The sequence below is a fragment of the Larimichthys crocea genome, chromosome VII, assembly GCF_000972845.2.
Source record: "Larimichthys crocea isolate SSNF chromosome VII, L_crocea_2.0, whole genome shotgun sequence".
Lineage (NCBI taxonomy): Eukaryota > Metazoa > Chordata > Actinopteri > Sciaenidae > Larimichthys > Larimichthys crocea.
The window spans coordinates 13353537-13617121 of record NC_040017.1 but is presented as its reverse complement, the minus strand read 5'-3'; the positions used below and the strand labels follow the sequence as shown (position 1 = coordinate 13617121).

Sequence of the window (263585 nt, the reverse complement as noted above, 5' to 3'; positions counted from 1 at the left end):
CCTAAGGATAGAAAATTCCATAACACAAATTACCATTAATATTATTATTATTGATTATTTTGATGATTGGTTAATACAAATGTGTTTTTCTCTTTGAGTCTCTTTTATTTTATTTTATCTTTTTGCTATTTTACCATTATTTATTTTTAATGGGTTTTATTTTATTTCTTATTTTTATTCTATTTTATTTTAGTTCAGTGTGTTTTTTAACCTGCCTCCTTATAATAGGGTGGAGGTAGTTGTTAGGGTGGAGGGCTGGGAGTGGATTGTGTTCCATATTTTGCATGACAAGTGCTATACAAATAAAGTTTGATTGAACGATTGATTGATTGATTGATTGATTGATTGATCGATACTGCGGTGTAGTCTTCTTGGACTACATGTCAACACTTGTCGGCAGCGCTTTTTCTTTCTTTTTTTTTACGACACTTAACAAAAACATTCACGACAGTGTCATGGCGGCGCAGGGAGTCAGTTTTGAGAGTTCGCGCAGCATCGACGAGAGAAAGGACAGCAAGCGACAGGCACGACAAGAGGCGATAGAAAAGGTACGACCGTCAGCGCCTCGGTGAACACACCCGGTGCCCGGAGGTCCGTTGTCGGTTAAATCGCGGCTTGTTGTGCTCGAATTAAAAGCTAACGAGCTAGGCAGGCTAACGGCTAACGTCGCGGTAACGTTGGGAACGGTCTAACGGCTCTAACGGCTCTAACGGCTGTGCCGCCTCGTTATTCACGGTGTAAACTTTTATCTCTGTGTCTCTTTCCACCTCTCCCTCTCTTGTTTGAAAGCGGACAGCAGCCTGTGTGTCTTCACATGAGCCTGATACGTGTTAAACTGCAGGATATTACAGGGCAAACGCTGAGGGAGGCAGATAGGAGACTTAAAGGTTAGGACAGCACATCACATGTGTACACAGGTGTTTACCCGTGTTGTTATCTCGTCGTGCTGCAGCTGTGTTTGCACCGGCTCATGGCAGATGATGTTTCCCTGTAGATGAGCACTAAAGCTCGTAAAACACATTTATCTGCCCGCCTCACATGTGCTTGTGCCCTGAAGTTTAAAGAGGACCAGGCTCATAATGACTTGAGGACACATTAGTGTCACTGTGTCCGGGAGATAAATTAAATTCATGCAGCCATTAGATGCTCAAATATTTGAAAATCATAACCCTTATTGTTCCCTTTTTGTAATGAGAAAGATATCTCTGTTTACCTTTTTTGTTGCTTTAAACTCATTATTCCTCTTATTTCTGTCGTGTCAGGCCAAGCAGCGGTACGAGAAGGAAGAGAGGAGGAAGGAGCTGAAGAGGCAGCGAGGGGAGGACACATGGATGCTCCCTGAGATCAACCAGAGGCTGCAGGAGATCGAAGACGTAAGATGCAAAGTGTTTCTCACTTGAAGTTCAAAGAGTACATTTAGCAACTTCTGCTGAAACACATCAAATCAAATCAAATCAATTTTATTTTTATAGCCTAAAGTCACAAAGTACATTTGCCTCAGAGGGCTTTACAATCTGTACAGGGAGTGACACCCTCTGTCCTTAGACCCTCGGTTCGAGTGAGGAAAAACTTGCCCACAAAAACCCTTTAACAGGGAAAAAATGTGGAAGAAACCTCAGGAAGAGCCACAGAGGAGGGATCCCTCTCCCAGGACGGACAGACGTGCAATGGATGTCACGTGTACAGGACAAATCAACACAAACATATTGTACAATTACAATAACTGACAAAATGACAATGAATCACAATGAATGATAAAAATGATTACAGTAACAGATATGGTAGTAATAATGACAGTAATAATATATGTAGTGGATGTCGTGCAGGATCACAGCAGCAGCCACGATCCACGAGAACCTGCTGGACGACAGAGCACAGAAACTCCGGGGAAGAAGTTTAGTTAGTAACATGCATTAATGAGACATGTCCATGGATGGATGGAGAGAGAGAGAGAGAGAGAGAGAGCGACAGAGAGAGAGAGAGAGAGAGAGAGGGTTTTCGGTAAGGGAGATGTGACTGCATCTTCAACCAATACCGTGCCTGGCTAGGCTACCCCCTTTGAACATTGCTGTTCATGCACACTTTAACCGCTGTTATGATTTACACTGAAACAATTATCCAGAGGATAAATAAGACGACTTTGATCATGATGATGTCCAACAAATTAGGGCTGCGTGTTCCCAAAAGTATGTTACTTTTGGGAACACACAGCCCTTAGTTGGTCTCGCATTATAGCGATGATAGTTGAACCCAAAAAAGAAACAAAACTGTAGATAAGATAAGATTATTCCTGCATAGTCGGTGTGATTAGAGGACCTTCTTAGTAACATACTAATGTTGCACTCCATCGACTCCCCTCAGGACGGTTCTGTGAAGAGCAAGAAGAAGAAAGAGAAGAAATCTAAAAAGAAAAAGGAGAAAAAGAAGAAGGCCAAAAAGGAGAAGAAGGCAGGAGGAGATGGCTCTAGTGACAGCTCTGAGGTGAGTTAATAACACTGTCAGTAGATCTTATTACGCGTTAATAACTCAAATAATTCAAAAGTAGCTTGTCTCCTGGACTAAATCATTCATAGTGAGTGGATTTTATTTATTTTTTTATTCAGTCTCTGTCGTTTATTAGTTTTCCATCCTAATATCTTCCTCTGTCCGCTCTCTATGTGTCAGGACTCGGGGGACGGGTGGGTTGAGGCTCAGCCTCAGACACAAGCAGCCAAAGCCTGGCAGGTTTCTGACGAGCCCAAGCCTTCAGAGAGCGACGCCCAGAATGTCCAGGTAACTTCCTCACCCTGAGTAATACTGATACTTAATAACATCAGACAAAGTTTGAGTCCAGTTTCACCAATGGAGGTCAACAGAGAAGAGAAAGAAATAGAGCATAAATGTCAAGAGGTCATATTGTGTCAGTTTTTGTACATACACACACACACACGATCTCTCAATCTATACATCTCTCTCTTTCTTCGTTGAACTCTCCACACTGTCTGTCTCCGTCTCCCCAGAGAGATGAATGGATGACCTTTGACTTCCTGGCAATGAAAACCACTTCCACAGCAGAGAAGAGGGCTGAGAAAGAACGACTGAAAGAGGAAGAGAGGGCAAAGGCTCAGGCCATTGAACAGGTGTGTGTGTGTGTGTGTGTGTGTGTGTGTGTGTGTGTGTGTGTGTGTGTGTGTGTGTGTGTATGTGTGTGTGTATGTGTGTGTACTGTGGTGCTTGTTCCACTGTTGGCCCTGCATGAGTGTGTGAGAGGGAGAGAAAGAGCACTCGTGTCTGTGTATGGATGAATTGCAAACTATATGGAAACACCGTGGTAGTCACTCTCCTCGTTTCACCAACTGTGTGGTTACCAAGGTAACAGAGGTTGGCCCCTCTTGGACAGCAGCATGCTGTGGTGTTAGTGTTTGTGTATTTTTTAGCATTTGTGTCCCCTGTGCTCTTGTCAGTATGCATAAATGATTCAAGTGTATGTTTTTTTTTTTGGGTTCCCTCAGGCTGGTTTGCACAAATTGGAGCTGAACCCGTACTGGAAAGATGGAGGAAGTGGTCTGCCCCCAGAGGAGAAAGCTAGCACTGCAGCAAGCAAAGGTAATGAGAGAGCTCAGTGTATTGATTTCCAAGAGTCAGGCAGCAGAATATTTTCCAGCTGTGTCAAATGCACTATAAACATCTTTTGATCTATTTATTCATTTTTGTATTCATTACTTTTCACCAACGCTGAAATTGTAGAAGAATAAACCAGCGTGGAGCTGCAGTATTGTATGTTGTTGTACATCACACACTGCTCATCCACTCACATTTACTTACAGCACTTAACTCTCTCCCTGCTGTCTGTTTTTCCACCCCATCCCTCCCTTGTTTCATTTCCTGTCCTTACCCCTTCTTCAGACCTTGTTTGTCTCATTCTCTCCTCTACGTTCTCCCTCCTTTTTTTTTTTTTTTTAAACCTAAGACCAACCAGCTTAAACCAATGATACAGTTGACCACTGCAATGATAACTATTATTATATTCACTCAAAAAGATTAAGCAACTTTAAAATAAATCCATTTATTTGCTGTTGTGGAGCTTTTGATTTGAGTTTCATTTTTAGCCGTCATAGAATTGTAGATGCTCAAATTTCTTTCAGGAAAATTTCTGTTGTTTTTTTTTTTTTCTTTATTTCTGAGGCAGCAGTGAATGATTCTTGGCATTACAGACAATCCCCACATTCAAAAAAATGATTTTTTGTGATTATGTCTGACAGTCACAGCCCAGCTCAACATGAAATGTTGTTCTGTCACAGTGGAGCTACAGTAAGTTGTAAGCTGTCGGGGGAATTTAAAAAATCAGAGAGGACTTTGAATTCAGTTATGCGTGCAGGAAAGTCAACATGGAGGTCTGACAAAAGAATGAGAGAACAGATAGAGCAAGGAAGAGATACTCAGACAGGCAGACAGACAGAAAAATAAGCTGTGTTAAGCTGACAAGCACATGCAGGTGTGTGTGCATGTGCCTCTTATCTCTACACAGCAAGTACAGTTCCCTCTGGAGTTGGAGCTTTATTCGAACAGCAAAGCAAAATAAACTGACACAAACACACACACACACCTTTGCTTACTTATCCCCTTCAAACTGTGTGCCAGATTGTGCACCTCATCTTGTGTTATAAGTTTGAGATGATGTTTGTGTATTTTTAACATTTGATCCATTTTTTTAAAATCCTGTTTTGGCCTTCATAAACCTTTTCTTTTTTTCCACCTACAGTTTGAAGCAGAAGTTACAGATGATAAAGCATTGTGAAGTAAATCAGATAGACAAGGCAAGGCAAGGCAAGGCAAGTTTATTTGTATAGCACAATTCGTACACAAGGCAATTCATAGTGCTTTACAGAGGCAAGGAAAGACATTTGACATTAAGACAAGCAATAGCAATAGAAATAAAAAAATAAAAAGAGAAGAAAATTTAATTAAAAACATCAGAATGTCATTTAAAATCATTAAAACAGCAAATTTGAAAACAATTTAAAACAATAAACGAATCACTGGATTATGATTAAAAATTCTTTAAAAGTTCTTTAAAAGAGCTCAGCCATAAGCACGTGAAAATAGAAAAGTTTTTAACCTGGATTTAAAAGTGCTAAGAGTTGGGGCTGATTTCAGTCCTGCTGGTAGTTTGTTCCAGTTGTGAGCAGCATAACTGCTAAATGCTGCTTTACCGTGTCTGGTTTGAACTCTGTGCTCCACTATCTGACTTGCGTCAGTAGATCTCAGAGCCCTACTGGGTCTATATTCTACTAACATTTCGTTTATGTATTGTGGGCCTAAACCATTCAGTGATTTGTAAACTAGTAGCAGAACTTTAAAATCTATTCTGTGGGTAACTGGGAACCAGTGTAAAGACTTAAGAACTGGGGTGATGTGTTCTGATCTCAGTGCTGACCTTGACTAAATGCTCTGGAAGTTTTATCTCTCTGGGAAGTTGCATAAACTGTTGTTTCAAGCATTAACTAATGTTTTTTTTTTTTTTTTTTTTTGCAACACACCAAGCTGGTTGTGTGTAACTGTAGTACTTCATATTTCAGATCCCTTTTTTGTAAACTCCCCAGTGAAGTAGCATTTAATTACCATTATTTTCATAAACTTGACTTAAGATTGTTTTTAGGATATGACTAACTCACTGAAGCTTTTGCTTTTTCCAGCTGCAGGCCCAGTAGTAAATGATGGAGGTCTGAGCTGGCTGAGGAAGAACTACCAGAGGATGAAGGAGCAGGCAGAGAGAGAGCAACGCAGCCTTGAGGATGTGGTGGCTGAAAGATACGGAGTGAGAACTGATGGCAGCGCTCACACATTCACGTGCACAATTTAGCACATTTGGTAACAGCTGAGGACGTTACACGATATTCAGTTTGTTGCTAATGTAGATTTAGACATATTATTCAGACTCATAGTTACTCTGACATAGTTACTCTGACTTTCATGTTACAGTTAGCCAAGGATGTACACACACTGTGGGCTCATACACCCTCACTACTGTGGAAGGAATGTGTGTCTAGACACCTTGTTTTATTATTAATCTCTTTGCTATCTGACCACACACACACACACACACACACACACACACACACACACACACAGAGTGTCCTTTGTTAAGTCAGTTTCAGCAGTGTCAGCATTTTTTGCCTCCAGCATTGAAACTGTCACTGTCAGAACATTTTGGTTTTATCGGCGTGTGTGCGTGCGTGCTTTCTTTTTTCTTTGTGAGAACTCAGCCTGTCACAGTGCTTCTCATATGTTTCTTCTAGTAAAGCAGAGACATCTTACATATTGTCATCACATCTTATCATGTACAACATATTCTTATTTAGTTTTTTTGTTTGTTTTGCACAATATTATCTTGATTATGTGTGTGTGTGTACGTTTGTCTGCTTTTGTGCAAATCTCTGACATTCTGCTTCATCAGTTGTGTTCAAGTACAAGCCTTGAACTGGTTTTCAGGCTGGCCAAGTAACGTTTTGCTTAACCGAGTGGACTCCTCTCAAAGCACATACATCTCAAGCTTCTTTAGTAGGTCACACCAGAGGCCAAGAAACTAAACCATGTCACAGTAACCTGCAGCAAATTATGAAACAAATGCACTTGCTATCCTATACATTTTTAGCCTTGCTTTTATATACATTGTTGGGACATTTTTCCAATATCAGAGAAAGTATTTAAGTGTTTTAATATGTATTGTGTTTCTCCTTTTTATAGTCCATGGAAGAGTTTCAGAAGAGACTTGCAGATGCCGAGAAAGCTGTCTATGGACAGAGGAGAGGAGGAGGAGGAGGAGCAGGAGGAGGAGGAGACGACAGAACGGCAAGAGGCGGGTGGAGGAAAGGGGAGAATGAGTCCAGAGAGAGATGGAGGAGAAATGAGGAAGATGGGGGAGAGCGAGATCGGTGGAGACGGAATGAAAGGGCAAGAGATTCATCACCCACAGACAGAGAGAGATACCGTGCTGGAAGAGATGAGGAGAGGGGAAGGCATCGAGACAGGGAGGAAGAGAGAAGTCGAGACAGAGACAGGTTTAGAGAGAAAGATAGAGATAGTAACAATGATAGAGAGAGAGATCGAGATAGAGGAAGAGACAGGGAGAGGGACAGAGATAGAGATGGTGAAAGAAATAGAGAAAGAGAGAGACCCAGTGTTTCTCCATCATCATCGGGAGATAATTGGAGCCACCGTTCTCCCTCTCTTGGGTCACTAAAAAGCCGCTTCCTCAAACCCTCAGAAGATGATGGCAGTGGTGAAGGTGGGTTGACGTCAAGGCCTTTTCTAATAGATTGCAGTAAGTAAATAGTATTTCGACAGCAGTAACTGCATTCTACAGTCACACATCAGCAACAACGTATCTGCTAACAGAAATCGGAAAACAAGTTATTTCATCAAATGTTATGCACAGTCTAACGTGGGATGAGCCTCAACATGCTTTCTATTGTCCCTGCGCAGCTTCAAAGCAACGCCTTCCCCCTGCACGGCCGTCTACAGGCTTCCTGAAACCCAGTTCTGACGATGAAGACTCTGGTCACAGTCATAGCAGCGTTCTAGCCTGGAAGAAGAGCAGCAATCCCGCCCGTGAAGCAGAAGGCATGGAAAAACCACAGCAGGAGAAAGAGAGTGATCCTGAGAAGACTGTAACCGCTCCTCAAGACAGTCTGCGGGATGATAAAGCCGCCGTCACGTCATCAAGGTTTTGAACTTGACACGACAGCATAAATCTGCATTGGGTCATGTTAATGTATTCATAACCCTACCAGATATTTTCTCACTGTACTCCCTTCCATGATTGTGTCTTCACATATGGACTTGATTAGCTTCAAGGGACCTGCCAGAACTCCTTATCCCCCTGTAAACATTCGTCTTGATATTCCTACAGAGACTCCCTCTGAACTCCGAGCCTTAACTCATATGTTATCTGTGCTATTTTTGTCTCAATTGCTACCTTTCCGCCATGTTTAGTCACAGATGTTTAAATATCTGCAACACACATGAATATTCTGTCTCATTTAAAGGGACACTAAACTGCAGCAGCACTCAGCGGCACACAAGCTCCAATATAGCACCATTATAGGCCAGATGTCGGAGTATCGCTGCTTTGTAAGGCCTCCTTAGTTGTTCTGTGTGTTGCCTCATTAGGCTAAGTTGTTTGGGTAAACCAGCACCCAGAACCCCTGCAGCCTGAAATGAGTCTGCAGTGTGGCAGCAGAATGAAATGAGGCTATGAGAAGTGTAATAGCCTAGAATGATGCTTCCCGGGCTGCAGTTCAGATCCTCCCAGGCAAGGCTGTAATGATCTCTGGGGGGGCACAAAGACTCAAATGAATCATAGCAGATGAACAGTGTGAGAGCTCCGAAGAAAACAACTAAATGGTTAAATTAAAAACTTCACAAATGAGTTTCCCATCAGAGTGTTTAGGACTATTATTAGGATGAAATAATTAAGTCATTAAATCCTGTTGTTCAGACGGTGGGTTATGGGGGGGAACCTGGAGGAGTGCTGAACAAGAGTAGACTATATGATGAGATGTTTGAAAGATATTATAAATAAATATATATAGATGTTATGAAAGATATAACTAGTATTATAGCTTAAACTGGTTAAGCGATACATACACATATATTGTAGATGAAATGAGGAAATGTTTGGTCGTACCTTTTGGCTTTCGGTTTTCCCTTCAAACTCCCATCTTCACGTTTACTCTAGGAGTGAGAGTGAAAGTGAGGAGGAAGAGGAGGAGGTTCCCCTGCTGACAGAGGAGGAGATGAACAGATTGGGAGCCAAACTGGTGAAGGCAGAGATCATGGGCAACACAGTGAGTATAAGTCAAATATTATTATGTTACAGCCAGTTAAGTGACTTATAGTGATGGTTTGAGATACTGATACCGTTATATTCCTTCACGATATATACTGTATATTATTGTCTTTAACAGCTGCTAACCGTGTATGTTTGCTGTTATTGTTTTATGGCCGTGCTCAGGTTAAACTCTGAACAATGCCATGTCAGAGTACGACTGGTGAACAGGACACTGCTGGGAAGAAACAGGGTCCTGTTTTCCCAGGCTATTAAATTCCAATTTGTGATATTGGATTAATATCAAAATCCAGCTTTTTTAGACTGTATCTGACGCTTCCTAGAATCACTTACCCAACTGTTAAAGCTAAAATAACGCAACTCTTTTGATTAAAAGTAATGTATTTATCTAGTGTAAGGATATAAACTGTGAACATTACTTTAAAGATACTGATCACAGATCAAATTTACAGTGCAATAATACGAGGTATTTATATATAACTCATTTCGCTAACATGCAGCTTTATGTATCTGATTTGCTCTTTCTCAACACATTTGCGTTGACTTCCTTTGCATGGATTCAACAACGCATCAGGGGATCCATTAATTTACAGCATTCATTGATCTGTGCACTTTACCCCCCTCCCCCCTCTGTCTTCTTTCACGTGTCAGTGCTAAGAGTGCTATTGGGATCTCTTATAGAGAGTGTTAAAGAGCTGTCACACTTACGTACACTCTATACACACACGCATACGCACACACACACAACACACTCTCACACTTTTAAAGTGTTATCAACCAGACATCCAGCATCTCCCTACACGACAAAGCAATCAAACCGATATTCCCAAACCTCTTTCTGTGTGTGTGTGTGTTAAGTGCCTCATGCAGTCATGCACTTCTCTTTCATGCCTTGTACATAAAGATATCGATATACTGTACGTCACGACAGGCTTAAGAGATTCTGTGTATGGCTGAGACAGATGTCCTCTGTAGTGTTTCTGTTTTCACTGAGTTCAGTTTTTTATCTGACAGCTGTCCAAATATACCAAAAATAGTCAGCTATATATTAAAATGCAGCCTATAAAACATTTCCTATTTACATATCTGCTAACATATACACCCATATGATATTTGTAAGGTAATCCAATAACAGCTTTGAATTTTAGAGTACAGTGTATCTGCAACAGGATAACAAAATCTGCCAAAGAAGCAGTTTCATTCTTATGTTTCCGTTATCACTGCAGTGTGTGTTTCCAAAAAAAAAACTTACTCTAATCTAAATGTGCAACCTTTTTACTTGAAGCATTTTTGTGTGTACGTTTGTTTCAGGCCATGGTCGAGAAGCTGAAATCACAGCTGGACGCAGCACAGAAAGCCAAAGAGAGCCACACTGCCCGAAGGAAGCTACAAGAAACCGCTAAGTCCAAGCAGGTCTGTAAATACTAGTCACTGTTTAGACTGCATTAGTTTTGCATGAGGTTTAGCAGACAGCATCCCACACAAAAATGAAAACATGACTACACTTTTTAAAATAAAATGGACTTTTTCTCCTCTCTAGTCTTTTTATCTGTCACTTTGTTATCTAAATACTGTTTTCTGTGAGCAGTTTTCCCTGTGCTCATATATACACAGCGCTATTTCCCCATATTTACTATATATCCAACACACCCTTCACTAAAACACACTGCAGATTTTCACATGTCTAATCGCATAAATTCCCAGATACAGACACCGTCCTAAATTGGATGTGTACTGTATAGTTGCTCTCAAATCATGCATAGATGTAAACACATGCAAACACAGGAACAGACACACACACGCACACACACACACAGACACACGCGCACACACACACACACACACACACACAGAATCTTCCTGTGTCAGATTTATCTGTTAGCTGCTTCTTTTTCCTCTCTCGTAGTCTAAATGCTAATCCAAACACTTAAGCCTATATCTTTTTTTAAACTACACACACACACACACACACACACACACACACACACACACACTCTCATCAGGTTACGGTAGCATTCATCTCTCTCACTGAGGGGCGGAAAAAGTGCCTCGCACACACTCGTCTTCAGATGAAACTAAATTCTCCTCTGTTACGTCTGACTGCTTTTAAAAGGAACTTGTTTGTTTGAGTCTTTTTGCTGCATGGCTTTCACGTCCTGCTGTCCGTATGGCAACGGCTCCTGTTTGGCATTTTTAGCAGATCCTAATGGGAAACAAATGTCTTTCCTACCAGGGGTCATTCAGAGTGTGCCCCTGTGTTTATGTGTGTAGGAGAACAAGAACGAAACCGAATGAGAACGGAGGTTAAGAGATTATATGTGCCATCCTGTCTGCGTTTGTAGTACAGGCAATTAACAAGAGAGCAATGGCAGCGCCTTGACACACCAGCACTGCTTCATCTCCCTTCTCTGGCATTGCATAGATAAATAAATGGAGGCCTATTTCTGATATGAGCCAACTCCAGACAACTTTTATAAACACATGAAAAGCAGATTATTTATACAACCTGCCATATATACTACCATTTGCAAGTTAGGCCAAGTTCATCCCCCACTAAGGTTGTCCCATCCAAATTAAAATACTATGGTGAAATCTTCAGTTCCATTTCAGAGAAAATATCATAATTCTTAAGTTTTAGTGCGCTTATCAGCTGAGAGGTACTTTGGCCCTCTTAGAGGTAGAGTGCCGTTGATTTGCACACATTTGAGATCCTTCCAGTCTGTCTTGTTATAGAAGAGTCTTTTGACTCTTATTGCCTGTCTGACCTGTCTGTATTTTACTATGCATGGAGCCTTTTAAAGGCCGAACTGCATCAGCTGAAGCAGAGAAAACTTTTTTTTTTTTTTTCCTCCTGACAGTTCAGTTTGATCTTCTCTCATCTTCTCTGCTACTCCCAACTTCTTCTCCATCTTTAACTGTAGGGTCGAACGTTTATCGGCTCTCTCTTCTGCATGTAATCAATCTCAGTGACAACTCCCAACTCCCGTTTTTCAGTGGGCGATACATAAATGAGACACAGTCAAGTATCTCAAATGTGTGCAACTCAGGCTTCAGTTCATTAATGCAGCTCTTTTATTTATTTTTTTCTCCTAAAAACTTACAAGTGCTCTTTACAAACACGTAGGAACAACTTTAATCCAGCTAAGTGATCATACGCAGAAAGTATGAATATATTTACAAAACTGAGTGATTGGTTTTAATGGTTATGTTGAAATATTTTGTCCTGTGAACAGATTAAATGCAGCTCTTTCAATAACTAGTCACATTTCAGGTTGATTTAGGTTCAAATGCCTGACAGCCCATCTTTTCTCCTCCTGCTCCCTGATACACAGCTGCTGCTATGAATGTGACACATTTCCAAATGCGGATTGTTAAATTCACCCTCATCTCCTTTATTGATCTCCTCCAATATGACACTTAGAAGTTCTCTAAAATACACAGACAAGACAGAGTTCAATTGCACAATACAAGACTAAATTCAACACATCTCTTTATGTGTTCTAAAGTCATGTAACCATGAACATGTCTACTATTGTAGTCATTTTTACCTCAACAAGATTTTTGTTTTGTTTTTCAAGGTCACAGGTCGCTCCAGTGAAGACCAAGAAATCCTGCTATTCAGGACTGACCAATCAGGCCGCGCCTGGCCAGTCAACGCTCCCTCTGGACCTCAGGAGCCCCACGGAGGACGACGGAAGAAGAAAGCGGTAAAGAGAGAGGAGTGACAGGTGTTAGAACAGTGACAAAAAAAAAGACAGGTCGGAAGGTTTTCTACAAATGATTTGAAACCATGAAAATGCACTGCTGCGAGAATAAAATCCGCACCAAAGGCAGAGGATATTATTGATGCTGCACATTGTTGCAACTAGAAGACAGAGGTATTGAGAAAAGGGGGGGGCAAATGAGCCAATTGAGAGGTTTGTGTCCTGCTATTTGTTCCTTGTCATTTGGTATTCATCAGAGTGTGTAATGAGAGCATCGACTCCACCTGACTCCGAGTTGAAACGTGTGTAATGTAAACAAAGCTCTGCAGTCCATTCTCTGTTTATGGTTATTATAAATTTATGAAGTGGCTGAGTCTCCGTTACTGTCTGTCTGGCTCTCTGTTTCTCTGTGTTAATCTTTCCAAGTTGTCGATCTGTTTTCCGCCTCATACTCATTCTCACCGTCTCTCACTTCTCACATCTCCCCTTTTTGGATGTGATTTGAATAGATTTTAAGATTGTGTTGCTTTTTTTAACATTTCCCCGATCACATTGTGTGTCTGACGTTCCTATCTCTTCCCATCTCCCTTCAGATCGAGACTCACGTTGACGGAGAGCGTGTGCGCTACTTCCAGGATGATGACAATGTGGGTCTGAAGGAGATGGTGAGGAGGGAGAAGATGAGCTCTGCACAGGATCAGAATGCCCTCTATTCTCGCATGGCTGCCAAGGTAAGAAAGCCTTACTGCAACCTCGCAGCTGCTGGGCAGCAACACAGACAACCATGGATGAACAGTGTGACCAGGAATTAGGATGCCCTGTGGCAAAGCAACTTTTCCCTAAAAGCTTGAAACCTGCTTCGATGTTTACTAGTTTACTTTTGCTGCATTGCTGCTGTCTGTAGATCAGCTGACTAGTGTGAAACCATCGACTAGACTGTGTCTGTGCACCCACTAAGCCATTCCCACTCCCACCCACTCAGAAAATTCGGCTTCATAGCATGGTGAGAGGTAAAAAACTCCACCAGTTATCTTTAAGTTATTGACCATTGACCTTAGCAAACCCAACTTCTTCTGGCTTAGACCAGTTATTCCCCAGCCTGGTGACACAAGAGCAAGTTTTTCACAGTCTGGTGACCTCAGAACTGATAACTGTTCTCAAAAGATTGCAGCTTTAAACTGCAGTCATGGAGTCAGTGATGGCGTGCTAATAACACTTAACTTTAATCAAACATAGTCAAAGCAGTCAGATTGCATTAATTTGCAAAACGGAAGCCGCTTGATTGTTTAAAAATGTTTTTGTTAATTAGATTTCTTTTATCTTTGAATCCTTAAAGCACACCTGGGGTTGCCCTGTAGCACGCTGGCGAAACCAACGCTCTGGCCCCCGTGGGTTTCCGTATTTTCAGCGAGCTCAGGCTGCTGTTTTCCACTTTCTTCTGCTGGTTTCTTCTCTGTCAGATTGGACGCCACCTCAGCGTTAGTCAGAGAATTATGTGTACTCAGCACAGTGGCAGCTTCAGTTTTTGGAGCGAATACAAAGAGATGTTTGGTTTATTGTGGACACAGAAGTTTAGCTGGGTTGAAAATAACAAATCGATACAGTTCAGAACTGTTTGTACCTGAAGTTGCCAAACTTGAGTAAGGCGGATCGAGTTGGCTTTTGTCCGATGTTGCAGTCTGTCATACCTAATATGGAAGTGTATCTAGATAACATTTTATATATTTTTTAAATCGTCACTTGATTTGACTTTGACTTTGACTTTGAACTGCAATTTATGCAGCTCAAACAGAAATACATTAACATATGTATATAATGTGTACAGAATTACTTCCTACAGTGGCTGGATCCAGTTTCTGGTCAGCAGAATATCTGGATTTGTTTCCTAACAAACCTTTTATCTCTCCTGACTCCTGTTTTATTAGCAAAGAGAAATTAAAAGGTGATTTTTAGCCACTGGCAGTAGATTAGATCACTTGTAATTGAATACTTGATAGAAACAACAGAGGGGTGGTCAGCACAGATAATGTTGCTCCACCAAGACATGTTGGAGGTTGCATTGGTTGATCAGTGAGGTTTGGTAAATGAATCACCCATCCCCCCCTGCTAAACACACACACACGCATACATATATATTTGTATATACACGCACACACACTCTCTCTCTCCTTCTGTGTGCTTGAAAGTGATGTACAGTAGCAGATGGGTGTTGGCAGGTTGTGGTGTGCCCGTCAGTCTATCAGCAGACTGCACTTTTCCACGAGACACATTTCCCGCGTTCCTTCTCCTCTTTTCTTCTTGTTTACTTCTCTCTCTGTAGGTAGGAATATGGCAACAACTAGTGTGAAAATCCCACTGACAGGTGTGCTACTTTCTGCGTGTGTGTGTATGTCTGTGTATGTCTGTGTATGTGTGTGTATGTGTGTGTATGTGTGTGTATGTGTGTGTATGTGTGTATATGTGTGTGTGTGTGTGTGTGTGTGTGTGTGTGTGTGTGTGTGTGTGTGTGTGTGTGTGTGCATGCATGAAAAGGAAGCATTAATAAACAAAGGGATGGATGAGTTGCCATGGCAATAAAAAAAGACATGCTTTAGCCCCGTCCATGTTTTTCCTTTCCCCGACTTTCTCTGCCCTCACTCTGCGTATAAAAATATATACACACACACATACACATTTGTTCTGCACCTACAAAGAGTGACACTAAAAATACATATACAGTTACCATGGCAGGGCTTCTATAAATACCAGTTTTATCCATTGGTCAGAGGCAGAGTCTGTTAAGTTAGCAGACTAGCATTGTCTGGAGATTTAGTGTGGTGTATTTTTAATAAAACATGAGTAGTGTGCCAGACATATGTTAATCCCTTTCACTCAACTGCTACATGCTGAAATTCACAATCTATAATTTAAGTTGCATCAAGAATGTGTCCATTTCTCATTAGCTAAGACTGATGGAGCACAGACGATAATTTCTTACTGCCATATTGTGCCCAATTAGTCTTCATGTAAGTGTGTGTGTGCGTGTGTGTGTGTGCGTGTGCGTGTAAGAAAATAAAACTGTAACCCTGCTGCACACTTAAGTGAAGTCCTTTGCACACACTCACTCCTACACACACACACTCACACACACACATTCCCTCCCACACTGTCACTAAACTAATCCAATTTTCACTCTCACTCACACACTCACTCCTACACAGCGAGTCATACACACACACACACTTCAGCCGTGCTTGCCACTCACTCTCTCTCTTTCTCTCACACACACACACACACAGATTCCAACCTGTTGCCTGGTTGCCATGGTGACAAGACTCAGACGTAGAAACAGCAGAGTCGATGCTCGCCGTCCTGCCTTACACTGTTAATGCGCACCGACCAACTTACATACAGGGCAGCACAGGCACATCACTCACTCTCTCACACACACACACACACACACACACACACACACACACACACACAGAATATGGCGTATAAACGGCACAGATGGTAATATTGCGTCAGCACCTCCATACACCAGTTAGTAAAGCTTTCAGCCAGTTTCTAGGGACAGTCAGTATCTCTACAGCAGTTTTTTAATGATTACTTTCGTTCATGTCTCAAAATCTTTTATTGTTTTAAACCTGAAATGAAAAGTCAAAGTCTCCTTGTTGATAAAAAAAATATCCATAATTTCGTTAAATACACCACAAAAAGAAGCACAGACTGTGATTATTTATATGTTAGCATGTTCCCACATTTGACCAAGAATGATTACACTCCTGTTTTAACACACCACTCACCAATTTCTTCTCTCTTCTCTCCGTCTCCTCTTGTCATCCCCGTCGTCTCCCATCGCCACCACCTCTTACTCTACTCCGCTCTCCAGATGATGGGGAAGACAGATGGTGACAACTACACGCTGGATGACATGTTTGTGTCGGGCGCGGCGCAGCGGGAGGGCGAGGGGAGGGAGGAGGAGAGGATGAGGAACCAAGCCATCGGTGAGAGTAGGAGGCTGGCTGCCTCCATGGAGAAATGCCAGCACTGCTTCAGCAGCCAAGAGCTCCAGAAGCACCTCATCGTGGCAATAGGGAGCAAGGTAAGAGATCATGAATGTGCGCTGTTTTGGGACAGGGTACAGGAATTTGTGCTGGAACCATTAGTTGCTTAAGTGATTTGTCAGTCAACAAATGTCATAATTTGATTGTTGAAGTCATTTATTAAGCAAAATCGCCAATCATTTACTGCTTCATGCCTCTCAGATACGATGATTTGTAATTTTTGTCCTGAAATTGGGCTGCAGCAAAACCTGTTTTCATGATCAATTAAAATGTTTTTAATCAGTATTTTCTCAATAAATTGAGAAATCATTTGGTCTAAACAATGTTGAAAAATCTCCCAGATATTTTGCTTCATCGTATCATTATGAAGTAAAATTTGTTTGCACGGTGTAATGACTATAAAATAAAGGTTCCCTGCTGGCCTTACTTTCATAACGCAATTCTGGGGCACGACATTTCCCTCGATTGATGACACATATAGAAAGATGAAATAAATTATGTTAATGTTACTCCCCCCTCCATGAAAATCTTGACAATTTCAGTTTACCTCCTTAGCAAACTTGCTTCTGTCTTCTCTTTTGTTTCCAAAGTGGTCTTGATAATTGGCTAGGCTAGGATTACTTTCTATACAACAGGGATGCATCACTGTGAAACACAATTAATTTTCCAGTCGTAGAAGAATAAAGAACCAGAAAATATATATACATTTTTTTTCTTAAAAGATGGCTGAAACAATGACTTGATTCTTAAAATTGTTGCCAATTAATATTCTGTAAATCGATAAATACATAATTCGGCAAATCATTGCAGCTCTAAATTAAAACACTGATCCTTAAACTGACAGATATGAAAACAAGATATATATTAGCCTGTTATGTGTGTGTCATCTCGTGTCCAGGTGTATCTCAGCCTGCCTGCGGGGGTGTCGATGACAGAGGGTCACTGTCTCATCTGTCCTCTCCACCATCACTGCTCCGCCACGGCGCTGGATGAGGATGTCTGGTCAGAAATGCAGGTCAGCCAGTCAGCGCTCTTGTCTCGTCAATCCAAGCTAAAGTGACACATTCTTTCACCGTCAGTTCACAGCAGTGGCTGATATAATCCGAACCAAACGCTGCTTTCATTTTCAATGTTTACTTCAAACAAGAATGATTTCAAAATTTAATTGAGTTCACCACTGTGCTGCTTTGCCGTCCTCAGCTGTTCCGGCGTACTTTGGTGCGGATGTTTGAGTCCCAGGAGCTGGACTGTGTGTTCATGGAAACACACATGAACCCACGAAAACGACGACACATGGTCCTAGAGTGTATCCCACTGCCACGAGAGTTGGGCGATATGGCTCCTATATACTTTAAGGTGTGTGTCTGGAAAAGTTCATTTTGTCAGGTTTCTTACTGGAAACAAGTATTTTAGTGATAGGTTTGTGATGTGATGTGATACAACATCTGTGTGTGTGTGCGCTTTCAGAAAGCTATCATGGAGTGTGATGAGGAATGGGCCATGAACAAGAAGGTTGTCGACCTCTCTTCGAAAGACGTCCGCCAAGCTGTATGCTCCTTTTTGTCTTCTACAATATTAATAAATATCATATTTGGTTTTCTCGACCTTTTTTCTCATTTCCTACCTTTCTCTGTCCTTTCTGTCCTTGTACCCTCTCATCCTTGTTAATTGTTTGTTTAATGCCTTTAAGGTTCCTCGTGCTCTGCCCTACTTTGCTGTAGACTTTGGACTCCAGGGAGGTTTTGCTCATGTCATTGAAAACGAACAGAAGTTCCCCCATTACTTCGGCAAGGTCAGTCTGTGCATTAAGGCTGTTATACTTGGTATGTCATTATATCTCCAAGTAGAAGTCACTCTCATTTGGATCTAGAACTTTACAGTGCATGTGTGCAACAACTGACTTTAAGTTAATTTTACAACACATTTTTTCCAATGTGATCAATCCCACTTTCCATCACAGGAAGTAGTTGGAGGCATGATGGACTTGGAGCCGCGACGTTGGAGGAAGATGATTAGAGAGAATTTTGACGATCAGAGGAAAAAAGTCCTGCAGTTCGCACAGTGGTGGAAACCGTACGACTGTACCAAGACCGAGGGCTAGCTAGAGAAACACACGCACAGGAATTACATTAACGATCCAGAATTTGATGTAAAATTCCTAAAAATTAGAATGAAAACATTTTTACTTAAATAAAGATTTTGTTTTATAAAATGAGTTTGATTGATGTATTTGTTGTTATTTTTGTTACATGCTAGAAATAGTTTCATGTCACAATTTCTTTGCATTGACAAGACCTTAATCTTATTCCCCCATGGTGCATTCATGCACAATCTAAAAATTACAGACCTTACAGAGAGAAGTTTGTTCAAATAAACATGTAATACAATACACATACAGTGCTTAACAAATGTATTAGACCACCACACAGTGTAAGGTTTATGCCACAGCTGTGCTAAATTAACAGGATTGGTAATTACCAAAATATCACCTGTATGTAGAAGCTCTGTAAACAAAATGATATTCTTAATGCTAAAATATAATTAAAAATAATATATTTCTTGGTTAAGATGTCAAACTATACTTATTTACTTGCTTTCATGAACAGAAGAATTATTAGTTTTAGTGGTTGTATGTTATGCTTGATTCATTTCTGACCTCTCAGAGATACCCGGTGCTCAAATTTAGGTATAAAAGGTGAATTCAGTTTGAAATTCATCATTCCTGTTCAAAATGGTAAAACGTTGAGAGCTCACTGAAAATGAAAGAGGCCGCATTAAAGCACTTCATGTTGCTGGATGGTCTCTGACAGGTGTTTTAATACATTTGTTAAGCACTGTATATGATTTTGATGATAATAATAGTTCACATGCAGTTACATTTGTGGATAGCAGAGCATCTGTGAAGACATGAATTAGAACTCTGTTTGTCTTGTCAATACTGACCTTCCCTGCTCGCCAGCCCTGGGATTTAATTTCTTACTCTTGCCCCATGATCCTCTGCAGCTGTCACTTAATTCTAAGAGGTTTCAGTGTCATCTCAGCCACGTGTGCGAGCGTATACACAAGCAATACATGAGCAATCAGCCACCTTAGCCCCGGCATGTGACCTCGTCATTTTTTTTCTCTTTTCAGCTGTTGGCTCTTTGTTGAGCTCATCTCTTCGGGGATTCACTTTATTTGCAGGTGTCGCCTCAGATACCATGTGGTGCATAGGTGCAGATGGTTAGTGCTGAATTTGTGTGAATCACTAAAGATGATTTGCTTTTTATTGCGCTATTTGTATATGTGGTCACAGGGGTAAGCTTTAGAATCATCCTTGCTGTAAATGGAGACAGCGTTCTCCTTAATGAATCAATCCCTCTTATCAGAAACCTAAGGGAGATACCATCCGAGAGAGTCATAGAGATAGATCCCACAGGTAGTTGTTATAAAGGCTCATCTCTTCTATAATCATCATTTGTGATGTATTCCACCCTCCATGAGCATATCTCTCTTTATGCAATTTGATTACTTTCTGTCCCTTGAGATTTTAATATATCCTGTAAAGTATTTCTAATGTTCATAGAAGGGAAAGGACCATCACGCTGCACTATTTGTCCATCTACTGGGATGTAGTGTTGGCTCTTGTATGGCTCTGTAGTCTCTTGAACACATACAACATGGGGATTTTCATATATGAAACTATTGTTAAAGCAACATTGTGTAGAAATTAGTATTTTTATGATTTTAGCACCCCCAGTTTCAGAGTTCAATACCACTGTCATAAATATGGACAGCTGTACACATGTATTTATATTACTTATGATCAAAAACTAAAAAGTCAAAAAACTTAGCTAACAGCCAAACTTCAAGCAAGTGCAGCAACACAAGTCATAGCAGACAGATAATATTACTTGCTAGTCCAACAGCAAGAAGCCCAGCTCGGCATCTGTCTTTCAGCCTTTATTTCACCAAGCTCTAAAAGTCAGTCCCAGATTTACTCTTGTCTGGCGGCTTCTCGTTTGGTTCTTTTCTGTTCTTAGCGTTCTTCGTCTATATCATTAAGTCCATAGAGGCTGCTGCTCCTGGTTAGATTCCCCGCTTGCCCAACTCCGATTCTGGCAAGACACCAGAAAACCTCCTTTTCCCTATGGTCCAAAATGCCTGTGGTACAAACACTAACACTCCCCTGGTGCTCCGAGCTCACAGTCCAAGCAGGCCGGCTAACAAACTGAACTAATAGCAGCTAACAGCAGCTACAGTTCACAGCGGTTTACTGTCCATCAGGAAACTCTGTAAATCACAGAGAGTTGAGGCACAGTAGCTGATGGATATCAGAGGGAAAGCAAGAGGGAAAAAATATATGTCCCAGCTTTAATCAGAGAAATATTTGGTTGTGTGTGTGATTTAGTGCCATGAAGTGTTACATATTTCTGGTGGGTGATCTTACCCAGAGCACAAAGTTACACAGGCAATGACAGAAACAGCATTCACCTGATTACAAGTCAGTATAGCATCAAAATGATTTTCAATCTGTTTTATGGTAGAAAAGTTACATAATATTCCTCAGTTTGCACTTATTTCAAGTCACATTGAATATGAGTGTGACCTAATGTTTTTTCTGTTGAGAGGGACAGTACATGCTGGCAGCAGGGAAATCAGACCTGTCAGTAAGGGCAGAGTGGTAAGGAGAAAATAAATTTCCCCCGAGGAGAAAGCGTCGTGTTTTCTTGTTATTTATCATTATTAGAACATCACCTTGGTAAGACCTGTTTCACTGTAAATATCAGCAAGGCATGCAGCTGGCGGTCAATGGACTGTGGATTATTTATCGTTTATGTGTGCATCAGAGTGCCAGCTCTGCCATAAATCACCAGTAATTCAATTTCTGAGCCACCTATATTGCCCACTGCTTGAATATGATGTAACCGACAAAACAAAACAAAAAAACAATCAAAAAATCAAAAAAAATCAAAATGTGTACTTAAAGGTCAGGTCATAATGTGATGTCATTTTCAGGACATTCGACTGAATCTGTCATGCTGTTTCTACTGTAACACAACAACATGCAATTTTCTACTCTTTAACCTGATTTGTACCTTTTTGAAACCATCCCTTGGGACAGTACAGCAGGTTATTTATATTGTGCAAGTGACAGAGAGGCCCGGGTTCATGGTTAATAGCAGTAGAGTGGCGTGGAGTGATGTATGGTTATGGCCAATTAGATTGGCTGGGGACAGATTTATGACAGAGACAGCCATTTCTCCTCCCCTGCCTCCGCCTCACACACAAATACACACGTCCTTTCTAGAGTTATTTTTCCAAACCCCCCATACCATGCTGTTTCATCCTCAGTAGCTGTTTCATTTGTTCGCTATTCCACAGGTTCCTCTAACTTCTTTGCTTTCTAATTCTTTCTCCTTCTCTCTTATGCTTTACACACTCATACACCGTCATTAGCAGACAGGAGATGTACGTTTGACAGTAATAGGAAGCAACAATAAATCTTCTGTCACAAAAATCGAAACTGACATGCCTGCTAAGACACAAACACTTTTTTACCACCGACTCACACAGACAGGAGAACTAAAATATCTAAAAGCTCCAGTGAGTGGTACACAGAAATGAAATCCTCAAGTTGTGTGTGTTTCTGTTTGTGTGCTGCAGTAGGTGTGTACGATTGTGTTTTATGTTTGAGTGACTGTCTTCTTATCTCTGGGGAAAAGCGCCTGGGTTTGACTCACTGGTGTGTGTCACAGGGATAAACCTTTTCTTATCTTCCTGCATTCCACCAGATTTAAACTCTGCTCAAGATGTGTGCCCTGGTCCTGGATGGTTTTGTCTATATATGGGGTTTTTGCATGCATTTATTTGAAATATCTGCGTGTGTGTGTGCATGTTTTTGTATATGTGTGTGTTCTCTAGACTCCATGTAAATATGCAAGGTCGTACCTGAGATGACACTGTAAATCTATCTATGAAACATTCTAGTTATTTTCTTCTTCTCATCTCATGTTCTTTAGTCTTTATGGGCTTATTTACTTGCAATACTGTAAAATATATCTATAATATCTAGCCTAAAGGTCATTCATACTGCTTTGGATTGGAATGGGTATGATTAATTTTGATTGTTGAAAATGAAACCATCCAGATCATCAAAGAATTCCTGAAGCTTTACACATCTTGTTTACATTCATATTAATGTTTCTTGACAAAGTACCATATAATGCTGTAATATACAGGATGGCAATGTGCGCAAAATGTTTAAAAGTTTAGTGACACTTACTCATACTTCCACCAACAGTTCATCTGCCGCTGAGGCTCTGGGTTTGACTTTCTGCTTCATACTTTATTTCCATTGTAATGTTATTAAAATTTGATATCATCCATGTTAGATATACCTATTGAATGCAATTACCACAATACCCCAAGAGATGCCTTTTCTATTTATTTAAATTCCATGATAGCCCAGTTACTGAGCTGTTGCCCTGTCTGCACTCAGCTGTAGATGTCTGGCTGCCAGCGGGCTTATCTCCTCTGGAACATTATTTATTCCATTGTAGTGTTGGCTTTATTAAATGCCTACATTATTACTGATGGATGGCAGACTGATTGCTAAGAGCAAGCGACCAGATAAGGAAAGAGAAAGCGAGACACAGACTGTGTGAGTGTGTGTGTGCTGTGTTAGTGCCGGCTATGTTTGAGAGACAGAGAGTGTGTGGGTGCGTGTTGAAGGAGCAAAATTCTATGCAATGCATCGGGGTCATGCTGCTCCAGAAAGTCAAATGAATTAGTAGGTACCTCCAGGAAATTACACTCTTATGTGTGTGTGTCTGTGTGTGTGTGTGTGTGTGTGTACATGCATGCATTTGCGTGATACATCAGGCATGTCTCAGTGTGTCTCTCTGCTTGTCCCTTTGGGGCTCTTAATGAACAGACATGACATGCGTTGTCAATCAAGGTCAAGGTCATGGTCGTGATTAGTGCCAGACACAGGCATCGTTCTGCTCTCTGATGGGAGGCAACAAGCGTGTACCACCGCTGCCGGCTCCATTATCCGCCCGTGGAGCCATATTTGTCCTGGTATGCCCATGTTGAACACGTTTGGCACTTTACCATGAACTTAGCTTATTGGCCGTGACTGTTGTTTGATTACAGTCAGATGTTTCTTGATTGCCATTTCCACTGAGTTAACTGAGGAACAATCACCTGTTTGTTGCCTGCCAAGATGTCTAAATCTAAACCTGTAATTTAGTTTATTAGTTTGAATTTGAAACAAACAATCACATGTACCCACTGGTCAGAATTAACATGTTAGATGGTCCCATGGCAAATCACCTCCACACCCTCACCTGTTGCCCTTTGTGCACCCTAAGCTCCCATTAAGTACAGCAGACTACACATGCAGCTGCATTATATGCTCAGACAAAACGCTCTGCCGTGAAAAGCCCCACTTGGCTTTCAACCATCTGCATCTCATCATCCGCTGATGCCATTAACTCATACATTGTAATGCAAAATGGATTGGGCGATGAGCGGTGTGAGCACAGCAAGATCCATGAAGGTTTTGTCAAAACAATCCTGACCCAAAGTCCAAGCTTTCAACCATATCACACACTCTGAATAAATATTATTTACCATACCTCATAATGCATTCACAATATAAACTGACCAACCACTTTATTAGTACAATTCAATGTGATCCAATACAACAACTGCTGCTATAAATTATGCGTTTATGAATCTTATAATGAGATGGGCCATATATAATGTACTTCTGTACAACAACAGCACCCACAAAGACCTCAGTAATAAACATAAAGCTGAATTATTACATATGTCAAAAACTGAAAAATGTTAAGCTTCATAAAAGTAGAATCTATCTATCTATCTATCTATCTATCTATCTATCTATCTATCATAATATTTCATTTTTGATTGTACATGTATACTGTAAATCCTGTGCATACTGCCGTATTAACATACATATATTTATACTAATAACTTCATTTACACTGTGCCATATTGCCACACGGATGTCTTTTAGCTTGTATATATTTTTAGATTTGTATATTTTTATCTTATATTTTTTTAACATATTTTACTTATATTTTATATTTCATGTTTATACTGTTTGGGATAATAAAAAAAAAATGTCAATACTCTGTATGTCCTGTACATATAGCAGCATTGACAATAAAGTTGACTTGACTTGACTATCTATCTATCTATCTATCTATCTATCTATCTATCTATCTATCTATCTATCTATCTATCTATCTATCTATCTATCTTCTGATTGGTTGGGCTTTATTGTCCAACTAAAACGCAGAACAGCGCGCTACTTCACAGCGCGAGCTCGGCGGATCGCTTTGATCTGCACAGCACCGGTGCGTGCTGCTGTTGGCTCACCGCGCGCGCTCACTCACTCACTCAATCTATCTCTCTCTCTCTCGCGCGCGCACCTTCAGCCACCCTCTCTCTCGCGCTCTTCTTCACTCGCGCTCCGAGCGATGACCAAAAAGACACAACGAGACAAACCAAAGGGAGGTGACGGCGAGGACGGGATATAAGTGAAGGATGGACGAATGATGAGAGGACCGTTAGTTGGCTGGCAGACAGACAGGAGAACCGCTGTCGCAGAGGACCAGGAGAAGGAGGAGGAGGAGGAGGAGGAGGAGGAGAAGGGACGGAGGAGAGAGAAGAAGAAGAAGAAGAAAAAGAAGAAGGAGAAGAAGCCGTCACATCTGCCGTGACTTTGGGGATTTCTCTCCGGCGAAAGTGGGGAGGGAAAAAAAAGAAAAAAGGGGGGAGACGCCACATTCTTTCGGATGCTAAAACCCACCGTGTGTGTGTGTGTGTGTGTGTGAGAGAGGGATGATTAACATGTGTGGGAATTACCGTGATGGACAGACATGTCGGTTGTGGCCGCCGTTTGTCATTTTTCGGTTTTGCAGTTTCGTCAGTTAAGGTAACGGCTGCTTTTTTTTTTTTTCAAAAAACAGCGAGCCGTTTGAAAGCTAACGGCTAAAAATTCAAAAAAACAAACAAAAACAATTTAACACTGTTACGAGCTCTTCTTTATTTTTATATATATTTAATTTGAAGCATCCTTTTTTTTTTTTTAAAGAGAGTGTTTGGCCTCCCTGGGAGCAAGGTGGATTTGTTTCGGGGGGGTTAAAAGGAGGACGTTTTTTTTACCCCACCACCACCATCACCTCCTCCTCCCCCTTACATAAATGTTTGCGTGCCGTTAGTGCTCTCGTTCTCGGTCGACCCCCCCCTTTCCCTCTGAAAACACACACACACACACACACACACACACACACACACACACACCTTATATGCATACATAATCACACAGACAGACCTTACCCCCTCCCTGACCCACCCATCCCTCCTCAACACCACCAACCCCCCCACCACAATCTGATGACTCCCCGGCGTAGAGGTGGACGTGGTACGGGTACTGTAGCATCATCATCCTCCTCAACACTACCACTGTCATCATCACCACCACCACCACCATCCTCCTCCTCTTCCTCTTCTTCCTCGCCACCACCACCACAACTACCACTACCATGTCCTCGTCGTCGCGCAAGATCTCCTCCGAGTCGTTTAGCAGCTCGGTGGGCTCGGACTGCGGGCTCGAAAGCCCCGGGGGAGACGGAGGGGACGGCGGCCTGGAGACGGCGGAGGAGAGCCGAGGTTGCCCCTTCTCCTCCTTCCCGTCCTCCCACAGAGCGGTGCTATGGAACGGACGCAGCCCCGCCGAGAGGTCGGCGTGCCCGGCGGGCGAGGAGCATCAAGGACCCCACAAGCGGGTCACCAGGAGGAGACGGGTGAACCTGGACTCGCTGGGGGAGAGCCTGAGGCGACTGACCTCACCCATGGTAGGCCTTCAAGACATGTTTAAATATTCCAATAGAAAGTTGTAGTGCTGTATTTATTAAATGTTATAGACGGGTAGCAACTGTCAAATCTGTTTTTCACACTGTGTAAAATTAGAGCTGGGCTACTATTGACCAAATCAGTGACAGCTGGTCTTCAGAAGATGATTTCTTTCTGAGAAAACAGTCAATATGATGACAGCCAGAGGCGTTTAATCCATTCAACACAGCTGTCTCCAAAGTTCAGGAGCAACACAGATCTTTAAGACCAGGAAAGCACCATCTATAACTGTCCAACTGTCTTTTCTCAGATCATGCTGTGATGTGTGCTAGTGCTGTCTATGAAAAAAAAAGAAAAAAGCCTCTTTTCATCCTCACTTCTGATGGCCTGAATCATCTGGCAGATTATATAATAAATGTAATGTTGTGAGGGACAGAGAGAGAGAGAGAGAGAACCATGCTCTGTCTGTGTACATGTAATGATGTGAGGAGTGTGACGAACCAGCTTGTTTCTGTGTGTGTCTCGGTCGTATTACAGGGTGTAATGTAATAAAGCAGTTATTAGAACCGAGCCCAATTGTGATGGATGGCGTGTGATTAGGACATTTGTGATTGCACAGTCTTTTGTGACGGTACATCGGTTTGGGATTTGATTGCGTCTCCTGTAATGTGTGCCCCCCCCCCTGTTGTGTAGTTAGTGACAATAAAATGAAGAGAAGTGCGGAGAAAACAGAAACGCCTTTTAACTTTCACATGGATCATCTTAAAGGGAGCTACAGAGTTCAATACCAGTTAGTAAAAAAAGTGGAAAACTGCAACGTTTCATACTGTGTTCTGATTTCATGAAGAAGTTGATCGCTTGTCACAGAGGTCAGATAACACGTCCTCGAAGGTCTAAGTACAAACTTCAAAATGTGAGTTTGTATTAAGGCTGACTTCAAATTCAAAAAGGTGATGGTAATGTTATTTTTCAGACATGACGTCATGTGACTGCTTCACACCAGAGAGAGATGTGACAGAGGTTAAAGATCTGACCTAGTTTAGTCAAAACCTCTTTCTGGCCAGAGCAGAGAGTTCCTGCCAACATCTAAACAGGCTAGGATTCAGTCCAATGTGGAACATTTTGTCTCTTGAAGCAAAGATAAAAACTCTCTATCAAGTGAAAAAAAGCCCAGCAGTGATACACATAGACATACGCTGGAGTTTTGTTTGTATTTAAAGGCAATCTATTCTGTTTTTCTTTAGTTTCACGATGTTGATATTAGTGTCAAATAATGAGGACTGTTGTGAACATTCCCAACGTGATTTTTCTACTTAACGTAACGAGCTGATCTTTAATTGGCCATCCGCTCCAGGCACTGCACGGCTCAACATGCTAGCTCGGGGACGCGCCCATTCACCTGCTCAGTCGTAGTTATTCAACCACTTTGCTCAGGACTACTTCTCAAGTTTTTATGTGTCTAAACATAAAGTGCTTTTGAGGTCATGAAGGAAAGCTGCGTCAGTCGATATTTGTGCCTGGTAAGATTGTCGCTGTGTCAGATTTGGTGATTATGATTAGGTAAGTCATCAATTCTTGCTGTATCGTACCAAGAGACATATCAGACTACATGTTGCTCCCCAACCAATCATCCCTTGCAAGGAACCGAATTCTGGGAACAACAATAAAAACAAACAAACTCTGGTGGCATGTATCATACTGGACTGGCTGTCGTGGGTACGGAAAAAAGCCTAAAAAAAGAAATAAAAGGCCTCTATGTCAGACTCATCCATCATTCCTCTTTCGTTTTGCTACTGAAGTTGGCATATGCAGCCAGACAGAGCTGGAAATAAACAGAATAGATCCCATTTGAAAGTCAGTCTCTGGCTTGATAACCAAAACAAGAGCTGAAAGTGGCCAAAACACATTGAGCTGCATATTATGGCGTTGATTCTCAGTGACAGCAGTCCTAGCAAACAGCTTACATTACTGGTTGAATGCTGATATGAAACATATTGCTTTATTCACTTCTAATGTGTAGTCTTGTTTAAAGAAAAGCTACAGCTATGATCAGTGAGATGAAAATCAAGTCAACATCGAGTGCTCCATCACCCCAACAGTCACATCTACATAGTATCACCATTGATAGCATTGATAATTGTCATTGTCATCATTGTTTTATCTCTTGTCATTGGGTCTAATATCGGAACTTTGAGCTCCACTCGGTCCCACGTCTGTTTCTGTTTGTTCCCACAAAGAGCACTGCCCTGTTGTCATCAGACTGCAGGAGGTCGTGGGAATGGGTTTCCCCAAATTGCAAATGCTCAGAGTATGCGGAGCCATTCCTGGGAGAAATAGATGTTGCAGAGTAATCTATATCAGAGTGCAGTGATTGTCAGGCTCTTTTTTTTTTTTTGCTGCCCAGGCACAACCTCGCAAAATAATAATGCAATTCAACAGCACAGCTAAAAATCTGAAGTTGGTGTTATATTGGAGAGCGCCACTGAGAGCCAACTTCAGCTCTCAGCTGCAGCTCTTACTGGCCCTGATCTTTAATAGATCTGAAAAAAAATAGGGCAGAGGGAACACTTAAAGACAGGTTTGTATAACACTCGATGAGGGTGATATCCAGCATTTTATGTGTGGGCAACGTGCTTCTACTGTGTGGCTGCCTGTAAGTGCAATTACAAGCATCCACTGGGCATCAATGAAGCCTTTTTTTTTTTAATCTAAGTGTCTAAGGGTCATTGTGCTTTGGTCACAGGGACACAGGCAGGGTTTGTGTGTGTGTGTGTGTGTGTGTGTGTGTGTGTGTGTGTGTGTGTGTGTGTGTGTGTGTGTGTTATACTGGACAGTGGTGGAGCGGCTTAAAGTTTCTTAATATTAATCAAAATGTCACACAACACAAACCAGTGTTTATTATCTTTTTTGTTCTCTCGCACGCACACACACACACACACACACACACACACACACACACACAGTGGCTGCGTGCAGGGGCAGTGTCTGTTGTTGACAGCAATGGACCGTGACAGAGAGAACAGAGCATGCTCTCTGTGGTTGTCTTCACCCTGACCACCCTGACCCAGAAGCACAACAACACACATGCGCACACACACACACACACACACACACACACACACACACATTTACATGTGTGCAAACATTAATTTTCTCTCTCTCTCTCTCTCTGTCTCTCGCTCAGTTTCGTGTATACACATAAAAGGTGACCATTAGCTTAGCGACCCATGACACTGATCAAAAGGCCGTGAGTGAGTGTTGGCCACAAATATGAAAAGTGTGCGCATGTGCATGTGTCTATCCTAAATCTATCAGGAACCAGTTTTAGTAAGAAGCAGATCTAGAGCAGAAATTTCTCCACACACACAAAAAAAAAAAATCAGAAACGATAACATAAACTATCAAGAATGATTGTAGCTACACACAGTAGTGGCGATATAAAGTTTCTCTATTAGGTGCACATAATGATTCAGTCATTTCAATATTCACAAGTTGTTGTGGTTATGTGGTGCGCGCTGCAACGATTCGGCTTCTGGGGTGCTCGGATGTGCTTTAAAAATATCGATTTTGGAAACCGAGAAGCTGCCATGACTACGCAGCAGTATATTGAATGCAGTTAGAGCTGCAGCAGAATTTACAGCTGTACACGACTAATGGGCTCGTCGGTAACCACAGCTCAAGGTTGTCGTCCATCTACTGAAAGACTTACGACTTGCATGTTTTGCTTCTCACCTTTGCTTACCTTTTAAGATGCGAAATGTACGCTGCAAACATGTGTGTTAAGATGGTGATATTGTTTGAGGCGCATCTACAATCTCTTTTCTCTGGGTTTTCTTTTTCCGACGGGATTCTGTAAAAACATATCAGACAAACGCAGACTAGTCTCTGACAAACATGCTCACCAAGTTAAAGAAAGCTTTGTTTTACCCTCCATGTGGGCGTTCCTATATCATGCGAGAACTACGAACTGATATCAAAAATACGTCATTGTTTTTTTATCAAGTGACGAGAATTTACTTAAATAATTAAACTGGAATTAACGCTTCTCTGAAGATACACTTAATCGTCTCTGTGTGCCACCACGGAGAAGGGTTTTATGGATAACTGTAAGCTTGTCGAGGAATTGATATGCAAATCTCCAAAAAATCACAACTTTGTGCATCAGAGAAGTTGATTGGTTGATTCAACTCCTGTTTGTATCCAAGCAACCCCCAGCGTGAAGCATAATTCCAGCTTTATAGCGACAAATAGCATGCCAAAATGTTTAAGTCAGAAATCAAATATTCACTCCTGCCTTGTCGGGCTGCAGCACACCGCTGACACTGCAGTGCTTCATAGTCACTTCTGCGCTCAGATATCTGATATAAAGCAGATTGCCACAGAATTGTTTTCTTTTGTACCTGCTTTATTACTTGCCTCCTTCCAATCAGAGAGTCCTGGTGCGTCTCATGCTGGGGTTTATCTGGCAGGGTCTCATCTGGTGCATGAGTTTCTATTATCTTAAGTAGCGGTGGCAGCTTTCCAACTGTGCTGAAGCACCAGTACCCACTGCTCTGTGACCACAGACCACACCAGTTCACACTAATGGAAATTTGGAGGGAAGAAGAAGAAGAAGATGCAATAAAAGGAGACAAGGATGGAGCTGGTTCACTGCAAACTGCTGTATGCGAGTGTGTTTGTGTTGGAGGGAATCAGTCACACACACACACACACACACAGACACACACAGGAAAGGCATGTTCACATACAGTAGAGAAGAGATGTGATTGAAGCTCACAGGGAAAAGAAAGCAATGCAGAGCAACAGAGCAAGAGGAATGGAGTGAAGTATTGGTGAGATTCTGTTGCCCTCCCAAGGTAAAGAAACAGAGCAAACAGAAGAGACAGAGTGGTTTGGGTAAAGAAGACAGGGAACTAGAGAAAGAGAAGGGTCGGATAAAGGAGGAGAGACTGTGTGTGTGTGTGTGTGTGTGTTTTAAAAGAGATAAAAAGTTGAAACCCTCAAACTTTCATTTTGACTGAACATTTTTACTCTTCTAATCCTTCTATCCTGTCTGCACACTGTCTACACTGCCAGGATGTTCACCGTGTATTAATAAATACACGTAGTCTACTGGCTGTTAGCCATATCCTACCATCTAAGCACATGTGTGCGCGTCTGCGTGCGAGCGCGAGTGAGATTAATGTGCGCTGGGGGGTATCGAATTGTCTCTACAGTAAACATGTCAGCTATTGCAACAATGCAGACTAATGATGATGTATGTGTACAGTATGTTTGCACATGTGTGTGGCTTGATAACAGTTCAGCGCCTGTGTGTTTGGTCATTTTGTCGAATCTTGTGTACACACACTGTAACGTGAACGCACTGTGGTAAATGAGTAGCTGAATGGAGGACGCAGTGAGAGGTCGTCATGAGAAAACATTTCCGTTCGACTCGCATGCACACACACACACACACATATGTGCTGTAGACATTCACACAAGCATGTAAGTGTGGTATTGAGAGTGGATGAGGAATAAAATCTGGTGTTTTTTTTCACACAAGAGTGTGATAAATGGCCTAATTTGGATTTTTGTGGCTCCATAGTTGTCCCTGAGGTTTTCACTTTTGCATCAGCAGACGTTTCGTCTCAAGTTGATCTGACAGTATACTCAGTTCTTAGTGTTGTTGAGGATATCAATACAAAGAAGTCACCATTGAGAAGAGATGCTCCAAACATTTGTGATACTCTGTCCAGTTGGTCAGCTTCAAAAGATACCTAACTCTTATTTATCCTGATTGTGAAATAACTATATTCGCCCTTTAAAACGCCTGCTGACAGACACACATGGAGGTTTGTTCTCTGACCGCACACACACACCCTCTCTCTCATGTTTTTTCTTTTACAACCCCACAGTCTTGACCTCTCTAATTGCATCTTTGTCTCTTTACATAGAAACACACACACACACACGCACACACTCCTAAATGTCCGGATTGGGCGGAGGTCTCAGAGTGATCTCTCTAGCTGGCACACTGTGTTCTAGTATTGTCACTGCAGTGTTGCATTTGAGCCCTATCACAGATAATCTCATTGGACCCGCCTTCTTGAGCTTAGGCTGTCAGTGATGCACACACACACACACACACACACACACACACACACATGCACAGACAATCCAGGAGTGTATTATGGTCCATGCTTAATATTTATCTTTAAAAACTTTTATTTACCTTATTTACCTTCAAAGGAAAGACTACATATCTTTTTTATTAGTACAAGAATTCCTTTTTAATGTAAAATGAATTATTATATTATTCAATAGTAGTTTTGTCATCCAAATAAATTTTTTTTTCACTCAAAATAATACCATGTGCAGAAATGGTTAATATTACACATTCATTCATTCATTCAGTCTGTTGGCTTACAGATAGACCTTTTTTGACTTGTCATAGCAGGAAAAGCACAGACGTTACTAAAAACTGTAACGGTGGCTCTGCTCTTTTCAAGTGTCCCAGTGAGCTGCGACAGAGACCTTAAAATGCACCAGACGAAGCCCCTGAAACTAAATCAACTAAATGGATTTCAGCCACCATCAGTCTCGTTTGCACCTGTGCTTTTCTTGCTGTGACATGTCAAAATGTCTCCTGTGAAAAAAGGCCTTAGATATGAGCGTGTCTTGTTTGCAAGAAGTCTCCAAGTGAGGGCTGTTGCTCAGATGGTCCAGGTGTGCATAAAGTGATGTTTAATAAAATGCATAAATGCACATACACAAACACATACATGCTTGTCTGATACTTTCACTTCTTCTCGCAGACACAGACTGTTCAGGAGGCTCTACGGCGAACACTACAATTCTACAGACAACAAGAGATCAGGTAAGACTGTCTCCCCTCCTCTTGCTGGTTCTGTTTTTGACTCCCATTCTCGCGTGCTGTCTACCTGCCTTGTCTTAATGTCCCTATTTTATCTCCTTTGCCTATATTTTGACTGTCACACATGCACATATACTCACCTGTTCACTCTCTCTCTGTGAGCCTTTGATTGTCTTGGCTTACCCTCATCCTTCCTGCCTCCCTTGTCTTTTTCGGTTACACACACATAGGCACAGAAACAGACAGACAGATACACCGATTCACCTCCTACCTCTCTCTCACTGTCTCTCCCTGTCAAAACAGTAAGACTCAGTCCAGAGGATTCAGCCAGGCACAAAACATGCTCACATTGTCCATGAAGCACGTACTGCATACAGATGTAGACACTGGATTGGGACCTCTTTGGATTTATTTTTTCTTTGGTGATTTTCTCATCAATTCTCCTTCAAACCATGGCCGTACTTTTTGTTACTAAGTTTGATTCATGTCACTTTAAGAAAGTCAAATATTGACTCACATTAATCTTTTCTGTGGTGATTGTCTCTTTGGGGAGGTGATGGAGTGACGTTGGATGATTATTAGCATTCCCAGAAGTAAAACTTCACAGCAGCTCTGTGTGTTTTTAGGCATATACAGTACCACTATGAACATTTTATGATATGACTTTGTTGGCCAATGATATTATAATAAACTCAATGATTTTTAACCTAAAAAAATGAAATCATCCTGAAAGTAAGTTGGATTTTTTTTCCGGTTGGGCTGTACGTACATCTAATCCTGGTGTAAAGTTTAGAAATGAAGCCTGACAAAATAAATCCCTCATCACTATTATTAAGGTGACCCTGAGCACAATTATCTGTCTTTCCGTTTTGTAGCTACGTCAGTGACAGACAGCCTGCACAAGCTAATGAGTGATATGTGAGGTCACCCAAATACAAAAGATACAATTTTAATTAAAGATTTTTTGGTAGCGCCTCATCAAAAACACACAAAAGAGAGAAATAGAAAGAAAAATATCCACATTACATCTTAAGGGGGGTGAGATTTATCCTGGTATTAGCTTATTAGTGCGTTAGTAGTGCTTACTTTTTGCTCTCATTGTTAATCATGGCTTTCCCTGTGTGTGTGTGTGTGTGTGTGTGTGTGTGTGTGTGTGTGTTTGGTTTGCGTCTTTGACAGGTGTCAAGAAGTTGGCAGTGAGGAGCGGCAAAGAGAAAAGAGAGAGGATAAGTGCCCATTTGTAGAAAACTCTGGTTCAGAGGAAGATGTCCTACAAATCCTTCAGTACATGGCCACCATACTGGGTAGGTATGAGAAGCAAAGTGAGAGGTGTGAGAGGTGTGTGTGTGTGTGTTATTGTGAGGAAGGGGCTTATGGGATATGTATTATTATGATGTTGTGTTTAGGATCGATTGTACTGTCCTGAATTATTTTTATTACTCGTAAGTTCTGCTTCACTCTTTTTCCTGCTATGTCATTCAGTGTCACTATTGTTTGTGTATGTGTGTTGTGGACACCACCCAGAGGCTACACCTCTAATGTTGACACTTAGAATGAACAATGAAAATACAGTATCATAGCCTAGGTACAGACACAAATATACTATTTACGCATGCAAAAAACATACACACACATTGTATGACTCACTCTCGAGGCTAACATTGTCTCTATGGCCTAACATGAAAAAACACACATAAACACACGGTGTCCCGATGAGTCACTCGGTACAGTTTTGTCCTCCCTCTGTACCATCTAAGATCTCCTCCTGCCTCTTTCTACAGTCTTCTGCCCCCTTCTAGTCTCTGCCCTTCCTTGTGGGTTTTCTATCTCTTTTTCCCGCTCTCAATCTCTCCATTTTTATCCATCCATTTTATGCCATGTGTCACTGTGCTAGCATTATGAACAAGTAGCCCAGACATCCTTCTCTCCAGCTACATCCTCCAGCTCTTCTTGGGGGGGAGATCCCGAGGTGTTCCCTGGCCAGATGGGATATATAATCCCTGCAGCATGTTCTGGATCTGTCTAGGGATCTCCTCCCAGTTGGAAGTGCCTGGAATACATCCACAGGGAGGTGTCCAGGAGGCCTTACTGCCAATGAAGGCGTCAGTGCCCAAACCACTTCAACTGAGTCCTTTCAATTAGAAGGAGCAAAGCTAAGCTAAGCTCCTTCTTGATGCCTAAGTTCTGTCATGTGTTCTGAGCCCATCTATCTGCAATGTTTTCAGTGGATGCAACTCATAACCATAGTTGAATGTTTGAGTTCTTGGTGCGTTGCTTACAGTTTTCTCTTTCTGTAAGTTCTGTGTAGTTGTGCCATTATACTAATTGATGCTTTTCAAATTTTGTTTATTTTCTCGCACAGTTTTCGGATTGTTCTGATTTAGTTCTATTTTACGGCGTCAGGTTTTTATTTATATTAAATGTCAAGTTTAATTTAGCTATAATCCTTTAATCCTATCTTTTCCTCAGTTATTATTCAGTCAGCAGGCATGTGACATGATTATTTTATCTTATCAATATTCATTATTTGGCAAGGCTTTGATGTTTGATTACTTTGAACACTGATTGCCTGTGGTTGATATGCTTCGAATTATTTTTGCAAAATTTTAAATCTTGGCTAAAACATATCATAGAGCAAGAGATAATGTTACTATGAAAGGAAGCTGTGACAGGAAATGATTATACACACTTAAGAGAGTGACGATTTCTGCGTTGAGAAATAATACCGAAACAGTGAACCAAGAACGCTTAATGGCATGTCTCTGATCATTTGTGTCTATCCTCAGAAGACATATTGTGTTCTGCATCTCTCCTTCACAGGAGTACCGTTCTGTGAGCTGCGGGAGCATTTCGGAGAGGAGTTCTTTGGCCTCTGCTTTGAAGAAAACGAACGAGTGCTTCGGGCAGTAGGTGGCAACCTCCAGGACTTCTTCAATGGCTTTGACGCCATTTTGGAACACATTCGCACCTCCACGGGGCGCCGCGCCTCATCTGAGAGCCCCTCCTTCCAGTGCAAGGATCCCCACGAAGAGGAGAAAGGGAGAAGAAAAGTGGACAAAGTTGGAGAGCGAGGAGAAATCGATGGAAGAGGGAAGGTGTTGCTTCTTCATTGTTTCAACCCTGCCCCTTTTGTTGGATTGGTCATGCCAGGGTTGATCCGAGCTGTCGCCAGGCGGATCTTTCATTCAGAGGTCGAGGTGGAAGAGGTGCCACCTCTAACTCCCCTATTGCCCAACGAAGATACAGAACACACAGACGGCGACTCCACAACGCCGACCCCGACTGCGTCCCCCAATGCCTCGCCCTCCTCATCCCCGTCCCCTCCGTCTCCTTTCTCAACCGCTGTCCCCACAGTCTGCTTGTCCTTCCAAATCCAGGAGACACGTCCTCCTTCCCTCTCCTCCTTCCCAAACGCTGCTTCGGCGAGCACTAAACGGCCCCCCCTCTCACTCTCCACCAACCCCAGTGATCTGCGCATCGGCCTGGCCACGTTTTGCCGCGCCTTTCCATTTCACCTCGTCCTGGGGCCTCGCATGGAGCTACTGCAGCTCGGGGAAGGACTGAGGAGACAGGCTCGCATTGAGCCTCACCGGAGCCTCTCGTTCAGGGACTGTTTTGAGATTGTCTCACCTAAGATGGAGCCTTCGTTCCAGGGCATCCTCCTGAGGCTTGCATCCCCATTCACCATCCGCACAAGGCCTGACACCACGCAGACCGGCACCAAGGAGAAGGTAAAGATATCATACATAACAGATGACTCTGAAACCGTGCTGTTATTATTGCTATTTGAGTGAACGTGGTCTTGGTGGTTTATTTAAACCGACTCAGCTATTTCATTTTCAATCACTTGATCACTTGTCTGGCAGACAGTTCCATGTTCATGCAAACATTTAGCACATGTGTTAACTGCTAATTTGGGTCATAACTGTACTGAAATGTGTCCAAGAAGGCCACAAATGTCCCAAATGAATGCAAACACACAGCTTTCCAGAATGTTCTCTCCAGCAGGATGTATGTCAAGACACAGAGTGCAGTGTTTGAGTTTGGTATGATCGAATACATCACTTTTACAATCCTCAGTTTGAGTTTGAATATTGATGGCACTTTACTGAATAACATCCTAACACATGTTGTACCACGCCCGCACGCCTGTGATGCTTTTGCACGGAAGGAATGAGGTGTGAATTGGTCCCAGTTTGCCAGAACTAATGAATCAATCCCAGTTGTATGCTATATCCAGTTCTTTATTGATCGGATGGTCTCCGCAGGCTGTCGGTGTCAGTACCAAACACCCTGATGCTAAACAGAACTGACAGCGAGGCGATTGATCAGTGCAGCCACAGTGATGTGCGGGTTTGTGTGTGTCTGCGTATGTTTGAGTACGGGTGGGTGAGTTAAGGACGTCTTACACTAAAAAAAACAGGAGTATATTTGCATTTAAAAAGTACCGGCACATAATGTGTAGCCTTTGATCTACCACAGAGGTAAACTAGTTTTTGATATTTTGTTTTGGTTACAAATTTGTACCAATTCATCCTGAACCCAAAGAGTCAAGATGTGAATAAACAGCACCACACTTCTGCAGCCTGAGGTGTATGCTGTGGTTAACGGTAAAGAAACCTGATACGTGCAGATTATGTCAAATAATAATTTTGTTTGCTGCAAGACGATTGGGGTGTACTGCTGCTTCATTTGAATTCATGTCGTATCAGTGCTGTAGAGACGGAGTGTAATACATCTTGTATAAATCTAGATATTGTATTTGTGCGTGTACTGTGAGGGTTGGGTGTAAGGGCTGCTGCCCTTAATTATGATTTAGGGCTGCAACTAATGATTATTTAGTTGTTTTGTTCATAAATATCAGAACATAGTGAAAAAAGATCTGTTTTAATGTCCCACAGCCCAAGATAATGTCTTCAGATGTATTGTTTTATTCAACCAACAGCCCAAAATATTCACTTCATTACTATGGATTACAACAAAAAGCATCAAACTGTTATTTGATCATTAAAATAGTTGGCAATTCATTTTCTGTTTAGAGATTATTCAACACAGTTGCAGCTATCCTATTATTATATTTTAGTGACTTTAAAAAAAAAAAAAAAAAAGGTAATTGCCCACGCATGGTTCTTTTGTTCTTTGGAACTTTGGGAAAGTTTCACCACAGTAGTGAATCATTCATATGGACTCATCTCGTGAAAGGTTGTTTGCACTGCAGTGTGCGAGGATAGTGCTTGAGGGTTTGTGTACACAGAGCTCTATTTGGGTGATTCTGATCTTGCTTTGGCCAAATAAACCAATCCCAGGGTTTCAGTGCATTATGCTGAACGGATGACGACAGAACACGAAGCTATAGGCTCGTCGATCCTCCATACATACATGCAGATGCACATAATAACAACACCACAACAATACTCACGTTGCACATACCCTCAGGGATAGCAGCAGGATTCCCCTCTTCACAGTTAGACCTCGAGTACCACTACAGTACGTCTCCTCTCTAGCTTTCATCTACTCTCTGTCAGTGTCACTCATAAATTCTCTATCATCCTCTCTCCCTCATTGCTGCTTACCAATTTCTCTTTTTTTTTCCTTCTTCACAAAGTGTGTGCCTGTTTCTCCTCTCACACATTCCCAGCTTTTTCCATTTTCTTCCTCTTACGCAGTCAGACAGCAGATTGATTCAGAAAAAAGGTTTAAAGATGTCAAAAAACGAGAAAGCAATAACAGTTGCTCAAAAGTGCTTTCTCTTTCATGAGTTTCTCCTGTTTCTTGCCTTTTTTCCATTTCACCTTGTGTGACTGGCCGGATTACATTTTATGGTACTTGCACATGCGCTTCACTCACATATACTGTATGTATTTGTGACTTTTACATTAATTATAGGACAGCATCCCAGTCTATGTCAAACATTTTTTAAATAATCAGTTCTCTAGGATTTCCAAGGATCGCTGTAAATGTAGTTGTAGTTTTAGTGTAAGCCTTCACATTTCAGTGAGATGAACGTACATGAATAAACATTTTATTGCTTTTAGATCTATCCATTAATCACATTGTATATTGCTGTTGCCTCGCTGGTCAAAATAGTATGTTTTTACGGATGTGAACACATCAGAACTGTAGTGTTCTTTTAAAATAAACCATTTATAGTTTTTGAGTTTCATCCCGTTTATATGCGAGTAAGTTGGACTGGATGTAAATTATTGTATGAGTGTATTTCTACCATACCACTGGTCAAAAAGCACACACATGCTGGTTTCGCTGCCTTTTCTATTCCCTTTTGTGTGTCACCGGTGTTCAGAACCTTGCACTTCTAAAGTTTAAGTTAGACACTGCCTCCAAGCTACAAACTCCATCAACTCGACACTTGAAAGATTTGTGGTGCAGTATGTATTTGTTTTTTTTCTTTATTTTTGCCGTATGAATCTTGTGTCATCTGGGCAGAGTGGCAGAACAAAGAGAAAGAGAAGGATGGGCTGACATTTTCACCAGAAAGGGCAGCGAGAGAAGGCGACAGGCCAAGGTAAAGAGGCCACAAAAGAGCACTCCCCTGCACTGCACTGTGAGAGGGTGTGAGTGGCCTGTAGTGTGTTTTCAGTTTGACTTCTTTTCTCTCTACACCCAGGGACATAGGCTGTTCAAGAGAAACCCAAAGACCTACCGAAAAGGTCAGGTTACATCTCTCTGAGCACTGTGGGCATCGCACAGGGGAGTGTGCACAGGGTGCACTGTCAAAAGCTCTCCTCTAACCGGGGCATCATCTTGTTCATCATGTTTCATAAATGCACTCATACCAAAAATGAGTAACCACGATACTATACCAGACAAAGTATCACGGTTCCGGGTATTATCGCGATACTGCTGCTTTTTTAAATTATTATTATTTTTATGAAATGCAATATATTTGTACAAGTTATAAATACTTATTAATTACTTATGATGTTGTTTGGTGCATGATAAACATAATACTGGTGAAGTAAGAATCAGACTGAAACAAGTTTGAAACAACGAGTTTGGTTTTTTGAGCAAAATTAGTGGAGCCACTGACGACAACGCGGCGGCAGACTCGCTGCTCGGGCCCGGGGGTTCTGCCATGGTGAGTGTGTTGTCTCGTGTTTGTGACTGTAAGCCGTGCACGCATCTGGGCGAGACAGAACTTTAGCTTGTTGTTTGTTTTTGAAGTGAATTTCTATCGAAGCAGAGCGGTCTTCATGGAGTTCGCTCTTGCCGCACGAACAACCAATCAGCTAAGAGACGGGCGGACCCAGCGTGCGGAACCAGCCTATCATATCCCCGGACGTTACCAGTAACAAGCAAACAGCAAATCATTCAGCAGCTGTGTAGTTCGGTTGCAGTAGTTGCCATGTTGGTTTGTTTACAAGGGAGTAGCATGTAGTGAGAAGCCGGGAGGAGCGTAGAGGCGGCCGCTATGTAGCGGAAACTGGCACCGGTAGTATAGTAATCCATGGTAGTACTGTCGTGTAGAATTTCTAGTATAGTAGGAACTGTTATGATTTGGCACCACTGGGTACCGTGCGTTGCCTGACACAGAACTAAACCATGTCCAGAAATCAGCGTAAACTTGTACAGCATACACTCAGACATAACACATTCATGAAGAGTTATAAAGTCTGTGTAAAGGCAATTCTGAGATTTCTTTTAAAATACATTAAATATGTTGGAAAATAGTTGCTGAAAACATGTGAGAAGACTTTAAACTATCTATTACTGAAATGTGGAGTTAGAGGTTAAAACAGTTTTTCACCAGTTTTCAGTCCAGTATTTTGTGGGCGGTCCTAAAGGGTGGCTCGATGACACGCTGAAGCCACCCTAGCAGAAATATAGAGATTAATTCATCTCGCACTCTTTCAAAGTTAGTCATGTCATTTTCTGAACTCATCTGACACGTTTCAGTCGCTTTAATATCGCCCCCACAGCCCTGAAGCTGATAATACTGCTCAGTTTTTTTGACACCTAATTTTATAAAGCTGCCGATATTTTTAAGCATTTAAAAATGGCTGGGTGGTTCATAACACTTTCTTCTTTGGTCAGAGAAACTCAGAACACATATTTATTCTTCTCTGTGTTTACACAGACTTTAAGATGACACAAATGTTTATACTGTTTGTTAGTGCCAGGCTGTGGATGTAAAAGTACTTGGATTTTTCTTTTTCTTAAAAATAACAGTATGAACAAGACAAACAATCATGAATCACAACACCTACTTCCACAGCAAAAACAGCCAACAGACTCTTTGGGTCATAGAGTCAACATTTCCAGTTAGGATTAGTCAGTGCTTTTTTATGGTCCTGTAAGTCTAGTGAACAATGTGTGTGGATGTTAGCTATCAGAACAAAGATATAGAAAGAACTAGGCCAGCAGTTGTCTTCAGCTGGTTTTGTTGTTGACATGTTGATAAAGAGATTGAAGATTTGTGAAGTTCGAGGAACCAGCAGGGTATTCAAATCTGCAAAGTCATACTTATTATTTAACAAAAGCTACTGTATTGTATTTGTTGGGGTTGCGTGCATTTGCGTGCGTGTGTGCACCTGCGTGAGTACAAATCGAATCTTGACATTAGCACCACCTTTGATCTGTTTCTAGATAAATCACTGCCGTGATGGTCTGTTTGTTCAGCGGGGAGAGCTTTGAAAATCACTGCCCTCTCTGTCTGTCCACTCTTGATACATTTACAAAACAGGGTGAATGAAAAGACAAACGAGGAGGAAAAAGCATAGAGACAAGGAGTAATGAAAACATTTTTAGTCTGGTTGTTGCTGTTGTGATTGTTGGCTTGATACAGTAATAACTGGGATGTTACTAATTTTGGTAAAATCACGCATGTCGTTTCTCTGTTGTGGCTTTTTCAAAATGATTGGCCTGAGAGTTCTGCTACAATACATTCAGTTATTAAAAATACATAATAAAAGGCAGTATGGACAATATTTATACTCTTAGCTTTGCTTAGTTTTAAGGTTTCTTTCTTTCTCTGAAACTAAATAGAAGCAACACTGAGCATTTCAGGTGAATTCCCTGGAGCCCGGTAAAGAGTGTAAATAAAGTGTGTGTGTGTGTGTGTGTGTGTGTGTGTGTGTGTGTCCTTGCTGCTGCAGTCATGAAACTGACTTGGTGAGACTCGCCTGTGTGTTCAAGAGCAGTGTCAGCTTTGTGGCGGCACACTGCCCCACTGAAAATCGCGTCTTCATATTTAGGGAGGAAAATAATCAAAACATGTTTATGATGGTAGATGTGTCATTTTAAAAGCCTTGTTTTCTTCACTTTGTTGCATTTGGGTAATTTGGGATGTGATGGACGCTTTACTTTGCCCTAAAACTGGAGGAAAACAGAAAGAAATGCTTCGTGGAGAAAATGTTGAATTCTCTCTCCATCAATGGACTTAAAAAGTAAATATCAAGCTTCATAAGCAGATTTCTGCAGTGTACGGAAACGTATGCACCAAAGCCTTCTGATGCAAGCTCTGCTTTACATAAAGCTTACTGTTTTTTTGTTTTTTATATACTGAATGGATTTCTAATTTTTCATTTTGATTACATTTTTAATCTGGTGCAGACTGATTGTGTTGTTGTATTCTAACAGACAATCCTATCAACTGGTCACCTGCACCCAGTTGGATTTAAACATTGTCAGTGTTATTTATTTTTTTGCATTGCTTGCAGAGATCCTGCCAATAAGTCATATCAACCTCTGATTCAAGTGTAAAATGAATTTACCTCGCAGGTGTGATTTAAAAAAAAAAAAGAAAGTGACAGCATTTTAAAGCTTCTGCTTTGTAATGTAGCGTTTATCAAGGCGACATGCTGTGTGCGAGTCTGTGCATCTGTGGTTGTGCGAGTGGGATGTAAGAGTACTGCACAATATAGCCAGGTTCTGACAAGATAAGAGCAGTGCAGCGTGTGTGTGTGTGTGTGTGTGTGTGTGTGTGTGTGTGTGTGTGAAGGAGAGAGAGAGGCTGACTCATTGACTCTTTGGTGCTCGGTGCTTGTTCATGCAAATGACAGTCTGTTGACATGCCAGAGTCTGCTCACAAAAGGCAATCCATTAGCTATCTGTTCCATCTCCTGCTACCCTTCTCTCCATTTTTCTATCTCGTACCTGGTTTCTGTTTTTCAAGTCCAGTGCGCCTATCGTTCTCCCCATGCTCCCTCTCTCTCTCTCTCTCTCTCCCTCTCTCTCTCTCTCTCTCTCTCTCTCTGCCTCGATTTCCACCTCTGGTCCTTTCAGCTGTTTTTTTCCCTCTCCTTCCCCTCCCTTCTTTCTTTTTGATCTACCTTCAGCTCCAGCGATAGCCACCTGAATCTGTATATTCTGACATTCCTAATATTGAAAAATGTGAACATTGCAGCGTATGCGTCTCAGGTCTTACAGTTATAAGGCATAACAACATTTACATAGACTTGTGCAGTATGATACAAACCTCAGTCATACATAAACACAAAATCCACAAATTCAGCAATCAATAATACTTTGGTTTGATCAGAATACAAATTTAGTGTAATTTCATAAAGTTAGGCATCGGACTTCTGACAGATCAAAGAATTGTTAGGTTGGTTGTTGATGTAGCTACATACATATACCTACATCTGTCTTAATAATACTAGAGTACATTACTAGTGAAGAGAATTTAAAACCAGTGTTTTTAACCAGAAATATAATTACTTAATGACATGGTTTTCTTTTAACTACACAAGCCCTCCATACAAGCTGTTTTCCTGCCCCCAATACAAGTTTCCTGAGGTGACAATGCAGTGACCTTGAACACGGACTCGGTGTAAATGTGTAACAACCTGCCACGAAGAAGAATCGCTACTGCACATACTGGACAAGGACACAACATACAGACACCTCACTGTTTGCTGTGTTCTTATCTGCTTTTCTAGAAGCGCATTTGTCATGACTTGTCTGCTTTGCTTCTGCCTCCTAAAAGTTGTGTCTGACTTTAAATGTGTAGGCAGATAGAGCCCCCCCCACACACACACCCACCCCTTCTGTTGCCTCCTTTGCCTTCCACTATGCTCATTTTTGCCCTTCCTTCCTCCCTCGTTCACTCACCTCCTCTGTCTCTGCGCTGTGATGACAGAGATGCAGACAGAAGGAGAGAGGGGAGTGCTGAGTTAAACAGAGACGCACAACTAGGCCAACACAACTGCCTCCAGGGATGTGTGTATGTGTGTCCATGCATGTTTGTATCTGTGCATCGGTCGGTGTGTGTGTGTGTGTGTGTGTACAAGTTTGTGATGGAGTAAGACAGAAAATGAGAGAGTGACACACACATAAAAACAGACACAGACACTGGTATAATTATACACCTACTGTACACAATTTAAGAAGCCACCACAATAGTTGTTAGGTGGAAATCTTAACATCGGCTGTGTAACAAGAACATTCAGACATTAACAACAGACGTCTTGCAGTGCTCGCGAAAGGTTATGCAAGATGGCTCGACGAAGTCGCAAGTTACAAGCACACAGGGAAACCTACCTTTGAGGCATTGCGGTGCACACAAGAAACTGAAAAAGTCAGCTTTATCTTGTAAGGCAGACCTGATGATGCATAAAAAGTCAGCTTTATCTTGTAAGGCAGACCTGATGATGCATTGTTTTAGCCAGTGCTTGTCAAATTGCAGTGCACCGAGCAATTTTTGTTGTTGTGAACAGCACGTTGCGAGACCGTTGCTGCACAGCCCGCATTGCTACGCATAGTGTTTGTAGCAAGCTGACGTTCATAACCTCAAACTGTGGCAGTTTGATTCCACATTTGTTTATCTGTGTCAGATACACACAGCGAATGTGCAAAATATCAGGGGCGTCCTGCTGATACTGAGTTGCAACCTGTTTTCCACATCTCATTTGTCTCCGTGCATGAATAATCTTTTCAAAACAATTTTTCCCTCCGCCATTTTCTCCTTTTGTAATTGATATGGATTTATTAGAGTCATTAGAGTCGACAACTTGGATCTTATTTTCACAGCTATAATTCCTATCGTTATAATAACACTGTATTCACCAAGTTAATTGGTATGTATGTGTTTATTCATATGTGTGTGTGTCCTAAGTCTGTCAATCAACTCTGAATCACACCATGTTGTGTTTCAGGGGATGGGTGAGTCTTGAACTCGGACCCTGTGGGTTAGAGGCTGCATATGTGCATATATATATATTTGCATGTGTGTTCATATGTATGTATGTCAGTGTTTCTGAGAAACAGACAGTCAGTATGTGTGTCTCCCTGTTGGATGAATTTTATGTGTGTGTGTGTGTAGATGTAGACTGTATGTATTATGCAGACCAAGGAGAGCCTTGTGCTATAAATAAAACAGGGCTGCAGTGTGCTCACTGGCGGAATAATCTATCTGACACTATGGAGAAAGAGAGAGAGAGAGAGAGAGAGAAGTAATGAAAGAGAGAGAAAAGAGCATAGAGAGGGAGAGAGAGAGAGGCAGGAATGAAAGACAGAAGAAGATGGCGAGAGAAGCGAAAAAAGAAACTAAAGAAATGAAGGAACAGGAGCGAGGACTGAGCGGGATAAGACAGAAATCGTGTCGAGGGAGAAGGAGGAGAGGGGTTTATCCACAGGGCCTCTAGCAGAGGTAGTTAGCACAATGAAACAGCTGAGAGTCATATTGAAAAGGGCAGCGATGTCTTTCTCCAACATGTCCTTGGGTAATTGTCACCCATGTCCGTTTCGCTCTCTCTTCCAGCGAGCGCGCCCTCCTCACACCTATCTGTGTTACGGACATTCAGCATTCAACATATTCTGTCCCGTGTAAGCGCTCGTGAGCAAAATGTCGGGAAACTATTGAAGCTGATTTTTATTCATATCACGAAAGTACCGTCGGCAGTAATACTGCGGTTGTTTGTGGATTTGCAGCCCTGATGGTGTTTATTCAAACTTGCCACACCTTCTCACAGAAACATGTGTATTTAGCAAATCATTTGAACCCACTCAGATACGTAATCTTCAAATGCATTACACACATGGTCATACAGTAGATGAAGGATTTGTCATTTCAGGACGGTGACATTATGACGATGATGACAGGATTGTCTCCAGCTAGGTCATGAGTTTATCCAGATTTTACAGGCTCTTTCCATACAGGTCAGCATGCATTATACATTAGACCTGGTTTCGCTAAATGGAATTGAAAATAATCTGTGTGTACGTGTATACATGCACATATGCATGTGTACACGTGCAGCACAGAAAGCTTCTGTCCATTATGTTAATTATTTGTATGGTATGCAGTAGAGACGCAGTTACATATATGATCTTAGCCCTGCTCTATATTCTGAACGCTTCATGAGAATCATGTTGAGCTGGTACATTATACAACAATATTCTGAAAATTGAGTTTTCTTTCCACTTTCTTTCTTAACTCACCATTGCTTCTGTTTCAATCTCCTCTTCTCTGCCAGGTCATGGAGTTGAAGGGTCAGATGATCCATGTGCCCGAGTCCTACTCCCTGATGTTCCTGGGCTCGCCACGTGTCGATAAGTTGGAAGAGCTGATGGGCAGGGGCCTCCACTTGTCAGATATCCCCATCCACGATGCCACACGAGATGTTATCCTGGTGGGGGAGCAGGCCAAAGCCCAAGATGGCCTGAAAAAGAGAATGGACAAACTTAAGGTAGATTGATGGGTTTGTTTGTACTGAACAGAGCAGGACAACATACACAATACACAGAAATATTCAGTGTAGTTGGTAGAGTGCGAAACAACTCACTGAAGCAAACATGTGATGCACTACATCAGCTGTACTGGCTGGTTAAATCTCAACGTTACCTATTTAAATCCATACTGACTGAGAGAGCGTGGCTCCTGGGACTTGCTCTTATAATTTGCTTTCAGAGTTCCTTTGAGCAAGTCACTGAGTCTTGACCTAATCCTGTGCATCTGCTCACTGCATCCCTCTCTCACTGCATCCTACTCCCCCAGGCCACTATTATAAATAGCTAAAGCTTAGTTGACTTGCCCCCTAGAATAATGGTATAGCACTGTATCAGACAGATTTCGCATTAAGAAGCTCGCCCACAGACACAAATAAGCATATGCAGATACAGACAATCAAAAATAAAATCAAATTAATATATGAATACATTTACATGCACCAGCAGTTTTAATTTGGTGCAGTACTCCCACTCGGCGTCGTTGTCATCAGTGCCTTCATCAAAGCAAAAACAAAACCTCTTAACCTTCTCTCTCTTCCCCTCTCATCCAGGCCACTTTAGAGCGGACTCACCAGGCACTGGAGGAGGAAAAGAGGAGAACCGTGGATCTCCTATATTCAATATTTCCAGGTGATGTGGCACAGAAATTGTGGCAGGGTCAGCCTGTGCCCGCTCGCAAATTTGACGACGTCACCATGCTGTTCTCGGACATCGTGGGTTTTACTGCTGTGTGCGCCCAGTGCACACCTATGCAGGTCATCTCCATGCTGAACGAGCTTTACACACGCTTCGACTACCAGTGTGGCATTCTGGACGTTTATAAGGTCAGTAGACAGAAAGATGCACGCATCTTCTTCATGTGACGAGGGGGAAGAGGGACATCAGTTAAAGGACTGCTCAAAATGTAGATGTTTTATTGCTTTATGTGCAGACTGTGCAGAAGGAGGTTGTCATAAATATATTTTTCAGGTAGCGATGGAAGTGTTACCAGTGGTGTTAGATCAGCTAAATCTTTAGGATGTGTGTGTGTGTGTGTGTGTGTGCGCTGATGCCATGTGTCACTGTGCTTGTGTTGTGGAAAAAGTAACTGATTAATGGCCAGTCAGTGAGAGCTTAACAAAGATGTGTCAATATTGTCCATGTAACAGTGTGGCCTTGAGCCTAGTTACAGTCTTCACTGTAGTCTGCTGTCTTTCCCTCTTTTCAGATCAGTATTTCTTTTTCTCATTTTTACTCTACCTGTGCTTCTCACCATCATCATCTTTACCTCTGTCCCCGTGACAACAACACTTGCCACTTTCCCCATTAGAAACGTGTGTTTTCCTCTGTGATATCTCTTGGGAATGTCATGTCTCCAAAGCCTGGAGAAAGAGGGATGAAGCAATACAGAGAGGAGGGCAGAAAGATGGAGCGACTATAAGAGGGTTTATGTGTATAGCAGTTGAAGAGTGAGTGTGTTTGTAAAAGAGAAGGCAAGAACAGGAGGACATGGTGAGGAGATTGAGGCAGCCATATGTTGCCATTGTCATGGTTACTGTCGAAATGATTTAGCCCGTGGCAGGCCTAAATGAGAGCAGTTCGTCTCCTAGTTTTCGTTTCCCACTCCTTTTTCTCCTCTTGTGCTATCTATTTTTTTATTTCCTTCTTTATAACCACTGTGTTAACTGTCAGGACACTGAACTCACTCCTTCAACTGGAAATACGACAACACATCACTTAAAGTGGCACTGTTTGTTTGCTCTGTTCAAAAACAAGCTAATTTTTTATTTAAATTTGGGAATTATTAAATTTTTTATTTTTTTTAAAGGTAGACTTGCTACTACTGAAATAAACCCAAACAGGGACTAGGATTACACAATTTACTATCATTCTATTAACATAGAGCTTTTTGAGATTAAAACCTAAAAAAGCTAAAAAGCTGTGTTAACATGAATGCAGCTATGCACCGTAACAGATCATTTATCATCTCAGCTGATAGAGATGGCACTGGATTGTTCCAAGCATCCTTACCTACCAACCCATTAACCCATCCATGCAGACTAGCTCTCTGATGATGCCCTGTCACTAGTAGATATCAGTTGTACAATATGTCAGTAGGTAGTGTTTAATTTGGTTCATAGTTCCTTACAAATAAAATAAATTGAACCTTCTTTACATGTCTTTTATAAAAAATCAGAGTCTTAAAACTTTTAATAAGATTTAAACTTTTGTGGTTATGAGTTTTATCACAATACATGGTGGCATTTCAGTGAACTTCAGCATGGGTGCATGTGTTCTTACTGCTTGGGGTTTTTTTTGGCTTCTCAGACTGGGTCAGAGGAAGTGCAGGTCCTGTAAGTGGCTTTACTGAGATCCTCTCCAAATTCTCACCAACTCTTGTTGTGAAAGATGCATGCCAAGAGAGAAGCAGATACTGTAGTTCTTATATTATAAAAGGAACCAAGAAGTGCTTTTAATTTCCACTACTCCGCGGAGATGCTATGAGTTATTGAATGGCCACTTAGTTTCACACATCAGCATCTACTCACAGCCACACTTATTCATTTCAGTTTCGGGCTTCTCCTCCTCCATTTCTCATACAGATTGAGACAATAGGTGATGCCTACTGTGTGGCAGGAGGACTTCACAAGAAGGTCGATAGTCATGCAAAGCCAATCGCACACATGGCCCTGAAGATGATGGAACTTTCCGAGGAAGTGCTGACACCTGACGGGAAACCTATCAAGGTGAGTTTTTGTTCATCCCCCACCATGCTGGTGTCTGCGATGATTTTAGGGTGTTTAAGGGAATCAGCCCTCAATGTAACAGTTTCTTCTGATGCTGCAATGTAATGTATGGACGGTGTCAACAGCAAATATTGAGCACTTATATTCTTGTGTCAGTTTTTTCCTGTATCAAAATGGTTCACAGTGATAAAGGGAATACATTATTGACTTGACGGGTTTGTGTTGTGGGTGACATATTTTGCTATAGGAGATGGATGACTCTAGGATGGATGGATGGATGGATGGATGACTGTTGTTGTAATGAATGAATTAACTCAATTGATTTTCATATTCATAAAGAGAGACATTGATTGAGAGATGGTTCACGTCTAAGATAATAAAAAAAATGCTCATAGAAATCTCATCAATTCTTTAGCATTTCCCCACTGCCCCACTAATCGGTCACATGTATCCCATTATTGCACACTGCTCTTTGTATATTGAGAGAGAGCCTGATGCGGGTTCAGATTAAAAAGTCTTGATCTGTTTTACATGAATAAAATAGCAAAGTGTAAAGAGATTTGGATTACAATGTTTTAGGAACACGGTTTCCCAAAGCCTAAGGTGATATCATAGGTGAGAATCTGAAATCTGAGAATTTTTTCTTAAAAAATGACTCAAAACAATAAATCGATCATCAAAATAGTTGGCAATTAATTTATTATTTGACAACTAATTGATTGATTGACTAATTGTTGTAGTTCTACAGTGACTACCCAAGACAAAACACACACTTTGTTACCACATTAAATGTGAATTGGAAGTTGTGATCCCAGTGTTTGGACTCGTAGATCCAGAAGACTGCACTATAATGAATCTTTTATTTTATTCTAATAAAAGGAGGCACATTTCCTGTAGTTTTAATGTTAGATGAACAGAGAAGGATATGAGTAAGAGATTGCTGTGTAACCACTGACAGAGAGTAGTTATTTTGATCTTTGGTGTTAATAGTTCAGGGGAGTGTGTTTTTAGGAAATGAGGCAAGAGACAATGGTGAATCTTAATGGTGTGTGTCTTTGTTGGAGTTATATGTATTCAGCCATCTGCATGTGTCATTCAACCAAAAACACAACAGAATCAACAGTAAGGCTACACAAGGTCCAATTTTCTGTGTCCGTTAAGGATGTCCCGATCATCGTGCTGGCTAAAGATGAGAAGCTGCTAGCTGAATGTTTTTGTACACTGTCGTTTGCCAATGAGGAAGAGAGAAAACACATTCATTACTAGCTTAGTAAATGTGCCAGCCCGGATGTCATCACTGGTGCAACTAAATCATTTGTCACATTCATACACTTGAATTTTCACTCTCATATGAAGTGAAATGCTGCACTGTGGAGTAAAGGGCAGTAGCACTGCAACACTTTCGGGCTGAGGTGGACAAAACTCACCGAAGTCCTGCAAAGAAACAATCACATTGTCATCAGCTCTATTTTAGCTGATGCCGAGTCATTAACAGTGTCCAGGTCAGGCCAAACCAAAAACCAGTTTAGGATGTTTCTTATTGTAGATGACTTGTGTTTACCAAGGTAGATTATGATATGTCGCGTGTGGGTGTATATATGTGATGTTTTGTTATATTTATGTTCCATATACTTCTGAGTGTGATGTGTATGTTTGTTGGTTTTCAACTGTCTAAGCTTTGTTAGTCTACTTTACTCTCACTCTCACTCCATCTGTGTCTCTCTCTGCCTCACTCGTTCCCTGTTATTAGTGGTGCTTACAGTGTATTCAGCTAAGACAGCCTCCCAAGGTTCACCAGAGTGACATTATTGCAGAGATGCATTTCAAATGGGTTAGTCTTTTCTTTAGTTTATGTTACGTCGCACACTTAACATTGCTGTATTTCTTTTTTACCCTTGTGGTTTATTTTTCTTGCATGTTGGCAATAAACATTTGAAACCTGTTAAGTTGCTGGAGAAAAATCATGTGCCCCATTTATCAACCGCAGTAAAATAGCACATACTTTCTGTGTCACGGTAGAACTGTCCACCTATTTAAAAGGAACCTTCTCAGTTTCCTTTAGTGGATTGTCAACCCTAACCCTTACCCTGTCCCCCTCTGCCACAAGATCAGGATCAGTGCTTAGCTTTATTTTATCTTCACTGTACATATTACCCCTAAGCCTAAGAAAAATCAATCATGGAGTGTCACATGTTTCGCTGATGACACACAGTTGTACCTCCCTATAAGACATGGTGGCCATAAACGCTGAAACGCCTGTTTGACTGCCTAAAATGATTCTAACTAACTACCTAACTAAACAAGAGTACAATGGGAATTCTAATTTATGGAGATAATGCGTGGTTTTATAAAACCCTACGCTAAGAATCTTGACATTTTATTTGACTCCGATCTTAGATTTGATAAACAAATACTGTTGGTAAATTGTCTTTTTACCATTTCAAGAAAGGTCAAACATGTTTTCTTTTAGATATTTCAACACAATAATCCATGCTTTTATTTCTTCATTAATGCATTATTGCATTGCACATGTCGTGTTGCATATTGAGTCAGACAGGCTACTTTGTCCTACCTTCAGCCATATTACTCTGAATTTATGATCATTACACTGGTTAAAATTTAGTGTTGACTACAAGGTTTTACTTTTCGTTTATGCTTTGGACGGGCTAACGCCAGCGTATCCTCAGAGACCTTGTACATCCACACTGTTCACTAAAACACTGAGGTCATCTCATAAGCTGCTGCATTCCATCAGATATTTCAGGGTCATTCAAGGATATAAGTGACCCAAATTGTGGAATTGCCTCCTTCTACATGTTTGATCATCCCCCACCAGTGAATGTTTTAAATCCAGGCTAAACACCCACTCTACATTCTTTGTCAATTTCCATATTTCTTTCCCCTTTTCCCTGCAGAAAGCGCTGTGGTCAACCTGACTTGATTGTTAGGACGAAATTAACATCGAATCCACACCATGTGCCCGCGTGGCACTGCTTTTACAGTATTTTAGACCCGGAAAAGCAAGTGGCTATTTTGCAGAAAAAAAAGATGAATATATTAAGTAGGGAGGGAAAGGAAGAGCCACAGCTAAGGGAAGTGAGTTTAAACCTCTCATGTTAATTCAGTAGAATGAAAAGGGAACACAGGATATCATTTATTTATGTCTATCTTCAGCCCCGTCTCTGTCAAGGTCACCCATCACTGTTAGGTTGCCTTGGTAGCTTTGCAGGCCCTGGAGCTTACTTGCCATGTCATAAATGAGTCAAAGTCATTACCTACAGTAAGTAAACTCTGGTTTGGCACAGGTTAGATCATCAGTGAAACAGAACCCACAAATGTAGCAATGGTGACAGACATTTAGCACAATATCGTTGTTGTCGTTACAGCCGTTTTGGCCTACATTTACATGTGAACAGCTGTCATGAAATGATTAAATAGCCCCTGATATGCACTATTTACTGTTGTGTCAGTAACATTTGCTAACATCTACAATACTACAATACATTTATGAGCATTAAAAAGGCTTTGGCCCATAGACATGGTGGGTTATTTGGAAAATATTGAGACATGGATTACCATGTTGGTTTAGGTCAGGCCTTTATATGGAATTGTTTGACAATAGTACAAAATCAAAGTCTTTTTTGCAAATGCACTTATGTAGAAATTCATTTTTGAGAAGACTTTGCAGAATCTTATTTTTCCACTGAGCACATTTGTTTAAAAATACACCTAGAGAGTAACACAGATGGGAAGGAAAACGTGTATGTGAGACAGATAGCTGCTGAATAACAGACAGGACTCTGTTCTGTGTATGCTGTGCTCCTAACATTGTCCATTTGTCTCAAAATAGAAAGGCCTTGCCAAGCATTTTTGGCCTGCTCTCTAGATCTCCCTCTCTCTTCCTCTCTCTCTTTCTGTTCCTTCTCCCCCCCTTCATCTTTCCCTCTCCTCTGCAGCCTCTCTCTAACTCACTCCTTTGATTTGCCTCTTCAGTTTCTTACTCGCTCGTCCTCTCTGTGTTCTCGTTCTGCTTTGCTATATTTGCAACCTCTGTTATGCTCTCCCCTTTCTTATCTCTCCTTACTTCATGTCGGTATAAAGAAGAGTTATAGAGATATTCAACACTTCAGCATGATAAATGCTGTTCACTGAGTGCACTCAACTCCAGCCAGTGTTGCAGTGTTATGCAAACTAGTATGAGAGCTGTGAGAGAGAACGGAGTTAAAATGTTTAGTGAGAGTGAAATGGAGAGAGTGATCCAGGGACACAGAGAGAGAGTGAGATGTCAAGAGAGAAACACATATAGAAACCACACGTTGTAAATTTCAGGCCTGGACCATAATCTTTCTTTATGTGTGTGCTTGTGTGTATGAATGGGTGCATGAGTACATGAGTGGGTGTGGATATGAGGGATGCAGTCCTTATCTTCATATAGCTAATATCAACATGGTTTTCAAACCAAAGGAAACTTGAGAGCCAAACACAGATTCAGAAGCTGATAACATGAAATAAATAAAGGCAGAGCACAACAGGTAGTTCAGAGTGTAGTCCATGAATCCACGTGGATAGCCTCAGTTTCAGCGACATATCAGGCTGGGGGGTTCGACCGATCTGATCATCTGATTGGGGGCCGCAGTGTGACACTGGATTGCCTTTTTCCAATAGTTGGATCCGGCATAGCTGCTTTTTTTTGGTGGACACGCTAGTGATCCACACTCCTGCAGCCAAAACGAAATGCCTCCTGTCAAATGGGTCTGATTGTGCCCCTACACTAATAACAATACCACCTCTGTGTATAATATAATACAGGTCAACCCACATCTTCCATGACCATAAGGTTCAATTAACGCCTCTAAAAAGTTCAAACAAAAACTTTCATAAAGATAGGATACATTCCTTTTGTCTTTGACTGCATAAGTTTTAAACAACTGGCAACTGATTGCATATGAAACAACACTGACTCTGTAACAACCCCCCTCTCTGTCCTAGTCTGTCTCCATCGCTGTATCCTTCTGTCAGCTTGGCCAGAGGCTACAATGTGATTGGTCGTCTGTGCTGCTGCGCCATTTGTTCATTGGCTCACCGAGGGCCATGTGCTGTAGGATGCTGACTCACAGCAAAAAAAAAAAAAAAAAAGGAGGGGATGAGTGTATGTGAGTGTTACTGTGTCTGTGTTTTGAGACTGAGAAATAAAGAGGAGAGTGGGCGCTGGATGCCGGTTTGTTTTGTGTGTGTCTGTGAGTGGTTGTCTGTTGTAGAGACAGACAGACAAGTGCACGGCCATCTGTAAGCAGAAAAATAGGTCACACTAGTGCACCTATCAGCCCTTTCTCTCGCTCTAGCTTTCTGTCTCTCGTTTTTTTTTTAACCTTCTCTCCTCTGCTGTCAAGGTTTTGTCCTCTAATTATAAGTTTATTTTTGCCTTTCTCCTCTCTCTCTCTCTTTCTCTATCCATTGTCTTTCTTTTCTGTCTTTCTGTCCGCCTGTGCTCTTTCTACCTCACTACCCCCATCATCTTGTTGTTGCCATGACGACCTTGCAGTGTGCTGGCATGCGCACGGTGGCGTTGGATACCTAGGTGATGAGATGTTAGAAATCTACTGACCTTTGTTGTTGTTTTTGTGCTATACGTGTGATGACTTGTTCCCAAGTTGAGGAAATCGATAGTTGTTCGAGTGGCCATGAAGTGGAATAGTCAAGTTGGAACGATAGCTTTCACTCTGCCTCCAGCCATTTATAGATTCATACTTCAGCCAGATTATTATATGAGCACCGTGTTGCTGCCCTATATCTGAGATGGAAGCAATTATTTATTTAATTAATTTCCCTCTCTCACTCTTTCTATTTTAAGATTTTCATCACTCTAAAAAATCTGCTGCCAAAGTATACCAGATTAGATAAAAACAGCTACACTGATATGGAAGTCTGATTGCTACAGTACAATGGATCAATGTGCACACAATGCAAAAAACAAGAGTCGCCTTTGTGCTGCAGAATGAAAGGCATCAGTTCATCAGAGAGATCTGATGTGTAAAGATTCAAAGCAGTGCCAGGTACGTTGTGGTGCTGTAGTTTAGGATGTGACGGGTTAGGTCATTTTAGATGCCAGGTACCAATGTGTTTGCTCACATTGTTTACAGAGATGACATGATCATTTAAGGTATTTATTCTAAAAGGTTCACAGCTACGTAGTCCAGTTGCCCCAGATTTAACCCCTTTTGAAGATGCCCTGGATGACTGAGAACCTTCACAGACTGTTATTATTTTATATGTCTATAAATAGGCAGAAAATTGTAAAACATGCTCATTATATTTTGAGCAGAACAGTCCAAATATGTTCAGTTTACCATCAAACTTGACAAAAAGCATACATATATTTGAAATATTTTAGATTTTAAATTTAGACAGAAATGTATCTACATGATTAATTGATTATCAGAAAAGTTACTTTTTCATTGCGGAACTGACTTCATGTAAGTCTTTGTTGATGAACTAATAAGCTGTGTGCACGTCTAAAGAAATGAATTGGGATTTACATGTTATGTTGTACTTTTTAAAATCCTGCTGGTTGTGTTATTGTGCTAACCTTTCCTTTCTCTTTTCTATCTTCTCCCATCACCTTTTCCTCCCTGTCTCTCTCAGCTAAGGATAGGTATCCACACAGGCTCGGTGCTGGCAGGCGTGGTCGGGGTTAAAATGCCACGTTATTGCCTGTTTGGGAACAATGTGACACTGGCAAGCAAGTTTGAATCAGGGAGCCATCCGAGGTGTATCAATGTCAGTCCCACAACTTACCAGTAAGTGATGGCACTACACACACACACAAACATATACATGTTCTTGTTTTTATCCATGTCACCATGACAATAAATGCTTTTTAATGGTACTTCTCAACAGGTTGCTGAAAGATGACCGCTCTTTTTCGTTTGTCCCTCGTTCTCGGCTGGAGCTCCCGGAGAATTTTCCCAAAGAGATCCCAGGGACGTGTTACTTCCTGGAGGCGGGGACATCTCACAGTCATGCCTCGCTGACCAGCTCTCGCTCCGCTCCCCCGGCCTCTATGAGGAAAGTCTCCTACAGCATTGGGACCATGTTTCTAAGAGAAACAAGTTTGTAGGTCCCATACACAGACAAGGATACACAGATATTCATTACGTGATGGGCTGGATTTGAACCTGTAGAACATGCAGATCGCACAGATCTTTGGGTATGCAAATGAATTATGTTTGAAAAGCTGGATTCAGACCTGTGGGATGGCCTATGTGGATGAAACTTCCTCTCATCATAGGTAAAAAAGAACATCATGTCCTCTGAGCAAGGGAGATGTTTGAAAGACTTGAGGAACAGCAACTATGCTCGTCTCACATGGACCCTTCCCCGAGGAGGTCTACTTATGGGGTAATTAGTGAAGAAACCTTAATATAAAACTTAATGATCTAGCTGGATTCTTCAGCTCAATACCTGGTTTCTAGCTCACTCCAGTGGTCCTCTCTCCTATACGGTACCCTGACTTGGGTCTAGAAGCAACAATGTTTGGAGAAAACCTGGAGAGAGACCATTTACATAACCAGTGTTGCATTCGTTAGTAATGGAATTGCGCAAACAGAACAAATCCACTTTCTGTCAACAAAGTGGATGCTGAGGAATGAAGTTGTAAGAACCTTAAGAAGATGGCAACATTGCCACAAATGTTTGCTGTGCATCATGGCCTCTTGTACAAGGAAGACCACTACTGAAGAACAATACAACTCCCCTTCCAACTGTCCCTGAATCATGTCATGCTTTAACAATCATACTTCTAACATCTGCTGCTTGTTACATCCGTCCGCCAACCTTATCGGACTAGTTGGGCGGCGTTGGGAGAAATGAATGAGAGGCACAGAAAAGAAGGTTTGAGAGTTTGTCATCTAGGGACAAATGCCAAAAAAAAACACACAAAAAAACGCTAGTACTAAGCTGATCTTAGAGCCTTTTCTGCTTTTAACCCACAGCAAAGTATACCAACAACAATCCAGCCATTTCATGCAGGTAATATGTTTAGGGCTGAAAATTATTCCCAGCTCAGTGCCTTTTTACTGCTCAAATCAGGACAAATACAAGAGGGATTCATTCCAAATATTTGAAAAGGACAAGAAGCGCTTCATTTATCTTATGTTTCCGCTAGTTTTAACAAATATTAAAGACATTTCTATGTCATTAGAAAGTGAAAGATTTGGATGAAGGTATGTCATGTGCCAAAGGTTATAAACCTGTGATGTTGCAAGTCACAGCAGGAGCCTTATCCCACCGAGCCAGCAGGAGTCCTGACAGGTTGTGTCTTTCATTACGAGATGGTCGTGAACAGCTGACAAGATAAATCAAGCGCTCCTCAAAGAATTCAAATATTTTAAATTCTATTCGTCTTTTTTTTTTTTTGTCCTGACTAACCAATAATACATACATTATAGTACTAATAATATAGTGCTATACTAACTTGTACACATACTCACAGTATGCATGCTTGACACGGTTCACATTTACATACATAATCTTTTTTAATTGCATTGTTTGTTTGTTTTTTACCACGTGGATATAAAAGTACTTACTACCCCCGTGCAAATGTAACCAACAAAATTCAAATTCCAAATCTGCTAGTTTGCCAGCAGACTGACTATGATTTACTCAGTGGAAATCTCAGGCCTTCCAAATACTTCAGCGTAGCTCAGTAACCCAGACATGGGATAATAACTGTCCGAAGTTTTGTCTAAGAGAATCTTGTCATCATAAAATGGGAAGTGAAGGGTTGAAGTTTTTACAGATTGTAACTCACATTACATCGCCGCCATTGTTCTCTATGGTGTAGACATCACATAGATGCAGCATCGGTGAAGTACAAATCATGACTCAAGTTTATATCAGTTTGAACAGCTGGCTGTCTCAGGCCTACAGAGGCACGTAGGAGGCATTAGTTTCCATCATATATAAAACTTTTTAATCTAAATGTTTTTAGTATCTTCTCTAAGAAGTTAACTGAGATTTGTCAACATCACATCCTTATTTTAACTTTTTATTGATGACCAGACTTCAGAAATAATCTAGTTTGTTGTTTGTTGAATATGTGCGTGCTTACCTTCTTGGTGTTTTTTTTGTTTTTTTCAATTGTGCAACATCATCACAGTGTGGCATAAGTTACTGCCAAAAAGGCCCATCTAAATGAGTACATATTTGACAATGGAAAACTCCAGCACAAGTTTTAATTCACTTTTAAATCACATGCATCTACATGTTGCCAAATTAATTGACAGGCTACTGAACTTTTAAAAGATCAAATAAAATGTGCCAATTGAATTCTCAGACACCACCAGCAGCAGGGGTTTTGGTTGAAAGGGCAGGACCAGTGCACTTTGATTCAACAGGAACATGTGCTGGCTATGCTATGCTATGGAAAACACAGCTTGAAGGAAAAGACCAGAGAGGTTTATTTAGTTCACACACAAAAGCTAATGCTACATCTGGCCAAATTATTCACCCACCAAAGGGCATTGTGCCCTCTAACTAAGATTAACACCAGCAAAACAAAGCAATGTGCCATATTTAAGGAGAGAATAGAAAGAGGTGAAAATAGAAACGTTAAAAAGATTTCTTTGATCATACTAACGTTGATTATAGGTCATTATTGCCATAAACTGTTTTTCAACTGTCATCAGATTCTCTGACAGGACTAGCGTCAGAAAGCGTGAAACATTTACAGCACCATCTGTCAGGGTCCTGATCAATTTTGGCAAAGAAAATCTACATTTTTGAGAATATTTTTCCACACACCCCATAGTCCTATCTATATTTACAGTGAAGGAAAATAACTAGAACCTATTTTCAAAATTGTTTCATGTCGCTTTAAGTATACTATGCAGTATAGAACTAACAATGGACTAGACAACCTTAACACCTAAAGATAAATCAAATCAGTCAAACACATGAAAGCATAGTTTTAGCCTAAAAATATCACAACACGAAAAAGTATGTGTATTAACGCTGAACTAGGTGCCATTGTTTAGTGGGTCAACCTTGTGATCTTAAAGTTCCAGTGTGTAACAATTACGAGGATCTAATGGCAGAAATGGAATAGTATATACAAAACTATGTTTTCGTTAGTGTATAATAAAAATAAGAATCATTGTGTTTGAGTTAGTTATGAATGAGCCTTTTATATCTACAGTCACTTCAGGTTTTCTTTCATGGAGTCCGCCACGTTGAGCCCCCACTAAATTACACTAAATCCTACACACTGGACCTTTAAGCCTACAGTATAAATTGATTTAAAGAGAAGTGGAAACTTTGATTTAACTTAAATTTAAGTCAGTGAGATGCTTGTTTTTGTGGGGGGATCTTTTAGAAAGCATCTTTTTTTTTTGGTTGCTTTGTGGCAACAAAGACACAACTGACCAAAAGGTCAATAAGATTCTTTTGTGATATTTCTGAGAACCAGAATCTGCAGCACTCACTTGAAACATCCATCTTGTACTGTATACAGCCTGGTCTGTAGAAGCTCACTAGAAGTTTTCTAAGAGCCTGAGGAAGTTTCCCATGTCTTTAAAGGCCTGGGAAAGTGGATAGTGCCAAGCGGAGGCCACATGGGCCATTTTATTCAAAATAACCGTTTTCAGAGAGGTACCTAAAGTGTTAGCTCTATTTTAGTTTGATTACAAAGGCCATACAAGCACTTCTTTATGCATAAGCCGATTGTTATTTATTTCTGGAAGCCTGAGCTTTCTTCATACTGCAAGGGACTAGGGAATATCAGAAGAATCTGGCATTAACGTATGTCCAACTTGGAGCGTAACAGTTTAAACTTGTTTTACTCTGACTTTATGTTCCCACGCACCCAATAGTTGGTGCAACTCCTCCTGAAAGGAGACGATGGCCAACAGAGAATAACAAAAGCAAACATGTTTATGACTATAAGTTACATAAGCAAGTGTTGTTCATGTTAGATCCACTATGGGGAAAATCAGTGCAAGGACACTACGACTGCAGCTGTAAAAAAGAGAATTTCCCTAGGTCTCCGTAAGCCAGGTGAACCACTCTTTAATGTATTTGACAGCTGTGTTATTAAGCCTTGGGAAAGCTTCTTCCAAGGCAGTCGCTCTGACTGCCATTTTGGCGATATTCTATAATGCATACATGCATTCATGTGTACAATTATCTATTGTAGCATAAATGTAGTGCAGGTGCCATTTACACTTAACTTCAGCAGTGCCTGAATTCTGCATCTAGGCTAAATAAAGGACATTACATCAGCGTTACGCCCACGCAACTTGTGTCCAATGCTCACATCTCCAAGTCTGTAAATTCTTGGCGTAACATTAAACATTTGGCCAGGTCTTACAAATCTTGCCGTTATGATGTGGAGGTGTTGCAGGTACTGGTTCTCCACAGCGTTGTTGTCTGTCGTGGATCACCACTCAGCGGTGCACACTGTAGGTCACTTGCTCATATATAGGCGGACATCACAATTACAGCGGCAATACAACTGAGCTGTACTGTATACGCTGTGCCAAACAATGAACATGAACAAATGTTGTCATGATGAGCCTGAGGTAAGTGTGGGAGGCTCCAATGAGACAAGCCAAATACATCCAGCAACTGTTGTCTGTGTGCTCGCTGCGTATGTATGAGAGCATATTGAGTTGCCAATGTATAAACATAATGATCTATAAATAAAGGCCTATTGTACCTGTAACAAAGATGTACAATTTAGATCTATTTAATATATTCAAAATGAGTAATGAATGGGTATACTCCACAAAATGATTTGATGATATTCACTGCTTTGTTGTCTGCCAGATACTTTACTTCATGTCAGTATGTGTGCCATGTAAAGTCAGGCTGATTTTCCAACATCACCAGTGTCCCACGAAACCTTCCCACCCTCAAGTCCCGTCTTTTTACAAAAAAAAAAAGAGAGAAAAAACTGGAAGATTTTTTCATTCCACATCAAATTTTGAACGATTTCCTTAAATTATGGATTTATGAAACTTTTTTTCTTCAACTGACTGAGCATGACACTAATTTCTATTGAAAAACTTGCTCTTTTTTTGTTGTTTGCAGGACATTGTTATAAACTGTCTTGTTGCCAAGATTAACTTCACCCCCACTGACTTTCAGTAACGGGTCTAAGCTGGTTTGAACAGCAGAAACAAACATGGTTGATATGCTCGTCATATGTGTCCAGGGTCCTCCTAAACATTTCTCCACAGATATAAAGCTTCACCTACATAAGAATAGTAGCTTCCATAACATTTACACACCAGCTTATTTTAAAAATAATGAAATATTTGTAACATTTAATCATTTCACTGGGATCTCTCTCAGACTTTGGGAGCCACTGGTCGATGTCACATGTCAGAAATCTGGTCAATGTTTTGTACTTTGATGTCATGGTGTGAACATGCAGAGCTGACCCTGGACATGAACCCTGTTTGACACTGTGGTTGGAATCAGGTGTGTATGTGGAAGAGGCTTTATGACAGCTGTTGGTTTCTGAGTGACATTAAGGGCACATCTTCTGTCTTATATAATGTAAATAAAACAAAAACAAAACACCAAGTATCTTTAATAAGGAAGAAAGAGTGTGGCTGTTATTATGTTCATTTATTTACACTTTTATGTTTGATATGAACATGTGAGTATAACGTGTAGACATAGTAGTAAGACATAGATAGAGATATTTGTCAATATGTGTGTGTAAATCACATAGAGGACTACTTTTCCAGGAGAAAGTTTGAGATATAATTCATCAACAGAGTAGTTATAAATGTATTTACAGATCCAGTAACGATAATAATTATGGTTATACTAAAACATGTTGCCAAATTGTTCCACCTGGATCATGATTTATAGCCAACTCCAACTCCAGTAATCAGAGTATCAAGTTGAGATTGTGTTTAACCCTCATCAATATGCTTTTTAGGGGTTAAACCTGCAATAATAATGATTTTTTTGGCCACTTGGGGGCAGCAGAAACAAGTTGCGAACACAATATTGAGGTCTCATCACCTTTCTGATATGTTGAACTCGTTAGCATACGGTTGGTAATTCATACACCCAGCAGTTACAGAACATCATTATCTTTTAATCATAGTCGTGTCTCTGGCCACCAGGTGAAAGTCCAATACTGACTCACTTTTAGCTGTTTTTGTCTCATATTAGCGGCTCTTTAGCTGCTAAATGCTGCACTATGTTCACCGGGGTGGTCGCTACTGCCTGCTGCGACCAAAAAAACAACAGTATGAGAGTGGTGAGAGTAACAGACCGAACAAATAAACTATGAAATGAAACTCAGATGAGGGGAATGAACGAGTAAGGATGATTAAACACCTCCCCGACCTGTCTGGGTTTATTTTTTTCGCAACAATGATTAGCTCGCTGCACAATGAACGAGATACCGAATCAGCCAACCAATCTGACTGTTCATGCTTTTCAAACTGTGGGTTTCCAACCTGTATGCAATATGCAAAATGGAAGTGGTTGCCATGTAAACTACGGGTAACCAACAAGGTTTTATTTTGCTGTCTCCTGTTATATTCGTCCTCTCAGGCAGTGCACCTTCACTGGTAAAATAGTAATAGCCTTGGTTGTAACAGTCAAATAACACTCAAGCCAATGACATTTTCAGTCCTGTTTTTCATTTCCCTCCCATGTATTCTCATTTTAGTTTTATCTCATTCCTCTAACCCTCCAGCCCTCCATCCATCCATCCTTCCTCCCTCCCTTTATCTTTTACCCCCTTGCACCCTGTGTGTATGCAAATACATCCCCATTACGCTAATTGGCTCTGGGAGGTTTGCATATTTCACATGGACCATCTTCACCGCTCATGAGGGGTGAGTATCACACATCACACAAGCTAACGTGCTAATGGAAATCACACGCACTGAAAGTATGAACGAGCGAACAAAGGTCATGTCATTTACACACTGTGCCTGTCATATTAGCCAAATGAAGCAGGGCTGAGTTATGGGGTGGTATGGGGTTCGGGGGGTGTGTACATATGTGCACTCTGCATCAGAATGAATTATGCACTAGTCGTTATTCATGGATGCATCTGTCAAGAGGATGCTCTGTGTGTGTAGACTGTATTGAAGAACATAGGGTGTGGTTTGATATGTTTTCATTTCAGCTTGACCTCTTGAGTTTCTGTTGTGAGAATGATGATTCAAATGGCATACACTTGACCAACTACGGTTGTGTATTGGCTTCTCTTCAGGGCTGTGATGTGCATCCAATACCCAATCCTGAAGGTCCGTTCAACAGTCAGCGTGTCAGTCAGTGTTCTGACATACAAGCTCTAGACTAGCACCAATTTACGTACTTCATACATACACTAGCTATTTTCCATAAGTGAGTTCATACTGTTAATTATGGCAAAATGCTATCAATGGTCCCCATTTTGGCTACGTAACGGAAGCGGAAGGACCACCGGTATTGTGAAAATTGCAGAAGCTGCTGGAGCTGAGGTGGTGAATACTGCAATATACAAATGCAAGTTTTACATATGTTTTATATTATTATTATTATTATTTTGGCATTTAAATGTTGGCGCTAATGCTCCATACAGTTGCAAGAAAAAACAAGCGGTAAAATTGCCATACTCGCACACTACGCCACAAAGTACATAGTGTACTACATAGAGGTTTACTAATGGAAGTATCTGAAGTGAGACATAGTGTAGCCTTTTTCCATGGCTTTCCGCTGTATTCATAGTCTTCATCAGTAGATGATGTTTGTACAGTTGTCATGGAGATCTGTGGATATGTGAGCCCAGCAGCACTCATGACTGATCTATAAGAGTTGCACTATAAGCAGACCGTATGTAAGGATTGTCAATGAGCTTCATGACCTTAAAGAAAGAACCTGCTAAATCATGCTAAATGTTCAGTATGTTTCATTTCTTTTTGCTTGAGTTTGCATTGGAAAAAGACAAATTAAACATTTAGCAGGGGGCACAGGTGGTACAGGAGCAAAGGCTGTTGCCCACCATGGCAAAAATCGAGATTACAATTAAAGGTAGCCAGCATGTTCGGTGAGTTTCTCTTCCGTGTTACCCAGGATTTTACAAATACTGCAGTAAAACTGAGGCCTCAATGGAGTTTACTGTAGACATGTTTGACCAGCCATAATAATAATAATAATAATAATAAGAAGAAGAAGAAGAAGAAGAAGAAGAAACACCAGGAAGTCAGATTTCATTCATTTATTTAACACTTGAATTTTTTTGTCTAAATCAGTAAGATTTCCTTCATGGGCTAGGCTGTAAACATGTAGATGAAGATATATGATGGAAGGATCGACCTTCATCTTCCTCATGGTTCTTGTTAGGTAATAAACTGTCAAACACTATGGCAAACTGAACATGTCCTCTCACGCCCACTACACACCACTCTGCCTCTGTCAGCCTCCCTGTGTACATTTCCACACTTTAGTGGAGGGGTGTGGTCCTCAATAATGAATCACTGCTGCCTTCTCACTTGTTTCATTCTCTCCGGCTCCGTCAGTTTGATTGAATGATGCAGATATAAATGATAAATATTCTTTGGTTTGAATATTTAAATCAGTTGTAAGCATGAGTTGAAACAAGCTGATACAGAACCCATGTGACACTATAGTGTGGAATAGGATAAACTACAATTGTTGAAAAATGTTAACGAATGGTGGCAGGCAAACTGAAACCTTACATGACTTTATCCCAAACAACCAATAAATCCACATGACCTGCCTCGCTCTGATATTTTCCACCAGGGTCACCAGAGTGGAAAAGAGATGAGCAGGATTGGAGGATTAGTGTTGATCCATGCAAATTAAAAGATCATAGAGGCAACCTCACAAGGCCATGTGAGTAGGATGCCCTTTGAGTGAATCTGCATGTGTTTTTGTGTCTGTGTGTGTGTGTGAGAGACCTTGTGACCACCCCCAACACTCCCATCTCCCTCCATATGGGCCTCTTTACTGCACTGTATGTCTTTGGCTTCCATTAATGTTTACAGGATGAACAAAGTGATGTATAATTTGTTGACTGGACCATGAACATTTTTTCCTAGAAATCTCTGCAGTCGCCCATGTGTAAAATCCTGGTTAATCTCAGAGATGAGTGTATAATATCTTTGGGACGTTTTTACCTACAGGATTACTAGGAAACATACCATTAGTACCAATGTTGCAGCTACGTGATGTACACTGACACTGCTTGGATTTTGTATAATATGTGAAGACGACTGAAATCAAACACATTCTTACATCCTTAGAGATAAGTAACACAACACAAGTTGAATGACATATTTCACTTTTCTAAGCTGTGAAAAAGGTCACTTGTGTTTATGAACCTACATAGAATTATAAAGCTAAATCTGCAGCTCAGATTTACGAAGGCTTAACGTTCCAGCTCATTGTCTCGATGTTTTGCTTCACTCTAACTGCTCTAATAATGTTTTTCTGGCCTCGACAGGCAGCTGTTTAACAAAAATCCCACTGTACACTACCCGCTCAGAGTGCAGCATTTAGCAGGAGGTGGTGGAGACCAAAAACAGAGCTAAAAGTGAGTGAATATTAGACTTATATTCCCCAGAAGTACACAAACATGACGTTTAATCGATGATAACAATAATCTGTAATTGAAAATGTGTAAACGACTAATGTTTGTGATCAGCTTAAGTAAAAGGTGATATTTCAAATCAGTTATTTCAGTATGCATTGCAATATCAGTAATAACAATTACAATCAATGTGCTAATTTGCCAACTAATTTGTAAACTGCTGCTTTATGAAAATTCATCAGCTTTTGTTTTTGAATGTGTCTGTACTGATCTCTTATAAATGGTGTGATGTGGACAGAAGATTTTATGGTTCGCATCTTACAGGTTGCAGCTGTTAGCACCTAAATTGGATGGTTTTAGCGTCTTTCAGTCCCCATATATATTTGAATTATCCTTTTCACACTTAATCTTCTACATGACTTTATCAAGACAGATAATTATTGAGCTTGAAATTTGCTGTTTGGTGCAGGTATTATCTTTGGACAGAGCCAGACTAGCCCTTTGTTTCCAGTCTTTATGCTAAGCTGAGCTAATTGACCGACATGAAAGCGGTGTCCATCATTTCATCAAACTCTCTGCATCAAAGCAAATATTTGGCAGAATGCAGAATGATTCCTTCAATACGACAGTCATGTTTAAAATGTAAATTTCCACTCACACAGATTTAAAGCCTGATGTTTGACACAGTTGAGACACGAGATACACGTTGTCCTCATTTCACACTCAGAGACCAATTGTATCTAATTGTGTGTGTGAGTGTGTCAGGCTTTGAAGTCAGTCAATGGATGTTCAAAGGAACTAGCAGGACACAGATACACAGCTGACGAAACAAGCTGTACATAACTGTGTGTGTGTGTGTGTGTGTGTGTTGTTATGAGCATGATTAAGTATACGCTCTCAGTACCCTCCTACTTCCTGGAACATTCTGTAACTTCATTACCATGCTCTCATTAGATACTCATTTAGACCAATCAGATTGCTCTATAATCTAATAATTTCATATAAATTCTAATAGAAATCCATTATTGCTGAAAACATCCAGCTAATTGGAACTGGGACGCACCACCTGCTGTGTGTTTGTGTCCTTGTGGATTGTTGGGGATTTACAGGACATTTTACACGGTCCTCATCTGCTCACTGAGCTGGTTTGGTTAATAATGTGGAGAAAGATATAACAATATATTTTATTGTTGTTCTGCTGTGTGCGTGTTTGAAAGTATATATGACCATGTGGATGTGTGTGGTCTGTTTTACTCCAGCTCGGGTAATGTGAAAGAGCTATGGACGACGCGGTCAGCTTGACCCAATCGCTCAGCACACAGCAGCCAGGTCGTGTTACTTTAATTTGGCTTTGATCATTATGACTCATAGAGTCTGTGTGCGTGTTCTCAATTCACTACAGTGAATGTGTCACTACAGTGTTTCTGTTATTGTAGCTTATTTTCTGACATTTCTGTCTTCATTGCAGAGCTGACAGGAAATTCTAACCTACTTAACGAGAGGAGGAGAGCAAGGCGAAGGTGATTGTGAGGAGCAGGAATGAAATTTGGCAGATGCTTGTTTGAGGAGGGATTTACAGTAAGTGAGAGTGTAATTGATTTAGGTGAAGTTCAGGACAGGATCGAGAGTGGACAAAGAGAGGAGGAGAGGAAAAAAGTAAACATAGGTCAAAAAAATAAAGGTGGGGATACGAAGATGAGAAAAAAATAGAAGAAAGGAACATACGAACATACAAATATACAAATATACAAATCTAAAGTGCTCGTCAAAATACACTGCCATAGTTGCACAGGTTGTTACATGTGAAACAAACTGTACAGCTGGGAAAAATGATGTTGGACAGGATTACTCATCAGTTTAAGACAAATCACAGAGATCATAGTGCGGATTAACCAAGAAATACGGAAATATTTAAAATGTTTCTTTAATGTTTACCTGTCATTATTTTTTATTTGATTTTATTTTTATTTCATTCAAACTACAATTTACATGATATGAGTAGATAACATGTAAGTCAAGAGAGTGCAGGTGGAGTCACTGGAGGACATCAGAGGGAAAACCAGAACATGCAAAACTACCATTTTATTTTCCACAACAATAGAAAAAATATTTTTAACTCAGATGTATTAGTACATAAGAATCATCCACAAACCTCATTATTGCTGTCAGACTTATGATTAACAGATTATGAATAAACATGGATGTGTAGTAGTTGTTGTAATAGCATGAAAAATGACCTAAGGGTTTCTATAACGACTGTTGAAGCTCAGATTTCAGACAGGCAGTGTGGTGGTGATGAGGTGAAACGAAGAATCTCTATGATAGACAAAGATGGTTACTTGTTTTCTCTTCTTAGCTTCCTCCATCAGTGTCCTCTTTAGTCCCTTTGGTTCTTTCATGCTCTACCTCTGCTGGCCCAGGTTACATTGTCCGCTCTACCGGCTGGAAACCTTCTCTTCCTCTTTTTCATTGTGGTCCTAGTGTAAATGGTAAAACAGCAGGAGGACAATAGAGGAAGAATAGAAAACATTTTCTCCGTAAAATGTGATCCAGTTTCACCTAAAATCAATGAAATAGTTGATGGTGTGTGATTTACAGTCCCCTGACACAGAGCCCAAAGTTACATAGTGCAAGTACCGATGTCTAGAGTGCAGAGTGACAGAGACACCATTCACCCAATTACACATTAGTGTAGCATCAAAATGAATTCAAATCTGTTACTTTATGGTAGAAAAGTTACAAAGTTACACAACGAGAGCTGGCCTAATTTTCTGCTATATTTACCTAACCAAACAGAATGACAAAAATAAGTTATTTGCAGCCAAAGGCTCAGTCGTAATAATCTATCCTGAGAGAAGTCACGTGCATCCCTTTCCCGACACTTCACTGTAAATATTAGATTGTGTATGTGGATGAATTTCCAGCATGAAGTTCGGCTGCTTTTTCTGCATCTTACAAGCTTTAGCAGCCATGTATGGTGTAAAAAAATATTTCCCCACAGTGCCAAAATGACACATCTCTTTAGAATTCAAAACCTCTTCCAACAAGCCTTATTTATGTAGTGCTCAGTGGTGTGATAGTCCTAGATATTAATTTTCGCTATCATGGATAGTTTGATAGCAGCATAAATTTGTTATATAAGAAAGATACCACATTAATCAAAAGTAGATTAAAGTGAAAACAGTGAATTGGAATGTTTCATCTTCTCCATATTTTCCTTCGTTTCAGCCTCTTCTCTCCTTCCTGTCTTCTGCATCTTCTCAAGTTTCACAAGAAGCAGGCTTGTACATACACACACCCACGTGCATGTGCACTCACAAGCATGCACAGAGTTTAAATACCGTTTAACAGTAAACATCCCACCGGGCCTGTTTGACATTTGACCTTTGTGAACTTGTTCTATCTGTCTTCCATCCTCAGCTGGAATAACAGTCCTCAATGCGGACGAGAACAAGTATGTGTGTGTGTGTACGTGCATTCGTCCACATAAAGAAACAGAATTTATTGATGTTTTGATAATTTTTCAACCTTCAGTGGTCAGAACAAAGGAGAGGACGGTAATGGTTGCATGTGTGTATTTGTTGGCTAAAGAAACAGCTTTCTTAAAGCAGCTTATGTTATTCATGTTTTTATGGCCTTTGACCTGACACCTGATGGGAGAATGAAAGAATATATCGTAGAGAGAAAGTCTGGAATCGATGCGGTAAACTCCTTCTTTTTCTATTAAAGGTAAAATATTTGGACACTGAAATGCGCTGTGTGTGGTCTGATGTGTTTTCATTTGTGAAATGTTTTTCATCTCGTGGAAGCGGCTGAGTGGAAACCGTTTTTTTTTTCCTGCAAAGCTCTGCTACACTTTTGCACAATAGCCTTTGATCCGGTTACTGAACAGCATAACCAATGCAAATGAATGGAAAAGGAAGCGTGGTGGTAGTTGCAATTTTCTTCAATTCTTGTCTTGTCTTTAATTAACATAAATTCTCTGACCTCAACAATGTACAACATTTATCACTGTAAGAAGCCTGCTGTCTGTTTTCCTGCAGGTTTGGTGGAAAGTCCTGAAGGTCACAAGCTCCTATTGTTTTGTACAAAAACCCATTAAAACATTTCACGGGGACACGCTGCTGTTGGATGTTTAATCCATCAGAAACCCCTGAAATATTTAGATTAAGCAGCTGGTGAATGGTGTTTTTTTATGTGAATTTACTGTATAATACTGATGTCTCGGTATTTGGGATGATATATAATACTTTTAACGCTTGAATCTATCTTCTGTACTATAAAAAACGGCAAATGGTAAGAGGTGAAACACTAATGATGGTTTGAAGCCACTCTATCACGTATAATCTGCAGGGATTCAGTGAGAAAGTATGTATGTACAGTATGTGCATGTGTACACACATTTTTTTACGCTCTCTCCTCTTAAGTGTTTTGGTGTGTGTGTGTGCACAGGGTTAGTTTATGTACATTTTAAAGCTTGTCAGCGTGTGTGGTGTTCATGCTCTTTGTCTCCTACCCTGGAGTAAATTTTTTTTTCCGGGGTGCTGTTTGCTGCCACAGGACATGCGTCCTGTCAAAACAAATCAATCTGCATGTATTTGTGTGTTTGTGTTTGTAAGCATACAGGTGTGGGTGTGGCTATTTCATTTTTTATTTTTTATGCATCAGCACGTACCGTATTGCTGCCCTCAGTGCATGGATGTGGCTGCAGATGGACTGCTTTTGTTATTAGTAAATTTACAATAGACACAAATATGCAGTATGTTACTGCTTTAACGGAGGTTTACCACATGAGTTTTAATGGCATTAGAAAGACAATTTAGAGATATAAAACTGATTTAATGTGGCACTCAATGAATCAAAGAAGCATATCCATATGACGGACATCATTCTGAATTTTCCTCTCATATTCACACATGAAACCAAATGCATCCACATACTATAGTGAAAACCTCTCACACAACATACTGAAGTCTTCTGATACAATATACTGAAATTAATATATTGTGTAAGAACATTTCGGTACATTGTATAAGAGGTTCTCGCTATATTGTGTGAGAGGTTTTCAGTATAGTATGTGAATGCATTTGGTTTCATATGTGTATGTGAGAGGAAGATTCTGAATAATGTCCCTAATGGCCCCTCATATATCCAAACCAGTATTGACAAAAGAGATGATCTCCACTGTTCAAATACTGACTCAGATCAAACTCCCTGTAATGAGAGAGGTCTGCAACAAGCAACTAGAGCCCAGCTGAATCTGAATCTGTTCAAATCCCAACGGCTCTCACTGAACCCTCTATTAAAAAAAAGCACAAAGTGCACACAAAGCCTACCGTATGGTATGCAGCCAGAAACACCAGAAACATATCTTTCGTAAACATTAAACAAGATAAAATGTCAATGAATCCTGGACTTACATGTGATGATTGGTAAAAGAATGGACTTAGGTGACTTTGCATTGATGATCAGAGTATTTGGTTCTGAACTTCACAAACTTCAGCCTAAAGAAATAACCCAATAATCTCTGAATCACTCTGGTTTCTAGCTATTTTTTGCTGTAATTGTGTAACATGTAGTTATAGTAGATAGCTCAAAGAAACAACATATTCCTTGGGGGACAGGTAAAGGGCAACAGACCAAGACTGAGGTCTAATCCACTGTGGCAGCTCTGACGTTGCTCTGACATTAATGCTGTGTATGTATTTGTGTCAATGCCTGAAGGTGAATTGATTTTGTGCACCCAATCCCTGAGCGCTCGTGTACGTGTGTGTTAATGAATCGTTTCCAGCTATCAATTAGTTCGATTAACAACTAAGGATCGTTGCCGTTATTGACAACAGATTGAGGTGGAGCTGTCCTGTTTTCTGAGTTCAGTCATTTCTTTCATGCCTTCACTTTCAGTTATTCTTTCATTTCACTCTTTTTCTCTCTTAAATTCTTCATAAATTGCATTTTTTTTCTGATTCCATCCCATCTCCTTTGCCTAAACATATTTCTTTTCCCTTTCTGCCTCATCTCCTGCATGACTAGCAGCTCCACATCACCAGCTTGAGAGCCTCCATTAAAAGACAGAAAATATGTTTGAGAGGCAATAAAGCGATTTCAGAAATAATTTTCCTACTTCGTGGACGACAGAATGAGTTTGGCGGCCTGAAAGTTGGCAGTACTGTGTGGTGAGAGTAGTTTACTTTGGGGATATGACATTGTCAGCATGAAGGTAATTTCATGCTGACAATGCTTTTTTTAACCAAGACTCCAAAATATTTTCCAGTTATCTGCACAAAAGAAAACACTTGTTTTAAGTGTTTCTGTGATTCATTTAATCATTTATCTTTCTTTCGTAAGATCCTTGTCTTTTTTTATTATTATTTTAGTTATCTCACATCTCACATATTATCACATCCTAACTTCCTCCTTTCACGATGACCTCTCTGTCTTTTTTATTTTGTATTCGTCATCTTTCCCTCCTCACCAAGTACTGGAGTAATTCTCCTGTTGCCCTCTCCCACTCCCTCCTCTCCATCATGCCCTTGTGACTGATGCTAGAGCTCTGCCTGCAGCACAAGATTACATTTGTACAGATGGTTGGGAACACACATCACACATACGCACACACACACACACACACACACACACAGGTTTGCATTAATACAGCTGGCTGGATGTAGGTGCCCCAGTTACATATGGAAAATAGGGCAATGACAGTGGTTGTGATTAAGTTGTGCGAATGTGTGTATGTGTGTCTCGAGGCTGCTTGTTCTGTACGTGTAAGAGACGATTTTCAAATGTCGTAACTTGAAACGGGTGTGTGCATGTGTGTGTGTGTGTGTGTGTGTCTCCAAAGATAAGTAAAATCCTACACTGAATATTTAGTTGGTTCTCACTGCCAGGATCTGATTACAGTTTTGTCCAGTTGCTAACACACTGAAATGACATGGATAGCACAAATATTTAAACTGACACACAGGGAGCAAAACCTCAACAATCTGACATAAAGTCATATGTTTGCAATTTCAAAACACTGCCATTTAAAATGACACTACATAAGCTCATTGGCCACTATATGCGCCACCTGGCCAAACATGGTGTTATGTAATTGTTAACACTTTAATCAGGAAGTAAGCAATAAAAGACCATAGGTGAGCATCTTTGGAAGACATTGCTGAGAGAGGAAGAGGAAGAGGGAGGGTGAGAATGAGAGGGGGAGGAAGAGGGAGAGGTCGGGGTAGAGCAGTGTTGTGCATATGTTGCACCGACTTGTTTAGTGAAAAATAAATAAAATAAATATTTCAATAGCACATGTGTGTATCTGCAAATGTTTCTGTGCATGTGGATAATCTGAAGAATTGTCTACAGTTTGAACTATGTTAGTATTATGGCAAAGCATACTAAAGATGAGAGTGCTTTTCATTATGCCCAACAGTGTGTAGTTGGTTAGACAAAAATCTACGAATGCGAATGTGTGTGTGCCATCTGCTGCAAAAGTTAGATTTTGGTTGCAGTGCTTCGTTTTGCAGGATATATGAGGTGTTTTGCAGTTTGGGTGTGTGGTTTGGTGAATTGTGTTAGTATTTTGATAAAACCAGCCTAGTTTGCAAAATTGTGTTTAAGCAAATGGAAAAAACTGTAATAATTCGGGTTTAGGATTAAGGTAAGCATGAGGATTATTAGGTTAAATTTGTCAGCAGATTGCCTGCTGCGGTCTGCTGTGTGGAGCAAAATGGGGGAAACTCCAGCTGCCAACTGGAATTGTGAATATTATAAAAACAACCTTTAAACTAGCTGGTTACTTTTAAAAAAATCATGAAGCTTCAGTAAATACATGGCCTGTTCATTCCCTCAAATATTTACCTAGTTTACTAGTAAGGCGAAATCAGACAAGATGCTTTACTTTTCCCTTGGTGCTGGCTCTGTGAGTCAGGTTTAAAGGTTAAAGTTAGGCATGAAGCTGTGAGAATAGTTTGAGGCTGAGGATGATGAACAGTAGTCTTACATTTACAGTGTCTCACAAAATGCTATGGATACTACAGCTAACCTAAAATGCCACTGTAACAAGTGGAACCACTTGTTACAGTGGCATTTTAGTGGCTCACCATATACAAGGTGGATGATAAATCAGGGCGCCCTGGTGGCTCAACCAGTAGAGTAGGCTCCCCATGTATGAAAAGACTTCCTGCAGCGACCCAGTTTTGACTCTGGCCTGGGGTCCTTTGCTGTGTTCTGTTCACCCTCTCCCTCCCTGCTTTCCCGTCATTCTTCAGCTGTTCGCTCTCACAAGTTGGTGACCTCATTTACCGCTCCTCCATCTTAGATCTGCAACTCGTCTTTTAGTAGTCTTCTTGTTGATTCTTCATACACTATTCATTTCTGCTAGGCAAAGTACATCAGCTTATCAGTTAGCGATGGCTTCTCTCTCGCTCTCCTGCTTTCTCTTTTTTTAATGTGTTAAATGTTCAGCAATTCCTCGGCCAGTGACGGATGCAAGGCGCAAATTGAAAGTCTGGTTACACACAAAATCCAGCCCCCAGGACAGGCAGACACAGTAAACCAGTTCTCTTTTTTCCCCTCATTAATTTATCCAATATCTGCATTTTGTTAAACAATCTTATTTTAAATAATTGAATTTAGAACATTCGTTGACAACACTACCAAGAATCAATGTGATTACATGCTGCACGCACACACTACAATACACATAAAAAAAACTAAGTCAGCCAGGCAGTTCATGACAGGAGGATTAGATAAAAATACACCCAAATGTCTTAGTGCATTAATAGAACAGGCACGCACACACACACACACACACACACACACACCATGGAGTATATGATTTAATGTGAGATTAATCCAGTGTTTTGGAGAAAAAATGCGGAGCATTTCATTAAATTATTCTGTGAAGCAAAAGAAGATTTATTCAAATCTATGCAGAATTTATGAAAAAGATGAAGGCAAAAAGAGAAAGTAATAGGAGGAATGCTGGGAGTAATATCTCACAATTCATTTTATACTATTCCCCATTTATAACACACAAATAAACACAGTACTCTGCACAAGAACTCACACGAATCCCTGATTGTTTAAGCATGCAGCAGACAGTCACAATGGATGCATCTGTAATCAGAACAAGCCAACAAGTGTAAACATGTGCTAATGTTTCTGATTGGGTTGTAGAGGTATTACATATCTGCGCTGTGTCTGACAGTGTGTGTGTGTGTGTGTGTGTTTTGATTGTCAAATGTAGCGTAACTTTCTAATCACACACTGGGCTGCACAGAGCATGTTTCAAAGCAGGGGAAAAATAAAGTGATGACTGATGGCACACTTGTGCAAACACACACACGTGCAAAAATATAGAAAAAAGAAAAAAACACTTTCATATGATGTTTAAAGTAACTCAGCGTCACATTTAGGTAAAACTGGTCTGGAAAACGACAGAGATGAAGGATGATCGGAACATGGCGTTTCTCATAAATCAAATAAAGCCGGATCTGAATGTTTTCCTGTTCTCACTAGACGCTCATTTGGCTGATTAATGAACCAGAGAGGCATGACGAGAGCGATTACCAGTGCCAACAAGATTTTTGTAGTGTGTATAAGGGTCTGTTTTAAGTTATGACTGTGTCTCTTGAGACAGATTTATAAAATTCACCTTTACCAAACTCTTACCTGTTATTTCATCATAGGATGATGGGAGATCATAGAATTCATCCCTAGGGATGCTACTTGTAATTACTGTCTTCTTTTATGGCTCCTTCGAAACATTATGTACTGGATTTAGTTGGCACGAATGATACGTTATAGACCAAACTCCAAAGTCAAGAATCGAGTGTAAACAGCCTTCCCATCAGTGACACTGTTTCATATCTGAGCAAACCTGAACCTCAAAGCTTGGACTGAAAAAGGAAGGCTTCATTAAGGGCAACGTCAACCTCCTCTTCACGGACTCCAAGCTGCCAGCTACATCAAAGTAGCATCCCACTTCCTTAGAAGTACCCAAGATTCAAGTATCCATGAGAAAAAAAAAGGAAAAAAAAAAAAGAGAGTATGTTTTCCAGTCAGCCAGACAGACATAACAAAGTCTGGTCTTTGACGCCAGTGTAAATCATTTTGGGCTTCAGCTTAAAACTTCAGCTCTTCATCTGCAGTGGTTAAGGAATAAATTGTTTTATAAACCTGACGACTTGGCATATTTAACTAGCTCCCTCTCCTGAAAATTTCAAGAGAAATTAAATATAACTGAGAGGCTCTCTTAGTTTTGTAGTCGTTGAGATCAGTCTTTGTTTTTAAGACCTGTTTCAAGACTACTTTTTACATGGTCTGGTTTCGGACAAGACTACATACTGTCTGGTCTTGGTCTTGACCTGGTCCCAACCTCTAAATGTCTTGCTTTTGTCTTGGTGGTCTTGACTACATCTTCTTCTCTCTCACCTGGTCGTTGCCTCATCCAATAGATCTGGTCGTACCTAATTGACACTGACATCTGAAGTTGCTCAGTGTCCTCCTGGACGTAATCTAACCTCAAGAAGAGCAACAGAAGATGGGATTCCTCTGCCAGGACCGACAGACATGTAATAAATTGTATGTGTACGGAATAGTTAAGCAAAAATCATTGACACAATTCTTCTATAAAATAAAAGATTTTAAATCATTTTGATGCTACGTTGATTCGTAATCAGGTGAATGGTTTGTGTGGTCATTCCCACTCTGCTTGTTCTGTTTGTGGTACATGGTTTACTTGTATAATTGCAATTATGTAATATACATCAAGGTTAATTGAAACACAGAGCTGTACAAAAAAAATCATACCCTTTTTTTGGGCTTGGTTGGTAAAACTGCTGCCCAAAAACTTTTATGCAACCTGAATCTAATGAAATCAAAATCTCCTCCTCCTCCTCCTCCTCGTTGTCCTCCTCCAGAAGAAGAAGAGCAAACTCTGACTGAGCTGGGCCTCATCTCAACAACTAGTCCTACGGTCTTTTCTCTGACACTCTAAACCTGAGGTATCTAAAAATGGCCTCTGAGGAAAGCCTGTGTGACTACAGTCTGACCCCGCTGCCTCCTCTCCTCCTTCACCGCCGCATTGAATACAAGATTTAAGACGGAGAGGAGGCAAACTAATTCACTCCAGCTGGAGGCAATGTCTGCGTGTCTGTGCGTTTTCAAGCTCGGTTTCTTTCACTCACTGCATACGCACATGAATGACCGCACTCTTTGTGTAAAACTAGAAATTTTGACCATCTTACACCAATTTTACCTTTACTTCCTCCCTTTATGTCTATCGTGTCCTTTTCCTCTGGAATAACATCCCAGTTATGTCTATCGTGTCCTTTTCCTCTGGAATAACATCCCAGTCTGACTCTGTTGAGGACTTCAAATCTAAGCTAAAAACTCATCTTTTGGCTTAATTTTAAGCCTTTTCCCAGCATAATCCTTTCAGTCGATTGATATCAATCTGAATAAATCTATACCCTTAGTACAGTAGTTATGGTCCATGTTTATCATGCAGAGGATAAATCAATTGTAAACTTCTGAAAACTACAGCATTTCTCTGACTTCTGTTGTTTTTGTTTCTGTCTGGCACAAGCTGCCAAGATGTGTACCTTTCCTTTCTTTTCACTCAGGCTCTACTCTGCTGGACCATCATCCATCCAGGGTCCTCTGTTTTTTGGTTTTGTTTGTTTCATAACACAAACATGAGGTCATTCAGTCACATTGAATAATAACACAGGAATATTAGTCACAGGATGATTATGATTACTACAGTTTCAGCTGGGTCCTCTCTTAGTTTTGTAGTCGTTGCGATCAGTCTTTGACTTTTACGTCTGTTTTCGGACAAGACCAGTCAAGAGCACAAGTGCAGGGAAATCATTAAATTACCTGTGTATTGTCTAATTTATTTATTGAAGATTGTTACTCTTTGCAGTTTGAAAATGTTTGTAATGTTAACAGTTGTCACCAGTAATGACCCACCTTCACACACACTCCAAGAAAGTGAACGTAAGAGACCAAGAAGAAGCTGTGACTGTCTGGAGGGAGACGTCAACCAAATCTTCTGTAATAAAATTTTGCCACAAAAATAAACCACAAAGACTTCTGCAAAACAGCATCCACAAGACGACACACAGCACTACGAGTACTGACACGGCCTCACCCAAAGAAAGTTGGTCCCAACCTCTAAACGTCTTGCTTTTGTCTTGGTGGTCTTGACTACATCTTCATCTCTCTCACCTGGTCGTTGCCTCATCCAATAGATCTGGTCGTACCTAAGTGACACTGACATCTGAAGTTGCTCAGTGTCCTCCGGGACGTAATCTAACCTCAAGAAGAGCAACAGAAGATGGGATTCCTCTGCCAGGACCGACAGACATGTAATAAATTGTATGTGTACAGAATAGTTCAGCAAAAATTATTGACCCAAAAATAATATACCCTTGAGACAAATTATGATATTAACTTTCTCTGATAGACTATATACTTGAGTGCGTCTCAAATGCAAAACCCAAACAAAGGACCTCCGCAAAAGCACCTGGACAGCAAGTTGCCATTTCATCAGTACCCATAATTTCCCCTCTATTCTCTCAAAAGGCAGAGGTCACAGAGGCACCATCAATGGTGAGAAGGTAGAAGAAATAAAGAAAAAAAAGTCACACCTGACATGAAGATGAGCAGCAGGTGTACAGGTCATGGTGTTACATTGCAGGTCCATGTCATCTCATGTCGATGTCACACAGCTCGGATGAGTGTCAGGGTCGTGTGTGTGAGGTCATAGCAGTTCAGAAAATTTGTACGTCAGAAATATAACTGCTAATAATATCCTTCACCTGCTCTTAGGATGCTGTCCGTCTCTGTATTTGTTGTTGATTTGAAATGAGATACCTCACTGATCTTGGCTTCACTACACTGTAATTTTTCTCAAATAATTACAGTAACAAGCTGAACGCTCCCTCATCACCATGAGGTCATGGTGTTTATGTATCTGTTCGCCCCAGGCGTGTGAAGGGGAGGTGTCGTATATAATGTGACAAACAGGCTGCATACATGGCTGCATGTACATATCACTTGACCTCTAACTTTATAGCCAGTCATTCAGTCATTCCCTTCTGTGTGAACAGAGGAGAAAGCTTATGATTACAGGTTGTGCTTAAAGCAGTGTGATGCAGATGCAAGGGTTAAATGTGCAGACGAGCTGTCCTCAAGAGAGGGGGAGGACAGAGCAGACATGAACTGCAAAGAAAGAGAGAGAGAGAGAGAGAGAGAGAGAGAGAGAGAGAGAGAACGCCATGGTCTAGTAAATGTCCTTGATTAAAATAGATAGGCTTCCAGATGGAAAGACAAGATATAGAGACAGAGAAGGGGAAAGATGGAGACAAAATGGCAGAGATAACATGGAGAAAGACAGGAAGGAGAAGATTCATGGAAGATGAGATAATGGTAAAAAGAGATAAGAGAGGCATTTACAGCATCACACGCACACAATATGTTACAATATGACAAAGCCACATGGAAAAAATGAGATCTTGCACAGTTGCACCGTACTGCTTCACTTTATAAAAGAAAAATACATAAAACAAAAGCTTCGTTGTTTTTAATTAGATTTTGCTTTAGATCATTAAAAAAAGGATAGCACAATATCTAAACCGTCTCAAATATCATTAAAAAAAGGATAGCACAATATCTAAACCGTCTCAAATACCTCTGCATATTGATAAATAATCATAAGAGCACGGCTGAAAAGATCAAAAACAAAGATTGTCAAATACTGTATGTGCTGCTTTGCATTAAACACAATAACTGTTGGAAAACTGGAATAGAGAAAAAAAAAGATCAAAAATGACTTGTGTGCAAAAACATCTGCACTTCGTGTAACCATGATCCACATGGGAACACAGAGCAGAATCTTACACCATAATCTGCAGCACACGGTGATAAGAAGTCAATAAATCAATCTGTTGATCATTAAATGTTTGGATGTACTTTGCAGTATTTGTGTGGCCCGTTTGTGTGTTTCTTTTCTTGGCATCCTCCTGAAAAGGTGTATGTGTTGTTATTTAGATGCGTGTGTTTCTCTGTCTCGGTGGGGCTTCAGCCTTCACTTTGAAGCTGTCCCAGTAGGCAGGGTCTTCCTCTGTCAGAGGTGAGGCGGAGGCGATGAGGTCACTGAACGACAGCAGTGTGAATGTGGTGGGAGGAAGAAGGGATGGACGGAAATTCTGAGGGGAAAAGAAGAAGAAGAGAGTCTAATAGTGCTGCAACTGCTGATTCGTTTCAGTATTAGGTTATCAAAGAAATTATTATATTTTGGTTTTAATGATATGAGATTAGCAAAAGATTGTTTCTGTCCCCATACGACTTTTTCATCGTCATATTGTTTGTTTGCCGATGTCTGGTAAAGATTATAAATTATGACCTGAAGGGAAATATTTGTCTCTCAAGCTACTGCTGAGCAGGTAGTGTACAATGACAGTACAGCTGAAAGTAACGCTATGAGAGCAGTGAGAGTGAACCAGAACATGTCTTACTGTACATAACATACCTAACTTTTGACAACAACCCCTTAATCATGCATCCTGAAAAAAATGGTTAGTCATTCTGTACAAGAGCAACTTTCAACTTTTTATGAATCCTTACTGCAGAGCCTGGTTTGACTGCTGGTCCGAGTGCTACAGCAACATGGTGGTCAGCATCCAGCAAGCTCTCCTGCAGAAACACACGTGAACACGCATCAGCACATACAAATATATTAAACAGAAATACTGCACGACCGATAATGCATATGTGCATCCTTATCAGCATGTGTCCTCTTCGTAATCTACTGAATACATACATGTTAATATCTGCTGTGTGTTTGCGTGATTTTGCAGGAGAGCGAGAAACGCTTCAGTCAGATAACCATTTACGTTTACGAGTCACACATGGTTTCCCGAGCAGAAACGGGTACCGTGATACCGGGCACCATTGAGCATAAACGCATTCACTGAAAAATGTCAGTCCCTAGCTTGAAGATATGAATCCATTTTGCGACATACTTGATTAATATGTGTAGCAAAAATCCAGTTTTCCAGCCTTGCTTTAGAATCTATGCTGGTTATTGTTTTCCCACTGTTGGCTTACTTTAATATAAAACATGCTATAATATTCTATTATTCTATATACACAAGGACACACGCCATGAATCAAACATACTGATTAATTGTCCTGAAACACCAATCTAAAAGATGGATCAGAATTATTGCCAATCGCCTTTGTAAGTGGGAAAAATACGATGGTGGTAGTGCAAGGTTAGTCAGAAAATAGCTGCAGTTAAAGGAAGGAAAACTGCATCAGCAGGGCCTGTATTTAAATCTGCATGTTTTGTCATTTTACTGTTTAAGAGGAGGAGAGCGCCGGCTTTTTTGTCCATGTTATCATGTACCTCAGTGTCTGTGTCCAGAGGCTGCTGGGGTGACATGACCTGAGGTCAGCAGGAAGTAATAAGTCTCATAGCTGCTCTCTGATCTAGCCGATCAGCACACAGTGAACCAGAGAACACGCGTTCAATAGCCCTGCTGCTCATGAGCTCTGAGCGTGTCTATTTGTATAGAAGACAAATCTGAGAAATCAATTCAGCTCGAGTTCATTTGACCTCTCGAGGTCACCGCAGTCATTCACTGATCACAAATGACAATGTGTGTCACTGTTCTTAAGGACATACAGAGAGAGGACTAGCTTCACCGCCTGTACATTATGAAGCACGTGTCTTCACTGAACACACAAACAACAAGAGCTCCTGCTTATCGTGATGTTATAATCTCTTGGTCTTTGTTTCATAATCTAATATTATCTTGTCTTTTTAATTTGAGTTTGTCCTAGTTTACTGCACTTATCCTTGTTGCATTGTAAACATTATGATTTGCTTCTCGGTGGAGCACAGTTTATTATTGTTCAGAGTTGAGGACAAATTGGAGGATTAGGTGCATTTGTCATGGTCAATGATTCTTAATGACGCCAGCTGGGATGGTCAGTACTCAGTTCTTTCAAAGACTTACATTCTTTGTTATACCTATAATATTATACTCATATCTATATTCTATTTCCTCATTTTTTAGATGCCGTTACATTATTCCATAGGTGATAAGAAAATACACATTCATTAAATTATTTGACTTCTGCTCAGAGCAGCTTTGTAATATGGATGCTGTTGAAGTAAACCATTTATGTACGTTTATATAAGATGACGCTTGGTATTTTTGATGAACAAACTCAAGCATTAACTTGGTTATCAAAACAGCTGCAATTAAAGCTTCTGTTGATCAACTTATTTTAAGATTTAGATTTTAATCTTGTTTATCATTTGGTCTCTTTCTAAGATGACCTACCATGTCTCACCATGTAAGAGGAAGCTCTACCTCAGGTCCTTCATTCCAGCAGCTGTCAGACTCTTTAACACCAGCATGACTTCATGACTTTTCTTATCCACCTTGTGTGTACGAGCTGCTGTGACAAGTGAATTTCCCTGGTGTGGCATCATTAAAAGTCCATTTCAACTTATCTTGACAATCGTTCTTGCATGCATGTATTAATACAGAACTGTTGCGCTTGTTCATACACCTGATAAAGGTTATTTAAATCCAAAACATCGTACTGGATAAACGTGACAAAAATGTGACAACATCACTTTCATAAAATAATAATTACTTTTTGCTTCACTGGTTCTTGCTACAACTTTGAATCTCTTTATCTTTTGTACCAAAACATAACACAACCTCTACATCACTGTTACTATAGTGAAAAAGAGGACACATGCATTACCTTCTACCTGCGATCAATATAAGTGAGCTGTTATTCTCTGGTGTGAAAACACAGACACTAAAACAGCATTAGGCCTCCATGACCTCCAGAGAGAGAGAGAGAGAGAGAGAGGATACGTAACATCAGGCTCTTCAAACCAATGGTAACCTTTTAGCAGTCACTTGTTAATTCCTCTGCCACTGGCCATGGAGGAAGGAGTGAGAGGAGGAGGAGGAGGGGAGGGGAGATAGAGAGGAAAAATACAGAGCGGAAGAGAGGAGGAGAGAAGGCTGAAGGAGGAGAGATAAGAGATACTGGAGAGAACATCAAAGAGAGGAGAGGAGGAATGAAGGTGAGGAGAGAAGACATGAAGAGGAGCCAAAAAGAGGAGATGAAATGGAAAAAGGAGAGGGGAGTGAGAGGAGTGACGGCAACAGATGATTCTTCTGCTCTGGCACTCCTCTAATCTCTTGTCATGGTGCTAGGAGGGCTGGAGAGCCACTTGAGAGCCCCCCTATTGTAATCTTGTGTGTATTTCTCTGTAAGACCACCTGTGATCCACTTTGGAGATGCTTTCAAGAGGTCAGCCACTGGGGACGGAGGACCCCACAGCAGAGCTGCCGGGGTCTTTTGAACCTCTGCTTTTAAAGCTCATTGATTTCCTACTGGCTGAGTCAAACTGGTTTGACATGTTACTATTCTCAGACTCACTAATGAGAAGTAACAAAGATGTATTTTTTAGTCCAACTATAAAATAATTTTTTTCCAATTACATAAAAACTAGCTGCAGTATTCAACAATCTTTATATCTGATGGAGTTCATCAGCAAAATGTCAGAGATAACATGGAGAAAGACAGGAAGGATGGAGTTCGGTCATATTTAACTGACGGACATGGTGGTGAGAGGGTGCTATATATTTCTTTCTCTCATCTATCTCTTGGCAACAAAGTGAACAAGCACGTTTTCAAAAAATGTTGAACTATTCCTTTAATTTGTGCTCAAAACAACATTTGGCAGAGCACGTAGCTTCTCTTGGGGCGATATAAAACAGTGAGAAGAATCCAAATGAAGTATGAAAAACGTGACTAAAACCCACAGAACAAGCTATGAGATTAGCTATGGCAGTATGTCAATCTGGCAACCGATCACTTGCAGAGTGCTTCCAACGCAACCTTTTGGGAGGCATGGGAGTTGTAGGTAAACTGCACGTTTCTGTTTACATGAAAGAAAACTGTCAGTGATCTCATGAAATGAAGTGAAACCACTCTTAAATCTGTCTTAAGTCTGTTTTTGGCTTTTGACAGAAAATAAACAAAGATATCTATCCTGAGGGTTTTTGTTTTTTTTTGTCCGTCTTACTCTTCACACCTCTCTTCAAAAAACACTCACTTCAAACATCCAGTCCTCTTCTTCTTCCTCATCTAGATGCATCTTGGTCAGGCGCAGCGTCCGGCCCTGTGTGAGTGGCTCAGAGGACAGGTGAAACTCCACCCTCTGCAGGTTGAAGCCCAGACCTGTGCCGATAGCTTTGATGAAGCTCTCCTTCAGGGACTTGGTGGGAAAGGGAGGAAACCCAGTCAGGTTTCAAGTGGAAGTATTACTAATTACATGCAGAAAATGATCACATGAAGAAAAAAAAAGGACTTCTGTATGTCTGACAAAGCTGTGGACCACAACAGATGGGAATATAAGCATGCATGTATAACAGTTTGTAGCGACTCTTTATGTGTGTGTGTGAATGTGTGTGTCTTCAGCCAAAACCAACCCTGCTCAGCAGCCAATGAGCCACAATAACAGTATTACAAGGCTAATCGCTATGGCAACCGTCAAACTCTGCCATTAGTCAACATGTGGTGATGATATCAGAGCTTGACGTCTCTGTGCCACCCTCTCAATCTCACAACATCTTTACTTAGCACCACCGTTGCTGTCGCTGTCCATCTGTGTGTGCGTGTGTGTGTGTCTGTAGGAAAGAAAATATATGAAGGAAAGAATTTTTTTGTGTGTGTATCTGCGAGGATGAACTGCAGAGATAGAGAAGGACCGAATGTGAGAGTTTGCACGTGTAAAATGTACAACTGTGTGTGTCTTAAAAGGACACTAGTAGTGTTATTTTCTCCCTATGTTTCCTTCTCTCTCTCACACACAGTGTGCACTAAAAACGCCGCCTGTGGGGCCCAGCAGCAATGCAATGTGACGACAGGGTATTATGGTTGCCATGGTTACCCAGTGGCGGTAGAACGTGGCGAGCTGCTGGTGCTCCGGGCCGGCTGATTGGATGACGCTCCACTCATACGCTGTGAACTGACGAGTCATGATGCGGAAAAACCCCGGCACAGTGCTGCTACCTGGAGGGAAAGGCGGAAGGGTGAGAGAAGAGGGAGGGGAAGGGAAGTGTGAGGGCCAAAGAAAGGAAAGAGGAAGAATGGAAGGAGGATGGAGACAAAGACAGAATGAAAAGACAGAGAGAGAGAGAGAAGAGGGGAAGGAGGGAGATATAAACAAGCATTCCCAAGTTTATCATTATTATTATCATTCTTTGAGATTTGAGAGTGTTGACTCTTTCCTCTTATAAAAACATCACATAACACCACAGATCGGAATGTGACTGTAACACACACACACACATTTGCACATACAAGCAGCCTTGTCCTACACATACACAAGTCAACACTGGCCCCTTGTGGTCAAATTAGAGATTTGTGCCTTATGCTTTGGCTAATTATAGTTAACGGTTTGGCAGTTATGGATTTATTATGATTAATGTGGGACGGTGGGAATGAAAAGCTGACACAGATTTTTGTGGTTTTAGATTTTCTTTTGTGGACAGCCAATTAGATGTAAATGTTGTTGTGAAAATTATTCTCCATCGCCGTTTCTGTGTGTCCTTCCCACATTAAACCTCTGCCAGTCTGACACTATTCTGGAGCACAACGCCTAAAATAACATCCCCAAATAATGGCCAAAAATGTTCAGTATTATCTCGCCATCAGCCCCTCTTTTTTATTTTCTTCCCACAGCTGCCCTTACTCTCACAGTCCCTCTCATGTTGCCACTAATCTCTAAAAGTCTCATCAGAGTTTAGCTTTTTACCAAAACCGGACACAAAATGTCAGGAGCATTACTGTATAAAAAATTCTCACTGCACTACATTTAACTTAAAGCGTAAATATCATCACTTATGCATACTGTATATATACAACCTGCTGTACAGACCCATATTTATTTCATCATTTTTTGCACTCTGCTCTGCTCTGTTAACATTTACCTGTCAGGTTCCTTGTTTTTTTTTAACCATACGGTCTATATCTGTATGTACATTGACAGAAGTGTAACCAGAGTTTTGGCCTGGCCAATAAAAGTGATTCTGATTTTATCACTTTACTTCAAGTAAAATATTTGCACATCTCAATGCATCAATGCATATTGCTTGATATTATTAGTGCTGCTTTAACTGTTAACCTCAATGTTTACCTGGCATCTCCGTCTTCATTATATCCACTCCGACCTGTAGCCCCTGCTCTGCAGCGAGTACGGCATAGTCCCCTTGGTGGGAGAGGTTGAAACTCCAGGCTGGGGGCTCAGGGTCAAAGTCTGATCTGACCTGGACACAGGCACAAAGGCAGTAATCAAATGGTGGATATATTTTAACTAGTTTGGTGGCTATTAACAAGGGTATTAAAACACTTTTTTCACTGACTTACTGGCAAATGAGCACATGCCGTACATCCAGACTGTATTATTTAGTTCTAGTGTGGTCACCAAAGTTTAAAAAAAGCATGTGGAATATTTGATAAAATGGAGAAGCATTAAGAAATACACAGAGTCTTGTGTTTGAACATAGAGTACAGCTACAACAGAGAGCTGGAAGAAGATAATATAAAGTGTGAATACTATCAGACAGCGTGGAATAAGATGGTATTAAAGGATTTAAACGGGGATAACAAGATGACATGTACTGTAGTTTGTATGGGGTTTTTATAAACCGGGTTCGGGAATAAGGGCCACGCCTCGTACTCGTTCAATTTCCGTTATCCATGTACTTAAGCACTCCCTCTTCCTTCCACTCCTTCTTTGACGCCGCTGTCACATCCCACCCCCCCCATACCCCCTTTCTCGCTTTGTCTCCCCTTTTCTCATCTCCATTCCCACACAGGAACCAGGGGCTCTAATCCTAGAGACGCAGAGAGACGGTTCCCCCACTCAGAGTCTCCATCCCCCCAGGTTCCTTCCAGGATTCCTCCGGTCAACCTCAGGACCACTCTGCCGATGGTCCCGCCTCATCCCTCCTTCCCTTCATCCCTCATCCCCCTCGCCTTTCCTCCCCTCACCCCTCATCCCTTCATCCCTCTCACCCTCTCTTTCCCTAAACCCTCCCACAGCATACCACCCACGCTTCCCGAACGTCACTTGTAATAAACATGTTCAAACTCCATCTGTACGGGCGTGGTCCTTGTTAGTGAAAGTAATAAAGAGCAGTACACAGATAACATGTACTGTAGTTTGTAGTATTACAGAGCAGTACACAGATGACATGTACTGTAGTTTGTAGTACTACAGAGCAGTACACAAGTGACATGTACTGTAGTTTGTAGTATTACAGAGCAGTACACAGGTGACATGTACTGCAGTTTGTAGTATTACAGAGCAGTACACAGATGACATGTACTGTAGTTTGTAGTACTATAGAGCAGTACACAGATAACATGTACTGTAGTTTGTAGTATTACAGAGCAGTACACAGATGACATGTACTGTAGTTTGTAGTATTACAGAGCAGTATACAGATAACATGTACTGTAGTTTGTAGTATTACAGAGCAGTATACAGGTGACATGTACTGTAGTTTGTAGTATTACAGAGCAGTATACAGATTACATGTACTGTAGTTTGTAGTATTACAGAGCAGTACACAGGTGACATGTACTGTAGTTTGTAGTATTACAGAGCAGTACACAGGTGACATGTAAACATTGAAGTGAACGCTGTGAACCTTGAGCGGTGCTGCCAGGTAAGGTTTCCCTCTGGGTGATCGCTCCAGTCTGATCTCTGACCAGGGGATGCCCATCTTCTCACACACAAATCTCCTCAGCAACAACCTGCCAGCCTTGTGTGTGAGAAAGTGTCAGTGTGTTATTTACACGTCGACATGATGTCATGAAGCGACACAAAGTTGAAGACTCACCATGGCTGACTTGGCATCTTTGGCGAACACAAACTGTCCGATCCTGTCTCTCTCCTCCGGCTGAACGCAGCGAGCAGCGAGCAGCCAGTCAGACCTGCTCGGTGACCACGACCCGCAGCGGAAAGCCCAGCGGACGGAGCCCATGTCTGCTCACCTGTGAGCCCGCCACGACGTCAGGCTGCTCGCGGTGAGCTCACCTTAGCATGCTGCTAAGGGCGTAAATGTTAAACCTCAGACTATCTCACAGTCACAGCGGTTAACAGGAGGCTGCTGATAGAAAACGACAAGGCTGTAGTTTGTTTACATCTCGGGGTGGACAGCTGTGCACATGCCCGGAAGTACCCGGCGAGAGTAAGTGTCGCCATGAGTGGGCGCGGTGGAGGATTGACCAATAGGAGCGACGGAATCAGTGCGCAACTGACGATGCATTCACGTGCTCTCATGAATGTTGTAAAAACCGGTGTTAGATTTGAATAAACATGACTAGTTTTCTCTTTTCAGAGATGTGACACTTTATGAACAATTCACTGAAACTGAAACTCACTGTTAAGATGTCTTGTCTTAAACAGTCCTGCTTTAAAAAAATCGCATTAGTTAGACCACATCTTTTAAAGTTAATTGCATTTCTTACCTCTTCACCTGGCAAAACTTTGCAAAAGTGCTTCTTTGACAAAAGAGAAAAATAAGATGTTTTTATTTAAGGGTCCGTTTTTTTTTCTAGTACAAATGAATCAATCCCAACATCACACAAGCCGTATTTCCAGTTTGAAGCTCAGGAAATGCCATTTTCCGAGTCACCCATGAACGCAGCATTAAAATTGCACCTCTACGTTGTTGTTTTGATTGCGGTACATCTGTGCGCGTGAGGTGAGTTATCGTCACAATATATTACAGATCATGTTTTATTGGAGGTGGTGGTGAGATGAGAAACACACAGGACTGCAGCACGTGTCTGACTGTGAGCATGAAAATGTGTTGGACTCGTCTGGATAGAAAAACAATATTTCATACTGTTCCTCGTAAATACGGTGTTTCAAATATAATTGAGATATGCAGAAGGGCATGAGCTAGATTTACATCTACATGCAGTCGAACAGACGCTACATATATGTAAAGTCATTTACACGCAGGCTATGTGTAGTTTTACTGTATCTATATTCAAGATAACCATTGCATAAGGTTAATGCTTAATGTGCTGCAGAGGAAATTTATCAGCACTGGTAACAAGCATGTTCACATGGTTATATTCACATTATTCATATTTCTTTGTATTGACAGGTATTTTAGTGACTCAAAATGTAGCACAATGAAATATCTTTCAAATTGATCCATTTATGGCATTTACACTTCACAGCCTAACATGTCATTTTTCATAATATTTCAAGTTTCTTATCCATATTCTGTGTATACTATGTCCTACAAAGTACAGTATGTCCACCCACAAAGAAATATCTCTTCGATTTTGTGTTAGCTATGTAACAAACTGACCTCAATTGACACACTCCCTGTGTTCCAATGACATGAACTACTCTCTGTTTTTCCCACAGGAAGACTGCAGAGCCCATTCAGCCTGTGATGTCCCCCTACCTGCGCAAGCTCACCTGGCAGCAGTCCAGAGCAGGAAATAAAAAATGGAAAACCCTGCGAGTCATGTCATAATATTTCTTTGTGGCCTTAGCGACATCAAATCAGAACCTCATTAAGACCCTAAACCTGGGGACACTGGGGAAAAAGAAGGTTTTTTTTAATGGTTTACTCCTCCAGCCAACCAGTGGTGACCTCTTCACGTCTTTCCATCTGATATGTCCTTCACACAGAGCCAGCATCTAGTGTAACAGCTGGGATCAGTCTCCCAGGTGGAAAACTTCACAGGGACTGCTGTTGGAGCCGCCGAGGGATTCCTCCTCCTGATGAAAACCGCTGCACTTTTGAAGGCACGCTTCATTGCTAGACATGGACTGACCTTTACAAAAAAACAGCCATACTTCTCAGTTCCTCCCTTTACTCTGCCCATTTCCCTCTCTTCTGAAACCTTGTCTCTCCTCGTGTCTCTGTATCTGGGGGTTTCTGTCCCCTCTTCGCTGCCAAGCTGGATTTTCTGCAGGTGAAGCATCTGAAGAGGAAGAGGAAGAGCAACTACAGTGTGAGAGAAACACAGACGCTCATTAGGGAGATCCACAAGAGGAGGGACGTGTTGTTCTCCAGACAGCAGGTGTAGATTTCCTCTTCTTCTTCTTCTTATGTAAACTAATGGAGCCATGCTCACAGCAAATGATATATAACCAGTGGTGTGTTACAGGGTATTCTGTCTGATGATACACCATCTTCTGATTCATTCTAAAAAATGTTGACAAAGCCCTCATCGTCTGTTATCTCTGCACAAACCAATTAGTGAACTCTCCTGTCTGATCCAATTAGCATCTTTTTAGCAAATCTTTTGTTTCAAATGTGTAATTTATACAGTGCATGACAGATTTGTCTTAGCGGAGACCTTAGGCCTTGATTAACCAGGACAATATAAGTAGATACACTGATGTCAGCACATGTGCATATATGCTGATATGTTTGAAATAATTTAGACGCAGTATGTCCATTATCTCCATTGTCCACCAGAGAGTGCTGGTGCTAAATAAATGCTAGCAGCTGATATACATTATTTTTGGATTTATAAAACTCTCATTGTGTATATCGCCTTAAAAGCTATCCTTTAGACCAGAAGTGTTTTTCTTAACAGACATGTTATGTTTAAAATGTTTCATTTGATAGGAACCTGCATTGCTTAACCACATACTCATGGACCGCAGCACCTTCATCACCCAAGCCATGTTACAATTAGAATAAAACAATAGTCTAATCTAATTGTTGTTTCTTGTTCTCTTCTCTTTGTGTATGAACAGAACACAGCCATTAATGAGCTGAAGAGACAGGCATGGGAGGAAGTGGCACGAGGTGTTAATTCGCTGGGGGAGGGAGAACTACGCACTGCTGCTGAGGTGTGTTCATTTCTGTGTTTAAATTATACTTTTATATATATGCGTACATCATTTTCTCTCTGATCTCCTGCACAGGTGAAGCGTCGTTACCTGGACTGGCGTGCACTGATGAAGAGAAAACAGCTTCAGGCTGAGCTCTCTCTATCCTCCTCCTCGTCCTCGTCTGTGGCCCTGAAGACTGAGTATGATCAGTCCTCCCCTGAGCATGAAGCAACTTCTCTGGGATCCGGATGTGACCAGCTGCTCGACCTCTCAGGCCTCCCAAAGGACTGTCACTGCGACTGGCCAGAGCTGGCAGCTCTTAGTGAGCCGACTGGGCAGGCCATGATGGCACCGCCGGGTGTGAAGATGGAGGATGACGTCAGTGAATACAGAGTAAGAAACAGGAACTCATCATGGTGCCACAGTATAGTGCATGTGTGTTTGATTTTACTCCACATGTTCCCTCTAAAGATATCCTGATTAAACCTTAGAGACTGTTAATTAAATTTGCATGTAAATGAAGACAGACTGATTTTCTCACCTTCATGCTTTTTATTTACTTCATTAATGTCCTCATCGGCAGAGTTAGCTATGTTTAACATATCACAGTGATTATTGATATTTTTTACAGTGATATTTTTATATCATGGTCACTTACTTTTGCATTACTATTTATATCATGGTTACTTTATCTTACAATATTATTTATATCACGCCACTTTTACCTTCAGTACTTGTTCGTTTGCACGTTGTCTGCTGCTGCCGGTTGTTTGTTCTTTTGTTTTATTGTGTAGGTTATAAGATACTTCTGCCTGTTCGTTGTGTTTTGCCCTTTCTTCTTTAATTCTGTGGTGTATTTTACACTCTGCTGCTGTAATAAGTGAATTTCCCCATTGTGGGATGAAGTACAATCTAATCTAATCTTATGCCGGCACATTATTGGCTTAAATGACTATCGTTATAATCCGGCCTTTTGATTTGGCTCATGCAGGTTCGCAGAGTAGAAATTAAATGAAAGATGTGTCGATTAATTAGGATTTAATTGAAACTTTTGTCTTTTATTTGCATTAGGATCTGTTTCAAACTGTCACATTTGTCCATTTATAACAATCTCCCACAATAATTGCCTAATCTAACCTTTCACCCTATGTCTTAACAGTGCAGTGTTATTAACCTGTTTCCAGTCTATTAAAATCCTTCACATTATCAGCCAAATAAATCTGCAGTGGAAATAGAGGTGATAGTTTTGCGTGTCAGAGCACAGCATGAACTACTTGCCACATGAAAACATCAATTGGAGTCTCCTTGCTTTGGGATGTAAATCATTCTGCCAATTAACTTCTGTAATAGCCAATTTGAGATGCAATATACCAATCTAAAGTGACTTCAAAAACCATAATATGCTCATCTTTATACAGATATAAAGATATACGGGTGAAGTATGGGTAAATCTCCAAAAACTCTGGATCCTACATGTAACTTGATTGTATGTGTTTTTTCATCTTGCATCAGGTTTATTTTCTCAGACTTTAGAGTAGCATTCATGACGAGTAAACTTAACTTCATGTGTAAAATAGTTGGAGGCCCCCTTAATGACCTCGCTCTCTCCCTCTAGCTGGATGGTGATGGCGATGTGGGTGATGGAGAAATAGATGAAGATGATATCCCCTCCCTCCTTAGTGACATTGAGTCACGTGGCGAGGGGCACGTTGCTGATGTTTATTCTCACGACGACTTAGGCATGCTCAGCTCCTCCAAGGCTCCGACCTCCACCTTCACCAGAGACCTGTCACTCTCTGGAGGCCTGATGGGGATGCCAGGCCATGCACTGGGTGGACTGACTAATCATGAAAACATGGGAGCGGGGTTTCTGGTTGCTGTTGAGAAACAGCGGCTGGAGCTGGAAAAACAGCGCCTGGCTGTGGAAACTGAACGCCTGGCGGTGGAGAAAGAGCGTCTGGTGGTGGAGAAGGAGCGGCTTCGTCAGATGGATGTCGAGAGGGAAAGACTGCAGCTGGACAGAGAGAGGCTACAAGTGGAGAGGGAGAGGCTGAGGCTTTCACTCCTCAGCCAATCAGAACACGTCGACTCCTCTTTTAACCTGCCGCCACAACAAGGCCCTCCTTCCTCCTCCACGTCCTCTTTATCCTCCACTCATGATGGACAGAGGAGAGAGAAGGAAAGTAAAGGATGGATGTCAGTGGTGGATCTGGAGGCAGAACGGCTAAAACTAGAGAAGGAGAGACTGCAGCTGGAGAAAGAGAGACTGCAGTTCTTCAAATTTGAGGCCGGCAGACTGCAGATTGAGAGAGAACGCCTCCAGGTGGAGAAAGAGAGAATGCAGATGCACCAGGGCCACTGAGAAAACAACTCATAAGATAGAGAGAAAGAGGACAGTTGAAGGTGATAAATACATTCAATTTTCACCAGCTTCTAGGGTGCTTTTAATAATGAAAACAACCTTGAATATGTGGATTTACATCAGCAGCTGCTGCCTTATCAAATTTCCACACACGTCCTTTCAGGAAGGTGTGAGACACTTTAATGATCACTGGGATTCGGCCAAGGAGAAGACTGAAATGGAAGACTGGCATATTTATGACCATCATGATAAAGCAGTGCCTTATGATGTCTTCATAAAAATGGGCGGCAGCCAGAAAAAAGAATCTAGGATTTGTTTAGCACATGCAGCTGGTTAGTCCTGAGCATATCTGATTTATAAAATGTGAAGTTTTAACAGCTGTTCGGGGCCTCATCCAAATACACTAATGCACAAAACGTGCAGTAAATGCAACAGATTCATACTGGTGTAGAAATGTGGAAAGAAAAAATGAAATGGTTCTGCACTCATACACCAAATCAGTGCCAACTAATCTACTGCATGGGTGCTTCTAAAATGTGTCGGAAGCTAAATTATAGTTTCCAACACTGAAAAAAAAAACAAAAGCACAAAACCTTTACTTGTACAAAGATACTTTTATGTTATCTAAGTTTTGCTGTGCTTGTGCTGAAATATCTTTTATATGGTTTATATGGTAATGCGTATGACTTGATACATTTGTCCCTTTCCGTCCTCTTTGACACGTCACGGCAGGAAAAGCAATGGTGTTTGTAATGACATAAACGATGGCTAAGTTCTATTCACATGTCCAAGTGAGTCATGACAGTGCAACAGCGAGGCAGCCGTCATTTATTTTATTATTTTCACCTGCACAAGCCAAAATGTAATAATAAAGGTGAAATATTATAGTTTAAACAATACCACGTAGTCAGTATTTTGCGACATGGGAAAATGTCTTCTGTGAGATAAGAGCTATTAAGTTTTGATGTTTTTGCCATTAGGATCTTAGAAAAGAGCCTGAACATCTGTGATGAGCAGCTACTGGAGGATTGGTATGCATGCTGGAAAATAAAAATATTCCTTTGATATCTCTTTTCTTCAACATATACTTTACGTTGTTTTAGAAATATACTGTGAAGTGTTACTGGTTAAAACCTATTCTGCGACTGTGTACTGAAGGTTATGTCATCCAGCAAAATTACACATATCAAACACAAATACTGTATGCTTTTTAAATGTTAACACCAGTTTGTCTCTTTGAATAACTTTATAACAGGCCACAAGACTTATTTTATTATTTTCTTGTATTATAATTCTGCCCTTGATAAGTATATATATGTATTTCTACATACTGCTTTCATACTCAGTCCACGTACTTCCATGGTAATAAATTTGTAAATAAAGTTTGCTGAGGAAAAAAAAAGTGACTTCCAAACACATTTTGTTATGATCAGAGCTAAATACAATCTGTTAAAACATTTAAGCCTCAAAGTGCTTTTGACAATCAGCCTCTGTGGTCTGTCTCCTGCCTTTATGCCTTTGAAGAATAACTGTAACAGAGAATAAGAAGATGATTCAATTTCTTTGTCTCCTCCGTATTGATGCTTCCCAGGAAGCCCATCAGGGGTTCCCTGAATCAATGCAGGCTAATAAGAGACGAGCGTAAAAAGCATCACTTAGAGAACACAATACTGCATCTCTAGCAAGAGTCAATTTTTCAGGATTTCAGTAAAGCTGATGTAACCCAGTGACACTCGTGACTTTCTCTGTATTTCATATTTAAACAGTTTATCTGTGTCGTAGAAGCATGAAAGTGTTTCAAAGAAAGTTTTTACTGCAAAACTGGAGCCGCAAACTGAACAGAGACTATAAGACTTATTAGTTTGAGATGACAGTGAAACATTTAAATCTATAAGTGAGGCGTTGTTTAAAAATCACCTGAGCTCCTACGGATCCACGCACACACACACACACACACACAAACAGGCAGGGACTCAAAGCAGGCAGATCCAATGGCAAAGACTAGTTTTATTTTTCCGTCTAGGGGTTTATTGTCTTCCTGTGAGATGAAAGCTATATATAAAAGGCCATTCTTTAGCTCTGTGTGGATTTATAACTGGTGTGGAAAGCGTCTTTTAGCACTGGAAGCTTGCAGTGACTTGACCGAGTGCACTAAGGACCTTTTGAGACATGGCAGCCGAGGCCAGAGCTGTCCTTTCTGATACTGTGTCACTTCTGATATATATTAAATCCACATTTATGATGGCCTTCTTACAGTAATGCAGGAAAATTTATAGTTAATAAAGAAAAGAAAAGCATCAGCATGATCCATCAGAAAAGAAAAAGCTATGAAGAATATGCTGTTACACTGTGACAGACTGAGATGCCTTCAGGTCCTCTGGCAGACTGTTAACTGTAAAAGGTCTCTGCTCATGGATTTAAGGGGTCTGATACCTTAAAAGCATGTTTGACATTCAGTATACATACTGTAAGTGTTTTGAGGTTTGTGCATGGACCTTAGAGATGGTCTTGGGTCTCTGTGAACACACTTCACAGTCTTCATTTTACCAAGAGGTTTTCCTGAGTGGTTTAGGCAGGTGATCCATGTCTGTGGAAAATAAAATCTGTATCACATTGTGATGATCATATCCAAAAGCAAAGAAGTGATTTTGTTATGTCACTGTTCAAATGTGAGAAATGTTGTACCCCCTTTCTGTATTTCTGTATTTTAGGAACCCCTTGATAACGAGTAGGGTGGTCCGTGTCTTCTTTTTCCTTCTGTTTTAGAGACTATTATCTCTTTATATGTTTCCCTCCTTCATCTACATGTATTTCTTAACCTGTAAACCTATAGGTGTGTGCATAGGGTGATAGGGTGAGTGGGAATGGGGATTTCAATTTGTTTTTGTTTTTTTTATGAATGGTGCCTCCTTGTATTTGGGGCATAAGTAAGTAAAATATACTGTACATGTTTTGCATATTTTATAGTATTGCTATTTAGTCTATCTTCATGATTCTGGCCAAGAAACTTTGTACAGCAGTTCAGTGTCAGCCACTCTGTATAGTCTGTGTGGATGGGCAGTGAGTTATTTAATCCTTTCAGCTTAATATATAACCTAAATGTTTTTATGTCTTTTAGGAAAGAATGTGATATTGTTGTGGCCATTGGATTTAAGTGGCTGTCAATAGTTTTAAAAAGCACTCTGGTTATATGCTGCTTTTTGCACCCAGCTTCAAAAAGTGAACTTGATGTACATTTATATTAGCAGTGCTGAAGATTTTCCCTCTGAGATTTGCAGATTTAGAGAAAGGGACCTACATTATGTAACTAGTATTTGAGGGTCAGTAGTCACACTGACTCTCAATTTACATTTTTAATATTGTCGAATATATTTATTATAGAATGACGGGACACTTGGTAGCAAATGATTATTTTTCACTGCGTGAAGAGATCTGAAACAAATCCTTTTTGTTTTTTTAATAAACTTGTAATCAGTTCCACTTGATTCATTTTATATCTAAACCAAAAATACTTTAGTCACACTTTTCAGATGGCATAAAATTAATAACAATTCGATTTATTCCTCATTCAGTCAGAAAATGATATTTGTATTAATCCAACCCTGTAGAATCACAACTTTTTTTCTTACGTTGCTTGGCTTTATAAGTCTGTATACTTTGACTGTACATTAATATTATTATTAACAGCAGCATCAGCAAAACAGCATAGGGATGAGCCGCCTGTGTGCGCTGAGAGTGTTGGTGGAATTCAATTTCCTATCCGATCATGAGAGACGCCTCAAAGAAAAAAAGTGAGAGCAGGGGAGGTGGTCATGACGGGAGAGGAGCTGTGGATGAGAAATCAGGGTTTTGAGATGGATTCCTCTGAGGGAGGGATGCAAAAAAATGAAGAAATGAAGTATGACGGGGTAAGGAGGATAAAGAGAATAAGCAGAGGAATACTGAGTGAGAGCAGAGGAGAAATGAGGAGGGGCTGAACAGAAAGGGAGATAATGCGGAGCTGAAAGACAGAGGCTGAAGAAGGGGAGATGAAATGAGCCAATGAAAATAAAAAGGAGAAAAGGCTGCTGTCTCTCTGCAGTGACAATAAAAGAGGCAGATTGAAGGTGTGTGTATGTGTGTGTGTGCATGCATGTGTGCATTTGCACATGAAGGTGCAAGGTTAAAAGGGTGGCAAAACGGCCTCAAAATTGTTATTTTGCTTCATCTTCGCGTAAATGGGAAATACTTGTCAGTAATAACCCAGCATGGTTTGACTGTGTGTGCCTGTGTATTTGTGAGAGTGTGAGTGAGATGGGAAATAATGGGAAATGCTTGTCAGTGATGGCTCTGCATTAGGAGTGTTAGGTCTCCATGGATTGAAAAAAAGAGCCCAAATGACAAAATTGCAGCAGGGGATTTAACCCTGTAACTGCTGGTCTACAACAGAGACTGTGCGGCGCGAGGTGCACACTTACACAGAACAGATACACATGAAAGCTCTGCTGTTCTTGAAGATAGCAAACCTGCTGAGTAATTTATTTGAAAGCTAGGTGTGATTTGAATGCGCTGTTCTGATAAATCCTCTATCACAGCTGTGGGCACAACCCCAGTAAAATGGTAAACTAGGCTTATGACTAATTCTGTTCTAGCAGGGTACTTTAGAAGGCAATGTCAATCAGCCGATCCACCACCTTGGCACAGACGGAAATATCTCACCAACTATTGGATGGATTGGCATGAAACATTCACGATCCTCAGATGCTGAATCGTATTGACCTTCCATGACATTTCCTAACGTGCAAACATGAGGTGGACATTTGTGGTTTTGAACTAAATGTCTTTTGACGATTGTCATGAAACATGGTAAAGATATTCATGTTTGGATGATATCACCAATTTGAATTTCTTCCAACATTCATGACCAAATATCTTCAAAACTAATGACAAATGCCTTTATTATGAAATGTAAGCATGCTAACACAATAAACGACTGTAAGTAACAAATACATGCAAAGCATGAGCATGTTAAAGTGACATTATGCAACTTTTCTGCTAAAAAATATCAGCTGGCTGCTATGTCTTGTGTTGTTTCACTTGCTTGATGTCACCTCGCTAGTTTTGGATAACAAGTAATCATGACCGTGACAGCGCACTCTGAAAAAAATGCAAAAGATATTAATTGCCATAAAATATTGCAATATTTTAATTCTCACCAGGAAAAGTAATCCAGGGTGAAATGTCACCTTTCAGGCAACTACTGGCTTTGTGATTGGGCAACCTAGTTTGTTACATCCAGTGCTATGCTAAAGTTATCCGTTTATGTATGTAGCTATGCCAGGCATACACAGTGACAGTGGATGTGCTTTGTATTACAAGTATAGCTATATAAATAGTTGCTGACCAGAAAATGTTAGCTTACACAACAGGTTGTGACAAACTCAGAGTTTTATTTTTGATGAAGTGTATTTTTGCTGCTCTTTGTTTCTACCTCATGGTAAACAGAGAGCAAATCTGTCCTCACATGAAGGCAGCTTTAGACTTGTTTATTATTTAAAGTAACATGTTTAAATAATTGGTTTACCATATTTGTACTGGTTTTTACTGTGAAACTAATGTTGCTAAAAGAGCCTGGGACACCAACTGCCAGAGGTATCCAGCATATTACTATCTTGGCATCTAATAACACTTGGAAGTTCAATGGCGAGTGTTTCATGAACTGACATTTTAACAGTAATCTAATAAATTTATTTCTGACTTCTGCATGTGAATGTGTCAATCCAATATGGCGAATAACATCCACGATTGTCTGTAAACGGAGGCTGCAGGCTGGTTGCAGTACAAGAACAGGATCAGTTGATAAATAACCACACAAAAAGAGCAGGTTCAGCATTAATGTTTTTACTAGAAAAAGAAACCAAATGGAAAGACAGAAACAAAGGAAGAAAGAGACTGTGTTAAAGCCAGAGTGTTGACAGCCTAGCAGTCCCCTTTTTGCTGTCTATGCATGAGATCACATGTACTGGAGGTGGCAAAGAAATAAACACAACAGTATCATGTATAGTTTAACTGCCTGGGGTGTTTGGCGTGGTGATAGCTAGATCAGTGTTAACTGTCTCTTCACAGACACATCCACCGTAGAAACCTACTATTTCCATCATTTCTCTCATGCTGGATTGCTGCAGTACTCCCGCACTGATCCCCTCGGCTGAGAGAAAGTGATTGGAAACTGTATACCTTTTTTTATTTCAGCCATAAAGAGGGTTGCTGTTTGTGATACTTGTTGTTTTACGGTATTATCCTCTATCTATGCTTTTCAAGTCGAGTTTGACTTGAACACATTTGATGCAGGACTGATGCACGATGAAGTACCTGGAAGTTTTACAGAGATGTTTTTCAGTGTTTTCCTTTTGTGAAATGATAAAGGTTACAACGTAGAAGGTATGAAATGTTTAGAACAAAGAGCCAGAAGAAACTTGTTGTCAATTGGTGTCTCAAGCTCTCAATTCATCTCTATCCTATTATTTTGTGGTGTATCAGGGCAGAAAATAAAGTCATTTGTCATTGCTGATGTGCACTTTGTACAAAGAGTTCAGTCTTATAGTGGGAACGAAAGAAAGATGAAAGCAGAAGGGGAAAGACAAAACAAGAGAAAGAAAGTGAGGACATGGGAAAAAGACTAGAATGAAAGACAAGAAAGAATCGACGGTTTGAGCAGGGCAGAACACATTATTTCATTCCCACATACAGTATCATTGTATTATGACACACTCTCTATGTAAGCATCACCACCATGCTAAGTTGTATTACAACTAAAGAAGTAGAACTGCACTGATGTAAATTCATAAAAATATATTCTGTTCTTTTTCTAATTGTTCCTCTGATTTTTACTGCAATGTATATTTTCCTCTCCCCAAAGCTGGCAGTAAGTGGATGTGCCAAACACAACAGAATATAACAGATTTTCTATCTTGTCCCGAAAAGGTGCAGACCCTGCTCAGTTTGAACTGGATTCTGTAGCTGACTCACATCTGGTGAGAAGACAAATAACAAAAAGCACCGAGGCGATATGAAATGCAACACAAATGCTACACTCTCCAAATGTCAGACAGCATTGTCTCCCTACAGTACTGTAATCACAGTGGCCCATGCACTCCAGAGGCCTGCCTAAAAGTGTTCTCATTGTACGGACTTCAGTGTTGAATACTGGCATCTACACGCTGTTTCAGGGGCCTTTGAAGAAGATGTTGGAATAAAAACACTGCTGGACAATGAAAAACAGTGAATAACTACTCGTGGAACAGACAGACAGGCAGAAATAAAAATCGTCCGAACCTCTCATGATGCTGGAGTGATCACTCTGAGCTGACCCTGTGAATGCAACAATGTGTGTGCGTGCGTTTCTACGTGTGTGTGTCCGCGTGAGTGCCAGATGGACATTCAGTGTTGAGTAGGACACACAAAGACTGTGGCATATTAATATTCTCAAGTTATCAAAAAACAGCCATATAACAGAATGTATGCCATGGCCTCTGACAATCTGTGATGTTTTCTATAGCTCTCTATAGACGTATAGATATATATTTATTTGTATTATATATAATATGTAGATTCATAAAAAAGATTTGATCTTAATTACAAGTAGTGGCATTTTCTTTTATATTCATTATTGCAATGAATTGTTATCTAAGATGATTAAAAAAGACAAGTGAGTTCTGTTTTGCTACGCAGTTATTTACAACAGTTTTAAAAAGCAAGCTTTCTGATATGATACCTTTCCCACAGCCACTGGAAAAGACTGAGGATCTCAAATGACGACCAAACTGCCCATTAGAGTCATTACTTTTAGAGAAATTGAAAACTGCACCTATAGGTCTGTTATAGTTCAAGTCAAATGAAGCGCACACAGCATAGACCAGTGGTTCTCAACCTTATTACGGCCCTTGAAACAAACGGTTTACTGCTCTATTCGCCCCGCTGTCGGGGAACGTGCAAAGAATGATAAACTTTAATTAATTTAACTAACCTTTTCCATTGTCCGGCTATTTGGAGGACTTGGAGGGTGTATTTGTTTCCACATTTAAAACGTTTTTACCCAAATGTTTTATTCCCATTTCCTCTATCATTCATTTTGCAAACTTCTAAAAGGTCCCAGTGTTCAGGTTGAGAAGCACTTTGTTAGGTAGCCATATGAGATCTGCCCATGTGTTTTATTTTTTTCTTTCCATCACTGAATATACAGTTTAAACCTCGCCTTTGCCACTCGGAAAAAAAAGAAAAAAAATCATCAGTTTGCTATTTAGCATTTCTACTGTCATGACGATGTTGTTGATGAAGGACTTCTTTAATCACTACTGTTCCTTTTTTTTTTTTTCTTTTACAAACCCCTGTGATTTCTGTGGCTGAGACCAGCCACACGTGTGTGTTTGGAGGTTACTTCTGTTCTATATTGGCTGATTATCGCGCCGGTTTGGGGGGCGAGAAATCATTCTATATGCGTAGTAAGAAAGCATTTTTCATTCAGTTTGAACAGTCCATGGCAAAGTAGCGGGTTTGCACAGTCCAAACGTTCAAGGTTACAGTTTTCTGGTCTTCTAAGGGTGATAATACCTGGCACTCAGTCTTTGCAGGCAAGTAAAGATGACGATGGCCATGATGATGATGATGATGATGATGATGATGATGATGAAAACAATGTTTGTAGTCATAGTATAAGGCGTAGTCAAGGGGTGTGGCTTGTTGGCCAACATTGTCCAATGACGACAGAGCAGGAAAAGATTTGTTTGGTTGTCCGTTTTTTGTTTTTTTATACTCTCAGTTGTGATCATCGTCTTCATCATCTATCATCATCATGATCAGTTGCGTGGTCATGTTCACAGCTCATAGTTCATGATTTCATGTAAGTCTGTGCTGGCTTTCCTGTCGGTTTTGTCGATATCAGGATGGTATCCTCCCAAAAGAAAAACAAAAAAACAATAAAAATGAATGCTGCAGGCAAGTGTGATAGTCATAGTTGTCTTTTGTTTTTGTTTTTTTCTCCACTGTGTTCACTCCACAGTTGTGTTTCACTTGTCTCTTGTAAAATCAGTCAATGGCAGCAGGAAAGTGAGATGATGATGCGGAGTGTATGTTTGTCTATTCAAGTGTGTAAAAATGTGTATTCAGTGTCTCTGTATCTGAGTATTTGCATTTGAGGATCTGTAATTATATGCATGTTTGTGTGTGTGTTTGTGTGTGTGTGTGTGTGTGTTATGCATGAAAATGGTACATGTGTGATTGTATGTAAGCACATGTGTGTGTGTGTCCTTGTTGAAGTCTGTATGTTTGTGTGTCGTTAAGGCACGGCAGGTGTTTTTGGTTTTCAGGGCAGTCCGGAGGAGACCACAGCAAGGCCGGGGTGTCGGAGGGAGGCGTGACCAGCATGCACGGCTTTGGGGCAGTCTGGCGTCAAGACGCGGCCATTCTCCCCCACACTTCCTGTGATGGACAGACGGGCCTTGTTCCGCATGGCTTCAGAAAAAGACAGCTAATGAAAGGAGAGATGGAGGGGAGGACGAAGAGGGTGGAGATGGCAGAGTGGAGATTTTCGTTTGAGAAAGATCATTTTATAGGCATAGAAAATTGTGCAAAACACTGGTGTAAAGACACAGAAGTTTCTATACAAACACATGCAGAAAAGACACATGCATGTGCCCGTACACATAGAGTCTGAGGGTGCAATCACACATTAAGGTTAAACAATCCTGCTTTTTGCATTCTCGTCTACTTTGGTTGTTTAAAGATTCACATTACAAAACGCATTGTAGCTTAAGAAAAAACATTTCTCAATTTACATTTTTCTAATGAGAAATTGTTAAAGATGTTTAATTTGCATGTGTTTTTCTTAAGCATTCATCTATCAGGGCCAAAAAGTGCCAAACATTTGGTGGTTCCAGCTTCTCAAACAGTACATTATAATGTAAAATGAATATGTCTGTGTTTTTATTGTTCGGACAAAACAAGCTTTTTTTTTTTTTTTAATTAATGATAAAAAAAGTCATTAGTTGCAGCCCTGAAGAAAACTGTGTTTCGTAAGTAAAGGTCACAGTAAACCTCTACTGCTGAACAAGCTTGTTTTTTTTTAATGAAAACTGAAATCAGTATTTCTTTAGATATTCTTGGTACACTTATTTGTTGGACATCAAAGTTTGAATGGCATTTTCTTTCCCGCTCAAACAAACTCTACCACAGGTTGTCCAGGACTTCATTTGAATGACTTCAAACAGGCTTGGTGTGAATGCACCCCAAACTATACATTCATGTCTCAGTAAAAGGCTACCACACTGTTCAAATGCCACAGTTACAGTTTTACAAAAGGCAAAAGTAAATATAAAAGCAGGCAACAATCAACAAACATGTACATAGTGGACAAGACGATTTGGGTTGTAGACATCTGCATTTCATAGGTGACCATGCATTTCTGGGTTCTGGGTTTCAATAATCTTAAAAATCCAGGTGAGGATTTGAAAGGATAGGATTTGGAAGGTGAGGACTTCGAAAAGACAGAAGGAAAACACAAAGGAGTGATTTTTCTTTCAAGGTTTCAGATTTATAGAGAGGGAGTGACTGACTATATACTGCTCAGAGTAGGGTGACACTTCACACAGAGAGACGACTCTGTGATGCTTCAGTAAAATTTGAACTTGTGCTGCCGGTTCAAAACCTTACACCGCTGACAGCCAAGATGCTTTATTTTCTGACTGAACATGCACTTTGACATGTAACAACTTAATTTTGTTGCTGGTGCTGTGATTTGGACACTTCTTAAAATGTCTCTGCTATAAATGAAGTTTGGCAATCCAAGAGAAAAACTTCTGTAAATGATGCTTTGGTTTTGTCTTCGATTTTAGGAACATAGCAATTTGATGTTGTCTGTGTTGTATCTAGTTGTGAAAATCACTTTTGGAGACATGAATTAGAGGACAATATCTGGAAACATTTAGAACAGTTTACTCTGCAAAACAGCCAACTCTGTTTGGTACTACATTGCCAGAAACATAGACAGAAGTTTATCCCCCTCTTCTTTTTATGTGAGTGTTGTCACGCTGATGTACAGCTCAATTAAAAACTAAAGAGAGAACATGGACTAGAGTAGTCTATAGGAACATCTAAGACAAGAAACCTGTAATTTCTAAGGTGTTTTAGATGATACTATTATAACTTGGAACTAGTTTGGATGATTAAAAAGATATGGCATACATTCAGACTACAGCCATAAAGGGAATTCTGATAACTTCATTTAAACTTGGCACTGTTTGCACAGATAATAGCCAATAATTTGTGTATTACATTTAGCTGTCTTTATGTTTGCATCCTGGGTATTGATCCTGCTAATTATTCCAAGGTGATCATCAAATATGACCTTTTAATCCCACTGAAAAAAGATCATCAAATTGAAGTCAAATGTTTCCTTTCACGTCAGTTAATTGCTCTTTTATGCCATTAAACATGAGTCATGTTTTTACAACAACATCACTAAGTAGCCGTTCTATATGAAGTGTTTCATCAATTATTCCTCTGCATTAACACTAAGTAACTGGGCTGTTTTGAAGTTGTCAGGGCTGGAATAAGTCAGAGTGCCTGTTTGGACCGTCTACAACAGGGGTGCACAACTCCAGTTTATGGATGACATTTTCATGGTTTGGTATATGGAAAGGAAACAGTACGACTAAGATTCTTGATTTGCTATTGGTGAATTAAATTCACGTTTGTACACTAAACACTCTGGTTTACCTGGTTTATATTTTTAATTAAACACCAGGATTATAAGTCAGGATTTGTAAATATTTACTCCAATTATTGGCTAATGATTATTAATTAATAGACAGGAACTATTTGTACATTTTGAAGGGATTGATAATTAAAAAAAACAAAAACAAAAAAAACAACAACAACAACTCACTACCACTAAATCAAATGCAGGTTGGCTAATAATTATCAGCGAAAATTAAAAGCAATTAAAAACGGCTGCTGGCTAAAAAATTCATCCTGCTGTTTCATTTTCTCCCTTAATAACTAAATCTTCCCTGATTGTACATGGTACCTGAATGAACAAGTATTTCGAGGGAATGTTATCAAGCTGTCAAAAGCCTTGGTCTCGCTCTAAATTGGTTTGAATTGGCTCGGTGTATACTGGTTTTAAAACGCTCTTAATAAACAGAGTATTTCATGTACCTTCAAGCTGCAGCTCGCAAAATACTTAACCCACACGTCTTTCTGACATTGCAATGATGCTCGAGGAATTACTAGTCAAGTTCTGCAAATTATGGTGGACATCCACTGACATAAAAGCAACGTCACATTATGGCTGAAAAAGTTTTAGTCGGACACAGATCAGTGATAATTGGTGTCTACACATTAGCTAATTAATTTGTAGCTAGAAGCAGTCACAGATTTTAATGAGGAACACCACAGTTTATGCTCTAAGGATAGTGAAGTGCTAATGTAGGCTGCTGCTGCAACCTTGAAATAGTTTAGCCAAGACAACATCAGAGGAAAATCTTAACAAATGAGTTCTAGGTATTAATATGACTAAACTTGAAACTTTTATAATCTTTAATAACTTAACTTTAATAATACTCATTATTAATGTAACTGATGAATCACTCTTGTTTTGTTGGCGGCAATAAGAATTAGACCAATGTTTTTATGTGCAGTATTGGCTCTATTGATTAGTCAATTGACAGTAAAGTAATTAGAATCTCTTCTGGTATTTGATAAATTGGTCTTTATGTAAGTTACCATAACTTATTATAGTACATCTTCTCAATGTTGAGGATTTGCTGTGCTTCTTTGACTTATGTGACAGTACACTAAATATAGGTGTTTTGATGTTGGTTGGACACAATGAGCAATAATTCACTGAGAATATAATTGTCAGATTAATCGATAATGAAAATAATTGTTAGTTGCAGTTTTAGTATATAAAACGTATTTAATACGAATGCTAGCCACTGAGGATGGAGTTGTGCATCCCTGTTCTATCATTATTTTGTTCACTGTGGGCTAAAATTACAATGCAGGTGCCTAGTCAAGTCATCAGCCAAGAGCATCACCATCACCATCAATGTCATCATCATCATCATCACCATCATCATCAACATCTGCAGCCAAAGACGATGGAACCAAATCTGTAGTCGCACAAATCTAACCCCAAAATCCATCGAGGGGTGAAGTGCTAAAGAATGAAAAATAACTGTAACAAAAGTCAAAACAAATTTAAACAAAAGGAAAAAAAAACAAAAATCAAAGAAAATATTGGGCCAATAAATAAACAAAAACAACTTTCATGAAACATTAAAAGTTACATTGGTTCCACAATGCTTGACCGCATCCTCATCACCACATGAAGAACAACACGGTTGCGTGGGGCTGCTGCTGCGTCAGCCTCTACATCGACAATACAATAATCTACAGCACCACCACCATGATCAACACCACCATTACCCCACCTATATGGGAGCCTCTAAATCCTACCCCTATATCTTGACCCCCTCGGAGCCGTACACGTTGTACCCCTCCCTATAAGTGGCTAGATTCTGGGTGCTGGGGGAGGGGCTGGGGCAGTGGGGGGGGCTAAGGTCCACCTTCATGCGCTTGGCTTCGGCCCGTGACTTGTAGCAGAACTCGACCAGGGCCACCAGCATGGCCAGGCCCAGACCGCCCACAAGGATGTAGAAGACCCCGGCAACGTTGGACAGGCTCAGAGCCTGAGATGACTTGTCCTGGAGAGAGAGGGAGCGCGATGGGAGCGAAGGGACGAGGTGAAGGAAGAGTTGAAGACAGGTGAATGAGGCAGCAGAGGGGAGTAGTTAAAAGAGAGGGAGGTGATAAGAAAAAAGGAAGGGAATAAAGGTGAGGACAAAGGGAAGGGGGGCAGAGTGGGATGATGGTGAGAATTAAAAAGAGGACATGATTAAGGAGAAAAGAAAGTCAGGTGGGATAAGAGGTGGAGGGAAAATTAGAGCGATGGGTGAGTGATGAAGGAAAAAAGGTGAAAGGTGAGAGTGTGGGAAAAGAGGAAAAAGCAGACAGAAAATAGGAAACAGTGGGTTAGAGATAGAAATGGAGCTCGTCAGAGAACAAATACTGCTGTTGCAAATTTACTATTTTATGCCACTGAAATTACTACTAATATTATCATACAATTACATCCTACAACTACTACAGTTAATACTACGATCACTACAAAAGCTACTACATACAGTACTACACATCTCTGACAGTCAGTACAACTACAGAACATAATATACATTTCTACAACTGTAACATAGTTATAGCAAGGCAGCTTGAATCAACATATAATTTAAGTGAAAAAGAGAAAAAACTATCATAGAGCAGGCTGTAATCTGAGCGGTGACTGCAGTTTTAATGAAGTTTAAAGGCTCCAGTAGTCTAAACATCTACAGTAGATCAGCTCCCTAAAAATGTTCCTGTTCAAGAACTACTCTAAAACATAGCAGTGGATGTTTTAACTGGGAAATACAGGATATAAATGATCATTTATGCTAATAGAAATGATGATAACGCTTTATCTCACAGGTCCATTATTTTCTGCCAATTTCGTAGGAGATTTCAGAAAAGAACAATCTTATTTGGCTCTAAATATATGGCAAATTAAGAAAGGGAGTCAGTGGTGAGCTTCTGTGTAGTTGTTGATTTCCAGAGGAGAGACACTGCTCCACTTTAACCCAAGTAATTATTAATTCAGTATTCATTTTTTATTGAAGAACTTTATTTTCCATTTTTGAATGTTCAGAGGACCAGCTGTGCACTGAAGTCTTTATACACTAGTAATTAATTTGTAGGCCTATTAAGCTAAATATTTAATTGCGAGTGTACTAATTGCACTTTGTTTGACTTTTAATTTAGCACCAAATAACAGAGTTCTTTCAGAAAGGTACATAGGATATTATTAAAAGAAAATGCACCTGTAAAATGAAGTGTTAGCACACGTAACTCCAGAATTATGGAGATGATTAGATAGCCTTCTCTGCTCAAATATTAAACTTGAAGGAAAAAAAGCCAATGGTTTCTGACAAGTTGCTAAATGCTAAAGCTAAAGAAACAGTGGTATTCTCATCTGCTGGATGAGTTTCAGGCTAAAGATGGGCTAGGGTATGAGATCAAAGCAAAAACATGAAAGTGAAAATTGGCTGATGACAATCAAAATTTGCGTTCATATTTTTAAGGCTAACTGTAATGAAAATGGGATTGCCACAGATTGCTACAGAAACTGAACAAGACTTAACTTAATTTAATTAATTTAAATTCAGAGTTAATCTGATCCATATTTAAATAAATGTGGTCCACCATTAAAATAGAAGAAGGTAAATGGACAGTTTAGTCTACTGTGGACGTTTTAAGATATGTTCCAGGCTAATTAAGAATATTGCTAAAAACAGTAGTTGCAGTAATCTGGAGCGTATTTAGGATGAGAGTTTCAGGCTAGCGTTTTGTGGGCCGCAGCAGCGTGAGACTGACCTTACTTCCAGAGTCCTTGGGTCCACACTCTCCCTTGTCATACCACCATTTGTTTTTCAGTTTGTCTAAGACGCCTGCTTCGCTCAGTTTCAATACTGCAAGGTTTACCGGGGTTCTTCGCGTGTAAAAATAACATAAATAACATCATAGGTCATGTTATTTTATGTTATTATGGTACTTCACATTTGCATTGCACAGCTCAGTCACATAGAAAAGTACACTTTTGTTCACATCAAGTGACCTAGCATGGATCCCACTGAGTACATGTGTGTATGCTCGTTGAGGAGGGGCTGGGGGGAGCGAGGAGCTAAATGCGAGCTACAGACATATGAGTGGGACCCACCTTTGTCACTCCAGGTAACACATCCATACTGCCTTAGCTGGTCATGTGCTGAAAACTGAAGAGGCAAGTACTGTTAAGCCAGGACTAATGGCGTCAGGGCAGCCCTGTGCTATGACTGGGAGAGTGAGCTGCAGTGAGTCATGTTCTGAATGCGTGATTTTTTGCTGCATCACGCCTCGTTTACCTAATAAATATTTTCACTGCAAGACATCTTCCAGGTCAGGTAGTTGGTTGTTTGATTCCACTACCTTGGCCCAGACTGAAATATCTCAACAACCTATGAATGAAGTAGCATGATTTTTGGTACAGGCATTCCTGGTCCACAGAGGTTGAATCCTTATGACTTTAGTAATCTTCTGATTTTTCAGCTAGTGCCAGCAGCACGTGAAAGCTTTTACATATCCAGTAAAATATCTCAACTTCTACAAGACACATGTACATTCATGGTTCCCAGATGATTAATAACCTAATACTGCCTTAAGCGCCACCATATGGTTGTGGTTTTGAATAAAATATCTGAATTTTAGTATGGCTGATTTGAATTCTTGCTGTGCTGTCATTTTCGAGTGATTGCTCTAGTGTCATCTTCAGCTCAGAGTGTTCATTAGTTTTTTTTTAATTATCTATATTTTTACAAATCAAATTACAACTCTGCTGAAACACAAAGAAGCAATTAATAATAATCTCGGGACCTAAAAGTAACAAAGTAGTAGTATAAATGTGTGAATCTTTAACACAATACAGAGCTGTAGGAACCTTTCTGCTGCTATCAATTATTCATCCTCCCCTCTGCCTCAAGTCAACCTGAGACTAAAAGAATCTGAGAGCTACAATTACACTTGGGTCTCGTTTTTTCCATTAAACATTTTAAAACCAGTTTCATCTGCCATGTATTTGAGAAATAGATTTTCTCTCGAAGGATGATGGGGTTCAATTTGGTGTCTTTCTCTCTTTCTTGCTATTTGACTCTTTCTCCTTCTTTTCTCTCCTCTCCCCAGAGCTGCCACTAGGTGGCGAATATTCCAGTCTTGACAGTAATTGCTGTCTTTCTTTTTCCACCTATCCATCATTGAAACCTCTTTCCATTACCTCACCCTCTGAAAGGACTGTGATCAGTGCCAAAATGGTTATTATCACGAGATGTACTTGATTTATCTTGCCAGGCTTTCACCTGCAAAGGGGACACATTTCCCTGTCCTGATATTGAAAACTTTCTGATGTTTCCACATAAAATAAAATCACATATTGGGTCTCTAAAAGGTACAGTCTAGTATTTTCTTTCAAAAACATCTTTATTTTCTGGAGGTTATTCTCTTTTTGTGTCTCAGCAAGCTCAAGTGTTGTACCTTTGTCACTGTGTCTGAACCTTTTACATAGAAAAGGCACACACCACTGACAACAGATGCAACATTGTGCCTATTTTTGTGGCTGCAGGGTGTCCCAGGAGATTTTAGGGTGTCACTTTTGCCCTCCCTGTTTGCTGCTTGACTCATTCGCAGGGCAGATGCATGTGTTACACTCACAGGACGGGGACCGTCGCGGGCTGCCTAGCCGGTGAGCGGCCCCCGTCCCCCTAGTGGTGGGGTGGGCAGACAGAGAGGGCTAACCTTGGAATCCCCTCCCCCGCTGCCACATTCGCCTTTGTCATACCACCACTTGTTTTTCAATTTGTCCAACAGGCCCTGCTCGTTGAGCTTTAGAACGGCCAGGTTGACCGCGTTTCTTTGAGTAAAAAAAAAAGGAGGGACAGATAAGATAGTTTGGTCAGAGTAGAGGATGGAGGGACAGACAGACAAGATGGACGTGGACCACAGCCAGGAGGGAAACGAGGAGGAGAGGGGGGAGAAATCAGAGGGGTTGAGGGGACAACGGTGGGTTAGTGGGGGAGGATGCACCCTAGATAACACTCTCTCTTACTCTCTTTACCTCTGTTTGTTTCACTTTTAAAAGAGTTTATTCAGATCTGTATCTCTCCTCTATTGCTGTCCTTTACCAGGCTGCACTAACACAGTATGCTCCACAGTGAGTGTCAGATTGATGGTATAAAGTGTTTTAACCAGGTCTCTGCAGCCTGCTGATGGTGCTCTTGTCCCCTCCTGCTGCTCCTCTACCTTTTTACTACTCTGCATGTGTATGCGTGTGTGTGGCTCAAGTTCCCTACAGCACTCCTGCTCACACCCCTGAAGGGATTGACCTCCAAACAAGATTCAGGGACACAGTGCTAAATATTAGGCATTCATGCGGTGTGTGTGTGTGTGTGTGTGTGCACATGTATTCAGCTAGGCTTTTTATATCTATCAAGAAAAGAGCTGTAACTAATTATATTTGTTTATTATCATAATCAACTTGCTGATTATATGAAACCTGCTTGAAATTGGTAAATCAGTCGTCTGTTAAGACAGTTATAATTACTGCCTTGCAGTGCAGTTGAAAACATGGATTTTCTAAAAGGTTTTTGCTTTGTGGAAAGATTCTTAATAAAAGGACGGCATCCTTTTCATGATGCCCAGGTTTGCTTGGTTATCTTTAAATTAGATATATAAATATATATATATTTTTTAACAATAAAGCCTACCTTGTGAATCCTAGCAGCCAACTCTCAGATCTCAGACGTGAGGGCTTCTCCCTGACACTTTCAGTACATCACGCGAAAGACTTCAAAGAATCCATGCACACATGCATGCAACAATAACCGAGCTTTGATGGAAAAATGAAGATGACTAAATGGATTACACATCTTGAAAACATTCAGATCTCTTCAAGTTAATTTTGGTACTGAACTGACATGATCTGAAACCCGTGGCTGACTGCGAGCTAATATGCTTTCAATCCGAGCAGCTATGTTTAAAAACATGTTGTCAGTATCATAAAGTATATGCAACATTAAATTATATTTAGCTGAAACAAAAAAAGAAAGAGACAATCCAGCTTTATGAGACACAGAAAAGTAAAGTGCTACAACATATTTTAATTTCACTAATTATCGATTACCTTAATATTTGCCCTGGTCCCTTACTGTGTGTATTAAATGCGACTGCAGAAGTTGGATGATTTTGTCAGTTTATTCCCTGCACATCCGCACATCCTTCCACCTTTGGTACATCTCTGCTCTTTACAGGTACCTGTAAAAGACTTCCCTGTCGTTCTTTTCTCCTGCCACCACCGTCTGCTGACCACTCTTTTGTTTGTGAGATGCTGTAATCAGACGGGCTGATCTCTACAAAAAGGGCACTGCAGTCACTGTCTGCTTGTTTGTTAGTCTGCCCCTTTGTCTGCACATCTTCCTATCTGGAAGTCTTATCTCATCTCAGAGTGTGTTGGTAAGAGCTGGCTTGTGATTGAAAAAATTGTCAGTTTGGGACCAAGTAGAAAAAGTCAGAGTAGGTTTATAGGTACAGTAAAGATAGTTAAGAGCTTTAAAAAGAGAGAGTGTTCTCTGGGGTGATCTAATCTACAAGCCATGACTAATCTCATCAGCGTAAGAGGTATGGATGAAAACAGTTCAAACATATCTTTGTCAGTCATGATAACAGTCACATCATATTAAAAGTAGCTATACTTCAGAAAGCATACATACGTAACATTCATTTGAATTATCAGGGTTCTGCTCATTGACATCATCAAGTCAAGTTAGAGCTATGATTGATGCACCAAGAGGAGAGGCAGGCTCACGTGACGTGCACACTCCCAGCCACATGTGTGGATCAGGTAGATCTGGTTTCCGCTGATTGGGAGAAGCCAGAGACAACCGTGGATAGTCCCATGAATTTGTTCTGGGTGGGAGGGGGGCTTAAAAAAGGGACCTATCCACCCGCTGTCTGTCGCTTTTCCCTCATAAACGGAAAAACCGTTGTAAATAATAAGGGACAGGGACTGGGGTTTTGAGGGACTTGTTTTCACCACACACAGAGGGAAGTTATAGGACAGAACGTGAGGCTTTGGTGCTGCTTGTGTTTTGCCTTTTCATAAGGCAAATCTGAAATGCTGACAGAGAGAGCGAGAGAAAGCGATGGAGGGAGGGAGGAGAGAGCAAGTGGTCTGGCTTTGCTGAATATACTGTAGTCAATTCCTTTCCCCCAGCAGACAACGTGTCTATACTGCTGTCACAGTCACCCGGAAAATGACTTATTTGCATTGCTAACACACCTGAGCGAAACCTATTGGGACTGCTACTGTAGGCTCAAGTTAACAAGCCAGATAAACAAGCGTCTGCTGAAGGGAAATCAAAACAAAAGGACCAACTTCAGTCACTTCAGTCTCAATCAATTCCTCCAGCTTATGCTCTCTTTATTTAAGTTTTTCTTTAAAATAGACTCATTACTACTTGATCTGAGTTTATTTTTGTCTTGTCCAATTATCGCAAATTTTTCTTTTTAAATGTAGTTTGAGTAGAATTGAAGGACTACTGTTTTCTTGTTTCTCTCATTTGTGAGTTTATGGGAAGTTTTATTATGTTTAGTTTCATGTCCCCCCATTGGTCAGGCCCCTCTGCTTCCTATTTCTCACTTTTTGTGTCCTGTTCATCTATAAATTCCCCCTCATGGCTTTGGACATAGTGGCAGCAGTCTGAGGTTATGCCCCTCCTTGTGGTCATATTCAGTAAAAAAAAATCTTTCCTATAACAATCATAATCATCATCATCATAATCATCATCATCATCATAGTTATCACCATCATGACTACCATCTCTAAGGATGAAAAGGAACAAAGAGACGAGACAGACAAATGGACGGAGTTACCTGTAAGGTGGCCCTGTGGAGAAACAGAGTGATTGAAAGAGGACAGGAAGAGGGGACGTGGGCATTAAGGGACGGACGCATGACAATGACATAGGACTCAGAAATGAAGCTAACAGGCCCTAAATTAACAGAGAGGTGGCAGAGAAGAGTAAGGAAAAGTACAACTGAGAGAAACTGACAAAAAAAGAAAAGAAGAAGCCAGAATGAGAAAGATAGAGGAAAGTAGATGAAACACGTAATATGCATATTTAATACTCATCTATATCGCTGCTGCTGGGTAAAAACCCAAAACTGCTTCTTTGCTTTTGGATTTATAATAATAAATTGTGCAAGTGCCATATTTTTTGTAGTTAATTCAACACTCATGGGAAACAATCCAATATCCAACTGTAATTCAACTCATACATTTCAGTAGGCGAGACATTTTCACCTAGCAGCAGTGACAGGTTTATCTAGGTGTAGTAAAAAAAGGCACAGCAGGGTAGGTGGAATATCGCAGCAATAGTACAGTATCAGCTTTGTTACTGTCTCCCATTGTTACACTATTCCACCCACCTTAACTGTGAGCCTTTTGGAGTCGCAATCCCATATCCTTTGGAGTCCAGGTTCCCCCCGACTTTCATGGTGTCACAAGGCTTCCGCTGCTCCGTGTATTCATTCATAGTGGACTCCAGGAGGAAAGCGTACTTCCCCTTGGACTTGCGGACCCTCGCCACACCCTCTGCTGTGGTTTTGGTGAAGACAGTCGGTTCAGCAGACTTCATATATGACCACATCTTCTCGTATACGGCTATTTTGGATCTCTGCGGTGTGGGAGTGGGAGAGGAGAGAGTGGAGGTTAATTAGGAATGAATTGGCATCATTTTGCGAACATATGAGGCAAGATTTTTTTTTATCACAGATGATGTCCAATGAGGAGAAAACTGCCAAGGGAAGAGAGACCATGTAGACCAGGCTGGTTACATATTTTTACTCTTGAGGAAAAGAGATGACAGATTTAGAGAAAGATGTCATGTCACTTCTAAACCAAATGAGTCTTTGACAGGTATTCATAAGGAAGAAACGTGTGAATGAGTAGGGTACAGTTGCAAAGAACATTTTAGGTTATTTGTGCTATTTCACTGATCCTCAGCGACTAACAATTTGCATTCAAGCCACCCTGTAAAACAGGATTCAAGAAGTTTAACACAACTGTCAGTAGTAGTAGCTCACTACTGTATTTCAGCCTTTCGAATATTCTGTTATTGCACTGTGCACTTACCCATATAAATGATAAAACTGGTGATATTTTGTATTCATAAAGTTGAGACCCCATGAGATAATCAAAATCAAGTAATTCTACAAACAACTACTGCCCATGTTGCCAAGTACCGTATTCCTCTGTGCCATGGACTGTCTGTCCCAAAACTTCTTTATTACCAGGAACATGGCTAGTGTGGTTTACTTTACATACCCTAGCCTGCAAATAAATACTGAACAACTACATGCACATTAATCAGCCACTGAAAATCGTCTCCAACAAATGAACTACTTGCTTGAGTAAACTGAATGCTACAGTATCCAGCTGTGCATTACTGTGCCCTTAAAGACAAACTATACATGCAACCTGTTTAAAAACATTTTTGTCTTCATTACAGCCTCATCATTTAAGAATAGAACGTCACTGTCAACACATTCATGCTCTGGGTCTACCTCTCAACGGCCTTTCGCACCTCACTAGTGCCCGAAGCGTTAGCAGCTTCTTGAACGACAGATTTGATTATTCAAATCAACATGCCATGCTTACTGAGACAAATAGGATGAATCTGAGATGTGAAGATGAGACCCGAGGAGGTGAAAACAATGCACGCTATTCATTATGTTGACACAATGACACTCAATGCTGTTTATTGATTAAGCACAAATGTTTTGTTTTTTTCAATGCATCTACAAAGGCAGTACAGTACTTAGATTGGACTTGTGTGTCAGTGTATGATTTTTACTGCATTTCATTTATTGCTCCAGTTTCTTACGATGTAGAGCAAAACTGCTGAGGCTGATTTTCACTCTTATAGTCCTTGAATGAAATTACACTGCTGATGGAGGGCTGTGTCTTCCATCTTCCATTCTGATCCTGCCATATAATGACATTTATAACCACACTGAAAATGTAACACTACATCTCTTTTGACAAGTCAAACATCAATCTTAATTTAAATGAGTTTATGAATGGAATAGTGGCATACTGATCCGGTTGTGCTTTTCAAAGGACATCAGTCGGGCATGATACAATAGATTGTATTCTATAGTGCATATACCATGCATACATCTGTGTGTATGTGTAGCTCTGTGCACCAGTCTGTATGTGTATGTGTGCATCTGTGTGTGTATGTGTGTGTGTGTGCGGCCTTTGTGTACTCAAGGGTGAAAATAACAAGCACAGGAGTCAAACTGTCATCCTCCACAAGCATCCTGTTTCTTTCTTCTCTTTCTCTCCCGGTGATAAAGTGTTATTCTGTCGCTCCGCAAGCGACTAGCCATGGCTTCAGCCACCGAAACCAGCGCCCGGGGATATGGTGTGTATGTGTGTGTGAGTGTGTTACTAGTGCGTGACGGACACCTATCCCATAATAATGTCACTCAGATCCAAGAGGACCAGTGGGCCCCCTCTCCTCTATCCATCCATTCTACCCTTTCTCTCTCTCTCTCTCTCTCTCTCTCTCTCTCTCTCTCTCTGACTCTCTTTATTCTTTCTCTTTTTATTTCTCTCTCCGTCTACCAAAGTCCATCATAGATAAAAAGAAAACCCTTCTCACCATCCATCACAAGTTTAATCCATCCATTCATCCGTCTGTCTTTTACTTATTTTTCACATTTTCTCTGGCCACAGCAAAAAGTTTTATGTGCTTATGTGCATTGCTTTTGTGCACTCTGTGTATGTCTTTGTAACAGCCTGAGAAAGTGTGTGTGTGAGAGAGAGAGAGAGACAGTGATGATGATGACTGTGCATGTACAAAGCAGTGTCTAGCCTTGGAGGGATGGATGTGTGACAATACGGTGTGACACTTTCCAGATTCTTCAACAATGAGTGAGGCTGTGAAGAAAGAAATGAATGCTGCAAGTCACCTTCAGGCATCCACACTATGGAAAACATTTTTCTGTTGCACAAATCTGGTCTGCGGGAGAAGCGTCGCACACGCTCACACATATGTGGCTGAATATGCATACATGCATGCTTACACACACAAAAATGTACACCCACATGCTCGTAGAAACACACACACACACACACAGATAATTAATGGTGGTGGCGAATCCCCCTCAGCTGTGGGAGAGTAAATTGCTTTTTCACCCTCCACAGATTTCAGCCCGCTCGTTATGTTGATGATGCCAGAGCCGCTCACAGAAGCACAAACTGTCTGCTACAACCTCCACCTCCCCCTCCTCCACGTCTCCAAATGCACACACTAGTGCACACATATTTACAAAGCATAACTGTAAATTGGTATATATATATATTTATACACACACTCACACAATGCATGAGCTCGCAAACAATTCTGAATATCCCTGCAGAGCATGACAATGTGACAGAGCAGATTTGTTTTTGTGCATGTGATGACACTGGTGTTTTGCGCGTGTCGGCAGAAAAATTCTGTCTTCATCAGCATTGTGTGCATTTGTGTGTCTACGTTTGTTTGTGTTTATGAGTACTTATGTAATTGCAATTCACTTGGGTGAATAGGTCAATGGGTGAAGCCACTACAGGTCTCCTCTGGGCCACTTCACCCCACTCTGCTATAATTTCCTGCTCACTATTTTACTGTAACAGCTCCCTGTAGTATATACTGCTCCTGTTCTGACCACCTCTACTTCTCTGCTCTTTACTATTTATTATTATGATCATTACTATTATTAGTACGCCTTTATTTGACTGTGTAGAGAGGTGATTAAATATTGTTTCATTGTAATCATGTTTGAATATTATATATTGTTTCATTGTAATCATGTTTGAGTATTTTAATCAACGGGTATAAAGTCCCACACTGACCCTTTTTCATCTAGTGCTCAGTATCTTCCTCCAAAACCTTGGTGTGAAATTTGATGAATCCTTTTAAGTTTTATGCTCAAATTAGCTGAAAAGTTAAAGCCAGACATTTCAGCTTAACGTCACTTCCAAAATTTAAGCCTCTCTCAATTCAAGATCAGGAGAAAGTCATCCATTTATTCCTCTCCTCCCACCTGGACTATTGTAAATCGGTTTATGCTGTCATTAGTCACTAGTCCTTGTCCCACCTACAGTCAGGGCAGATTTCTGCTGCTCGGCTTTTGTCTGCCTTTATTGAAGCAGACACCTCTCTTATCTGCTTCCTCTTACTGGCTGCCAGTTTATTTCAGAAGTGACTTCATGGTTTTAATGCTTGTTTTTAAAGCTGTGGTCTTCTTGCATTATCTAACCTCTTTTACTGTCATTGGACTTTTCCCCATGCGGATGGATTTGTGGGCTAAACCATCATACTCTACCTGTTGTGTTCTGGTTTTGTCTAATTCATGTACCTAGCTACTAAATCTGTGTCTGGCTCACAATTTATGTTGCAAAAGACTGACACGAAGAAGTTTAATTTGTTTTTTTAGAGAGAGAGAGACAGAGAATGAGCAGTGGTTGAGTGACATAGACAGTGAATGACAGTGAGGGAGCGCCAGCATTGAGAAAGCTGGTTAATCAGCTACAAAAAAGTGTGTTGTGTTAACAGTGAGTCCATCTGGATGAAAATAGCCGTCCTCCAGGTCATTTAGACTTTATGGGCTTTCCCGCAGCATGAACTCAGTAGAAAATTAGCATGACTTAATGCCATAAAAGCCTGAAACCTCTAAAGAAATGAAATAAATGAGCAGAGTGCATTGAGTCCATACCCTGAAGAACTCCTTAGTAGAGCCTGAGTCCAGTGTCCCGTAGGCTATCTCTGTCTGTTTGGCCAAGTCCTCTGCACTCTCTATGGGTGACACCATCCTCTCCACAGTGAGGAAAGCAGCCAGGTTGGCTGTGTAAGAGGAGATGATGATGAGGGTAAAGAACCACCACACGCCTCCAACAATCCGTCCAGACAGAGACCTGGAGAGAGGACAGACGAGGTAGAGAGAAAACAAGGAAGACAGGAGTGAGGAGCAGGAGGTGGAAAGAAGGAGGAGTATTGAGAAAAGCAGGTAAAATAGCAAGATTAAGGATAAATAGAATTGTAGATTAGAAATAAGCACAGGGATGATGATGAACAGAGGGGAAAAATAGAGAAGGAAACACAATTAAGGTTAGCTCATCAGAGATATGCAAAACAACAACACATTGTTGTTTTTTTCATCGCCACTGTGCATGACTGTGAAAATGACAGTACCGCCAAAGTAATTGTCTTTCAACCCTTAAACCAATTCAGCACTAACAATAACAAAGGCAACATGAAACTGATTGTAATCTGGGCACTTCATCTCTCTCATCCTCATCTCTCTCTTTTCTCTTTCTCCATGTTTCATGGCTCTTTATCTACCAGTTGTGTGCAGAAGCATCAAAATAAGTGGCAATTCATTTTGTTTGTGTGGACTTGTTTACACCGAGCAAAGGGGAAAAGAACAAGCAAGAGTAAGCACATTAGAGAAAGACTGGAGAAGGTAGCAAAATGGGAAGATCTCTTTTAAGCGCTGCAGTCAATAAAAAGACCATGAAATCCTAATGGGCACAAACAACTGCATAAAATATCCACATTTTAGAAAGAGGGAGAAAGAAAGTAAATAATAGTATTGGGCAATACATGTACTTACAGTTACTCCCTTAGTATCGAGATATAATGAAGGTATCGCTTTCACATAGAATGCAGAAGAACATTTCCCAGTATTGGGCAATACATGTACTTACAGTTCCTCCCATAAATGTGTAGTTCAAGGCAACTTTCACAGTAAATATGAATACCTCCATGTTATGTGTGTTTCTAATTAAATCAGTGACTTGAAAACGTCATTTTAAATCACCTAACTTCCAAAAGTAGAAAACTTTGTGTGCTTACATCCAGGTGACTGGTAATTTCAATTTGAGTTGCTGTGACTAACAAAGTACTCTATCTTTACTCATATAACATCCTAGTGTACACTATTATAGCTGACTCTAATACTTTGTTGACTCTGCTGCTACGAATCACACCACTGTCACTTGAAACGGATTGCACTATCAGTTCAGGTACAACACTGGTTGTAGATATTGTATGTGTACTGAGTTTTGAGTTAAATAGCTCGGAGTAGTTTTTATCTTCAAAAAGAACTTACCCTTGATCAATAAAGTATCTATTCTCATTCTTGTATTCTATCTTGTACGACTATTATTTTATATACTTTTTACTTTTTTACTTTTAAGTTCTCTCCTAGTGCTGCTGTAACACCTGACATTGGATAAATAAAAAACAATCTCAAAAAAAGAAAGAAATGGATTCATGTTTATTTTATTTCCTTTAAATCTTTTATTAAACTATATGTGAATAGTTTTTTGCCACTTGGTGGCAGCAGAAATAAGCCGTGAATACAACGTTGACACACTATTATCGTCAATGTCAACATGCCGTGTTGCCAAACAGTTGCTTATTTACACATGCTACCATCATTCATTTGGAGTCATGCTTTTGGCCACCTGGGAAATGTAATTCACTCTCCGTCTCACTGGTCTCTAGCAACTCCTGAGGGAAATATCGGGCGCCTTAGCTGCTAAATGCTCCATTATGTTCACCAGAGAGTCACTAACCTTCGTGTTTTATGTGGTGCAGGATAGATACTGTAGTGTCCTGTGAGCTTTTAGAGATTTTTCACTTTAACCGGCTTCCTCCTGCTGCTAGAAACGAGAACTAGACTATAAACTGTAGAACTGAGTGAAAATTATTTATGAGTTCTTCTCTACTAAAGACCTTTTTTTTACATTACACAAAATATTGATTATAGCTGCTTTAACAAAATTCAAATTTTCCATCTTGCCAGGCTTCAAGCTGTGCTCGTGTCTGAACCACAGTGATTCAGACCAATCAGTGTCTTATAAGAAACTACTATCGAAGTTGCTAGCATCAATTATATCAGATATGAAGAGTATTTCTTTATTGAAAGAAGAGAAAAGAACAACACTGAAGGCTTTTTTTGCTGGAAAACATACTTATATACATGCTCTGAGTTTGAATCTGTTATATGCTGATCTGATTGGTTCAAGTTCACCTATCATAGATGGTGATAGACAGGCGGTTCATTCAATCACCTGGCCTGTATTTTTTTGTTTCCAATTACACCTTCACAGATGGTTCTGTGAAACAAACAATCTAGTGCAGTCAGATTACTCTTGCAAGCGAAGAGAAACTATGTCCTCACATTTCTTGGACGAGTAGCTGTTGGGTGATACCTCCACTCTGATGTGAAAGCAGAGCTATACAAGTTATTTCTGGGGTGGGGTGGATTTTAAGTAGTGCGTGCTGGAGAGAGGAAGAGAGAGAGAGTGCTGAGAGGTGCAGTAACACCTGACTCGGCATAAATTGTCACCTTTTGGAGCAACTCCACATTCTGCTGCTGTTCAAAAACCAGCACACCTCTTAATACTCCCACACGAACACGCAAATATAAATTGATAGGATGTGTCCTTGACGCATAGATCTGTTTGCCAGAATTTATTGACTTGCTGTTATGCTATGGTGGGTTCAGCAGAGAAAGAATTGTGAGGTTTTTCTGTTATACCAATAAGAAGATATTTTTGTTCAACCGGACTGATTAGAAAGATTTTTGATGACAAGTTTTGTACTGAAAGTGTTGGCTCTCAAAAGCTACGGACAAGAGAAATACAGAGAAATTCACACTCATGTACTCATAGATGATGACAGTGAAACACTGCTGTTGATCTAAATGCTAAATCTAAAGCAGGTCGTACAGGTTGTCCTACAGAGGCCAACAGGGGCGTGTGATCTGATTGGTTAGATGCTAAATGAACTGTGACAGCATTTTAATTTGACCCGATAGAGCGATGGAGTGATTGAAGTGAACATCCAAACAGAAAGAAAAGGCGGGATAGAAGTGAGGTAAAGCAAAGAGAATGACACGAGTGAAGATGAAATTAACAGGAATCTGTTTGTTTGTTGAAAAAGCTAAGGTGGAGGACAAGATGTCTTCATATTTGTAAGTTACATATGAAGATAATGTCGACGTAAACAGATACCTGAACGGCGAAATAATGCAAAACTATCAAGCCAAAATATATTTGACCAATATCACATGGGAGGGAGTGATGTTGTACTGAATATCAGCACGGCTGTGCCCAGGACTAAACACAGCCGTGCTGATATTCAGTACAACATTACAACCATGAGTGTGATGTTGCTTTTATACAACAGTTCTATGAGCACCATGTATTACTTTAGAGTGACGAGTGAGATTTTGATTTATTTGTTTATTTAGTCACTTATTTGGCTACTTCAACACAAGTAATTATGCAAATGGTCTGGGACTGCACTGTCTCCAAGCAACACTTCAACATTTTCCTGAACATTAGCGTTGCTAGCGTTGATCTATTGCGCTACATGTTGCTGCAGCCCAGTTGATGTTAATATTTTTGAGACTTTGGAACATCTGAAACCAGTTCAAAGCAAAAAAAAAAAATCTTGTTTGCCTCCTGGTGTTAGCTTTGTTTTTGCTGTTCTCCATTTGGCTGATGTCATATGAGCACATCTGGAAGTTTGTGCTGAAGTATCCAGCTTCTTTCCTTCCCTTCACACTCCTAAGACGACCATTCATAGTTTGAGTTAAAAAAAAAATGTTTCAAACAAAGTTTGTTACAATTTAAGATACATAACGGACGTTAATTTAAGAAATTTAGAACACCTATTAAGCAGCTCTATATCAGAATCTCTTGTCCAGTCAAATTACTTGGTTGGAACTAACTGTTGTATAAAAATATTAATTTCTTGCTTTGGGCTTCTGATTTTCTCAAAGGAGATCAAACCTAATTTATAGAGCAGATAATGTGTGGTAACAGCATTTTCAAGACTTTAAATTATACTCTTAAATTATACTCTATAGATCACTTGAGCAAAAGTTGTCCTCTGCATTCTGAGTTATTATTAAGAGTATTCTGGTTAACCACATCCGGTTTAGCATTTATAAGCCGTATATACAAATGGATAAGACACTATATTGTAGTTGTAAGATATAGAAGTGTTTATTAGTAGAAACTGAATCACCAGGAGGGAGCCCACACAGGCACTCCAAAAATGAACGCACCATATTTTTCTAAGCCTTTGGATTGATGCCGTGAAAGGACAGATTCCGTGGTGGCAAAGCGCATCGAATTTTACACACAGCCAACTGTTCAGCTGTGAAAATGAACTTATTTCGTGGCCCTAATTTTGAGTTGGCAGAGTGAGATCAGATTTTGGATCAGAGCTTGGCTACAGGAACACAAGGCTACAAGTAGTTTTTGTGTGTGTACATAAACTGAACCAGTGAAATGAAACCCTAGAACAAATAACAAGTGGTTAAAGGTGTCATATTGAAAAGGGTATAATGTAATATTCCTCAACTTTCTCAGTTGCCTATACCAGCCTTTGGTCTGATTTCTATACAAAAGACTGTTTAGCCATTAATGTGCACTCCCTACTGCTTTGCCTCTCTGCTTCTCAATAATGTCAAAAGTGGTAACACTATCTAACCTTAGAAATGGAGTCATCAACAAACGAGTCCACCACCAAGTCCAAAGGAATTGCTAGCTAACTAACATTATACTGTCTTGAGTGGATAACGTCAGCTAGTTCATCCAGACTTCCAGGGCTGATCTGGCTGGTAAACTGGCTTGTTTGTTGTTTGGTTGTTGCTTTGTTGGCTGGATACATGCAGTGTCACTGGTTTGCAGCTGGCTGGTTACCCTTAGTTTGTTTGCTTGTTATAATTATCACTAGCAAAAGGCAATCTGAGTGGATATGTCATAGCTTACCAAATTATTCACAAACTAATGGGATCCATGATACTAATTTATGTATTAAGACAAACAGAGTTGATTTCATCCAACAATAAAGGGTGATAATCATAATGATAAAGCAACAGGAGGCTGAATGCAGTTCACGTAACGGCCAAGGATTTTCTGAATGTTCCATAGAGAACTATTACAGTAAGTGTTGACATAACCCAAACCACATTATTCAGACTCATTAAACAGATTAAGATTTATGACTTTTTCAGAAATTAGACTTCTGCTCAAACCCTGTATTAATCAGAATTCTTTAGTGCAAGTAAACACAGTCTGTTAAACTGTTCAAGCTGCTGCTTTTCCAACTGTACTTTGTTGGAAGTTATTTTGCTTGACAGATTAATGTCTTAGCTCCATACATTTATCTGGAGTAGGTGAATGCATACAGTGCATTTTTATATCTAATTCATTTAGGATAGTGACAAGATTACATTTGACTCATGCAGTTAACTCAAATGAATCACCTTGCACATGCTTGCAAAAATGAATCATGCTTTCTACTGTGTCAAATTAAGTTTAGGTAAAGGTTTCAGAGTAAAGGCTGCTGCTGTTCGAATAAATTACACACTGATAGGATTAATCTAACACAGAACATCAAAAGTGTTTCTCTCAGGGAGCATAAAAGACACCCAAGAGTAAAGAAAAAAAGATTGGTCGAGGATAACATGATTAACAACATGTCTATTTCTACAATAAAACTTGTCCTTGATTTGCTTGTGTGTGAGTGTTGGTGTGAATGAATAAGAGAGAGGGAGGTATTCAAATGTGTTTGGCCTTGGAGCAAAGTTGTAGAATATGTTCATCTAGGCAGAGGAGGCATGCTTGAATCAGATGAAATGATGCGCCAGAGTGCGTGCACATCGCATGCATGCGTAAAACTGTGTGTGCACATGTATTCCAATGCTGTATGAGTGCAGTTCGGTGTACGTGGGTGAGCTTTGGGAGTGACGTCTTCGATTCTTTATGTGACATGTCAGTGTTTGTGTGGAAAGTGTGTTTGTGTCAGGGTGAATGTGTGTGTAGTTGTGTCACGCGTGTTGGTATGCAACAGGCGAATCATTCTATAGCGGGTCATGTATCATCTATGATAGCCAACAGATTGCCTCCCCAATCCTCTGTGTGAAAGATTAATGGCATGCTGTTCCCCTCTCTCTCTCTCACACACACACACACACACACACACACACACACACACACACACACACATACTCACAGAGTTCTGAGCTATACAGTTTCTTTCCATCCAATGTAACTAAATTTTCTTACCTTAACAGTAATGACTGTAATTTTCAGCAACTCTTATAGGATACTAATAGAAGATGAAGATGTTTCCCGTACGTCAATCATCAACTTATCTTCTCTTTGGCTGCCTTCAAGTATGACAGTGATTGCAATCATGCTTGGCAGAAAAACCTAAATGCAATCGGCATAACAACAGCACATAAACACACAGAGGAACACATGCCTGTGCACAAACACATGAAGACACTAAAGGAGATTGATGCTGACACATAACATTGATGCTAAACTGAGCCAGTGCTGAATTGTTGTTGGCCATTACTATGTTCACTATGTACGTATTGATAAAGCCTGTTTTTGTGTGTCTTAAAGGAAAACTTTTTCAAGTCTCTCTAAAAATGATAGCCGATTGCCCATATGGACCTTGAAACAATTTCCGCTTGCTGTAATTGTTCCTCCTGTTCTTTCTGGCAGTCCAATTAAGTGGGTGTCTTCCAAAGTTAGTTTGTTAAATCCAAAATTTCCTCTTTATGCCTCCACAGATAGTGTTTCTGTGTGAAGACACAGTGGAGCAGAAAATAATACAAAGAAGCAAAGACATTTTCTAATAAAAAGACGACATTTGGAAGATGCCCACTTGATTTTTACAACACAGACTGTTGAAGCCTGTTATTAGCTTCAGATAAACTTTGTAATATATTTTTATACAAACAAAGACTGTGGATTTTGTCCCTCATCATGAACAGGAGGAATGATTACAAGTAAAAACTCTGACGGTGTACGCTTGCTGTAATGGAGCTTGACTACTGCTTCAAGACAGATTTAAAACTGTGAACCTTTCCATAAGCATCTTATTTTTTCTAGGATATTACCACATATTATAAAGCACTTTATCATAATTTGTAAATTCACAAAATCAACACAACTCATTTCGAGAAATATTATGAAATAAAACTTTACTACTTTGGACACACCAGACATCACAGATGAAATGCGTCCCATTTCATTATGCAAATTGTGAGCTTGTTAAAAACTAATTTCCTCGTTGGTTAAGACATGCCGTCAGGAGAAATGCGGAACTTATCTGATTGGGGAACAAACAACACATTTTCTTTCTTTTTCAAATGTCGGCGTAAAAACATGCTGACAAATGTCTCTGTCTTGACTCTGACAGTTATGTGTGTCTGATGTTTTAGGAAAGAGAAGGACGTGTGTTTGAATAGTGCACAGTGAAAAATGACAGACCAATATCTTTTTTGTTCTTCTGGTCATTTATCACTTTTATCTTTCTCATGCATCGCCTACAGGTGTGACATAAAGTGAATCCACTGACTGATTGAAACAGATAGAAAGACTCTAAATGGAGGTGGAACAAAGGCTGCGAAGGCAAACAGACACACATGAATGAAAATCAGATAAATAGATTGAAGATTAGGTGCAGCAGGCAGATAATGAAACATAATTAAATGAAATAATACACAGGAATCATAAAAGTAAAGATTTACAAAAACTATTACTGGTGAAATTCATAAGCTCTTTCAGTCAATGTCACCTTGAGTTGAGACTAATCATTAATTAGTCAGTAAGCCTCAGTGCTGCACTGTAGTTAGTGAGACAAGCCATTAGCTGGATCTGTTACTACCATTAACTATTCAACACACCCACGGCCATTTACCCAATACTTACACATGACACTCACAAACACACGCATACACACTAAGAGCCAGAAGTGCACAAGTGCCTTCACCCAACACACACACACACACACATAGAAGAGAGCTGTAATTTCAGATTTTTATTGACAGAGACAGACACAATCCCTCTGAGATGTTCACTGGTGATCAGTTTACCTCTTTCTCGCTGCCTCTCCTGCACTTGCTCTTGCTCTTTCTCCATATACAAAGTGTCACTTTCTGCGATTTATTCATGTCCACTTTTTAAAAAATTCCATTCCCATCAGCCAAATATCCGTCACTTTGTTTTGTGTGATGACCAGGCCAATCACCGACATTACAAAAAAAGAAAAGCCTGCCTGGATCTGAAAGATGACAGGTGTGTGGTGAGAATGAGCCATCTCAAGGTCACTCTGACAATGTGTGTGTGTGTGAACGTGTTTGTGTCGGCTGCCAGCCATAACCTGCCTGATCGGTAAGGTGAAGGTAAACGTGGGAGAAGAAACAAAAGTGTTTTCATTCATGAGCGAGCAGACATGCCACATACCAATGTCCATTAACTAGGGTGATGATTAGACTATCACGCAGCAGGAACAAACACTAATTTAGAGCATGTGATAGATAGATAGATAGATAGATAGATAGATAGATAGATAGATAGATCGATAGATCAGGAAATTGGAGAGAGAAAGTGGGAGAGTTGAATGGGAGTGTGTTATACTGTGTCTCCCAGACTGCAGAGATGACTGCAGCAGGAAGAGAGGGACCCACACTGAATACCAATGGACTTACTATGGCAGCTCAATACACAATACACAACACACACAGTCGGTCTCCCTCTCACACACGCACACACACATACGCACGCACACACACACACACACATACACAGTGTAAAAAGTCAAAAAGTCTGTTTGTAACACAAGGCCCATTTGGCAAAAGGTGCTCATAAAGGCTGTAAGATGACACATATGACAAGAGAGAAGAGCTGTTGACTTTACACTGTAAATAGTCGTCCAGGCAGACTGCAAAGCATATGAAGGCAAAACAGAGAGGTCTGTTTTGATTTTCCTTAATCATGTTTCCAGGGAATATCAATCAAATCGAGTTTGGGTTGTTTTGATAAAACATGTCTAAACTTTTTACATTTTCCTAAATCCTGTTTTATTGAGCATTCGAGGGACTATCAATCAAACTGTTGTTGGTTTATTCATTTTAAGAAGAAACTTTTATTTGTTTTTGCAAATCAGATCTTATATATGATATGATATGATTATGATGACAGAATGGCTGAAATAAAAATAAATACATTTCATGGTCCACAGTGTAGGTAGGTATAATGGAATATGTACAGTGCATTTAAACCCATATTGTATAACCCATAACATGTTTAATACTTCACCACCTTCTACTTTTGAGGAATTTACTTGATAACCGGTGCATACAGAAACTAAAGCTCCATTATCTCAGATTTCTGTATAAAATTACACTGGCCCTACTGGCCTAAACCAACACATCGCACAAAAGAGTGTTTATAATTGAGACCCAGTGGATTTGATCTGGACACTAGCAAGAATTGTTTTCCAATTTTATTATGTATTCTCCTTTATGACTAATTAGCTCAGTGTGTTGTCCGCAGGGCAGGTGGACTGAGAATGTTGTATCCTTAATGCAGTAAATGTTAAATATTGGATATTTTGTTCAGAAGGACGTGTGAAGAAGTTTCATAGGCAGCAAGAATACATCTTTGTCTTTGTTGTAGCACATTTTTGCTGTTGTGAGTGAAGTTGGCATGACTTTGCCTTCCTGCAAAGGTGAACAAGAATATGGGAGATTAAAGGAAATGTAGTGAGGGGAGAGAAAAATGATATGACATGACAATATGCATGCAGAACATGAGCTAGTGTTTCTGCAGGGTACATTGTCACAGTGAAGGCTCATCTAACACATGGTTTTATTGCTGAAAGCCTGGTCTGCAAGAGTCTTTCATTTTTAATGATCCTTGACTATTATCTCTTTATATATTAATATCTCTTCTTGCATAATCATAATCTGCGTCATTATTATGGTTATGTGAATTCAAGGAAAAGTAAATGTTTAACATTTAAGCATGTCAGTCAAACTCTACACTTAAGCCCACACGCAGGAAGATTAGGGAGTGACTCACAGCAATCAGCAGCTACAGGTAAACGCTGTAAAGCTGATTAATGCAATACGTAAGCAGCACGATGATGGTGATGATGCAGTGATGCTCACAGTGAGTGGTGTAACAGTAGCAGCTTAGGCAGAACAAAAGAGTGCACAGAGCATGACGGATTAAACAGACGAGTGTGCTGAGTTTGTGTTGCAAAGAGTGGAGAGTGCATTATGCGAGAGTAGCAGCGCGACTCGAACGTAGCGATGCTTCCCTCCATTTGTGTTTTGTTTACGTCTGAACCATTGAAAGACTGACAAGTGTTGTTCAGGCAGTCATGTCACTTAGTCTGGGTGGTTAACAATAATGGCTTTGTATGATAAATAAAACCATCGTCTCAGTGTTAACAAGTTGCCTTTGTTTGATACTTTATTTTGACTCTGTGAAAGCTTTAAAATCTGTTAATTTCTGATGGCATGGTATTCACGATGTGTGGCCATGATATAATGTTTTCTTTCTTGCAGGTTGCTGGTCTCTTTATTCATTCATACACTTCAAAATAGCCAAACACATCTGTTTTTAGATGTATTTTATGTACCTTGTACAAAGGTTTAAGCATAATGTATGCTTGATGCTGCCTCTGCTACCACTATCAAGGATGGAGTGTAATCTGCTATCACTGATTTCTTTTTCCTCTTGGGACCAACGGAAACAACTCAAGTAAATATAGCTATAGAGTTACCTATTTATGAGCAATCACATTATCATTTAGGGTTGTGTTTGTGGCCACCTGCCAAATATAAGACCACTACTCACTCACTTTTAGCTCTGTTTTTGGTCTCCACCAACTCCTGAGGGAAATATGTCTGTCTGCTGCTGGTGCTGAGCGTATGTCCCCATATTGTCAATATGCCCATTAAGAGATGTGCATATATCCGAAGCTCTGTAACACACCAGGGGGTTGCAGACCCTGATTCAAATCTGCAGCATGTTTCCACCAATCTGCTCCCTGATCACCCAGGGAGCAGAGCCACACCAATACATATAGCTGTCATACCAGTTGTTGTAATGCGATACATCAGACCTCATATTGAATTTAAATGATAAATTATCACTGTACAGTATGAGGTGCCCTTTATGAGAGACACATCTCAGATTTAAGTTTGTATTGAAAGCGCTTCTCCAGTGTGAAAAATCCAGTAAAATATATAAGTGACAGATTTCTGGTTCTATGAATTTAATCTGGCATTTGGGACTGCAGTAATCTTGGTCTGTGGAGGAGTTGTGCTGTATTTGAGGCGACAGGGCCAGGTGATTTATATGACGAATGCTGGCTTCATGTTAAGTATCACATTATCGCAACGACAGCTGTAGATTATGCACACACATCTATAACAAGTTCCACAAGTGATGGAGAGGTCTGCATGTGTGTGTTGCATTGTGAAACCGCACACTGGGTGTTTTTTCTGCATGTGTATGTAAGCAAAGTCAGTGTGCATACCCTATGTGTGTGCGTGTGTGTGTGTATGTGTGTGTGCGTCCTAATGTGTGTGCATGCAGCTGGTGTGAGTGTTTTCATTTGGTGTGTTGGAGCAAGAATTGGCTTGTCAGTCACAGTAAAGAGGGGAGGTGTGGGAGACGACAGGTGTCGAGGGAGCGGGGGAGATAGGAAAAAAAAGAGAGAGCGTGAAAGATGTGGATGAAAGGGTGAAAGAGAAGGGCGAGTAGCAAAAGAGGAGGAGGAGGAAGAAAGTGAAGCTTGGGCAGACCATGTAGGACTTTTGTTCTTTTCCCAGAAGTGAAATGCTAATGGAAATGCAGTAGAAATGTTTGAGAGATACTGGGTTAAAAAGCAGAAAAGAACGGTCCTTGAGATGAGAAAAAGATTGTTGAAGATGATATGTATGTCAGTGATATCTTGTTTTACCGCCTGGATATGAATTATTGGGACTTCTGAAGATAATAACCATTTCTTATATATTCACAGTACTGAACATTTAATATTATATTAAGATAAACACAGTTTCCTGCCACACAGGCAGTGATATGTTTTCACGTAAAACCTTTGAGGGCAATAACAACAGGTTGTGAAATATAAGTAAACCTGAATTTGTATTCGTCTTTAACTTGCAGCACAATACAAACCTCTGAACGCGTTGTTTCCACGTCTATAATAAAGTGAGAAGTGTCCATTTAGCTTCAGTACTTGCTACCATGTTCTCTCAGGCACGCACATTTTGTTAAACCGCTCACACCTTTTCCATCTTTCAGCTCGTCTATCACTCTTTTCTGCTGCTTCTTCTCTCCTTAGATTTACCCCCTGAAGGTCTTGTGGATGATGGCCATGAATATTTCACTAAACTGCATTCTCAGGTTATCAATAATAAAATGCCATATTCTTATACATATTCTAAAAATACAGCCGGACTCTGCCTCTTCAGTAGTGCATAAAAAATTCATACACATCTAGCAAACTGCTAAATCTTCCAGCACACCCATATCGACACAACCAATGGACTTTGTACAGGTGTTTTCCTCTCACTTTGTGTTTTTTTTTGTGTGCGTGGGAATGTTTGTGTGCATTTCTAGAACATCTTAAGTTTCTGTCTTGGAGAAGCAGTCCAGTTCAGTGAAAGCGCTAAGAGAGGTGATTCACATTGTCAACAGTCTGAATCACCACTAAAGCACTAAAGCGGTTAGACAGACACACATGCACCATCCCCAGCCTAGACACACACTCTTATCCACACATCCTCACCAGACTCAAATACTCTCTCTTACTCTTTCAGTCTGAGACACACACACACACACACACACACACTCATATGCATACGCTAATGCATTCTGTTTGTCTCACACACATCATTTCCCTCCCTCACCGTGGTGAGATGTCGCAGCCCTGTTGCATGAAGGCGCCCAGTGAGAACCACAGGGAGTTAAAGATGCCAAACTCATTGGGAGGTTGGTCCGTGGGGCCGAGCTCTGTTGTGCCTTCCTCTGGTTCCTCTGCATGCCACTCATATGGACTGAAGCGACTCACCTGAGACAGTGAAGGAAAGTGAAGTGTCATAGATCATTTACAGGGCTATTAAGGAAAGAAAGACCAGTGCAGGCACATCAAAACAACAAATCAAAACACATTTGAGATCTTATTCTAATACAGATTGAAGCCACCTAGGGTAAATTTCATGTGACGGCTGTGGTGTAGAAAAATGTTTCTTGCAGATGCTCTGGTGATCATCAAGTTTATGAAATTAGGTGCCAAAATCAGGTGAAAATGAGCAGTATTCTCAGCTCCAGGACTGTGGGTGTGTCCGCTGAATGTGCTGAAGCCACAACTACATGGGTGAAAAAACAAGCAGCAATTTTGACGCGACTGAAACGTGTCAGATGAGTTAAAAAAATGACATGACTAACTTTGAAACACTCTGAGCGAGATCAATTAATGTCTTTTTCTCTGCTCGGGGTGCAGGGGTGTGGATGGCCTCAGCGTGTCATCGGGCCACCCTTTAGGACCGCCCACAAAATCCTAGACTGAAAACTGGTGAAAAACTGTCTTAACCTCTAGCTCCACATTATGGCAATATGTTGTTCAAAGTCTTCTTGCATGTTTTCAGCAACTTTTTTCCAATGTAGTTAATGTATTTTGAGAGATATCTCTCTATTGCCTATCACACATGTCTGCAATATTATTTCTCTTTAGAACTCCTTTAACTATCTAACTAACTTCAACTAGCTATGATTTCCTGCACATATTTTTAAAATCCTACACATGTTGTACTCTTAGCAACATCAGGATGCATGATCACTACAGGTCACATCAGTGGTAAAAACTGCCTTTAGTCTGTATTATGCTGTAGCCCACTAGTTGAGAAATATTTTTAGCCTGTGAGAGAAATAAGAGATTCTGTTCTTTCATCTCTAAACCCTTAGCTTTTAAAGTCTTCAAACTGCTACAGCCCTGCAATCAAACTCAAGTGCTGACTTCTAGTTTTTAGCAGTCACTTACCAAGAACAGCACAACACTGACTCCAATATAAGCGAACACTATGCACATCCAGATCTCGTAGGCCAGTGGGTCCAGGAAAGAGAATACACCTGGTTTAGATTTCTGGGGCTTCTTGATCATAATGGAGATTCCCAGAGACATGAAGGGTTTTGAGAAGTCGATAACCTCTTCTCTCACCAGAGTGATGGTCAGTGGGGCCACTGCAATTTCTGCTTTCTGTGGGGAAAAGTATGTGTTTAGTTTGGTCACAGGGTAGTGCAGTTATTTTGCAGCAGCTACACGTAAAACAAGTGAGTGATGGTGAGCAGAAACTGTCTGTGAACTCTCTTGTCTGCAGAGGAGGGGAAAGTCTGAGGGCAAAGATAAAGGAGGGAGGAATACAATTTGAAACACAAGAGGCTGGTAAAGTAGACAAGCACTGTAAAGGATCAGTGGAGTCTGAAGCAGAAGCAGCGTAAGGAAAAGAATGAGCGAGGCAAAGAAAGGGAAGTGGTACAGCGGGGGAGAAAAAAAGGGGAGGAGGTAGAGGGAAAATCAGCAGAATGACAGAGAAGTAATTCATACGTGGGCATGAAAGTGACACTACTGGAATATAAATTAGTCTACAAGGTCTCACAACATTTGCATGCCTGCACACACGCACACGCTTAATCTGAGAGAGAGTCAAAAACATCATTCATTCAACACACTGAGTATCTGTTTCTGAGCAGCGGCATGTGTCTGCAGCCTTAACTGGAAAAGAGGCTTCAATAACAGCATATCAAGTGTTCATGGAGTGAGGATGTTACAATGCAAGCAGAATAAAGAGCAAAAGAAAGACAAGAAAGCGATATGGAAAGAAAACAAGGGAAGGGAGAGCAGGGGAATATCAAAAACCCACAACGCATTACAGAAAGAGAGATGAAATAAATTGAAGACAGAAAGCTGCAGACAAAAGTACATGACAGGAAAGAAAAAGAGGAGAAAGTCACAAGTAAAGAAGGTATATAGAACAAAGCTGGACAAAGTGCTGAAATCATACAAATGTATTTTCTCTGTAAGAGTCATCAGAAACGATTGCGAGTGTTTGGAACAACTCAAACCCGATTAGTCAATGCAGCGGTTCTGCTGTGTCACCTTCCACTACATCCTGGAGGCTAATTAATTCTGTCGCTGTTCTGCAGCAGCGCCTCCACGTTCACTCTTCCGCAAAGTGACGACTGACATTGTCTGCTGCATGTTGATAAATTTTACGTTGCGACAGCAATGCGAAATCTCAGACTGTTCACAGGCGTCAGTGGCATAATTAGCCAGCTTGCCAAAATCTCAAGAAATAAGTGAACCCTTTGAGATGCAGGATCTATCAAACGGACGTGGTAGCTGAGGAGATGCAGTTTATGTGCTCTAACAGCTTACTGTGTGATGGGCCATAGTGGGGTCATATAGTAGCAGCGCATATAAAATGCAATAGCCCTGCAGTGTATATGATCTCTATGAAGATTACAGTGTTCAAGTCATTTTGAGGCTGTGCCAGAGAAGTGCTGATTCAACACAACTCTTCTGCAGCCATAATTTGTGATGTTGTTGTAGTCACATTATATTTTAAGATGGACATGCTATATCCTCCTACCTTTTATATATAGTGCATTGTCCATTCGAAAGTACAGATTTAATCAATAACTTAATTAATGACTTCATAACAATTCTGTTTTTGTATTAACATTCTTACCTGCATGTTTGGGACTGACTGTGTGTACTGATACATGCAAGGTCTCATAGTTATGTTTCTAATGCTTGGGGTGAAATAAATCAGGTGAAATAAACTCTAGTACTATAAGTACTATGAAGTTAAAGCTGAATTGAATCTAACTGGATGATCTCAGAGCATTCTTTGTTGTTTTCAGGCATTAGATAGATGAAACAATGGATACATTATTTGTAAAAACAAAAACAAAAAAACAACAACAACAACAACGAAATAATCAATAATTTTTCATCCAGTCTTACCCCATACACAAGCTCTCCAACCATGCCGTTCCATATCTTTGTCTCTGGATCTCTGGCTCCATATTTCCCATCAGGTACGATAGAGATCTTGTATTTGATTCCAATGTGTTTGGCGATCTCCGAGGCCAAGTCCACACAGTATCCCTCAAACTGGTCGTTGCCTTCATAAAGTTCCCAGTTCTTCTTCAGCATCACATAGGGACCCTCCTACAAAACCAGCATAAGAGGAGAAAGACAAAACTGTTTGGAGGAACATGACAGCAGGGATTATTAAAAGAAGGAAAATGAAAACTTCCACCATCAAGTGGAGCCAGCATTTTGGTTGTAAGCAGTGAATCAGGGGAAAAAGAAATACCAATGAAAAATATTCCTGGGGAAAAACATAGATATATATACTGTCATCAAATGTACATTTTATCATACACATGGGGTACAACTCGATGAAATACACAAGTACAATGTTGCAGACAGAATTGAACCTAAAACAAATCTTTGCTCATAACATTAAGATTCTGAAATGTATGCACACCATTATAAGATAATGATTTAATCACCAAGAAGGACAGTGAAGGTAAACTGAAAGTCACGCATTCTTATGCAGATCCACGTTTTCTGAAATCTGAAGGAGACAAATATCTCAAACTGAAACCATCTTGTCAGTAAAGCACACAGTTTCTAAAATGGGAAAATATTACAGCTGTTTTTAAAAGGCTATGTCTCAGGTAAATGTTTTATATCTTGTGTTTCTGACTTCTACTGCCTTGTTTTATGCCTTTGTCTAACACCACACGCCTCCACTGGGACCTGCACCTGACTCAGTACAACGTTAATGCTGAGAGGAGAGAAATGAGAGGAAAAACACAGGGAGAGAGAATACTGCTGCTTTGTTAATGCTTCATGAGAGGTAGAATGGTTTCTGTGCATTCGGTTAACAAAGATGAAAGCAAAAAGTGTTTAATATTGGTGGGTGGATTAGGAATAACACACAAAAGGAATGCACACTTATTAACACACCTGCGTGGGATATCCACAAAGAAAAAAAAGCACACACACACAGACTTTTGAGTGACAGTTCATCCATCAGGAGCATGAGTTATGGTATTATGCCCGAGGCTGCTTACCCTGTAATCCAACTGAAACCAAGCCTATTAAAATGCTATCAAACCCTTTTAATCAAAGACTAATCTCATCTAATTAATCAAACAGGCTTTTATAATATTCAACAGTCCCAAGATATGAAACGGTTTATGAAGATCATAAAAGACAATACAAAAAAGTGATAACATATTTTGGATTGAATTCTTCATTCAGGAAACTGATTCGCCTTGAAAACATGTAAAGTTTAATCAAAGAGGATTGTAGAGTGACATGTTTTATAAGGGGTCAGACGAGCAGTAAAATCACTCATGCACAAATTTGGAGGGAATCTTCTGGATTGGAAGATCAGAAGTGAGCAGGAAGAGGGATTTAAAAAAAGATTTTGTTATGGAAACTGAACTATACAAACACATCCTGCATAGGGAAGCTGGATTTACAAATTGATCCTCTTTCTCCTCAGTTAACAAAGAGCTTTTATATGGTTATTCAATGGGCTTACATATCCAGATTTAAATGATTCATTCTTGAGTATTTGTCCAGTAATACTTTCAATACTAATGACATTACCATCAGCTGTACTATCGTTGCCATTATGTTAGCATGCTTATCTGACATATTACAGCCTCACAGAGCTGCTAGCATGGCTATAGCCTCTTATCAGTATCTACCTAGCAACTCAGTTTTCTTTCTGTTAAATGGTTTGTAAAATGTAAACTGTACTATCAAGTGTTATATTTAAAATAAAAAAAAAAACATAAAACAAAACAAACAAACAAAAAAAACCCACTGCAAGCATTACATTACATTTTTTACAAACCCATTGTTCAGTCACTAGTATGTGATTGGTTAAGAAACAAAACACATTTCTTCCCAAACCAACCACTTATTCGAGACTTCAATGATATGCTGATCATTTTTCTCAAACTCTTTTATCACCAACATCATCATCATCATCATCATCATCATCATAAAATACAGAAATTCTCCCTGTTATGTTCAATGTCAGAACATACAAAAACATTTCTCCTAAAATGTCATTATCTGGGACATTAGCAGGTCCCGGGGCTCTCATTCCATTGACTCAACATGAATCACAACGTTAATGAACAGCAGAACAGTTTCAAGTAAATTCTCTCGAATATTTCAACATAGCCACGAGGGCTGCTCTGTAGCACAGATAAAAACTGGAAGAAATCATAATGTGAGCTGAAAAACATGTTTTAAACTCTTCACGTTTAATTGACATATTTTCACAATCTTCTTGCTGTCAATACCATATACAGTATGATTATATAAATCATGTACGTTTTGCAATGATGAACTTGATTGTTTATTACAGGAACCCACCGAATAGTACGGACATAAATGTGACAATGTTACTAAGCTGCCTGTAATGCACAAGTCAATTTGCATTCCAAGACGGAGACAAAACTTGAAACTTTCTATAAGATTAAAGAAAAGTATGGTGAGGGAGTACTTTGTTATTTGTAAGCAAGTTGAAAATCATGAATGAGAAATGCTGTAACCAGATGGAAATTATTATAGTCACTAAAAATCATTCCAACACTTTAGTACTGGGCAGAATCACAACACAAATTTAACAGTCTAGAACCACTGAAAAGGAAACTTTGTACAGACATTATTATCTACAAATCTAATGGATAGAATTGATTAGCACCACATACTGTTACTGCTTAACATGTAAACTCGGCAAAACTCATTCAGAGATATTATGGTAAACTTTAACGGACTTTTAAGCTCCTTGCTGGGAGTTAGGTGAGAGGATTGATACCGCTCTTATGAAGCTACAGCCAGGAGACAGTTAGTGCAGCTTAGCATGATAACTGGTCATTACCATAAGGTTACAGAAAGTCACTGCTTGTACCCATGAAATAGTCTAGAGCACAACACCCCCGTTATATCTTACTTTTAGACATAACAATGCTAACTGTTTTCTCCTGTTTTCAGGAGGCTAAGCTACATTATAATGGACAGAAATGAGAGTATCTGTCTCTTCGTGGCAAGAAGGCGAATAAATGTATTTCCCAGAATGTCAAACTTTTCCATTCCAACATATTTATTTAGAGCTAGTGAGATAAAATACAAAATATGCTTTCTGATGAAATCTTGTCATCTTGACAAAGTCCAAGGGGGTTCAGAAGCACAAAGAGGTCCCACATTAGAAGATCAAAAGGCTGTTTTGCTTCACTTCTCATCCTAAACCACTGAATCTCAAAGGGAATCATTGACTTAATTTGTGTTAACAAAGATAATAAACTATCTCAGTTGCCCCCATCAAATTACTGTCAGGTTTATCATGTTAGAAGGTCAAGTGTTTGAAATCAGAGCAGGCAACTTGAGTTAATTTAACATTATGTAAGTAACTACACATAAACAGACACACACATAGCAGCGGGAGCTCTGCCAAAAGTGACACTGTTTCACTTTAAAGACTTCTTAAGGTTTGTTATCAGTTTGCCCCAGACGCCTTTGTCTCGGTGTGAAGGTAGTAATGTCAACGCTGTGTGTGAGTGTGTTTGCGTGTGTCTTGGATGTCAGTGCATGTATTTACTACTGGGAAGAAAGCATCATGGTTGGGTGTTGCATGTGTCATCACGCAACACAGGGTATGTCATAAACTGGTGGGTGAAAATAGGAGCAAAGATCAGGAGGTTAAAAGAAAAAGGGAGGGAAGGCATGGTAAAGGGATACGGGTTAAATGCAGATGAGAGAGGGATGGGGGCATGCTGGCTGCATGAAACTACAGAAGAAAGATGAAGGAGCAGATCAGAATACAAACAGAGATAGCTACAGGGATAATGAAGGATAGATGGGAACAGAAACAAGGAAAACGTGAAAGGGAGATAAAGAGAAAGAGGGAATATGACAAAGTGAAAAATGAGGAGGAAAAGAAGCAGAAAGCAAGAGAGGGGATAGCATATAAAGACAGACATAAAGAGCTATAATGGGCGGGCGAAAGGGGAGGAACAGGAGCAGAATGGTTTGGCTGATAAGACATGAAACACTTCACACTGGAGCCAAAAGGCAGACAGGACCTGCTATGTAAGCCAGGTAGCCAGTGAAAACAAGCACCCGACTGGACAGTTCATTGAGGCTTCCAACTGGACTCGAACAGTTCAGCATTTAAAAAGCCAGACTGTCACGTAACAAGTTAGCCAACCAATGAGACATTTAATCAGCCTGTGAGTCATCCATTCAAATGCCCAGTCAGTCAGTCGGTCAGTCAGTTCACTCATTAATTAATTACTGCAGTTAGACTACATAATTATCTATCAGGTCACATATTAGGCCAGTGAGTCAGCGTGATAATCTCACAGCTATTCAACCATAAAGAGAACAAGGCAGTTCAGCAGTCAGTCAACCAGTGACCAATTGGCAGCCAGTCAGCCAACACCCAGTCTATCAGACACCTGCCAGTTTTCACAGTGAATCAGCCAACCACAAAGACAGTCAGTTCACCAGGTAACTAACCAACCAGCCACACAAATGCCTTGTTGTCAGTGCAAACAATGATTCACCCTGTTAACGGAGTCACCAGCCAGTCAACCAGCATCCATTTTGTAAGTCACCACTTTGGCTGAACTAGTTACATTTCCCTGCAAAGCCAACTTTTTCTGATGCTTGCATATTTTGTCTTCTGTTTATGTAACATGACCTACTTTATACTATCACATCAATAATGTACCTCCCTAATATCAATTTCACATCTTTAGCTCCATGTATGAGAGTCCTGCATTTTTACGTAAACAGGAACATTGACCTTTCATTTATGAACATGCTGTGGGACAAAGTTTACCAGTTAGTGGACTGTACAGTTATTTTCAAGGTTTTGTACATAGATCCCATCACATTTGTCATTTATATTGTGATAATACCAGTATTATGTCAATGTATGCTGACTTGAGGTTGTCCTTTGTAGTGTAAAGTGTGTGGATCTCTTGTGCTTCAGACAAGCGCCGTTGTAGTGTTGAATCCCTTTCCATTCAGGTTTAGAGCTCTCAGAGGAGCTAAAATACAGTACAGGAACATTGACTGAGTAAGCATGACCGAGTAGATTTACAGAGTGATGAAGCAGAAAGATTAGGATGGAGGGGGAGTGGTATCAAAAAGGTGATTGCTGTAAAGTGTCCATGTACCACTCTCCTCCCATGCTTTCCAGGCAACCAAGGAAAAAGTGAAATATAGAAAATGAATGCATTTTTGTGAGGTACGTTTTCCTGCAGGTGCTCTTGTAGTGTAACAGAAAAGGTGGCAGTGACTGTGGTGTCCTCAAAAAGGGTGAACATAATCTGAATTAACAGGGCTGTCTGATGGTCCGGTGATTTTTGTGTGGCCAAATGTCAAATCTTGACAGAATCCCTCGCAGAGCTCTCATCCAACTGTGGCTTTTGTCATGAGAAAAAGACAGGAGCACTGTGAGCAAGGCATCCCAGTGCCTCACAGGAATCTGTTGGATCCCTCTTTGTCATTGTTGCCATGTTAATGCAGGGCAAAACACTTCTAAAAATAGAAAAAATTAAACATCTAATCAAACAAAATAAAGAAGAATAAAAGCAATCAAAAGAAAAACAGAGCACACTAAATCTTTGTACAAAGCGTTAGAGACACTCAGTCTATCAGTCTGTCTGTCCTCTGTCTTTTTTTCCGAGGGTTTGCGACTCAGGTGAGTCTGTGTTTCAGTCTGTTGCCTCTCTGCAGACCCGGCATCAGTGTCGCAGCAGAGGCTTCCTCATCATCAGAGGCTGTAAAGAGGAGGAGGTGGCTGAGCTAACGTTAGCCATGGCCTGCTGAGGTCACCATCCACAGAGAAATATACAGGTGGGGGTAGACATGGAGGTAAAAACGAAGGTTGTGGGGGTTGAAGAGGTGAGTGGAGTTAAAGAAAGACAGCAGGACACAGTGAGAGAGAGAGGATGTTGGGGGCGGGTGGAGAAATAGGGAAGGAACAGACATCGAGAAGACGTATGCAGTGATAACAAACTCTGTTTTGCACACTCATCTCTTTTAGAGCCACACAAAATGAATGTAATTAAAAACACAAGCCAAAAAGACATATGAATAACAACAGACTGTGATATATTCTAACATTAATGGTATATTAACATAATCTACACATATTTAAATAGGATTTTGTCACAGAATAACAACCTGCCCTTAAATGTGTTTGATTGTGTTTATATTCTCTTGTCTTAGGCCTGGCTGTCGGCACACAACACCACACACTGCACTGAGGTTGAATACATTGCCAGTTGAAGTGTTCATGTCTGGAGGCGTGGGCTGTCACTGGGGACATTTAGTCCAGCTGAAATGTTTTTTTTCTGAACTCTTTCCAACAGCATGTGTGGTCGTTTTCCTCTGTGAAGACTGCTCACTACCACTTCTGGCCACCTGAGGCACTGTAGACTTTTTCTGTATTATCAAATCACCATTGAAAAGTTACCCATTAATAGGTGTTTGTATGAGCGCTACAGTACTGTAAGTACAACTACAGATATTTTGGTCATACTTGGATGTTTGCTAGATGAAGCAATATGGTTTGAAACAAAATGCTGAACTGCCAAAGCTCAAACATCTGTGGCTTGTTTTATCTCTGGGCTGAAATTAGTCTTTTGAGTTTCTTTCACTTGCATCATTTTGCACGCCCAATTGAATTAGACTGATTGCATTTACAGGAAGGGGATGGCCACCATAAAAAGGCTGCAGATGGGTGAAGAGACAAATGTAAGCAGAGGATGTGCACAAATCCACCGATTAGTCCTCTTTTATCCGTGTATGTAGAAGAAAAAGGAATAATTATACTGGGCTGCAGACCGCTGTCTACGTGAAAGCCATTAGAAGAGACTGGACTGAGGTCACTTCTAAATGGTGATCTGAGGTCAGTTTTAGATTTGCCTACTAATGAGACATTAGTGTAATCTTCCAGCTGGACAAGTGCCACTCCTTCCTCGCTGTGCCCTGAGTGCTCACTACAACTAAAACAGCTCATCCAGCTCCAACCTGATTTTCCTTTGACATTAACAAATCTCTGCTACATGACACTGAACTTCATTCTCTGGCTTTCTGACACTGAAGGCTACTAAGGTAAGTGAACTCCTGCCTCCAGCCTGTGGTTCAACTCTAAACTCTGTCTTGTAAAGTAACTATGCAGTGTATAATGACTTCCCAGACTTTTTTTATGATTGATACCCATTAACATTTAGCAAGGCTTACTTGCACTCCCTTTAACACTGGTGGCCTATGAGCAAAAGTGGATCTTTTCCCTAGTTTTATTTGAGCAATGTAAAAAAGCAAAAATAAGTGGAAAATCAAACCATTTCTACACCAACAACATTACTCCTTAGATGGGAACCACTGTACTCCAATAGAAAACATGCCTATAGCACATAGGTCATTATTACCACATTGTAACATGTGGTATTATTCACAACTGATATGTGTGCATTTATACCAATTTGTCCATAACCTTCAAGCATCTTCAAGCAGAAATTAGGTTGTGGAATTGAAAAAAAAAAAGATTGTCAGTGTTGAAGGGCTACAAACAGCATCCAAACTATGCAGAAATGAAAGCAGTTTGAAGGTACATTACCATGATGGTTGTCACGACTACTGTCCGGTTCTCCATCGCTGAGCTGTCATTGGACAGAGCATTTTCATTCTGGACCAACACAAGCTTGTCTATGTCATTCCAGTAGCCAATCTGACAGAAACAGAGGGATAGGAGAGAGAGAATAAGTGATAATTGAATTTTTTTTTTTTTATAAATTAGTCTTTATAGTGCAATTCATGCAAAAAATGACATTTTAAATGCTCACAAAAACATAAATAAATAGATATAGAAAAGAAAAACAACCTACGTGAGATGAAAAGAAAGGAATATAAAGTAGAAAAAAAAGAGTCAACAGAATGAGCTCATTCTTTCAGATTTCCCACTGGAACAGTACAGGATATTGAGAGATATTGAGTGTGAGCCAAGAACTTTCAATAAACACACATTGCTGTCGAAGGAACACTTGAGAAGCTTGAACATGGTATTATTTCTTTATTATAGGCACTACATGTATGCTTTTTTTTCCCAGTACATAGAAATAATGAGTACTTTCAACCCAAGCCTTATCCTTTTTGCTATTAGGAAGAAGGATTATGTTTAAATTTTCATTATTTACGTCACTGCAGAGTTTTATATACCCCCAGGTTGTCTGGGAGCTGCTCTTCAATGAACACTCCAAAAAGCTATTAGAACACAAGCTGCAATGTTGCAGTTATCTGAACATATTTATAACTGTTACACAGTTATTAATTAACAATTGATGAAATAATTATGCAGTAAATAAATAAATCTTTCAACAATCAGCCATCATGAGGGATACAACAAGAAAAAAATGCAGCACACGTCCATTAATTGTTCCAGTAAGCTTACGCCTTTACAGTGATGATTCCTGCTTAAGAGTCACATTTGCTGAAATGACATGCAGCCCAAGAATTTATCACAAAAGCTTGAGGAGGTGTTACCTTGCGTGGTCCGTTGCTTTTCAGTTCAAACACATCCATGGTATAGTTGACCCTCCGACCATAGTGATCGAACTGAATGTTCCCAGTCAGGCCCTGAATGCGTACCTGGATTTATAGCAACAATGATAGTAAGGAGAAGAGAAAAATAACAACAGAACACCCCTTAAAGTTATAATCTTTATTACTTCAGTCTCGGTTGATTAAACAGCCATAATTATTGCTTTTCACAGGAAGTATCCCAGTATGACTGTGAGTGTTTGTATGACAAGTGGTTTGGACCACTAGGAAAAAGAGATTTTCAGGGATGAGACACGGATGCTAATGGGGAGTGGTGAGAACCAGAGCTGGGCAAGCGGGCAATGTAACCAGGCTCAACAGCCTTTGGACATAATGACAGAGGGGAAAAGACCAAAGAGGATGTTTCTAAGAAGCTAAGAGGAGAAAAGGAAAGAATGACAGAGCAGCTGCCGGATAAGACTAAATCTGGGAAAGACTCTTAGTTGTTGGCAAGAGCTTTGTGAAATAAAAGATTGGACTAACAAGTAATATTAGCAGGCTGCTATGTTGTGTGTTGTTATTGTTATATGACTTGTTGTTAGAGTTATGACTAGCCTAAGGTTAAGTTTAAGTTTGGAATAAGACATATAGTGCTAATTGGTAATGTTAGTATAAATACTTCTTTGGAAGTCAGTATTGTGTCCCTACAAATACAGCAATACAGGTTTATTTCCTAAAGTGTGTGTGTACTCATCAAAGTCTCAAGAGTTTAAAACGCATCATGCCAGATGTTTGACTGTGTTTGCGTGTTCATGAACATCTGGTTAACAGAACATTTGAAGTTCAAACTTGATCTACACAACATCAAACTTGTGCCAACCTGTTTGAGTGCACGTTCCATATCTATTCCTTGATTCCAGGGAGCAGCTGGATTGGCCAGGCAGTCACCAGCGTTGCCACGGCGACTGATATCAATTTTCTGACGACGAAGGGTGCGGAAGGCCTCGGCCATCACAAGAACACCATCATACGTCAGAGATGAAGTATACTGAAAAAATGGAGGAAATACACAGAAAGAAATGTTGACATTTTTTGACTGACAAAGCTTCTTTGTCCTAGTCAGACAGACAAGACATCACAAGTCCCTGTTTAGTTTTTTTTACTAAACTAAAACAAAAATGAATGAATAAATAAAATAATACACAGTATCTTATTCTGCAGGAGTACCTGAGTACACAACATACAACTGTGAGAATTAAAGTGCCACACCATAGGCCTTTATGAGCTAACCTCACCACTATGCAAACATGCTGACCTGTGCGTCAATTTATCTCACCGCTCTGACTTTTATTTGATTTCCCCAGTTAACACTGGTGAGCATCAATCAGCGCCACTGTAAATGTAACATCGCTGTAAATGTGCCAATTTTAGACAGGCTTATAGTTTTCAAATACAGTCACCGGGCCATTAAAATTACATTGAAATGTGTTTAAATCATATTGTAAACCCATTCGTTAAATCCACTTTATTGGGGGAATTCCCTTTTCATGGTGAAATTTAAATTCATAAATGTGGTTTTATTGGTTTCTATTCTAAAGTAGGGCATAGCAATACCGTTGGTGTTTTCTAGGGATCTCTGAAACGTAACAGGGTTAGAGATGATCAGTATCTGTTCTCTAATGAAACTTTTAGAAGTGGTGGTGATCTTGACAGATTGTCTGACAAATTCATTATAGGTAAGACACATCGCAGCAGGGAACAGCACCACACACTCAGCAGCAACAAACCCACCCAGCCCACACACAGACACACACACACAGCGCCACACAGACAGAGGCAGTCAAACACACAGCGGGCTGCCTTCACATCACTGCGGAGACAAGTGGTGAGATGAAAATGGGAGGAAAGAGGGAAGTCGGTTAAGAGACTGTGCCAATGCTCTCCACGCCTCTGCAGGTACTTTTCTCTTCTTACTGACATCCCTTGATTTGTTTCCCAAAAGGAACGTTTTGGAAGGCTGCACAACCATGTCATCCTCCTTTCATCTCCCCCCTTTGAAACTAAAGAAGCCTTTAGGCGTGTGACTGACAGATGATGACTATAGAATCCAAATCAAGGAGAAAACAACAAAACTAGCGTACTGTTTTCTGTTCTGTCATGAGTAGGACAAAAACACCTTCGGGACACATATATAAATGGACTGGCTTTTAAAAAACAAATTCTAGACAATATTTCTGGGATAAGTTTCAATCTTCAAGTTCTGCTAACATCCACTATGTAATTGTGGATTCTCAAATAGGATACAACATTCAGCCTAATACAAGTTTACTCTACTGTTCCGTATCAGACCAAAGAATAGATTTATCTGCATTCATACATGCCAAGTGCACACAGATTTGTATCAGTGAACTGACCCGAGTGAGACAAAGAAATGTTGGACTTGTAGTGAAAATCTTTTCATTCATACATTTTTTAATATGGCTGTCTGCTGGCTGGTCAGACCACCGCTTTGGTCCAGACTGAAATATCTGAGCAACTATTGGATGGATTGTCATGATCATTGGTGCAGACATTCGTGTCCCTCTCAGGATGAATAATAACCTCTTTAGTGATCACATAAACTTTTACCAAGTGCGATTATCAGGTTGACTGTGTCCAATATTTATATATGGACGTTCTCATCAACCTGAGCTGTACTTAGTGTTAATAAGCAAAAAGATAATACTGTATGCTAGCACACTAAACTAAGATAGTGAACATGATAAACATTGCACCTGAACAGTAACATGTTAGTATTATGATAGCTTATAGCACTGCCTCACAGAGCTGATATCTATGCTGCAGACACTTAGTGTTGTTCTATTTTAAATCATACAGTACAACAATATGGACTTATTATTATATTATTAATGATTTTCATAAATCCAGTGCAAAGACAGTCCACATGTTTCTGCTTTTTAATAAACAAGACTACAGCGAACTCAGAGGCAGAGTTAATGGCATACTGAACAGCATAAAGTAGTTTCATTAGTTTCTCTTGTCAAATGAGATGAGAAATTGAAATGAAAAATTAAGACAGTAGCTCTAAAACCATTTGGACACACACATTTAATTCATAAAATAAGCTCTGCACTGGTGTATGGCAAAAATTTAATTCTTTACACATGGACAAATATTGATAAAAGCAGCCATATCTCTGTTAAATATGCTAGAACATATATTGCAGACCTATTCATATTCTGATCAAGCAATTAAGTAAAGTGTTTGAAAGAAAATTAAATCGAAAAAGCCCCGAAAAAAGACTGTAACTTGGAGGAAATATGCGTAATCATAGGCACTGTGAATTCTGATGAAGTGAACATTGCTTTGCCAGGTCACCGATCATTTTCATTACATTTCCAACGAGAACCACTGGGTTAAGAGATTTTGATTGATGGCCAAAAGTAGCTAACTCGAAATCCAGTCTCTAGTGCAAAAAGTCCCAATGGTGATTTTCACAGTGCACATTATTAGACAAGAGTTCTACCTGGCCTGAGGCTACAAGTTGGCCCAAGGCTAACCGAGCTCAGTTTTTAGACAGCACCAATTAGCCTAGAGCAATTTAGAGGCATCTGTTGTCACTAGAGATATCTGGTTTTGTGTTATTGTGTTAAATAATTAAAATTATGCTTCCTTGTTTCCAAAAAGCAGAGGTAAAACATCATTTCTGTGGTTGCAATGGGAGCTGAGCCTTTGAATTTGCCTCATCAAAGATGTTCACAAAGTTTTATAAGTTGATATCACTTGCATACTAATTTTTTATATGTAAATGCATGCTCACTAGGTCTATCTGACACAAATATGCCTAGATTTACGTCAATTAACACATTAACTTTGTGCTGTATGAACGTTAAGGGGCGACAGATAAGGGTTGACATCCACTAATGAGAATTCATCAGGTCAGTTTGACAACAATGATTGGCCAATTAATACGGTCGCTGGGTGAACAATTACATTCTAATATTAGGATATGACGATCAATATATATTTGCAGCATTTAGAGACTTGTATGCAACATCACCTTTTTTGTCTTCTGGGAATGACTGCTTGCATGTGTGAGCAAGGGATTGAGAGCTGCAGTATGATGTATTTTTAATAGGTAGGTGGACATATTTCCATTTAATATATGCACAAATCAAATGCAATTGGCTTCAGGTCAGTATCCAGTCAATAGAGGTGTGCTGAGGGAGGAGAGGTGGACACAGACAGACATGGATAGGAAACGGGGAGTGGTAGAGACTAAATAGAGGAACAATGATGTGACAAAAAAATGGACAGAGACAGATAATAGACACTGAAGGTGGTGAAAGGATATACAGTCAGAAAGAAAATGAGACGCGTACAAGGGATGCAACTCTGGCAATTTGGAGTGAGAAGTGAGAGGTGAGAGGAGGACAGACATCACAAAGAAGCCTTCAGTCTGAAGAATCTGTATGCATCACATTAACCTGGACACTGAATCACTGAGTCATAGAGTAATTTCTGTATTCAATCATAGTAGGATCAGCCAATTCACCTCTCTGACATCCTGAGGTCACATCGAGTAGTAAGGAAGCTGAACTAAAAGCACCATATCACCATCTGAATGGTTTAAATGTGCCACATCATCCTGTGACTGGTTACCTGTTTGAAGATTTGTATGTTTGGCTTCTGTGTTAAAGTGTCACATGCTGTATATATGTTATATTGTGGAAAAGAGCTTTCTGAAGTAGTTAGGAATTTTTGTAGCTGAGGTAGAATAATAAAAAAAAAACAAGACCCACCATTGCAACTATTCAAGTGAGTAGTGCAGTTCTTTCAGACAAAATAATCCAATCTGTATCTTTAAGCATGGGGCAGAATATTTTCATCACCTTAGGCGGGCTTTCGGATCCAGGGTACTCTCTCTGATCCAGTTTGTTCCAGCGCTGCATCAATTTAATAACGATGGGCCTGCTGAAGTCAACCAGTTGGAAACCAGTTACATTGGCCCCGCCATGCATGAACCTCTCCAGAGATATGTCCTTAAAACCCTGAGAGAGAGAAAGAATCGATGAGGGAGGATGCAAGCACAGGCAAAACATTCAATACTTGTTATGGGAGAGTGGAAGTGGACTACAGAATCCTCTGACAGAATCTGTGCACCTTTGCTGACATATCATACTCCACATCCTCCAACAGTTTACCTGATTATTTATACCTCTACTTAATATGGAGTGGCTTCCACAGCTGTGAGTGTGACTTCACGCAGAGTGACACTTCATAGCAAAGTGGTCGTGGAGAGGGATCCATTTGGGAATGGGCCAGTGACAGAGGTAGAGAGTAAAGACATGTGAGTGCTATCCTGGGTTGATGGATTCTAATTGCTAAAAGCTCTGAGAACCGATCTAGCTCGACCTGAGGTCACTGGCCCCTTTTTCACCATCCCGAAGAGAAATTTTAGGGCTTGAGGGATTGAGGCAATACTTTATTTACTGATGTGAATTCCTGCAGCTCTGACTTTGATCATAATACACTAATTCTGAGGTAAATGGAAAATGGCACCTTGGTGGGAATATTAAAGGATCAATATAGAACTGGCAATCGGGCCCTGTTTTTTCTGCAAATGACTGCAGGAAAAGACAATAACCTTGGGACAAGATAAATGTCAAAGAAGGGGTAAGTAGAAAATTGTCTCATAACATTGGCTTGAAAGACACAGACACACTATTTCTCAAGACTTCATCTTGATATTTTCCGTGTGTCTGTTTGCCAAATAAACTTCTGTTCTGTCTCTTTGACATATTAAAAAAAAGAATTGTCCTTAATTAGGCTTATTTATTAAAACACCAACACACTATAAAAAAAACGTCTCGAAACAACAGCCAATGGCAATATCAGTAGGAGCTTACCAGGTTTGCTATGATGTAATGGTAACCTTTCACATGCTTCCCCACACTGACAGCCTGGAAAAAAGAACAGAAAGAGACAAAACATCATTTCATGTGTTGTGTAATGGAATCATGTGTAGGATTCACAATTAACTTACCAGCCACCGAGTTGACTGACACGATAAGTTGTTTTAATTTAGTTTTAGAGAGCAGAACAGGGAAGTCAAACTATAAATAAAAGAGTCATCTCTTGAATCAGCCAACAGTGGCCGTGGCTACTTTCCTATGCTGATTAAATTAAATGGTTTTTGTCCTTTGCACCATGTTCAGGCTCAGACACTGCAGCATTTAAAAAGCTTCAGCAATGTCTGGATTAAGGCTCTGTTAACCTGTCTGGTCTAACTTGAATTAAAAAATCCTGCATCCAAAAGAAGGATGATTTGTTTAGTAATGAGGTGCCTGCAACCAATAGTGGCAATGTTTTCTTACAATAATTTTATTTACGCTTTGTATTAACAAAATAAAGTTTTGGGAAATGTAATATTAAGTGGTTTTAAACATTCCTATTGAAATATATATGCAAATACAATTGCAGATTGCAGAAGTCTGAACATACATACATACGATGTGTCAGGTTTCCCTACAACTTCAACTATATTACTACTAAAGCCAGATTAAGATATTATTAAGTTCAGGCGACTAAAACTACAAAACCTAGTCTATGATGTCAAAGTCAATGCACAAAACACCTTTTCTTCTACACTGCCTGGTGTGTTTGTGTGAGATTGCATGGCTGCCAGTTTGGCACAGCAGTGAAATACTGAAAGTAGTAAAATATGGCACAATGTGAGGTTTCTTGACAAAAGACTAATAAGCATCTTCATATTGACATGATGCATAAAACTAATTAATAAATTATTGACATTTTTCTCTTTCTGTCGCTCTCATCCACACATATCAACAGCTATAAACTGACAGAGACAGATGCACACACACACTCACTCACACACTCACACACACTCAGATTGCAGCTGGCAGGGGCAGACAAACAGAGCAGTCTCTGTCTCAGAGCAGGGATGCTAGCCAATGCCAGCACTGCAGAGCCCACTGTGATGGGAGTGTGTGTTTCTGTCTGTAAGCCTGTGTCAGTATATACTACAGTGTGTATGTCTGTTTGTGTGTCTGTCTGTTCACACACCACAGAAGCCAATTAAGAAACTGTCTGTCTGTCGGGGATGCTGCTACTGGTGTATGTTTGTGTGTGGTGTGAGTACGTGCATTTAAAAGCTGGTGTGTGCTATGCTTGCCCGCATTATGCACTGGTGTGTATTCTACAAGCTTTGTGTGTGTGTGTGTGTGTGTGTGTGTGTGTGTGTGTGTGTGGTATGCCTGTGTGTGTGAGTGTTTAGCTGTGTGTTTGTGTCACTGAGTTTGTCAGATGTGCAGACAGAAGATCAGATGTGATGACAGGTGGCAGAACCAATGGGATGTTACACTGAAACCTGAGTCAAAGGGCACAGACGCACACATGCATACACACACACACACACACCTGCGCCACTTGTCAGAGCTCAACCATCAAGTTAGACAGATAATGTAACGCATCTGGACAAGCATAAGGTGTCAGGGTTTGTGCCTTCATATACGGTATGTGTTGGTGTGATGGAAAGCTATATCTGAATGAACAATATGGTGCATTTACTGCAATCACACACTGGCGTAGCTGTTGGGGAAATCTTATTTTTCTCTCGACATTAGAAAAAAAAGTGAGCTTTTTTTTTCCAGATGTCAGAAAGCATAAGGAGTGCTGTTGCAACTAGCTGAGTGAAGCAGACAGCAGGCAGACAGAAACTAGTAATATACTGAACAAATAGTTTATTTCACGTTAGTTCACTGTTACTTATGTCTGTCTATATGGGCTACTCTAATTGGTAACATGATGCTTATTTGAATCAGGTTCTAGTTTTAATTACAGACTGTGGTTTAAGGTGATAATAATGTGTTACTGGGCTTGTACCCCATTATTAAGCATTGAGTTCTGTTAAATCCATGTCAGTGAAGTAATCTTATCCCTGTCTGTAGTAATCTGTGCGATAGTAACAGAGCCACATAAGTGTTATATGATCTATACTGCCACAGGGTCCTTTAGGTTCCAGATCAGTGTCAGACATCATCCTGTGCCTGCAGAAAGCCAATATTTTACTATAGCTGGGGACTATAATGTTTAATAATGCACCATATGATGCAGCGGTAAACAAGCATCAATAAAAACTGACATGTCGTGAATATTATTTTTCATTTGTCCCTCCTATTTATTATTATTAGGCTGTATACAAAAATGTTGAGCAGAAATATTATTTTGGCTTAAAATGATTGTGGCATATTCAGTTAAATATGGTGGGTTTACATGCCTGAACACTTTGCTGACTACATTACCACTATGCTATTTTACTATGATGCCATGTTTCGCATTGTTATGGTTACCGTGATGTCAAGAAACTTCAGCCATTCGGTTATTAATTTAATAATATTACCTGTTCCAAGATGCTCTGTAGTCTCTCAGGCTCCAGGTCAATGACATATTTCCTCTCCTGACGTCGGTCCAGGTCTTCTAAAAGTCGGCGGTATGCTGCCTCATTGAAACTCTCCACACAGATAGCACTCACCTGGGTTAACATACATGCATGTGTTCACAGGATGTATGTATGTGCATACATACAGTAGAAGCACAGACAGAATGTATAAAGAAGGTCACATACTGTACATGCAAACCGCAAGCGAGTTGGCTAATTGTATTCGGACAACAAAAACAAGAGTGCAAGTATGCACTATGTGTGTGTTTTTGGCCTGTTTCCAGGAACGTGCGTGTTTGTGTGTGTCCTGACCTGCCATCCGTTCTGCCCCGCTCTCTCCATAATTGCCTGCAGTATTGCATAACCTAGACAACGGAGAGAAAGGAAAGGAATAAAGAGAACGAGATAATTAATGCTTTATTAGGTAGAAGTCATACTTGGGACATGGAATAATTAAATTTAGCAAATTTTGCCGGTAAAGCCAAAAGAGCCAGAGCTGTATTACCAGAACCTTTTATCTGACATCAATTACAACAATGTGTTTGCCCAAAATGCTAATGTCTTGTCTTCAATCGTCGGGAAAAAAAAACGCTTAGTGCCTCAAGCAACAGTCCTCTCTTGAATGTCACTTTATAACCCAACATACAGAGCTTATCAGGAAGAGCTATGTGCTGAACCAATAGAGACTGTCAGTTTCACTGATAGGGACATTTCGTTAAAATTAAACTTCTCATCGCTTCTTGTTCAGTTGTGAACTTTGATTCAAATGCGACTCATCTGAGAACACAGTGCCACCATCAACTTTATAGCCTGGAACAATACACGGAGATCTTTTTTCTACAAAATGATGGAGTACAGTTTTAAACAGGGTGAGTACGCCTCTTGGTGCGATATTAAATGAGTTTCAAAGTTAATATGATCCTATGAGCAGCAGGTGGTAACATCAGTGCCAAGAAATTATGTTATATTCCACTGAACAGCTGTCAGGATAAGTCAAAACAGGTGGAAAAAACAACTCAGTATCAAAATAATAATCCTTTATAATATTGGCAGACAGCTAAGGTCATGTAATAATCACTGTAATCTCCAAATATGTTGTTAATCTTACAAGTCACATGTGTGCACATAGTAAAACACACACCATATGTCTGCATGAAACACCGTGACATGAATAGACACACACACACACACACACTGGAGTGCAGCAATGCCAACTTGTTACCCTGCTTTTTCTACTTTTGTGGAGGCAGCTATTTCCTGCTTGAGTTGAAACAAAAAGCACATCTGAAGCTTCAGTAATCACACTGTGTATGTGTGTGTGTATTATTGTGGTGTACATCACAGAAAAGTGGAGTTTGTCTTTACATGTGGTATGAGGTTGTGCTTTCACCTTTCCACGCTCTCCAAATGTGTCCGTGCCCTACATGAATGTTTTTTTGTGTTCAGGATTACATTTTTTTCTGTGTGTCTATGTGTTTTGTGTATTCTGTCTAACAAATACCGTCATCTACTGTATGTGTATTTATGCATGTCTTTGTAGGTGTATGTATGCATTTGTCTTTGTATGCAGGCCTGTGGACGGCGTGTATGTATGTGTGTGTGTGTGTGTGTCTGTAGTCTGTGGAGCAGAGCAGAGCAGGGTGCATAAAACAGATCGCAGCGTTACTGCCCATTTTCCAGCACATTACCGGCAGCAGGGCCTGATGGGAGCCTATAATGAAAGGCCCTGCCTTGGCCAAGTCAGGGGTGAGCACAGTCCAAACTCTATGCGTCCATCCTCCGCTCCATTTCCCCCTCCTTTCCTTCTTTACCCCCCTTCCTCCTGTTATATGCTACAGTATAATCCCTGGAGGCTTGTGATCCAGTCTGTCCTTTTCATTCTCCTCCTTTCTGTTTTCCCCCCCTTGCCTCCCTCCACCACCTCCCATCTACCCCCACAGTCTCCTCTTCTGTCTCTTCTTGCATCACCTTGTTTGTCTCCTCCACCGTATTCTCGCACCTGTCTTTCTCTCTTTTCGGCTGCTCCACCAGCTCGCCTTGCCTCACCTGTTTCTCCTTCTCCCCCCTCATCCCTCCTCTTCCTCCCTCTGTTCCCTCTGGGTACTAACTCAGACATCCTGGACCATAGGGAGGCTGGCAGAGGCACAGACAGAGCACACACAACTATACACACATACAAACTGTGCAGCTCACTGATTCCCTAACACGCCACTATACTATGGTCTGGGGATTCTGCGTCATGTTTGACCTGTGTTTCTCTCCCTGTGGCGGGGAATTAGACTGTGTGTGTGTGTGTGTTTGTGTGTGAGAGAGAGATAGCGTGCCAAGCATTCCCATGATAGCGTTTAGGGGCCGAAGGCGTCAGCTGTGCCTGCTCCACTAACTTACGTGCACTGCATGATGGGGTGGTTAAATTAAAGGCAGGTGAACGTGGCAAAGGTCAATGCCAAATATTAATTTCTGGCTGCAAAGCACCAAACTTCACCTTTATTTCTGCAGCTTTATCCTTTCATCAGAAAAGTGCAGAGCCAGTAAAACAAAGCCTTTGTTCTCTCTCCACAAGAAAACAAGACTGAATTTGGGAGCTAAATTAAAGCCAAACAATCTCAGACTTTTAAAAAATATCATTATGATTTGATGACTCTTATAATATTGTTCTCAGTGTGTCAGGCCAAACTGAACTCAAACTAATGGGTAATTCTTCATGCAGAAAAGTGTGAACCAGACTAATTTGGAAATCTATTTTAATCTTCCATAGCTGAGTTTTTAATTTAAACCCAGATAAAGAAGACAGCAGCAGATATACCAATTTAGCTCTTGTTATCACCGCCAGTGTATGAAGCCATAAAGACCCAAGGACACTCAGTCACAATCATTTGGACGGTATAGTGGAGTTACAGCCCGTTTTGCATCCTTTTCCAAATCTCTCGTTGACATTCCTCCTTAAAATCAACGAGGACGGAAAATGGAGTGTAAAACAGATGAGAGGTTGTAAGACAAAGTCAAAGTTACATAGTACTGTATTACAGCACTTTGATGGTGGAATTTTAAGGATTAAATGCATCACAATATGTATTTCCCTCCCTCAGTCCCTGAACTCAATGACTGTTAATGACTAATGGATTTTTTTTATTTTATATCCTTAGATCATAAAAAGAAACTTCAAGGTTCATCAGAAATACTGACTGATTCATTGATTTCACCATCTTCATGCTTGTGTTTATATGGAAACCCCTTTCAAAGCCTAATGCAAAATGACATTTTTTGTAAAAAAAAAAAAAAATGCAATGGCATTGGTGACTACCTTTCATATACCTATTTTATTGTAACGTATTCAACACTGTGCATTTACCTCTGTCTGTGTCGTAGAGGAAGACAAATCGGCTCCAGTCGTAGTGGTCCAACAGTGACAGCAAAGCCCCTCTGATGGACGGCCGGAGCTGCAGGGTGAACTGGCCCTCTCCTTCAGTGGGGAAACTGGGCGTCACAAGGCTGATGTGCAGGGCCCCACAGAACGATGTCAGCGTGTTCACCGAGCGCTTGTCATAAAGACCGAAGATGGCAAAGACCCCTCTCGAATACTGAGAACAGACTGATGTGAGGAGGGAAGAGGAAGGATGGGTGTTGGGGATGGAGGGATCCAGATGGAAGAAGGGAAAAATGAGAGGAAACAGAGACAAATTAGAAAACACTAATACAGAATATATACGGTGACATTCTTTCTCAGAGCTTTGCAGTGATTTTACAAATAAACAAAGTAGAAAAAAGAGCAATCAAGAGGGTGAGACAGAGAAAGACACAGCGTCCATAATTATATTCACACTGTGGAAACTGGTTAAACGTGTCAACCATTTTAATGAGCGACAGCTTTAAGCTTGTGTCAGCTACACCTTCTCATTGCTAATTAGACTCACAAACTGTGATCTTTGAGTGGTGTGTGTCATCCATAAATGCAACAAATATTAAATGAAACCACAAGATAGATTCATGCCACTAAAAGCAAATTTCTTCTCTGCTACATACATGTAATTATGAAGTAGAGTAAGCACACACATTGGCATGAACATGGGTGGAAATCAGATTTCCATACAAGCTCCTGGCGAGCAATTTTCAAATTTTCTGATGGCAAAAAATCATTCCCACTAGCCAAAACTGACATGGCTGCTTATACAGTTGTTAAGGAAATTATAGTCCAATAATCCCACCTGCTAAGAGCTTAACATCCTTAAGATCCATCCACACACACACACACACATACACACACACAGATACAAAACCCTTGACCGGGCCGCAAGCTCGCTTCAAATGTGAAGTAATTTTCCACTACAACACTGCAACTCAGTCTTCAAACACCCCGAAGCTTTCAACCATGACAGGGAGGAGAGTAAAAAGCACTGACGTCCTCTGCTATCTCGCTTCCAAAAAAAAATATCTCCTCTGCTTCAGTTTGTCGTTCATCCGTGCGGCTTGACCAAAAGTGTGCTTGAATAAAACAAAACAAACAAACAAAGAAGAAGAAGAAGAAGCTCTTGGGTGTGTGAATCGGAGAGTCCTGCACATACTAACAAATCAGCTGACATACGCACACAAACATTTGCTTCACTTTCTAAGGATTCAGTGAGTGAAGTGACTAAAAGTGTCTGTCAACTCATTTTTCTTTTTACACTCTTTCATGTTTCTCTTTGTCCTCCCATTTTCTCTTTCATCCTCTTATTTTATCCCCTCCTCTCTCGCCTCCTTTATCTCCATTCATCCTTTCAGCTAGATTCTTTTCAGCCTGGCATGTTTTGAGCTTGAGCTCTATCCTGCGTCATAATTCACTCTTCACCCGGTAATACGTCACACTGGAGTAAACAGTAAGACGGAGGGAGGAGACTGCAGACTTTGCTTTTGGCGACAACTGGCCATCACTCTGTAACCTTTCCTTTTTTCTTTCTCCCTCCTTTGATCTCCTAGAGCATCACTTCATCTCGTACCTTTTCCTCCCCTCTTCTGTTTCCCCTGCATCCATCCTCATCCTTTCAGCTTCCACCATCCACTTTTCTTCATCTCTCTCTTCCACTATGACTGCCTCCCCTCTCTGTTCCTCCCTCTCTCCCTCCTCTTGGGACTCAGAGTAATTCCATTATCAGCTATAAGCCTCAGTGGGGGTAAACACTGAGGGAGATGCAGCTTTGACGGTTTGGCTTGTGGCAATTAAACAAAGCCGAAGCCCCTGCACCCGAGAGGTGATAAGGCAGGGATTTAGTCTGTGATTATGACAGGAGCTAAATGTCTTCAACTCGGCGAAGTAGCATACTATGCACTAAGCATGCATCATTCAGCAGAAGCTGAGTCATGACGTCCTCAAAGTCAGCGGACTTAATGCCTTCCAAGATGATTTTTTATGGCTTTTTTAAGGTTTCATTTAATACTTGTGGGCATACATGCAACATGAAAGATAGTTACAGAGACGAGACTGTGTGATAAACTACTAAATGACAGGTGCTACATTTTACTGTGACACCAGAACAGTCAGATGTTCAGGCTGAATTCAAGTTGACGTCATCATTAGGTGCTCAGAAGATAAGAGCGAGTGTTCATCTAAAATCTGAATAACAGCAAAATGACTGATTGAAGCAAAGAGGCAAGTGGAGACATTTGGTTAAAAATATATACAGATTAAAACATGCAGGGAAAGTGTTCAGTCATGATGGCAGCTTACTGATGAAAAACAGCTCTTGGCTGAGAGAAATGATGTCCTTACAGTGCCTAAGGACAAATGCGAAGCAGCACACAATTGAATTTCTTTCTGACAGCAGTGTCATGGCAAATGCCATTCTCTTGTTTTTGAGATGAATTCATGTTTCAAGACCAGCTGTTTTTGCGGAACAAAGCAAAAAATAGAAAAGCAGCTGAACAAAAAGAAAGCATTGCACATGTTCCCATGCCAACTGGAGATTTTATTTTTTTTTTGATAGAAAGTTGAATAAAACTACTGGCCTAGATGCAGTTTTTGACATTACTTTGCACATTTTAGTTTTCACCCATCTCCTGGGTCTCCATCAAAACTTAAGGAAATATTGATACCCCCATGAATCCCAAATCGCTCTATTTTTAAACAATACCAAGACATCTGCAACTAAGACACACACAGGCCCACAGCACATAACAAAAACCTCCACGTATGTGTCTCATCCTTCATTTATCCACTCTGTTCTTCTCTCCTATCTTTCACTTCCTTACTCCCTTATTCCCTCATTTTCTGTCTCTGCCTTCTGATCCTGGCTTCGCCTCTCTGACTCACTCGCCCATTCTTTCTCCCATGTTTCTGTTGTACGTCTCGACGGGCTTGTTTCTCTGCAACCCCCTCCACCACCACTACCACCTCCGCCGCAAGGCTGGAATGTGCCAGACAGTGGCGTCATTGTAATAAAATGTGTGCTAAGCTTGCTTCATAAAGCTTTAATGAGAGGAGGAGACCAGCAGCATGGTGCATCATCACCACAGTAAAAGCATCGGACAGAATAGGTCTCCCGGGACTTCCTCTACCTCTACCTCTTGTTTGCTCCCCCCTTGCTTGCTCTCTCAGCATCTCCATATGTTTGATTTTTTTGTGTACAATCTCTTGTCTTTTCTGTTTCTTAATTGCTTGCCTTATCTGTCAAACCTCTCTCTTTCTCGGTGCAGACCTCTCCATAAATCTCTTTAAAACGTTCCTCCTTTATCTGCATGACTCTATACCGTATATCAAGCCTCAGCATCCTCGCATCTTCCCCTGCAGCTATCCCTGCCTCACTGTGATTCATTTAATTTGTGTCTCTGTGCATTTAGAAAGCCCTCTCAATCATGTGCAAACCCTGCACATCACTTTCCATCTTGTTTTTCAAATTCAAATTTGACCAATTTGCATAACAGGGAGGAAAATATATTGCTTAAGCACTGCAATACTTTACACACTATCTTAGCTCTCTTAGCTTCTCTGGTATTGTTTTCTGTGTTTGCTTCCCCATATTTCACAACCACCCCTCCCACTTTCTTTACCTCCCTCAACACAGCGCTTATGTCTCTAGGCAGGCCACTTATTTGTATTTCACATGACACATTGAAACGACGAAAGTATATACCCCCATCCTCCAACATGCACGCACAACTTTGCGACTTTCTGTTCTGATGCTGCAGTTGCTTTTCTCCCATTAGTCTGAATAACAACCCTCCCGCTGCACAGACATTCCCCAGAAAGAAACACTGCAACAATACCGTGAGCTCTCATTACCTACAGGTAAAGACAAAGATAAAAGAAGCACCTGAGTTAATGTAGAATACAAACTAGTTTAAAAGCCATATTGTGTATTTTACCTGGCATTGCCTGGGGTTACCTACAGTACAGCACAGTGATACCTACAGGGTGAAGAGAGGTAAATGCCAATAATAACCCTTTATGAGCTATTTAATTAGAGAGAAATCTATTGCCCAATGCCTGACATTTCACATTTAAGCCATTTACATTAGTATCTTTGAGAGAGATAAGCTTCGGTTTCTACTCTTTTTCAGCACTGCAGGAGGCGTCTTTACAAAAGAAAGCAAAAAGTGGAGCATTCTGCAGCAAGCAGTGGAGTTTCTACAGTGAGTGAAGCTGTAATCCAGACTGACACAACTAGTTCAGAGTGCAGAATAAATTAACTCTCATGATCAGTTAACGTACTGAGGGCTTAGTGTGAAGACAAAGTTAAAAAACTGACCAAGAGATGTTTTTCAGCAACATTATGTAACATTTCTACCGTAAACTAACTGATTTTAAAACATTTTGATACACTGACTTATAATAAGGTGAATGGTGTCTCTGTCATTCCCACTTTGGTCCCCAAATGTAACTTTGTACCCCAGGTATGATCGGATCAGATTTTATGGAGAAAATGTTTTCTGTTTTTTTTTCCTCTAGTGTCCTCCTGCTGCCCCACATCAACTCTTGTGATTTGCAGAGTTTCCTGTTGGTCAGTACAATAAAACTATAGCTACTGTCTGCACTGTGAAGGACCGGGAGAGTGTTAGTGTTCGGTACCACAGGCAATTTGGATCACTGGGAACAGGAGGGTTTCAAGCCCAGGCTCGGGGGAAATGGGATAGGGTGTGGAGCTGGAATGGGCATCAGACCGTAGTTGGGCGAGAGGGCAAAGGAGCCAGACTCAGCAGAGGCATGGCAGAGAAGGATGAAGGAAGAAGCTAAAAAGAGAAAAAGAGAGAGTGACCAAGATAGAGGCAAGAGTAAATCTGAACTGGCTTTTAGTTGCTGGTGAGAGGCTTGTGAAATAAAAGGCTGGAAGACAGATGCTGAACTGGGCTTCTTGCTGTTGGACAATAATATTAGCTGGCTGCTATGTCTTTTGTACTTGCTTGATGCTTGACTGTGTTATCAAAGTTGCTCATTTGCTAGTTTTTGAAGCGAAACTAAATAGCACTAAATAGCAAAATAATTGGTATCAATTATTACGTAATGTTGCTTTAAGTGTGAAAACACAGGCACATAACTGGTGAAATTCAACTTGAAATTCAAGTTTGGTCCCATTGGTTGTAGGTTGATAAACCTTTACAAATCATCTTCAAACAGATGTTGTTTTTATTATTCAGTTTCCAAAAGAATTGCATCAATAAACTAATATTGCCTAACATCAGAAGTTTAAAATGCTCAGTGGTCTTAAACCATTCAACTTTCAGTGTATTGTGTAGTTGAACAATGTATAAACAGTAACAATGTATGAACATCATTATTATGTGCAAGTATTTAAACCCATATGGGAAATGTTTGTTACTAATTTCAACACAACACATTTGCTAAACACTGTAATACAATGAGTTGTCCTTAAATCTAATGTAGACAGCTAATAAAGTCCTCCAATGAATGTAACCTTTCTGAATATTTAATAAAGATTCATAACTGTTAGAGTGCAATAAAACAGAGGACACCATGTACGGCTCCAACTTTTAGAAACAAAAAGTCCTGAGTCACACGGCAAGCAGTGCTAATTACCAGCTTCCCAGCAATGCCAACTGACAATTAGCTCAATTTTAAATTCAATTTGCAGCAAAAAACAAAATTACAGCCACTATATTCTGCTTCTATTATCTAAAATTTGATAAAACCGTTGTATATTACTTACGGTACTGCGTCTAGTAAGAAGATAAGAGGAAAAGCAGTCACACCCTCTTGTTCTCACTTTGCCTCACTAACAATATGAGAAATGAACACTAATATCACTGCTGCACTATAACCAAGAGGAGGAAGTGAGGTGAACAAACAAATATGAAACGCAGTTTTAAATGCACTCAAACGGAGAGAAGAACAAATGTAATCAGCTAATTGTTGACTGTGATTAGTTCAGGCTAAGCAGTAGCATTAAAATATACCACAGTCGAGTTTCATATTTTTCATATTCCAACTGTAATTAGTTTTCCCAGTTACTTTGTGGTTAGAAACATAATCACTGCCTGGATTCAGACAACTTTTCTTTAAGATACCGCACAGGTACCAAGAAAGAAAGGATGGTGAGCTTAAAGAGCGCAGGACTTTGACATCAAAGTGGTTGATTTAACCCACAAAAGCACTTTGTTAAGGTTAGTGAGAGGCCATGGTCTTGGTTAAAGGTTAATAAACACATTGAGACTTAGGCCTTTTGTGACTTTTCTGTATGAAACTTAGACCATCTCTGTAACCTTAACCAAGCAAAGTGATGGCAGTGTTTCCTCCAAAACCCATTTGCCATTATAATATATTGTTATATTTCGAGACGACAGGTTTGTCACTCTACAGAGAAATGACTCAAGCCTAAGCTGATTTTAAAGTGAATTATTATTCTAAAATATCTGGCAGCCAGCTCTTACACATGTGTAACTAGTACTTTTGTGTCAGTGTCTTACCAGAAAGTTTAAGGGTAGACTATTTGTTGAATTGAGCCGCTGCCTCTCAAATGTCTTTGCGTGCCTCTGGCTTTTCTGAGTATAACATTAGTGTGCTGTTGAACATTCAATGAAGAAGAATGGGGAGATCTCTGTGCCTCAATGCTTTTAATGTCATAGCCCTCATTAGGTGGATGGGACTTGCATGCTGGGTAACACTTTGCTTGTTGATAGCTGCTCTTAGCTCTCCAAAGCAACAGCCTTGAAAAGACAGAGAAAAGATGGGAAATGGTATGGTACATGTAATTCATGTGCAATAAAAATATTGGCTAATGAGTCATAACAAATAAGGTATGTAGGTGCATTATGAATGGCATTTATAATATGGATGTTTTCTTTATTTTGTGCAGTATAAGAATACCACTTTAAAGCACTATATGAATGGTGAAATGCTATTTCCTGCAATTTTGAACATTGATTGAATGATTGAATACTGAAGCACAAAAAAGAATATTATGGATCAAAAACTGTGACTGTATTCTCTAGAAAAACACGCCAATGAAACACTACTTTTATACTGACAGTGGCACCACTGCTCTGTTAAAGAGGAGCATTATAAAGACAAGACTGAAGACAAAGTCTGGAGATCAATAGTATCTGGCAGAGAGCATAGTCGCTGTATGGATTTCATATTTGTTCCTCTACACTATAACACAGATTATGGCACAATGGAGCAACTTCTTAGAAAAACACTGGCAACTGAGAGAATAAAGTGAATTTCATGAAATATGATGCTCATAAAATAATATTACATGTTATTTTAAGAAAACAGTCACGTGTTGGTACAAATGGCGTCATTAAAATAACTCTTCAGCATTTATTATTGCAGCTTTTCTTTAGACTTCATTGTGTATCACAATACCATCTATTAGGTCCATCCACAGATGAACAACATTTTTAACCCAGAACACACATTATTTCAATTTTATGATGTGTCCCAACCCTGAGGATCGATATTCTTTGAAAAAAAAAAACATGCCTATTTTATATTTTTGGCTGTGTTTGAAATTGCATACTAATGTACTATTCATACTAAGCGATTGATACAGTTGTGGTGCATATAGTATACTTCAGTGCAGTGTTGTAATACTCAAGATCAGTTTTGAAGGTTTTGGAATCGACCACACTCTTACTCAGTCTTATCTCAGTCTTGGCCAAAGAGGACTTGGATTTTATTTCAACACTGGCCATAACTCTAGGAATATAACTAAATTCCCTGTGTGTGACTTCATGCAAAACTTCCTGCTTCATATACAGCCACACTCCTTGAAAGTGAATGTGGGAGACAGGGAGAAAAAAGACTTTGACTGTCTGGGACGAGATGTCAGCCAAATCTTTTGTAATAAAGTTTGACTTTCTAAACCACAAAGATTTCATCTGCAAAACAGCATCCAAAAGAAGACACACAGCAGTGTGTACATCCTGCAGTGCAACACTTACTGAGATGGCCTCACCCAGAGAGATTTGGCAAATATATTCCTAAACAGGCTATATAATGTATGGTCTTAGTCTTGACTTGGTCTCAACCCCTCAGTCTTGGTTCTCAATACACTCTGGTCTTAGTTGATCTCAACTGCAACACTGCTTCAATGAACAGTCTGCTGGTAATGGAATACTTAATCGTTCATTTTTCAGGCAGTATGCAGTAAATACATGATGGGTATGTAGCCAGTACTGCCAATCAAATAAGCAAGGGCCTGTCATGGACCAGCCGGCAACTCCATGCAGCTGCATCTGTAGTCGGCAGTACGTTAGTGTGGGATTTCAGACACAGCCACGTACAAAAAAATGAGAAGGCAAACAGAAGAGCTTTATAAGCACTGACAAACATTTTTCAGCCAAGGACACCAAAGAAAATCACAGTTCTATAATCTTCTTCCCAGAGACATAATATTAATCATAACTTAGACTAATATATATGTTCTAATCATCTATCTGGTTTAAACTTGCCATTATATAATGTTCAGTTGCTGAGACATTATTACTGACACAAGGCTCAAGTGTGCTCATCAGCAGCATCATGAATTCAAGATAAAAGATAAAGCTTGACGATCAATAGACTGGCAAAGGAGGCCTGCCACCTTATGGATTTCATATCTGAGCCTCTCCACTAGAACATAGTTTACAAGATAACTGAGCCCCAGTAGCTTCATAAACAGGGTGGTGATTATTGAGAGTGATAGGGTATTGTCTGCTGTGCTGTATCTCTCTCTCTGTGGTTTGCTGTGTTTGTGAATGAGGCAATTCATCCCTCCGTCTGCCTCCTTCTCCTGTCTGTCTATCATCCTTCTCTTACAAAACTGCCTCAAGCAGAGAGGAAAAGGGGGCTTCAGTTGTTCCCAGTGAGGGAGGGAAAGGAGAAATGGGGAGAGAAAGAGGAAGAGAGTAGTTCCAAAACCCACATGGGGACTCGACAGCGACGAGAGAGCTTAAGTCTGCCAAGCAGACACTGCAGAGAGAGAGAGGTAAAAGAAAGAAAGCAGAAGAAATTGGATACTGAAGGTGGATATACAAAAATAGGCAGAAAGAGAAAGTGGGAAAACTCTGCCCTGCAGGCCAGTGAAGGCAAAGAAAAGGCTGTAAATTAGTCCTTAAATGCTCTCACGGCTCTTTGTATGATGTTGATGTTAAAACTCACACAGGCACACAGCTGCCTCAAAGGTCATGCAGAATGCGCCTTTTTTTTGTTGTCATCCGTGTCTGAATACAAGGCTCAATATGGGGTCAGAGGTTAGGGACAGCAGGAGAAAAGGCTCTTGGGTAAAACTACCACACTCCACTGTCACTTCTTTATTCTATTTGATTACATCTTTCCACTTCTGTGCACCTGTTCTTCCTGCACCCTCCTCCTCCTCCTCCTCCTCCTCTAACTACTCCTCCAGGCTCTGTCCCTCAGTCTGCATGAATAAAGCTTCTAAGAATAAGAGTACTGATTGGGGAAAATGAGGGCAGGTACCCAAGGAGGGGGGGCAGCTATCTCTATGGCCTTTGGTGTTGTCACAGTCAGTGAATATGTAATTGCTGACATGGATTTCTCCCCCCTTGTGCTGTTACAAAAAGGTCATTACCTCACCTTTTTTTGTTTGTTTTTACAGTTGTCTGTGAGGATTGGAAATGAGAATTTCAATAACAATCACAAAATGGAATAAACGAGAAAAATAATTTGAATGTAATGGCTTCCAAATTTTATTGTTCACAAGGGTAAATTTTAGGATACAAAAGGGATGATGCTGGCTTTGATCCTCACTCTAGTTTCCAACTGGCTTACACATAATTTGTGTAGTTTTGTTTACCATAGTATTCTTTGACTGCTCATTTACCCCTTTCTCTTGTTTTTTGTCTATTAAATGTTTAGGTCTTCAGAGGTCTTTAATACATCTGTAAGTGTGGGGCGAGAGGCGGTGTACACCCTGGACAAGTTGCCAGTTCATCATGACTTTACTTTATTGTTTATGATTCAGGGGTTTACCTTTTATATGTTCCAATGTGATAGAGGCAACCTGTTGAGTATATACTGGGAAAGACTCCAGCCCTCACACAACAGGACAAATCATATATATATAAAAAAGGACAGACATATAATCGATTTTCTGCTTGTATAAACAGTGCACAACCTCTGGTTAATAAACCTGTAATTTAAGTAGTAATGTTTCTGCTTTACAAATACCAAATGGGTGGCATAACTGTGAAATTGACATTTCATGAATAGCCAACTTTTGGATTTGGATTTAATTTTCAATATCCTGTTGTGGTGTCAAGCCCTGCACATTAGGGAAATCACAGGCTTCAAAAAATTACTTATTAATTTTACGTTTGTGGCATTTCTCTGCACCAGTCAACAGTGAAAATACAGAGTTACTAGAAAATGGGAAACAAGGGAATTACATACAAAAGTGAATGAACATTGATGTTGGTTGTAGCTGGTACTATCTCAGTCCAATGAGCCATGCATATGACCAATCAGCACTTCTGTTTCCTTTTCTGTGAAGTCATGAGGAAACTAACAAAATTTGGTGACATCTCATTAGTGTCCCAAGCTCACACCTCTTAGCTCAGCACATTACTTGGTACATCAGGCTTGTCCGGCTCAGACAATCACACACACGGTGACAGAGTTGGACCCTGTTGTTGCTCTGCCGTCAAAATGACCAAAAGGCATCACTAATAAAACTGCTGAAGTCAAGTATTCTAGATATTTCCTGGAATTGGATCGCACCAATGTATAACCTGTGACGGTTCCACAACATACAGTCGCCTTGAGTCAAAAGCCTCCACCAAGCATTGATTGTTAAGCATATATATCTGTCACAATATTTTCTGACAATTGCGCATTACAGAGCACAAGCAGCGTCCTTGGATTGAAGTTGTTATACAAGCACATAGAGACACAAAACTGACACCATTTGCTTAATTTTGAGTTTTATTTACAAGAAATGCCTTTAAAATATTCTAATTGTATTTACTGAGCTGTAAAACTAAATCGAAATATGCCTCTCCATGTATATAAATCAAATGTTTGGCTGGAGCTGGGGCTGTATCATCTAATCTACCATGGTGTACCAGAGCACTATTTGACCACAGATCAACAGACTACTCATAATCTGCTGCCTAAAGTGTGTGGAAATTTTCTGTTTAAGCATGCCACATATGGGGGTTGCACAGAGTCAAGCACATGTCTTGAGGTCACTGTAGGGACAGTGGTAAATGTTGGTTGTTAGGATGGTTGTTAGGAGGACTTCTTCTCATCATATGCTTGCGTTTAGAAAAGCAGGCACCATTCTGATCATTACTATGGCAACCAAGGTCAGAGGTCTCACTCCATAGACACAAATGGATTAGTAAATAAAGTAAAAGCATCTACAGAGTCAGATGTTGGACCACCAAGTGTGAATATATTTCCTTGTTTGTAGACTTATGACTAATTGGCAATTACCTTATACCGCGATGCATTAAGTGTGAACATTTATGGACATAGAGCAGTTGTGGAACTATTCTGAGGGTGTATAGACGAGTCAGAGTGGACAGCTTCTTCAGAATTGAGGCGGCATCATGTCATCATAAGCGTATTGATAGATCCTCCATTCTCCTTGGCCAAGCTTCAATAAGCCTTTCAGCATAAGACATCTTGGACTCCTGTGCACTTTCTCTCCACTGACTGAACTGACTGTTGATGAAAAGGATTCTCCACAACATGAAGCATCTTTAAATTAAAAAAGAGAGGGTGTCCCTAATCAGGATTCTTGAACGTTGTATTGGCTGCTAAGCTGACAATACACATTTGGTCTGTCACATCAAGAAAATCGATGTGTCACCATGGCAAAGGATCATCTTTGTTTAACATTCAAGCAGCGGTTGCAGTGAGCATACACGCCGTTTGGATCTCATGCCCTTTAAGGAATAAAACAATGCTTATTATCATGGCAACATTATTAAAAATGTCCCTAGGACCTAAGTTCACTGAGGCATGTTATAAATCTTGGAATACTGGATGTGGTAAAGAGAGGCTCACGGCAAAACTGCGGCTCAAAGCATATCTGCTCACAGCGTGATACACCAGTATGGATACATGGATACAAACCCTCACATATACAATATTGACAATATGCTGCAGAATCTTTGCCTCACCAATGAGGTCTGTGGCCACAGAGATAAAAGATAGAAGATGGCAGAGAGAGGCATGGAAAAGATAAGAGAGAAAGAGAAAAGGAAACGACGTGTCACCTGTCATAGTGCTGTGCTGTGTGTACCTCGAGGACACAATCCTTTAAACAGGGCTAATCTGCGTGTGTGTGTGTGAGAAAGAGAGAGAGAAAGAGAAAGAGAGGAAAAAAAGAGAGAGAGAGAGACGTGACAGGGAGCCTTTTTACTCCAGTCATCTTTAAGCACTACTAACAGTAGCTAAAGCCCTGCGGGCCTGTCCGGTACGAACACAGTCATTCATCACACACACACACAGACACACACACATGGCTGATATCAAACCCATTCATCACAGCAGACAGGGGGAAAAGGAGGAGAAAAGAAGAAAGTGAGGAGGGGAGGAGAAACTCACTCACTATGTTCAGCCTCATACTGTATGTAAGTACTGTGCTTTCATCTCCCTCTGTGAGAGCGATCACACAGAGAAACCTGGAAAAAACGCTGATTTCCTATGGTATGGCACACTTGGCATGCACTCCTCTCTTGTGATGTGCTTTTTTGATTTTCCTTGCAGTTCTGTAACCATGCATAAACCTTCGAATATTCTCATCTTGTCAATTTCACACACAGGCCAGGCAGCCCCAGGTGCCTGGAGCTATTTTTTTTCCCTCCAAGGAGGTTTACCTATACTATACTGTAGGCGATGTTTGAAGTCGATACCTCTGTTGTGACACATCTCTGTGTGATTGCTCCTTAAGAGTGCCGAAACATGATGAGCGTTCTGTACTGCAATCCCACAGAGAGCTAACTAGGGCATAAGTAAATACATTATTACAGAAGTGTGCATGTACCAGGAGGGCTGGGACTATAAAAATAGCAGTTAACACCAGATAGTCTCTTTTTGCTTCATATTGTATCATAACGGTCTTCAATCTCAGACACAATATGTATTAAATCCTCCCTTCACATTCATAAATGGATAAATATATTCCAGGAAGCTTTTGTATAGACACATAGAATTGTTTTATGATCTGACCCCAATTTGTCTGTTGGAAAAATAAATCCATTATATGATCTCATAGCGCCATGCTTAACATTTGGTTAGGTTTAGGCACAAACATGACTTCAGGGGAGAGAGGGGACTTCAAAATAAGCATTTTGTTGGGGATCTTTTCCCCCTGTCGCCTCTGCGGCACGAGTCACATTCCCACATTTTCTCAGGTGCTAAAGGACTGACTGCAAACAAATGTTGTTTTGGGGTATTTCCTGCAACTATTGTTGCTGACGTTTTTTGTTTTTTTTTGGAGGAGAGTCTTGAAACGTCACTGCAAATTTCTAGTTGCATAAATTTCAACTTGCATAATGAATGCATCAATGAGGATTTGGATTAGATTCCAAAGCCAAAGGTAACACTGCATCTGGTTTCGCTCGCCACGGAGAGCTCTGTTTTTTTACACACTTTTTTTTTTTAGATATACATATATTATATATATAATTTTTTTTTTACATATATTTTAAACTTTATTTAACAAATATAGTTGAAGAGTGACAGGAAGAGAGTGGAAGTGGAAAGCTGCAGCAAGGACTGAGCCTCTCTGTACATGAGGCGCACGCTTTACCTGCCGAGCTAACTGGCGTCCCCGGTTTTACGCTCTTAACATACAGGAAGTCAACAAAGTAACTCACAGCCAGTGAAGGTTGCTCGTCTAATTTCCAGTGACAGCTGGAGTTTGAGTTTTTTTTGCAGAAAGCATTGACTGATTAAAGATTTAGAAAGATGCAGAAAGAGTGACAGACAGAAGCTGGCAGGGATACATTCATACTGTATAACCTTCTTTCATAGTGCAACTGTCACCTGCTGTTCCTGTAAAATGTGCAAAATGTCTCCATGTCTCTATCACTTTCATTTCATCATCGAGCTTGTCTCTTCTGCTTTGATGATAAAATGTATGGGTGGTATACAACGATCAGAAATAAAAGAGGGAGTGATACTGAGCAGTAAGTGGGTGTGAATGTGGTTTCTCAGGGGACCAGAGAAATGAGACGGAAATGTGTTTCAGCCAAAAACTGCATCTGGACACATCAGTGTGAATTTCTGTTTGTGTTTGTGTGGATCATTTTCAATCCTTATAACCACAAGGAATGGCAGAATATTACTTGGAATTTCATAAAAAGTAATAAAAAATATGACCCCCTCTCTCTGTATAAGTGTGTCTAGGACACGGACACACAGAGAGATAGACAGGTGTTTGTGTTTGCGTATGCCCTTTCAGCTGAGTAGGTCCAAAGTGATTGAGTGTGCTCATAAGATAAACAGAACTGTAATTTAACAGAGGAAATGACATCCCACCACCCATTTCTCCTGCTGTCTCACTCCGCTATTCCTCATTCCTCCTTCAGTCCATCCATCTCACACTCCTGTACTGTATGTCTCCTCTGTCTTATTCTCCCCCTCTCTCGTTATCCAATGACCTCTCATCTCTGCTTCTCTTTACTCTGTCATCAAATTGAATTTGACTTGTTTTGATATGATTTGGTCAATTCAGTACAATTCAATTCAAGTCAATTTCATCTGACTCATCTTATCAGAACACAATACATGCTCAGGTGGCTGTGACTCAGGAGGTACAGTCAGTTGTCCATTGATTGTATGATTGTGGTGCAATCCCTGTCCACAGGTCAAAGTGCCCTTAAGCAAGACACTGAAGCTTAAATTGCTTTCGATGGGCAGGCGCTGTTCGGTGTGCCACGGGTGTAGGAATGAGAGGAAAATTCCAAATTGCTTTGTCTCCTGAGGTAGAAAGGTACCATATAAAGGCAGTCTGCTTTTCCATTTAGACCTGCATGTAAACAGTGTGTTGTAAAATGAACTGTAGAGTCAGAAGGTCTGAAAGAAAAATCACTAGAAGGGATTCTTTAAAATTTTCAGCAAAGATCATTTTATAGAAATCTATGATGCTACTCCAATCATATTTCAAAGGTGAGTTCCTGCTCTATTTCCAAGAAGAAGTGTAGTGGTACACTGCACTATCCTATGTCTCAACAAGATGCATGTAACTGCTAAATCCCGCCAGGAACGGCTGCATCATGTTTTGGGTGCACAGCCACCGGAGCTGATCGCAACCGCTCTAGACAATGTTCATAACCCCACCAGAAGTGCTCTCCGCTCTGCACAACTTAGAACACTTGGCTGTTCTATTTTTAATGGACGACGGACAAACAGCATAGAGAATCTGGTCGATTTTCAAAATAAAACACCCTGTGCAAACTTCCAATCGTAAAAACAGCCAAAAGTGAAACAATTATACTACGTAGCATGTTTACTCATGGTAGAAGCACATAAACCAAGAAAAAACAACATAAAGTTAATGCTCCGCTTCTGAAATGGTCCTTGTGGGGTTTGAAGCCGTGTGGAGAAGGGATTAGAACAGCTTCGTGGCCATGACACGACAGAGATGTGCCCCGTGGAGTCCAGGCGTAAGGCATCCACTTACGAGGTGCAGTAATTTGTAGGCTGTTGTAATTTGTCGGATACCGAGGATGCCACTCATATATGGATATTATGTGAGTTTATTTGTAAATGCATAAGTGGATAATCTGGCAAAATGAAAAGTAAAATAATTATCCTAGTATTTTATTCTAAAAGGAGAGATTTCTCTGATTACGTTTTGAAATCTTTTATTTTATATAAATAGCATTGTTTTAAAGCAATCACAGCAACTCAACTTCAGTTTGACTTATAGACATCTCAATAAAATAAAGTCACTGAAACTGATTTAAACAGAGTTGTCTGTGTTTGCACTGTTGTGTTTGGATTTCAGCTGCAGATGTCTGCATGCACACAGTCAAGCTGTGTGTGGCAAAGCCTTCCTCGCTGGCCTCTTTACCTTCCTTGTTTGCAATGAAAAAGATGTTTGCCTCTTAAAGTGCTAGGAGCTGAGCATATTTTTACTTGATGTGAGAGTGTGATTAAAGTTAAAATCCAATTTTACCCAAAGAGCTTTCTGCTTCCAGTAGTCTCATATCGTCTCATAGCAACAGTAGGAACCGTGACTCGCACTTTCCCCAAGCATCTGCTAAGTGTTGTTGCTAGCTATAAAAAGAGGTGTATGCTGGACACACGCCCTGCGTCATATCTCTCATAGAATGAGCAAAGACAGCTATTTAATTAGGAGTACCAAATCTTATTTGTTTGTCTTTATTCCAATTTAGTGATATGCCTTCTCCTCGTGCAGATACTGGCTCTCTGTGCTGCCAATGGAGGTGAAGATAGCAAGTCGGTACAAAGATCAGTAAAGTATTAGAAGCTTGTAATATTTGGATTTATTCTATGGCAACAGGTTTCTGAGTGGCATCCTACCCAAATTCTACATATACATAACAGCACAGTGTTTCAATACTAAATCTAATGTTATTTGGACATTAACAAACCACCAGACTGTGGCTACTATCTGTGTGTCTGCTGAGCTCCCAGACTGGGTAAACACAGATTGTCTTAGACAGAAGGTTTGGGAATCCAAAACCAACACATTAATCATTAAAGAAAACTTGTGAACAAACTTGTTAGAAATGGCATATTATTCCAATGCTAATGTAGTTGTCAAGGACTAAAATGAGCCCAAGACATAGGGGAATAAATCTGGGTAGCTGGTTTATAAAACTTTGATTACCATGAAAGATGAAGCTAATTAGAAAAAAAAAAAAAGAATATAATCTGCTGAAAAATAAGGGTTAGTTGACGACAGTGAATATTGCACCAGTTAAGTCAAATTTAGAGACTGGAAACTCTTTGTCCTCTGAAATTATAAATTCAACATATTTTGTGCTTAGAAAGAAAGAATGGACACTCAAGGAAAAAAAAAAGTGGTTTGACATTTTGGGAAATGGCAGGAGCTGTGTTTTTGGTCAAACACAATTGTCAGATCCTTTGTTTTAACAGGTCAAAATCTCAACTCAAAAAAAGAGTTACATATTTATTTTAGTATTTGGTGCTTTTATCATCTTGTTGTCAGACTGCCACATCACTGCTGGAAGTGAACAAAATTTAGATGCATAATTGTAGGTAAGTAGAGCGCAAGCCAAAGGTCATTTTAATTTACCAAATTAGCATTATTTAACCACAACAAAGAAAGGAGCACAGTTATGACTTCAAAATTAAATTATGAGAATGGACGAGTTTTATCACAATGACTCAATGTGTTTTCATATTGTAGCCTGCCACGGGGGTGGCTTGTAGTGAAGCTGCATTTTGGCAATGAATGTACAGACCTGGGTATTGCTTTATTTGTTCCTGCATTTATTGTGTTTTACGTCATGTTCCACAATTATATGCCCATGTGGTTGGACTGAGAGTGACTTGCGTACGATGTGTGATGTTTTTACATACAGTAGAATGGCCTGTCACAGTGCTGACTGTATGCCTATTACTACTATTAATACGCAAATGCTGACCAAGGTCATATTTGCACAGATATCTGGTATTTCAAAGTCCTTGCAATATTTTAGAAAGACAGGGTTTGGATTACCGATTTAAAAGTATAACTGATAGTTTAAAATTTACTTTACAAGGAAAACATCAATTCATTGGATGAATATTATTTAGACTAACTCTTTTTTAATCTGTGTACCAAACATTGTGATTGTATTGATTTTTAATCGATATGTACCTACAAAAAAAACAACACACTGATGATTACCACTTAGCATGATTTCCATGATATCAATATCCTCTTTTAAATTGTAAAAGACGAAGCTGCCGTTTGTGCCTGATGCTGCATTTATATCCTAGAGTTTTTGAGCTCATTCGACTCGCAATGCTCAATAAAAGCGCACCTGAATAACAAAACGTAAAATGAGAGGAAAAAAAAGATAAAGAGACTGAGGTGATGTGTGGGAGAACAGGACCTTTCCCTCTCCTTGTTCCTGTGAGTGTCCACAGTCCTGCCCTGAGTGTAACTACACTTTCAGTCCTCCTGGGAACCTCCACACACAGACACACTGCAGGGTAGCAGCACAGTGAACAGTACTTGTCCTCAAGCAAAAAGTCAACCTCTGCTGATGAAAGCTAAATAGACGCACACCCCTACCCACACTTCCACACACACACAGTCTTATTCACTATATCTGTATGCTCATAAATTTCCCTCTTACCTCAGGCCAGTCCGCCATAACCTTGAATGAGCTTACAGCATCAGTTGTATATATTGTGCAAACACACACACACACACACCCAAAAATCATGATCAAACACACATATATTCTGTTGAGACTTGACCACACACGGTCATAGTTGAAAGAGTTATACCAGAACAAACCACACACGAAGGACAAACCCAGCTTTTCAGTTTCGGTAGAAACCTTTTGAAACATTTCACAGACAAAATGCTTTGGCTTCCGACATAAGCATCTAAACTGACCTCTAAACGATAACTGCGAATCTCATCTTATTTGCAAGTTGTCCTTGGTTTACGAGTACAGTTTTATGTTGCCCTCTCTTAGTGAAAGGATAAAAAAAATGTTTCTAAAAGACTTGCACCCCTAAAGGTTGCTGCATGCTCTTTAAACTGACTTTTTTTTAAACTAAAACATCTCAATTTAAGTCTTGCTTTTGCTGAGCCTTTCATCTAGAGCATTACAATTCATGAGCAGGTAGAGCCTCAACATGATGCCAAGTACTTTAGCAGTGACAGACCAGAAAACTTAGGCTTATAATATACTGTATAATTGTCAAAGTAAACCGAATTCGAAGATCGAGAGACAGGCCTGTGACCAGTGGATGGCTGGTTTGAGCAATGAGTAGTGCTCTATTGTCTCTCATGACCACTGTTGAGGTGCCCTTGAACAAGGCACTCAATATTTATTGCTCCAGTGGAGCTCTTCAGTGGCCAGTGAAAAAATACAGATAAAGTTTACAGAGAAGCCTCCGCTGAATGAATAAGGGCATTTCTAACTTTGCTAGGTCAAAAAGAAACATGCACTAATGCAAAGATCTACAGCCATAGCGGTTCCACCTTTATGTATTTTAAATATTTCTGTGTTGGATGGTGAAATCTGATCAGTGGATAATTATTAGCAAGACTGATAACAAATGATTTCTTAGGATCCATCATGAACTTATACATATGATATATTTTAAGGTAAAGACAGTTAAAGGAGCTCTAATCCCATCGAGGGATCAAATACACATCTACTGTATATAGAGCTGTAAATTTTGTGTTTACACTTCGAGTCACAATACACAGCTGTGGACACGACGTCTTTTGAAATTTTCTTCACTGTGATTTTCAGTGATTTTTTTTTTGGGGGGGGGTAGGGAGTTTAATGCTGCAGATTTATCCAACGAATACAATGAAAAAAATTTATCAGAGACGCACAGCACCAGGATGTCCTAGTTAGAAAGCTGTCTGAAACAGATTTCTAACAGGGTTCTTTTCTTTTTCAGTTTAGGAATTGCATCAGTTGATACTGCAATTTTACAAGCAGTAAAAAGATGCAGGTACAACAAATTTTAAAAAAAGTTCAAATAAGGACATAAATTGGTGCAGTATAGCCCTTTGAGTTCAGTAAACATTATCAATTTACAAGTAATTGGCTTGGGAACTTGGGCCAAAACAGTTACAATGACTAGTGGAAGGATGCTGTACGTCAGCAGAACGCTGTTAAATAAAGGCTTTGTCATTATTAGCCTGGTTGACACAGAAAGGGACTACTCCTTATCTATATATAACAAATCATACCTAAACCAGCATTAACGGCATTTTGGTATACAGTATTTTTCTCACAGTATCTTATCTTTTTCTTAATTGTAGGACTAAATTAGTACATTTCTTCCAGCTAAACAGCATTTGTGCAGTAAACGTCCTGGACTGGCTTTAGGTCAGTTACAAAATCTTCCTTGAAGCACAAATCGTGCTGTTTACTCACACCCCTGAGTGTATACACTAATATGCATATTGTCACACATGCAGAAAAACATTCAGAGCCTTGTTTGCACATCAAACTCTCAGGAGCTCAATTTGATAACAACTCCTTCTCTCTAATCTAGGCTAATCTGTTTACTTGCAGATAATCACAAACAAACAGGGCATATAAGTGCACACATAAAATGAAATATGAAGAAGAATGTGCAAAGATATGTGCAGGATATGGACAGCTGCATTAATAAATGGTCAGGAGAGCACAAATGCAGGAACAAACATGCACAGATTCTGGGAATCGCATAATTTGCCATCTATAATCTGCCTGAAAGAAAATATCCCATTTTGATCCAGACATATTTCCCAAGTCTTTTCTATATCTCTTTCTCTCGTCTCTTATTTTATCTTGGTTGGCAGTATTGTATGTAGCATCAGGCAAACACTCAAAAAAGTTCAAGGAGCTCAAAATGCAGAAGTCATCTCATGAAAAATAGATTTGCTCTATAAAAAGAAGCTACAATCTATAGCCTCCAGTCTGTTCGAGTTGTTTCTACAAAACTGGCAGTCACTTGAAGAGGTATGCAGAGTAATGACGTTCAGTAGATTTTGTCCATCATGCCTTGTCTTGACTCTTCCTGTCAATATAATGGATAAATCTATGATAAGGTCCACGATAGGTAGGATAGATAAAACACAATGTGGAATTATGTGTCTATCCAATGTGAAATGGAGGATTGATTATTCTGTATATGTCATGGTCAAGTAAGAGCCTTCTTTTTGATCAAATGGTTTAATTTTAAAAAATCTATATTATGAAGATAAGTAAGATAAGTTTATCTGTTAGCTGCTGCATGTGTTTACTGGGTCTACTACTGTGTCACATGACATGGTTACACAGATTGTTTAGGATATGAATTTGAGCCAAACAACATAATAATGCCAAAATGCCCCATTTTTTCAGCAAACATTAGACAAGGTGTTGGAGACACGAGGTGGAACCGATATAGTGTTACTGCTGTTTCTGATAAATTCTCTAACTCCATAGCAAATGGTTTTAAAAGATGCATGCCAGCCAAACAGACGACTCTTTCTCACATTAAGAGGAATTTGTCATTAGGTAATCATATGTGATGATACAGCAGTTAACCCAATTAAAGCAAGCTTATTTTTATTCTAACATATCAACTGTGTAGCGCTGATAATCTCTACGTTACAGTAATTAGTAGAAACAAGTGCTGATCATAATAACTACAATATATTAATCCCCATCACAAAGTCATTAAATAAACCAATTAGCATTTTCAGTACATTAGTATGAGTAATTTCACATAATATGTAGGCATAATTAAAGCATTTAGCAATTTAGTGTAATGCAATTGGATGTGGTTCTTCCTCTGCATTTGTCTGTGTTGGAATTTATTGGGGAAGCCGCCAAGGAGAATATGTTTAGCGACATTTTTAACTTTGCCAATGTATTTGGATATGGATATCCCTTAGCCATGCAAAAGGTGAAGCAAATACTACTATGAAATAAAACTGTGTGACTATGTTAAATCATTCCAATATATTAAATCAAAGTTATTCCTTCTTGTGGTTCCATAGTTCTGCAGCACAATGAAAAGATTTCATAGACATTTTCTCCAGTAACTAACTCAGTTTTTGTAATTCACTACATAATATCTGTCAAGTAGAAAGGAGTCGATGGGAATGAACTGGTTTTCTCACAGGTATTCCTCTCAATGGGTGTCACCATGAAACCAAAAACTTCAACTAATCATATACTATATATACTAATCATATAAACAGCAATTATTCTACAGTCCTACATACAATCCTGTGGCCACGTACGACAGAAACTCAGCCTTCCACTCTCCCTCACTTTCTCTCTACAGATCTAATCTCCCTCTCTCTTCCCCAGACGACTGCTCTGACGATATTACCTTCCCATATGGAGAATATTACTCTAGTATGCCATCTGTACTATCATCCTATCATCCCCTCGAGCGTGTGACTGTTTGTGTGTGTGTATGTGTGTGAGGAAAAGAGCCTGTGGGAGAATGAGTGAAGCAAGAGGAGGACATGTGTGTCTGTGTGTGTGTGCGCATGTTTATAGTCGCGTGGATGAGTGAGATGGAGGCAGAGTTTAAGTGCATGTGCATTCGTTCAGTGTAATCCACAGTCTGTATAACACTGCCAATCTAGTTTCTACTTGTCTTATTCTCATGCATACACTACAGGTGTGTTATAACTAAAATGTGTTATATTGCACAGCAGGTAGAGCATTTTGCTTGACACCAGGGAGGTAGATGTAATTAGAACAAATTGGAAACAAAGAGGTCTGTATATACACAAACATATCATAAACTGTATCTCTTGGTGAGCTGAAGAGTTTCCTTTTTCTTCAGTTCTTTGCCCTCTCTCCCTCGTGAGCCCCTCCTCTTCCATCCTACAGCAGACACCAAACACATTCCTGACCCAAATCTTTCCTTTCTTGTCTCACCTACTGCCTTACAAACACCAAACCTGTCTGAGCTAATAAAAGACAAAGAAAGAAAGAAAAAGGAGAAGTACTAAAACTGAAGCATAACTGAGGCTGATGGAAATGTCATAAGTTTTGCAGGAATTCTGAACTGAAACTAAAACTCATCTTGGTGCCGGTGTTTCTTCTCCTTTTACACCACTTACCACCTCAGAAAATATTAACCAGTGTGCTATAGCAAAAGGTAGGGGATCACTAAAGTCACCTGGATACATCATCTAGGAACATGAATGTTTGGATGAAAATGTTTGTGCTAAGCCAAAAGAAAGAAAGAAAGAAAGAAAGAAAGAAAGAAAGAAAGAAAGAAAGAAAGAAAGAAAGAAAGAAAGAAAGAAAGAAAGAAAACATAACTTAATTTAACACAAAATGTAATGGGCTCCAGCTTGACACACTTCAGCACATGGTTTGACATTTACGCCCTATATGTGTAATCACTAAATGTACTTTGACAATTATTCCAATCAACGGTTTCAGAGTGGAGTGTTTTCCTCCAGCTGCTCCATCGCCAGGCAATAAAAGCTTTTAATGATTAGTATTTAGCTACTTAAAATAAATACCGTATGTACTGCAGACATACATACACGTATGTATCTTTTCATGATAAACTAGGTACTTCCAGAGACAGTCATTGTTAGATAAAGCTGGAACGGACAATGAGCAGTGCCCTCTACCTAGAGAAAATTAAAGAGGGGGGAAAAAAAACAACAACAGCAGTGGGATCCTCCAGGCAGTTGGTGATCCCATTTATAGGCACCCTCTGGTGACTCCTCCAACTAAAAAGGGCCCCAGATGGGAAAGATCTGACCTTGTTTTGAACTTTTTCCACACAGCCAAGAGGTAATGTGGATGCTCGGTTTGCTACCATTTCCCAACTCATTGCCTCTCTAAATGGAGTCATCACAGACCCAATGATTGAGAATGATCCTGACACTGTGATGATCACACAGACTGAACCCTGTTTTACACCCACAGTTTTACAAGTATGTTTTAATAATTAAAGGGTCAAGTGTGAGCATACTCCACTTAGTCTCCAATCAAGATTTATTATCTGGGTGCTGGTTTGTGGATACATAGTGGATTGTTAGTGAAATAATAAAGAGCCGCAGTGTCCTTGAGTGTTAAGGCTGTCAGGGTCACAACCTGTGAGAAATATGTGTTGTAATACTGGACATGATTTAAGTGAGGTTCAAAAGAGGAAATATGGTTGATCGTTAACTACAGCTTGTCTTTTTCCCTCAAATTCATCCTCTCAAATCTTACACAGGTCAACAGAAAAATGAAACTCTAGTTTTCTGTCCCTGGTTTATGATAGATCGCGGATAGTCGCAGTTTAACAGTTAAAGTACTCTTTATGTGTCAGATTTTTCTATATTGATAATTTGTCACTCCTGCTGCGATGATGTATAAGCATCATTTTAATGTTGCACAAGGAAGCAAAGCAAGTAGTTATTATACTGCTTGGTAGTTTAATAAATTATATAATGCATCATATTTATCATATCTTTTGAAGGTACAGTCTTTGGACTGCTGAATGGTCCATCCACACAGGTGTTTTCACTGATGTGTGTGTGTATATATATATAAATTGGTATATAATATATATATATATATATATATAGATTATATATAGATATATATATAGAAACTCAAATTTCTTCTCGCTCACTTCTCTCAAAAGTATAGAGTCAGGAAAACCTGCTAGACTGCTACCACGGTGAAAAACACACAAATCACAGAAATGCAGAGAATTGCAATCATCCTTCCAGGACACACACAGACTCATTTGTGTTTTTTATTATAATATGGGGGATTTTCCTCAGGTTCTTATACTTGTAAAGATAAGAAGTCAGACACTTAGGGGTAAAAATAGAAACATGGGAGTATCCATCCATCACTGTGACTGTCTGAAGGGGGCCAGATCGATTGTGTGTGAGTGTGTGTGTGTGTGCATGTTATTTGATGCACTTCACTACCTCAGCAAGAAGAGCCAGAATGTGAGTGGGCAAACCGTGATGTGACTCTTGAAGCATAGACACTCACACACATACACACTCGTGCTCTGTCTTTCTCTCTCACACACGTACAGACACACACATGGACACACACAGGTAAACCAGAGAGCTTAACGAGATAAATGCCATCGCTGTCAGAAAGAAATTGACCTCTAAGGCCAGCAAACACACAAACAAGAACATGTCCAAACATACACAGCAGACATCTCTCTGTCTGGCATAAAGGTTAGATGTGAGTGTACACATATAGGTGTGTGTGTGTGTTCATATATGCCAGCCTTGCCTGGCTCTTGATGTGTAGCTGCCACCATGATAATCGCCACAGAGTGTGTAAGTAATTATTTCCCTCTATTTCCATGAGAGCTTTTCTCTCTCTTCATATGAACCCTGCTCCTGCTCTGATCGGTTTAATAGCTTTTCTGCTTCCTACTCTGTCTCTCCCTATTTGTAAGTGTGATGAATTACCTGTTGGTTACCTAGGAATCTATTACTCTTGCTGAATACCAATGGGCCATTAGGGATGAATTGGTCCAAGGCCGACACCAGGCTTTGAGGTGTGAGAGAATCTCAATGTTCCCGATGAGCAGATAACCAATGCAGACCATACATACATGCAAATTCTAGCTTTCTCCGGGGTAATACAACAACAAATGTACTGAGTCTTTGGTGGGGTTTTTTGTAGGTTTTTTGTGTGCACCGGTGTTGGAGTGTGTGTGTGTGCGTGTGTGGAGGGGGGGTTGTAAAGGTCATGCCTCTCATCTCTAAGTGAGCCTCGGTGAGAAGGACTGAGTGGCAGCACTCATCAATATTAACTAATGCCCTTCCTTTCATCCACATCATAAATCCACGGGAACAAACACACACAAGGGTTTGGGGTTTGATGACTTCTTGTTGTGTGTTTGCATGTGTGTGTGATTGTGATTGTACGGTGAGCCTTACAATTAAGAGAAAATTTCCAAATCAACAGTACTGCGGTGCAGTGCTATTTAAATAAATATCATCTACAGAAATCATACACATCGACTGAGAAAGTTCCAGAGATTAGCGAAGAGAGACAAAATCAAAACAAACACAGTAGGTGACAGATGTGATGTCGTAGGTGGAGGTACAGTGTGTGCTTTGGCAGCTAATGTGTCCGTTTGAGTTTAAAACACAAACAAACATCACAGCATTTGTCCCACAGCAAAAAGCCATTTAACAGCTAATGAGTAATGAGACAGAGCAATGACAGACCGAGGTGGGTGTGCAAGAGAGATATAGAGTGTTAGAGAGGGAGGAAGGAAATACTGTAAGTGTGGTGACAACAAAAGACAAATGGTGAGCGTGACTCAAGGAAATTGAAGGTGAGAAATAAAGAAAGGAGGAGAAAAACAAGACAAGCGAAAAAGCGCCATGTTTGCGTTTGCGATTATGCACGAGGGCATGCTTGTGCTTATAAGCGTAAAGAAGGAAAGTGAGAGGAATGAAAGAGAAAGAGAAGAGGAGAGAGGCTTGGAAATGGAAATCCTTTGATCAGAACAGGAAAACAACAGCAGCTAAGCGGAGAGAGAGAAGAACAACAAAAAGACGTCACAGACAATTACTATGTACATGGCTCCATTCAGTATAAACACTTCTGTGATTTGCTGTCATCTATTCTCATGCTTTTCATCATCCAAACGTCAGAACATGAAAAACAAACACAGAGGAATTTTTTTTTTTCTGTTTACAGAGCAGCTATCATGCCCAGTGGGAAAATAGAGGTCTTAATGAAATGCATTAGACAGATAGAGGCAGTCAAAGCTCTCACGGTGTGTGTGTGTGTGTGTGTGTGTGTGTGTGTGTGTACGAGTGTGTAGGTGTGGGTCAGCTTGTGGGTTAAAGAGACACAATCTGCCTTTTATTCCAGTGAAGTCAGATTATACCTGGAGGGATCGTGACTATTCAGTGAGACATACTGCATGGTCTAACAATATTATTCAATGTTCATTACTACCGAGGCTTGAACAAACAAGAGAGAACATAGTGCTGACCTTGAATTCATATTCACATGGGAAAAGAAAGTCTATCAGAAGGATTGGATGTTTTTTTGTTTACCACAGCGAATTAATTAAAATGTTTTTTTTCTGATTGTTACTTTAATATCACTTACTGAACCAGAAAAAACACTGCAGTGTGTTGTGGGAGGATTTTACTCAGCGAGCTTCAGGCTTGGTAGTCTGTAAAACCTGCAATAAGACTGTCTCATTCTGCCTCATCTTGCCTCAAGGAACTGCAGACCCACAAAAAGGAATTTCATTAATATGAGTTTCAGTGCAGCTTTAGTATCATCACGATTCCCTAAATGTATGTTTCATTGGCTTTTTTCACCCTAATAACTAAAACTTGTTGCGCGCCAACTGTCAGATCTACAACTAATGAATATCAGAGCATAATATTGCCAACTGACATTTTTAGTTCAAAGATATTTCTGATGTTATTGGTCTTTAAGAACTCATTCACATTTTAATACCATAGCTGCCCCTGTTGGCTTTATGACATAGTCAAAGTTCTATACTCACAGCCTTGCCTTTTTAAAATCAAAAATCTGATTTTTTTAATAGAGATAGTCCTAAGGGCACACACCCAGCTCTCACCGTTGCTTTGAAATGTCTTGAGAAACATATCCATCTTCAGTGACATGTCCTGACACATGTTAAGACACATTCATGTTGATGTTATCGGGCTAAACAACTTGGGCTCACTGTAATGTCTGTCCATCCATCCATCCATCCATCCATCCATCCATCCATCCATCCATCCATCCTCTGTAACTGCTTATCCTCATCAGGCTCACAGTGGGGCTGTTTCTTATGTTTTTTTCTGCTAGATCCATTGGCTGCATACACACTCCTTAATAATCAGTCTATCATTATGTAACCAGCATGAAAAATCAGGTCACTAACCCAGTTAGACAGACCAGGTAAACCTGCAGAAGGTGGCAGTGGTCTTGTTAGTGATATATTATCTCTGACCCTAGCTCAGGTATCGCGTGAAGTCGTCACTTGAGGGGAAACGCGCCTTTTTTCTCTCAGACACGAGTCAGACAGCAGCAGACTAGACCCAGGGAGTCGGTAGCAAAAAGTGAATAAAAACAAAGCAAACACAAAGAAAAGAGTTATAAATAGCTGCGGACAGCGGCAGAACCGTCCGCCGAAAGACCCGGTAACCACAGGCGAACTCAGGTTCACCCCGGTAAGCCGAGGAGGGAACAACCCAATTGTGGGAGTAAATGCAGAGACTCCGGTGAGTTAGCATAGTTATCTTGTAGTCCGGTAGCCATTTAGATGGAAAAGATGCATTTATTGTGTCGTTAAGTTGGTCTGTATTGGTTAAAAATGACTTTTGTGCACTTTTTACCGTAGTTTATTGTTTGGAAAAAGATCGTCAGCTTGGAATGCTAGCTCCGAGTTGTTAGCCTGTCTATTGTTCATGCTTAGTCATGCTAATCATTAAGCCAAAGATAATTTCCATGCAGTCTGCAATGAGAAGATGCAATTTATTTTTTTTGTGCCATTTGAACAGCCTATTTGTGTGTTCGCCAATTGAAATGGGTAAAGCACCATTTAATGTGTGGTATATTTCATTTTTGATGAAGGAATTTGCACTTGTGTATAAAAACTGTAATTCATTTGATGTTCAAGAGTTAAATAATTAAAAGGTGAATTAAAATAGTTAAAAACTGATGATATAAGATAAACAGAGGTTAAAAAAGAAATGCATAAATAATGTGTCTGTTAAAAATACTATTGTTATGAATTCATGAATAATTGATTACATTTATGGTCAAAGCGAATTGTTTGTGTTAATGTATTTCCTTGATTTTTGGCGATATATTTCATGATGAACTGAAAAGATGAGGTCTCATAAAACATGACAGGATCAGATTTAGTTCTTACACCTATGCACTTTCTGTGTAGGTTGGTTTTTCTTCTTTTGCTAGTCTGAACTACTGTCCGAGAAACAGAGAGAGAGATGATTAAGATGGCGAGCCCAGCCCAACGGATCTGATAGAGAGAGAGGGAGAGTTCGAGAAGCAGTGTGGCCAGCTGCAGAACCTACCTCGACGACTTCTGATTGTCACACTGAGAAACACAGATAAGATACTCACACACCTACCCGGGGAGTAGTAGTAGTAGTAAACAGAAAATAAACTGAGGACAAGGAAACTGAATTGACATTGATAAAACACACATTGGATCCATCCTGAACCGAACTTGCCAAATACTGAGCAGGATAGCTCAGTCACAGGACTCTTCATTTTTTTTGGTTTTGTTTGTTATTTTACGGCGCCTTATTAATTTGGAAGAAGGGTACAGCTATGCTGCCAATGTTTATTTTTCTTGTTTTTTTCATTAATATTAAAATATCACATGTTCGTATATTAATCCTCCTTTGTGTCATTTCCCAACTCCTACCGGATCATGAGATGTGAGTATCCCTTAATTCTCCAAGTAAGGACTAAAGGTGCTACAATTACATGAGTGATTGACAGGAAAACGCATGTGATCTAGTTTAATCTAATCGCTTACTTATTACGGTTCACTGTATTCAAGCTGTATTAAGTTATTGCTAATGCAAACGAAACATCCTGCTGCTGCTTCACATAAAAAACATTAATGGCTATTCTTCTGTTGTTAGGACTAACTGCAGTATTATCAAGAACTAGTCAGCTTTTTATGTCAGTGGATCATTTATTATTGCAGCCACAGTGAGATGTTCCTCAGCAAGGTGACTAACTTTACTGAGCCCTGCTGTTATATGGAAAACTACTGACAGTGTGCAACATGGAAGCAGATCGCAGTTGAAATGATTTTGTTCATTATTAAAACAACATGACTTTGTTTGACTGCACTGTGAACAGGCACACACGTTGCTCTTCTGTTTTAATTCTGACAAAGCAGCTGCTCGAGGTGCATTTGCTGTATTACATTGCACTTCTTGTCATCATATCAAAGGGATCGTTCAGTTTCTTTGGAGTGGAGTTTGTTGTGCAGTATTTTATTCATCAATGGTCAGTTCAGTCAGTGGAGAGAACTGCACATCTCCTGATGTCTTATGCTGAAAGGTTTATTGAAGCATGATGAAGGAGAATGGACAATTTAACAATATACTTGAACAGCGACACAGCTACTTTATGTCCATAAGTAGTCATATTCAATGCATCTAAAGTATAAGGTATTTACAAACTGGTGTAAATACCTTAAACCCTTAGTGGACCAACATTGTTCTCTAACCCTGTAGAGGCTTCTCCATTATGTTACCTATCTGTTGTGTCGAGGGAGTGAGACAGCCCTATCATCTGACCTCAGTTACCATCGTAATGATCAGAATGACACCTGCTTTCCTCAACACAAGCATACAGCTGTGCTGTATCTCAAGCAGAAGAAGTCAGTGTCCCCTTACAATCAGGATACAAGATATGCTTGACCCTGTGCAACTCCCATATGTGACATGCTAGAATAGAAAATTCTCTCACGTGGTTTTGTGATGTATTTATGCATCAGTCAGTAGACCTATAGACAGTGGCCTTGGCGCTACATTGTCTCAACTGTAGAACTCACATATCCTACCCCTAAGCTCAACTGCAATGCACATCATCATCACAATAGCAAACATTTAAACAGATATTGACTTTTTTAGGTGGGACACACGGGCGTCACCAAATCATCCAGGACTGAAAGTATTACAACTTAAAGATTATGCTGTTTAATAGACAACATCAAATAAAGATGGGAATCATTGCTCTTAACATATATCTGGCCCCATATATATGTCAAATAAAAAAATAAATAAAATCAATAATTATGTCTAATGATGCCTATGCATCATCATCTTCAGCACTCTGAACATTTACTGCCCTAAGAAACCCTCTCACTTTTGCTTGTGTGGGATGAGATGTCAGTTTTACTTCCTGGCTGTGGACTTTTTAATGAAAGAAGTGAGACACACTGAGAAACAGTCGGTTTTATTGTACCACTAAATGAAATCAGATTACCAGAAGCAAATGTGCGGATGCATTGTGACATGCTGCATGGTCTACTAATATTGCTTGCTGTTTGGTCATTACTGCTGAGGCTGGAATAAAATGATGCAACAGAGCAATTCTTCAGGGAGCACTTACAGCACACCACATGAGCCACAAAGCACACCAATACACACACATATACATACAGAATAGTGTCCAGTGTTTGGTCGTCACTGGTGATTAAAGGGAAATTAGAAAATGTGAAAACTGATACTGTGGTGAGGTACTCGACCACAAATGTATGTATCCACATAGCTGCCAATAGATGAAGTTACAGTTAGTGTCTGTCAGGCTGACTGACTTAACCAGATTAGAATGAAGGGTCAAAAAAGATGGTGAAAGTCACCTACACAATGAGTAAGCCAGTTTAGCTAATAGTCTAATTCAACCAATTGATTGAATTTGATTCAATTGAAGGGTGGTAAGCTCCTCGATTCCAGTGCTTTACCATGGTTAAGATATACAGTACGTACACTATGTTCCTCCGCAGTCTTATTTCCTCAATTTGTAATACAGCAGCAGGCAATGAAACAAAATCAGATTTTCGTGATACAGCTTCACCTTGCTACTCCAAAAACTGCATTACAATGTCTGTCTAGGTTTGATTATCAGAAAATCCTAAAAGAGATGGCCGTGCTACAAAGTTTTTAGTCTGTGAGTGATTTATGAAGCAGTTCATCTTGAAAAATGTAAAAAAAAACATTGTAGTCAAAAACAAATCAAACCACAATTAGTCCTAAATCATCTTTCATTAGGCAAATATGGCAATTATAGATTTTCATTGAGTGTTTGTTAGCCACAACAGGACAGTACAGACTTTTATCTATGTATGTCTATGTACGTCTCTGTCACAGCACAGTTTTGGTCCATTCTCCACACAACTTCAAACAATTTCAGAGGGTTTTTTCCTGCCAACCTTTCAGATTTAGTCATTTTCCTTAGTTTATGTGCTTTAAAATATGCAAGTATTCTACATAGTTAAATTGTTTCCCTTTTTTTTCTTTTTTTACTACTGGCAGTTTGCATAGGGTGTTTTATTTTGAAATTCGACTGGATTCTCTAAGCTGTGTCTGTGTCTGACTTCCTGTCAGCTCAAGCTGCTCTGTTCAGACTGATGTGGGCTGCTCGCCACTGTCCGTCAAAAATAGAACAGACGCTTATTCCATGTGGAGCCGAGCGAAGAGCTGCTTCTGGGATGCTTCTGAAATGGATCGCAGCGGGCCCCATGGGGTTTGAAACATTGAGTAGAACGGCCGTGGTTAATTTGGTATAACAGATAAAATATTTTAAAACTTACCATGATTTCCAGTCATTTCTGTTATTTCTTGCAATAACCTTTCATTTTTGTTTTTCCTGTCTCAGCAGCTCTTACTAAACTCATAACTTAGAAAGTCTAGTGCAATTTAGTGCAATTTACTGTTGGGAATACAACCCCAGACACTTGTGTTTACTTTCTAATGCAAATATATGCATATGCATTATCTGTGAGGATGTCTATTAAATTTTCTTTACTGGATCTAATAAGACCCATCTCATTCCACTGAACCTTTTCAGCAAGGGTCAATAGAGTTACCATTTGTAAAACTTGCAAGCTTAGGACTTATGACATTATGAAAGGTACTTAACTTCATATGCACGAACACAAATAAATGCATTCCTGTATGTAGTGTTAACAAAAAACTCATAAATAAAATAGGAAAATAGCAGTTAAATTAAAGAGTTGTTACTAAGTGGTGACTAACAAAATAATTCTCCGGTAAAGGTACCTGTAAATGGGAGATGTTTGAATTAAATGAATTCCTCATTGCTATGCTATTAGTACTGAGCCAGATAATGTGTCTTGATGCCAGGAAAAGCATTTAGGGTGCCGTCAGAGTCATCCAGCACTCTCAGTATGCCAGTAACATGAATAAACGAAGGCCTGCAGCAAAATAAATCTCTTTGCCTCGCCAGGGTTTCAGATATCATTTCATTCTATTTCCCCCAGTGTGGCCATTAAGAAGACATATAACCATACAGAACGTCACCAATAAAGATGATGGTACAGTGCTATTATTGAGCATCTCAAATCATCTACAAGATGACTGGGCCATTTAACCAAAGAAGTCAGCAGGAGAAGGAGAAATGCTATACATGAGAAAGTTGGACATATCTACAATATATACAGACAGGTTGACAAAGCAATGTGTCACACAATGTGTGTCTCTGACACACACAGAAAAAATTGGATTTGTGTTTATGTGTGTGTGGGTGTTGTAGCGTTCAGGAATCTATTTAATTAACGTTCCAAGCCTGGACATGAGTGTGAAACACTGAAGAACTTTTTGAAAAGTGTGTGTTTCTGTGTGTACATGTGCAACTCCATGGTCATCACTCTATTATCACACTTCAAATTAACAACTAAATCACCACAGAAGCAGTAATTTTCTTGTCAACACAGGAATAAAGACTTGTAAAGCTCTTTGGTATCTTTAATGAGCAGGAAGGTGCTAAGACACGCTGGGGAGGAAGAAATGGCACAAATGTTGAGAAAAAGTCATCTATTGAAAAGTTTATGAAGAGCAACTGAAGAGTTTTTACAGTGACAATTGTGAGAACTGTAAAGCAACAAAAAAATGTTTATAAAGATCACCCTTATAATATGAAGAATGTAAAAACTGTTTGTTGGGACTGCCAATTGTTCCTATAACACATTTTTCTGAAACTCCAATAATCTGATGAATGTCCCATTGGATGGAAAGTTAATTTGTTCCAAAGGCTAATTTTTCTGAAAATGCACACAGTTTTCTTTTCTTTTTTTATCTGGTTGGACAAATAGACTTCCGATGGTCCATTTTTGGGACTATTGGGGTTTCAGAATGATGGGCAGGTAGAACAATGGCAACATATTTATAGTGGATGCAAGGTGTTAACAGGAGTCCAACCGTACAAGATGACGAGAAGAGAGTATTTTTTCAGCTTTCTTAATGTTCTCTTCACTCTCAACAATCTCATGTGGTATCAGAAATTTGTAGGGGAAATTAAGCTGACCCGTAATAGTTCTTACAGTCCCCCTATATAGCCTATAGCTCCTTAGCTATTCCGTAAACACCCTTAACACACAACCATATCTCAAGGTTTAGCAGATGATGACCTGTTTCACTCCTGGTTTTACAGATATTACTGATGCCATCAAACCTTCTAACATCAGAGCACAGTAATATGTTTAAATGCAAGTCATCTGTTAAAGTCATGTAAATTGTTCTTATGACACACTGTTTCTAGCAGAGTTTACAGATTCAATCTAAACCACCTTGACTGATTGCACACTGATTGCCACCCAATTACACCTTATCAACACCGTCTTCACATGACCCAGGTCTTCATTCCGAGGTGTGAGAAAATCTGATTTATTCTGAGAGTGGTGAGTGCCAACAGCCAAGGTTACATTGAGGTGAAGTGTAAATATTTCATTAGAATAATATATTAATGTGAATACAGTAATTAACAATGTGAGGGCTGATGGGATGGAAACATTTGCTTGTCATAGGCCTAACTACAGTTCCTAATTCAAAAGCTTAATCGCCGTCACATCTGTGATTTAATTAATTTTGTCCTTAACTCCTAACGACAAAACAAAACAGACACCTCAAGGAGATTCTGACTGCGACAGTTTGACTCAGTCAGGCTGCAAAGATAATCAGGTGCAGCCTGCATGTAAATGCAATCTGTGGCAGTCAATAATACATAAACAGTATTGATTTGTGAATGATTCACTATAGGCACAATCTATATTAACTCTGGATGACAAATGAGGTTATGCATCACTGCAATAATCAAGCCACCTATGCCACCACACCACACATCATCATCATTATCGTTACTACTGTACAGTACAGTAGGTACAGCATAGAATAGAATCGTTTATCATTTGTCTTAGTTTTGGATGCAACATGGATTAAAATAGAAGTATCATCCCACATATCAAGAATCACATTTACAGCCATGACAGCACATCATTGTGTCTCTCAGCTCTGCCACCACAAACTGGCCATAACCACCTGTTTGTTACAAATCCTTCCCTCTCCATTTCTTTCTCCTCTGTCCCTAATTCACCTTATCAATGTCTGTCTGTCTTCATCACACTCCGTCTCGCCTGGCTTTTTTTCACAGCACACACACACATTCATATAAGCTGTTACACCCCAGTGACACACAGGTTTGCACACATGCATTTAATATGGACAGAAATGCCACCACTACACACACATACACACCACACACACACACATTCACTGCAGCATTTGGTCATGCTAATCCATGTGCATTATTTTGTATAATCCAGTGAATAGCGACGCAGTGGTAAGCCCAGTGGAATAGTGTGCCTCTGGCTGGTCACCATGAAAAAGTGACACACACACATGCACGCAGACGTAAACACAGTGAGGAAAAAGTCAGACACAAATACGCACCTACACAGATATACATGTCTATACACTACAAAAGAGACCGACACACAGGTGTGCATGTGCATGTAGGAAACAACAAATAAAGATTGACAGCAGCAGAGGCTGTATGCATGTGTGACCCTGGGACAAGAAAATGGGTTGTATTCCTCTGTGAAAAGGGGAAACGATGGGGACCACAGATTTTTATGATCCATTCACACTTTCTGAATACTAGAATAGAGAGGAACTAGCCAAGGTCAGAGGCAGAATTCCCTATTCTAATGCAGAGCATTGCTCACCACCCGGAGCAAAAGTCAGGGATTAATTTAGAGATCCATTCACCACGCCTGTGCGGAGGGAGGGGACAGCAAAACATGAGGAAGAATAGAGAAGCAGAGGAAGAGTGCGAATCTGGGGAGATGGGGAGACAAGCAGGAGAGTGGAAGAGGGGGAGAACAAGAGATGGAACGAGTGAGAAAGCAAGTGAGACGGAAAGAGGGACAGATAGAGAGAGAAGTGGTTACGCTTGTTATGTTTAGCCTACGGAGAGAGAGCAGACGGTTCACATAGAAGAGCTTCATTTTCTAAACACTCCTCTTATGGCCCAATGCCTGCATGAGTGTAAGTGTGTGTACACCTATAACAGATAGGTATGCAGACACAAGCTCTGGAAAGAGAAATGGGAAGAGACAAACAAGCAAGAGAGAGAGAGACAAACAGCAAGAGAGTTGGTAGCCAACAGAATAAAATATAAAATAAAGATAATATTGAAGTAACACACAGAAGAGAGAAGAAATATAGATCCCCTTAACGATAAGGCTGGTGTTATTCTACTGTACACTCTTCTTACTGTCAACAAATCCATGGAAAGTCCAAAACCAAAACATTAGTCTGTCTTTCAATGCTGTCTTAGGTTGTGTCTCTGAGCCTTAAGAATACCGAAGACGTGATCTGTAAAGACTGGTTCATAAATATATACTTTAACTTTAAAATGGGCTATTTAACAGCTGGCTCTTTTAGAAAACTTCATTCAAACAGGAGTGCATTGTGTGTTTGTGTCCATGGATGAATACACATTTTGTGTATTGGTAAGTACAGTCACTTTTCACCTAAATTTCACTACCAGAAACCATGGATTACCAGAACCATCTGGGATGCCATAAACTCACACAATGCAGCCTATAACTTAGGTCTGCAATCTGGCAACATGGACAATTAGAAAGTAGCAGCCTATAAAGGAGGCAAAAACAGACTACAGGAACAAAAAAGTGGAACTACAATTGCAGTAGAGAAAATAAGAAGCATGTGGCAAAGTCAAATAAGTAAGACAGATTACAAGTCTGCCCCCTCCTCCCTTTTAAGTGCTGATGCCAACTTACTTTTGGAGCCAGGAGAGCACACCTTCCACATCTATCACTCTTTCTGAGCATGATGCCAGGAGGGCTTTTAAGCGTGTGAACACCAGGAAGGCAACAGTACCTGAGGTATCAATGGGCGTGTCCTCAAACTTTGTGCCAACTAACTAGCACAGTTGTTCATAATGATATTAAACCTTTTTCCTGATTCAATGTCATACCCACATGCTTCAGTCCACCATTATTCCTTTGCCCAAGAAGTCCAGCCTTCCTAAATGACAAGGCAGCATGCACCTCAGTAGTGATGAAATGCTTTGAGCAGATGGACAATGGTTAAATCGGCTACTCACTACCCAGCACACTGGACCCGCTAAAGTTTGCTTACCATCCGATCAACAGAGGATGCCATTGCACACGTCCCTCACACCATATGGACAAGAAAGGAAGTTCGCATGATACTGTTCATTGAGAACAGTTCAGCATTTAATGCCATAGTCCTCTCCAGGCTGCTTACGACACTCAAACACTGTGCATGATGGTCCTTGACTTCCTGATGGGCGGACCCCAGGTGGTGAGGGGTGGCAGACATCCACCCCCATCATACATTGGAGCACCCCAGTGCTGTGTTTTGAGTTCCCTGCTGTTCTCGCTATACACATACGACTGCCTCCAACACCATCGTCATGTTTTCTGATGACAAAACTTGTGTGGGCCTGATCAGAGAAAAACAATGGAAAGGTGTATCTGAAGGAAGTACTGGTGTCAAGACAACAAGCTCCTCCTGAACGTCATCAAGACTAAGAAGATGACAGTGGACTTCAGGAAGAAGCCGGGAAGGAATTATGCCCCCCTTCAAAGCAGACAGCTACTGTATACCTTGGCGTCAACATCACAGAGGGCCTGACCTGGATCAACTCTGTGTTGAGAAAGGTGAGGCAGAGACAGTTTCACCTCAGTCACTTGAGGAAATTCCAGGTTTCCCCTCAAATACTGAGGAATTTCTCTGCACCAATGAGAGCATCCTAATGGGGAACATCACTGTCTGGTACAGCACCGAACAAGGCCTTGCATATTGGTTTGTTCAGTTGAACATAAAATATGTGGCACTCTGCCATGCCTAAATGACACCTATACCAGATGCTGAAAATAAGCCCAGGAGAATCATTACACACCCGGATAATGGCCTTTTCTCCGTGCTACGATCAGGAAGGAAGTCTTAGTACAGTACACGAGGCCAGCAATGAGAGGCTCAGGAAGAGCTTTTACCCTCAGGCCACTAGGATCCTAAATGAGGACACTGCCTTGGAATATATATTCCTTATATGTGACAAATAAATTGAATTGAATTGAAGGAATGTGTCAGCCAGTGTGACAGGTGATTCTGGTGATTCCCTGTCTGTTTCTCTAGAGCCCTGAGGTTCACATTTTTGTCTAACTATTGGAAGGACTGCCACTGAATTCACACAGACATTCATGTCACCCTTGGGATACACTGTATTAACTTTAGTGATCTGTTAGCAAAGTTTGTCTTGTTAGTCTTCTCAATAGTTTTTAGACAAATTAAAACTGTTAGTGGGATCAATTCATCATTGGTTTTGGTCTTTTAATTTGAGGTGTTGACCATAATAAAAACATTTCTGTCCAGTTGTATTTTCCCTGAAGAAGACTGGACAAATCAGCTTCATCCAGACTATTTGACAGTATTATGGCTGCACCATTCAATACTCTAGATGTCTTGTGTATCATTTTACACACATTTCCCTAAACACATTTCATATCTATGGGAACTTTGAGATATCTACTAGGATTTAAAATACAGTTCCCTGGGTTTTAACAATGTTTTGCTGCACACCATGAATTTGTTATCACCAAACCACTGGAAGCTCATTGGGATTTAAGTGGGTATAGTAGAAATAGTAGTGAGAGTAAAAAACAGAGCAAAGTTTCTCGTGCCTGCCCATATCTCAGTAAGTTGGACTTTGGTGCATGCATATTGTAAAACACCTACTGTATTGTATTGTATATTCAGAACTAGTTGTGCCCTATCTTTTCCCCTCCCCTTACAATATAAAACTACCTGATATGTATTCAATGTGTACCTTCCCACTCACACAACTTAACAGTGAACATAAATAGATGCAGCATGTGATGAAATTTGTGGGAGGGAGGTTGTAGATGGATTATTCATTTTCCAGTCATTGAAGGCTGTGTTAACTAGTCTATTAATTTGTGTGAGGTTACAATACACAGGGCAAGGCATTGCATTAAACAGTTTTTATGATTTATGATTTTATGTGACTTGAATTTGACTGCAGTTAAATCCTATAATAATATCTCCCAGGGTTATAAAATGTCTCAACTTATTCTACTCATGCATAACTCAACACAAATCTCTGCTAGATAAAGTCAACGTCTTTCAAACTTTAAAGAACTCTTCTGAGAACTGTTTCTTTGTGGTTTTCAGTAGCCTTGTTTGACAATGGAGCAGCTTGTGTCAGCTTTTATTGACAACCTGGAGATATTTAAAGAATCTTGTTAAACACAGTGATATAATATTATGAGGTGAAGTACTCTATTGTTGTATTATACTGTATTGATTTTGTTCCCCCTGCCTAGTTAACAGCCCCAGCAGTCGATTTGTTAAAGTTTAATGAGATAAGCAGGTGAACAGGAGCAGGAGTGCAATCACTTGAAAATTTCCCTAAAATAAGATGGATGCACCATATGAGTGTGTTAATGTGGGTATATCATATGATGCCCTTGAGGGAAATTGGCTTGTATGGACAGTGTAAAAAACTGTGAACACCTTGATATTTTATACTAAAGGAAACAGATTTTCACATGATCGTGCTATTCTCTTTATTCACACACACACACACCTCACACACTATTTTAATGTTTGTCTTGTAAATGATCTAAATTTATTAAAAAACTAAATGAAATTGTTTAAAGTAATAATATAACCATAGTCCCTTACTGTGCACTGACATGAACAAATCTCACCAGGAGGCAGATGAGCGAGACAGATTTACACAACAGGTATCCTTTAGAGATCCAGTCCCATCTCAAAGGGGCAAACACTCACAAGCACACACAAAGAAGAATCTAACAACATCAAAGACATTTAGATTAGTGTGGATAAACCAGTGTCACTCAGCAGATGTCAGAAAGCAAACAATAACCAAACTTTCTGAGTCATGTAAATACACGCAACAAAAATAAAAGCAACACTTGTTTTTGCTCCCATTTTTCAAGAGTTGAAATAAATCCATGTAAGTGAGCTTTTCTCCTTTGCCAAGATAATACATCTAGCTGACAGGTGTGGAATATTAGGATGCTGATTAAACAGCATTATTATTGCACAGGTGTGCCTTTGGATAGGTCACATTAAAAGGCCACTCTAAATTGTGCAGTTTTTACTACACAGCACAATGCCACAGACGTCACAAGATTTGATGGAGTCTGCCATCGGCTTTCTGACCATAGGACTGTCCACCAGAGCTGTTGAATGTCAGCTGAATGCTCATTTCACTCATCTCTTAAGCTGTCTCTATCGCTGTCTCCAAGACTTTGGCAGTACGTCCAACTGGGCTCACAACTGTGTGATCACGTGTAACCATGCCAACCCAAGACCTCTACATCTGGCTGCTTCAACTACATAATTGTCTGAGACCAGCCACCAACCTTGTCCTTCATCAGCCATTGTGCTCACCAGGGTCCTGACCTGTCTGCAGTTTATCATCATAACTGACTTGAGCAGGCAAATGCTCCCTTTTTATGGTGTCTGGCACTTTGGGGAAGTGTTCTCTTCATGGATGAATCCCAGTTCACACTGTACCAGTGAAGTTGGTACAGTGTGTAATAATGATAATGACATTGGTGCATTTTATTGATGGCAATTTGAATGAGGTCCCTTGTCGTTCCATTCATCTGCTGCCATCACCTCATACTCCAGCAGAAAAATGCAGAAAATGCAGAGCACAACACAATTCCTGGAAGCTGAAAACCAGTTTTTGCAAGGCCTGATACTCACCAAACATGTCACCCACTGATATTTGGGATGCTCTGGATCAGTCTGCTGCAATTCCTGCCAATATCCAGCAACTACACACAGGCATTAAAGAGGAGTGGACCACCGTTACACAAGCCACAATCAACCTCATCAACTCTATGTGAAGATTTGTCACACTGCATGAGGTAAATGGTGATCACACCAGATAGTGACTGGTTTTCTGATGACAATCCAGTTCATGGCACACCTGTGTCACAGTCAAGCTGTTTAATCAGCATCTTGTTAAGCCACACCTGTCACTAGTGGATGGATTATCTTGGCGAAGGAGAAACGATCACTAACTGGGATTTTAACAACAAATTTATTTAACAAATTTATGTACAAAATTAGATCTTTAACTTCGACTGCTGAAAAAGAGGAGCAAAACAAAAAAGTGTTGCATTCATATTTGTGTTCAGTGTACACGCACAGCAAAGCTCCACCACTGAATCTAGAGTAAGCAAACCCACCAAGTAAGGACATGTCACAGTCCTGGTAGATAAAACATTAACAATGATTATGTCAGTAACCTCTTTTGGTGATCACCAAATATGATCAGATCATTTTCAGTAAATTGCAATGTTCTCCACAAGTGAGACTGAAGGAATGAGGCTCCAGCTATATGTTACTTGTGGTACCTGCTGTATTAGTCTTAGTCTGATTAGTCTTAGTCTTTCATTATCTAAAACATAAATAGATGTCAAAAGCATGGCCAAACAGGGATGTTTTAATAGCTAACACTTGCTATCATGAAGCGTATTAGCTCTTATCTTTGGTATTGCTTGTGCGCCTCTGCACTCTTCATGACAAAATCTTAAACAAGGTTTAAGACTTGCTATTAGGGCAACATTGCATAAAAGAGACAGAACCAGAAAATCCTTCTTGTGAGTCTTTGAAACATGACATACTATACTAACAGTCTTTCAGAAAAATACATTTAAGAAACGGAAATGTCACAACATTTTATTATTCAAGACACACACAGATACACCTGTAGTGTGCTGAGCAGTTCTGAACTGTTGGCTGTCCACATAGCCTTGTTAACAATGACATCGCCAGCACAAACATCACAAACATTCACTTGCGGGCTTCCAGGTCAAGAGGGAATGTGAAGGATTAGATCTCAGCTCCCAGTGAACAGACAGGGATGGTGAAAGATTAGCTGTCATCCTTCAAAAGATCAGAGAGGACACAAGAACCAACTGTTCCCCTCTGTTCTGAGCACAAAGGACCCATTTTCACCACTGTCTGAAACTGTTCCAAGACTCATTTTTTATAGTTGCAGCAAGCTGTAATTCTTATGGGTAACATTACCTTTTTTTGCAGATGGGATGGTGCTAAGTGGGAATAGATGTGAATAACATATAGAGGAGCAAAAGTACGATTGAAAAACAGTATTGGCCACAACTGTTGCCTCAAGAAGCCGTGCAGTAGGAATTTTTTTATGTAGGATTATTAAAATGCACTTCACAGTGTCTAAAATCAACATTTCAAAAACATTTCAGAAAAGACCACATTCACCAAAGACCACTCAGCCAATTCACTGTATTGTGCATGACACAGATTAAACGACTACAGTTCCTAATTAAACCCATCTTTACACAACAGTATGGTGAGGAGACAGAGACTGAAAAACAAATGTTGAGAGAGCCAGACATGAAGGAAGTCAGTGAGAGACTGAGAGAAGGAAAGAGAGAAAAAACTTGCACGTATTCGTTGCAGCCTCATTTTCAGTCACATACGTTCAAATACTTACATGCATTGGTGACGGCAAAGCTGTTGGCGGTCTCTATATTGTCGACATGTGGGACCAGGTTAAAGGGCGCTTCCGTAGCATTGGGGCTGGTGTTGTGAAGGAAGATAGCTAGTCGAAACGCTGTATACTCCTGATCAGTATTCCTAATGAACAACCCACCTGGAGAGAGCGACAAAGAGAGAGGGCAAAGAGGAGAAGAACATGATGGAGAGGAGAGGAAGTGAGTTATTGTAGGGCGGAGAGGGGTCATATGGAAGTGTTGTGAGAGAGGGAGAGAGACGGGAAAGGAAGAGTAATGTGGGGAAGAAAAGACAGATAAGGAGGCAGGGCAGAGAAAACAGAGGAAGGGAGAAAGCCAAGATCTTCATTAGCTTTGTTACAAAAGGTAATTTGTCTTTCAGCACATCCTCACTCACAAACACGCATAAACATGAGTATAAACACACTTATGGATACCCACACTGTGCACTTCATTGATGAAATTAGAGAAAGACAGAGAGGGACAGAGGGGAGGAGAAGAAACGAGAGACAGCTAGGCCGACAGGGCGGGATAATGAGTTGGAGGGGACATAAAAGAAAGTCAGATCAGAAAGTGTCAGCTAAATAAAAGAGGAGCAAGGGCCATGCAAAAAGAAAGGGAGGGGGGTGGGGGGGCTGCTAAGTGTCAGTTGGCCTTTTAAAATGAGAGTGTGGCCTATCTGACAAAATGAAGAATTAGAGAGGGGAGAATAGAAGATGAGAAACAGTGAAGCTGATAGATATGACTCCTGAAAAATTAGAGGAAGATCTAAAGGGGAGTAACCTTGCGCAGTAGCTGGACTCGTGAGATCACGTGAGAATCCATCTTGCCAGGTTTCAAGCTTTGCACTTTGCTCACGGAGGAAACTACTGACAGCTTATAGCACGAGTTACTGGCGGGTTTAATGCTAGGTATGTGTAATGACATGTGTGAGAAGTGACTATTTGCTCAAAAACAACAATTATAATAGAACTAGAGAGTATTTAAAGAAGAGTAATGGACACCACTGAGGGCTTTTTTCTTGATGGAAAATATGTTTTTTGCTCTTTGGCTGATGTTCCCCTGTATTAGACATTGCTAGACAGATGATTAATCTAATCAACTGGCTTGTAGTTTTTAAAAGTGTCAAACAGTTTCCAACAATGACTTCCAATCAGGTTAAAGGGGAAAAAGAACTCTGCGAAAAAGAGAAAACGATGAGGGTCTTCTTCTAATTCTTTTAATCATTATCTGAATAGAACTTGTTGTTTCATTGAATTCCTCTGGTTATCACTCGCAAAATGTATTTGTTATGATAATGCTATAGATTATTTCTACATTGGTTCACACAGTAAGTTGAATTGAACTGAAATAAACTAATGTGACTTAAGTTTCACTGAATCAGACTCAGACTGAATTGGATTCACTCAGACTGTGCAGCCTTAACAGAGAGAGAGGGAGAGAGAGAGAGAGAGAGAGAGAGAGAATGGAGGGAGGGAGAAAAGATGACAGGGGAGGAGTAGGGAGGCAGAGCATACTGAACGAAGCAATCGTCACTATATAACATGTCACTTATGTGTGTGTGTGTCTCATTTGTGCCAAAAGTTTGGTTAGCTTGCCTTTTTTTCTCCTCTATGTCTCACATTATACCCCCATAGCAGACCAGTAACCAAAGTCAGATACTAAACATACACATGCATACACTAAGACGACACTTATGTTCTCATATTTTGCATTTTCACATTAACAGAATAATTCATTTGGTTTTAATTTACATTCATCTCTCCTGTGTGATTTCTGTTTTTTTGGTAGAATTCCACCACAGCACACACACTCATATATACACATGCACGTCCACCAGATGAGGAGTCTAGATATGTCCCAATGTGACACGTTATTGCACCAGTTTCTCGAAGAAATCTCACAAACATTCTCGTCCCTGTCAGTCTCTGTCTCACTTACACACACATGCAAACTGTACATTTCCACAGACGTTACACGTGTGTGCAATGCAGATATGCAAATGACTCCTTAAGTGGACTGTTGGGGTGCCTATAAACGATCCTGGATGGATCATTTATTTGAATGTTTAAGGGGGGGCGGCCAGTGGGAGAGAACGAAAGAGTGCATGTGTGTGCTGCTGCACGATCACATATGCTTCGTACAGTTTGTGTGTGCATGCATGCACGTTCACCGTGTGCGCATATGTATGCATGCCTGTGTGAAAGTGTTGTACATCTATGTGAAGGCACTTGCAGCTTTGCGCACAGCATACAACATGTGTGCATATTTATGACTCCATGTGCATGCACATGCATGCTGGGAAACGTGTGCAAATATGTGTGTGTGTGTGTGTATGTGTGTGTTTTTGTGAGCCAAGCAGAAAATATTTAGCGTATTAAGTTTATTGGCAGATGTAGGGAGACAGAGTCAAGGAGCTGAATCTCATTATAGGACCTCCCAGCTGCCCCCCACAAGGAGTGATGCAGTGCATTCATTATCACACACATGCCTGTAGGAATGTGTGAGTGTGCATATGCATGTGTGTATGTGTGTGTAAGAGAAAGAGAGAAAAGGGATTCCATGCATGTGTGGTCCCTTTATCCGCTGAGGAAACCAATGATGATCCAGATTTAGTGAACTTTATCTCTGATCTATAAGGCAGATTGAAAGACAGGCTTCTCCCGCACTGACATGAGGGTAACTGGGAAAGGGCAGAGGGAGAGAGAGAGAGAGAGAGAGAGAGAGAGAGAGAGAGAGAGAATACTGCAGTGTCTAAACAGTGAAGAAGACTAGAAGGGAACAAAGCTCGCTGAAACATTCATGAGCTCAGAACAGCCTTTAAAATACACACAAATACAGTAAAAGGACAGGAAGAGTGAGACCATGAGACACAGCAGAGAAGACAAACCAATCTGTCCTTAGCGCAAAATGTATTGGATAAAAAACAAGAAGGGAGAGGATGAACCAGACGGAGAATTGTTTCTATACTTGTATGATATCTTGCTCAATCTTTGGTGCGAGAGTTTTTTACAATGAATATGTGTTTTTGGATGGTCCCGGTGCGCCCTCCCTTTCCTTGGTGACTGCTGTCCGCTAATATTCAGTGTAGTGTGCCAGATCTGAGTGTCCGTGCGTAAAATCAACAATCCTCCAACTCACCTATCTGCACTGAGCTGGGGAAAGCCCCCGTCGCCATCCCCCAAAGGGCGGAATACACCCCGAGAAAGTGCCAAGAAAAAATAATAATCCTCATTTTTCTTTCCTTCAATCCCTTCAGAAACTGTTGAGAGACATCGAGAGAGAAGGGGGAGATGCGAGAGAGAGAGAGAGATAGAGAGAGAGAGAGAGGAAGAAAGAAAGAAAGAGAAAAAGGCGTCAGAGAAAAAAAAAGGAAAAAAGAAGAAAGATGAGAGAGGTTTTTTTTTTCCCCTCCGTATTGTCCAGCAGTATTCCTATTCCATGGTGGGCTCGTTCGTTTCTTCCCCTGCAGTGTCCGCTCAGAAGAGAGCTCTGTGTCCGGTGCACATGTGAAGATGGGGAGAGAGAAAGAGTGGGGAAACTCGCTAGAATGATTGGCGAGCTGGGAGAACAGTCTGCATGGAGGAACTGGACATGCGCGCCATCTCTCTCTCTCTCTCCCTCTCAGTCTCACCCACACAGCCTCTCTCTCTCTCTCTCTCTTAGATGGTCTGCTCTCTCCCCCCTCTCCTCCTCTGCATCTCCTCTGTCTGCCGTCTTTAACTTGCTGTAACACTGAATCCCGTAGCTGTAGCATATTGATAAGGCTTGGTGTAGGGAAAAGGGATCCGCGTAAGTGTGTGTGAGTGCGTGTTTGCGCGCACTACTTCGTGGACGAGGTGCCCCCTCTGCGTAAGCCTGACAGCATTTAGCCTGACAGGGCTCATATTTCTTTTTAATCTGTCACCACTCCTCTAGATCAAGAAAAAAAAACGCGTGTGAGTGCGCACAAGAAAGAGAAAGTGTTTGAAGTGGGAAAATGACAAATGAAGACTGCTGATTCGTTGTGCTTTTGTTTGGTGAAGAAGACTTAAGTGAGAGAGAGAAAGCGAGGAAACGGTTCTGCCTGCGCCTAACTACAAACCCAATCCATCCTAACGCATTGGTACACATCCACAGCCAAACGAGACTCGGCGCGTCCCACCAAGGCAGCAGCACGCAGGCCAGCCAACAGAGGGGAAACCTCAGGCCGCCTACAGCTGCGGGACGCTGATGGCGCCCCGGGGACCCGCTAACATCATCGTTGTGGATGTTTAACGTCACAACCTCATGAGTACAAACATCTGGCCACTGACAGGGAAAAAACACGAGAAGGAAAAGCGCGATCATTCAGCCACGCAGAATAATAATAAAAAAAAAAAACTAAAATAATGTTTTGTGTAGCTTAAAATAAGAAAGTAAAAAGGTGAGGAAGAATCATAGCCTGGAGCGCATTCTGTTAGAGTATATTATGTTATAGCCGTATCCCAACCACAGTCGTTTTTATCTAGCCTGTCGGTAGCAGGTCGGTAAAACTGACAGACGGTCTGGGATCGCCTAGTTACACGGTGGAGAGCACACTTTCATTTTTCCAGATGGCAAAACGAAAGGGATGCTTCACGGCTTGTCCCAGTGAAAGATGCGGTCTGTCTATCTCTGAGGGGTTTTCCCGGTCTGATGCAGAATTACGAGTAAATCAAACAGCCTGGGAAGAAAAAAAAAAAAAAAGCGAATTCAACATTTCTTAGATTTTACATTACATATTCTTATAGCCTGCAGACAGGATGCTAATTCACTTAAACTGAGACATGGACCCTGTCAGTTCTAGATAACACTCGAGAATGGACCATAACTTTAATTTAAAGTTCATTTTAGAAGCTAAATTGAAGCCCAAACTAAAGTCTTGCTGTACTTATACATCTCCTACACACATACTGTATAGATTCAACGGGTGTAAGAGAGAATGACATACACAACAGGATATGTATGATGAATACAGGTTTAAATGCACCAAAACAACACACTGTTGTTTCCAGCTTCATGCTGCCGGCCTCTGTCCGTGGTGCTGAAATCAGACTGCTCCATGCAGGCAGCAGGGGCGAGGAGGAGAACTGGCTCCCTCCTCATTGCTTTCACACCATGTGCCACTGAGAGCACAGAGTCTGCAGGCATTGCTGAAAACAAACACCACACCAGGCGATGACACTGATCAGTTACTTGTCTGGAATGAAGGTGTGCTAATTAGTAAAAATCACCCAGTGCTGCACACTGTGACTCTTTCACCCGATTTCAAGTTAGATACATATATATGTTAGATATGGTACATTTTCTCTTTCTTCTTGAAACTCAAATAGTAAAGGCATTTTTGTTCAGTTGATAAATCATCACAATAATAAATGTATAATTGGATGTGATGGAAAGTGGGAAAGTGCCTGACTACCTCAGAAATCCTTTGCCCGTATACATTGGCATTGTGCTGCACACAACACAAAGCACCTATAGAGAGCCAAGGCTTTCTCACTGTTCACTATCTCTTGAAAAAAAAATGTAGTGTAAATCTGCTGGCTATGTACAACAGCCAGCTTACCAGAGTGTACAGGATGCAGTGCAGGAAAACTTATCTAAAGCCATTTTCACAAACTTTTTCTTGGCAGACCAGTGTTAAGACATCTTTACAATCATTTGTTTGTTTGGTAATGGTGATTCATTTCAGTTTACTGTTAGCTCAAATTCATTGCAGATGTAAAATTCTGAACAAAATGTCTCGTAAAGGGAGTTCATTGACTCTTTTACTTATTCATGAACATTCGCTCAATGGGATAATGACTGCTACTGCTGTCTCTTAGCAGCGTGTTTTCGTGCCTGTTCAGTCCAAATTAGGACCTCGGGTTTTATTGCGAGTGGGCTCTGTGCAGTATGTAAATGGTGCTGAAGGTTGTGGCAGAGTTGCACATATTCAAATTATTCATTTTTGAATAAACCTGTATGCATTTCCAGTTCTGCTTGCATCATTGCACACATACTAACACACACATGCATTCAGACAGATTCACCTTTGTGAGGTCTCGCCGTGGGATTTTCCTTGTATAATGGGGTAACTTGGTCGGTGTTTAACGCTGTCTTTAAATGGACATTTCTTTCTGAATTCCACATTACACCATTGATGATCAACTTGTGACATCAGTGGCTCTTGAATAACATAACAATTATGAGCATCCAACCTTTATTGTTTGCCAGTAATCCATATCTTGAATACGATGCATTTTATATGAAACAAGGCAAATAGACAGCGGACACAGTCAGATGCTGCTGTTGCATAACTGTTAAGACGTATTGGCTATCAGGTAGTTCGTTTCAAACAGAAAAATGTCATAATTTAGTATACCTTGGCTATCTGAAGACTGTGATTGTGAATCTTTTCCCCTGTCCTTTGTAGGCTTCCTCTACCAGGTTTGCAAGTGGGCCTCTTCTAGGTGCTTAAATTACCAGGGTCCAAAGACATATGACAGAGAAAAGGAAGGGATTAAATGACTTCTATAGTTGAGTGTAAGCTCAACAATAGACATAGATCAATCAATGCAAATCATTCAATTTAACAAATATTGTTTTACCAGGTTTGGCAGCACGGTGGTGCAGTGGTTAGCACTGTCGCCTCACAGCAAGAAGGTTCCTGGTTCTGGGGCCTTTCTGTGTGGAGTTTGCATGTTCTCCCCATGTCTGCATGGGTTCTCTCTGGGTATTCTGGTTCCCTCCCACAGTCCAAAGACATGCACTTAATAGGTTAAATGGTGACTCTAGATTGGCCATAGGTGTGAATGGTTATTTGTCTCTATGTGGCTGCAACTTGTCCATGGTGTACCCTGCCTCCTGCCCAAAGTCAGTTGGGATAGGCTCCAGCCCTGCCGTGACCCTGATGAGGATATGCGGTTACAGATAATGGATGGATGTTTTACCAGATCAGTTTGTTATGTCCAGCTGACCAACAGGGCACAGTAGAGGCTCAAGTGAAATAAAGTCTATTTGACATGAAATTAAGTTCTGAAGCATTATTTGTCCTAGAGGGGATTTTTTCAAAGACCTGGAATGTGTGGGAATTAAAAGAAAGATTAAAGCAAATCAATCAAGCAAAAAACAATCAAACAATCGGTTTTACACACCAACAAACCAACACACAACCTTTTCCAGCACTGTTCATGCACTTGGGGGGCAAAAAAAATGATTGTATTTTGTTTGTCTCCTGCTGAAACCCTATATCTCAGATGACATTTTCCATTTCCTTGAAAATGCAGAAAATGTATCACGACCCTGGGCACATTATTAATGCATTGCATTATAAAACATTAAGAATAAACTAGTTTTATTTAACCCAGCAGACATTTTAGTAAACACAAGTCTTTTGTTGGAATCAGTGAAGCCATGACTTCAACCTACTCCGCCGTGCTGCCAAAAACAAATAATGCAGCTGCTAATGCATGACCTACATCATCTCATTACACAGCTTAACTGAACACATGGAATTAGAGGTTACAACACTAAATGTTGCACACAAATTAAGTGTTACACATCTTTCTGTTCTGCTGTCGTAGCGAGTCAAGATGGATGATGTCACAGTAGAAAAATATTGCTTGTTCTCCCGTATCTCACAGTACACCCAGTCTATATATCAATATATCTAAATCCACTCATCTATACATCCATACCCCCCCAGGTTTACTCTCTGACTGCTGGATTGACAAAAGTCAATCACTGAGTTCACAGTCAATATACCACCTTGGTAATAAAGACTCATCAACACAAGGGTCTTATAGGCATGTTGTTATTGACACTCTGATGTTAACGTTGCACTTAAACTATATTGAATGAAAATTGACACCATGGTAGTGATGTTAACGAACAAATCGTTACTTTTTATTTGGATTTTTCTCAACAAATCAGATGAGCAAATCCATTTTGTAGACTGTTTTCCCCAGTTTTCTGGTGCAAAATGTGTTTAATCAGTTTAAGTTTATAGTCAATATGGCATATCAGCAGCACATGCTTCGAGAACAAATTAACAAGTCTAATGCCAAGTATCTACTGGCCAGAGTTCAAACATAACATGGCCTATCTGGCCCAATGCCAGCATCTCAACTGTCTCAACTGCTTTCAAGACCAAATCTGGCTGAAATGAAGCCAGGTTTCATCACTGAGTTTAGAAGAATTAAGAAGTTTCATGGTCACAGAGCAGCAAACCCAACAATTCCCTTTGTAATAAAGTTGAAAATTGCAAACCTTCTTATATATTTAACCACATTAGCAGTTTGGCTCAATTCACAATCTGTCGGCTAGCACTTTCAAAGTGAAACATCTCAACTGTTGCATGGATTGCTGTTAAATGTTGAACATTTATGTCCCCCAGATCATCAATGCTAATGGCTTTGGCAATCCTATGAGTTTTTCTCTATCATCACCACGGGGTTGACATTTTAGTTTTTTATTGAAATGTTTCAACAATAATGTATACAGTAGATGGCCATGAAATCTGGGACAGATGCTCATGTCCCCCTCAGGATGAACTTTATGACAACACTTTATGATAACATTTTCAAAACTAATAATGTTTCAACTAACCCCAGCTGTACTTTCTGTTCATAGCACTTTTTTGCTTCCCATTCACACACACACACACCAGCATACTGATGGAAGCCATGCATGGTGTTGGCTGAACCATCAGGAGCAATTTGAGGTTCAGTCCGTGTCCAAGGACATCAACCATCTCTAACCCTGCCATTAGTGGAAGATGCTCCCTGTCGGCTGAGCCACGGCTGCCAGTTTTAATTAGCAACTGACAGGCTAAACTAAGATACTGAGCATGTTATCATTATTATCATGAGCATGTTAGCATGCTGACATTTGCACACTACTGTGCTTAAGTACAGCCTCAAGCCGCTAGTCTGGCTGTAGTCTATATGTTCAACAATGCGACTGATTCTCAACCAGCTCACCTGCTGTTAGACTTTAAAGGCGCCAGAACAAACAATCTCAAATAAAATACAGCCCTTGACTATGCAGCCATTTATTTCCCACTTGTCAATCTGTATGTAACCGTCCTGTGTGTGTAATCTGATGTGATTCTTGTCTTTGCAATGATGCTGATGGAACTGTGCTGTTACACAATGTACCAGAATCAAATTCCACTAACCTCGCTGTGTGGTTAATGTTTTTCTATTTTTAGTTGGCTTTTCAGTAAACATAATGCAATACCCAGCTGGCCCAAAAGCGAACTTGGTAAGTTTTTTGGATTGATTTTTATTTCTTTTATGTATTTATTTATTTGAGAAAAATATGAAGGTTTAAAGATCAGAATCAAAAGAGAAAAAGAACTGAAGATCACACGTTTTGTGCTTCTTTCCAAGGGATTATAAATGTGCTACTGCACTATGGCAGACAATATGACACCCTAACACTTACACCCAGCTCCGTGTAAGTCAATACGGACCATTACAAATGCTGCATACCTATCTGTATCTGTCATCTCCATCTAACCCTTGCAGTTGACCTTGTGACACCCAGAGAACAGTGTGTGTGTGGCTGTTGAAGACACATAGGACAAATAAACCTCATGCAAGTTAGTGCAAAATTTGTATGTGAATGTATTATATTGTTGGTGTTATGTGTTAGAAAGTAAAAGTAATAAAATGTGAGTGTCACGATGTGTGTGTGCATCTCTCCCCCCGTTTTCTCTTGACCTAACTCTATCTATTTTTGCTGTCATCATGCAGAGTGAGTGGTCATTATGGAACGGCCTCCCATAGATTGTACTTTACACACTAATGGACACCATGCTAGTAGCCACCTTCAAAATCATTCTCTTGACATAGAGGCATCTATCTATCCATCACTTCTTAACAAGTCATTATAGATAGTGTCATGGTTTTTATGTTGTGTCTGTGCCAGCCGTCATCCAGTCACCACTCCCGCTTGAAAGGTTACAAGAATAATCCTCCTACCCTCCACTTTAATCTCTGGTCATTCATCCATCCATCCTTCTCTTTCTCCTTCTCCATATGTGTGATGACTCATCAATCTAAATGTCCTTCTCCTCTTCCCCATCACCTCCTCCTTCCACAGCCTCTTCATATTCCTCTTCCCACAGCGCCTCTGCCTTATTCTCCACGTTAGCCATGCGCCCTATGACTCATCCCCTTAACCATATTCCTCCAACTTTCCATCCCTTCTTTAACCCCCTTGCATTTCGTTCAGCACATCATTAGGGTAATATCAGTATCCACCAGCCCTCTCTGTATCCTTCTTTCACCTTTATCCTTTCATCTCCTTTTTGCCCTGAAGCCTTTCTTTCCTCCAACTCAACCTACTGTGCCAAGCGAAAACGCTTTTTTCCCCTCTCCTTATTTCTGCTGGAAAGTATCGCTTTTTGTCATCCTTTTTCTCATTCATTTATTCCTTCATCACTCATTTATCCCTTCCCCCATAACCCCCAGCAGCTATCTTGTATCTTATTGGAAAAAGACAAAAAGAACATTAGCAGATACAAATCAATTGATGGTGTTACACTGTGAGGTTGCAGCTGGGGACTCGTTGTATTACTCTAAGTAAGGTAAGGATCAATGTGAGTCAATGGCAGATGGTGAACAGTGCATTTATAACATGCAACAGCGATTGTTCAGCCCCTATGACTTGCAGCAAGGCTCCTCCTCGCTGAGAAGCCTTTTTATCAGCAATTTTCCTGGAATTAAAACAATTTCCAGAAAACAAGCATCTCTATTAAAAGTGGTTGTTGAGGGCCCTTGTGTTTCTAAAAGTCAATTAAATATTTCTGCACAAAAATAAAAGGGTAACAAAGTGTCATAACAACTCACTGCAGTTTGTTCTATGGCAGTGTAAGGCTGCAGTAAAAGCCCACGCATCCTCAAACCTTTGAAGAGCTTTGAAGGTCTTTGCAGAACACACTGATGATTGACTGAACTAGCATGCTCATTACAGTTACAGACTCCTCTCAGTCTCTCCTGGACCTGTCAAATTAGAGCCCTCTGTGCAGATAAACCATGACTTGTAAATAAATGGTATTATGGTTTGATTCAGTGACAGAGTGGCAGCGTGTCGCATCAATATGACTACCGGCAAGAATTAACGTCAGGGCAAATTACAGGCAGCTGGAACTGCGAGGTAGCTAGTAATTCAGCGATTAAGTCAGCACAATTGTGCTCATCATTGTCTCGACAAGACACAGTCTATTGTTTTTTTAAGAGTGACATTGTCTAATGTGTGAAGAACGTATACTCTAATTAACACGTGCACATGCAGTACTCGTGCACATGTGCTCACACATGTAGAGTGGTTTCTCAGATGGATTGTGTTTGTTTCAATTCAACAGCACTGCACTAAATAAAAGGGTGAATATATGGTGGGTTATATTGCCTACAAAGCAGTAAAGACACAGTGCTGTTGTACCGGATATCAGCATGGTTATGCGCTGAATATAATCACTACACATTACTGCAGGCTGGTTTTCATTTACTGTGCAACCAAGTCAACCGAGTCTTTTGTGGAAATATCAGCCTTTGTCTCGATTTACTGTTTTGACAAAATGAAACATGTTCAATATTATCGCAAGGTAGGTGTGCTCCAAACAGGAAACAGGAAACTGGGAAGTTAGTGAAAAATACCATAACATACGCATGATAGAGGACAAATTAACTGGGTTGTGAGTTGATGTTTAATTCCGTGCATATCTGATCTACTAACTACTGTCTGATCTACTAACTTGGTGAGGAATCTTAATTTTTTTAACCATTTTGCTTCATTCCCACTGTCTTCTCCCAGTAAACCAGCAGAGCTAATCAAAGGAGGCTGGCAGCAAGTTCTTGAGTTGTTGATCATCCATCCCATTACCATCGCTGTAATGTCATCTTCAAAAATGTTTACCTTTCTCTTCTCATCTGCGTTATTCCGAACTAAACTCTATTTTAGAATTATATAAATTGGGATTGCTGATTGTAAGGCAGGTGCTGTCAATGTTATGTTAATTTGAGATTTATAGAACAGAGGTCACACGTTACAAATAGGCTTCTTAGTCAAAACTGATCTTAGGACTGAGTTCAAGTTTTTAAATCAAAAACATTTTCATCAAGGAGGCCCGAGTACAAGAACACGAACACACGAACACACACACACACACACACACACACACACACACACACACAATGAAACCCAATGCTCCTGAATACATTAAGTCTGTGATGTGCAATGAATGTCTGTAAATCTCTTGTATCTTTTTGTATCTCTCTGACACTCTCTGAGACCCAGCAAGTTGCACTCAAGTTTTAATACTGCCAAACACGATAATACACACAAACACAATATCTTTATTTGTCGTTATGTAATGCATAATGAAATTTAAGTTATTAACAAAGTCATTGTAGAGAAAAGGCAATTTAGCTGGAGCTAAGATTTTTTTTTGTGCAAAACTCCCAGAATCCTCCTCTCCTCACCTTATGCACCAGCGGATTTTAAGAATCTGTACTTGCTGTACTTGAGTTACATGTCTCAAGTTGTCCTTGTTACCTCGTCTTCTGATGTATCCTCATGGAGATGGTATGAAGCTGGCAGGCAAATGACTGAGCTGGGCTAGTTGCCAAAATCATTAAACGCCATCCCTGGGTGCCTGTCAGATAATGATTATCCTCTTGTGCGATGGTCCTGGATCTTCACACACCTTGTCTAAATGCTCTGCCCGGGTTCTGGCAAGCCGGACTAAATGCAGACTGTTTGACAGATCAGAGACAGTACTGTCCCCACAGGCTGGCAGATGGCTATAAACAGGCTTGATAATATGGCTGTATGAAAACACACACAGAAATGTGCACTGATTCCAATGAATGCTTACCTATAAATGCAGCTCTAAACATGTGCAGACTTTAGCACGTGTTCTTCGGTCTGCAGGGGCATCTTTTTAAAAATGTGCACTTTAATTTTACTTACTTTTACTGAACGGATGCACATAAAATATCTCTCTGTATCTCTCAGACAGATCTCTTAGTCAGATCTGTGCCAGCTCTTTTCTCCTCTTCTCTGATCCTGCCACAGGCCAACACAAAACATCTGGGACTTCACACTGTGTGTATCCGTGTGTGTGTTTCCACTGTGAGAGTGCACTAGATTTGCAGTGAGCCCTGTTTGTGCGTGTGTTAGTGTGTGTTCGCTTCTCAGCAAGCCTGCCAGGCTAAGAGTCCAACATCTGCGGGTTCAGATGTTTTCTAATGATATGCTAATGGTGCTGGAGGGAGACAAACACAGAGGCTAATGTAGCGGTCACAAACCTCTGCCTTTCTCTAACTCTCTTCCTCCCTACTAGTCTGATTATCTACCCATGTCTTGCTTTTCTTTCTGTCATCACACTCACACACCACACCCTCTTTTTTACGTATTTGCAAATACAAGTAAAATATCATTAACATCTGCATGTTCAGTGTTGTTGGAGGTTAAAGTGACCGTTTTAGTGTGAAACTTGTTGTCTATGTGCTGATACTCTTCTGACTTACAATAGAAATCCTATTCAACCAGAAGAATCACTTATACAAAATGTAAATTACTGTGCACTTCCTTTCATGGATGCACGCCGTTCATTCAATAGGGAACACTCATTATGGTCGAGGACATTTACATTTAGGCAGCTGTGTACGCACAACAATAAGATGAGACAATCACTGTGGATACTCTGCCTCTTTGTTGTAGTTTGAACATCACTTGAATTACCTCTCTTCACATTAGGCACCAACAACATAAAGTAACAGATTTCAGCGTTGAGTGGCTCTCCCTCTTTTGTAGGTTATAATTAGTGCCTCTGTGGCTAATTATCTCCTTCAGTATGCGTTTCACCTTTATAGCAACACTTAACCTATCTCAAACACACTATAATCTATAATTCGGATGGCAAGCGACATCACTTTATCAAATCAAATGGGGACGAATTTGATCAGACTGTAAAATACCACCATGCAAACAGACATATTACCTGTTAGCCTGAAAGAAGACGCTAGCAGCGAGAACCACGAGAGGTGTAAGTGACATTTTGTGTGGAAATTTATCATATCAAATGAAAGCTCTTGATGAGCTTTTTCTACTGCCAAAAGGCCACATGTGACTTCTAAATCAATCCACCTATTAATCAAAAAACAAAAGACATAATACTGAACATGCTGAACTATTTACGGCTGAAAAGACCTAAGTGCCCTAATAATCCCAAAAAGGGAATCAATCAAATATTTCAACAAATGTCAACATATTGTTTATTAAGTAGATTTCTATGTTCATGTATATGAAGCTTTAATATCTTCGATTAAATGTAATAAACACAGTCAGGACAAAGTGTGGTCGTTTTTTGTTTTGGCTCTGCTGTAAAGTTCCAAAAGTTTGAGAGAATTTTATCAGCTACTATTTCAGATATGCAAATGACTGAAACTATCAACCTATTGGGGTTAGTAATGTATGTAAATTTATCAACACAGACTGTCAGCAGGTATTTAATTTTAGGTTCAAGCCAGATTCTGTTTGTGGTCTGATGTTTTTCTTGCTGCGATTATTTTCCCAGAAGCTGTATCTGAGATCATCAAAATAAAAACTATGTGAGAATCTTATTTCAAACTGAGAGGCTTGCTGTTTTTGTCTCAGCAAAGTGTTGTTATTGTTCATTTTACGACAGTTTTAAAATAGAGAAATGTCCATATTATTTAGGTTTAGAGAGTTTAGGTTCTGAATGTATGCACATTGGACACAATCCTTGTGCTGTCCTTTCTCATTCCTTTTTGTTGTTTTGTAAAATCCGGGCTCTGACCTTTTCAGCAGACATTTAAATTGATCTTTATGCAGTCTTTTATTTAAAGAGCAGATCTTAGATCAAAACCTCCTCCTCCTCCTCTCTTTCTCACACACACACACACACACACACACACACACACACACATAAACACACAAACAATGCACCCTCCCACCTTCCTCAGTAATAACCCAAGGCTTAACCCCAATCATGGCATACAGCTGTGTGTGTTTATGTGTGTAGGTGCATGTATGCATGTGTGTGTGGAGTGAGTGAGGAAAGATTTTTCTGTGATGTGAATGTACCTGCAGTGAATTGGATTGGACGGGGAAGGTGGGGGTCTACATCAAGGCCTTTATGTCAGCTGAATATGACTTGTGGTCTAGAGGAGTTTGTATGTGTGTGTGTGTGTGTGTGTGTATCACATGACACATCCTCGCCACATGGTTGTTGGTTACTTACTGTATTAACACCAATGTCATACACAGTGTGTGGAAGTTTGAGGGATGGAGTGGGGGCAGCAATTATATCATGAGCATCAACATAAACTGTATGTTTAAACCAACTGTCAGCTCACCTGACCTGAACCGTGTTAAAATTCATCTCTTGGTCTGTTCTTCAGTACAATCAATCTTCATTATTCCTAAAGGTCAACACACAGGGCTCTGTAAATTATTACAAAACATTTCTAAAATCCCAAACAAAGCCAGTTTTAATAATAATCATTGTGTCATCAGAAATACTCATATAGAGCTCATGGGGTCTGGTCTAATATTTCTTCACAATACTGATAGGTCCATCTGAGAATTCATTGCACAAATAATGTCTAATGGCCCCTTCAAGTGATGTAGCCAATAATGTACTGTAGGATGTTTAAAAAAAGGTGCCTTGTAAGCAAACCTTTTAAATGGCAGCACAATCCTGATAAGCCCCTCCTCTAATACTGCTGCACACCGATAAACTACATTTGAAAAATGTTTATGGCTGCTGAGGCAAAAGAGCCACAACTTTGTGAATATGATCAGGAGTTGAAGCATAAGTTTGAATGTTGTTTTTTGTATAATGCATAAAAATAATGGTGAATTTGCATTGAGCTGGTTGCACCATGTTTTATTTTATTTTTACATACAGCATTATTGAGCCTTTACAACACAGTAAAAGTATGTAGTTACAGGAATTAATTAACACATTTTTACACTATCCGCTTCATTCATGTAACCCAACCTTTACAGTGAGTATGACCTCAATTATGATCTGTTCGTTTCAGCACACATAACCATAAAAAGTGCTACCGTTTTACAAAAACACATTGAAAAATTATAAAAACCAAGAAAAAAAAAGGAAAAAGAACAAAGAACAATGGTCTGTTAAAGTTGTAATTTAGATTTTAGACAATTGTGGCTCCTGGCATTAAATAGATTAAACAATATTCAAGAAACTAATGAAGACAATCCTTAATTTCCTAAATGATCCTGACTTTTGTCATAGATTACACAGAGGCACATTATACTCTGCCTTCCAGCAAATAATGAAGCATTTAGTGTTAGAATCTGAAATGCTCTGCGATGCTGTTCTTGAATCACAGACCGCTTTAAATTATGTAATTATCAAAAAGGACCTAGGCAGAGATAGCAAAAGAAAAAGACACAGAAAGTGTTTTCCATCTGCAAAATTTCTCTAGGTTATAATATACTGTGTTTAACAATGTGATTAAGTTTGAATATAAATGTGTTTGTGGAAAGTTTTACCTAATGCTTCAGCAAAACTTTTGTCTTAGTCAAACTCCATTTAATTGGATATCAGTAGAGCTCCAAATTTAAATCTTCAACTTCATCATGTAACATTTTTTATAAAGGTGTTCCATCTATTTAAGATTGAAATGGTCTTCTCTACTTCCACAAGGCACACATGCACAAATAGACACACATAGGTACAAAGCCTAACAGAGCCATATATATACATGCCTGTAGCAATGTTGTGAAGGTGATCTCATGAGTTTTTGATAGAAAGCAGGTGCTCATGAATATTCAAAAGAAGGAAAGTGGTCCAAATGTCTGCTTTTCAATGTAATGAACATTACCCGTGTGCATGCGTGGGTGGAGGTATTTAGGGAATATAAGGTTGTGAAAATATGAATAACTATGCATGTGTGTTCTTGTGCTAATGTGCCAGCAGTTCTGGCTGCAGTTTTTTACTGCTAGCGTCTTGTCTGTCATCAGTATGCACGACTGGCTTCACCACGGAAAGACAATTTAGCTGGAATCTTATAGTATTCTGCAAGAATGTAGGGAACTGTAAAAGTTTTCTTTATGCCAGCCACGTTGCACTCATTCACATATCACAAGGTTATTTCCCCCCTGTTTGCCTCCAAGACAACACGGACACTCCGTGCTGACTGCGTTGTTAACAGTATGTGTGCGTTTGTGGTTTTAAATGTGCTGATGGGAAAGAAGACAACTGCCGTTTTCCCTCTTTTCCGATTCTCTTGTTTGGCTCGTTAGTGCAACACAGAAACAGAGCTGTTTCCTTAATCAACATGAATAATGGAACGCTTGTTTGTTTTCACTGTAAACTGCAGAAAATCATGTCTGCTCCCCACACATGACTCAACATGCACTGTATGTGTGTATGTGCATGACACAAAGAGAGTGTGTGTTCCAAGTCTTGTATTGCAATATTTTATGCATGCATGGCAGTCACTGCGCAAATAAAAGTCATTATGTCCATTTGAAGACTGATGTTAATCAGTGTATACATGTATAATATATAAACAAAATGAAATATATATATATATATATACAAATAACAATTCCACCATTAACCTGCATATATATATAAATTTATAATATAGATATATATATATATATATTATATTATATATATATATATGATTAAATCTATATATCTATATATATATATATACTATAAACTATAAAACTTTTTAGGTGGCACATTGGCTATTTCTAGGCTGTCCACAATGAATGAAGTCAATAAAATAGTTGTGTGTGCGCATGTGTGTGCGCATGTTTGCCAGTAGCTTGAGATACTTGAAGAGCACTTTGTCTCTTTGTGTGGGGTTTAGTAGGAAAGCTTTACAGTACCTGTCTCTTTTCATATCTCTGTGTTGGACTCTTTTTCAGGACCACTTTACCATTTGGTATAAAATCTTCCTGTCTGTGTGTCCCTTTTCATCTCTTCATTTCTGTCAATTGTCCTGGTCCTTGCACCCACGTCCTTCCTCTTACTCTGCCTCTTTTGAACATTCAAGCTTTCAACATTCAAGTTTGTTCAAGCTTTACCTGCACAGCTTCAAGTGAATCAAAACATACATTTAGAAATAGCTCAAATCAATCTTTTTTTTTTTTTAAATTCTGTATGTAATAGAAATAGTCTGTATATATACACAGTATGTACTGCTTTTGTACATGTACTGTGTATCATACATATCAAAAGTTTGAATTATATTGCTGTTGCATTTATCTCATTGTGCTCCTTGTGTTATGTTTTCATGACATCATTTACACACGCTACGCACACACACAAAACATCACATTAACACTGTCTGAATGTTGCACTTTCACCTAACAAATCCAAACTCTGCTACAGAACCTCCTGTTTATTACAACAAAATCTCTTTTAGGACATTTCTTTGTTGGTTCATTGGCAATCCTCCATATAATCAACAGGATAAATGAGCAACAGAGAAAGATAGCAGATGGAAAAATATATATAATTGAGGAAAGCCTGTGGTTAAACCCCACAAACTTGACAAACATGATATACAATGTAAACATTTGACAACAATAAGCGGCTCTGTATTATCTGTCTATGAAATTACACTTAATGCTTTCGGTCACTTTTATGTGACTCTCTATTTGAAAAGCAATATTCATATTTGCATATTTGAATGTATTCTTGTTTTAAATGTCCATGCAGGCAGAATGATGTCATTTGTTTATGAATATTCAGTACAATGGTTTTTGACATAGACATTTAAGTAATCTAGGCGTTGATTTTCACTATAATGCACAGTACAGATAAGAAAAGAATAAATTATTTATTTTTATATTTGTGCGTGTTATACTTTTACAGTATTCTATTAATAGACCTTGATCCTTGGAGCTAATGTCAGATGAGTAGGAATGAAGCACTCTGGCTTGGGTGAAAATATAAAAATACCCTTCCAAAATCATCTTGTCACTTGCCAGGAGGTCATATACCCCTGGCTCACCATAACTGTGTTGGACTACTTCCATAAAAGCAATCCCACATCTCTCAGACTCAGTGGCATTAGAGAGACTATGTGGGGTGCATACAGAGAGAGCAAAATACATGGAAATTTATTACAGATGGAGATGGTCTGACAATATAAAGGGTGGCTGAGAAAAGGTAATCAAAACAAAAGCTTGTGTGTCAGGACCTGGTGCTGTTTGGCAAGATTTAAATCCTCTCCTGTGCCTGTCTAGTTTAAAATCATTCAAGGCTTGGGATGAATGCTGCTGGAGGTGTGGCATTTCAAACTGCCTGATGTTATACGTGCAGTTTTTGGTCACTTTTTACTCTTTCAACAATCAGAGAACTTGTTTGTTTTCACTTTGAACAGCATGTAAAACAATCATTATTCTCAGAGTATAGGCACAAGGTGCATGATGCCGCTTTTACCAAATACATAAAATGTGGTATAATAGAATTACAAATTTCTGATTGAAATAAAAATCCCTCATGTTCTCGACACAGTTCTCAGCTATGTCCTCATGCACAAACACATCTGCTGACACACATACACACACCAGACCACGCTTAATTAGTTATTTCCGGAGGTAGTGGGGAGCTAAATGCCAACCATCCGTCAGCGGTCTACTGTGTGAAATCCCCTCTCTCTCTCTCTTAACCTCCTCCCATCTCTACCCTCTTCTCATTTTTATTCTCTTTTAGCTTTATATCTCTTGCTTCCTGTCTCAGGTTCCCTGTCTCGCCTTTCATTTATTCTCTCTGTCGTCTCTTCTTCCTTTTCTCTAATCCATCCTCACATTCACATCATTTATCTTCTCTTCTCTCTCACTCTTCCACCACAATTTTTTTGTCCACCTCTTTCTCCAACTTCCTCCCTCACTTCTTCCACATTTCTTGTCAGTCCCCAACCAACCCACTGACAGAGCACTGACTGTGAGCAGTGGGAGGAGTTGCTAACCTTTCATGACCTTTATATCTGCAGTGCAATGAGATTTCTCTCTCTCTCTCTGTGCAGGTATTTATCCTGCTAAATAAATAATAACAATTATTATTATGTATGAGAGGCAAATAGCCCATACTACTTTAAACCATATATTTACTGGCCAGCACAGGTGCAAAATCCAAGCACAACGTGTGACAAGTTAAGCAGAATGAAGAAAAAACAGAGAAACAGACCAAAGGTGGTATGCACATGACTTTAGTCATTTTGCCTCCTTTCCATTTCACACATTTCTTTGTCCACAGACTTTGAAAATTTTGATGTACCATCATCAGAAACATAATTTCCCATGATCATACATACTGCAACATGACCCCCAACCTGCATCCATTTTCATTTACTGTAGTAGCTGACAGAACATTGGCATTAAAGAGAAGTGACAAGTTAAAATGAAAAACCTGAATAAACGCGTGGAGAGGCATAACAAATGCAAATGCTTCCATGCACAACACAAGGTGTCAGTGAATAGTTTGATTAGAAAGTATGTGAATTGTATCCTGTGGCCCTCACTGTCACCAGATCTTAATCCAATTAAAGTAAACACATACTGTACGGGAAATTTGAGGCTGTCAAGATACACAATGCTCTCCACCACTATCAGCAAAACAAATAAGGGAATGGTGTTTGTCCCTTCAGAAGAGAATTATTATCCATAGATGCACTGAGGCTGTTTTTAGTGGCTAAATATGACCCAATCCTTCGCTAAGACAATCTTAATTTGTCACCCCTCTGTAACTACTGAAGCCTAAAATGACTTTGTCTCCAGGTACCTTGCTTTGATACCCCCTATGTCAACATGAGTCTCGTAGGCCTAGGTCTCATCAGCTGCTGTGATGAGAATTACACTATGGATTGGTGTAAATATCAGGCTTGGACCAGACATGCCCAATCCTGACATGTAACTGTTTCTATGGAATAGCGTCCTTGAAGACACATCCATGAGGTGGTGGAAAGAGCACCAGCATGGTAAAATCAGTTAGTGGTGTGTGGCCCGTTGACAGGACTTGCAACATCAACCTACTGCACATTCATATGATGGATGGGATACTCTGTGTGCTCTTCATTTCCAGGCCGTCTCTTTGCTACAAGGATGTGTTGGTAAGGAAATGGGCCATGTAAAGAAAACGTATTCCTTGACAGTCCTCCATCTGAAGGCATCCGCACCCTCAGTGCAGACGTCATAACAAAACAAATGCTATGTTGTCAGGACACCCGCATCATGAGACTTGGCTCATGTGGATAGGAGTGGAAGAGTAGCCTGTTTCCCCCCGTGGTTTTCCTTGAACTCGACACTTCATTCTCAGGGGTGTCTACGTTTGCAGAAAGCCATTTGATGCATTATCCCTGCCACATCCGATATGCCCCCTGTTGGCGAGGATCAGGCAGGAGCAATTGGTGAGGAGAACACATATAACCAAGTGCACGACAAGAGTGACTCAACTAATGATGCTGTTATTCTATTTCTGGAGAACATTTTTTCAGACGGAAGGAGCAATAGGCCAGATAACAGGTGGGAGCAGCCACTTATGATTTGGGCAGGGAGTGAATTAGGTGGGTTAGGTTGTTCCTTTAATGATCTGAAGTGCACTTGCTCTGCCAACAATTTTCGCCTAAAAATCTAAATGGTCTTATCTCAGTGTTATGGTAAAAAAAAAAAAAAAAATTCTTCACTGTCCTGTTCAATTAGTACCTCATCGTTTTACTCCAGCCTTTACAAGACAACGGCATGATGCATTATACTATCAGGTGTGTGTGCAATTTATTTCCTCATGTCAATTTAAGTCTGGCAAGAAGGCTGGGATCGGACACTTTATCTTAATATGTTTCCAGAAGCGAAGGACACAGAGTGCTTAAATCCCACAGTCGGAGCTTCCGGTGAAGCTCAAAGCTGTCAGGAGTCCTTTTTGAGCAAATTGAGTAGATTTCATTTAAGGTCCTCTCTGTCAAGACCGCTTTTTCACCAGCTTTGACTTCAGCCAAAAAGTGAGTAACTTTTACCCCAGTCCACCATCAATCTGCCGCTGTTGCTTGTTAGTTTGGGAGATAATAATACTCAACCATTAGGACCCATGTGGAACCGAAAACACGTTCCAAAAAATGGTCATGATGTTGATAGTGTGTCCATGCTTACAGGCAAATCTTATCATGGAACAGGCAGTCATAGTGTAAGTAATATCCCATGTAGGCTTATGTGACCTTGTGACAAGCAGCAATTCTTTTTTGTTTGTCCCTGTAATTTTGGACACAAAGGGTTGTACAACAGAGAAATGACAAAAATGATCTTCCCCTTCACATACATTTTTCACAGCTGCTAAAGACAAAACATTCTAGTGCATTACAGTTTCTTTGTTACATTGCCTCCTTGTGAAGTTGAACAAAAACTTCCAACATCTCTCTTTTTGGGCAAATCTCATGCGGCCTGCAATGTCTCCTGAACCAACGTACCTCAAGCCTCCTCACACCACACAGTGCAGCCATTTGATCTTCATCCTAACTCATCTTTTATGCCCAAGAGCATTAGACATTCTTTTAGGTCCACGGCAGTTTAGCATCATGCCTTTTTCCCTCTCTACATCACACTTGGAAGAGAAATATAAAAAGTGCATTGCATCTTTGCCTGAGACCTTCCAGAAACTAAGACCACCTTTTTTTGTCTACTCTTGTACTGCACTGCAAAAGGTATCGATCCTGTACTCACAGAACTGGAGATGCAACCAAATCGTTTAGGTAAATTTTCATCCATCCATTTTAAATAACGACTTGTTCTTATTAGGGTTGTGGTGACCTGGAGTGGGCGAGAGCTGGGGAGATGCCGTGGACATGCCAATTCATCACAAGGTTGACACAAAGAGACAAACAAACATTCACGCTTCAATTCACACCAATTAACCTGCATGTCTTTGGACTGGAGTACCCAGAGAGAACGAATCACGAATCAGGAACCTTCTCACTGTAAGGCGACAGTGCTAACCATTGCACCACCAGGCTGATCCCAACAAATGATCACATGGAAATGAATATATGTGCAACGACTGTCCTTTGAAATGTCAAATTGAACTGTGTGCACCTACAGCATGTTGGTATTTTGTTGATAACTGTTGCATATGCATATGTTGATAACTGTTGCATATGCCATGAAAGGAAAGTTGACAAACAAACAAACAGTTCACAGTGTGTTGCCCCCTACTCCTCAAGGCAAAACCACTAAGGTGTGTTTGTGTGTGTCTATGTGTGTGAGAGAGAGTAACTAACAGTGCTTGTAGGTGCAAATTGGCAGGTGAATGTTCAATATTATATAATTTAGTATGGTTTCTGGTGACCTGGAAAGAAACAATTCTCATGTTATGCCACTACAAAGAAAACGAGCTGCAGCACACTGCAGTGTGTTTGCGTGCGAGTGTGTGTCTGGGTTGTTCTCTGCCACAGAGTAACTAAGCCAACTCAGAGAGAGAGAAACGAGGAGCAGGGGAATGCAGTGAAGGAGATAAATGTTTTTTATTCAAAGGAGCCCAGCCTGTGGCGCCGTGCTCCTTCTCTTTTTTCCTCTCGTTTAATTAAGAAAGCAATCCCTCCTTCCCCCGAGCTCCCTCACTCTTAGTCTCACTCGTTTTGGCGGAAGCCACGCTTAATAAATGATCATGATGATAATGGGGGGTGACAGCGAGTGGTGTGTGGGTGTACATGTATGTGCAAGCCTGTGTGGCTGTCAACACTACTCTAACACATAGAGCAGCCATGCTATAGTAATATAGAATGTGAACAGAGTGTGCCATCTTCAAAGTCATGCCTCCGCTGACTCCCAGTCCAAAGATAGGTGAGAGTGTCATATGGAGCCAGAACATAAGGTATCTCATGACACTTTCCATATAGAGCAGGTCTAGACTGTACTCTTAATAATATTATTCACATAGACTCAACAATTCCACAAACAAGCACTTGGCAACCATGGCTTGCTCAAACAAGCCACCTGTGATGGCAGCCACCTTTCAATTAAAGTGGCTATGCTCTTAATTATGTATAACTTCAAGACATAACGTAATGAGTGAGTTATATAGAAAAACATCACCAGTTGCCATGAATGGTGAATTAGCTATAAAGACCAAAACATGTATTTCGGCTGTGAAGTTTGATTCGTTCAGCAGCCAGCTTGAAACAGTCGTTTGAGGAACCGCAGTTTTTAGCACTGTGTGTTGGTTTTCACTTCACAGTCACAGAGGTTGCCGCTTGGTTCATACTAGCTTTTTGGTTCCTTTGAGGCTCCCTGGTTTTAGTGATAGTTCATTAAGGGTTCTATAAATTGTCCCTATGTCGTTCATTACCATTTCACATTTAGGGACTTAACAGTTAACAACAGTGCTAACTGTTGTCATAAGAAAATGTCTTGGTTCACTTCTGCAGCAACTTTCTACACATTAAAGAACAGAATACCTACATTTGTCACTGTCCTTTAGAACAACAGAAAGTATTTCTGATCTGACACCCCTATCGGTGGGATGACAACATTCTTCTGTCTTCCAAAGTCACTACAAATCAAAATGCTATGGACAGAGACTGGTGAGGTTTGGGCAAAAAAACAACATCAACTTACCAACTGTTATAATTACTACAGATGATAGAGGGCTTTCTCACCTGAATGAAAACAGTTACTTGCTCAAACAACAGATTCTGTAGCTCTTCTCAGGTGGACTGTCTCACTGTTATGTCTGTATTTGTCATGACCATGGCATGCCATATGCAGTCCACAGCAAGAAGCTGATAATATCATGTTATTAAGAAAACAATGAGGCCGTTATTAGAACTGAAACAAAATTTCAAGGACTGTGAGTCCTATAAATTACAGAAGAGCTTATAAAACTACAGAGAGTAAAAGCTTTTAAAAATGTGTGCTCACCTGCATAACAACACCAACAAATTTCAGAAGGATGGGAACTGTCATGCCTAGTTGTAGGTCAGCATGATAATCCCCTGCTGAGAATAAATCTCAAGACCAGAAAATGGCTACAGATGGGAGCTGTTACATCAAGTGAAAGAAACACATGAGCAGAAAAAACCACACACTTACGCTGTTATGGTGCAACATATTAATACACAGTGGGGCCTGTGTTTTAAGTGTTAAGAATGTTCAAAAGTTTGCCTGAGGTGTTTTATTTTAAGATTAGCATTCGTGTGTGAAATGGACATTAGTGTGGTTAGTGTGACTTAGCATCACTGCAGTACAGAGGCTTTGTGGTGAATGGGCAGAGTATGGCTGCCCTATAACTGATGCATACTGACATTTGTTGGGGGTGGAGTAGTGGTAGCGGTGGTTCAAGACAGGGGAGGAAGGCAGACAAGATGAAAGAAGATGCCAAGAATGGGGAGGGCAATGAGTGGAGTAAATGGGAAAGCAAGAGAATAGAATGAATATCGAGAGAAGCAGAGTGGCAGAAATGAGGAGACAATGCAGAAGGAGAAATTGGAATGGCACACAGAAGACAAAGTATAAAAACGGGAGTATTGGAATAAGTAAAGATAAGATGAAAAGAAAGGATGGCTTAAAATGGGGGAGCAAGAGAGTTGGAGACAAAAGAAGAGAACAGGAAAGAATAAGGAGAAGAAAACAGGGTAAAAGAGGGAGCAAGGACAATGGAGAGAAAAGTAGACCAAAGAGTTGGAAAATAGAAGATGGTAGTTGAGAGGAACAAAGAAATGAATGGGAAGGAAAAGAGGAAAGAAAAAAATATGTGGAGTAAAGCAGAAGCAGCAACAAAGTCATATGAACAACAAGTTCAACAAGAATGCTCATATTGAAAGATTTTGCAAAACTCCAAATTACATTAAATCATTTTTATATGCATATGAAATCTGTGATATAGTTAATGTTAAACTGTGGTTGCAGTTAAAATAATAATAATAATAATAATAAATAATATATAATAATAAATAAAATAATAAAATAATAATAATAATAATAATAATAATAATAATAAACTATTAATTGTAGCTTTAACCCCTGCATAAAAATCTTTACACACTCATCTACCATCCTATCCCATCTTCTTTCCTGTAGCGGCAGTGAATGTTAGCACTGGGCACAATTCATCACAATTCAGACGTGCGTAATTCTGAGGGGTATTTGGCTAGAAATAGCAGGATAGATCTAAGAGAAGGATGAAATAAGTAAACACAGAGAAGCATTGAGGATGTAAATTTAATGGTAAGTGAGAAATTAAATCAGGAGACAAGAGGAGGGGAAAATAATGTTGAGAGAAAATATAGCGGAGAATAGCACAGCATCGCTCTCAAAAAAGGAGAGATGCCAAAAAATGTAAAGAGCAAGCGAAAGGCCAAAAAAGACAGCGGGATATCCCTGGATCTCTGTGCCCTCTTTCTGAAGAGTGTTCTTCGCAGAAACATATTTTATTCATCCATTGCTTCACTTCCTCTCTCACATCCTTTCTCCCTCTACTCATCATCTTGCTTTCTTTTCACGGTGGCTCCCAGCCTTTTTTGTAGCATTTGTCTCCTATCTCTGTTTTTACTGCATCTCTTCCTTTTTTTCTCTCTCTCTCTCTTCTATTCCCACCCTTGCTCTTGCCCTTCTGCTTTTTTCTTCCCATTCCCCCTTACACATATTGCTACCAATTACTTTAATTTCTGGAGTCATGTCACGGCTGTGACATACTGTATATGAAGCCACCCCGCATATGGAGAACAAGACATCCATACAGTAAATAGAGCAGGACAGATGTGCTATTGCATTGTGGAATCTGCTATTGAGTGCAGCCATGTAAAGATACAGGCGTGCATAAACACACTTACAAATAGACAAATGCAATGCTCACTTTTTTTTTGCTGCTGTTGTCACATGTCTTCATCTGTGTCTGTCTCTGTCTCATCCTCTGTGCGATAACACAGCATTATAGTACACAGAGTTCAGTGACAGTAAGTGGAATGGGGTTCCTACAAAGTGGACAAGGAGGAATAATGGAAGTGGAATTGAACCTATGATATTAACCCAAAGACGTGGTTCCTGGTTCAAACCTCGCCTGGGGCCTTTCTGTGTGGAGTTTGCATGTTCTCCCCGTGTCTGCATGGGTTCTCTCTGGGTTCCCTGGCTTCCTCCCACAGTCTAAAGACATGCAATTAACAGGTTAATTGGTGGCTCTAAAATTGCCTTTAGGTGTGAATGTGAGTGTGAATGGTTGTTTGTTTCTATGTGCCCTGTGAAAAGCTGGCGACTTGTCCAGGGCCCCGCCTCCCACCCAAACTCAGCTGGGATAGGCTCCAGCCCCACCATGACCCTGATAAGGATAAGTGGTTACAGATAATGGGTGAATAGATATTAACCCTATAGCTTGTGGAACTGACAGAAGCTATAGTTTAAACCGATTTCTGACACTGATTAAAAACTAAGTTGTACAATGAGGACAAAACAAAACAATAGAAAGACAGAAGATCTCTGATCTCTGATGTCTGTCATGAATTGTAATCTTGTGATGCAACTTAGGCAAATTAATGCAAATCTTTGAATGAGTCAGGAAAAATGATTCACATTTTTTGCAGCAGTGCACACACAGCTGCGCACAGCTATTTCAGCCAGCCCTTCTGAGCATGCAACTTGCTCAATTACTTACAAACACAAATGAAATGAAAGATTTTCTCATTTCACTGAAAGAGCATGAAAGACACATCTCCCTGGAGGACAACCAATCACCGCTGCAGACTCTTGGCAACTTATCTAAAGACAACAATAGACTGTTTGTGAGAAAGGGGTAAAATCTCATCATAATTAAATTTATTGGTGAACATAATCACAGAGGGGGGCAGTGGGTTTAAGGCCTTAGTTTTACTGTCATGCTTGAAGGCACCCTCATTCTTGTCTTTGCTGTGATTTGAAGTGTGAATCAATCATGCAAACATAAATCAGACTCTTATTAGTCTTAATGAGACTTGCCCGATGCTGGCCATGTAGATATGCAACAGGCAGTAAAAGACAAACCTGCGTGACTTGAATATCAACCAACACTTAACCTTCAGAAACTTAAATTCATCAATAATTCCGCTAAATTATTCAAACCTCTGTCCGTCGCTCTCTCTGTCCCTGTCTCTCCCTCTGAGTCTGGTACAATGGCGCCCTGTGGGCTTCCTGTGCTGACAGGAAGAGAGCTGCTTTTCACACCCGGCCAAGACACACAGCTGAGCGGAAGACGAGCCCCCTTTCTAAGCTTGTCTGTGCCCGCCGTACCCCCCTCCACCCCCTCCCCGTCGCTTTCTGGATCACACTTTTACTCTAATTTCTCCCCCCCTCTGTCTTGACCATCCTCACAACTGTCTCCCTCCCAATTCCTCTCTCTCTCTCTGAATGAACTCACCCTCGCTCACTATCCAAGTGAGGGTGAGTTTTCTACCTAATAGCTCTTCTTCTGCTCATTTTCATTTGCTTCATATTAAATCTCTCCTCCCTCAATCGCATGCCGTACATTTCTCACAGATTTTCTTTCTTTGTTTGTCCCTCCAAGGAATCCTCCCTATAATATTCCCTATCACTCTTTTGTGTACCATCATTGCATTTCCCAAGTGACATATTATCTTCTCTTCCTTCAAATTGTTTATCTTTCAAAATCCCTTCCTTCCTCATCTGCTCCCATCCCTCCGCACTCCTCCCCTGTCTCTTCTGTGTGCCCTATCCTTCTTAATTTCTGTCATAATATCTCTTCTCTTATTATTCCACACCTCTTATTTCCTTTTTTTTCGCCACTTTGTCTTTGCTGCCTTCTGCCCGTCATGACTTTCCCCAGCTTTCCATACATCTCTGTCATATGCCCTTTACTTCATGCCCAAATCACCATATAGTGAATCTGTCCGATTTATCAGTTGTTGTTTGTCGGGCTGGTTTAAGGCTTTGCCCTCTAACACAGAGGTTCTCAACCTGGGGGTCACAAGACAATTTCCGGTGGTTGCCAAATGGTTAAAAACTACATATTTTGGCAAGCAGCGTGTAATAAGAGACAGGAAGCAGCTCTCAGCAATGTCAGTGCTTTAATGACATTCAACACAAGGGCAAAAACTCAAATATATAGACAAAATACTATATAAATACTTTATATACATGTTAACAGATTACCTGAGTAATATGATATTGATTGTTCTTTTAGGCCTAAAGCAGACATGTTTACTGTTGGCTGTGAGGGGGCTGTCATTTAAATGAATCTAATAACACATATTAAAGTCTAGTCTAGTGTGTAAGATTTAGGGGCTTTATTTACAGACTATGGAAGAAATGCACAATTATGTTTTTATTAGTGTATAATCACTGTTTTTCTTTTTGTTCTTTTTGTTATTGAGTCCGCCATATTTCTACATATCCCAGTACAGACAAATTAAACACTGGCTCTTCAATGGGCATTTTGCATTTTTCAGCCACCATATTTTCTCCTTCACAGTAAGAAGGACAGGATATTGTGACAGGGTTGCAATCAACAACTACACTAAATCCTACACTGGTCCTTTTGAAGCCAACCTTGAATTAGTTGTTGTTCTGTCTGTGTGCAAATCATGGTCCTGCTGTGTGAGTTGAGCTGGGGGCAAGGGTTGTGATGGTAAAAGGACCATTGCTGTACAGACAACTGCATTTGAATGCTCTATCATAAAAAGGCTAATCTTTCATAGTCATATTCTTTTTTCACCCAGCTCTGGTCTACTTTCTTTGAGTACAGATCATTGATACGGTTAAAGGCAACACAATCAGCCCCCCTTTCATCTCATGTGATGGAATAAAGATCCTGACAAAGTGTGATTGGCCATGACAGGAAACAAAGTTTTCTGGAGGCTCTAATTGAGCATTACCTACACCAAAATCAAATCAAAGTGACTGGCTGTCTTCTTTTCTATCTTGTTCTTTAGACCAGTGGTCCCCAACTTTTAATATAAAATGATATGACCGGCATAAAAACAAATATAAAGTGGGAGTCTGAGCCCTGAGCTGACACCTGAAGTGTGTCCTTATGTCCAGTCTACTCTGTAATGGGCTTAATTTTTGGGGTAACATATCACGTGACCGACACATGCGTCTTCACATATATTGACATGTATCAATCATCACAGACAATGCTTGACCACATGACAATGTTTTTTTTTTAAATAAAACATCTTTCAGACTCTGATAATCAAATACTTTTTACTCATTCTTTCTGCTCTGCCTGGGAACAAATGACCCACGGACCGGTAATGGTCCGCGGCCTGGTGGTTGAGGACTGCTGCTTTAGACCATTGGTCCAATTTTAGGACTGTCATTTTTTAGTGACTTTGCCCTCCAACTGGAAGCCAAACAGTGAATGGTAAGTGTTACTACACTCACAGGTCCGTTCTCTGTCTGTCTACCATACAAGAGTCAATAAGCCCAGCTGGGATGGCACAGCTTGGAAGTTGTGAGAATCCTGCTCATGATCGACTGCTCTTACTTCACTCTCACAACTGTTTGCTTGACACTGTACAATATAAAAAAAAATAAACAGAAAGAAAGCTCCATCTGTTGCTGAAGCAGTTCGAAGTCTGGATAAAGGTGCTCCCTGCTGAGGCAGGTGCAGCAGTTTTCTGTCAGTCTCAGGGTGTTCAGCGAATTTGTGGCTATTGTGTGGTGGCTCTCACTGAACAAAGCTTTGATGTCTGTTTCAAGGAGGCACGTCTGTGAGTTCTACGGTTTTATTTAAACAGCTTAATCTCTTTCTTGTTTGTGGCAACAGTGTACACAGTTTCTGTGTTCTACCTCCTGATGAGCTCATTCAATGACCCTTTTCTGCTCCCTCACTCACTTTTAGGCATGGAGTGAGTCTGTTACTGTATCTGCCCCCCCCCCCCGACTTTCATACCCATTGATTCTCCATAACTTTTCCTCTGGTTAGTTAAGGAGTGTGTCTTAGCTCATGCGAGTCATGCCTCATGTTGTGTGATGTGGAACAGACAGTGGGGAGCGCCGATAGGTTGTTTTCTTTTGTTCAAAGTGAGTTTCAGCAATGAGCTTTGGTGCTGATCTCAGCAGCAGTGATTGCAGTTGAACTTGGTTGGACATCTCTTTTTGCTGATTGTTGTTTCAACTGGAAAAGGTGGCCAACTGCAGAGTTACAAGTTTGACAGTAAATTTTCTCCTCTAGCAGTCAAATGGAAAATGAGGGAGACATGCACAGCTGCAGGTCCTTGAGAGCTTTTGAAAGGTTAGCATTTGCTCGCTGTTTGCCATTTTACATAGTTGCAAACTGAACACCTTTAGAACATTTCTTGATAAGAAAAAAAACTGTTTTAAAGAAATCTATTTTTGTCAGAGTTTGAACAGCTTTGGTTTATTTCACAAGAGAATTTTGTAATTTTGTCAGCCGTTCGAACAGCCTTGCTTTTTTCATTACCTTGAATACTGAAACTAATCTAATCTGAATATTACCCTTGATTGTTATTTATTTGCTCACAAACTTTAATGTTAAAGAGACAACTGCTTGTGGTAGCTTGTGCATTTGTTTTCTATGACCTATATGATTGACTTATGAAATAATCAAAAGATGAATACTGTAATTATTAGTTGTTGAAGTGTACAGTATTTGGGTATGTGATAGGCTCACTGATATTTGTTGCTTTGCAGTGTCTCTCTTCATGCCAATTTCGGAATCAACTTTGCCAACTACAGTAGACACTTACATAAGCACACTTATCTACCAACCCACAAATACTCTCAGTCAAATACACCATCAGAGCCTCAACCCTCCTAGGAACCATCAAAGGCAGCCCTTTCGTACACACAGCTGGTGTTCTGCCTTGACATATTAACTTAGTGGTTTGTGTGGAGGCTTGTGTGTGATGGGCAAAATGTCTGCCTTGCATGGAGTCACTGCAAAATGTGTGAGTTCAAGTATGATTGGATTCCTTACACTTGCATACACTAAATCCAATCTTGAACTCATTGAACTCAAGAAGAAGTTGTTTGGCAACCCACCAATCTGCACCACCTACAGACTTGACTGTACTGTAATGAAAGACACTAGTGGAAAAAGGCATGCCATCTACTGTTTTAAATCACAACAGATGTATGCACATAACCATTAGCTTAGCTATAACACAGCAGCCACCTTCACTGCACCTCACAGAAATTTGAATGTGCTTCTACTCACTGTCAAAGCTCTAGCGGACCCTCTTCCAGTGTGGACAGAGTGTGACAGCAGCTGTTCATGAGCATGTGGCTGATTGTCCCTGCTACACTGAGTGGTGGTCAGTTTCACTCTGTTCGGTAACACCTACTGTGGCTGTCCTGTGCTTTTTTTTTATTTGAAGGAGGGAGACAGCAGTATTTGGGGGTGCAATTACAGTTTGTTCCAGTTTTTATAGTCTTGACTATCAGATGAAAAAAGCCATGGTGTTAATATGTGCAGAAAAGTCCCCAGATACATGGTTCTATAATTGATGTAATATGTAATTTTCCTGAATTGTGACTGAATGTCTCTCTTCCTTCCCCAAACAAACCCGGAGGATAGATTATACACAGTGACACACAGTATTAACTCTTCCCAGTAATCACCAGAAAATACGCTCCACTTAACGAAAGTCTTTCGCGGGTTTCAAATGCAAATTAAAACATCAAACACAGATGCACAAGAAACATTTATATATATAAAAAGGGAGAAACAATGTGGTAACAACCATTGCCTGCAAGCGAGTCAAGATTTACTTTCCTTGGCTACTGATGACATGAAACTGAATGAATGACACTATGTATACTTGTTCTTCTAAGCATCCTCTGTTTTTATCTGTCCACCTGCTGCTTTTCCTCTTTTCTCCTTTGTCTTCTACCAGTGATGTGTCGTTCGCGAACGAGCCAGCTCTAAGAGCCGATTCTTCAAAGTGAACGACAAGAACCGACTCTCGTCGGGAAGAGCCAAATCTTAGGCTGCTCCTGCTCAGAATCCATGCAGGCAGGTTATTTTGATGGACACACCATGAAGCCAATTGCAAGCAAGGACAGACTAGGATCATACCATTATGTGAAAGAAGGACAGGGTGGGTGTGGGTGTAGTGGTAGAGGAGTAAAGAAATGAGAGAGAAGAAAAAGTGATAACTAAAAAAAAAGAAGCATCATCTGGCTGCATTTCAGTGATTTTGGAGACTGCAAGTAAGTGCAGAATTTGTAAATAAATACTAAATGAAGAGCCATTTGAGAGCCGGCTTTTCGAAGTGAGCCGAGCCGAAAGAGCCGAATCTTTGAAAAGAGCTGAACTTCCCATCACTATCTTCTACTAAAGTTTAACCAGAACACAGGTAGAAATCAACTGTATTAGATGTTTGTGACACCAATTTCTCCACCAATGATAACCTTAATAGACCTTGATGCACTTTTGCCACGAGGCATACTATGACTAAAGGTGCAGTGTAAAAAAATAGATAGCTCTCACTGTTCACAGACTACATGTCTAGGGTTGTGCTTTATCTCTTGGGGTGTTGAAGTAATTCGAGGAAATTAAAAATTGAAAGAGAAATAGAAATACATGAGCTTTAGAGCATAGATACTAAAAAAGCACTTCAAAAAATAACCTAAAATAAGATGAAAATCAATGAGAATAAAAATAGTGTTACCTTAGTGACAGAGTATTTGGAGCCATATAATAATAATTGAAAATGTAGTTCTTGTCTCAACCTATCCATACCTTCTGTGGTATGTCACCTTCTGTGGTATGTCACAATAGGAAACAGGGTTACCAGGTTGATTCAAACACTGCAGCAAGTTGGCACATGAATGCGATTCCCATTGAAAATACAGTAACATGGTATGTGTTGTTGATGGATGAAATAGGAAGTGAATGCAGTTTGTTAGGATTTTCCCATTTGGGCCTCATCACGTGTATCTTTTTGACAGCGACACACAGATACACAGGAAGTTATTAATGTCTTGCAACATATTGTTTGGAGTGATAGATGTTACAGGGGACATGCACAAGCATAAAAAAGAACAGATATGAAACAGCATAAAAAATATGTGTGTGGGGTGGTAGTGAGAGATGGGGACAGAGGAAGCAGGAGATATTAAGAGAAGGGGAAGACGTAAGGGGAGAAGAGGAGATGAGAGAGGTAGAGGATGAGGGACAGTGGTGGGGAACAACAGGATGGGAGGTATTGAGACTCAGATCTGGGGAATGATAAGTAAGGATAGATAGAAGGAGAGTGAGCTGAGATGGAGAGAGACACAGGAAGGAAGAGGGGAAAAGAAGAAAAAGGAGAGAATGGAGTGAGGAAGGGGAGAAGATGAAAGGAGATGAAGGGAGGTCACTAGTATTTTTATTCATTCAGACACTGAGTGAGTCTCTTGAGGCTTACACACATACTGTATATATGCACAAACACACACACAAACACACACACACGCACACACATGCACAGACACGACACACACACACACACGCACACACTCTGAATGCTTCATGGCTTCCATTTGCAAGATTACATCTTTCAATTAAGACTGAGATGGTTGTCTCTTGGTCTCTGTGAGTGCATGTATGTGTTAGTAAATGGTCTTAAATATGAAATTCTCCAAGAATATTAATTTACTCAATGCATCTATACAAACAGATTCTCAAATTAAGGTATGTTAGCATTAAAACAGTTACCATTAAAATAGGGGGAAAAAACGACAAGGTTATCAATACACAACAGCACCACTGCATAGAAATTGGTATTTTTGTGATTTAATGCCCCCCAGTTTCAGACTATATTACCACTGTAGACAGCTGTACTTGTGTACTTGTTATGATTATATTATTTATTATTAAATAATATTTATTATTATATTTATTAATTATAGGATTTTATAATTATTATCAAAAACTAGCAAGTCAACAACTTTGCTAACAGCCAAACATCAAGCAAGTGCAACACAAGACATAGCAGCCAGCTAATATTACTTACTAGTCCAATATACACAAGACATAGCAGCCAGCTAATATTACTTACTAGTCCAATATCAAGCGTTTGTCTTTCAGCCTTTTATTTCACAAAACACTTGCTAATGACTAAAAGTCGGTCCACAGAATAATCTATTCATTAGTTGTACAAATATTTCAGTCCGGACCAAAGGTTAGTCAGACCACAACAGACCAACATCGCCATCAACTGAGCCACGTTGTTTCTAAAAATGGTGACAAATAAAAATTAGTACAGCAATTTGAGATAATAAGGGAATGACTAGAAGTAAGAAATAAACTAGAAGTTTCAAAGCCTGCCAAGAATTAAAGAATTAAATTCTGGTACTAAAATGCAGAATTATTGTTTTATTTTTGTTTCTTTAGTTGGACTAAAGGCAGTCAAATTTAAATATATTAAGTCTAAAAATCTTGGAAATAGCATGTTAAATACCCAATAAGTGGACGTTTTAATTATAGAATTTGAACTTCTTTTAGGTACCCAAATGACCTAAATTTCAACATTCATGTCATGCCCACAATATCCTCACCGTTAGCTACGATCCTGGCTGGTAGACAGAGGTGAAAATAAGAAAATTTTTCACTGTACTAAATTAATCATCCAAATATTATTCATCTTATATATACTTGTTAAGACCTCCATAACTGCTAGTGAACGAGCAGCATTACAATGAAAGCAAAAGAATAATTGTGTTTATTGTTATGGCTGTTGTTATTATAACAATATATTTATGCCACAAATTAATATATGTATTATTACATTTCAGGCCAAATTAAGAAAAGGAATGGACTGTTTGCACAGGCATTTTGACTCGTCGTAGAGGCAGCTAAAACACAGGTGGACTTAATAACAATAACAATGGCTCAGTCCCATTATCATACCCATTAACAGTGACAGTGAACTGGCACGCAAAATAGCAGGACCTTAAATAAGCGTGATGCAGTTAACATTAATTCACCTGCGAGTTCCCTGCTATCACACGTCAAAATGTCTGCTGTGCAACCAGTTACTCGCCCACTAGCAGTCCAATTGTTAACAGTCCTTAACCAGTGACAACAGCTGGCTCCTTTACAAACAGCACCTTGGCAACTGTGAAGTGAAGTGCGACCCCCTCTTCAATACCCTCAAAGGTGCTAGCTACACATTAGCAATGGGCATAGCACATCTAAAGCAGCACGGTGTCCAGCACATGCTATTCAAAATTTAAAAAACAACTGCAACAGGGTTCTTCTCAGCACGTCACTCTACACTTTTCTTCATCCTCTTAAGCGTGGGCCAATAACTCTCACAGTCTCCCTACCCGGGTCAGTCATTAAATAATGGACTTGAAGTTGTATCTTGACTGTAAACTGTTGCTACGCAATGTACAATTCATACAAACAAACTGAGCTGTATTCACAGTTATGTGTCAATTGTACAGTAATGACAGCCCCTGGATTACATCTTTAATAACTATGAATGTGGACTATAAAGAAAACACCTAAGGGACAATTCTTAAAATATCCCAAGTGGTTACACACGACTAATACTAATCACTCTCATCTTAAGCTGTAATTAACAGTGAGCCCTTTGGATATGGAAATGTAGCTTGTTTAAAATCAATCTAACAAACTCTTAGTGGATAGTTAGAACCAACTACTTCAAAGTCTGCTAACTGATGACCTGATTCCTCCAACTGTGTAATGTTTGCAGCAATTTTTTCAAACTAAAAATACATTAATTGTATACCATGGACAAAACTGCTCTACCGTGGCATTTTATTATGGAGGAGTGCAATATATTATCAGGGCAGAAAAATAATATTTTTCCTGTGGTAGATGTTCCAGCTGATGGGTTGCTGTAACACCACTTTGTGAGATTTTTGAGGCTTACTCGGAAAAGTCTCTTAATATAATTTTACTCCTCTGTCATTTGGTTTTATTTTGCTGCATTCAGAGAAAGACAAATAGAATTACGTGTTTGAGCTCAGTAGGGCTTAGAAGAAATAAAAAAGCAAGATCACTGACATAATGTATGGATGCTCCTTGCTATGTTAAAAAGCAATCATCATATTAATATTAAAGAAACACATTTTAGAAAATTAACTGACATAGTTATGAATGGATTTCCTTTTTCTGTTGGCCACATAATTTTAATTAATTAGGGATGTCACTGGTTAACTGTTAAATGGTTGATCACAGAGAATATTTAAGACCGGTTATGCTTATGTTGGTCTATAGGTTCGCTTGCTTGCAGTCTAATGTAAAGGATTAGGCTTGCTGAATGAACCTCAGTGTGAGAGCATTTCATTGTGTGATGCTACTGTTCAGTTTGCCAGTGGTACTAACTCTATGCTGTACCACAGGCCTATTCAACTGGCAGCCAGAGGGCCACATCTAATAACAAAAATAACCTCAGACAACTCATGACCCACCCTACTGTTACTGGGATACTTGGTACATAGAAATGAAACTGAGCTGTTGTTACCTTTTCAGTATTAAATTGCACATTTTAGAGTTTTTATTGTGACCAGTCCAAGGCACACCTGTGTCATTGTTGAGCTGTTTAATCAGCCTCTCCATATGCCACATCTGTCAGGTGGATGGATTATCTTTGCGAAGGAAAAGTGCCCATTTACAAAGATATTAATGAAACTGAGCATACTTTCAGAGAAATAAACCTTTTGTGAGCATATAGGAAGTCTTCATATTTTATTTCAGCTAATTAAAAAAAAGAAAGAAACAAAAGTGTATCCCTCCACTGAAAATAATATATTTTTTATTTTAAAATTGAAGCGCTAAATATTGCTACTTTTTTCCACGTGCATTTGTGTTTATTTAGATTTGTCTTTTCAAAAACTAAGAAAAGGTTTTAAATAGGCTGCTGGAACTGTCTGGCCCATTAAAATTTGTAATTGAATAGCCCCGCTGTACTACAATAAAAAGTTTTGTTCAATCAATATGAAAAATAATTTTGTTGTAACACAAATTGTTCAGCATTGTCTTCTGACTGTGTTCATTAAATGTGATCATTTGGGACTTGCCCTTATGCTCTTGCACTCTCTCTCTCGCTTCACTATTAATAAATTATAATCCCACAGTGACTGGGACTCCTGCTGTGTGCTGAAAAGCTGAGATAGAAACTGTAGACAGAAATAACACCACGTCTGAATATGTTTGTGTTCTCCATAAGGAATAGTTACTGTGACCTCTCAAACGTTACACACAGCATAAGGAAATGTCATCTGCGATTATCACACCCTCTCTCAGCTGCACATATTGCTGTATACACTTCTGCACACATGACACAAACACAGGAATGACCCTCCCAGATTACAATGAAATCTTGTGGTTATATTGCACATTATCACCATGTCACAGAAAGCTTGACAGAGCGTGGGTAGATAATTGCCAAAGTCAGAAAGCTTAACATATCTACAGCAACAACACCTATTATTAGTTGTCAGCTTGTTAGTCAAATATCCAATTATGGGCTGTCATGTTATGGTGTGTGAACAAACTAAATGACATGAGATTGCTCCCATACACACATGCTTGTGGTTGGTACATATCACCCCATGACAAGGGCCTTCATTTGTTCTGCCATTACACAAACCACGAAACCACTTCAAATCAGGATAAATGTAGCTAAGAGTTGTTACAATTGGTAGTCTTGTTTCATTTGACACTTTTCGTCCCCCTTAATGTCGGACCTAAATTTGGCAGATTATATATAGAGAACTGGGACCAGTGATGCGCGGGTTGTTCCAAATTGAGCGGGTACCCGCAGTCACGAGTCACCAAACAATATTTTTAATGATATTCGGGTCGTGGTCGGTCGGGTCGTTTGAAATAAAGATGAAGTAAAGTTTTGTAATTTATGTAGTAGACAAAAGTTTCTGTGAAATACGCAGACTGTATTAGCTGAATAACTGGCACGAAGATGCCACGAGCTCTACAGGAGGTAGAGAAAGTATAGACTACTTTTTAAAATGCGGGTCAGGAAGCGGGTTGGGCACAATATTTCACAATTATTTGCTGCGGTCCGAGTTCGGGCGGGTTAGTTTAAAACGTCGGTGGGTGCAGGTCGATCAAACATGGACCCACGCATCACTGAACTGGACACAGTATTGTAGGTGGGGCTCTGCTCATTGTTAAGGAAGCTGCTTAGTCAAACCAAAAAAGTTTGATTTCCAGACATTTCCAGACTATATGTCTGGAAATCAGACTTTTTTGCTATATCCAAGCATACATATATGCATATCCAAGCGAGCAAGCGCTCTAGAGACTTTACAGACAGAGCCAGACAGAGACTAACTTCTTATTTATCTCAACGGTTCAAATTCTGAATTGTGAAACAAATCATTTCACCGGTTTCTGATGCCCCAAAAAAATGTATCCTCTATTTTACAATAGTTTTTATTAATGATTATTTCAGTGTAAGCTTATGGGGAAAATTTGAACCAGTGTGCATCACATGGCAGACGCCATTGATATCATTACACAGCTTGGCCACTATGTCAAACTGGCTTCAAAGCCGAGCACGTCCTGGGGCCTTGGTATTTCCAGGACACAGAAAAGATACATTTAGGTTACTTATAGGTAACAAGATTCAACATGAGTAACTAGATTATTTATTGAGCGTTTCCACAATGTTTATGTACTGTATACATATTTCCTTATTTCCTTTAGAATAAGTTAATTTTATAATAAATTAAGTGTTTACTTCCTCCACAAGGGGGCAGATGCTATCAAACTTGTGTCACCTATCTACACTGCCTGGAATTGTTGCTTAAGCTTTATTTTTGTTTTCTATTCAATGGGGTGCAGCTTTCACAGTAGCCGAGGGAAGCAGTAAGGAATGTTTTCAAGCCCCAGACCTTGAAAACCAACCAAAAAAGCTTGTGTATGCCAGTTAGTGTTGGCCGTCAAAAAGTGTTTATTCCACAGGAAGCCCCTCTCAGATGAAAAATTCATTCATTTGTTTTCTACAATGAAGATATTACATAACTATGCATCCTGACATCCTCTCATGAGGGAAAAAAGACCTTCTGTCGTTCCGTGGAACAAATGTATTGCTGTAATTCCCCGAGCCAAGAACCCTGCTTTTAACGGTGACTGCAGATCGGGGGGCTTAACCCATTATTTGCCAAACAAATTATTTAATCATCACAGTCTAAGCATACTCAATCACACTGGTCGACTCAGAGGTAGGGGGTAGGCAATTGGTGCGGGCAATTATGTTCAAAGGAAACGTGCCTTCTTAGATACCCCATGGTAGACAAAACATGATGAAGTGCCCTCTACGGTGCCCTTCCAGTCGAGAAATTGTGATAAAGCGCAATCTTTGGTACACTTCTGGTGGAGAAAAAATGATGAAGTGCTTCTAGGGTGCCCTTCTAGTAGAGGAAACACAATGAAGCCCTTCATTGCACAATAGGTCGCCCTACATGCTAGAAAAGGGTTTGGAATCATGAATGGCTTTCTGTAAGCCAGCACCCCACTGCATGCAGCTGGTGCCCGTTTCATTTTTTTTTTCTTACAGCCTCCTGAGTATGTCATTGTTCGAAAATCTCTTTTAAATGTTTTCCTGGTTTTATCTGTTCCCTTTTTTCATAGTAAGCCTCTATCTTTGGGCATTTTTTCTGGTTGCTCGTGTGGTGCTAGCTCTCATCACCATAGGTGGTCCGGTCATGTCATTCATAATAAATGACCCCAGGTTTACTTCCCCCTTAACCTGCATGACTTCCAGTCTGTTTATAGCTGAACTGCCATTTCACAGCCATTCACACACACACACACACACAGACTATATAAACCCCACGTCAATATGTCTCAATGTGTCAGTTGTGCTGGCTGCAAGAAGGATCAATTGACAAACTGAATTCAAGCAACATTGTTCAGCAGGGACTAATATTTAGTAGGCCTGAACGGTTTTTCTAACTGTGTAACTGTAAGTCATTTGCTGTTACAGTAAAATCAACACATGACATGTATTCTTCAAAACAATGTGACACTCGGGAGTAATCACTTGATAACAGATATCTCCATCTTTCTCAGACTGTCTATAATCACTGATTGCAGATGACTTGAGAAAGTCACGAGGGAGAATCTCTTGAACTGATCACAGATGGCTATCATAAGCCCCTGAATAATAAATTATATCGCTTGCCTTTTTTTATTTTTTATTTATATGCTTTGTTTGTCAGCACAATACCCCAACCCCTAAAGCCCACCCACCCACCCACTCCATCTATTGCAGGGAATATGGAATTATATATGAGGAAGATGCTCCATATTTCTAATTCTCCCATTCCTCTCTCATCTCTATTTGTTTTCTTTGTTCATTAGATAAGAAACAGCTAAAGTAGACCAAACAGCAAGCGCCAAAGCCTAAAGTTGGTAAGAAAGAATAAAATGATTAGTTATAGTGTATATTCTTATCTCAAACTAACAAACACAGAAGTCTCTCACTGGTATTTTAAAGACTGCTTCTTTAACCTCTCCTGCATTTGACTCTTACTGACTTATTAATGAAGTCATTAATTGAACACTAGGGGGAAATGGTAAAAACAACACGCTCAAAATAGATTCATCATCAACCCCTCATTAGCATGCACACAATAATCACATACCTTTCATATATTCTGATTTTGATAGCATTTTTTTTCATTTATCTCTATAATATGTATTATCATATAATTGACAACAATGTCGTAATATCTAGAAGTTTCCTGGTCAAACATTCCAGCTGGCTGTGGCTTTTCTATGTATGTGGACTTTGCATGTTCTCCTTGTGTCTCCACATTTTCCTCCCACAGTCCAAAAACATGCAGGTTAACTCTAACAACGAAACTCCACCAGGCATGTCTTTGTCACATCGAGGCTGTGATGCTGTTTTGGTCCGTCCTTTCAGAAGCAGAGCGTTAAGACCACCTAACTCTGTTTACTTGCTCAGGATTTGGTCATTTTCCTTGGTTTATGTGCTTCTAAGCTCAGGATTTGGTCATTTTCCTTGGTTTATGTGCTTCTAAAATATGCTTCTACATGTATAAATATGCTACGTAGTTAATTTGTTTAGCTTTTGTCTGTTTTTATGACCAGCAGTTTGCAGGGGCTGTTTTATTTTGAAAATCAACCTGATTCTCTATGCTGTTTCTGTGTCTGGCTTCTGCCAGCTTGAGGTGCTCTGTGTAAATTGACGCAGGCTGCTAGCTGCATTTGTCAGAATTGTCTAGAAATAGAACAGCCACGTATTAAATGCGGTGCCAAGCAGAGGCCTGCTTCTGAAACAGACTGCAGCAGAGTTGGGGTTTGAAACATTGACTGGAGTAGCAGCGTATCATTAGGTAGCCGCGGCGCACATGGAACATGACGTGTCCGCGCCCGGTGGAATTTGGGTGTAAGTGTGATTTTAAATTGCCCATAATGGTTGAATGGTTATCTGTCTTTATGTGTCAGTCCTAAGATGACTGGTGACTAGCCCAGGTTGTCCCCCGGCTCTTGCCCAATATCAGCTGGGATCAGTTCCAGCCCCTGGTCACCCTGATAAGGATGTGGTTATGGAAAATGGATGGAAGGTCTCATGGTTCAGGGACAAATGTTTCAGGTTAAATACTAGCAGTTTTAATGGGCACTGAAAGCACAAACAGTGTTTAGTATTTAAATATTTAACAAAAACCACAGTCTTTCCCCTACCGAACCAAAATACAGGATACAGACCGTCTCCAGTGTCGTTGAACTTAACCTTAAACAGGAAGTTCATGAAGGAGAAAATGTATAATTAACATATTCAAAGTAGTAATTACATTTCCTCTTTGCATTGTTGGCAGTATACAATTCTTTCTGTCAAACATGTTTTAGGCAGATTATTCATTTAATGAAAAATATATTCTTTGTCTATGTTTTGTGTCATTCATAAATTCATGTGCTCTTCTGTTCTGCATTTGCTGTATGTGCATGAGATATGCAGCCTTAAGTGTTGAAACATTTATTTCCCTCTTCCTTTTGTTTGTTTGAAAAACAACGCACATGCACATATTCATGACCTCACATACATTAGTAGGCATGGACATGACAGTTATAAGTACAGCACATTGTGTTTACAGCTGTAAGGGATTGGCTTATTAATAATTCATGACGAGCAGGGTTTGTTATTTTGAATCATGTTTTTTGTTTTTAGCACAGCTGCTTAACTGGGCTTAAAAGAGCGTTCAGAGGACAAAATGCCTTAAAGGATGACTTACCAACTTGTTGTCTACATGTTGCAATGTGCAGCATGGCTATATTTAAAAATATGCTTAAAAATCACACAAATGTATGTGTTTTCTTTTATTTAAAGTTAAAAACAAGGCTATAGTCCATAGATGGTTGGATGTAGCTCCCAGTGGGAGCCAATGGCCCTCACTCTGGGTCAAAACAACTGAAACAAGGCGACAAACTCCGCCGCTAGATTGGCTGCACTGCCTCATCAGCCTCTATGAAGGTTAAAGGCAATGAATTATACCATCATTAATAAATATGCTTTCTAACGAAGTTGGATCTTAAAATTGCTGTATAGTAAGAAGTTTGAATTTTTATAATGGGCTGTTTTACCCAAATTACACACACACAAAGTTTGTAAGACAGTTTAAATTACAACAGTCCTACCATCATAATGTTTTTGTTGAACTTTGTGGTCATTTTGGAGGATGTAGTTTATGGCCCTGTTGAATAATACTGTGTTATACTGAGAGGTGCTTAATATTTGGTTAAATGTTCTAGCTGATATAAATGGGGTGGACAAAAAATTGAAAAATCAACAACAACAATGTCATCAAAGTCATTTCCCATTCATTTGAATAAAATTTTCTCACTAGATGCAAAACCTTCAGACTTTCTTATATATGTGCACATGGTGTATCAATGGCCGTAACATATTACATAAAAGGATGTAATATGGCTCTTTGAGAAATTTAATTTCATAATCTACCTAAGGGCTTAATTTGTGATATTACACACGTAACAGTCTGATGTGTGTGACACTAAGTAAAACTTCTTTATCATTTACACCAATTTCTATTGCTCTGGTGGATTAAATGTTAAAGAGACTTTTAGATATAATCTAATCACCACCCACTAACCACAACCAATGAGTGAAGATTTCTGAACAGTCTGAGGAACAATTGAAATATTGTATTTCTTGCAGAGCTGTTCTGTTGGATAAACTTGGATGTACTTATTACTTTGTACAATGGTGTCTTATTTTATGAGAGAAAAATATAGTAGTCTTCATGATTTCCTAACTTTTGTTAAGCTCGGTAATTAAAAGCAATCACACTAGCACAAAACTGCAAAGAACCCAACTCTCAACTCTCTCCTTCCCAGCCTTTAGATTCTTCTTCTTTATCTTCATCACTTATTTTTCACAGTTATATCCAAGTTTGCATCACCTTTTAAAACACAAAATAATAAAACAAACGCAGGTCAAACACCAAATTCCATACAAACCCTATTAAAAGTGCTATTAAGAGACTGTTGTGTAAAATTAGAAATACAGTGAATGTTGTGAGAATGTTTCTTAAAGTATAGACCTATCCTGTCCTGCTAAACATAGATTTTGTCATATGTTCCACACACACTCACACTAATGCATTAACCATGTTCTTTGTATTTGAAGGCAATTCCTGCATATTTAATCCAAAAATGGCAGACTGATAAAAGCCTTTTCACTGAAAATCTATCGTCACTGGCAAAATCCTAAGCACATTTTTATGTTAGAGAATAAGTGTACTTTACTTGTAGTGTAAAGAACAACTTTAGTGTCAGACCACTGCATATAGGCTTGTGGCTTTCCTCTGGGTCATCATAAAACACATTACAAGGAACTTTTAAATAGGCATGACGCAAAAACAATATTTAAGGAGGTCCCAGTAATATCAGTGGAGTTGGCTAGATACAAAAGCACAAACTAATCCTCAAGGAGTCAGTATGGGCACCTTAGATCTAAAATCTCCAGTCACCACAGTCTAAAAAACAAATTGTGATTAGTGCATAGTGACAAAGTCATTCGCTGATCCTGCTGTTGACAATGAGCAAAGGGGCATGTGAGACAAATTTTAAATGTGATGGATAATAATCTGCATTCTTATAATACGTTTTAGCAATATGATTGTTCTTTATTTTTAATGTATTTTATTGTATCTTCAATGTCATATTATATTCCCAAACCAGAATGCACCACAGTTGAGAAACTACACTGAAACTCAAATGAATATCAAAAGATATAACCCAGTGGAACAATTCTCCAACGTAATCCATATGTTCATCATGTTTGTCCATTCCTTTATTCATTATGACCCAAATCATATTTCTTTTTCAGACTGTAATCAGTTTAGTCCATCAGGCTGGAGTTAGGATGAAGCAGTTTTGACACTTGAAAGATGGTAAAACAATCTTAGTTCTTCAAATATCAAACAATGACAATAACAATATGTTTTAGATTTAGGGGAATATGGAAGAAATAGAAATAATATGTGCATAATATGTTTTCATTAGTGTATAATCACCTGAAAATAGGATTCGTTATGTTTTTTTATTACCTTACAATGACCATTTTATATCTACAGATGCCGCTGGCACTGTTCCAGTCTGCCACATTGAGCCATCATGTTTCTACAGTAGCCTAGAACAGACAAATGAAACCCTGGCTCTAAATAGGACCTTTTATGTTTTTCGCTAATTTAGTTGCCACCATAGTCTTTTTTTTTGTTTTGTTTTCACACTCGAAAGGCAAGTGTGGTGAGTGGGTTGCAATCAGCATGTACACCACTAAATCCTATACAGTGATCCTCTAGACTGGCCATTCACCTTGTATTTTTTTCATGTAATAAATAATTCTAATTTACAATAATATTCTGTATATGGTATATCGAGGATAATTATTTATTTATTTTAAGAAATACAAATATAAATATCCTCATGCACACATAGCCTACTGTATATACAGTTACATATACATCACAAATAACCCTGTCTCTGTAGACCCTGTAGTTGGAACCAATGTAATGAGACCTTACAGGCTGTAATGTAGAATTATACTCAAGTCAGCCACTGCCATATCAGACGAAATTAGCCTATCCTTTCATGCATGCGCCTTACTTTATCCATTCTCTGTCAAAACAAGGCTCAAAGGGTTGCTCCGTACTCCTTCATTAGACAACTGTGTATATATACACACACACACACACACACACACACACACACGCACACAACTTTTTACTGCTGCAGGGAGCTTGATTATAGCCATTACCCGTGTGACAGCAGTGCCACAGTTAATGATATCTGTGTTATATACGGAGGAGAGCTTTGTGGTGAGTTATTAATACTAAGATGGCTCGTCTTTTATAGCCTTATCAATAAGAGCTATTCCGCCAGTCGATACAGATACTTCACCCCAATGACTATTCATCCACAACGCAAATCGACCCAGCATGAAATGTGTGTTTTGTGTGTGTGTGTGTGTGTGTGTGTGTGTGTGTGTGTAGCAGACTGTAAAAGCACATAAGTACATATTGTCCTTTGCAACACCTCACAACATGCACATTCTTCTTTTAAAGCTGACATGGTGGCTCAATGTGTCTGTGGCTGAGTCAATCTGTATTGTTGAGTGCTGCATGAGTTTCCTCACACACTTTCAGTAATAATGTGAATGAAAGACTATTAATTGTGAACGTAACTGTGATGTCTTTAAAGATGCTCGGTCTGCCCTGTTTGTTCTGTTCCACTATGATATACCTGGAGAGACTTGATTTAGAACTGTTACTGACGTGGATGTAAAACTGCAAGTGACCATCACACAAAAAAAGGTCTTATATGAATAGTGTGGAATTCACTCTGTCAGACATACTGTGATAATAGTGATTGAGATGATAATAATTAAGGCTTGGCAGCATTTAACAAATCTTGCTGCATATGTAGAAAATTGGCCAAAGAGAATCTCTGCAGCAGGGTGCCGAGAGGAAGCAATCACAGTAAGCTATGCACTATACAAATCTGAGAGCAGATGTATGAGACTCAAGTAGGTGAGAGGTGAACACTGCAGAGACGAGTGAATATGACAGCAGAAGAAAAGACTGGAAAGAGGGCAAAGTGGTTAAATTTCATATTTTAGTCTAATATATTTCACAGGTGAAGGAGTGAGACATTGTGACCTTTATGAAAGCAAAGTGATGAGAAGGTAACAAATGCAGGAGGGATCAATACGTAATAAAAACTAAGAGGCGAAAAAAATGAAATAAAATGTAGAAGACAAATGGAATCATGACTCAGCCACTGTGGTGGCTAACATGGGTTAGATAAGCTGAACCACTGAACCACGAGGGATTTATTCTCACCCACCTGTCTGTCACACAGAACACAACAGAACCGTGTGCACAGTGCCAGACTTTTATATCATCACACACTCCTCTTGTCATTGGTGCTCACAGGGAGTCCCTGTCCATTTTGTCTTGAGGGCTAAAGTTCACTCTTATTTTCCACACATATTGCCTTTATCTATCATCCGGCCACAAGTGCACTAATTTAGCCAAAAAGACATATTAATGCTGTTTCCCTGCTCTCTGCACTGCGTGAACCATGGGCCCTGCTCTGGACCTCAGTTCCCAGCCATAAGTCAGTGCCTACTTTGTTACAATTTGAGTTGTGTTTATCCTGCCAATGAAAGTCTCTGAGCATATGCTGCTTTTATCTCCTACTTGTCTCCATCTATCAAAATATTTCATGAAACATTTCATCCCTCTACGAGCGTGTGTTTAATATATTCAGCTTTAAGCACTTCTGGCAAATGCTCTTCTTTTACAAAAGAGAAGATTTTGTACAATTACAATTTCAATTACTTCCTAAATGTTTTGGCTGTAAAGCCAGCTGCTGTTAATGGGCCCTACATAACCCATCTCTTGATGCATTACAGTCTCTTATTGAATCATGCAGTAAGAGAAGGTTACCGAGTTTCGATTGATGTTTTGATTTCCCTTTTTTTCCCCCTCAAGGTCACTACAAGGATTTTTTGTAACTGTTCTGAGTCCAAGCTGACTACAGCAAGATATAAACTTTTCAAAGCTACCTTTCAAGCCTACAGGGGGTGAGTGTTTGATACTCAAAAGAAAGGTGTTTAGTGGAAAATTTCTTTAAAGCCTAGATCTCCAGGGACAAGGTCTCAAACCCAAGCCACATATGCTCCCCATGCATCCAATTTCCCCACCTCCCACGCCACTTAATATTCTCTGGTTCTGTAGGTGTAGTACAGTACAAGAGAGGATTGTTTCCTGCCTTTCCCTATTGCTTACTGCATCCAGCATATGCATGTGTTTGTGTATACATTTCTATCTACACGCAGGATTGTTCATATTTTCCCTCCCCACGGCTTATGACGATATGAATATATCAGCTAATTAATAACTGCGAAGACCTCAGAATCTCATATGGGATTTCCAATGGGCTTATTCACTCTCATTCAATTTTCACCTCCTAGCGCAGAGGGAGAGACAGAGGAGAAGAGGCATGGGAGGGGGAGTGAGAGGAAGGGAGAAATGGAGAGGAGATGGTAGAGCACAGCGAGGCAAGAGTGAGATTAGTTAGAAAAGGAATTCAGGTAGAAATAGAGAGTGAGACAGAGAAATGAGAGCCAGAAGGTAGAGCTGAGGCAAAAAGGGAGGTCTTATTACTTGGTATACTCTTCTGGACGTGCTGTGAAGGAAGCACCTGCAGGAGAGTGAATTAGAAAAAAAAGAGCAAGTCCATGCATTGTTACTGAGGTTAGTGCTGCATCCAGGACAGATAGAAAGGCACTATAATATTGACTACATGGAGATATACCAAGCAGGAGGGCTAACTGAGCACTTAAATTGTTTTTCACATTTGCTGTAAAGCCAAACAAAAATGGTCTTGCACACTGTGGAGGCAGGACTGCATTTAACTTCAAGCAGCTGCATTGCAGACTGTAGCACTCCTAACACTTGTAAGGAGCATTGTTTATGCCCCCCAATCGCTGAAAAGAGTTTGGAAATGTGCAGCAGCAGTACTACCCCTAGTTCAGCTTGTCAGTGATCGCTGGAGATGAGGACGAAGATAGGAATAAGATAGAAACCGTTTAGCTGACCTCAGCTGCTGCTTCAGACAGACTGCAGAACTATTCGGTGTGTGAAAAAAAAAAGTCCAACACACTGGAAAGAGGAACTCTTTTACTGTGTCTGTTTGTGTGTATTTATGTGTTGCTTGTGTGTACGAGTGTTTAGAGGTTCTGGTATTTATGTTTATAGTACAGCATCATTCCTACTCACACATTTGTATGTCTGGCTGAGGTTCTGTGAGTGCAGACTCATATATGTGTGTGTGTGTGTGTGTGTGTGTGTGTGTGTGTGTGTGTGCTCTGTAAGTGTCAGATACTACTGGCCACCCCGAGCTCTGTATCTATACAATGGTTAGCAGTTAACATGGCAGAAATGTCATTGAGCTTTCAGAGATCTTCACAGAACAGACAGCCCTGGGCGCAGATTCTTCCCATGCAGCCTGGCACTGCACACACACACACACACACACACACACACACGCACACACACACTAGCTACACACCCGACTGTATTATTGTATATCTTTCTCTTGATGGATTCAATCATTTCTCTCTAGCATCATTTCAGTTGTGAGACTGTAAGACAGTTTACTGTAATACAACATTGGGACCTCTCTATCTATTTATGGAAACAATTACCATTAATTTTCTTGACTATTGCAACATTATCTATCAAAATGCTTTCAACTCAGACCATGTTCCACCTAAATCAGCACATAATAGACTCTGCAGATTTGTCCTTGGGTGTACTCATTACACACAGTACACTCATTACTGTACAACGCACGATTCTCTTCACACATCTCTAAATGTAAGAAGACGCATGCCCTGGCTTCAACCTGTGTTTTAATGTATTTATTTAAATTATCCTCCCAACAGTATCTTGGTTAGTCAGATGTTGGAGTTTCTGCACTGGGCATTGTTCTTTTAAAACAAATAGATGCAAACATATATATATATATGTAAACATATATAATCTCTTCCTGAGAAGCCTTTTGCATGCTGGAGCACATTGACCATGCATAGCCCAACCATGCACAAGGCTTCAAACTAGTCTACTATCCATGTTGGTCACCAGACTCAACTCAGTAACTCAGATTTTACACATATAGGCACAGTGAAGTAATGAATGATAATCAGATTTTTGTGACTTCATGTAAAGCAGACGATTAAAGAGATTAAGTTTGGATATTAGGGGTGTGAAAGGAAAGCGAGTATCTGATTGTGCTGATCAAATGGGCACATTCCCTCACAGATGTTTCACTGAACCAAAAGAACAAATGAATAAATGCATTAGTAGTACAGCAGATGTTTGAGCAGACTCCTGATGACATCCTCATTACTGATTGACTTTTCAGGTACACAAATTGTTTGGACTTTTTTTTTCCGTTTGTTTTTTTCTTTTGTGAAATGGTTTGTTAGGATCAGATTAATCATGCCTGTCACACTGCGGGCATGAAATGAAATTGAAATTGTATTTTCATGGTACCGTGGCAACTGGCAGAAAAACACCTCGCTGTTATTGTACCCAGCGGCCTCAGTCTGCCTTGTCTTTGTGGTGGAGAATCAGGTAGTTTACTATGCTACACTACAGATTGCTCCACAACTGCTGCAGTCAAATGTGTTGTCAGCCTCGAGGCGCACACACCACCAGACATTTTAACATGCTACATCTGTAGAATGTAGATTACATCAAAGTGCCTTTCCTTTTTTTGTTTGTTTTTTCCACTTCTGCTGATGATTTTATTTTGAACAGTGGCTACAGCGGTAAATACATTTGTTGCATCTGGTCAGTCTTTAGAACGGCAGTCTGCTTACAGAGAGAGAAGAAGAACAATCTGTCTCGGCAGTTTCTATCACTGACCTTAACTTCTGTACTTTTCTTTATCTGCGTTGTAATTCTTTACTTAACTATGAATCATCTCAGTGGTGTGATTTTTCCTGCAGGCTTTAAAGATTAAACTTCTTTTTTTTTTTAAAGATTTGATTTGTTCTATTTTTCTTTCCCAGGATGAGACACATACCTTTTACTTTGAACTTCAGCATTCCCTATTAACCTCCTCCCCACGTTCTATAGCTCATCTTTCATTCATCTCTCCCTTTCTTTAGCTCCCCATTACCTCTTTCACCCCTCCTACTAGTTTATAACTTTTCCTTTTGATCTTGGCAATATCATTTCCTCCTCTTTTTGGCCACAACAGCATGTCCTCATTAATTGTTAGGTCTTATCAGCAACTTGTGATTTGCGAGTGAGCTCCCCGCTGCAGCTGTTTTTGGTGATCATGCCTGCCTCGCACAGAATTTATAATACTACTGCACAGTGGAAATTACCATACAAGGATCAGTGACATTATTTGCTGGATTAGATTGAATTTCTTTTCATCTCATCAGCCCTACAAACCCAGTCTTTGTAACGTGATCCTCTGTTTAACATGATACTACTCTGTGTTACCCTGTCATAATTTTAGCTTTGATCATCTTGACTGTGTCATTGTTTCTTTCATGTTGAATATTAGCTGGTGAGTTTACAAGTAAAACAGCTTAATTAAATTCACTCAATAGTGAGGCCAAAGAGCATAAACAATATGCTGCAAACGTTCTTGTTCGTGTTACATTTACTGATGATAATGAAAGAAAAAAAAAACCTGACTTTGACTTCACCTGCTTTTACAATACATACACTTTCAGTACAATTTCATTTGAAACCCAAAATGACACAATGAAAAAACTCAAGGAGCACAACAATATCTCGTCTTTGTCACACACCTCTGACTTCATTGAAATGTCGGTTGTTGGCATCAACCATGGGAAACACAAGCAGCAAATAGTCTTCATCTCTTTTTTTTCCTCTTTTGTGCTTTTGCTCTTGTTATTGTTTGGATCTTCACATTCAAAGGTTTTGTCGCCCACTCCTTTTCACTGTGTCCCATTCCATCTCTTGTCACTGAAAAGTAAATCTCCAGCTGTTGTTTCTTTTTTTTTTTTTTTTGCCTTTGGCATTGTTGTCTCCATAATGCATCTTCTCCCACTCTTTGTTGTTTTTTGTTCATTTTGCTAATGTCTTTGTCTGTGCAAATAACATTTGCAGGAAAATTATTATTTTTTTCATCCTGTTACAGGTATGCTGCTTTTACTTTAATAATGATTGGCAATGATTGATTTTACAAGAAAACAAGAATACAAGAACAGCAAACATTCAGATGCACACATCTGAATGCTTCTTGTGTTCCTCTACTTATTTGCCTGTATACATACCATTTCCCTCACTCTTCCAGTTCAAACCAGTCACTCTCTCATCTTTACTATAGTGTCCCTTCTTCCCATCTCTTTTTTTAAACCTCCTTTTATGTCACTCTGTCATTCTATCCTTCCGTCTCTCTAAGATTTTAACCCTGAGGGGTTCGAGGATTGCAGCATGATGGCCATATAGCAGTGTGGGTTGTGCATGCATGCATGTATGCATACTCAATCCTCCAAGCACATGCATACACACACATGCAAAATAACACAGTTATACGTATATAAAAGCAGAATAAATGGGCCGTGTTGAAATGTGGAGCAAACACACACACATGCATATACACACACAATGAAACACGTTACGCACACAAGGGAATAGTGAACAGCCTATGGAAAATTAAAGACACATGCAGTGTAATACTTACTAATACTAGAATGCACTTAGAGCAAAAAACTTCATCATCACTGAACAATTGTTCAGCTTACAAAACTGCAATATTTACAGTATTGCAACCTGCAATAAATCCCATTTCTCACCACCTTATAGTGTGAGACTGAGACTGAGAAGAGTGACAGCATCAGTCAGCCCAAAAAGAACATACATGTTGTTGTATTATGTTCAGTTTTTGTTGAGACCTGCAGTTAATGGTGCTGTTGAATTGGATTGCATTTTTTTTTTTTTTTTTGCATTTTACTTTTCACTTGTTTACTGTTTGTTTCATGACCTACCTACTTTCTTCTTTCTCTCAAATCTTTCCCCCTCATTTACTGTCTCCTCTTCCCCGGTGTCACTTTCGATCTTTCTCATACTTCTTTTCTCTTACACTAATTGCCTCCCTCTGCGTCAGCGTCTCCCTTGCCACTTAGGCACCTTTCTCTTTGCTCTCTCTTTCAGACAAGGCTGACAGAGAGCTAACACATGTGTGCCTTCACATGTTATATGTGTCATATCCTGTGTTTTTGTGGGCCTGTATCTATCTTCTCATCATGTTCCTATCTACTCATCTTTTCTCACACACTTCTCAGTCTGGTTGTCAGAGTTTGTGACACTTGGAGCAGGTTTGGGAATATGTCACCTTCTCTCTTCTGCCCACTACTCCTCTTCTTTTTCTTTTTAATCATCATAGATACCAACTTTATCTCCTTCTTTTCCTGTCTGTCAAAGGACCCTTCACAGACCTACAGTTTGTTTGGTGGTCACGTTCAGCTCTTGAACAACAAGCACGGCTACAACCCTTTGCATCCCTGATACAGATGTGTTAACTGTATCATTAAGCCAACTAGCCACACACAATTATCAATATTCAGCAAGTCAAAGGTCTCTCAATACAGAGCACGTCAAATTGAACTCACATCACTGGAAGTTGGTGAGTTGAACTCAGCAGTCAGGGCTTCCAAAATCGGCATATAGGAGATGGAAATAAACAGAGGCAGCAAAATTGTATTGTACTTTGACAAACAAAAGGAAAAAATATCAGACTTTGACTGAGATCTACAACACAGATTTCAGAAAGCAAGCAAAGGATGAGGCAAGTGGTTCACCACTTTGTGAAAAACTGTGTGGGCAAAAAGTTTAACAGTTTAAAGCAACACTGCCTAGCAATTTGAATTGTTGCTGTAGGAAAAGGACCATCCAGATTGTTTTCAGTGCAAAGTTCAAAATCCAGCATCTGTTAAGGTATGGGGATGAGTTAGTGCCCGAGGCATGATGGGTAACTTTCACATCTGTGAATGCACCATTAATGCTAAAAGGTATGTACAGGTTTTGGAGCAACATATTCTTTTTTCAGTGTGACAATGCCATAGCAAAAAAATGCAGGTATTACACTGGCCTGCCTGCAGTCCTGACCTGTCTCCCATTGAAAATATTTGGCACAATATGAAGGATGTAACGATGGAAACCCCGGACTGTTGAACAACTGAAGTCATATAATAAACAAGAATGGGATAGAGTTTCACTTTCAAAACTTCCACAATTAGTGTCTTCATTTCCCAAACGCTTACTGAGTGTTGTTAAAAGAAAAGGTGATGTAACACAGTGGTAAACACAATCTCATCCCAACCTTTTTAGAATGGTTAACATCAAATCAGATGGAGGGAAGGATTCATGTTTATTTTCAATCACAGATAATAAGCTAATGGCTGTTCTCTCTTTATGAAAAAACAGGATAGGATAAGACAAAGTGCACATAAATGTTTACTGCAATATTCCTTCTTTGTTGGTTGTGTCGTCTTCTCTGCTCTGTATTCCTGGTTCTATACATTTTCTTCCAATGTGATCTTAGGGGTATGATTACAGTTTTCATGAATGTTATTATTTTGGCCTTTATGCTTACTTTTTATTATTTCATATCAAAGAAGGTGAGCCATCTGTGCCTCTCATCTTATTTGTTTCACTTCTTTTCTCTACCAGCAGACTTCAATGGGATTGCACATTTCAGCCATATTCTTCCTCTTCTCTCTCTCTCTCGTCTACTATTCCCTCCTCTCAGAGCTGAAGAACCACAATGCTTGTTATTAACTTTCTCATACCATTTATCTCCCTTTCACCACCACCATTACCTCCCCTTTCTGTCATCTACTCCTGGCTCTCCGTTTCTCCCCCTTCTCTCTAGCACACCATTTGTCTGTTTCAGTCTCATCAGTATTCTCCCTCTCTTGCAGACAGGTAAGTTCAGCAACCCCCAACCTACCTTCATACTTCACAATCCCAATACATCATTTTACCTCCTGTCCATTACTGCAGCATGGTTCCTGTTATACCTGTCAGTGTGCACATTTGATCATCATGAAATCAGAGCACTGCTGGAGATCATGAACATGAAGAAATTGTCATTTAAAGGAAGGATGTGGAATAACATATTAGTTGGAGGGTTGATATGTGGAATCTCTGCCTGAAAGCTATGGATGGACAAGTAAGATTTAACTGAGTTTAATTCCCAGCAGTGCCTGTGAATAGCATCATACTCTCCAAAATGGTAATACTTTCTTTCTCTCTCTTTCTCTTCTTCTTCTTCTTTAAGTCCCTTTGTATGCAGTAGTTTCATGACATATTTTGTGATACAGAAACAACAATATAAAACGTAGGATAGAAATTGATTGCATTATTAATAAAATCTTTTTTGGCTATGTGAGAGAGGAGTGGGCATTGAAGTAGCTCTTTTATCATGAGTATCATGAGCTCTCTCTCTCTTTCTCTCTCTCTACAAGATACCAAGAAAGCTGAATTCAGTTTCAATGTGAAACAAATTCTTACTTTGTATTGACTGCTGTTTGTATTTTGCCACAAACAGCTAACAGACTAGCTCCCCAGTGACTTTAACAACTAGCAGCAACATTGTGTGTTGCAGCTCAGACTGATTTTTAAACTTACCCAAAAAGTTTAATGAATTCCTTCCAGGCTCCCGTTTTAACTTTTGTCTTTGTACATTTTATGAGGCTCATACAACTTGGAATCACAAATTTTCACATTGAAACATTTTCAATTTGATTCATTTCCTGCTGCTAGAACTGAATCTCTCTTCTCCCTCTATAACTTTCACTGAAAATGTGACTGATGAGCGATATACACTACATTTGCTTTGGAAACTGGCATTTTTAAGTGAGCAAGTAAGTAGTAATCTTCAATTATAAATCACCTTTTAAAAACCAGACTTACAAGGTGTTGTAGAATCCAAATGCAAGAAAATAGAAACTTGAAAACAAGAAATAACAAAGAACAACAAAACAATAAAAACTACACAAAAAGAAAATCACACCTTACAGGACAAGTTGGTAAAGGTTTGTGTTTGCCAATTAAGAACATTTATGTCCGCGTATGTTCAAGCTCATATCTTTGTTCATGTTCCATTGGACAATTTTAACTAGGAAATTTTGATTCATTTAAGAGGATATTTCTTTGCATCCAAGTCTCCGTACAAAACAAATAGAACCTAACCCTAACCCTAGACAGAGGATTGACTGACTCTTGTTGCAAAGATACATATAAAACCTCCACATTCAAACCAAACTTCACAGGATGATACAATATACTCTGCATAGTGATGTATTATATTCTATAGTGTTTTATGTACAAATAACAGCGAAACAGTCTATAAACACACAAATATATGAGCCTTAAATCAAAAACCCCATCAGCGACAGCTAAAGTTACCCATCACATACAGATGAGCACATTCATTTCTCAGTACAATTAAGGCATCAAATGCAAGGTTAATTTATCAAACCTAATGTATAAAAAACTTTGAGTTCAAGTGAGTGAAATTTACGATATTGCACACTTGGATGGTGATGGTAAGAACAGTATGCATACCAGTGAATTTGTGATGAATCATCCTCATGCATGAATCATACCCTAATTTGACTTATCCATGGGAATACAGAAAAATCGAAATGCCTGGAAAATATTTCAGTGTTTTAGAGACCCCCCCAAAGTTTCAGAAATTATGTTTTGAGGGGAGCTCATGTCTTATTAAGAGGAGCCAAGCTCCCCCTTGCTCCCCTGTGGTTCCAACCCTGTGCACACAATGAAACATTATGGGTAAAAGAAATGTTGCACTACAGCATACAAAAAACTAAATTATGAAGGGCTCCTGCTGAAAACCAACCAGCTGTGAATCTGCATAAGTACCTTGATTTCTGTTTGAATCTGCACTCACTCTTCTTAACGTATTTGTTGTGTTTGCACATTCCTGCAGCTGCTCTCTCCCATGCCCCAAGGGATTTCCTGGAGTTCCCTGTTTCCTGATCACCTGTTATCATCCTCCATCACATGCTTACACACAGGAATACACGCATACATGCCAAAAGAGTGGCCCACAACATGGACACACACACACACAGTCATGAGGCGTGATTAAAGGAACACATCCCTTTCCTGATTAAAGGTGTGTGTGTTTGTTTAGATGTGTGCCAATGTTTCAGCCAAGAGGTCAGACCCTGTCCTTGATGACTGCAGCCAGAAATAAGAGATGAAGGCGAAAAAAGTGAGCAGAGAGTCTGATAAAGAAAAGAAAAGCAGGCATATAACAAATGCCATTGAATGTAATTGAAATATATGGAAGACTAGATTCAGATCCCAATAGTGTGTAGTAGCAATAGCAGCACAAGTGGCAAAACTGGCTTTAATCAGTAGACTATCAGGCTAATTATATCATATTATAATATTACATATGTTTAATTAAATTGCTATAAATACTAGTCTGCCTCAGTGATGGTCTATTGTGCTTGATTCTAGCTTTCACATAGGGAGCATCCCACATCTATGTCTGAAAATTTAAAATGTGAATACAAGACAATACATGAATAATGAGACAATTGAGAGGAAAAAGTGAGAAGCAGATAAAAAGACAGAACACTGTGTATGGAACAGACAGGGACTTATCAGGAAACAAGTTAAAAACAATGCTGAGCATTTAAATACTTTTCAGAAACAGGAAAACATAATTATCTGTACAACCAGGCATATGAAGGGGGTAAGAAAGGAAGAGGTGAACTTGAGGTGAAAGGATAAGTAAAAGAACTAAAAGGAGTGCAGAATGAAGGAAAAGAGCCAAGAAGGAAAGAGAAGATGGTTGGTAGTGAAGAAGATGTGTTCATGTACTATCCGAGGGTGATAAAAGAACTGTTTCCTGACAACAAGCTCTGCTTAAAGTTTAATGGCACAGCACTGATCCCCCACCAGCACTGGATAACAGTTTTAACAACTGAGAAAAGCCCTGTGCGTGTGTGTCGTTTGTGTTGTTTGTGTCTTTTCCTATCTCAGCATGTTCTCTCTGGAGCATTTATGCATCTACCATTCTTTTTCCACAGTTTCACTAGTGTGTGTGTGTGTGTGTGTGTGTGTTTCCTGCTATTGTATTTTACTTTAGCTTCCACCCAGCACTAATTTTTCTGTGTCCATGTGTGCCAAAGGAACCTGCGCCCCTTAAGTGCCAACAGTTTCCATGGCGGGGTCATGACTTTTTGCTATGGGGCTATGCAGGCTTTGCTATAAATGTCTAGGGGGTCAAGAGTCCTTTGATTTCTGCAATTTATTAGCATAATAATCAGTCAATTGTCCAGTATTCATACCTGAATAAAGCAAATCATGTAATGCAATATCTAACTTAAAAAAGAAGATGGGAAAAAAAGAAAAAAGCTTCTACTTTAGTTTTGGTCTATTGCTAGAAAGTAAAAGCTTCTAATCGTGTTTAGATTGCAACCAAGTGAAACCCCTTTACTAAACCAAGGGCGAGGGAGAAACTGCAAAACTCCATGGAAGAGACATCAGCAGACATAAAAGGCTCATTCTAAGGTAACAAAGATATATTAGTGCATACTATACTCAGTTTCTGGCTTATTTTAAATACAGCTCTCAAAATCTTATACACCGGACCTTTAAATAACATGTAAGACATATTATCACCTCAGCAGCACTACATATTAATTCCAACAGACCTTTGCTGGATTTTTTTTTTTTGTCTTTTACAGCGGTCACAAGTATAGTAATGGATGAAGGAAAAGTAGTCCTGTCAACAGTAACTAATCAAGCAATTAGGTCATGTTAGGAAAACCTGCCTCGGGTTATGGATTTAATTAGTGAAGTGAGTGAAGTGTGTATTCCAGTTGTCTGTAATGGATCTATGTTTTTTATAAAGATGATGTTGTTGAAAGCCACTGAACTGAATGGCAGCGCTCCTCAAGTTTCCAGGTATTGTCAGGAAAACACTAGCTGCTAGCTACTATGATTATTGTCCTATTTTATGATGCAAACAATTACTAGGGAGATGTAACCTCAAACTGAGATGCAGACTGAAATCAGAGACATTAGCAGAAATGAGGAAGGGAGAAAAAATAGAACAAAGAGGGGTTCTTGTGTGATTGGTTATGAATGTACTCCTTGGATATGGCATGACAGAGTCAGTCAATGCTATTTTTCGCTTTTTCTTGTGGTCATCCGTGGTATTAATAAAAACATCCCCAGTAGCCAAGAGAGCCTTTCCTCTATAGAAAGTCAATATAAAAGAAAAGAAAAAGCACATCATGAGGTAAATTAATACTCTTTGCATTACACAATATTAAAAGTCCATATTTTTGATTTTTAAAATTGAACTCAGATCCCCCAAAAAAACTCTGTTTGTGTCTGTGGGTGTGAGATATTTCACTATACAATGTAGGATACGTTTTGTAGTATGGAATAGACACTTGCTTAAGGACACTTCACATTGGAGAGGCTTTCAAACATCACCATGCAGTCTGCTGTCCTTCTGTTTATGGATGGTGAAATCTCTACGAGGCATTTAAAATATGGATGCTGGCATTTTATACAAGCAGATAATCCACATACACACACAAACACATCCTTGAAATATAAGAGCAGGAAAAAAAGGTTCTTAATGGAAAAAACTGGTTATTATTTGGATACATGCGTATTTGGCCCTGATTTCCTCTACTAATGCATCTAATATGTCATAATGAATCTCTAGCATGGGAAGATAAAGATAAGTGAATAGAGAGAGTGGTACAAGAAATGGAGTATAAGCCTAATGTGGCAGATGGGGAAAAATGTCCAAGGTGACAGGAGAAATTCTGTCCAGGGTAAAATGCTTCAGAAACATTCCTCTTATCCAGCAAAGCTAAATATAGGCTCATTAAAAATCTAAAGAGCCCATCGAGGGGGGAGGGTGTAGACGAGAAAAGAGTTTGTCAGAAACACAGGGAGAGTAAGATTAGAGAGAGAAATATGGACAGGTTAAAGAGATTTAAGAGGGGGGTAGCAATGATGAGAGACAGAAAGCAGTGATAGATATAATGAAAAATGGAGAGAGGCACGGAGAATGAGCAATAGAGCGTTTCGGTTTCGTACCACACAGGAGAGAAGGGCACGTCACTTCCATCTCGTAGCAGCCTCCAGCTTGCCTGCTTCTCTGCGTTATTCTCTCTCCTCATCCAGTATTCAATAGCTTGCTCTTATTCGGCCAGCAGAAATAGAAAAATGCCTCATTGTCATGTTTCACTTCCTTTCCTTTTGCTAATTGAAAATCGAGGCGGAGAGGTAGAGGGGCACAGGGGTACAACTGATGGGAGAAACAGAGACGGGGAATGGAGATCGAGAAGTAAAGATCTGTGTTTAAAGGTTGGATCAAAATATGCACGCAAAAAGACTTCAAATGTTTTCAGACAGAAAGCAAAGTGAATTTTTGCCTTGCACCATTCACATTTGACAGTTAGATTCTGACCTTATTCACCTCAAACAGTGAATATATAATATACGTTAGCTGTGAGCTAGTGATCTCTGTACATTTTTAAAGTAGATTGAGAAAGACCTGATATAAGCTTGAATTTTGCACTCAAGTTTAATATTTTTCAACTTAAGAAAACGTGTCTTTTCATCACTTTGCACCACCTCCGTATCTTTACAATGATTTTCTATGCATGCAACAATGCATACATTGTTTAGTGTGAACACACACATGCGATGACAAGATGGCTATTCTTAACTGGCAACCTACTACTACCTGTATGACTGTAACGGCCATTAGCTGACACATTTATGGGAAACAAGAGCTTAGGAACTTCACCGTTACTGTCCATATCACAGATAGCTATAACGGAGATTTTAAAACTGAATGTTAATTAGCTTTATAAATTTCTTAAAGTCCAAGTAAAGTCTCACTGAGGTTTAAGTCAAGTTCCAAGTCGTGAAAGTTCTGTCCAAAAGCATCAGATCTGTGACTTCATCTTTTTCATGTAACTTGAAACCACACCTCTCTGGTTCAGAAGTTGGAGTTTGTAGTTGTTCTGCAATGTATGGAATGTAGGAAAATGACTTCATACTAGCTGATTTTTCTCTGGGAATAGATAAGTAACGGCACTCTAGAGAATGTAGAGTGTGTGAAGGTTTGTATAGTGTAATGAGGTCTGAAAGGAGTAGCTTGGTGCAGGTCCATGTATGTTCCTTTATGAAATAGTTGGAAGTACATGAGCATGAACCGACGAATGACATCAAATGAGATCTGAGGAGAGAAAAGAGAAACAGACAGAAACAGAGAGATTGGTCTTGAGAGGAATGGGAGCAGAAGATGAGAGAGAGCCTTTGTGGAGAGAGCAGCTGTTCAGTGAAACAGCCGCAGGGCAAATTTCAGAATGCATGACAAGGGGCACCTCCGAGGCCTGGGTACATACACTGACGCACAAACACACACACACACACACACACACACCCAAGATGAGAGATTATTTGCACCATGATGTATACATGCACATGCATGTGTATTTTGTGAATATGTATAACCATGCACACATAGACACACATGCATGCTTTTTGTCACACATGCACGTGTCTGAATGGGTTGCCGCCATTGTCTAACAGAGATAGATGAAGCCAGTCAAACCGCATGTGCCCAGACTATTAATTATGTCATTGAGTGGTACATAAGTAGGCAAAAGAGGCCTTTTGAGTGATACTGCAACCACAGAAAAAGATCACACATACTGGAGAATAAGATCACATGGCACTTGAACAGCAATCTCCTGGATAACTGTGTTGCTGTAGATATATCCTTTACAAATGCAGGCAAAGCCAACACCTCTAAGATCATGGAGGCTTTTCTCCATACACTCATATTACTCACCTTTTTATCTCAAATGCATGAAGAGTGTATTTATCAAACAGAGTTTTTACTGCTGGATCAAAGCTCTTGTTATATTAGCAAACAAGACCATAACTCCAAACTGTGCATTTAAAGATCATAAATGATATAATATCCTCTCTCTCTCTCTGTCTTGTTATCTTCCTTTCTTTTGTTTCTTTCTGTAAGAGCATATATACACTACTTACTACTGATACTGCACTTGGGGGGACGAAGGCAACGGATGCCTGTGACTTCCCCAGATGGCAGGCAGGGATGTTGGAAGTCAGTCACAGTTAGCGTTGCTGAAAGAAACTTAGTCTATCTAATAATGTGACAGAAAAGGCTGTGGGGCATTCATTACGTTTGCATATACTATATACTGTACATAACAGTTTTACAAGCAGACAGTAAACATAAACACAAACATACTGCATGTCAAAGCAGCCACAGCAACAACACAGGCAAGAACACTGAACCAAGGTATGAAACTACAGAAACTATTTAATCAGCGATTCAGTAGCTATTCATATGTCACTGTTCAGTGTTACGGCCGTAAATGGAGAATCAATGCTGGGAGAGTACAGTACATTTAAACCTCAAAAAATCAGACCAAGCACTATGTATTAGATATATCTCTTTTAGATTTAAGCCGTACATGACTGTACATGGCAGTGATTGCAGTTACCTTATGTACTCTAGCTGGAGCTGAAGTCTAGAGGGTCTGTCAGACCATGTGCCCTGACGTCTTTGGTCACTTTGATTCAGTAGGACACTTTAAACTCAAACCTGCCTTGCCTTAACTGGGGTTGAAAATGAGCTTGTTATAGCATTATAGACACAAATACTAGAGCACTATGCATAAACCGTAAATCTGAGTTGATGGGTTTGATTATGCCTATTTTAGGGGGTGCTGCAGCCCCCTCAGCACCCTTACTTCCCACAGTCCATGATGATGGGCATTTTCTTCCAAATGATGGCGTAGCAGTCCTGGTTGTCTTGTTTGTACACTTACAGTAGTGTCAGTAAACACTACCAAACATAAACCATATTCATTCATCTGTCTAATTAATCAAAATAAGGGAAAACACTGTGAGTGTGCATGGCAATTAAGGCGAAATGTCTGATGTAGGCAAGAACAACAAAGATGTGTGTATGTTACACAACTTGAGTACACTCTCACCTGCATTCATTCCATCTTCCTTTCTTTTAATGAACATTTTGAAAGTGTTGTTAATGAGTCCTGCTCCATCCATTCGAAAACAAGCATCTCTCTATTACCTATTACCTAATTGCCCTAGTTTCATTCATTCTTTCCTCCTTTCTTCTTCCACTCACTCCATCCCCTCTTACCTTCTGTCCCTCTCTATCTCAAGGGGCTGCGAGGACAATTAGGTTGTTTTACTGCTGCTCTAGTTTTACTGGCTGGGGAGCAACACTATAAACACTAATTAACACACACACACACACACACACACACACACACACACACACGAGCAAAGGTAGTCCCCTATTTCATTTCTTTTACTGTACACGCACCACTGGACTGTGTTGTTACCAAACCAGCATGTACTTGCTGAAACACATAGGAATTCTCATTATTTAAAAAAGACAATAGAACACCACTTATTCAATTGTAATGCTCAGTCAACAGCGACCCAAACTGAAATTAGGTAAATAATTGATGGATGTATTAATGGTTGTCTAGTTTTACAGCAGCCATCTATTTAAATACTATACTTTCTGAAGAATATATGAATACTTTCACTTCAAAATATTCCTGTAATATTTAAATCAAGGGATGAATGTAAGTGCAATAGGTAGTTTAAGTAATAAAACACACACATGCTCTATCTCTGTACTGAGATATAATATATTGCATATCTAAAAACGCATGTACATTAACAGAATACACAATGTTAATGTGGATGCTTCGCTCTTATGTCTCTCTGCTTGAGCGACTTTGTGGGCAATCAAATTGACTACAGCTTAATGTGGCCCATCAGGCTTCAATAATGAGTGGCAGGCCTATCAGCATGGACAGTGTTATTTCTAATGCAGCAGCTAATTAGCATTAGCCATATCAGCAGCATAGAGCTCTGCCACTAGCAATTCAACACAGGTGGTGAGGAAGCAGAGCAAAGCTAAGCTGTGCCTGTGAATATCTGTGTGTGTGTGTGTGTGTGTGTGTGTGTGTGTGTGTGTGTGGGTTTGATTGGCAGGTACAGTATTGATCGACTGGGGTGTCTCATAATGATGACTGGTGCACACAAGCATGCAGTATAGATGAGTGTGCACGAGTGCGAGACAGAGGCCTGTAGAGACATTCACAGCTAAAAACGGAGCCTGCTGACATGCAACACCAGATCATTCCTTGTCTCTCATTTACACACACAGACACAAATTAACACACACAGAGATTCACAAGATACAACAAAGAGAGGCTTGGCCCACAGGCTCTGCCCTCCGTTTAAAATTGTGTAACTGCATGAGAATGCGCGTGATGACTAATGTCTGATAAAACTAAAAAGAAAGCCTTGTCTTGTTTCAAAGGTAACATTGACCTTCCTGAGGAATGGAAGGCAAGAAGACATTCACAGACAGCATGGCACTTCAGAAGCTTCACTTCATTTCTCTCCGTCATCAAAGAAGAAAAAAAGGAAGAATGTATGGGTGAAGTCTGTTTTAGTATAATTTCTTTAAATATTAATGAACTCTGTGTTCATATGTACGCACTTTGTTTAAAATTCCATGATGGATTTCAAGGTTGATAACTTGTCCAGTTTGAATATTTGTGTGTTTTGCTGCATGTGTGTGTGTGAGTGTGTGTGTGTGTGTAGAAAGAGACAGACTGGCTGACTGTGTCTGAAAGTAAGTGGCTGATAAAGGCAGTGCTGTAGCTGATGGAGAGATAGAGATGAAGAGGCAGGGAATGTGTTTGTCTCTGCTTTGGAGTGAACTGTAGCTTAATGAGCTTCTTCGACTCTCTGCTCCAAAACCGGCCATTTTTCACCTTTTCACAGAGCAACACCAAACATACACAAAATAGGAAACACAATGAAACGGACTGACCAGTAGCAACAAGGTGAAAACCCTGACAGCAATTTTAGGATGTCAAAAGGATGAAAATTAAAGAAAATAGAAACTACTGCAAAAATCTGAGGTTTGTAAGGTTTTTTTGAGATGAATGAAATTATAGTCAGTGACTAAATATGTTGTGTGGACATATGCACTCACATACTACATACATGAGACGTGTATTGTACTTATGCAACACACTGATAAGCTAATAAGTGGTGCAGAGGAGAAGGAGAGGGAAATCAACCCTCTAAGCTCCTCTTAAGTAGATGGTGCAGTGGTGCAGACCTCTGTGTGTGTGTGTGTGTGTGTGTGTGTGTGTGTGTGTGTGTGATGTCATTTTAGGATGTGAAATAGAAATTGACAGCTCCCCAATCACTGAGACATTAAATTGAAACCTTTCTACACCTGACCTGAATGAATGCACTTGCTGAGTTGTCATTGGTCTTTGCTTATAGTTTTCACATATATAAAAACATGGCAGCTCTGCGTGCATGGTTAGATACCACTCTAGTAACTAAGCAAATGTCAAATGTGTTTTTTTGTAATCCAGCTAAAGCAGCCATTTAAATTTACAATATGTGGTTTTGATGCTACCTCTCCAGAGAGTCTATGTAAAAGACAG

At 40.0% G+C, this 263585-nt stretch overlaps 5 protein-coding genes across 12 annotated transcripts; 3 read left to right on the top strand and 2 right to left on the bottom strand.

Annotated features, from left to right (window-relative positions):
• Positions 1-360: 360 nt before the first annotated feature.
• On the top strand, positions 361-18794 carry cwf19l2 (CWF19 like cell cycle control factor 2). Of its 2 annotated transcripts, none has more exons than XM_027280472.1 (19): positions 361-548; positions 1263-1373; positions 2362-2481; positions 2665-2772; positions 3000-3119; positions 3492-3585; positions 5676-5797; positions 6727-7267; positions 7465-7705; positions 8720-8828; positions 10142-10243; positions 12409-12537; positions 13128-13265; positions 16406-16618; positions 17479-17595; positions 17781-17936; positions 18048-18128; positions 18271-18372; positions 18541-18794. In XM_027280472.1, exons 1-19 carry the CDS (start codon positions 381-383, stop codon positions 18679-18681), a joined length of 2913 nt encoding a protein of 970 aa, XP_027136273.1. In that variant the 5' UTR covers positions 361-380; the 3' UTR covers positions 18682-18794. The 2 variants fall into 2 exon arrangements, with proteins under 2 accessions (XP_027136273.1, XP_027136274.1); XM_027280473.1 differs by lacking the exon at positions 361-548 and adding an exon at positions 704-887.
• A 6147-nt stretch (positions 18795-24941) lies between these two features.
• gucy1a2 (guanylate cyclase 1, soluble, alpha 2) lies at positions 24942-62320 on the top strand. 2 transcript variants are annotated; one of them, XR_003462603.1, is made up of 10 exons: positions 24942-26452; positions 33248-33309; positions 34486-34610; positions 36127-37037; positions 46740-46952; positions 47544-47816; positions 49575-49718; positions 56361-56515; positions 56616-56925; positions 57007-62320. XR_003462603.1 is itself a non-coding variant. In XM_027280564.1 (9 exons), exons 1-9 carry the CDS (start codon positions 26141-26143, stop codon positions 56833-56835), a joined length of 2415 nt encoding a protein of 804 aa, XP_027136365.1. In that variant the 5' UTR covers positions 24942-26140; the 3' UTR covers positions 56836-62320. The 2 variants fall into 2 exon arrangements, 1 of the variants encoding a protein (XP_027136365.1); XM_027280564.1 differs by having other exon boundaries at positions 56616-62320.
• A 17630-nt stretch (positions 62321-79950) lies between these two features.
• Positions 79951-88615, bottom strand: aasdhppt (aminoadipate-semialdehyde dehydrogenase-phosphopantetheinyl transferase). Of its 3 annotated transcripts, XM_019260973.2 has the most exons (7): positions 88242-88610; positions 88050-88163; positions 86531-86660; positions 85283-85404; positions 84446-84607; positions 80917-80985; positions 79951-80498 (listed from the first exon to the last, which is right to left on the bottom strand). In XM_019260973.2, exons 1-7 carry the CDS (start codon positions 88383-88385, stop codon positions 80337-80339), a joined length of 903 nt encoding a protein of 300 aa, XP_019116518.1. In that variant the 5' UTR covers positions 88386-88610; the 3' UTR covers positions 79951-80336. The 3 variants fall into 3 exon arrangements, with proteins under 3 accessions (XP_019116518.1, XP_019116519.1, XP_027136751.1); XM_019260974.2 differs by lacking the exon at positions 88050-88163 and having other exon boundaries at positions 88242-88611; XM_027280950.1 differs by lacking the exons at positions 79951-80498; positions 80917-80985 and adding an exon at positions 84032-84268 and having other exon boundaries at positions 88242-88615.
• A 1037-nt stretch (positions 88616-89652) lies between these two features.
• Positions 89653-94964, top strand: msantd4 (Myb/SANT-like DNA-binding domain containing 4 with coiled-coils). Its single transcript, XM_027280315.1, has 6 exons — positions 89653-89669; positions 89789-89858; positions 90280-90453; positions 91139-91234; positions 91310-91609; positions 92832-94964. The coding sequence occupies exons 1-6, from the start codon at positions 89653-89655 to the stop codon at positions 93576-93578; spliced, it is 1404 nt and encodes a 467-aa protein (XP_027136116.1). The 3' UTR covers positions 93579-94964.
• A 4478-nt stretch (positions 94965-99442) lies between these two features.
• Positions 99443-201331, bottom strand: gria4a (glutamate receptor, ionotropic, AMPA 4a). Of its 4 annotated transcripts, none has more exons than XM_019260987.2 (18): positions 201127-201328; positions 197967-198125; positions 155644-155883; positions 152604-152656; positions 152253-152384; positions 149740-149793; positions 148723-148881; positions 144711-144878; positions 143834-143938; positions 142911-143021; positions 135206-135412; positions 133220-133435; positions 132090-132250; positions 119055-119253; positions 114717-114964; positions 111030-111144; positions 107183-107320; positions 99443-103083 (listed from the first exon to the last, which is right to left on the bottom strand). In XM_019260987.2, exons 1-18 carry the CDS (start codon positions 201218-201220, stop codon positions 102919-102921), a joined length of 2724 nt encoding a protein of 907 aa, XP_019116532.1. In that variant the 5' UTR covers positions 201221-201328; the 3' UTR covers positions 99443-102918. The 4 variants fall into 4 exon arrangements, with proteins under 4 accessions (XP_019116532.1, XP_019116531.1, XP_027136476.1 ...); XM_019260986.2 differs by lacking the exon at positions 111030-111144 and adding an exon at positions 109080-109194 and having other exon boundaries at positions 201127-201327; XM_027280675.1 differs by having other exon boundaries at positions 103006-103083; positions 107073-107320; positions 201127-201331.
• Between the last annotated feature and the right edge of the window lie 62254 nt (positions 201332-263585).

Bases quoted from the DNA above. Each gene is read 5' to 3' on its own strand.
- cwf19l2 (XM_027280472.1), top strand. From the start codon at position 381: ATGTCAACACTTGTCGGCAGCGCTTTTTCTTTCTTTTTTTTTACGACA. The intron at 549-1,262 runs GTACGACCGTCA...CTGTCGTGTCAG, and splicing joins GACAAGAGGCGATAGAAAAG to GCCAAGCAGCGGTACGAGAA. The intron at 13,266-16,405 runs GTAAGAAAGCCT...TCCGCTCTCCAG, and splicing joins ATTCTCGCATGGCTGCCAAG to ATGATGGGGAAGACAGATGG.
- gucy1a2 (XM_027280564.1), top strand. From the start codon at position 26,141: ATGTCCTCGTCGTCGCGCAAGATCTCCTCCGAGTCGTTTAGCAGCTCG. The intron at 37,038-46,739 runs GTAAAGATATCA...CTTCTCTGCCAG, and splicing joins AGACCGGCACCAAGGAGAAG to GTCATGGAGTTGAAGGGTCA. The intron at 46,953-47,543 runs GTAGATTGATGG...CCTCTCATCCAG, and splicing joins AGAGAATGGACAAACTTAAG to GCCACTTTAGAGCGGACTCA.
- aasdhppt (XM_019260973.2), bottom strand. From the start codon at position 88,385: ATGGGCTCCGTCCGCTGGGCTTTCCGCTGCGGGTCGTGGTCACCGAGC. The intron at 88,164-88,241 runs GTGAGTCTTCAA...CTCACACACAAG, and splicing joins AAGATGCCAAGTCAGCCATG to GCTGGCAGGTTGTTGCTGAG. The intron at 80,986-84,445 runs GTGAGTGTTTTT...GTGTTTCTGCAG, and splicing joins AAGAGGACTGGATGTTTGAA to GAGAGCTTGCTGGATGCTGA.
- msantd4 (XM_027280315.1), top strand. The intron at 89,859-90,279 runs GCAGGAAATAAA...TGAAACCTTGTC, and splicing joins TCACCTGGCAGCAGTCCAGA to TCTCCTCGTGTCTCTGTATC. The intron at 91,235-91,309 runs GTGTGTTCATTT...TCTCCTGCACAG, and splicing joins AACTACGCACTGCTGCTGAG to GTGAAGCGTCGTTACCTGGA.
- gria4a (XM_019260987.2), bottom strand. From the start codon at position 201,220: ATGAGGATTATTATTTTTTCTTGGCACTTTCTCGGGGTGTATTCCGCC. The intron at 152,657-155,643 runs GTAAATGCACAG...TCCGTTGTCTAG, and splicing joins CCTCTACGACACAGACAGAG to GTTATGCAATACTGCAGGCA. The intron at 143,939-144,710 runs GTTGGCACAAGT...CTATAAATCCAG, and splicing joins TGGAACGTGCACTCAAACAG to GTACGCATTCAGGGCCTGAC.